We start from the raw sequence: 287,694 nt of genomic DNA on the forward strand, positions 1-287,694 counted from the left end.
TTCCCCTGGTTTCAATCCCTGGTACCAAAAAAAAAAAAAAAAAGAATTTGGGAACAGGAACAGATATAGTGGTACATGCCTAGAGGGAGGCTAGGGTAAGAGGATTAAGACCAGACCCTGTCTCAAAATAAAATCAAAAAGGGCTGGGGATGTAGTTCAATGGTAGAGAGTTTGGTAGCATGTGTAAGGCCCTGGGTTCAATCCCCAGTATAGGAGAAGGAGAAGGGGAAAGCATTTGGGAGCAGGGCAGGCAGCTGGGACTGTCTGTCAGTGGAGGCCAAGGAATGTGCAGTCACAAAGCCAAGATTCTGGAAGCTACTGAAGCATTTCCAACTTTAAACTGCAAAGTCAGAGCTCAGTCAGAGTCTTATTTCACCAGGGGTTTGAAAGGCTGAGAAAAATAAGCACTGGGTTCCAGAACCATCTGGGTTATTTATTCCCCGCATGACCCTAGGCTAATCTCTGGGGCTAGGTTTCCCCAGCTGTAAATTGAAAGATCGACATTTCTCACACTTGAATCAAGCTCCAAGTCACCCAAGGATCTTGTCAAAAGGCAGATTCTGATTCTCAGTAGGTCTGGAGAAGAATCGAGATTCTGTTTTTCTGACCAGCTCCCACCAGTGCCAAGTCTCCAAGTCTAAGGATCACACCTGGAGTAAAAGAACCAGATTGTCTCTGAGGTCCCTTCTGGGTTGACAATCTCTATACACCAAAGCCTGAGAAATATAAGAATGGATTTTGCCCCAGATACCTCAGAGTATTTTGGGGTTCAGAGTGAGGACCAGGTTATTCCCTTGAACCACAGACTCCTTGAAAAAGGAGCTCGATGTCTAGAACTTCCTAAAGTTCCTTTTCTGAGCCACATCCCTCTGAGGGAGTTGGGGGAGGAGGCTTGTCCCTGACAAAGACAAAGGGCAAGCCATAAGAGACATCCCCAAATCATGTTCCTCCTTTGTTTTTTTCTCATTCACTGCTCACTGAGTCACATCTGTGTTCCTGGTACCCTCCTGGAGCTGGGTTATGGCAGAGGAGGAGACTCACGCTGCTTCCATTCTAACTGGGAAGAGAATAGAACAGACCGCAAATAGGTAGATACATAACTGCACGAAGTCATTTAAAACCAGGAAAAGCAATAAAAGAATAACAAAGTGATGGGGTGGGAGACTCTGTCTGCCATCCTCAAGATGAACTCCAAGACCATAAAGTCCCCTCCCATCTGCCCTTGTTTGCTTCTGCAGCCTTACCTCTTCTGACCTTTCACCTTGAACTGTGTTCCAGCCACACAGAACATGGGATATCAGAGCTGCAAGGAGCCAACCAGCCTCTGATCCAGTGGTTCCTTCAGCTCCAAACATACTTTGTTGGTCTGTCACACTCAGCTAACCCCTCCCACTTGTCACCTCCACTAGGAAGCCAACCCTGCTGCTACTGATTCCTCCCTGAGCAGAAGCATCCACCACCCTGTCCAGTAAGTTGGCTTTCACATCTCGCTCCACTAGACAGGACCTCAGTCTTGTTTACTCTGATTTGATGAATCCCCAGGAGCCAGCACAGTGCATAGCACATAGTAGGTGCTTAATAAATGCCTGTTGAATTAATTAACAATTAATTAGTTTGAGAGCTCAACAACATGAGGGAAAGTCATTAACAAGACATGACTCTGGATACAAGGAATGAATTGGAAGGAAAAGAAAATAACCACTCCCCAGTGCTTTCTGGAGCTCACATTCCAAGGACTTTCGGCTCTAACACTCAATCAGAGCCTTCTAAAAAGCTTATTGGAAAGGCCGGGCAGAAACGATCGGCTCCGTCCAACAGCTGGGGAAGGTCATGCCCCAGATAACTTGAGCTGAAGGTACCCAGCCAGGTTGTGGTAGAGAGTGTCTGAAAAAAGTGAGGGGCCAAAGATGTCGGACCCAAACCCCTCCATCCCAAAAGGGAGGGGAACAGGGATAGTACAATGCAGACTCTGAATTAAGTGGTCTACCTCATTTAAAACTCAAAATAGTCATTTGAGGGGCACCCAGAGCTACAGAGGAGATACTATGATTTACCCACAGTCTACCCTCAGCATCTACTCCAACCCTCACTGGGAAGACCTTCTGGCCAGCACCCATTTGCCCCGAGGGACTCCTTCCCTGGGGTCAGCTCATAAACTAACTGGTTCGAACAAAACCTTAGAAACCTAATTACTCTTGCTGGGCATGGTAGCACATGCCTAATCCCAGTACTTCCATAAACTGAAGCAGGAGGATTGCCAAGTTTGAGGCCAGCCTCAGCAATTTAGAGAGGCCTTAAGCAATTTAGCAAGATACTGTCTCAAGATAAAAAATAACAAAGGCTGGGGATGTGTCTCAGGGGTTAAGTGTTCTGGGTTCAATCCCTTGATGAAAAAAAAAAAAGAAAGAAAAAGAAATCTAATTTCTTTATTTCACCGCTGGTTGGAAGGAGGGGTATTTCCAAGACTTATGAGAAGTGTTAGGTGCAGGACAGGCTGAGTAAGCTGTCTGCAGGGCATGCCAAATAAAGTTAGCTGCAGGATGACCTGGCCTCTCAAACCCTCTGTCTGGTTCTTTATCAACTATTTGCTTCAAGCCCAAATGCCCAAGCCCCCGCTCAAGGCTGAACACTCAACCCCCTGCTCAAGGCCGAACACGTAACCCCCCTTGTGCCAACAAGGCAGCTTGCAGACCCAGAGACCTCATTAGATTTGGGCTATAAAAACTCTCTCCTGCCGGGCCCCTCTCTCTCTTGCTATCTCTCTTCTTGCTTTCTCTGTCTCTCTCTTGCACTCTCTCTCTTCTCTCTTCTCTCTTCTCTCTTCTCTCTTCTCTCTTCTCTCTTCTCTCTTCTCTCTTCTCTCTTCTCTCTTCTCTCTTCTCTCTTCTCTCTTCTCTCTTCTCTCTCTCTCTCTCTCTCTCTCTCTCTCTCTCTCTCCTCTTTCTCTCTTTTCTCCTCTATTGCACTGCTGCAATAAAGATCTCTTGGTTGCTCTGAGTGTTGTGGTCACTTTCTTTCAAGAAGGGCCTGGTCTAGGGCACATACTGAGACAGGACCAGTACCCTGGACTTACTGTCTAGAACTTCCCAGGTATACTTTACCAGTTCCCTTGCCAAGACCTTCTGAGTCAGGGGAGGGATAAGAATGAGGTGGATGGGGCTGGGGTTGTGGCTCAAGCAGTAGTGCGCTTACCTGGCATGCGTGCGGCCTGGGTTCGATCCTCAGCACCACATACAAACAAAGATGTTGTGTCCACCAATAACTAAAAAATAAATATTAAAAATTCTTTCTCTCTCTTTAAAAAAAAAAAAAAAAGAATGAGGTGGACCTGGCCATTTGTTAGCTGTGGTCAGGTTGAGAGAAAGGCAGGAGTTGTGATAAACTACTTATGTCCTCTGGGTGTTCTGGTTGAGTGTAGTCCTCATTGTTTTTTGTGCCTTGGTAGGTAACCCACAGGAAGTAGTTGTTTACTGCTTAGTGACTCTTTAAGAAAGGTTTTTATTGCTAGTAGAGCCCTCTGGTCACCCAGCTGAACCCTAACCTAGATGGATGAGGAGTAGACAGAACGAGGCCAGCAAAGACACAGGTAGGCTCTCCACCACCAAGAAGCGAGGAAAGGGATATATGTTGGGTTTCAGGTACATAGGACATCTAAGAGAAGCAAAGGAACATTTTGGCTGAAAGCTTGGAGCTGTATTCAGCTGAGGTGTCATTTTTATAGATGCTTGTATTTTCTCTGGGGCCCTGGAAAAACCACTCAGAGCCTCAGCTTCTCAGCTGAGAAGGTGAATGAGATGTTCTTGGGGATGCCTCCCCTTTTTAAAACTCTCCCTCCAACTAAGTGGGCCCCGGAGGAGGTGGGACTCACTATATCCTGCTATGGTCTTTAGGTCTGTGTTCCTCCAAAATCCATATGTTCCAACCCTAACTCCTCAGGTGATGAGATTAAGAAGTGGGGCTTTGGTTTTTTGTTTTGGTACCAGGAAGCCAGCCTGGGGGTGCTTACCCACTGAGTCACATCCCCAGCCTTTTAAATTTATTTTATTTAGAGACAGGGTCTCACTGAGTTGCTTAGGGCTTCACTAAATTGCCAAGGTTGGCTTTGAACTTGCCATCCTCCTGCCGCAGCCTCCCAAGAGGCTGGCGTTACAGGCGTGTGCCACCGTGTCCAGCAGAAGTAGGGTTTTCAGAAGGTGATTAAGTCACAAGAGTGGAACTCTCATGAAAGGGATTAGTGCCTTTATGAAAGAGACCCAAGAACTTTGGGAAATAAGTTTCTGTTGTTTATATGCCATCTAATTTATGTGTTGGGTTTTTTTGTTTGTTCATTTTTATTTTGTAGTACTGGGGATTGAATCCAGGGGTGCTTTACCACTGAGCTACTTTTCCAATACTTTTTTTTTTAATTTTTAAACTTTATTTATTTATATGTGGTGCTGAGGATCTAACCCAGTGTCTCACACATGCTAAGCAAGCTCTCTACCACTGAGCCACAACCCCAGCCCCCAACCCTTTTTGAGACAGAGTCTCACTAAGTTGCTGGGACCGGCCTCAAATGTACAATCCTCTTGCCTCAGACTCCTAAATTGCTGGGGTTGCAGGCATGCGCCACCATGCCTGGCTGTGTGCTATTTTGTTCTAGTAGCCCAAATGGACTAAGACTACTCCCTTTCAGGTCAACTCAACAAACCTAGTAGTTGGCAGGCTAGGCCCCACTGAGATTTAATTGGGAGATTTACAGAAAAGAGTTAACATAGCAGGACTGAGACTGATATCCCTAAGAAAGGCCTGCTATATTTAGCTCTTTATTTATTTATTTATTTTTAGTTGTAGGTGGACACAATATCTTTATTTTATTTATTTATTTTTATGTGGTGCTGAGGATCGAACCCAGTGCCTCACACATGCTACGCAAGCTCCCTATCACTGAGCTACAACCCCAGCCCTATATTTGGCTCTTGGTTGGCATTTGGACACTTAACTTCTATTTCCAGAGGATTTCCATCATCCCATCATTAATAAGAGTGGCTCACTGTGACAAAACTGTATCAAACAATTCAGCTTATGTTGAATATCTACTTTCGTTCTGGGAGACTAAAATTTGGTATGTGCTCAGGTTAAGAATGCCTATGTACTATTCCTCAATAACAATCCTGAGACTCTGATGAGCGTCCCTATCCCTGGTGGACAGCATTTTAGACAGGCTGTCATGTTCCCTTGCTAGAGGAATTAAGCAATCCTGTTTGACTCAGCTGAGAGAGGACTTTCAGAAGTTTGTACCTGGCAACCTCTGGACTTGGTCCCACACATACTTTCCTTTTGCTGATTTTGTAATCCTTTGCTATAATAAATCATAGTATCAGAAGGCTTTTATGCTGAATTCTGTGAGTCCTTGGAGGAAATCATTAACTCTGGAGGTGGCCTTGGGGACTTTCAACAGGGGATAAGGCTAGATTTCACAGAGGCAACCGTAGTGTTATACCAATCCCTTATGAGTATATAGCTCAAACCAGCACTGTCCAACAAAAATACAAATCAAATCTGATATAAAATATTATCGAGATAGCTTGACCTTCCTTTTTTCATACTAAGTCTTTAAAACACAGTGTGTATTTTACAATCACAGTACACATCAATTTGGACAAGCCATAGTTTGAAGAGCTCGGTAGCCACACATGGAACTGCCATGTTGGACGGTACTGGGTGTAGAGATTTGTGGCAAGGCCTCTGAAGACAGCATATCTGGGTCTGAATCCTAGTTCTGCCACTTACCAACTGCATGATCTTAAGTTACTTAACCTCTCTATTAGTTTCTTCATCTGTGAAATAAGGATAATGATGTTAACTATCTTATGAGGTTGTAGGGGTTTTCCAAAAAGTTCATAAATCAAAGGCAGCACCTGGCATATCTAGGCTGTTGGGTGGAGGCTAGCTGCTACTCTTATTATCTTAAATCTTGGCCCTTAGAAATCAACTTGTCCAACTCCTTGCTCCATGATGAGAAGACAGGCCCAAAGTTTGGAAAACATTTGTTTTAGAAACAAAGTCTCCAGTCTCCCACTCTTCAATTGATTGACCCACCCCCCCCCACACCCCCCCCCCACCCCCGTCTTCCAGCAGACTTTGAGATTGGATCTGCCAATCATATAGGAAACCAGAAGCTCCAGGGCCCCACCTGGATTCTGCAATCCCTCCTTGATTGCAAAACAGGGCCACTGTTTGAAATTGGCAGCAAAGCAATGGGGGCTGGGCCTGCCTCCATCTGGACTTACGGATTGGGCTGGCTGACCATATCACTTGAGTCTAGAACCTAAGTACTTACTCAGCAATAGCAGGGCTGCTTTTCTTTGTCTTGGTTTTTCCAGTCCTTTTTGTTTATTAACTAATGTTCTATCTTCCTTGGAGGTACAATTCATCAGCACTTTCAACAAACAAACCTGTTTAGTCATCTTTGTTGCTGTTTACCCACTAAGCACATAGTTGGTGAGCTCTTTATGTATATCTCAAGGAAAGAAGGCCAAGAAGTAGTGAGCACCCAATTATCCAGGATGCAGAAGAGCACATTCTTAGACTGAAAGCAAAACTAGTTTCTGGTTTTTCCATAGCATGTGTTTTTACCCTTGCTTCCCAAAGCCCAATGTAAATCATCTACTCTCCAGTGACTCAGAGCAACTCACATGGTAAATCCTACTAGCAGCTGAAATCTGTCTTGTGGGCTCCAAATTGTTAGCCCATGTTGGCCTGAAGCTCTGCCTATTCTATATATCAAATAGCGCTTTGATTGACATTAATTTATTTAATAAATATATATCAAGCGGCTAACAGATATCAAATCCTGTTCAAAATACTAGAAATAAAGTCTTTGTGGATCTTATCATTTAGTGGAGAAAACAGGTAACAAGAAACGATGATAAAGAATGACAAAGGAGGGACTGAAGTTGTGGCTCAGTGGTAGAGCACTTGCCTAGCATGCGTGAAGCCCTGGGTTAGATTTTTAGCACTGCATATTAAATAAATGAAGAAAATAAAGATCCATCAACATCTAAAAATTATTTAAAAAAAAAGAATGGCAAAGGGTTGATATATAGAAAGTGCCAAATACTCCAAGAACTAGAGTAGAGCCAGGGGACCTGAATAAAACTCTTCCCTTAAGAAGTGTTACTAGAGGGCTGGGGTTGTGGCTCAGTGGTAGAGCACTTGCCTAGCATGTGTGAAACACTGGGTTCGATTCTCAGCACCACATAAAAATAAATAAATAAAATAAAGGTATTGTGTTCATCTACAATTAAAAAACATATTTAAAAAAAAGAAGTGACATTGACAGAGACCTCAATAGTGGGTAGAAGAAAACCAGTTAAAGAGAAAGTAGTTTGGATGTTTCCAGCAGAGGGAATGGCAGAGATAAAACCTGGAGGTGAGACTGAAGGGCATATACAGCTGCAGTGTGTTGGAAAAACATGAAGAAGTGGATAGATGTTGAGGGCATTATTGGAAGCACTAAGGAATTGGAACTTTAACCCTAGGGCAATTGAGAACTGCCTGGTGGAGCATAACATCTTTCAAAACATGAGACCCTGGGAACCAATCAACCAAATGCACTGATGGAAAGACTGGTAGGTGCTGTTTTCATCTTCATCTTCATGCTCTTTGGTCAGTAATCAGACCTCCTCTGAAAGTAGAATGCAGCAGGGTCTCCTCAATGCCAGGGCATGCACCCCACCCAAGCCTCCCACCTCACTGCCATGTTCTCAGGGCTCCTAGGTTTTGTGTGGCATAGGCTTTTCTTAGACCCTGAACTGAAAAACCAGGGAGGCCACTGCTGAGAGATTGTCAAAGACCCTTGTTTCACAGGTGGGCCAAATGAGACCTCGAAAAGGAAAATAACTTCTCTGTGACTCTATAGCAACCTAGAGCAGCCCCTTGGGCCTCTGGATCCTTCTTGTCCCCCACCCAAAGAAACTGAACACCAGCCCCAGGACTCAGGCCAGACAAGTGAGGAACATAGGGTGCAAAACTTACAGTGACGTTCCCTCTTAGGTCCTGCCCTGCACACTTGCATGACCCTAGGTGTCTCACTTGCCTCTCCATAGCTGGATCTGCTGGCCGTACCATTGAGGGCAAGGACTGTAGCTTCTAGAAACCTCTTCAACATTTCTCATGGTGTTAGGTGCTAGGTATATACTCAGCTGGGTCACTGGATGCCTACTGGTGCTAATGAACATGGATTTCTGATAAACTGATATATACCCAGATGTTTGTATCTTTGGGTAACTATGAACCTCAAAAAAATCACAGAACAACATTGAGAAGATCCGAGACTGGAGTCTAGAGACCTGGATTCTGGTTTCTTTTCTGCCACCATTTTGCTGTGGGAACTTGGGTAAGTTGTTCTCCAACTCTAGGTTTCAGTGAAATGAAGTATTTGGATAAATAATATTGATTGAGCACATATACTGTCAGTCACTGTTCATATACTTCTGTGCTTTAAATTGTCTAAAGACTCCCTGGCTTGGTGCAGTGGTACATCCCTATAATTCTAATGACTTGGGAAGCTGAGGCAGGAGGATTGCAAGTTCCGGGCCAGCCTCAGCTATTTAGTGAGCTCCTGTCTCAAAAAATAAAAAGGGTTGGGGATGTAGCTCAATGGTAGGGCACCCCTGTGCCACAAAAAAAAAAAAAAAAAAAAAGATTTCTTGGCCTCTAAGATTCCTTCCATTTCAATATGCAAACATGTTGTGGTATGAGGAAGAAAGATTTCCTGAAGAATGAGAAACAGACCTTTCAAGAACCTCTGGTTCTTGAATCATAGTTAAGGTATTTTTTGGTCAGAAGAGATTTCTAGAGGGTTCCTAATCCTGAGACTAATACCATGAGGACTAAGGGCAGGATGGCTGCCTCAGAATCACCCTAGGAACATGTTGGAAGGCAGATTCTCAGCTTTTCCTCCTAGAGATTCTAATGCAGTCATTCTGAAGTTGGACTCAGGAATCTGTACTAATGGCTTCCCTGGTACTCAGAAAAATTTGTGAATTGCCAATTTCAGCCCATTCCCCATCTGTAGGTAAGATTATGCCTGCACAGTAGAGACCTACAGCTGCCTGGCCTGATGGGGAGTATCTCCTAACAGAGAAACACATTTAATGATTGATTAGCTCAGCAAATGTTAAACATCTACTGAGTTCAGGTCCTGGCCAGGTGGGGATCATGGGCCCTACCCTCAAGTGATTTCTGGGCTAAATCTATCACTTAAAACTCATCACTCACCAGAGCCAGAAGGGCCTGAGAGATCATTAACCAATCCCATCATTACACAATTGGGGAAACTGAGGCTCAGAGAGGAAAAGCAATGTGCCCAAGACTGTACAGTTATGTATGTAATATTCTTATGTGTCAATTAAAAGAAAGAAAGAAAGAAAAAAGACTACACAGGGAGCAAAAGTGTTTTCTGCTGCCAAACCAGCAGAGGCATTCCGTGCCTTACCCAGGAGGGAAATGCACTGAAAATCCCAGTTCACCTACAATGTTTCTTAAGTACTATCCTACATATGGTAACTGTTCCAGAAGGTCTACCTTCAGATCTTGCTGAATTTTAAAATCATCAACATCAGGGCAGGACCATCACAGGGTAATTTTTAAAGCCTGGGGAGTAAGAATTACTTCCCAGAACTGTTCTTGGGTGTTTTGGGGCCCCCTGGCCCTGGCTGATCTGGAGAACATTGTGCTTGTTTCCTCCCGCACTTTGGAGCCCTAAGAGGAGAGGACCGCCTCCGGCATTCACCGAGGACCTCACTCCCATCTCTCTGCCCAGACTTGCTTATGTCACTGTCGCCCAGGGCCTGGGGAGGGGGAGAGAGAAGGGCGGGCGCGACTTTCCCCTGAAATCCTAGCTGCTCTGCGATTGGCTACGAGGATACCGACCTGGCCGCGGATTGGCCACCGCTGAGAGCTAGAAAGGTGACTTGGAGCTTCGGACACCTCAGACCGACGGTGATCCGGCAGCTGACAGCGTCTGAGGCACGCCTGAGACGCTCCCCCAGCCCGCCATGGCCTGGTTGCTCCGGGCATCCTGCCTTCTCTCCCTGCTCCTGGCGGGCTTCGTCCCGCCGAGCCGGGGACAAGAGAAGTCGAAGGTGAGTGAGCTTCCAGGGCGGGAGACAGGGAAGTGAACGTAGCTGCCAGGTGTCCATCTCACAGTAGCGAGGCACCTCTCTTCCCAGGTTTCCCTGCAGAAAGGCGACACCCAGGTTCGAGGGACATGGTTAACTTTGTTTGCCTCCCCCTCCACCCCAAGGACCTCCACCGGTGACCATAGATCTATTCGAAGTTCCATCTAATCCAGACCTGGGTCCTCCAGGTTGGCAGAATGAATGGGGAGAAAGGCATCCCTCACTGCTACCTCTGGGGAAGGGGGTCGTCTTGCTACATCTATGTCAGTAGGTGCTAACTGCTGTCCTCCAGTAGGGTGAGGTGGTGAGGTGGCACTACCCAGAAAGAGGCCCAGTGACAGCCTCTGGGTTGGCTTTGCATGTACCCAGGGAGATGGTAGTAAGGAGAAAGGGAGGACAAATGCAGCAGGATGGCCCTGGTCTTCAGGAACTGCCTGGGGGCTCTTCTACCCCAGATATATAACCACAGGTAGAACCACCCACATGGATTCCAGGGCATTGGCAGAAGAAGCAGAGATTTGTGACTGAAAGAATGTTGAATGGGCAATGCAGAACACTCAGTATCCTAAGTCTCCACCCCTTTCTGGGCCTCAGTTTCTCCATCTTCAGGGCAGGGGTGGGGTAGAGGAAGGACACAACGAAACAGATGACTTCAGAAGCAGTCAAATCAATAAACTGTCCTCTGGGGAGTTTCCTGTGGGACAGCCTCACTACCAATGATCCACTGTCCACATTGCCTGAGCAAACCTGGTAGTTGGAGAGAGCTGGGGATCATCAACTCCGAAGGAGAGGCCCAATTCCCTGAGCCTCAGTCTATCGCCAGCAGGGTGTGTGACTTTAGAGTAGGAGTGGGGATGCTGAAGAAGATTGGGGATGAACCAGCATGCTTATCTCCTTGGTGAAAATGTGCCTGGGTGGATCCTGTAGACTCCTCCTCTTCCCCAGGGCAGAGAGGCAGAAACCAGAAGTAGGAATAGACCCAAAGAGAAGGATTTCTATCTCTACCCTCCCAGTATATACCCCACCCCACCCCACCAATGTGCTTATGTACTTATTTTAAAAAATTTTTTTAGTTGTAGATGGACACAATACCTTTATTTTATTTGTTTTATTTATTTATTATTATTTTTTTTTAATGTGGTGCCAGGGATCAAATCCAGTACCTCACACATGCTAGCAAACACTCTACCCCAGCCCATAGCTTTGAACTTTTATTTCTAAAATCCTTTGGGTCTTTATTCTAAGATCTTATAAGTTCATGCTGTGTCCAATATTCCATCTACTTCTCAGGAAGTCCAGTCCAAGAGCAATTTCCTCTGTCTATTTCTAACCCTTTTGCTCTTCCATGAGTCTGCTCTTCCTTGGAGTCAGGTCTAAGTCTGGAGGGCCGTGAAGCTCTCCTTTCTATCCAGGCTTGTTTATAACTACCAGCTCTGAAGGCATTTTCTAGGGCAGGCATGGGACTGAGTTTTGAACTAGGCTGTGGAGTAGGGGTGGGGGTGGACCATGGGCAGGTCAGCACCATGGAGTCTGTCCCAGCCCCAAGGAAAAAGGAAGATTCATCCTTGCCCTAAGAAGACTGGCAGTGAAGGAATGGATGCCATGAATGATTCAACATGGCCATGTGTTTTCTGCAGAACTCTGGGTAGGCAAGAATGGCTTCAGAGAAAACAGGATGGGTATGGTCTAGAAGTCTTAGGGTGAAATCTGATCATATCAGACCCAACCAGCCAGGACTTGCTGGCTAATGACAGCCTGGGTATGCTCATCTATCCTCCTAGGCCTTAGAGTTGAGATGCCACAGCTCTGGCTTCTAGGACCTAACCATTTACTTTGTCCCTACCATCGGGACAAAGGGATGGAGAGTGGGGCATGTGCAGAATGGGGTGGACCGCAGGTGATTCAGCTCCAGAGAGATGTTTTCCTCTTCCAACTCTAAGGGAGGGGCTAGGAACAAAGGGAACCCTCCTTTCTTCCTTGCCTCCTCAGTGTAGCTTAAGGCTGCCCAGGCTCCTTGTCCTTGCTGTACAAAAGGAAATGTTGCAGACGCTGGAAAGAATGACAGCTGCTGACGTGCATGGGATCCTAGTAACCACTGGTTTCTAAGTGACTAAATGAGGCAGAGAGAATCATGGAACCACAGGTTGACGTCAGGGCTGAAGGGCTCTTAAGACAGCAGTGAATCTGACTCCCTCTTACAAAGGCGGTACCGAGACCCAGGTCTCCTGCCTCCCAGCACAGTCCTCCTTCAACAGCATCTCGTTGATGGGAGAAGAGAAAGACACAGACCTGCAGCCCTAGCCAGCCAGGGCCCTCACTGTTGTCCTTGGCCCTGCCACCAACTCTTGGGTCACCAGAACGCTCCTCTCCTGGATTGAGGCACTTTCGTGGCCTCTCCTCTCTGCCGTCTGGGACTACCCCCCTACCATGAGCCACCCTGACCTGTCAGTCCGAATCCATAGCACTAGCCTCACTAACTGCAGCAGTAAGTGTGGAGGCTGCCACTCATCTTTCCTCCTGGTGACAGACACCCTGCCCAGTGCACTCCCCTCACATTGGCTGGTGAACATTGGCTTCTCTCCTCTCAATAATGGAGGAACCTCAGGGCCTTTTACCCCAGATGCAGACAGAATAATCTCAATCCCTTGACCTGTGCCTTTCTTTCCAAGAGATTTTAAGCCTGTCTCAATCTGCCAGTGGATTCTCACAGCTGTTTTGAGAGGCAGTTTGGATTATCTTCAGACCAAGGACCCCAGAGTAAAATTGACTTTCCCAGGGCCAACAGCCAGCCGGACTGGTACCTGATGAGATGGGTGCCAGTTGCCTCACCCTCACCAGGAAACTGCCCAGAAGATGATGCTCCCTTTTGTTTGTAAGCTCTGATTGTTTAGTCAACCTCTTGGCTTTTTTCCTGTCCACATCCCAGAGATCATGTTTAGCTGAGGGTGGAGTGGAGGAGGTGGGAGGCTGCCAGACCTTTGTGGCCAGCTGGGCTGTTGGTTTGTTTGCGTTTTAAGGTGGAAGTGACCCCAGTTGTGACCTAGGAGGCTGCAGGGCAGGAGGAATAATGAGTTTGGGTCTTGGTCCTGCTCAGTCAGCAGAAGTCACGTGGTATGGACTATTAGACTCATGTGAAGCAGAGAATTTTCACCAGAGCCAAGAAAAGAGCTTGCAGCTGCCAGGGAATGATCTGGCAGAGGCAGTCCAGCCTCTCCCGTCTCAGCCTGCAGCCACTTCATGACAGACAGGTCATCTATACCCTGCTGGGGCCACGCCCTGCTGGGTGGATCACTTCCTTCACCCAGTTAGGTCCAGGGACCTTGCCCCAGCAGTGCATTTTCCAGAATTGAAGGGAAAGAAAGGAGTGAATTTACGCCTCTATTGCTCACCACCTGTCACTGTCCTAGCCAGGTCTCTCAGGCCAGTTTTCGCTCCATTTGTTTACCATTTTTTCATTCTCATTAGATGACAGGGCCCATAAAGATCACCTAATACAATGGCTTCAAGCTTTTCCCTTTGCTTCACAACCCACCTGCTGAGTCATGTTGTCATTGCAGTGACCAACTTTTAAGAATAGACCCAAGAGTTTTGTCTTCCAGGTCTGGGACAAGGGATGGGGTAGAGAGGGGTCCTGGGCAACATTTTGCTGGCAAGGTGTAATCCCATCCCCTCCTCTCCCACTGATGGTGACGCTATCAAGTCATCTGGATTGAGACTGGCTGATCCAGTTCAAGGTGAGGCCAGGGGAAGAGGAAGGGCCAATCCAAGATCATACTGTGGCAGAGCAGGAGGCAGAACTGAGGTATCCTAAATCACAATGCCACCGTGCTCCATCCCTCCTTGTCCTGGGGGCTGCCTGCGGAGCAGCAGTTAGGCAGAGGGAAGGTATGTTCGTCATCGTCACAACGGCTCACCTGAGAACATGTAGTATATGCTAGGCATGGTTTTACCTTTATAGCCACATCTAACCCTTACCAGAGGCCTTTCTTTATTCCTGGCTCCTGGTCTTCCTTCCCTATTTCATAACATCTTCCCAAGTCTGGAGGCAGACTTAGCGCCTCTGAATCACCACTCACACTGATGCTTCCTCCTTTCTGCTCAGTTTTTCCTTCCTGATGGCCTAATGCAGGCCTCACCATCACTTTCCGGGACTATTGCAGCAGCCACTCATCCATCAGTCCATCCAGTAAGATTTACCAGCTCCCAGCACCAGGGCAGTCGCCCTTGAGCCTTGCAAATGTTGTGACATATGATGTGGAAAATTATCCCTAAGTGATTTCTAGGGTTCCATAGCCCTCTCTTATTAAATGCTTAAATGTTAATAGGAAATATTTATTAAGCACTTGAGCGTCTCATCATCATTATCTTACACAGGGAATTAGGAGGCTCGGTTCTAGTCCAGTTCATTTTTGGTGTGGTCTTGGGCAAGTCGTGCTCCCTGTTGGGATCTTTCATTAACTTCAAATGAAAAATGTCCAAGTTTCCTTCCAGCTCTAACTGTTCCCTGCTGCTGGTCTTTTTCTCTTCCAGACAGACTGCCATGGTGGCATGAGTGGCACCATCTATGAGTATGGTGCCCTCACCATCGATGGAGAGGAGTACATTCCCTTTAAGCAATACTCTGGCAAATACATCCTCTTTGTCAACGTGGCCAGCTACTGAGGTTTGACAGACCAGTACCTTGGTAAGACACTGCCCTTCCTCCACTGCTCTGTTTGGAGCTGTTTCTGTCACTTGGACACATCTCAATCATAGGAGCTTCTCTGGTGCAAGGGGAGAAAGGGTGATAGTGGCCATGAGATTCCAAACTCCAGGTCCCGATTATACAATGTTCCACAGTTTTGTGAGGATTCTTTTATAAGCCTAAGGTCTGATCATCTTTGGGCATATTCCAGGAGATTCCTGGCTGTCCTTCTTCATCCCTGGGCACCTCAGTGGCCTGGAAGCAGAGGGATGGAGAAGGTGGTTTGGGGCTGAAGGTTCCCTTTACCAGCAACTGACTGAGAATGGCTTATCTTCCCTCCTTGGCACCTCGGCACCTCTCTTGGCCACACTTTGGAAAACAGGCCATTGGCATGAGGCCCCACGGTGTGTGCAGGTGGATGGGAGGATGAGAGGGTGGGTATCATTGGGACAGTTCATTCTAGAATAAACTTTAAAGATGACCTAGTTCAGCCTTCACCTCTCCTTAACGTACAGGCAAATGTATTAAGGCTCAGCCTGAAGAAACAAGTTAACCAGGATCACAAAACTACTAGTGACAGAACTGGGTATTTGACCCAGGCTTCATATTCCCTAATATCCTTATTTCTTTCTCAATTGGAGCAGAGTAGGAGCCCAATGGAGTAAGCAAGCCAAAGGCCTCTTTTAGCACCCAAGGGAAGGGGTTGAGCACCCTGGAGGGGCTGGGGCCAGCTGGCAGAGCCTAGGGGGAGGCAAGGGTAGTCTGACCCTGAAATCAGTTCCTGGAGGTGGAGTGACAGCAGGCCCAGTGGCAGTGAGCACTCTGTCCTGAATGCTCTGTCCAGCCCTTGGAACAGAGCAGAGTGTGTTTGCACCAGAGGTAGGCTGGGTGTGGGCAATGCATGCAAGGCCAGGGGTTCTGAGGAAACTGGGGAGTCGGCCAGAGCCTCCCTTGGGCTCCTGAATTCCCAGAGGATGGAGTGTTGTGAGGGCCCCACTCCACCCCAAGGAAGCCTTGTGTCTAGGGATGAATGGTTCTTGCTCCAGGAAACTCAATCCTATGAGCTCTGAAGAGCCCTCAGTTGGTGGTGGCCTTGGCAGTGGACCAGAGACTGCTGATTTGAGGAAGGTTATTTCTGTCTTTTCCCCCAAACCTCCCATCCAGGTTAGTTAGGGTGACAGGGCCTGAATTCCAGCAATACCACAAACTCACCGGATGCTCTTGGGCAAGTCCTTCCCCTGTCAGGCCTGTGATTTCAGCTGTATATTGGTGAGCCGCAGGAGGGGGACAGATCAGGCAGGGCTCCTCACCAGGCTACCCTGCCTCTGCTCTCTCCTCGACCCAGAACTGAATGCACTACAGGAAGAGCTTGGACCATTTGGTCTGGTCATTCTGGGCTTCCCCTGCAACCAATTCGGAAAACAGGAGCCAGGAGAGAATTCAGAGATCCTACCCAGCCTCAAGTGAGTGTCCACTGAGTCTTGTGTTGATCCTCCACAGTGGCATTTAGGAGCCATTCAGAACCACTCTCCCCTTCTACAAACCCCATTTAGTGGAATGAGGGGAAAGTGAGACAGGAAAGAGAAAGGGATGATGGGGCAGAGCTTATCAAGAGGTGGAGGGAGAACTGAGGTGGGGGGTTACTGAGAAGGGACCAAGCTGGACAAAGAAGACCCAAGTCACACACTATGCTTGTGCCCATCCAATAGTCATTGGCTCCCACTGCCCACCCTGGATAAAACCAGACTCCCGACACTCCCTCTGCTGTTCTGCCCCTTTCCTCATTTCTGAGCCCTGTGCCCATCTAAGAACATTCCCTGCAGGTATGTCCGACCAGGTGGTGGCTTCGTCCCTAATTTCCAGCTCTTTGAGAAGGGGGATGTGAATGGGGACAAAGAGCAGAAGTTTTACACTTTCCTGAAGGTGAGTGAGCAGCCACTGGGGAGGAGGCTCTCTTCCCTCTGACTGCACAGGGCAGAGCTGCTCCTGACCTAGCCCTCAAGAGACAAAGCCTAGGTTGCCCTCCCTCGATCCTAGGCTCTTAGGGAATTTCTTGGTATCTGACTATTATTCCAAGTAGAGGGCTTTGCAGTCCCTAGGATCTTATCAGCCCATTTTACAGATAAGGCCCAGGCCGGGCACTGGAAGGGACAGGTTAAGGGCCTCACAATCTTCTAATCACTTCCAGTGGGGACTGGAAGTCTGGTACCCAAACTGGTGCTTTCTTCTCAGCACCAGGCTGTTCCACCCCTAGGAAGGCGGGGAGGGAAGGAAGAGGGAAAGGGAGGGAGGGAGGGACCCCAGCCAGGTTGATGCCACTTTTACTCCTGCTCCAGAACTCCTGTCCTCCCACCTCGGAGCTCCTGGGCTCACCTGGACGCCTCTTCTGGGAACCCATGAAAATCCATGACATCCGCTGGAACTTTGAGAAGTTCCTGGTGGGGCCAGATGGCATACCCATCATGCGCTGGTACCACCGGACCACAGTCAACAATGTCAAGATGGACATCCTGGCCTACATGAGGCATCAGGCAACCCTGAGGGCCAGGGGGTAGTAACTGATACCTGCTCCACCCCATGTCCACCATGCAGGGGCTGGGGAGGGACTCCATTCAGGAAGGATTCCATGTTTCCAAGTATATTATACACCCATCACAGACCCCTTTCTTATGACAAAAGGACCCAGCTTGACACAAACATGAGTCTGTACCACTGTGTGTGTGGGTGTTCGCACACCTGTGAATCTACCTGTGTGTCCTGCAGAATGCTGGACAGTAATACCCTTTCCTCTCCAATTCTCTATTCCAATGAGAACAATTTGCTTTCAGCCTAAAGGAAAAACCAGTGCTAGGTCTGACTGCACTACTCTAACCTGATCTTGGGGCCAGCATCTCCTACTGCCTCCAAGTACCACCAGTGAAGTCCCCGGAAATTTCTGGGTCTCCCACACTGCCTAACCATCCTTCTCCTTCCTGAAGGGCCCTCCCAAGCACCTGTCCCCACCCCACAATGCTCCCTGAGATCAGCCAAGGCAGAAGTGAGTGTGAGGGCCACTTACCCCATGTCAGGGATGGCGTCTCTATGAGGGAGGGGCCCGAAGCCCTTGTGGGCGGGCCTCTTCTGAGCCTGCCCAAGGTCCAGCCTTTAGTGCATTCAGGCTGACACCCATGGCAGGGATGCCTCCCCTGCTCCTTGGGAGGATGTGTTCTCTCCCCTCACCCTGTCTACTGGCATTGCTCACATCCTACCTGCCCAGTAAAGGCCTTTCTGCAGCAGTTCAGTCTACTGTGGTTCTTCCTCAATAGTGGCTGTCCCATCATGTGGGGAGAGGGTTAAAGAGAGGAGGAAGAGAAGTAAAGGAGTGCACTGGGCCCTGCTTTTTTTTTTTTTTGGCACGGGGGATTGAACTCGGGTACTTGGTCACTGAGCCACATCCCCAGCCCTATTTCATATTTTATTTAGAGATAGAGTCTCACTGAGTTGCTTTGCACCTCACTTTTGCTGAGGCTGGCTCTGAACTTGTGATCCTCCTGCCTGCCTCCTGAGCAGCTGGGATTACCGTGTGCACCACCGTGCTCAGCCCTCTGGTGTCCTCTTTTTGACTTTCATCTAGATCTACTGTGCTTCTCTCACTCAGCATCTTGAGTTCATTCACACCAGTTCATGTCACCTCTCATCTGCAAGATGGCTAGGGCTGAGAAGTGTTTCATTTGAAAAAGGGGGAGACTGAGGCTCACTCCTTACCCCAGGTCTCCTGGTGAGCGAGAGGCAAAACTTGAATTTAAAGCAAGGTCCCTTGGCTCCCAGCCTAGGCTCTTTATACTGTTCCTCAAATACTGGTAATGTTCTCAGGGAAATGGGAGAAAGGGGTATAGAACCTGAAAAGCAGCATTCTGATTGGCCGAGAGGGGAACATTAGGACAAAAAAGAATACCAGTCATAGAATGTTGATTTTCCACTTGGATTTATGTCCAAGATGCGTGCAAACAGCTGCCTAGGAACAGACAGCCACCCAGATACAGGCCTCCGACACCACAAACCTCTAGCCTGGGGGCGAAGGGCCTGAACTCCAGGGCCTGGCAGCTTCAGTCTGGGGTCCCTCAGCAGATATGGCTGGCCTGGCCCTCATCCCAGGTGGTGACACCTCTCATGAGGCTATTGTAGGTGGAGTGGAGAGGGCCCCAATGTCAGAATACCCTGTCATTCCTTCCTGCTCTGGAGATAAACCCATTCTTCTTGCAGCTCCTCACAGAGGGGTAGGGATGGACATGGGACAGGTCCTGCTACAGAGCTGGAAGCAAAAATTGAACACACACATGAACTGGATGTGGCACCTGGAGGGGCTGGAACCACTTCTGTGGAGGTTCTGAAAGAAGGGGTCTGGGCTGCAATCCACTCTAAAGATGGAAGTCCAGCTGCTTCAAAGAAAGATGGCAGGTCAGCCAGGTGAGGGCTCTCAACTTGGTGACAGGAGGCAGGGCGGTGAGTTTCCCCTGGTCATCACCAGATGAGGAGCCCATGTGGAAGCCTTGTGGGTGGAGCCTCCCCAGTCTTGTAAACAGTTCAGGGCTGGAGGTATGAGCCGTCTGCACATCTCAGCCTCCTGTCCAGCTGCGGCTCTGGCCACAAAGAATATGTGGCTTCTAGTTTTCGGTAATCTGAGGTCAGCTGGCTCTCCAAGACGAAGATAGAGCCAAATTACACAATCTGGTCTCACTGGGGCCCCTCATGGTCGTTTTTTGCAGACTCTAAATAAACAAAAATGTTGAAGACTTAAGAATTATGTGGTACAGTCAGTTTCAAAGTCTTCTATGGAAGGCAACTCAGTCCCTGTGAAATAAATAACAGCTTGCAACTGACTGCCAGGCTGTGTCTTAGGAACATTCAACATATAATCCTCACCCTGTAGAGTAAGCCCATCATTACCTCCTTCGTGGAGGAGGGAACTGAGACACAGAAATTTTAAAAAGATCTGCCCAAAGTCCCAGCTGCAGGAAGTAGTAGAGCTGGGATATGAACCCAGTCACTGTCACTCTGGCTCCAGCTCCTAGAAGTGAGTAGTTATGGGGGAGGGGTCATCCTTGCCCGCCAGGCCACCCTCTGCCACTCATCAAAGCAGCCTCCAAGGGCTCCACAGACCCTCTGGAAATGACTGATCAGTTTGATATCTTCCTTCATCCTGGCACCAAATCCTACAATCCACACTCCCTGCAAGTCATCCATTCTGCTCTCATTAGCCTCTGCTCTCATTACCTCCTCATAACTGGCTTCTTTTCTCCGCAATTTTAACTCTGGATAAGAAAGTTCTTCATGCCGAGATGGACTTGGTCTCCCTATAGCTCCCACCCACTAGTTGTGATTCTGTTCCCAGAGCTCCATTGGTAAGAGCTCATGAGAGTCCTACAGGGAGGTGAGGACAGTCATTATAGCCTCACTCTGATTGGTGAATGCAGCCCCAGGCCTCTTATAACCTCTTATGGCAAACACTATGGCCAGAGGGAGCTTTCCAAAATGCTAATCTGGTCATTCCACTCTGCTTTAAGACATCCAGTGACTCCAGTAACATGCTTAGGGTACAAACTAGCATTCCTTCCATACTCTGCAAGGCCCCATACAGCGTAGACCTGCCAGGCCTTTACCTGTGTCTTGTCCCCTCTCTCTTTCCCCATGTTGTTCCTGGCTGGTGTTCCCCACACCAGCCTTCCATCAGCTTGCGTCAGCCACTCTCCTTCCATCCTCTTACCAAAGTGTTACAGGTTGGATCTAAATGTTCTGTAAAGGCATTTTGCAGAACAAATGCTAAAGGTATGGTTACCAGCCTGTGGCCCTATTGGGAAATAGTGGAGCATCTAGGAGGTGGGGCCTAGTGGGAGGAAGTCAGGTTGCTGAGGTGCTCGGCATGTGACAACAAACTAGAATGACCCACTTGAATCAAATTGTGAAATATGATGTATTAAGAACTATGTAATGTTTTGAACGACCAACAATAATAAAAAAAAAAAAACTAGAATGAATGAATGCATGATTTCAGTTCCCTCACTCTGGAGCCAACATCAATTCTCTTCCAACAGTACTTGAGAGAGCTAGGCCTCTCAAATCAAACTGGATCAAACCCCCCCAGATCAAACTGGAGCAATACTGGTAGATAAGTTACCTTCTCCAGGGGGCGACAAGCTCTTGTACTAGGGGATCACACTCACCGGGGTCGGCAGGCCTGGTGGAAGGTGGGTCTGTCACTTGGGCGCTCTGATTCCGCATCGTGCCACAGGGTGGACGCCAGGTATATTCTGGCTGCAACGAAACTGGTGCTTAATAATCAATAACACACTCAAAAACTACAACAGCAGATATAATGCCAAATCATAATAAACAAACATCAACTAACCAAGTATAATTTAATCCTTACAACCATCCTGGTTATCATTCCTAGGTGAGGAAACTGAGGCTCAGAGGGTTAAGAAACATTATCTAGCTAGGAAAGGAGCCAAGCTTGGTTTTGAATCCAGGTCTCTACAGCTATAGAATCAAACTCTTTAGCACATGCTACTCCAGTGCTAAAATAAGACATGTATAGAGGATGCTCACACCAGGGAAAGCCAGAGAGGGCTAGATGGTAGGCTGCTATAATTGTCCAGGGGAAGCTGGGGTGTCTGTGCAGTAGAGGGACTGCTGAAGATGGGGCAGGGGACAGCAGCTCTTTGGAAAAATAATAAGAGGAAAGCAAAAAAAGAAAAATGTGATAAGAGAAAAGGAAGAGGAGGGGGAAAAGGGAGAGAAACATAGTGACGCTCTGGAATCTGGCACATGTGGAGATGATAAAGAGTCAAGCCCAAATGGACCTCCCTGGCCTGGGCCTGGAGGGTGCCCTCCTTCCTGTCCTGAGCTGTTACTCAGTCTTCTCCTTTCTATACCAGTAACCCTGAACAGCTGTGGGCTGCAGAATTCTGACTCCTAGGAGAGCAGGCCAGACCTAGGCCCTGGACACCTGCCTGCCACCATGGTGCTGCTCATGAATTGCTGAGGCTGCAGTGTCTGACACCTTCACTTGACCTTCCTCTCTGGAAAAGGCCTGGAATAGCCCCTGTGTGTGTTCTTGAGGGAAGGAGGGGCAGACTCACCAGATGGAAGAGGCGCGAGTTGGGGAGTGGGGGCGGATGCTCCATGGCCATGGGTGGTGGAGGGTAGCGGATCTGGGACCAATCCTCAAAGCCATGGTGTGGCACCATGGCTGGTGTGGGTGGGTAGGCATAGAGGTAGGGCCCACAGAGGTGTTCCGGAAGGGGGTCTACATGGTATCGCTCTTCTGAGGCCTGCAAGAAAGGTTCACATCTGACCCTGGCTGCAACAGGCTACACAAGCCATCCTAGTGGCACCTATCTCACTTCCATAGAATCTTAGCTTTCTAAAGGTACTAAAGGCTGGGACATGGACATGGGAGGTGGGACTTGCCGGCTGGTACATGGCACGGAAGGCGAGTACGGGCATATGCAAAGATGGTACATGAACTTGGAAGGGTGGCACCTGGCATAAACAACTGGCACATGAACTCAGAAAGCAGGTACACACATACGAGAGACTAGTACATGCCATAAAACCTGGTACATGAGAATGGAAGGGTGGTACCTGGGCACTGAAGGTTGGGTACAGGGCCACAGGTATCCATGATGACAGTCACTGTGTCCTAAGCACTTACTCTGAGCCAATGACTGCTCTGTGCCTGTTTCACCACATTGGTGAGTTGACAGAGAGTGTCAGCACACAGCCCCTCCCATCAGACTGCACCCCTGGAGAAGGTAAGAAGTGACGAGTGCTGCCTCCTTCCTTAAGATGCTCACCTTTGCTTTCCTCTTCTGCTGTTTGAGGGTTTCTTTTGCCTTCTCAAATTCTTTGAATGATTTTATCTGGAGAAGGGAGGAAGAGAAGCCTGTTGGCACAGGTAGTTCCTAGCCAGGTCTAGGCCCAGTGCCTAACTGGACCAGAAAGTGGACTGGCTGAGGGCCTAAGTACCTCTCTGGGTCATTGTGCCTAGGCTAGTCCCAGAAAAGGCCCCTGGGGCCCCGCACAACATAGGCTACTAGCTATGGGGTGAGCCTCTCACCATGGGTGGTCTGAACACAGTCAGCAGGTTTGTGTGAGCCTCACTGCTTCCGTATTAAAATCTTTCAGTTCCATTGTGAGTGGGTGGGTGAATAAGGGCCAATTCCTAAATTTGTTCCTGTAGCCATCAAAACTGATTGTGGAAAGTAAGAGCTAGAGATGCCTTAGAGTTAGTACTCAGACCTAGAGGGAATCTGAGGTCTCTGAGAGAAGCTTCAGTCTCTTGGACAACTGCCCTGCCCTGAGATTGTCCGGCTTCTGTTGAATTTTTCCACGTCAGCATTTTATATCGGGTCAGAGGGCAAGGGATTTGCCAAGGTCATAGAGAAGTTTGGTAGCAGAGCTGGAAAGGAACCAGAGAGTGTCCTGACAAAGAAAGGCCCTCTAATTCTTACTCCTCCCAATAAGGACAGTCTAATGCCCCTTCCTTAGTCCATTTGTTCCCACCTGGGCATTGGACAAGGTGACCTGGGCCTGCAGTTTCTCCACCTGCTTCTTCAGTTCCTCCTTCTCCTCATTCATTCTCTCCCGATCACTGCGCTCCCTCTGGAAGTCCTCTTCAAAGATCTTCACCTGGAGGGCACAGTGGGGTAGATGGGGGAGTGAGCATCTTAGCAGGAACTCCAACTGCTCAGGCCCTTACCCCATGCTTCCTGCTGGAGGCAACTGATATCAGGGCTGGTTTTGCCCTGTCTCAGGGTCACCACAGGGAATGGGATGGGTGCATCTAGAGCCCCCGCCCACAACTTCAAACAGAGTAGTTCTGTGTCCTTCAAGGCAGGACTTTATTTGAATGAAAGATTCATGTTAAAAAAAAATAAAAATAAAAGGCTGAAAGCCATCAACCAGTCCAATCCTTTCATCTGCCAAGGCCCACAAAGAGGTGGAGGCCACATAGGCCACAGAACCAGTGCATGGCGGCGCACTGGAGTTTGGGTCTGCTGGCTCTCAGAGAAGAGGACACATCACTCTCCCAGGATTTTGGGTATCCGGGCAAAGGACAGGTTAGGCAGGGCCCTTGCTCCAAGCCTACAGCTTCACACCTCACAGCAGATCATTGAGATGCTGCCTGGGGCCAAGAAAATTTAGGGGATGAAAAGAGTTGTATAAGCAGCACAGAGACACGGGGGACAGCCATCACCTTTCAACGGCCTGCCAGTCTCCCATATCCCAAAGAGAAAGACTGTTTCACGCTAGTAAGTCTGTGCTATCTTTCCAGTGCTTGCCAATCTCTGAGAAAGAGGGCTCAAGTTCTTAGTATTCACCAGGCAAGAGTATCCGGTTATAGTTCAATAACACCGTTTTGCTTTTATTGTATTTATTGCTCATAGTTACTTTCTATTTGTGGCAAATAAATAGGTTTTTCCATGTATAGTAGTGATAGAAAGTTCCCTTTAAAATAGACTTAATTTTTTACACATAAGTAAGAACCAAGTAGGGCACAGAGATGGCTAAGTCATAAAGGTGGCAGAAGAGTGGACTTAAGCCAGAGACATGCTGCTGGAAACAATAAACCTACACCCGGGCAGGGGTCCTGCCAATGGTCAGGGAATGGACTCCTATTTACATGACCCCACGCTCATGCTGACTCTCAGGAATGCCCAACTCCCCTGCAGTCTCACCTGCTGTTTTAGTAACTCGTTTTGTGTCACCAGTTCCTGTTTCCTTAGGAGGCCAGCAGCTCCTTCTGGGCTCCCAAAAGCTGTTGGTGGAGATGACGGGGAGGCCTGGATGCTCAGTGCTTCCTCTAGAGCCTGGGATCAGGTAGAGAAGGGAGAGAATCACAGGGAACCCTTGGAATTCAGGCCCCTTTGGAGCTCATTCCCAGGGATCCTCTTCATGATAGTAATAATCACCACCACCAGTACAGCTTAATAAATGCTGCCCTATTTATTAACATTTTGTACACATCCCCTCATTTGAGCCTCTCCACAGTTCTATGAAAAAAAGACTCTGATCATCACCCCTACTTTACAAATGTGAAAACCGTGGCTCAGAGACCCAAAGTGACTTGTCCAAGGTCACACAGGAGTGTGTGGCAATGTAGGAATTCAAACCCAGCATATGCTCTTAACCAGCAGGCTAAACTGTAGAAGGGGAAATCTCCTTCTCTTAACAGATGCAGCTCAATTCTTAGTATCGAGACCTAGAAAGAATCTGAGGTCCCTGAGAGATGCTTCAGTTCCTTGGATAACTACCTTACCCTGAGATTCTTCGGCATCTGTTAGATTTTTCAACATAGCAATCCATTCCCATTCAAGCCAGCCCTTCCACTTTAACTCTTGTAGTTACATTATGCTGGGTTTTAATTTCTTCTTATGCAAGATTTTATCTAACACTGATGATAAACTGAAACATCAACAAATAACATTTTGAAATAAAAACAGGAAAGCACCCTTGATCTACCATGTTCACCAAATAATGTTTTTTATGTAAAACACTATGCTCACATCTTTTAAAAGGCTTCTATTAACTGCTTTTCTCCTTTAACCCTATTAACTGTTAACTTTAGAGCTCTGGAACATCTCTCAAGGCTGGTCACCCTTCATCACCACCTGGACTTCAGCCCCTGACCAGCAGGGACTCTGCATGCCAGGCCTCAGCATTGCTGACAGTGTCTCCTACAATGTTTCTGTCTCTGAGGGGAAACAGAGGGCCTTCCCAGCTGGGACTTGGGCCCCTATTCAGGCCCCAGCTCCCTAGATACGAGGAAAGTGCTGAACCAGTAGCCAATTCAGGATGCTCTGAAGGGAAGTGATGGCTTCACTTTTTTCTTCTATCCCACTCCATTTTTTAGATGAGAAAACTGAGGTCCAGGCACAGGGAGAGGACTGCCTGAGGCTACCTGCCTTGCATGACTCATTCACACAGATGTCTCTGTTCCCAGCTCTTCCATTAAAGCCAACTCTGCCACTGGGCAGTACCTGCCTGGATTTAGACCTCCAATCTCCCCAGCTCAGGGCAGATCATTTTTCTTCTGGGGAATAGGTCCCAAGGCCCCTGACTCAGCATAATCAATGACTATAAAATATCAAAACCAAATAGAGGGGGTGGGGTGTAGCTTAGTGGTACAGTACTTGCTAATACGGTGAAGGCCCTGGGTTCGATCCCTAGCACTGCAACAAACAAAAAATAAATAGAAAGAGATGCCCCAGCAGGGCTTCGACCCAGGGAAAAACAAACTCATGCTAGAGTCCACTGTGAACAGAGTCAGGAGACAGAGGGAAAGGAAAAACAATTAGCACAGAGGGAAAAGCTGAGCCACAAACTGAACAGCTCCTTCTGGCTTGCCAAGGGCTTCCTTTCAAAGCCCCCTCCTTTCAGCTTCTCCCTTAAACCCCTTGGCTGGAGGTAAAGTGGGGCTAGAATGCTTCCCACCAGGATTCAGATGGCAAAAAAGAGGCTAGAGTGGCTAAGCTGGGACCAGAACCAGGCCTCAACCAGGCCTGTCCCATTGCAACTTACCCTGGTACAGACAAGAGAGTTTCTAGTTCACCCAGCCTCCACCCTGTCCCCCCAGATCCCACTTCACAAGGGTGAGACCCCTGGGCCCGTGCTCATCCATTCTCTTCAGTGGTGTTTCCTGAACACATGCTTGGTGCCAGCACTGGGCAATGCCCTGGGTAAATGCCCTGGTAAGGATTTGTGCCTCATTGCTAGATGGAAAGACAGTAGAGGAAGGAACTACCAGGGAATGAGAAAGGCTGTGAAAAGAGCTGCTGAATTTTAGGAGTTTAAAACAGGGTGATCTAAAAGATACCCAGGGAAGGCTTTGTTGAGTTAGTGATGCTAAAGCTCACCCTGAACAATCAGTAGGGCTGGTATCAGGGTGAAGGGCAGCATGTAGAGCATCAGAGTAAAGGCTGGCACTGCTGGAAGAGGTAGCAGGTGCAAAGGTCTAGAGGAGAGCAAGCCCAGGCTCCAGCAAGGGCTAGATCACTCAGGGCATGGGGAGGCAACAGTAAAGCGGGCAGGAACTGTGATGTCAGCTCGCTGACCAACAAGTCACCTCTCCTAGGTTGAGGGCACCAGCAATGGGGTGGGTCTTTCCCTCCCCATCCAGGGGACAAGAGCCAAGATGCCTACCTTGTTGAGCCGCTGGATCTCCTTTTCCTGGTACTCTCGCTGCCGCGTGAGTGGGCTCAGCTGATCCTGCAGGTACTTGACCTTCTGGCGCAGCTCCTTGGCCTCTGCTGTCAGCTGCTCCTTGTTGTTCTGCAGGGAGCATGGGGTTGGTAAGTAGGGAGCCTCTCCAGGAGGCCCTGACCCCCTGTTCTGCCTGCCCCAGCCCTCCCCCATCAACACCTCCTTCTCTCTCTCAGCCACCTTCTCACAATGCTCCTGAGTAAGGCACTTGATAAAAATATGGTGATGCCCACACAATCCTGCCCTCAAGGAAGAGATGCCTGGAGGAGTGAAAGACCCTAAGTTCTGACACCAGCAACTCCATCAACCAGCAGAGATCCTGGACCCCATCCTAGCCCTTTTGTTTGAGCTTACTTAAATGCCAAGGGTAACAGGGTTCTTAACATGAGTCACAGAGGGACCTTGGGAGAGCTGTGCCTGAAACTGAGCATATAACTGTCTGTGTCTACCAGATTCGCACGGGGGTCTTCTGTGATCCATAGGGAGTGAGGAACTATTGACAAATTCTAAAGAAGCTTTCAGCTTGTAGTCTCTTAGTTTAGAGGATAGATGATACTCAAGGACATAAATGTAGCTCCCAGGTGTTCCTCTAGAAAGAAACACACAGGTAGTGTGGAGTTATAAGAAAGATCATTGCATCTGAGAAGAAATCAGGGAAGATGTCAAGGTGAGCACCTCTGTCATGATACTAGGAAACCAGGATTTCTGCATCACAGATAGCATAAAGACACAGGTCCCATAATCAATGGAAAATGGGGAGGTGACTTACTTAAGGCCATAGCACTCTGGGCTAGAATCCAGGTGTCCATTACTCTTTCTCCTTCTGGTAAAAGGAAGTGTTCACTACAGTGGGCAGACCAGGCACACCCCAAATAAACTGTATTTCTATGTGTCCAAATGTGAAAAACGGTCTGGAAATAGATGTACCAAAATGGTGTACAGGGGTTACCACTAGGGAAGGCCCAGAACTGGGGTAGTAAGTATTCCAGGAAAACTTTCACTTTATTTGGTAGTGTGTCAACATTCTACAATGGTGCATTCACAGCATGAGGATCAGGAGAGAAACCACAGGGTCAGCATTCACCCAGCCCTGTGTGACCTTACTCGTTATTCCACAAACTGGTAGGTGAGCTGCTTCCAGCCAGAGATGGCTCAGAATACATGGCAGCTGCCCAGAACTCCCTGCTTAAGAGGCTCTAGAATGAAGCATGGCCTCTAGTGCCAAGTGCTTATCTATAGGGCCACACTCTGGAAACATTCCACTGTCAGATTCCAGGGATTTGTGTCACATACTAAAGTGAGTGAGGGGACCGTGAGCTAGGATACCTGGCTGCGAGTCATAGAACATAACTATGCACTCATGAGAAAACCCAGATGGTGTCCTCCCAACTAAATCTTCAAGGTAAGGTAGGGGGTGGTCACAGATGCAGGCTGGCTGCCCAGATAAGCCTCCTGGGTGCCACATGCTCATGGAAGAAACTCTGAAATGCAATTCATGTTTAAAATGTCCTTTCAAAATCTAGGCAAGGGGCTGGGGCTATGGCTCAGCAATAGAGCACTCGCCTAGCATGTGCAAGGCTCTGTGTTCAATCCTAAGAACCACATAAAATAAATTTTAAAAAAAGGTATTGTGCCAACTACAACTGAAAAAATATTTGAAAAAAAATCTAGGCAAAGTTGGGTGTGGTGGTGAATGCCTATAATCCTCAGTGACTTGGTATGCTGAGGCAGGAAAATGGCAAATTCAAGGTCAGCCTCAGCACCTCAGTGAGGCCCTAAGCAACTTAGACTCTGTCTCAAAATAAAAAATAAATAGGGTTGGGGATGTATCTCAGTGGTAAAATCCCCTGGGTTTGATCCTCCTGCGCACGTGTGTGTGCGTGTGTGTGTGCACGCGCGCGCTCGCTCACACACACACACACACACACACACAAAGTCTAGGTAAAAGAAGCCAGCGTCCAGTTCCACCAAGGGATGACACAGTGACATGAGTAAAACTCCGAAGGTCTGGGAGTCATGTGGCTTTTCCTCTTTAAGCTGCTCCAGGATCCTGAAGGGCTATGGATGGCATTAGTCACACATGCTTTGGCAGATGCCATTTCTTCAAGGACCTGCTGGTCCTCTAGGATGAATCTGGTCCCCATTCCCCATTCTGTCCACTCTCTGATTCCTATAACTTCTTTGTAATACTTAATATACTTTCACTTCAATTAGTTGTTTAGCATCTCTTCCCCAGTCAGGGCAGGGTTGGATAGTTCACATTGAATCTCTATGTCCAGCTCAGTGCTTCAGGCATGCTCTGGTGAAAATTGACTAGACAAACGAATAAATAAAGCTTTGCCTGTTAGCACCTCCCCTCAAAATCCTATCACTATGCTAAAGAGTTGGTAGAATGGTCCCTCCAGACTGCTTCTATCATATATATATATATATATATATATATATATTTTGGCTTTACTGGGGATTAAACCCAGGGGTGCTCTACCACTGAGCTACACCCCTAACCCTTTTTATTTTTTTAAGACATTAAGACAAGGTCTCCCTAAGTTGCCCCAGATGGCCTTGAATTTGCAGGAGGAAGATGCCACATAATAGGGATTACAGGAATGTGCCACAGGGCCCAGACTGGATCACTTTCATATCATGTGCTTCCTGTATAATTTCTATTTCTTACAGAAATCTTTCTATAAGATTTTTTGATAAGTTTTCAGAAAATACAAAATAATTTTAAAAAGAACTACAGAGCAAATCATTTTTTCATATGTTACTCTCTAAATGGTTTTACCATTTAGAAATAAAATAAATAAAAGATAGGTCACCCTTTGCCTTTCTCCTTTCTTCAAGATCCCTGTCCATATATTCACACACATATATGCACTGCACACGTGCATACACAGGCATGCTTAGTCATAAGGTCACTCTTTATGTCTTTAGGATTTAATCTTCTTTCTTTTCACAACAGTTTTTCTATACATGTTTATACATCTAGATCAAGTTCATTTAAGAGAGCTTGAAATGCGAGGAGAATCTGCAATAACTAATCACAGTTTTTGAATTTTTAACTACTTGTGATACCTCATGGGAATTTTTTTCTCTTTACACATTTTTTATTGGCACATTATAGTTGTAGATAATGATGAGATTTGTGGTTACATATTGTACATGCACAAAATATAACAATATAATTTGGCCAATATCATTCCCCAGTACATCCCTCCTCCCTTTGGGCTTCCCACCCCTTGGTCCCCTTTCTTTACTGATCTCCCTTTGATTTTTGTGAGGCTCCCTCCCGCCATCTTTATTTTCCATTTTCCTCTCTAGCTTCCACACATGAGAGAAAACGCTATCAGTTTCTAAGACTGTAACTGAACAAACCTCACTGAAAACAAGAAAATTTGAAAAGCAACAGCTAATCTAATTGTTTTTATTTTCAGAAGGAAAACTGAGGCAAAGGGAAGGAAAATGCCTCTGCCCTTGGCCACACAGCTCTTGAGCACTTGAGCTAGAACCTGGGCCTCCTGACTCTACTCTTGGCTCACTGACTCCATGGACTGGTGGCTAAAAGGGAGGGGAGTGCTGAAACTACAAGGCACAGGGGTCACACTTGCCTCCTCCATTTCAATCTTGGACTTGGCCAGCAGGAGCTTGCGGTCAAAGTCTCGCTGCTTCTGCTCCCGCTCAGCTTCTAGGTCAGTCACCTGCTTCTGCAGGTCTGCCAGCTTCTGGCGCAGCTCAGTGATCTGGGTTCAGAGGCAGAGAAAGGGACTGCATGAGGGCTGGGGTAGGGGATGTGCCTGGGACGTGGGCAGGGCTTGGCTTCTATGGGGCCTCTGACACTGCCACGGAGCTTCTCATATGGACCATCCTGGGGCTCAGCGTGGCCTCCCCACAAGGCTCAAAACTGTTGAGAAGGAAGCAGCAAGACTAAGTATGCCCTAAGAGCCCAGCCAAGAACCCCCATCTTACCTTCTGCTCATATTGCTGCTTCATGGACCGGAAATGCTGGTCCCATTGCTTATTCACTTCTAGCAGCTGTGGGGAAAGATGAGGGTTAGAAGCAGAGAAGGAATATGGAGCACCAATACTCCATGACTTAGTCAACACTAAGACAGGAAAACAGTAATCATTTTGGTGTAGGATCATGGAGCATGCACCTTTTCAGAGGGCAACTGGATTATGTATTAAAATTTCATGTTTTTATTATCTTGAACCTAATACTTCCACTATGAAAAATTTAACCAACAGAAACACTTACACAAGGTGCAAATATTTATAGACTGATCATCTTAGCCATGTTTATATTACAAAAAAAAAAAAAATCCAGAGGCCAACATTTGTGTAGAAGATAGGTTAAGTATACTATAATGTAAAAAGATACTGCAGATATTCAGAAAATAAGGCATCTACTATATTTTCTTAGTTCAAAGATAATACTAATTATAGGCCCCCTCTTGATGTAATAGTTCCTCAACTCTACATCATTAAATAAATAAAACAATGGAAAAGGGTATCCCAATTTCAGAAACATTATATGTGAAAAATATTTAGAACTGAAGGAATATGGCATATATAGATAGAAATAGGTACCCTCAAAGACAGCTGATTTTAAAAGAAAAAAGACTAATTTATAAAGTAGTTTGTATCATTTTATTTTTATGCATTAAAAAACTGAGAAATATGGAATAAACTGGTATTAGTTGCTGTTATCTCTAAGAAATGATATTCTCAATATTTTAAAATAATGAGCACTGCATTACTTTTTTTTAATAATTTTTTTAAGAGAGAGAGAGAGAGACAGAGAATTTTTTAATATTTATTTTTTAGTTTTTGGCGGACACAACATTTTTGTTTGTATGTGGTGCTGAGGATGGAACCTGGGCCGCACGCATGCCAGGCGAGCGTGCTACCGCTTGAGCCACATCCCTAGCTCCGAGCACTGCATGCATTACTTCTGAAATCTAAAAAGAAACCTTTCTAACAATCACCTAAAATTAATATGCACGTAACAAACTTTCATATGTGAAGAAGGACAGAGGGGCAGAGGCTCAGGGTCTAGGAAAGGAGCAGTGAGGAGAAAAGGAGCCTAGGGAGGAAGGACAGTACCAAGGCCACTAGAAAGAAACTGGGCTTTTACCTAGGCCTGGAAAGACCACGCTGTGTGGGGGAAAAAGGTGGAGGAGGAAGACCATGAGATACCAGGGGAGAGCCTGAACTTTTGAAGACTCTGGGCCAGTGGGAAGTTGTGTTTCAGGAGGGCAGGGGACCCTCCTTCATGTCAGACCCTCCGAGCTGCAGGTGCAGTCAGAGGAGTTCTCCATCCCCAATACTGAAACTCACCTGAGCTATCACCTGTTCCCACCATCCATTGTGTACTTTGGGAGCCTTCTTAAACCCTTCCATTGTCCCCAGTAATTTCAGGTTGTGCCACAAATTCCATTTCCTTAGAGTGACCCCCGTGGGCAGTTCAAGAGAAGACAGCAGCAGATCTCTTCCTTGGGTGTATGGTTCAGTGGTCACCATGGCAACTCCCCATGGTAACTTGGGACTAACTGGAGCCTAGAGGCCGGGCGAGTCCTTTATCCTGCTGGTCCCAGGAGGGAAGAAGGGTCTTTCCTGACTACCCCACCAGCCACTTACCTCCATGCGCTGCTGCTCCAGCATCTTCACCTTCTTCTCAGCTGCACCCAAGGCCCCCACCTCTGGGACCTTACCTGCCATTACACCAGCCTAGGGAGAAACACAGAGGGTCTTTAACAAAGCCTTGAATAAAAATTGTCTTACCCATACACCTCCATGGTCTAGCCCTCCCACATCCGACTTCTCTACTCCTCCCACCGATAACCATCCCAAGCATGACTCCCCCTTCTGGAAGTCATGATGAGGCTCATGGTGGCTGTCAGATGCTGCCCCCTCCCCACAACTGCCTTCCCTGCTTAAGCTGTATCTCCCCGCTCTGGCCACTCTCCCTCCGCCTACACACATATGGGCCCAAATACTCTGGCCTGGGAGCAAGGAGTTACATAGTTGTTAAAGAATTATAAAACTTTTATAAAAATTAAAGATTTATAAAATATTTAAAAATATGCATGATTGATATACACATATGTATTTCCAGCTCTGTCCTCTGGAAGGTCCTAAAACTGACACGGTAGCAGTAAGCACACCTTGTACGCACAGCTTAGTTTCTAAATACCATTTTCCAGTAAAAAAAAAAAAAAAAAATCAGGGATCCTTGGAGAAATGAATTTCAGAGCAGGGGTAGGGAAAATATAAACTGAATTTGGAGTATCATATAGTGCCAGAAAGTAAGGAAGTGCTCATAATAATAAAACAACAACCATAATAACTAATAGTAATAGAGACATGGGCTGGGATTGTGGCTCAGTGGTAGAGCGCTTGCCTAGTATGTGTGAGGCACTGGGTTCGAGCCTCAGCACCACATATAAATAAATAAAAAATGAAGGCCCATTGACAACTAAAAAATATTAAAAAAAAAATAGAGGCATATCAAAGGGTCACAGGAAACAACTTCAAAGAGCTTCCCAAGCCAAAGCTTAACAATTTGAACAGCTAAATCAAAACACTATTGGGTTACAAACCAATGTACAAAACAAGTATCCTTGAAACCATACTGATAGCAAGAAATAGCTGAACAAATAGATAAATAGATGAGAAGGGATAGCTCTTCTTTGTAAGAGAATTTCAATTAATAAATATGGAAAGAATGAGAGAAATAAAATCATCATTAAAATACTACAGTAATCAGGCATGGTGGTGTACAATTGTAATCTTAGCAGCTCAGGAGGCTGAGGTAGGAGGATCACAAATTCAAAGTGAGCCTCAGCAATTCAGCTAGATCCTAAGCAACTTAGTGCGACCCTGTCTCTAAATAAAATATAAAAAGGTCTGAGGATGTGGCTCAGTGATTAAGCACCCTCTGGGTTCAGTCTCTGATACAAAAAAAAAAAAAAAAAAAGCTATAGTAATACATACTGCAGAAGAGATCCAACAGTGAGTACCTCACATGTGTTAGGTAAGTGCTAATCAGTAAAGTTAAGAGAAACAGGGTGTTTGCATAGTCTCAAAGTTTCTCCTCAAAAATAGTTGTTGATTACTTTTATGAGTCACTTTTATCGTAGTGCAACTTGACAGTAGCACCTTTGCCAAGTGATCAAGGTTAGCAGTAGTAACATATTCTGACATCATGAACCCTAAGATGAGGTACTGAGAAGGGGCCAGCAAACTTCACTTGTGTACTCAGAATGTTACTTCTGTGGGACTCTTTCCAAATCTGTAACTGCAATCTAATCTTTGGAAAACATTAGGTAAACCCAAGTTGAGGATCAGTCTACAAAACAAGTAGCCAGTATAGCTCAAAAGTGTCAAGGGCATGAAAAATGAGGATCAGATGAGAACTGTCACAAACTGGAGGAGACCAAGAAGACTGGCCTCCTTCATACCTCCCTGACAACATAATGCAATGTGGGATCCTGGATTAAATCCCAGAACAAATCAAGACACGAATGAAAGACTAGTGATATCTGAATAAAGTCTGCAGTGTAGTTAATAGCATGATACTGTGGTTAATTCCTAGTTTTGGTAACTGAACCATGGTTATTTAAGATGTTAACATTAGGGGAAGCTAGAGGAAGGGGATGTGAGAACTGAACTCTGGATTGTTTCATTTTTTGTTGTACAAAGTTATCTCAAAATGAAAAGTTTTTAAGATAAAAATCAGTAAATAAAAAGTGTTAGGTGAAACCAAAGAATAATGAGTGTAGAACTTGAACACTGGCTCTATCTCCAAGCCCTTCTGTGAGGAAGGCCAAGACCTGGTCCTCTCGCCCTTAATATGAGATTAACAGGCGATGGTCTAAGCAGGCCCCATATGGACCTCTGATGTTTGAGTCCACTCTCTGACTTCAATTTGTCCTGGAGTCATATTCTATTTTTATATTCTCTTTATTCCCTGCCTTCCAATTCACCTCTGTGCTATCCCAGGCTTGTGAGGTTCAAGTGCCCCCTACAGGCTAAGGCCTGTAAGAACACTATGGCAGCAGAAGCGAGGCAGGGAGCAGAGAGCTCTCTCCAGGTAAGAGAGCTCTTCTCCTTTGAGAAGTGGGAGACAGGTCACCCTCTTGGAACCTGCTATCTCCTGGAAGGGAGCTGTGCTTATCTGTCATGGTTGATGGCTACTGGGAAAGAAAGAAGCAGGAGAATGCCGGGCTCCTGGATGGCATGCCCTGAATCTCTACCGAGAGCAATCTATGTGGAAGAGTAAGAAAGAACTGTAGGGTTAGCAGACCTGGCTGCTACCACCAAATGTGCCATTAAAAGCAATAGCTGGGGCTGGGGTTGTGGCTCAGTGGTTGAGCACTTGCCTAGCATGTGTGAGGCACTGGGTTCAATTCTCAGCACCACATACACATAAGTAAAATAAAGGTCCATCAACAACCAAATATTAGAAAATATCAGAAAAAAAATTAGAAAAATATTAAAAATATTAGAAAATATTTAAAAATATTAGAAAAAAAGCAATAGCTAATGCTTACTATTTACTCCAATAAACCACCTCATGTCCATTTGCATCACTAAATCTTCCCAACAATTACTTGTGGGAGGTGTTACATCTCCATTTTACAGAGGAGGAAACTGAAGCCCAGAGTGTATATGTAACTTGTCCAGGGTCACAGTGCTGGCCTGAGGTGGAGCCAGAATTCCACCCATATGCAGCACCAGGGCACAGGCTTCACACCTCCCTGGAATACACGCCTCTCATGGGACCAGAGGCCCTGGATTCCAAGTACAGAGATGTCCTAGGTGTATGGGCAAGTCGCTTCCTCTTTCTGACAGTCCAGTAAAAGCCTCTGGCCTTTCAAGATAAGTCAGGTAAGATAAGATGATACAAAAGGTTTTGGAAAGGCCAGCTGACAGAATTCCATACCTGAGGTGACTCAGCACCTAGAAGAGACCAGGAGAATTCACAAGCCACCTCCTTAAGAGGGCAGGTAAGGCAGACTGAACAAGAGAAGGGCTTCATGGGCTGGGATTCAGAAGGCCAGGAGTGAGCAGACCTTGGCCATTTAGCAATGGGTTTCCCTGACCATGCCCTCGCCTGCCTGATAGCAGGTGACACAGGAATCTGAACTGCACAATGACACATGACCTCTTCAAACCTCTTGCCATAGCTGTAAAGTGGCAAGCCCTGCCTACCTCAGTGTAAAGAGAAGGCTAAAACGGGATAATGGATTTGAAAGTCCTGACTCTCTATTGCCACATAATAATGAGGAATTACATTATTAAGGTAATTACTACTATTTCATAGGAGTAGGGTTTGTCAAAGACATTCAGTTACTATGTAGCTGTTAAACCCCACTTAAGGGAAAGAATGCATTGAGAAAGAGTTGGGACTCAGGGGTATGGTGAAGACTGGGCAAGGGGTTCTTGGGACCAGGCTGTGTACCAGGCTTAGAAGTGGAGGCAAGAGGAAGAAGTGGTTCAGCTCTGTGGCATTATCAAACTATGCCTGTGGCCAGCACCTTCTTCTCTCCACTTCAGAGGCTTCTGTGGAGCTTAACAGAATCCCCAGAGATTGTTCAACCCAATGCTCTAATTCTGCCTGGAATACAGGTATGTTAAATTGACTTTTGGGAGCTGCCCTTTAAGAAAGATCTTGACAAACTGGCGTTGTTTGGGGAATATTGCCCAGACTGAGCCAAAGACTCAGTGCAATGAGTCTATAAGCAATGGCCTTCTATAAGCAATGGCCAAAGGAATTGCAGTTAGTCAGAAGAGAAGGCCTGTCGGGGCCACAGGGCTATGCAATGCCAGCAGTTCTTAGCTTGTGTTCCAGGGAGTGAGACATTCTGTGGGGCAGAAGCAGAATAAAACCTGAAAAGTGGAAGCTCCAAGGAGGCGGATGCTAGGTCAAGCTATGGAACTGCATCTACCAACTAGAACTTTCTCCCAGCAGAACTATGTGCAGGAAGTAATAAACTCACTATCACTGGAGGTGGTAAAGGGATGTTGGGTACCAGCAACTGAGGCTGCTGTTGAATTTCTGACCACATACCTGCTGTTGTCCAGCCATACCCTTCTTGCTGTTACCCTCCAACTTTGGTGAGCCTGGCTGACCACAGGCACTCTCTTTGTTGCTGCTGCTGCTCATCAACAACTTCTTAAGCTCCATATTTTCTTCCCTGGGTTGGAGGCAAACAGAGAAGTCACAATAGCAGCACTAGGTCAAAGAGTCAATAGGGCTTTCTGACTTACTATTACATGAGTTGCAGAGGTGTCCTGGGAAGCACACCAAGACCCTGAAACATACTTAAAGGAGAACCCTGAGGGGCATCAATAAGCCACATTGCTAGCAGTCTGATCCTCAGGGTTTCCCTAATTCTGGCATGGCTGTATACATGATATCTTCAGAATGCATGTAAACACTGCATATTGTGGGTCATATTCTAGTAAGAAAGCTCCACCTTCTCCAGTTATTACCATATGTCTTGGGGAGAGCAGGAGAAAGCCTGATCGGTCCTGAGCACCTCATCAACATGTGCTAATATCCTGTGTTAACGCAGAAAGAGCAGGATGTAGGACTCAGAGCCTTTGGTGGGAATGGTATTTAGCCATCACCTATTAATATTTCTTCATCTTCACTGGATTTATTTTTAAAGTTATCTTCTATTTAGTATAGGTAATGCTGCTTTCCATTTTTGCGATACTGGGGATTGATCCCAGGACCTTGCACATGCTAGGCAAGTGCTTTACCACTTGAGCTACATTACTTGTGTTTTTAATTTTTATTTTGAAACAAGGTCTTGTTAAGTTGCTGAGGCTGGCCTAGAACCTATGATTCTCCTGCTTCAATTTCCTGAGAGGCTGAGGTTTCAGCACTGGCCAACATTGTTCAGCTTGTACTTTTGCCTTCTAACACATGAGTCACTCCTCCAGCCTGGGTTTTTGGATTCATGGATGGAGTCAGCATGGCAATAACTTGTTCAATCCAAAAGTTAATAAAGATGAGCTCATTCAAAATGGCACAACATCTAGTTATCACAGCCTGGTCCCAATAAGAAGTTATTACTTCCTATTGATTGTAATAAAGGGATGGTCGGTAGGGGGGAGACAGTGACAAGTCTTGGCTTGCTGACCCAGACTTCCCCTGCATGTACTCAGCCCAGCTGGTACTCAATGGGATTCAGCACTCATGTTACCCAGGACCATAGTGTTGGCAAGAATTGTGGCCACACTAGTGAATGCACAAGGAGACCCAGGTTCTTACTGTGAGACCTAAAGCAAGTCCCTTGCCTCTCTCTGGGCCTCAGTCTTTCCTCACAAAATGACGGGTTTGGCCTACATGATTGCAAAGAGCTTTTCTGAGCTCTTACAGTCAAGGACAATGTTTCCCTGGGTGTGATCCTGGGCCCACTTTACATCATGGTCACAGAGAGCCTCGGTGAAATGAAGACTCCTATGTCTTACCTAAGACTGGCCAGCTCTGTCTTGCAGAGGAGGGAGGGGTTGGAGTATAAATTAGTAATGCCCCTGGCCCTCAGTTCAGATTAGATCTGATGTTCTCAGGAAAACTGAGTGGTGCAGGATGGCAACCAGCAGGGGGCAGCAAAGTCCTGAGCCCTCCCCCACAAAGCATGCTAGACAACCAACAGGCTGAGGAGACAAGTTCCCAAGGCAGAAGGACAATTTGTATCAACATTCTGCATTTCTCAAGGTACTCTATACATAGACACTTCCCAAAGTATGAGAAGAGCCAGACAGAAATACCAAAGGAGCCAAGAGATTGGGCTTCTGAACAGGCCTCCAGAGTCCTGAGTTCTCATCCCAGAAACCAGTGCTATGCCCCACCCCTTACTCCTCACTCCTTCTCTAGGGGTCTGGACTTACCTCAGCCTCTCAGCAGCCTGATCCCGCTGTTCCAGGCCCTTGTCCAGCTTGGCTTTCAGGGCTTCATTCTCCTTCCGAAGCTGTTCACATAGGGTCTGTGGGGCAGACAGGTGGGCAAGGCCAGGTAAGGAGAGGGTACATCCCAAATGCAGGTTCATACCGGAAAACAGGGGAGTGGCTCCTGCTGCCTAGGTACCAGCACCTCATCCTCTTTGGCCTCACCCAAACACTTCCATGCCAGCTGGCCCCTTCAGGGTCCTCCACGCATCCGCTCCCTTAGGAGCAGGCTATGAGGACCCCTGACCAAGAATCAGTCACAGGCTTCCCGGTCCTCTCGCCCATTCCCCATCAGAGCGCTCTACCCCCTCTTCCTTCACTGTTCCTACTGCCCACCAGCTAGGAGACACACAGTGGTCAAGCCTTACGCCGTGGCTCACGCTTCACTTCTGAGATTTGTCCCCTCCTCTACAACTGCTCCTCCTCTGCCTCTCTTTAGGGTTGCTATGAGGGATGAGTAAGACCGAGTGTAAGTGTCCTGGGAATGGACTGTCACCTGATGACAGGGGAGGACTTGTGTTGGGAGCCAGGCAAGGTGGTGAGTGGCCAGGCCCAGGGCCTTCCAGGTGAGTGGGGAGGGGCAGGTGCCCCCAGCAGTGCTCAAACAGTGTCAGATGGAGATGCTGAATCTTTCAACAAATATTCACTGAGCACCTACTGCATGCCAGCTATGTGGCTAAGTGCTTGTCTATGCAGTACCTCGTGAGTGCCTCACAACTTTGCCAGAGCGAGGTAATTCACCTCTATGTTACAGAGAGAAACTGTCTGCTATGAAGAATCACCACTGGAGCCGGGCACTGTAGTGCACACCTGTAATCCCAGTAATTTGGGAGGCTGAGGCAGGAGGATTACAAGTTCGAAGCCAGCCTCAGAAACTTAGTGAGGCCCTAAACAACTCAGTGAGACCCTGCTTCAAAATAAAAAATAAAAAGAGGTGGAGATGTGGATCAATGATAGAGTGCCCCTGAACTCAATTCCCAGTAGCAAATAAGCAAGTAAGTAAATAAATAAACAAATCACCAATGGAAGCTAGGTACTGTGGCACAAGTCTATGATCCCAGCTAGTTGGGAGGTGGAGGCAGGAGAATGGAAGTTTTGAAATTCAGCTAGACCCTTAAGTAACTTAGCGAGATCCTGTCTCAAAATAAAATACAAAGGACAGGGGATGTAGCTCAGTGGTATTGCCTCTGGGGTTCAATCAAAGAGAAAAAAAAAATCACTACTGCAGTTACACTCCATCTGGCACACCCTAACCTGGCATCTCTTTCCTCAGTGCTGAAAAAGCAGAGAAGGGAGAGGCAGAGCCCAAGGAGAGAGCCTGGGATTTGGCTGGGCAGGGACCTTGGTTCTCTAGCCATTTTCCAACTGCTCCCTTCCATTCCCAGGCTGGGGACAGTGGTGCAATACTTTCCCCACAGCAAGGGTTAACAAGGATGCTTCGTATTCTCTAATGGTGCACCCTTGGGGCCTGGGACTCTAAGGAACTATGTGGAGCAGAAACAACCCCTGCCACCCAGAACAGGAGGGAAAACTCATATCTGGGGAGATTCCAGAGTTGTCCGCTTCCTTTCTGACTAATGCAGGAGAGTCCTGGAAGGTCTGAATGGAGAAGAAAGCCTTGCCCTGGAGGGTGGCTGAACAATGTGGGTGCAGAGGAAACAGAAAACAGTTGTTACTGGCTTTCCCAACGCCTCAGCAGAGAATTCTGTGCCATATCTGGCCTTGAATGTTGAATGAACCAAGAAACAAATCAAAGGCTACATTAGGAGGAACCAAATTAATCTATCTCTGCCCACAGGCTACGTAAATACAAGGGATGAAATAGCCCTGGGTTGGGCCTCCAGAGAGCAGAATTATCTTGCTCCTGATCACTAAGGAAAGGCCAGAAAGAGGCCTTACCTTCTGCCCTGTCCCTCCAGGATAGAGGTTGTTACTTTAGAGTCTCTGGTAAATGTCCTGGGCACAAAATGGCCCAGGATAGGATCAGTAAAGGTCAAAAGAGGATCACTTTCCATCACAGGGGCTAAGAGAGTTCACCTGTGAGTTTTTTTTGTTGTTGTTGTTCATTTTGTTCATTCTTTCACTCACTCATTTATTTACCAAATGTGCTAAGTATCAAGTACTGGGATACAATGGTGAATATGATGGTTAAGGTACCTGCCCCCCACATGAAGCTCATGTTCTAGCAGAGAGAACTTGAAGAAAAAAGATAGATGAGCCGGGTGCAGTGGTGCACACCTGTAATCCCAATGGCTCTGGAGGCTAAGGCAAGAGGATCACAAGTTCAAAGCCGATCTCAGCAATGGCAAGGTGCTAAGCAACTCAGTGAGATCTTGTCTCTAAATAAAATACAAAATAGGGCTGGAGATGTGGCTTAGTGGTTGAGTGCCCCTCAGTGCCAAAAAAAAAAAAAAAAAGATAAAGATCAAACCAACTAATAAAATTATTGCAAACTATGATAACAGCTAAAAAGAAAACAAATAGGAGCCCTGATATAAAAAGATAACAGAGGTTCAGTGGGAATCCTTTTAGGAGGCCAGAATCTATTCCCATTTGAGCTGGAATGTGGATGCTCAAAGTGATCTTGGCACACATGCTGCACCAGGTTCACTTTCCAAGGCATGGCTTGGACATCTCAAAAAGCCTTGGTGGCACTGGAAAGAGCTCCCCTCCCTCGGTCTGGCCTTGTATGTCCTGTGCAGCCCACTTCTGTTACTTCTCCAGCCTCAAGGGGGAAGGTTGTCCTGTGTGCACCTCAGTCCCCTATTCCTCTCCTCATGCCACATCCCCAGTCTGGACATTCCTACTGTTGTCAACCCAAGGGCTGCCCACAGTCACATAAGGTGGACTTCCCCTTCTCCCATCAATTGGGCACTTGAATGTCTGTTGACAGGAGCAAGATCAGAGACTGGCACAGAGGGAAGTCTATGGGAGCAGAAGGGACTTTAAAACTGGTTCTGTCACCACAGTGAAAGGTGCTCATGTCCAGAGCAGGTCTAGGGGCCTCAGCTTCACTATCTTGGGAATGGTCACCATTTACAAATGGATCCTTCTCAGTCCAAACCCTCAAGGCTAAGATGACCATGATCATCCAATCCTAACAGTCACCACTTTTCTAGTATTTACATTGTACTAGGTACTTTCTGTACATTGCCTCATTTACTAGGGCAGTCCCAGGAGGGAAGTATTCCAAGCACATGTTACTGACAGGGACAGTGGCGGATGGAGAGGATGAGTGACTTGCCAAGCAATAAAAAAAGCAAGGACTGGGCTAGGGCTGTGGCTCAGTGGTAGAGCGCTTGCCTAGCATGTGTAAGGCACTGGGCTCAATTCTCAGCACTGCATATAAATAAATAGAATAAATGTCCGTTCATACACACATACACACACACACACACAAGGACCACGTAAATCCCAGCCTAGCAAGGGAATCTGATCCTTTCCCAACACAGGGAGGCTTTATTTTTGGGTGGGTGGGAGGAAGAGTATGTTGGAGATTGAACCCAGGGATGTTCTATCACTGAGCCAAATCCCCATTTTTATTTTTTATTTTGAGGCAGGGTCTCATTAAGCTGCTTAGGGCCTTGTTAAGGTGTCAAAGATGTTTTTGAACTCGTGATTCTTCTGCCTTAGCCTCCAAGTTGCTGAGATGATAGGCATGCATCACCATGCCCGTATAGGGAGGCTTTTAAGAATTCAGTCAGCAAAGTAGGTTGGGATGGTGGTTAAGAACATGAACTTTGAGCTGATCTCTGGTCCCTCCCTTCCTCCACTAGCATGTGCAGAACAAAGGCAGGACCACACCCAGCCTGCCCGATTCCCAGCCCACAGGGTATCCCCAACCATGCAATTGCATTGCCCACCTCATATTTCCTCATTTCCTTCCTCTTCTTCATATCTTCCCATAACTCCCTTACTCCACTGTACCACACAGAATAAAAAGAACCAAATCTGCTGAAACAGAGTTCCCCATGGCACCTCAGGGTCCCAGGAAGGGCTGGAAGGTGGGGAAGCATTAGGGTAGGCAGTGCACCTGGCCATCCCAAGTGGCTCCCCCTCACCTGCCTTACCTGCAGGATGGAGGTGCGCTGCTCGTTCTTGTGCACCTTGGAAGCCAGCCGGTTGAACTCCAGGGCCATGCGGCCCAGGTGGGTGAAGAGCTGGCTGTGGTCGGGCTCCTCAGCACACACACTCAGGGTGGTCTCCAGCCGCTGCAAGTGCAGCATCAGGTTGCTGTCCTCATGGGGCAGGGGACCTAGCTCCTGGTGGAGGGGGGGTGGAATACTCTTCACTTAACCTGAGTAGGCACTGTCAGCCCATTCTCCTACTGCTTCCCCATTCCTCATGACTCAGTTTCCCCCTGTGGCCCCAGCTCAGCCCGTGGAAATTCTACAGTTACACAGGTTCCCTATCTGGGGCTGACTCACAGGGCAGGCCCCAGGACTCTCAGGTCACTGGTTGGCTCAACAGCACAGGGCCACCTTCCTCCCACACTCTAAGCCTTGTAGAATGCTCTGTCCTTCTTCACAGGCTTCTGATAAGGAGGAATTAATGCACAGGAGTGGCAGTCCCAGAGAAGGGGTATCCCTCTATATACCGCTTCCTTAGCTCAGGGAGACCAGAGAGCCATGACTCATATGTGTCTTCTGGGGAATGTTCCACATAGTCATCTGCTTCTCAGAGGACTCAAGATTCAAAATAGGTGAGGACTCACAGCTTTAGACTTGTTTCAAAGAGTCCCAACCTAGTATAGTATATAAGAATGGAACAGACTGGGCCAGATAGTCTAACCCCACTCTCCTGCTGGCTCTAGAACACTCCTACCACACATTGCCTTAATCATGCCTCTTCCTCACCTTGCCCAAGGACACACAATGGTACCTTACCACTGACTGCATCGAGCAGGTCTCCGAGGCCCTACAGAGCAGGTCCCACCTGCAGTGGCATCTGGCCAGCCTTCCCACCTTTGCCTGCCTGACACCTCACACCAGGCCCCTTGGTTTTCCAGGCTTCATCAGGCAGTGTCCTTTCTGACTCTACAAGTCTTGCTTACCTTTCTCCGAGCTTGCCCTCAATCCGGCTTTCAGCAGGCCTCCCCTAGACATTTGTGGAACCACATGACATCAAAGCTACAGGGACCTCAGGGTTTGAGTTGGAAAACTGAGGCACAGGGAGAAGGAACTTGTTCAAGGCCACCCAGTGAGCCAGTGGCAGAGCCAAGAGTACAACTGAAGTTCCCTGGGAGCAACCCAGTGCTCTGCCTCGCAGACCTCCTGCTTCCTGGAATCCTGCGACAACTGCACTTTCAGCAAATGCTGATTCCATGTTAGCACAGTATTCTGATGAGAGACAATGCTGCCTCCTCAACTCTGCTGCCTGTTTCCACACAGGACCTGAGGTGGCCGATGCTGCTCTATTTGAGGCTCATGAAGGACTTAGAATCCCTTGGATTTCTCCAGTTAGCCCTCAAGCTTCCAGAGGGCAGAAGGTGGTCTTGTTTTGCATAGATGAGGTACAGTGTAGGGCCAAGGAGAAACTTCTTAAAGAGATATAGTTACTGGTCCAAGGTGAAACACTCTCTGCGATTCTGGGGGATCTCACCTCCTCAGCCAGCATCTTACAGTCCTCAGGGACAGGACAGGATAAGAGACATGAGGTCCCACAAAGCAAAGAGATCCTTTCTAACACTCAGAGCTGCCTGATGTGGTAATAAGTCTCTCATCACTGAAGGCATGCTGGATGGCTACCTGCTGGGGTCCTGAGTGGGAAATGACATATAAGAGCAGCAGGAGGGATCAGACTAACAGTGGAGGGTTTGATTATGTATTGCTGGCAATAATGATTAAAAAAGAAACAACTCCCAGTGGGAGGGGAGGGAGAAGATGGTAGGAATTCAAGGCCTCTGAAGAATTTTTCAGACTTTTATAATAGTTTTCCAATAAGTCTGTGTGTGTACATACACTACACACGCATGGTCTGTGTGTCTAAGTTGAAAGGTTAGACTCCAACACGTACCCAGGAGGGGACACTGGGAGGAGCCAGGAGCCTACACAGAGGGTAAATCACCTGCCTTAAATGGTCCTGGGCCTTCCTGACCGTTTCTTTCCCCACAGGCTAAGAGCCCACAGACCCAAGGGGCTGAGTCATAATGTGTGGCCCAGAGGCCAACAGGGCTGGCAGAGTGCCCAGGTTTTCACAACAGTCAGATGCCTGTGTGTCCTGTCAGGGAAGTCACTGGCTCAGGGATTTGCATATGAGAGCGAGAAGCACCCCCCTGTTACGGCCCCTCTGTGTCCCCAAGTGACTCCAGAGTGCCCAAGGGATCTGAGTGGTAAGCATGCCTTTCATGCAGGGACAGGTGACTGAGACAGAGAAAACAGTAGACCATGCTCAGGGGGCCTGGCCGTCCACTCACCATTGGGTTTCTGATGTGGCCGCGGCTTTCTGGTGGAGAATTCTGTTCTTCGGTGTGGACGATTTCAAATTCAGAGGAGGTGCCCTGTTGAGAAGGGAATTAGAACTTGCCCAAGAGAAGACACCCCAGCTCTCTTCTGAGACGGGCTACTGAGAGTAACAAAGGTAGAACAAAGGACAAGATCTCATCTCACATCTAGCTCAAGCAGGTGGCCTACTGTGTACAGAGGGAGCCAGCCCAGTTGAACTCATGGATGGCTACACATTGCTCCTGGGAGATCACAGGGCAGGACTCCTGATAAACACCTTACCCTCTGTGATCTGAGGGCCATACTCCTCCAGGCCCAGTTTCCTCATCCATAAAATAGCGATGTTTGACTAGCTGACCTTGAACTGCTAGCATTTCAGGGTCACATTTTTTTAAGGTCTTACACTTCTGAAACGTGTCCATGAACTTCATTATTTCTCAAAGAAAACCATGAAGTAGGTCAGAGGGTTATATCCCCTTTGGACAGATGAAGAAACTGAGGTCATACAGTTTATTGTTAATACTAGCACAGGACTGGGCCCAAGACTGCAGATCCTGCTATGGCACCAGAGCTGTCTCCTAGGTCTGGGTCTGATTGGTCTTCCAGGTTATATAAACAGAGGTATTATTGCCTCCATCAAACAAGGTCCTGTGCTGGCCTTGCCAATCCAATCCAGGAGATCTCAGAGCAGACTGATCTAAGAAAAGTGCCAAAGATGGTTCAACAAACATGGAGACTTTTTCAAATTCACCCAAATCCAAGGTGGCTAACCAATCCCATATTTTTTCACATCTCTCAGCCATTTCAAATGGAATTCACTGGTTGTTCAACCAACTGACAGGTCCATGGTCCATGTGAACCTGCACGTGGCTCTAGGATTCTCATTAAACCTGGCCTACAAAGACTATTTCAGCCTTCCCCTTTTCCTGGGATGGGGCAGGACAGTGGGAGAAACTGCCCAGCTTCCATCTGAGTCTCATAGCCACCATGACCCCAACTTTAGTCTCAGTCCTTCCCTAGAAAATCCTTTCTCCTTTACATTTTCCAGTTTGACCTAGAAAAAGGCCCTTCTCTCCCTGGACATGTTCTTTAGAATGAAGGTGCTAAACTATATGATCCCTTGGGTGCTTTCTAGTCTTAGAGTATCAAGAAAACCTTCCCACGCCAACTCTGCAAGGGATCGTTTCTGAGCCCTCCCCAAAAGTGCGAGTTCCAGGTCACGTGTGCCTGTCTTCCGCACTCTGGGCAGTCAGTGCACACTGAACTTTGAGCAACCTAGTAAATGAGAAACTTCTTGGACATACCAGGGTCTTTCTGATAGTTTTAACTATAACTTTCATTTCAAAATGGGGAAACTGACACTTCAAAAAGCTTGAGATTGACTTGCTCAACATCACCAAGCAAGTCAGAATGCAGCTCATGACTCAACCCTCTTTCTTTTTGTTCTGTTATCTGCCAGTGGTATGTTGAGGTCAGGTGACCTCCAGCCACAACTCCAAATGTAACTTACACTGGAAGGAGGTTTGGGGGCTGACGCTGATTTGTCACTGGGGCACGCAGGGGCAGCGGGAGGTGCCGGAGTATTTGTGTCCTCTCCTGGAAAAATCAAGACAGCAGGGCTGAAGAGATTGGGAAAGGGAGAGCCCCAGATACCAGCTCCTCGAGGACAACGCTAGACAGAAGAGCGCTCAGACAGAGGTCTCCACTTGAGTCAGGGAAATGGGAGGAGCCCCATTGGGCCTGAGAGCCTATGAGAACAATGAGCCCTGGAATGATGGGGACAGAGCCTGGGCAGAGAGATGCTTTAGGCAACAATGAATGGGAGGGTGGTCTGTGATCAAGGATAAATGGGGAGGATGTGGGTTTCAGAATAAAAAGGGGAGTTTACTATGAAAAGTCTAGGAAGTTTGGGGTCCAGGGAAAGGCAGAAGCACCTGGATTCCTCTCGTACCTGTGAGTTCAGTAAGGTGGTCAAAGGAGCTCAAGGAGGGACATGGTGGGTGCGGCTCGCTGTCCTTGACCAGCTCCTCTGCCTTCTGGCGAAGCCGGGATGCTTCCATCTGGGACTCTTCCAGAAGCTCCCCTGGAGAGAAACAGGGAGCAGGAGCAGAAAGGACTTACTCAGCTCTGGCAAATCTGCCTCTTCAGGCTCCAGGCCCTGGCTTTCCTCCCACCATTGCTTTGGGGGCCACGTGGGACAAACCCCATCCTGGACACCAACAGAACCAGGCGAGGGAGAGGAAGCAGGCTCAGGCTCAGGGAAGCAGGAGTGCAAGGGAGCTGGGAAACTCCTGGCCCCTGGCACTGCACTCCTGCCCCGCTCCTCTGCACCTGTAATCCCAAGGATTCAGGAGGCTGAGACAGGAGGACAGCAAGTTCAGGGACAGCCTCAGCAACTTCGTGAGACCTAGTCTCAAAATAAAAAATAAAGAAAAGGTCTGGGGATGTAGCTCAGTGGTAAAGTGCCCCTGGGTTCAATCCCAAGTATCTTAAAAAAAAAACGCAAGCCAGGGTCTCCCACCATGGTGCCCCACAGCAAGCCACAGCCTAAGCCCCAGGTCAGGGGCTGTCTGCAGGACCAAGACAATACCATCCAGCACTAGGACTCAGCTTCCTTCTCCTGCAGCTGGGGAAGGGGAAAAACCACCCCTCCTTCCCCACCTTGCTAAGCAAGAGAGAAAACATTTTAAAAATCAGGGAGCTGGGTCCCCCACCTGCAAACCCGGGATCAGAGAATATAGAGAAGGTGGCATCAAGGCAAAGGCAGAGTTTCGGGAGCATGGGGAAATGGCAAAGGCCTTGCAAGGAGCGGGAGAGATGGCTTGGGCCGGGTGCTGATGTGGGGACGATTCAGTCAGGTGGAGGTAGCAGTGTGACAGCCTGAGCAGAAGCCAGGAGGAGAGCAGTGCGTGGCCTCCAGCTACCAGCGGCCAGCAAGCTCTGCTCCCTCCTACCAGCTGGCACTGTGTGCTGGCTGCCCTGGGGCGGCCAGCTCTCCCCACCTCTCATGCCCAGGAAGACAGGCCCTCTGGCTCCAGGGCCACAGTCTGGGCCTTCCTGCTCCCTCTCCCCCATCTCATGCATCCCTCCTGGTCCCCGCTGGCACCCTGTGGAGTAGTGGGGAGCCGGGCTGGGAATTCTTCATGCATGCTATGTAAGCGCATGAAGAGGCACCTGCGGGGCAGAAGCCAATGCTGGGCAGCAGGGACAGAGGGATGATGGGCAGAGGCACAGGCCAGCTGTATACTCTCCTACTGGGCAGGGGCTGCTGGCGTCATAGCCTGTGGGAAGGCAGCTCACGGGGAGGGAGCAGGCTTTACCTAACATCTTTATCCCTTGCATTTTTTCCTTCAGCCGGGAATTCTCCTCCACTAGGCGCTCAAAAGCTGCTGATGCCTCTCCTGGAGGCACGCTGCCCCCAGGGTCGTAGATCCGGTAGGGTCCTCTCCCTTCCATGAGGGTGGCTCAGCCCTTGCCGTGGTGCCCACCTGGCTGTAAGGACAACAGCAGTATATCAAGGGGCTGGCCAGGCATTTTTTCTGGGGAAGCTCTAGTCTGTGAATGCTCCAAAAAGCAGTTCTCCCTAACTCAGAGCAGAACATAGCACTTTGGGCTGGTCTGACCACAGTACAGCAGAACAATCACCCCCTTTGATTTAGACACTCTGCTTCTATTAATATAACCAAAGAATGGCATCAGTTTCTTAACCAGCCTCACTGAACTCACTACTGGTTCATTTGAAACGGTATAACCAACTATAGGGTGCAATGTGGAATACAAGAAAGAACATGAACTTGGAGTCAAAAAACATGAACTCATGTCCTGTCCGTGATGTCCGGGAGGACAGGGATCATACCCGTTTGCCCACTGCATCCTCAGTGCCCAGCACAAAGTTAGCTATGAAGTGAATGCCAAATAAACACTAACCAAATGAATAAATAACCTCACCATTAACACACTGTGGGAGGGTGAGGAGTCCCTCCCCCTCTCTGAGGAAGGGAAATGAGAGTCATAAACTAAATCAGTGATCTTTAAAGTAAAAAAGAAAAATCCTGACTAATATTTGATACACTGTCACCCTCTTTCTTTGGTCTGTCCCTTCCAATTCTAATGAACAGAAGAATTTTCCACCAAACCTCTGCCGATGTATACAGAAAGTTTTCTGAATTAATCTATTTAATTCCAACTGTTGTATTTCACTTGAGATCACTTTGAGGGCGATTTCAGCATCCTGGTTCTGTGACTTAGTAGAGTCTCCTTCCTTCCTTCACTGATGACAGACTGAGCTGCTCCTTGCTGAGTCTAGGTGCTGGGGGATTATCAGTAAACCAGACAAGACTCTTCATGAGGCTACTTTCTAATGGTGGAGGCAGAGGGATGTTGGGTGATGAGCTGGGCTGAACTGGACCAGCCCCAGGGCACCGACGCCTCATCAACACGGGAGCGCTCCTAAGGCTTCCACTGGGCACCTTGGAAAGACTCCGGGTCAAGAAACCACACTCCACGATCATCACCTTGAGGCAAAGACCGCCTCAATCAGGAGTCCTCACAGGCCCTTGGGAACCCACACAGTGCCGGCTGAAAGAAGGGAGTGGGCAGGGTCAGCAACAACGCCAACTGGCCAGACCTACAGTCAGCGCTTCAGATGCATCCTCCCCTCAGCTGCACAGCAATCCTAAGATGCTTCCAAGATCACCCTCATTTTAAAAGGGAAACAATCGGCCAGATGATAAGGCCAGCCGGTGAGCACCAGATGCAAAGCCAGCTCTGCCTGCTCTCTGCACAGCAGGACCAGAATTCCCTCACCTAGACAGGGAATTCAAGTCTCTTGGGAGTGGGGCACCAGGCTACCAAGTAACCTCTGGCCGTTTCCCTGACAGATGGAGTCACTGAGATCAAATGGGAGAGGAAGAAAACCAAGGTTGTAATGAGCAGGACCTTCCCCCAGTGGGTGGAAGACAAGAACTGCAAGGGGCACCCAAGCCCTGCTGGGCCCCAAGAGGCAAAGGACAGCTGCCCACACACCAACTTAGGAGTCATTGCTCGCTGGTGGAGGCTTGTTTGTAACTGGAAAGGTCAATGCTACATGGCAGCTCAATAAAGCACAGAAGTATCCTCCAAATTAAGAGTCAATGTGGGTGAGGCACACAGCAAGGGGCTGGAAATGCTGCAGACGTGAGGGTCCTTCTCTGCTCACTGTCTCCCTATGTGCCTGGCCACCAGCACACAATATATTTAACTGCCTGCATTTGCCCATTTGTCTGGGAACTTCCAGAGGCAGGAGCAGGAAGTTTTTTTGGTATCTCTTAATTCCCACCTCCACAGGAAAGTGGTCATCACTGAAATGAAGAGTTCACAAATGGGGAAACTGAGGGCTGAAGGGGTCAGAGTGGAGCTACCTTTAGTGGCACACAGCAGCAGGTTGTTGCCCCCCCACCAATAGCTCACCATCAACACAACATGATGATCTGGGTCATTCTGACTCCATGTCTGGCTTACTCAGTTTAGAAGCTCTGTGAGAGTGGGGACTGAGTGACGTTCTGTGTCAGGACAATTTCAGAGAATGGTGTAGAGCAGGGTCTCAATATGCTCAAATTCAGAGCAGAAAGACCAAAAGGATCCTGCCCCACCTCCTGAGAGCGATATCTAAACACCCAGAGAGAGCCTTACCATGAGCCCTGACCAGAGGCCCTGTGGACCACCACACCCTTCAGGCCCTCACAGATCGCCCGGATGACACCATGACAGGGCAGGATACAGGCTCAGCACCTGAGACCCCTCCACATCTTCCAAATCATGCCACGCAAGGGAGCCAATGAAGAGGCTCAGGCCATGGGAGCAAAACGGGGTGGACAGGGCTTTCCTCCCTCCTCCAGCCTTGGTGTCAGGTACAAGCCTGGGAAAGAGATCGGGCTGCCAGGCGGGGGTGGGGTGTGTGGGAGACACTCAGGAGAAACAGTCTCCTAGGAGAAAATCCTCTGGGGATCAGAGCGGCCACCGAGGGAGGGCCTGGGCTGCTGGAGAAAAGACAAAGGGAGGGATGGGGAATTTCCAGGCCTCCTGACCTCAGAGCTAGCTGGCCAGCGGCAGTTCCAAGATGATGCTGGGCAGATGGGAACCCAGAGAGGGGAGTCATCTCAGGATGACGGAGGTGAGTGGGAATGTCCCAATCCATCCACCACCAGGAGGCACAGACTTCCTCAGAATCATTCAGTGCACAAGGGACTACAGCAGAGCAGGAGGCTGGCATGGCCAGCGTCACCCCCTTGGCCACATACCACAGAGAGCTTGGAAAAGGAACTCCAAGGGGCCTGTCCTGGTGACTTCTCTGCCACCCACTCTCAGCATATAGACTGTCGCTTTGTTTCCTTGTGTGCGAGAGGAGTCGAGGAGTCGTCTGGACTAGACAGAAACTGGGTGCGGTCTTAATGCTGGCTGCAGGATCGGAGGAGACCCAAGCCTTGGAAGCTGGCAGCAAGTCAAGGGAAGAGAAGGGACCAGCATGCTGGAGACAATGTGGCCTTTGAATCAGGAAGAGAGGGTCCAACCAAGGCAGGGGACAGGGAGAGGCAGAGTGAGGGGTTCAGGATGCCATATTGAACGACGTGCTCAGGTGCAAGGGCCCCGAGAGAGCCCTTCTCAGATGTTGCACCCGGGGCCTCACCCCACTAGTCCTGCTCTGTCTGCCCTGCATGTTGTGGGACACTGGACCAGTCACCCACCTTTTCTGAGCTTCAGTTGCCTCATCTGCAAAATAGAAACAATACAACCTACCGGTATAAGATCAAAATAATTAAACTATGAGCATGATTGGAGGAGAGTTTTCACTTTCTTCTTCCTGATAATTTATTTAACAAGGAACATTATTTGTTTTATAATAAAACTTCAAAAATAACAATAATGAATATATAGTATGCAGCTCAGTATTTAGCAAATAGGTGCTTAGCAGAAGGCCAGGGCACCCCCTCACCTGTGTCCAGCTGATCTAGCAGCCATGACTTCTTCCCAACCACTCCCTCTTTTAATGGAGCATCCCAGGATCTCTAGCCTCTCAGTAAGCTGGGTTGGGATTTCTACTTAACTTCTGGCAACCTGCAAATAACCTCTGACTGCTGGCCCCAGTCCAACAGACAGCAGGTCTAACACCTTAGCTAGTGAAGACATGGCTCCCAGAAACCCACGAACCACAGTGCTGCACTCATGAAAGACTGGGAGTCATCTGAGTCTCACTTCCTGCGACTGTAAAGAGCGAGATCTTGCGATTTCATTCAAGGATGACAGGAAGCACACAGCCATGAAGTCACACTGCAGACTAAAGCAAACTCTGTCCACATTCTCATCTTACGATGACCTCCAGTCCTCCCCATCAATTTTGAAGTTGGGAAAACTGTGGCCCCAGGCCCATCCATCACTGATCAGGTTAGACTTTTGGGACAGTGAAATGACTGTGTATGATACGCTAATGGTGGACACGTCGTTATACTTCTTTTTTTAAAATATTTATTTTTCAGTTTCTGGTGGACATAACATCTTTATTTTATGTTATGTGGTGCTGAGGATCAAACCCAGTGCTCCGCGCATGCCAGGCGAGCGCGTTACCGCTTGAGCCACATCCCCAGCCCATGTCGTTATACTTCTGTTCAAACCCAGAGAATGTGCAACACTAACAGTGAACCCAAGTGCAAATGACAGGGCACTGGATGATGATGATGTGTCCACACAGAAGTCTGCAGCACTAATAAACACACCACTCTGCAGGGGGTGCTGATAATAGGGAGGCTGTGCATGTTGGAGGCAGGAAATCTATGTGCCTGCCTCTTAGTAATGCTGTGAAACTAAAACTGCTCCAAAAATATGAAGTCTTAAAAAACAAAACAAAACAGGTAACTGTCAGCTCTCCCACCAGAAGCGACCCAGCCCTGTTCTGGACAGTGTGCACTCAGGGAGCCCACTCCAGCACCCTCCCCAGTAGGGAGACTAGGGCTTCACACCGGAGTCTTGGCAATCAGGCAGTGATCAAGGGGCTGCCAGAATACAGTCCAATTAATATGGGAACTGGATCTAGTGAAGGTACACTAGGGTAAACACCTTCCCCTCCGGGCCTTCAATTCCTACAGGGAGGAGAATATGACAACAGCAATAACACAACACAGTTGGGCTGCACAATCTAAGGTCCCTTCTAGTTCCAACAGTTCAGAATTCTCAACTCACCATCACCACTTTCTGTGACCCTCTTTCCTTAAGGCCATGATCCTCAGTCTCATCCCAAGGCCAAGGAGGATTTCCCAGACACCAATCCTCCAGTGAAAGTGTGCAGGGTGCTGCTGCCTGCCCAAGAGCAGTCCAAGACCCTGGGCTGATGGAGGTCCACAGCCCTTCACCAGGTCTACCCTCCTCCCTGACATGCACCAGGCCTCCAGGAAAGCCCAAGGACTCTGTGTCCCTCAGAAGCAGCACATATCTGTCCTATGTCCTTCCTCTCCCCTCCCTTCGGCTAAGCCACTGCAGAGGGACCTCTGTTGCATCTAACCCAGGCCACAGCACTCCTGCAAACACCCAAGCAGCCTGGACCATCCACTGGCTAAAAACACTGCAAAAGCAGCCTTGGGACAGCTAACTAAAGCTAAGGGGGAAGGTGACAGCTTGTTAGATACCACCATCATTATGCACACTGCCTCATTTTCTTCTTACCACCCAGAGAGGAAAGTTGTGTCCCTGCTTTTAACCCCTTTGTCTAGAGGACATCATCTCTATTTTTCAGATAAGGAAGTAGACTCAGAGAGGTTAAGTTATCTGCCTAAGGACACAAGGCTGGTTAGTGGTAGAACAAGTAATCTAGCCTTGCTCTGTGACCCTTCAACACTGGATCCCTTTCACTGTCCTGCTGCCAGGGAGGCTGGAGTTTGAAGTTCTGGGTGGGTTTCCTGATGCTCCAGAACAAGCCCAGCTTTCCTGTCCCTGCCTTTACGCTTTGCATACAGTGAGGCCCAGTCTGCTCAGGGTCACCTGAAGTTTCCAGGCTGGGCATCTCAGGCTGGAAACAGGCTCAGGAGAAATTCAGTCCTATGCTCGTCGGGCCCACAGAGGAGCCACAGCACTCTGACTGGCCATCTTTAGCCAGCCGGACCTCCACAACGAATTCCCCAGGCAACTTCTGGGCAGCCAACACAGGCCGCAGTCAGGGTGCCCCCAGTTAGGCTTCCACTGGCCTGTGTTCTACCCTCGGGCTCCCCTGAAATACAGAACAAAATGCTCCCCTTTTTACTCAGCTATGGAGAGGTTGAGAACCTCAAGTGTGTTCTTGTAGACCTGTTCCTTGCACTGTTCCCAAAGACACTAGCTTCCACAACACTCCCCAAACCCCACCCACAAGTCCATACCCCCCCATCTACAAACTCACCCTGGAATTCAACACAGCACTCCAGGTGGGGGCTGCCTGGCCAGACACAGACAGATTTTCATCTCTACCCTTTTAGGAATTATATTCCTACTGATACAGCCTTGGTGTACACTTGCTTTTTGTATAGATAGGTTGCCTCCAGTAAAAAGTGTCTGCTACAGTTTGGATATAGAAGGTCTTCCAAAGGCCCACGTCTTAAAGGCTTGGTCTCCAAGGCAGCACTACTGGAAATGGTAGACCTACGGGGAGGTACTTAGGTCAATGGGGACATGCCATCAAAGGGGATTATGGGATCCCAGGATATTCCTTTTCTTTGCTTCCGGGCCGAGGGGAACAGTTTTACTTTGCCACATGCTCCTGTGAAGATGTGCTACCTTGCCACAGGCCCAAAGCATAAGGCCAACCAATCACGGACTGGAACCTCCAAAACTGCAAATCAGAATAAACCTTTTCTCTTTATAATTTTCTCAGGCATTTCATTATTTGACAGAAGGCTGACTAACACAACGTTCTTTCTCCATGTTGTTAACAGCATGTGTGCATGGCCAACTGGCTAAGAACAAAGTACTGCTACAGAAAAGTGTGCTCAAGGAGGTTTCCCTAACCTAATGGGCCAGGACTTGACAACTGATTCAGCGATCCTCTATCAAGCCATCTAGAGATCTTTGCACACACACGGGTTGGACAAAGACGTGCACAGCCACAGGCTTTGTTACAGTAAAAAATGACCTGAATATCCATTGAGAAAGGACTAGTTAAATATACTGCAGTGCATTTACTCAATGGAATACTATATAGTCATCAAAACAATGAAGTAAACTGCTTTGCCATCACACACACACACAAATGCCTATAAAATAAAAAGCGAATTGCAGATTTACACATATAATAGGATACTATCTTTAAAAAAGCAACAACTCTATGTGTGTGTCTGGGTGTAAAATCTTATATATGCACAGAAAAAGGAAAACTAGAAGCCAAACTATGCCTATGAGACAGCTCCAGAGAAGGACCTGGCTTAGGAGCTGAAAGTTAAAAACTTTCTATTTTACCTACAATATTTTAGCTTATAATATGGAAAAACTAGTCTGGTCCTTATGCAATTAAAAAGTTAATTTTTAAATTTATCATGGGGATAGGGAAGTGGAGGAGGAGGAGGAGAGAGAGGACAACTTTCACTTCTTACCTTTTCCTTTGGGAACTGCTTGAGTTTGGTAGGATTTTCCCCCATAGAGCATTATTACTCTGTAACTTTTTAAATGAAGATTTTAAAATAATATTTAAAAAAACAATTTAAGTGGCTTGACAAGATCACAAGGACCACTGTTCTGGCACCAAATGAGGCTGCAGGGCTGCAGGTCAGGGGTGGGAACTTCTTTACCATGTGCCTGCTTTGTGCACAGTCAACCCATAGGGATGCAATAGAGAATAAAGAAGTCAAGTCTGGGGACAGGTTATCTAGCTAAGGAATTCTGTGTTTGGAGAGGCGACAACCGTAGAGGAGAGGTACATCTGGGACCTTAAAGGTTCTGGCTTTGGTAAGGGGAGCTGGCCTTGAGGACAGCGAGGCAGATGTAGAACAGGACACCTGCCCTGCTGGTGAGGCAACGGAGCCCAGAGTGCAGAACTTGACTCAATCCACATCATCCTCAAGGAACAAAGTGGAATCCAAACTGATCATCACATCACTAGTCCCAACTTGCTTCCCTGTCCCAACAGCCCCCTGAGAAGGGCTGGGAAGGCGGCCCAAGCAATACCTCCATGCCTTCCTTACCAGTACCTTCCTCTTCCCTGCTGGGATTCCCAAGAAGGCCACACCATCACCACTGGCCAGTGAGCCTGGCTTCCCTCCCAGGGGTCAGAGCCTCCCTGAGCCCAGAAGGAATCGCTTCAACAAACAGCTATGGGAAGAGAGAGCACCAAGCCTGACCTTAGGGCAGGCTGGGAGTTCCGACCATCTCCCAGTCCCCAGCATGCAAGAGCTGGCTTACTCAACCCTGTAACTCTCCACTCAAAGAAGGAAGATGTCAGGTTTTGAGAATTCCCCTTATACCAAATATGGTGGAAAGAGGATTTAACAGAACCAAGCCTGGCTCTGCTCCCTCCCTGAGTGAACTTGGGCAGACTTCACTTTCCTTCTCTCTCATGTGTAGACCAAGCAGAAATGACAGACCTGTTTGAATACCTTGAAGTGCTAACCAGTAGCTGCCATAATAGCTGTGAAAGCACTAAGATGGGAAAGGCAGGACAGGTGAGAAGTAATCAGGTTAAAGCCAAGGATTCGTGTTTCAACAACCGAGGGCTGACAATTACCTACATAAAGAGGAAAATGAATAAATATACATTTAATAATAAATAAATAAATTCCCAGGTACTTTCACATCAGGAATACCATACAGTAGTGAAAAATGAGTGGACCAGAGTTACAGATATAAACATGGACGAATCCCACAAATATATTAAACAAACAAGCAAGCTGTAGAAGAATAATGACAATATGATAGCACTTAATTTACATTTTAAGAAATATGAAGCAATTGGGTGTGGTACACAGGAGCACACCTGTAATCCCAGCAACTTGGAAGGCTGAGGCAGGAAGAGTGCAAGTTCAAAGCAAGCCTTAGCAATTTAGTGAGGCCCTAAGCAACTCAGTGAGACCCTGTCTCAAAATAAAAAACCTTAAAAAAGGCTGGGGGTGTGGATCAATGTTTAAGTGCCCCCAGGTTCAATCCACAGTACCAAATAAACGAAAAAGAAACAATATTATGTTATTTAGAAATGTACACATTCATAAAAAAAAAAACATAAAGAAATACAGGAGAATACTACTAAATTCAGAATATTTGTTTCTTCTTGGGATGGTGACCAGGGAGAAATTTTAGGTGTGTGGAAAATACATTCATCTCTTGAATGAGATGAATGGGCACCCAGTCTTTATCTGAAAGACTCAGTAGTATTTCTACAAGTCAATGTCGCTGATTACCAGGGTTCAGGGTCAGGCAAAAGTAGCACTTATGGAGGCAGAAGCAAGGGTGTGAAGGGACCAGGGCTCCCAGACCACTGCCCAAGCCAGCTGCGATGAAGGCCAAGGATGAGGGGTCCAAAGGCCTCCAAAAACAGGACGAGTGTTTTGAAGGGTGAGTGGAGACCAAATCATGGGCACCCCCATGCCTGCCCTAAATATACCAGCTCTGGCCTCTGAACAGGTCTCTTTGGTGACAGGACTGACTGCCACAGCACCCACCCCTCACTCCCCACTGGGCTGTCTCACTTACCAGCCACACAGGCCCTCCAGGACACTGACTCCTGTCTCTCAGGGAACAGCCTGAGGGTAAGGTCTTTGGGAGAGAAGTGCTCAGTCCTGCAGGGACAGCCCTGACACAAAGAGCCAGCTACTCTCCAGTCATCCGTTTCAATCAGAAGAGTGACTGTCCTGGGCTGGTCACAGGAAGAACATCAAGAACTTCCTGCAGTGGCTCTGGTGGCTGCCCAGGCTTATCTCTTAGGCAGCTCCTCTGAGGACCTCAGTACTCTGCTCATGCAGAGGCCAGGAACAGGGTGGGCAGGTACTAGACACCAGGAAGGAGGCTCAGAAAGCCCTGGCCCAAAGGTAAGAGCTTGGAACCTGCTGGAGCCAATAAGATGGTGGCCCGACCACAGGGCTGTTACAATTTTATGGCTTCCAGAGAATGTCCTGCCAGGCAGTGCCATTCCTTTTACGCAGCTAGGAATCCAAAGCCAGCAAGAGGCTGAGACCTGCCCAGGATCTCTTAGTGACACAGAAGGGCCAAAACCAGGTCTTGTGGTGGCCACCTATGCATTCTGTCAACACACCACACCACCGCCCTCCTTTCCTCAGAGTGATCAGGTGAGCCATGAAGGAAAAAGGATGTAGAAAGAAGCAACAAGTTGGACAGAGGGCCACAGAAGAAAGATGTCTGTAATAACCATCGAAGTGGGCTTGGGGTGTAGCTTAGGGGTACAGCACATGCTTAGCATGCTCCAGGCCCCAAGTTCAATCCCCATACCACAAAAAAGAAGAGAGAAAAGAAAATATTGGAAGGGGTTGCCTACAGGCAGCAGTTCCCCAACTCCAGGTGGGGTCAAGCAGGGGGACGTGGGTGCCATGGCAGGCACTCAGGCCAGATGCTCTCGGAGCCCCTCCTACAGCTGAGTTCCCACCACTCCAAAGAGGGACAGGCACTTGAGACAAAGCAAAGAATGACCATTCAGAGACAGAGTGGTACACAAGTTGGTAGAAGGCTGGAGGCAAGTGATCCAGAAGCACAGGAAACAGGACCATCCTCACCTATTGAAATCTTTCTACAGCTTCGTCATTAGCCTTGGGAACAGTAAGAGCTGCTGGTATTCACTGAGGGCTGGGCACGTGTTGGCCCTGCATGGAGTGTCTGAAACACATGGTCTCAGGAATCCATCACTCCAGAGGTGGACCTGATGTTGCACAGGGCCACAGGTGAGGAAGGGCAGGCCCAGAGTGGCAGAGGCAGCCCCACCCAGGTCTGCACCAGGGGCTCTTCAAGAGCCACTGGATCAGATGCTCTGGTGGTACAGCCCAGCAACCTGAGTTTAACAAGCCTCCCTCCCTCAAGTTCAGGAACCAGCTGCTCTAATTCCCACTGCTGCTAACTGGGAAAAAGAGACACTTCTACGCCTCTTGTCTTTTCGGTCATTCCTAGCCCAACTGATCAGGTCCCCCAACCCAGGAGGTCCATACTCCAAATCTTCTGCGTTGTCCACTAAGCCCCAACCCCATTCTACATCTCATCATCTTCTAGGGTCTGTCCTTGAAGTCATATCCTCCCAAAAGCCCCCCGGAACACCTAATGCTTGAAATAACTTCACACCCCAGTCACAATTATGCCAGGCAACTCACGTGGCACTTGCTGGCACACAGTGCCTTCCAGGTACTGCTCATAGCTCTCTACTTGACTGTGTGTTTCTGGAAGCCCGAGTCTGTTCCTTATACATCTATGTCCTGACCCTGCATAGCACAAGGCATAGAGAGGCATCAGCATAGGTTTGCTAACTATCAGAAGAGGGGAGATGCCTTGGGAAAGAGACTCCCGTTCTCATCCTGCCTTCCTATATCTAGGGCTCAGCTTCCTTATCTGTGAAATGCACCAGTATTCTAGTTTTTTCTTCACTGGCTAAACCCAACAGAGCCTCACCCCAGACTCTTCTCCAGTGTTAGTGTCACACAGGAAGACTAAAGAGGTCCCTGCCTTCACCATCATATTCTAGGAAAAGAGAAAGACAATAAATAAAATGATTAGATGCCAGCCCATGAAGTTCTGTACATTTACTTTCTCATTTGCAAATAAACAAACTTATTTCTGAGCTTGATGAGATCATAAAAAAAATAGACAGTAATGTGACAGAAAGTGAAAAAAAGGGGTACTTTGCATAGAAAGGTCAGGGAAGGCCCCTCTGAGGAGGTGACATTTGAGCTGAGACTTGACAGATAAGGAAAACCAGCCATGGGAAGAGCTGGGGAAAGGTGCTCCAGGCAGAGGGAACGGTAGGTGTGCAGGCTCAGGGTGAGAACAAGCTGGGCATGCTGGAGTATCCCTCCAGGCTGGCGTGGTGTGGCTAAGCCACACCTAGTGCAGGAGGAAAATAATAACCAATGGAGGGAGGCAGACAAACAGCCTCCTACAATGCTGCCACGCTCAAATCAGGTCGGCCTGACCCAACCAGGACATCCGGGCCCCAAGTCACAGGCAGTACTGGGGGTAAGGGTATGAGTCAGACCCCACAGCTTCCTGGGGCCTCAAAAGACCTGATATAGGTATCCAGGGGCAGGCACCAACCCTCAGCCATGCTATACCCACGCCCACAGGACACCCATGGGTTGGGGACTACATGGTCACGCAAGTATATAGGACACAGGACACTCCCCACCAATAGCTTCCAAAGGGGCATGATCAAATGCTTCCACGAAGGGCTAGTCCCTGATCACATTATTTGAACACAGCCAGAACAACAGCCTCAGCCAGTGGAAAGGGAAGAAGGTTCAGGTATAAGGCTTATTAGTCTTGGGCAAGTCTTAACCTTTTTGGGCCTTAGTTTCTTTATCTGAAAATGAGATTACCACAAGGTTGTAATACTGAGCCAGGTGTGTTAGTGCACACCTGTAATCCCAGAGGTTTGGGAGGCTGAGGCAGGAAGATTACAAGTTCAAGGCCAGCCTCAGCAAGACCCTAAGCAACTCAGCGAGACCCTGTCTCTAAATTAAAAAAGGGCTGGGTATGTGGCTCAGTGGTTAAGCATCCCTGGGTTCAATCCCCAGTGTGTCCCCCACTCCTGTCCCCCCAAAAGAAACACTGACTGTAAAGCACTGTGCCTGGCACATGGAAGTATTCATAAATGTAAGCTATTACATTGGTTTCTTTGCTGCCTCAGTTTGGTCTGCTGCAAAAGGAATATTAATACAATGTCACTGGGTTGCTGAATTTGATCTAATAAATATTCCACCCTCCTAATACAATATCCTCTGTCAAGGTCAAAAAAAAGTTCTGAGAACCTCTTTTTTTGACCTCTCATCAGGCACAAAAATCCCCTCTATCACACCCCCATTATTTGGAAAATGAGTAAGAGCTGATTAAATCCTATTTTGACGTTACTGTGAAATAAAAATGATGCATTAGGAATGCACACATTTCCCTGCACTGTCATTCTGTAAGGGGGTGTGGATGGATGTTGCTGATTCTTTTGCATCATCCACAAAAGTCCCTCCCTCCCCTTATCAAAACACAATTTCTCACTTGGTCACACAAAATTCCCACCCATTCTTTGTATATAAAATTAATAAATGTAATGAAGTAACGCAATTACTTTCATATACATTCATTCTCCCTCCCTCCCTCTCTCTCTCTCTCTCTCTCTCTCTCTCTCTCTCTCTCTCTCACACACACACACACACACACACACACACACAAACACACACACGCGTGTGAGTGAGCACACAAATGTCCTACAGTGCAAAACTCAACCAACAGTAAAAACTCCACCCCTGAAGTCACTCCCAGTAACTAACAACATCTACCCTGCACATGCAAACAAACGTCTCCAACAGTGTGCAAAATATGTTCCAACAAAAACAGTACAGCAGGGCCTCTGGAGCAAGGTGCCTGAGTTCAAACCTCACTTTGCAACTCACTAGTTGTGTGAACCTAATCTCCTAGATTTCCTAAACTGCAGAAGAGGGCAAATAATACTCATGTTTAGGATGGATATAATAATTAAATGAAATGAACACGTAAAGCATTTAGATCAACATTTGGAAAGCGCCCAATAAGTTATCTTCCTCATCTTTACATGCATGTACACATTGCTTCCAGAGCTATACAAAACTACTCACGCCGCACAGTTGTCTCTGAAAGAACCCCGGCTCCGCAGGAGCGCCGGTACCCCGAGGGTCTGCACGCCGAGCACAACGCCCCCACGCCCAGCCCAGTCTGGCTCCCCCTCGCAGTGCGCACGCGCGCCCCCCACCACGCTCCGCTCGGGGCCCCTGCAGTCTAGCGGCCCGAGGAGATGCCTCCGGACCTCGCGCACCGGACCGGGGTGTGGGGGCTCAAGCCGCCTCCGCGGCCTGACGACCGAGGTTCTGAACGGCCCCAGTCCCGGCCTCCCTTCTCCCTCCATCCCCGCTGGGCCCGGCCGGCTTACTTAAAGTCGAGGGGTCGGGGGGAAGGACAGAGCCCCGCTCACCGCGCCCAGCCCCGAGTCCAGGTTCGGGACAAAGGCCCCGGCCAGGTTCCGTCCTGTGGCACTTCTCCGGCTCCCGGGTAGGGCAGGGGGACGCGGCTGAGGACGAGGAAGTGCTGGGGGCCAACTTGCCCCACCCCTGGGAAAGTCCCCGGTGATCGACAGGCCGATCGACCAATCGCGCGACGCGCTCCTGATCGGCCCGCGGCCGCCGGGGGAGGAACCGAGCGAGGTAAACAGCTGCCGCCGTAGTTCTACCCGAGCTGAGAGCCGGCGTAGAGGCTGCCGGTTATCCCGGTAGCCCCCTGGCTGCCTTCCCGCGGGCAGCGTCGGCCCCGGCCCCGGCGCCCCGCCCCGCGCTGTGCAGCCCCTCCACGGCGCAGCCATTAGAGGCATTCCCCGCGCCGGAAGACTGGGGCGGAGGCTTGGGACCACTTCATATGCGGGAATTTCAGAGCGGCGAGCCTCAGAGACCACCCAACCCCTTTCTTATACCGTGGGGGACCGAGGCCAGAGTGGGGAGGGGACTTGCCAAAAGGCACGTAAGCTTTTGGAGCGAAGCCAGAGCTAGAGCTCAGGGCCGCCGAGTTCCGCTGAGTTCCTAGATTCGGTGAGGCGATAGAAATTTCCAGCCAAGAGGACCTTTAAAGAATCCTATTGTTAGGTCTAAACTACCCCCTCCCCCGCGCATTTACTGCTCCAGGGATTGTAAACACTGCAAAGCATTATTTTATTCGCTCAATCACCTTCGTAAGTGGGAGTTTTAGCCCTCCTTCCTTACTTTAACCAGAAATAGTCTACTAGGCACAGAGGTTTGATGACCTTACTGAGGGGCCAAATCAAGGTTCAAACCCAGGTGGTCAAATCCAGAGGCCTCCCTCTATCCTGTCTACCTATATGATAGATAATTCCAACAGCCTGTGGTATTTCCCAGGCCTGTAAGGAACAGTAACTTGCTTTAAGGATAGAAATATTTTTCTAAAGCCCATCATTTTATTGGGGGAAAAAAATTATAAATTTTTATTCCAAAGAATGAAAAAGCCTTGAAATAAAGAACAGCTATTTATGGGCTGGAGTTGTAGTTCAGAGGTAGGGCACTTGCCTAGCATGAAGCACTGGGTTCAATTCCCAGCACCGAAAAAAAGGTTCATTGACAACTAAAAAAATATTTTTTTAAAAAAGGACAGCTGTATATTATTGGGTAATATAGCTTTATGAAAACCCCATTGCAAAAGACCCATTCCACTGAATCTGTTGAAAACTTTATCATTCTCAGGGGCTCATCTTCAGAAAGGACTATGGGAAAGCATTTAGGGAACTGTTTCATACATGGCCCATTTCATGGAAGGGGAGACTTGTCAATCAACTATGACTCTGAACACACAGACACTGACCAAGTATGTGTCCAGTCCAAGAATTCTGTTTTCAGGCCTTGTGACATCTGGGTGTTATTAAATTTTCAAAACAATATTTTTTCTAGTTCACTTTAATTATGAAAAGAAGTACACATGTACCTTGATTCTGAAGGGAAGGAAAGATACAGAAACCAAGCAAGGCCGCACTTGATGTCATCATCAGAGAAAGATGCACGGGGACTAGGAGCCTTGGACCTGGGTCACTTGGCTGTAGCGATGCATCATGTTCATGCGTTTTGGGCCCAGCAAATGCATTTATGTTTTCACCTTGTTCCTTCCCTATGCTTCCTAATTAATCTCTTCTTACAATGCCGCCTTCCTAATCCCAGCCCAGGTCTCCACCTGAACACTCATCCCACAAACCCTGAAACTTACTGAAAAATGAAGGGTCTTCAATTATTTGTATTTTTTCCCATACTATGTCAGTTATTTTTATGAAATATCTGACTAGATAGTTGGCAAAAACGTTTCATTTCCCAAAGTGCCTGATGAATGCTGGGTAGATTTGTTGGAGAATGCTTAGGCTTGATATGAAAATGTTTCCAGTCATCTTTTTGTCTGATTTCCTAGTTTAGGATACTTTTCTTTCTTTTTCTTTTTCTTTTTTTTTTTTTTTGGGGGGGGGGTACTGGGTCTTTAAGCCAGGGGCTATTTACCACTGAGCCACATCCCCGGCCCATTTTTTTAAAAAGTTGCTTAGGGTCTTGCCAAGTTGCTGAGGCTAGTCTCAAACCTGCAATCCTCCTGTCTCTACTTCCCATGTGGCTGGAAATACATGTATGTGCCACCATGCCCTGTAGGGATACTTGATCTTAAAAGTTATACTATGGAAAAACTTACCTGTTCAAAGTTATGACTGACCCCATTTGGAATCTTTGCAAGTCTTGTTTTGACCTCAGAGTATTGCGTCATAAAAGGGGCTCTGGAGACCATTGCTCATAATCTCCTATTTATGGCCTTTATATAGAACAGGACTTGCTCTAAGCCACACATTGTAAGTGACACCGCCAGGATTGGAACTTGGGGCCTTGGCTCCTAGTCCTATAGTCCTGTGTGCTTTGTCTACTGCCCTGTGTTGTCTTCACAATGTCATGATTCATTTCGCTTTCTCCCAGAAGCTCAATACTTTTATGAACAAAGGCTATTGTTCTAACGAATGGGATTCCAACTCCTACTCAGCTACTTACTACCTGGGTGATCTCTAAGACTCATAGTTCCTTTCTGAAAAATGGGGATAATTGTACCTTCTTTTGGATGTATTATAAGGATGAGTGAAATAATGCAAAAAAAAAAAAAAAAAAAAAGCCTAAGGCTCAACCCACAGTAGGCATTTAAGAAATGGTAGTGGGCATAGATGTGGGTTGCATGCATTGAGTATAATTTCAGTTTTCAACCCAGCAATATAGTCTCACTGGGTTCCATTCTTCCATCCATGTCCCTGAAGGGACCCTAGGCTCTGGTGCATAGAGAGGATGGGAGACAGTCCCCCAAGCATCACCACCCCTTTGGCCTGAAGGGGATTTCCAAGCCAGGAAGCTGGGCCTGAGGCTGGGAGCTGAGTGACTCAGGCAGGTGGCAACCTCTTGCTCTTCCAGAGTGACAACAAGCACATGCACAAAACCCCACCTGGGAGGAGAACCAAACTGCCTGTGTTTTGTTTTGTTTTGAAGCAGGCAGTTTCCTAATCTTTCTACCACTCCCTGCTCCTCTACCACCTCAACCAGAATAGCTCCAAATATATATTTGAAGAAAATAAGAAGCATGCAAAAAAATTCACCTATAAGAGATTTAATTCTAAACCAAGTGCCAGAAGCAGGGTGGAGGCTGCATCATAAAAGTTTTATAAACCAGGCACCATGGTGCATGCCTGTAATCCCAGTGGCTCAGGAGGCTAAGGTAGGAGGATCACAAATTTGAGAACAGACTCAGCAATTTAGTGAGGGTCCTAAGCAACTTAATGAGAACTTGTCTTAAAATAAAAAAGGACTGGGAATGTAGCTCAGTGGTAAAGTGCTTCTGGGTTCAATCTCCTGTAACCGCCCCCATACACAAAAAACATATATATATATTTTTGTAACACGGAGTATTTGCTGTGTGCTAGGCTGACATTTGTACATAGTTTATCTCCCAACCAGTCTTCAAGGTGGATACTGATATTCCCATTTCACAGACGAGACAGGAGCTTTGAGGTATTAAATGACTCACCCAAGATCTTATAGAGCAGCAATTACCTGGAGGACAAAGAGCCAGGCTGTTAAACTCTTACCACTCTGAGGTATTATACTGTAGAGTCTTGCCAGCTATTAAGATACGCAACAGAATGCCAGCCTTGAAAGGGTGTTTAGAAATGATCAAGCCCAAAATCCTACTCAAAATAAATGATTGAATTTGTAGAGATACTAAAAACAAAACAAAACAAAACCCAAAGGAAATGACCAACCTAACTTTACATTTGTAGGGCCACACTGAGGGCCAGAAACAGGGCAAGGACTTGTAGGAGGTCTTGGAGTTTTTGATTGTTTTTTGTTTTATGGTACTGAGAATTGAACCCAGGGCCTCACACGTGGGAGGCAAGTGCCCTACTACTGAGCTACACTCCCAGATATTTTTTTTTTAAGCAAGAAAGAAGTGGGTTTATTACAAAAGTGACAGAGATAGACTTCTCTGAAGAAAAGGAGCCCCAAGAGCTGGGAATCCCACTCCCAGACCTTTAAAAAATTTTTAGTTTGAAACAGGATCTCACTAAGTTGCCCAGGCTGGTCTTGAACTTATGATCTTCCTGCTTCAGCCTCCAGAGTAGCTGGATTCTCAGGTGTGTACCACTGTGTCAGGCTCATGTGGAGTTTATGATTAACACTTGGGACCAGAACTCAAGACTTTGGCAATTGCCACACATCCCACTGATGGGAAATGGAGCTTCAAAGTCAAACAAGTGTGTGCTTCATTCCATGAGTGAATGAGTGAATCAGGGCCAAGATGAGTGGTGAATGGCACTTGGGGGTGGGGGGGAGGCAGCGGCTAATGAACCTGGAAAGGAGCAGTCCTGGGTCCCTTTCTTAGATCCATAGCCTGAAGCAATCTCAGGAATGTAAAACCCTACAGTGGATTCTAGGTACTTTTTGGTGTTGGGTGTGGTATGTATATCAAAGAGCGATTTGGGTGATAGCTAAGTGAGATAGTGCGCGTTAAGCACATGCTACTGACTGAAATGCTACCAGCTAATCAGAGCATTTTTTCAAATAAGGAATAAATGAGCACAGTCTATGGTCTCAGATTCCCTCCCTTACCTAAGAAGGCATTTTAAAATTCTTCCTATCTATCTTCATGAGGGGATGGGAAGATGTCTAGAACTTTCACATCCACCCAGCACTTCAAGGCAGATGAAACCTTTTATATCCACAACTTGTCCTTTTCCGAGATATGTCACTTGGTGGAGCTTGGGCTCTGGAGTCAGACACACTTGGGTTTAAAGCTCAGCTCTGCTATTTACGTTCTGTCCCTTAAGTTTCCTTATCAATGCCATGAAGGCTGTAAGAGTGACCAGTGCATGGGACCAGTGATAATTAAATGCCAGAATGAAGGAAAGCAGTGGTCATCGTGATTATCAATCCTGCAAAGCAGCAGAGCTGTTTTTTCTCCCTGCCCCAGCTGTGAAGCAACTGCCTAGACCTCATGGAGTGCTCTCTGAGGAGTGGGATTGGAAGGTATCCCCACTGACTTGTTCTTCAGACTTTTTCCTGTTATCCTCTTTTTGCATCCCAACTCATTCCCTCGTGTCCTTGGCCTGCCTGTTACTCTTTGATTTCTAGGGCACCATGGGAGGAGAAGAAAGGACAAAGTGACACTGGGGGAAATTCCCAGCCTTGTCACATATGTGGCCCAGCCAGGCCCCTCCCACAGTCCCTAGGAGTCCTGGGTCTCCCCTGCTCCAGCTTCTCTCCCTCTGCCCCTCTTGTCTCCAGACTAGGGTGTCCAAAAGGATTTGGGCTGGGATCCAAGCTTGCCCCTTGTCATCCTTCTGGAAGTGGGACTAGGTTGGGCAGTCTTGGCCCATCCCTCAGGAGGCAGACCTACCCAACTGGAACATTTCCTAATCTTGGGAAGCCCTAACAGGGCCCTGAGAGCAGTTGTCTTTTAGTCCTGCCCCCTCCCTCCCATGTCTTCACCCACATTCCAGCTTTCTAGGGCCCCTCCTCATTCTCCCTCCATTCCTCTGCAGCCCAGAAGCGACTGTCAGATGTGGCCTGTACTCCTTGCCCCTCCTAGCCAGGGACTTCCCTGGGGTGGGCCTCTAACCAGCTTTGGAAATCTGGACTGTTTGTGATGAAAGAGGAGGCCACATCACCACTGTTCCAGCCCTTGGCCCACTCGAAGGGCTCCAAGCTCTTGGTTAAAGGTTCACACAAAAAGGTCCAGGGGCCCTAGGAGCTAAGCAGACAGTAGAGAGGAGAAAGGTCCTTTTGCTCCAGTGATAAGGAAGATCCCAGCCTCCATTATGCTTCCCAGGGAGCACCTCATCTTTACCTATCTGTCTTTTAGACTTCTAAAGTGCCCCCAATAACCTTGCTCTCAAAAACTCACATTCACACACATAGGTTGTGCACAGACACATTCTCACACATAAATGTAAACATGGTCACATATGTACACTCACACGGACCCACACATATACACTGTTGTGGGTCTGACACAAGTTCACAAACATGTTTTTTTACAAATACATCCATGTTCATACTTGCAAACCTACTCCTTTTTTGGGTCAGCGGGGAATAAAACAAAATAGGCCTTTCTTTTCCTTTCCTTTGGAAAAGCTAGCAAAAACCGGAGAGAAAAAATTTGGCCAAAAAGTCAGGGCAGGAAGAGGAAATGAGATGGGGAGAAAAGTCTGAGGAAAGGAGGCCAGGCAAGGAGCAAAGGCCCAGACCCCAAGACCTGGGTGGGCAGAGCAAGCTGGACTGGGGAGCAGTGGACCCCAGCTGGCAGGAAAGAGGAGGCCAGGTGGCTCTTGGCACAGAGCTGGGAAGGTCTGGTGGCTTGGGTACCAGTGCCGGGAGTCCTCTCTCCTGTCTTGGCCCATCTACCCCTGGTCTGGATCACTCACCTGGGCAAGAGCAGGAAAATCCGAGGGTGTGTACAGCGGGGGCTGCTGTCCCTGTGAAAGCTTCTCTGCTCACTGTGCTTCTGCAGGAAGGAGGGCTGGGCCGAGCTGACTTTTAGGCAGGAGGGGAATTCCCCACGATGGAGGAGCCAGCCGCCAGGCAGCCCCACAAGGCCCAGCTGAGGCCCCATCCTGCCCTCTGGCAAAGCACAGGGCCCTTCTCTGTCAGCCTCCACCTGTCAATTCCCAGACTGGCTGTCACTTGCTGTGAATTCCAGGAGGGGAGGGAGTTCAGGAAATCTAATGATCCTTTGGCCAGGCTGGGAACAGGCACTGGCTCAGGGGCAGGGGCAGGGGTGACCTGCCCTGCCCTGCCTGGGTTCTCCTGAGGACTTCTATTTCCTCCTTTACCTAAGGTGGGGGATTCCAGTGCTCAAGCCCCTGAGGAAATTGCCAGATGTCCAGCCCACATCCTCTGGCCTTGTTCCCATTCCATCTGTTTCCACTTACTACCCTCTGTGGATCCTCCACAGAGAAGGAAGAGCCCACTCCTTCCCCCCTGCATGCTCCTTCCCTCCTTTCATTCAGATGTCAACAAAACCTAGAGATCTACAGCCCAAGGAGTAGCCCAGCTCTGCCTTTGCCAGCTGGAGATCTGAACAGTCACTTATCCTGAGGCTCAGTGATTCCCCACTGTAAAATGGGAACAATGAGTCCTGCTTTGCCTGACTTCTGCAATTGTAATTAAAGTAAAATGATGGTTTGCGGACATCCTTAAACATAGGTCTCCATTCACTAATCGTTGCAAAGATGCTTAGAAAGCAGAGGAGAGGGGGTCATCTGGGTGACCTGGGCTTTCCTAGTCATTCCTGGTTCCAGGGCTTTTTCATTCTTACAGCCACATTTATGGTCTGTTGGGGATACAGGAATGGACAAGTCAGACCCACTTTCTGCCTTCTCAAATAGACACTGGGATTGTCCTGTCCAATAAAGTAACCATTAGTCACACATGGATATTTAAATATAAATAAATTAAAATTGAATAAAAGTAATAATTCAGTTCCTCATCAGCACTGGCCACATTTCAGATGCTTGATAGCTGCCTCTGTCTACTATGTTAGACGACAGGTATATAACACTTCTGTCATCATAGTAAGTTCTGTTGGATAGTATTGCTCTGGGCGCTATGGGCAAATGGATAAGCAATTACAAAGAAGTAGGACAAAGATGTATTTGGGCTCATTCCAGAGGTTATGTGAGCCAGGAGAGAGGAGTGTCTGGTTGTGATTTGGGGATCTGGAAAGTCTTTCTGAGGGAAGTGACTTCTCAGCTGAGACCTGAAATTAGCCAATCAAAAGCATAAGGAAGAATATTCTCAATGAAGGGAATAGAATATGCAAAGAGGAGAGAGACTATATTCAGGAAACTGAAAATGGTTCATTCCAAGTGAATCATGGGACTTGAAGCAGACAAGAAGTAACATGGACCTGAAGAAATAGGCAGGGTTGGGTCACATGTGGCCCCTGGAGAAAAGCTGGCAAGAGGATGGGCTGGGGAGGGGAGAGCCCACCGAATCCAGTCCCAACTACTTTTATACCCTTTAGGTTGAGAATGCTGGAGAGACCTCCTAGATGAGGAAGTAAAGATCAGACAACAGGAAATGACTTCCCAAGTGAGTAAATGAGGAGCTTCCTGACTCCTAGTCTAGTGCTCTTTCCCATACCACACTCAGTCCCTTGTGACTGGCCACTTTTTAAGGGCTCACTAGCAACATGTAGGAGCAGCTATCATTCAGATTACACAGATATTTTCAATGTTAGGGAAGTTTTATTGAACCAATGGCACCAATCCTTGAACTAGACCATGGGAAAAGGATGGCTTTGTTTCCCTGTGCATAGACCATTTTCTCTGTAGGGAGTAAAAATAAGTGTTATGCAGTCCTGATGTTCCTGGATCATGATACTCTCTCCATATATGAGGTCATATAATAGACCCTCTGTGAGTTCACGTGGAGCCTGACTGGGAGCAGTTCCTGCCCATCGAGTCTTAAAGGGCAGAGGGACCTTGAAGGGCTAAGCAGATCCAAGAAGCTGGACCAGCATGAACAGGGATCACTGGTTAGGAGCGCTTGGCTTGCACGTCCTGGGGAAGATCAGCTTGGGCTCTCCCTGATGAAATGCTGAGAACATGGAATAGACACTATGAAAGAAGAGGTCCTTGTATGGGCGTTGAAGAGCTGACTTTGGGTCCTCGCTCCTCTTTGTAAACCTTTCCCTTGCAGGTCCTCAGCTTTTGCTTCTATGACAGGAAGGAATCAGACTGGATGATCACTAAGGGACCATCCATTCTGACATGGTAAGGAAGTCCAAAGGTTCAGATGGAGAAGAAATCAGGGTGGGCCACAGGGGGTCAGGAAATACCACTGATGGTTAATATTTAAGATGATCATGTACCAGGCATAGTACTAAGTATTCTTACATGAATTATTTTATGAATGACTCCTATGAGACTAGTACTGCTATTTTATGAATGAGAAAACTGAGCCTTCTAGTGACTTGTAATGGCCAACTGCCAATAAATGGTACAGCTAGAATTTAATCAAACTCAAATACAATAGGCCCTCCATGTTTGTGGGTTCCATATCTGTGGTTTCAACCAACTACAAATGGAAAATATTCAGAAGAAAATTGTGTCTATACCAAACAAGTACAGATTTCTTTCTTGTAATCCTCCAAACAATACACTGTAACTATTTACAGAGTGTTTGCATTGCATGAGGCATTATAAGTACTCTAGAGGTGATTCAAAGTATCCAGGAGGATGTGAACAGGTTATAATGCAAACACTGTGTCTTTTTATATCAGGAATGTGAGCATCCCTGGATTTTGGTTTAAGAGGGGGTTCTTGGAACCAATCCTCTGGGGATTGCCTTGGATTTGGCAGATTTCTGTGCCCTACCATAGACCCAAGAAATCAGACTCTTGGGAGGAGGGAAGGTAGAGTCTTAGAGGCAGCGTTTTTAATAAATTCCCAGGGGATGCCCCTGACACATGGTAGAGTTTGAGAAGCCCAAGCTTCCTGAGCAAGGTTTCCAGTGCCAAAAGCAAAGATTTCCGCTCATATATAGGTAGCCAGGGAGAACCAGTAGAGGTACCAAATATGCTTTTACATGGCTGAGTCACCCAAGCATCCATGGCTTTTGAAAACTCCCACACAAGCTAATAAAATTGTCTCCCTATCTGAATTTTGAGGACAGGCCACTACGAGAGACCTTAGGATCACACAGTTTCAGATGTCTACTGGCTCAACAGTCCACCCACAGCAAGTGTGTTCTCATCATTGGCAGGTGGTCATCCAGGTTCTGTAAATATACTTCCAATGATGGGGTGGGGGTGCTCACTACCTCACAGATGGCCCAGTCAGCACTCAATCATAAAGCTCAGCTCTGACTCCTTTGGATGGCTGCCATCATAGTTGACAAACTCCTGTAAGGCCCTTTGTGCTCCTGCATTTATACTCCATCCCTACTCCACCATAGCTATACTGGGTGCTTTTGGCTCCCAACATGTGCCCTGGCATCTGGCTGCAGCACTCTTCAATCTACTGTGCCTTTCATGTGGTTAATGTTAATCCCAAATATTTCTCCTTTGGAAAGTTTGCCTGGCCTTCCCTACCCTGATGACTTCCCTCCTGATGACAGCAGGATCCTTGCTCTGGACTTTCAGTCCTCCTCCTATTCTCTCTCCCTGCAACTGTAATAAAATGATCATTGGTTTGTTTAGTGTCTTACCAGAGCAATAGTTCTCATTCAGGGGGGATGTTGCCACCCACAAGACATCTGGGATGTTAGGAGATATTTTTGGTTGTCTCAAATGGGGAAGGGTATGCTCCTGGCATTTAGTAGGCAGAGGCCAGGGATGCTTCTAAACAGCTTACTTTCAAGTGACAGATCCCCACAGCAAAGGATTATCTGGCTCAACATGTCCATAGTGTTGTGAAACCCTGGCTGGTGTAAGCCCCAGGTGACCAGGAACTGTCACTACCTCTCAAGTGCCTCACACACAGTAGACAGAAAATGAATGCTTGTGGAATGAAGGAGGAGAGGAGGGACAGAGAAGGAAATGAACTACAAATGTGGCTGTAATATGCAGTGTTCCTGATGTTGGGAAGAGTGGCAAACTGGGGAGACAGGCAATAAGAGGTGAGAGTGGGTGGAGAGTAGAGACAGACCTGTGAAGTCATGAACACTAGGTTAAAAAGCTTTGCCATCAGGCAAGCATGATGGCACACCTTGTAAGTCCACTGACTCAGGAGGCTGAGGCAGGAGGAACATGAGTTTAAAGCCAGTCTCAGCAATTTAATGAGGCCCTAAGCAACTCAGTGAGACCCTGTCTCTAAATAAAATATAAAAATGGGCTAGGGATGTGACTCAGTGGTTATGAACCCCCGGGTTCAATCCTTGGTACTATTAGGAAGAGATTGAAGAAAATGAAAAGTACATCCTGAGAAAGAGGATTTGACTGGTTAGTAACAGAGTTGGGTCTTGAATCCACAAAATATGCCTCCCTATTTTATTGATACAGCCTAATTCAAAAAACTGAAGAGCTGGAGGCAGTTTTTCTTTAAAATGTGAATAGATGGACAGATATTAAAAAAATATGCTGTCTATGTGCATCTGCTAGGTACCAGGACCACTGCTGTTTTTGACTCACCCTGTGACCTCAGCAGTGACTTCCTCTCTGTCCTTCACCTTCCTCATCTATGAAAGAAAGTAAATTCTTTTTATTCCTTTATGGCACTGGGAATAACTGTGTGCAGGAAAGGAAAACTCATTATAATAATTTCTAAAGTATTACTGGCCAGGGGGTTATCAGTTTTAATGTCCTTCAGATTTTCTGATCCCTTTGGTCTTAGATGGGGCCTACATCAGCAGTACTCATTCTTCACATTCAAGTCACCTGGGGAGTTTGTGAAAATACAGACGCCCAGGCCCCACCCCAGACTAATTATTTCAGAATCTCTGGGGGTGTGGCCTGGGCATGAGTATTTATAAAGATTCCCAGGTGATTCTAAGGTGTAAAATTGTGACTTTGCCTTAGGAGCTGTCCTTTTAATGGTTGGTTTTGATGTAGGTAGTCCTAGGAACTCATTATCCCAGGGTCCCTGTGGTCCCCCAACTTGACCCCCATTGTACCAGAGAAGGTGCCTTCTAGAATCAGGTCAGAAACTGCGATGACAACAAATCTTAGAATATGGAGAGAAGAAGGCTCTATCCCCCATTTTTTTCTGGGTCATAGAAGATTATGCATAGTGAAGCAAAAGGCAAAATCAAAACTCCAACAGAGTCACTAAGACGAAATGGGGCTCATGTAATTCTATCAACACTTGGAAAATGGGATTCAGGAATGAATTTTGCAAAACTGTGTTTTCCAAGGAAACAGACACAGGGTGGTTTGTTGCAAGATATTTGTCAGAGGAAGAGGATCCAAGAACAAATGTTGCAACACTGTGCTGCTAAAGGAAGTGACTTCTTAGTCCATCAGATCTGGGACAAAGCTTAGAGATTATCTTGATCAATCTTCTCATTGGACAGAAGGGAAAACTAAGGCCCAGGGAAGAGAAGGCAAGTGTCCAGAGTCAGGCAGGGAATTGTTGATGAACTAGCTCTACAGTTCTGGCTTCCTGACCAACTCCTTCCTGCTGCCCTTTCCTCTACTCCTTAAGTACGTATCTGATACCCACTGTTTTGCTCCAGGTCCTTAGACTGCCTCTATACCCCCACCCTCTGGACAGTACCCAAGGTCAAAGGATGAGACTAAATCTATTTGCCTGGATCTCACCTGCCAGACAACAGGGGCTGGAACCAGAGGGTGGCTGGGGGCAGCCAGAGAGGAAGGAGCAGTCTGATGATGTGGCCTAACCTCAGAAAGGAAGCCTGGTCACCAGAGGGAAATTCCCCGGGTGAGGTCTCTTGTCTATGCAAATATTGCACTTCAACTAGCTTGAACTCCAGGATGGGAGAGGGAGAAGAGGAGAGAGGACACCGGGAAGGACAAAGAGGATAACAGGTGCTGAGCACTCCAAGACCTGGCATTGTGCCAGGCTCCTCATGGGTTTCAACCTCATCTTATCCCTAAAGTATGCTCCATTGTGGGAAAATTGGGAGCCTGAGGCCCAGTGAAATGGTGTGTTGCCCAGGAAAACGCAGCATATTCCCATGCCCCAAGGAGATCAGGGCTCAGGGGGAGGTGATGATGACTATGATAATGTAATCAGCACTGCTGACAGTGATGAGGCCTGAGTCCCAGAAGTCTAGCAAAGTTTCATTTTAGGTTTCTATCTCACTCACTAAGGGAATTGTTTCTTGGGAAGAGGCAAAAAGCAGAGGGCAGGTAGTGACCCTGACTCACCTTGGGCAAATCCCAACACTCTGTTTTTTTTTTTTTTTTTTTTAAGGCCCCCTGGGAGCAGGGGAAGTGGGAATAATTGAAAGGTTGGCACTATTAACCCCTTCACTACCAGCTTCCAGAACACTCCTGGAAAAGTGAATGGCAGAGGATCCAGGCTTCTGAAGGAGACTCTCACTCTCTCCCTTCTGCCCTTTAAATTTTACTCATCTTGAGACTCTTGGAAGCCTGTTCCAGAACTCCACTCCTTTCCAAGCCTTGATCCTAAGTACTTCCTAGTTCTCCAGGGACCTGGGCTTGTCTTCTCAGAGCAGGACATCAGGCAGGACTCAAGTCATGGCTGTTAGGCTCAACATCTGTCCTCCAAGGGTCATGAACAGGCAAGTCCCCGATTTCTGGAGTTGCATGTGTCACCTTAAGACTGTGTGCCAAGAAAAGTGTGTGTATGTGCCCCAGTGTATGTGAGGAGCAAGTCTGTGTACCCATGCAAGGCGTTTCCTGTGTGGCCACTTGATCTAAATATGGGCAGTGTCTAGATTTCTGGTTTATCAGCAGTCTATTTTTTGGCCCAACATTTTTATTTTTCTCCATGATCAGTAATGTGTGTTTCTCTGTGTGTGTTACCAGGAGAGAACATGCCTTTTTGTTCCCAGCAGTGCGTTTCTGATTCTGGGTATCCATAGTACGCTGCTGTGGGTGTGGCTGACAGTGATGTGAAACTCTTTGCGTACCAAACAGCACAAGTGGGCTTTGAGTGGAGTAGTTGTGTGGGAAACTGGGAATTGGAAATGTCACTTTCCTGCCCTCCCTGCTTTAGTCAGGAGTTTCTGGGTCAAGGGCCAGCTCTCATAATGGGTACCTACTGAGGAAGGGGGTTCTGACTGCAGCTGGGAGCACCAAGGGCAGATGGTGGTAATTGAGAGGAAGGGGTGGGACTATCCACAGAAGGAAATACTTGTGCTGGAAGCTTCTTAAAACAGCTGGGCCTGGGGGCTGGGCTTGTGGCTCAGTGGTTGAATGCTTGCCTAGCACATGTGATCCTCAGCACCACATATAAATCAATAAAATAAAGGTATTGTGTCCAACTACAACTAAAAAATAAATATAAAAAAAAAGAAAAAAGAAAACCAGCTGCTGGGGCTGGGGATATGGCTCAAGTGGTAGCGCGCTGGCCTGGCATGCGTGCGGCCCGGGTTCGATCCTCAGCACCACATACAAACAAAGATGTTGTGTCCGCCAAAAACTACAAAATCAATATTAAAAAATTCTCTCTCTCATCTCATCTCTCTCTCTCTTTAAAAAAAAAAAAAAAAGAAAAGAAAAGAAAACCAGCTGGGCTGGGGGAAGGGCCTATTCCCAGGTGGCTGTGGCTTAGGGCTTTGTCAGTGCTTACCTAGCTGAGAGGAGGGCAGGGTATGGTCTCTCCTGGGGGTCTTTGGCCTCATATTCTGCCTTTAAAAGCACCTCTTGCCTCTGGGTTCCCAAGTAATGGCACCTGGCTTTGTATCTACCTCCCCCCTTTCCCATTCCCCATAGCAGGATAGGGCCCTTTTCCTTACTTTCTTGCCCCAATGTCTCTTTTCTCCAGACTTCCTTTGCCCTGGCCAGGGTCCTCATGTCTTCATACCCAGGGAATCCAGTTGCTGATCCTGTCTCCTTGTCTGCACTGGTCCCTAGAGCTGATTTCTGTCTTTTTCTGCAGTATTGGGAATTGAATCCAGGGTCTTGGCATTCAAAGCAAGCACTCTACCACTGAGCAACAATCCCAGCCCTTTTTATTTATTTATTTTTATAGTTGTAGATGGACAGCATGCCTTTATATTTTACTTATTTATTTTTATGTGGTGCTGAGGATCAAACCCAGTGCCTCACACATGCCAGGCAAGTGCTCTGCCACTGAGCTACAGCCCCAGTCCCCTACAGCCCTTTTTATTTTGAGACAGGGTCTCACTAAATTGTGCTAGCTGGCTTCTAACACGATCCTCCTGCCTCAGCCTCCCAAGTATCTGGGATTACAGGTGTGAGCTTCCATGCCCAGCTTGTCATTCCCTTTTTACAGGTGAGGAAATCAAGGTGAGATCAAATGACTTATCTACTGCTGGTAGAGGACTAGAATTTGAACCCCAGGTCTGCCTACCTACCCTTTGGCTCTAACTGATGAGCAGAGTCTGTTACACTATAAAATTTCCCAACTGCTTCACTCCTACTATAAAATGAGGAAGTCTCCTTTGGGAAACCTGAAGTCTGGTAGGGAACGGAAAGCCAAATTAGAAAGTCGATTTAATGCTTTTGGGTTCTAAGGCAACTTGACACTTCTGCCTTCTGTTCTCAGCTCTATCTGGTATCTGCCATCAAGAGGTAAAGGAGGAAGCTTTAGCAGACAGCAGGGCAGGAACCTGGAGCCCTGGATTCCAGCCCCTTCCCAACATCACAAGCATAGTCCTGCTCTTTGGGTCTCAATTAACAAACTTGTCAAACAAGGGATTGACTGGGATCACCTCCAAGACCATTTCTAGTTCATCAGTCCATGATGTACTGCCTGTGTCTTATGACAACTAGTGCCACTACTTGCAGTCTGTTTCCTCATAAAATGAAGGTGATTATCCTGTACTGCTGCAAACCAAGTACTGTAGTGGTCATGGAGGTGAAGCTTCCTGTGGGATTAATCTGGCAGCAGCCTGCTCTCAGTCAAGCTGGGGCAGGGTACATATCAGTCGTTTCCAAACAGCCAATTGTTCCCACACCACTCTCTTCTGGCAGAAAGTATACAGTGGCAATTCCCAAATAATTCAGGTTAAAAAGCAACCCCCTCCCAGCCAGCCATTTTCTGCAGATTTTCCTGGTGGCCCCAAAGACCAAGTCTGGCTCATCCTAGTCAAGGGCTTCTGAAAAGGGTTTTCCTGAAGGGAAAATGCCCAAGGCAAGAGTGGGAGCAGTAAGGAGCCAGAGGGAGGGTGGCACCAATGATCGAGGAAGTATGGGGTACTTATAAAATCCCTGCAGAGATCCAGTTCTATCTGCAACCTTGCTGTGACCTTGGGCCAGTTGCTTCCTCTCTGTGGAAGTGACAGTTGTCTCATCTGTAGCTGAGAGGGAGGTGAGAATTTCTGAGGCCCCTTCCACACTTAGAACATCACAACCATCCTCCTTTTCTCCCACTTTGAGACAGCAGTGGTTTGAGCTTCTGCTTTCTCTTTCCTTTTAGTTTAATTTAGCCCCCACCACTTCTCCTCATCTAACTTTGTCCACAGACGCAAACTACAGTGTTGCCCTGGAGACAGGCAGGCAGGCAGGACCTGGAACCTCCTTCAGGATCAGAAACACCATGGTTCAGATCTTCAGCACCTAGCACGTGGCCTGACACACAGGAGACATTCAGAAAGCGTAAGCTCATAAATGAGCAAATGCGACACCTCAGATTCAGAATTATGGCTGTCCCTTCCTTTGCTACAACTCTAAGAAAAAATGTTTTGTTTTGTAGCCACTTAGTTCCTAACCAACAGGGTTGTTGCAATTGCCCCACAAATGGTCCCCTTTCTTCATTTAGGTTTTCTTAAATGCATGGCTAGACATATGTCTTCCCCACCCAGGAACTTCCAAAGGATTCACTGGTTATGTGAGAAAAGCTGACATTCAAGTTCCTCTATGATTAGAGGCAAACTCCCATTTCTGTTCTCATCTACCTCACCCCACAAATCCACAAGGTCTCCCTCCTACTGCTGACCAATCCCAAAATGCAACCACCTATCTTGACTGAAACAAGTTGAAAAATGCACGTGGAGCCATTAGAACAGCATGTTGTCCATTGTAAGTTCTCTGTTTTAGCTGTTCTCATTCCCGGTTTCCACATATCCCAACCTCCTCTGCTTACCCCCCTCAGATTTTTTTCTTTTCACTTACTCCATCAGCACCACATAAAAATAAACAAAATACCATCTACAACTAAAAATATTTTAAAAGAAAAAAATATCTGCCTGGTTCAGGGCAGATAGTGAGAATAGTTAACTTCAAGTCAGGCAGGCACCAGGCAGAGCCTCTCCATGCACATCTCATCTTCCTCCCACAAAGCTATAGGATAGGCAGAATTAGAGTCCACTGCAGAGATAGGGAAATGGAGGCTCAGAGAGATTACAAGTTCACAGTCAGGCAGTGACAAAGGTCTTTCTCCAAAGTTCTTAATCATTTTGTTAAATTATGCTTTGGTAACAGTTAAATCAAGTTGGGCAAACACTCAAAAGGGCTGTCTGCTGACCTTCAAGACATTTGGGTTCACAGCTTGGTGGAGCATAGGAACTGCAGAAACATGAAAAAAGGTCACTTTTCTTAATTCCAGATTCATTATCAGAGATGAAGAAAGGGTCCTTAGAAACTGTTGGATCCAACCCCTCACTATTCAAATGGGGAAACTGAGACCCAGAGAGGGCAATGAACAGCTGGTCCAAGGTCACACAGAGAGGGAGGGACAAGACCAGATCTAGCAAGTCTCCCAGCTACCTGTGCCACCTGCATAGCTACAATAGCAAACACATGCTGAGTTACAATAAACAGGCCTAGCCAGCCAGGGCAGGGAGCAGAGCCCTCTCTCTAACCAGCAGATAGCTGCAGGCCACAGGCACTGGACAACCTTTGATCCAAGTCACAAACCAGAACTGGAGCTGGGGGAAGGGAAAACTGAGAAACTACTGTTGAGCCTACTTGTTTATCAGTGCTCTTGTGAAGTGGAAGCTTTCCATGGCTCTTGGCCCTCCTAAGATTACAATCGCATCGATGCCCTTGAAGAGGTCAAAAGAGGAAGTTGAGTTTGGTTGTAAAAGATGAAGAGCACAAGGAGAGACAGAGAGACATCCAGGGAGTGAGAGGGAGCCTGAGACCCAGAGCAGGGCTGGGCCAGCCTCCCCAGGATTGAGACAAGCTCAGACCTTTCTGGAAGTTTCCTAGGAAGCACCTAGGGAGAGCTTAAAGACTTAACTTACTCCTCCACCCACATCCCCAGGCACATTTAACAACCTCAGCCTCCAAGGAGGAAAATTCAGGCTGCAGGTTCTAGGGAAGAGACAGAGGCTCTTGTTGGAAATGTGCTTCTGTGTGTCATATTTTTCCTCTTTTGAAAAGAGAATGAATGGGATTCAAGGGAATGAATCGGAGGCTCACTCTAGGATGTCAATGTTAGAAGGGAAACAAGATTCTGTAGTCTCTCCTTTTGCAGATAAGGAAATGACTCAGGAGGGGAAGGGACTGGCCCAAGTCAGAAGCAACTATGTGGCAGATGCAAGAACCCAGGGTCCTGAGGCCTGGCCTGGCCCTCCAGCACAGATTCCATGGAGATGGGTGGGGATTGAGGGTGGGGGAAGGTTGCCAATGTGCCCAAAGTAATTTCTTCCTCCCTCCCCACTCCCAGTAAGCTGAGTGGCACCTGCCACCATCTCCCCTTTCAAAACACACACACATCACTCATTTTATGGAGGCTCAGTATGTTTTGGGATTTGACAAAGCCCAAACCAGGGCACGGGTGTGGCAAGGGACAGAGGTGGGTGGGGGTGGTGGCTGGAGAGGGGGTAACAAGGGAGCAGAGGTGGACGGGACCTGTGGCTATGGTTCTTCAGCTGCTCGGGCATGAGCAGGAGTGACCGTCGCTGGGACCTTGATGACCCCTGGGAGTGGGAGACTTTCCTAAGCCTCAGTTGAAGACAAGAGCCCCATCCTAACCCCTCCCCCCACCCTTATGCCTTCCTCAGTCTCTGGATCTGGAACAACGGCCTGGTCACGGCAGCTAGCGCTGCTGACCATTTCTTGGCAGAGGGACACTCCAAAGCCAGTGGTACTAGTCCTCGCCGCCACAGAGAGCCAGCAAGGCCTTCAGGAAGTCTCCGGAGGTGTCACCCTGGCAGGGGCAGAGGGAAAGTAGAGTGAGTGGAAACAATTCTGTCTGAATGCCCACCTCTTCTCCTAACTACCCACCAGCCTGGACATCTCCCTTGTATTCTCTGTCACCAACAAAGCTATTATATGAAGGCCAGAGAGGTCTCTTGTGCATAAATGTGATCACGTCCCTTCTGGGGCCCTGTGACCCCCCAGGAATATGTGCCAGCTCTTGGCCTGGCTTCAAGGACCTCTGGACCCTAGAGCTTGCAGCACCCCACCTCCCGTCCTCCTGGGGGCAGCACTGTCCTCTTGGCTCCTTCTCCCATTATTCCAGCTGTCCACAGGCCCCTGCACCTGCCCCAGGTCCTGTCTGCAGCAGGGCCCTCTCCTCCAAGGACCTTCCTGCCATCCATCTTACCTTAGGAGGCAGAGTGCTTCCTTCCCACCTTGGTTCCCCTCACACACCACAGAGACCCTACCCTCACAAGTCATGTGACCTGAATAAGCGCTGCTGAGCCCACTGGTGACATGCTTGATCATCATTGTACTCACCACACAGCACAGTGGTCTGACACACCACTGTCAAGTGGGGAAGGCCAGTGTAGCCTATGCTACAGAGCCCCCTTTAGAGGGCTCCTGTCACTTACGAAAACCTATTTATGATATGTGGGTTTCTGGAGTTTTGGGGTACTTAATATGTGATTTTTTTTTCAAAGTAATGTTATAATTGTAAACAATTCAGATCAAAGGGATGATTGTACCCAAAAGTCTCCCTCCCATCCTTGGCCCCTAGATTCCCCAATCAGGAGGCAGCTACTGTTACTACATTTTGATATGATTTCCTAGCAACAGTCTGTATACATACAAATACATGTACACATATAAATACATATACATCCCTCTTCTACACAAATGGACACATATCCTGTCCTGGGCTGTACTTTTTGACAAATCAACACCTAGAGCCTTCTCATACTTTTTCAAGGCTGTATTATATCCCATTATATGGATATACAGGTTGAGTATTTCTTATCCAAAATTCATGAGATCAGAAGTGTCTGGATTGGGGATTTTTAAAAAAAATGTTGGAAGGGCTGGGGATGTGGCTCAAGTGGTAACGCCTGGCATGCGTGGGGCGCTGGGTTCGATCCTCAGCACCACATAAAAATAAAGATGTTGTGTCCACCGAAAACTTAAAAATAAACATTCAAAAAAAATTTTTTTCTCTCTCTCTCTTAAAAAAATGTTGCATACATTAGTGAGATGTCTTAGGAATCGGATCCAAGTTCAAACATAAAATTCATTTATGTTTCATATGCATCTTACACACATAGCCTGAAGGTAAATCTATACAATGTGTTAAATAATTCTATACAATGTTTTAAATAGTTCTGTGCCATGAAACTAAGTTTCATGATATGAAATTTTCTACTTATACTACTGCATGTTGATGCTTAAAAAGTTCTAAATTTTGGAGCATTTCAGATTTCAGGTTGTCAGATTAGGAAGGCTTAACCTGTACCATATTTTATTTAACCAGTTCTTTATGGACAGCTTCCAATGTTTGGCTACTATAAACAATACTGGCATAATTATTCTCCCACATGTCTTTGGGAACATGTACGGTTAATGTCTGTAGAATAAATTCCAACAAGTAGAATTTACCCAGTCAAAAGTACACATACTTCAAATTTTGAAACTGACAAATTGCCCTTTCAAGGTGTGCTACCAATTTAAATTTCCATCAAGTCTTCATGACATTGCCTGTGATACCCACAGGGCTGTCAAGCAAGTATAGACAGCATCAAGCTCTTAAGATTTGGGGCAATCTCAAGACCAAAAAAAAAAAAAAAGGGGGGGGGCTCCATAAGTAAAGAAGCCAGACACAAAAGGTCCCTATGAAACCATTTATGTGAGATACTTAGAAAAGGCAAATTCATAGAAAGATTTGACCCCTAAGGTCCCCAAAATCTTGAGGAAAGAAAGTAGCCTGGCGGCTGCCTACACCTGGGAGTGGAAATAGGCAGGTAGAAAGCACCTTAGTGGGATGATGGAAATATCTGGAAATTGGACTGTGGTGATGGGTGCACAACTCAGTAAATTTACTAAATATTTCTGAATTTTATGGTATGTGAATTGTGCTTTAATAAAAATTTTTATTTTTTATTTTTTTAAAAAAATCTTTACTTTTATTATTTTTATGTGGTGCTGAGGACTGAACCCAGTGCCTCATGCATTCTAGGCAAGCACTCTACCACTGAGCCACAACCCCAGCCAATAAAAATTTTTAAAGTTAAAAAAAATAGGCTTTTTCATTTGAATATCTTTAGCTATGAACTTTTGGTTCTTCTGGAATTGGTTTTGGTATCAACAGTAAGGTGGTCTCCTTTCACTGAGCCACATGCTGTTCTACCAGGTAACCCCCTGGCAAACCTGTCCCCTTACCTCGAGAGCTTGGTGGAGAGACTTGTCATATTTCTCAATGAATTCCTGCCGGATGTTGAACAGGTCGATCTCACTCCGGGAAACCATGACTCTGGTGAGCATCTTCTCATCTGTGCCAGCGCCCTATTGGAGCCAGGAAAGAGAGAGACACGAGCAGGAGACAGAGCCGGTGAGGCAAGGACATGGTGGTGTCCACCTGCGTCTCTCTCTTTCGCTCTCCAAAACTGCCTCTGTTTCCCACAAATAGTCCTGACCAAAAGTCCCCTATGGGGCTAGGGTCCTGGCTCAGCGGTAGAGCACTTGCCTAGCGTGTGCGATGCCCTGGGTTCGATCCTCAGCACCACATAAAAATAAATAAATAAAACAAAGGTATTGTGTCCAACTACAACTAAAAAATAAATATTAAAAACAGTCTCTGCACATGTGATCGGTTAAGATGAAGTCATACTGCATTAGGTATGGCCCTAGTAACTGGTGTCTTTATTAGTGAGGGGACAGGAGCGCACACACAGAGGATGTCATGTGAAGATGAAGGCAGAGATCGAATTGGTACATCCATAAAACACATGTGCCAGGGCTTTCTGGCAACCACCAGAAGTTGGGAGAGTAGTATGGGGGGGTTCCTCCCTCAGCGCTTCCAGGGAATCAACCTGGCCCAGGTTGATTGTTAGCCTCCAGAACTCTGAGAGAATAAGTCTCTGTTGTCCCCCAATTTCTTGTGATTTGCTATAGCAGCCCTAGGAAATGGTACAGGGCCCAAGAAGCTGGCACTGGGCACGGAAGGTACAGGCAGCCAGGGCCTGCCTCTGCCCCCAGCTCCGCCACTTAGGAGCCATGTAAATGTGGGTGAAGTTTTCACCTATGTGGGCCTCAGTTTCCTCCTTATACAATGAGGATACTACCATGACCTCATAGGGTTGCTGGGAGGGTCAACTGTGTTCAGGGAGGTAAACAATTGGCACAAAACTTGGCACATGGTAAGTGTTCAATAAACGGCTACCATGCTTGGGGATTAGGCTGAGTGGGGTCTCAGACTCCTTCCCACCAAACCACTTGCCTGACTCTGTCAGCAGTTGAGATTTCAGTGTTTGGGCTTGGAATGTGGCCAGCATGGCCTGGAATTTTCAGGAAGAAGAGGGCTAAGGACTTGTGATCCTGGATAATCATTTGTCAAGAGATGTTGTCACCTGCTAGAATGTGAACTCTGATAGAGGACTCAGCCCTTTGTCCCCACAGCAAGTTTCTCAACTTCAGCACTTGGGGCCAGATGATTTCTTTGTGGTGGGGACCTGCCCTGTGCACTATGGGTTGTTTAACAGCACCCTTGCTTTCTCCCAGCAGATGCCCAGAGCAACACTCGTCAAATCGTGACAATCCAAAATATGTTTGGATATTGTCAACTGTCCCCTGGGGAGCAAGATCAATGCTACTGGAAAATTTCAATCCTGCAACCAGACAAGGGCAGATGCTGCTAAATAACAAGAGGTAAGAAACAGTGGCCAGAAGTCCTGATCCGGGGTATGTGCACGTCTGTGTTTGTGGGTACATGAAAGTCAGTGCCCGAAGGGAAAGAAATAAACAAGACTTTCTTACCTTCATGGATTTGTAAAGTTTGTCAGCAAAGAAGAGAGGCTTGTTCTTGACACTCTGAACTGGTGGGGAGAGGAGGGAGATGCAGGGAATTTAGTCAGAGCTGTGCACCCAGGCTCTGTGCTGGAATTTCCCTCTTACCCCACTCTCCCAACCAGGGCCTGCAGATCATTGCAAACCCCAGGGTCACTCAGGGGATGACAGCTTCACTTCCTCTTCCCAATGGCACCTCCTTTGCTCCTTCCTAGGCCTGGCTCTCACTGGACCGCAACTCACTTCCAGTTAAGATGCTTGCAGCTCACCCAGGTCAGAAGAGGATTCCAAGGGAATTAACCCCTTCTGAGCCCAAAGAACAGGGCCTCAAACTTTCAAGCACATCAGAATCACATGAGAACCTTGTTTAAAACTCAGGTTTTAGGCTCCCCTCTCGAGACTTAGATTCTAGAGACATTTTGAGCAGTGGTTCTAAAAGTACGATGCCCAGACTGACAGTATCCACGTAACTTGAGATCTTGGTAAAAATGCAAATTCTCATGCCCCACCCCAGATGTGCTGAATCAGAAACTCTGGAGGTGGGTGACCTACTCATCCCAGTTTGCTGGGTACATTCCCTGTCTTAACACTGAAAGTCCGTACAAACCAGGATAGCTGCTCTCCCTACTCTAGTGATGTTTGAAAACTACTGATCTAGAGAATAGCACCCCAAAGAATGACTGTCAGTATACTTTAAGGCACTGTGCCAATCCCTGGGGCTGACTGTTGCTCCAGGGCCTGCAGATTCTTGCTGCACTGGCAGCCCCTGCACCCCACCCACACAACAGCCAATGTCACCAACACAGCACTTTTTCAAGGCCTGGGGTTCTCTGGGGTTTGCAGCTGCCTGATATCAAGGCTCCAAGGACCAATGGGGCTGTCTCAGCTTAAGGAGGAGGATTAAACACCAGGAGCAGAGCTGTAAGACTCTGGGGAGAAAATTATCTATGAGGCCCCGGAGCAAGAGGCTGGCCTTGACTACCCCAAAGGCACAATCCCACGTAGGCCCCTCTGGAAAGATCACATCACACACCTCCCTGCTTAGCTCCTGATGCAGTTCCCCATGAGCTCTTGGGCCTGAGAGCCAAAGCCCCTGCCCCCTAGTCACCCTTGCTCCCTCCCACTGAACACAGTGCACATTCCTCTGTGTCTTGTCTGCCTAATATGGATGTGCTTCCTATTTATTTTATTCTTCCCCTAAACCCCATCCTGCAAGGTTGCACTTGATGTGCACGTCTCCTCCAATCACAACACCACCTCCAGGAAGCCTCCCCTGATTCTAGGTCTAGGGCTTCGTGAGTCTAGTTAAGGAGCACATTGAGCAGAAAATTTTCTCCTCTACAATCAACCCTGCAAGCCTTCCTTGTAATAGCCTATGTGCCTCAAGGGACCCTGGTGACTGCCATGGGTGGAGTGGTATAGTTTGGTATGGTATGACGCCATGCACACATGTTCAAGGTGGGAGGAAAGAAGAAAGAGGAAGAAACATGAGAAGGGCAAGATTCAAAGGAGTCTCCAAAGGCTGATTATTCTGGTGTTAAGAACATGGGTTTTATGTGATTCTGCAATCTGTATATGGGGTAAAAATGGGAGTTCATAACCCACTTGAATCAAAGTGTGAAATATGATATATCAAGAACTATGTAATGTTTTGAACAACCAACAATAAAAAAAAATTTAAAAAAAACAGGAAAAAAAAAAAAAGAACACGGGTTTTGGACTCAGGCGGCCCCTGGTTCTCGTGTTAGCATTATTCTCTCTGAACCTCAGCATTGTCCTCTGTGAAGTATCTGGTGAGGATCTGACCAAACCACAACGAACCTTGCACAGAACCTGGTGGAAATCACAATAAATGCTCATGTTGCCAGTGGCAACCTTGTGGCAGGGGTGCTGCTCTAAGTACTTTATATATACTTACTCATTTAAATATTACGAAAATACGCTACAGGCTGGGTATTATTGCTATCTCCATTTTACAGAGAAGGAAACTGAGACACAGGCTTTGTGACTTGCCCAAGAACACGCAGCTAGCAAGTGGAAGAGCGGGGACTCCCCCTGGAGCCCATGTTTTTAACCACAAGGCCGTCTGGCTTCCTGGACACTGCGCTCGGTGGCAAAGAACCATTACGTGGTAAGTAACAACAGCAACAGCATTTCTATCCATCTAATCCAAACCACCTTTCTTCCACATTAGCATCTCTGAAGTCCAGATGCATTTTATAATGGATGGCAGTTATGGGAAATCCTTCCGCTGACACCTCCTGGCGAGATAAGGAAAGTACATGCATCAATGCATCCTTTTAATAGCACATGAAATAGGATGCCAGTAATAAACACGAATAAAGTCAATAGCTAGGCGCGCAACCCTTGCTCCTATCTATTTACTCATGCTTACACATAGAGAAATACAGATCCAAAAGGGAAAGACTTCTTTAAAGTCAAGAACTTGATTTATGCAGGAAAAGAGGAACCAAAGAGAGGTATTGGGAGGAGGAAAGAGTGCGTGTGTGTGCAGTGTGTGTGCAGTGTGTCATGTGTGAATATATCCTGCATGTGCATGTCCTTAGTGTCCTGTGTGTGCATGTGTGGTGGGTGTGACTGTTTGTATATACATTCTAGTCCTGCAGGACACCAAGTTCTTCCCTGTCCTCCTCAGGGCTGGTTTTGCATCCTGTCCTGCAGCCTGGAACAGATCCTCATGATGCTCCCAACAATCTCAACTGGCAGAAACCCTGGAGGTGACCTTAGACAGAATTCACTCTCCAGAGCCAGTAGCACAGGAAGCTGCTAAGGTGGCACTCTTTCAGGGAAGCTGGCCGTGTTCCCAGTTTCCCCAGTCCCTTCCCTTGGTCCCTGTCAGTTACCGATGGCCACAAAAGCGTCCCTGACGTCCCCAGACATCTCCTTCTTGATGATGTGCTCCACATCATAGTTGGTCATCTTGATGAACTCCTGGAAGACTGACCCCAAGAGAAGCCCCAGAGGTGACAGTGAGCTTCAGTTCAGAGAGGGAGATCACCACTCCCCAGCCCCACTCAGCTCTGCCCACAGGCTGTGTTGGAGAAGAGGAAAGGGGAGCAGAAGTGGCCACAGACAGGCTAAATACACCAGGCAAGACCCTGGTGAGAGAGAATTCTGACCTCAAGGCTGCTGTGGGCTCAGTGCCAAATCTGTGCCAGGCCAGAGCCCCCAGGCTGGCTGGAAGCCCTTAAGACTTGGACAAGAACAAAGGACCCAGGCTGGTGTGGTAAAGGGAACAGGCATGTTGGTCATGGCTCTGCCTCTGGCTCACTGAGTGACCTTAGGTGAACCCTTTCCCACTCTGGGCTTTTTTTTCCTCATGGGTCAAGTGGGGACACTAAGACCAGTCTTGAGTACAACCCTTGGGAGCACATGGGCCAAGGACGGTGCTACGTGCTTGACATGTATTGTGTTTTGTGTTCTCACAACAATCACATGAGGCAGAAGGAAAATCCCAATTCCTAGGTAAGGGATTTAGGTATAAAGATTCAGAAACTTGCCCAGAGCCACATGGCTGATAAGTGGGGGATTCATTTCAAGGTGGTTCAGTGCCCTAGTCCATTCTTTCAGCCACTATGTTAAAGCACCAGCTGTACTGAAATGTGCCAGACGAATGCATATTCAGCTGCTTTAGTGGAAAGGGCACTTTATGGTCTTCTCATGCAAGGGCCCCTACACACAGGTGTGCCTGTGTGTGTGGCGGCCTGTGGTTCAAACACTTACATATGGTCTTGTGTGACCACCGCCCCTCACTGCCTTGCTCCTAGCAGGTATCACCAATGGATTCTGACACTGAACCTCAGAAGCCTTCTCAACACAGCAGCTCCTTTCCAATCCGCCAGTGTTGGCCTTTGAGGTGAAATCCACTTGCCAGACCTTATCCCAGGCATCTCACCTGCTTCTCTTAAGGAGGTGAAGGGAGATGGCCCGAGGCTGATGATATGCCAGGGTGCCTGTGTCCCCATTAGCCACAGCGTCCCCATTAGCCACAGCGTTCCCTACCACTGCAGGAATAGGGAGGCAGACAGTGTGCAACAGGTTCCTCTTCACAGAGAGCTGAGAGGCTCTTGCTGGATTGGAACTCTTCCTGCTGAACTGGAAGGAGTTGGGCCTTACCTCTCCGTAGGTGCGGGTAGCTACGGGTGCACAGGATCGTCATGAACCGAGTCTCCAGGGAAGTTTTATCTCCGCTGGGAGTATCTGCGATTTCCTGCAGAGCCCGAGTAGGGACAAGGATTTGGGAGGGGAGACATAAGAAAGTCCCGGTTATGATCCACTTTCCTATCTGAGAGGCTGAGGCAGTTGGAAGCGGGGCTGATCCAGCCGCCATTGGAAGAGGCTGAGGTTGGCCTCCTTTTCCTCAGCCTCCAGCACAGTGACCTCCACATTCCCCTCTTCAGGTCCCAGAGGCCCAGTGGGCACACTCATGGGCTCGGCACTGGGTGTTTCCACCCTGGCCTTGGGGACTGGGGCCCAGGGGACGGACCAAATTGGCATTGGGCACAGAGACTCAGGGTTCTCCTGCCTTCTGTCCTCCAATTAGAGAGCCCCTCTGGGGAATGTGTACATGCACACAAACAAGGAAAATTGGCCTAGTCAGTGTTTCCCCAAATAGAGTCAAGGGCAGACATTTTAGTTTTTTTTTTGGAGGTGGGGTACCAGGGATTGAACTCAGGGTCACTCAACCATGGAGCCACATCCCCAGCCCTATTTTGTATTTCATTTAGAGACAGGGTCTCACTGAGTTGCTTAGCACCTCACTTTTGCTGAGGCTGGCTTTGAACTCATGATCCTCCTGCCCCAGCCTCCTGAGCCACTAGGATTACAGGCGTGAGCCACTGCGCCCCGCAAGGCAGACATTTTAATACATCTACGTGTATGCTTCCACAGTTATCTTATAGTTGGCTACAGTTCTATTTACATCCACTTAACTCCCTTTGAAATAACTCATTTTAGGTTAACAAACAAGTGAGTGGACTTAAAGAAAACAATCATAGCCGGTGGTTAAGGAGCCCAAATTGTGCCAGAGATGAACCAGCAAATTTGGGGAAACACTTGCCTGGCCCATGTTTTCCCAGCAGGGTCCTTAAGGGGCCCTGAAGGGGAGAGAGAGAAGCTGCAGAGCAAGGCCCCCAGATCACTGCCCAGCCCCAAAGCACAGACTTTACTGAGGCTGTTAACATCCAGATGAAGATCGGGACACTCACCAAGATCTCAGCAGCCACCTGAGAGCGGGGAGGAGAGAGAGGAGGGAGAGAGGGGAAGGCAAGAGTCAGAGAGGCTGCAGAGGTTGGCTCTGGGGCTCCTGGGAGGCAGGGGGAGTGGCCAAGGTCCCCAAGAAACCCTGGGACCACTATGAGGGACAGGAGGGGAAAATGCCTGTCTCTGATCTTTGGGCTAAAGCTCAAAATGGGGCCAGGCCTGAAAATAACTAAAAACATGTGCCCCTGGGGATAAGAGAAAGACACAGAAGTGTGTCCTTCCCTCCAGGTAACTTGGAGCTGGCTCCAGGCCTCAGTTTGCCTGTCAGAAAATTGGGAGAAAGAAACCCTATCATTCCCCACAGAGCTACTGAGAAGGTAACACGCAAGGTGCAAAGTGCTCTGCACCTGTTAGCACGTTCAGAGTTAACGTCTGTGGCATAGGGACAGGATGGCCAAGGCTTCTGGGGGGTGATCTACCTGGGGGTGACGGCCTAGCTGCAGGGTGGGGAAGGCATTTCACAGGATTCTTCCTAATGCACAGCACAGCAGTCGGTGGCTGTGCTTGGGAACAAAAGCAGGTGGCCTTTGTGTACCCAGACGATGTCACCTTTGCTTTCTTCCTTGACTCTTTGCTGACTACTTTATTCTCTTGGATAGAATGAAATCCTAATCTTTATAAACAACACTCTTATGCCCTGGAAAACTTCTTTTATTGCATAAGTTAAAATGTCTATCATAACTTGGAATGCACATGGCTTTTGGTTGAGCTATAACATCGCTAGGAGTGTGCCCTAGAGATGGACTGGCAAGTCTTCCACCCCATAATACAAAATGGGGCAAGGCCTGAAAATAATTAAAAATATGCTCACTGCAGCCTTCTTTGCAATTGAGAAAACAAAACAAAACAGGGTATGGTTTAGCCAATCAAGAGAAATAATCCACACAACTTTTTAAAAAGAATGAGACTGAGGGCTGGGATTGTGGCTCAGTGGTAGAACGCTTGCCTAGCATGTGTGAGGCCCTGGGTTTGATTCTCAGCACCACATATAAATAAGTAAAATAAAGGTCCATTGATACTAAAAAATATTTTTAAAAAATTAAAAAAGAATAAGACTGAGCCAGGTGCAGTGGTGCATGCCTGTAATCTCAGCCACTTGGGAGGCTGAGGCTGGAGGATCTCAAGTTTGAGGGTAGCCTCAACAACTTTGTGAGATACCTTTGTCTCAAAAAAAAAAAAAAAAAAAAAGAAGGCAGGGGGTGGTGATGGCAGCTGGATATGAAGCTCAGAAGGAGAGTGCCCCTGAGTTCAATCCCCAGTACTAAAAAATTTTTAAAAAAGAATAAATATAATTAGTCTGGGATGCATGAGCAAGGCCCTGGAAGAGGAAAAAACAAAAACAACAATGAAAGAATGAGATTGATCTACAATGCTAATAAGGCACTTCCATCTAACTGATATAGAAATATAAAATAGAACACACTTATTGTATATAACTGTGTTCCTCTTATCTAGATTAAAAAATAAATAAACAGTCCCCTGCTTACTTTGAAGTACATCAGAAATTACCAAGATATGGTTGACTATGGATTCCTTTGGGAAGGAATGTGAAGAAAAACTTCAGCATTTTCTTTTATTCATTCTGAAATGTCATGATTACCTTTCCCATTGTGGGAATATTACTTTACTTATCTGTGTAAATGTCAAACAGGACTTGTCAGGATTACTAGGATTATGAACAGCTTCTGGTTTTTAAATACTGTATTGAAAACTGTATTAAAAACAATCCAGTTAAATCTTGAGGACATTGTGCCAAGTGAAAGAAGCCAGCCACAAGGGGACAAACACTGTCTGATTCTACTTACATGAAGCAAATTCACAGACAGGAAGTTGATTGGCAGTTGCCAGGGACCAGGGGAAAGGGAAATGGGCAGTTACTGGTTAGTGGGTTTAGATTTCAGTTTTGCAAAATAAAAAGCATTCTGGAGATGGATAGATAGTTGTAATTCTTGTCCCAGAATGTGAATGTACTTGGTACCAATGAATTGTATACTTAAAAACAATAAGTACAGTTAATTTTATGTTACATGTATTTTATAAAAAAATTTTAGTTTGAGCACTAAAAAAACACGCAAAAAGCAAAAAACAAACAAACAAACAAACTTCGTATTACTTAAAAAAAAGAGAGAAAAAAAAGTGGGGATGGGGCAGCGTTTAAAAAAATAAAACAAATGGGCTGGGCTTGTGGCTCAGAGGTAGAGCGCTTGCCTGGCTGCGTGAGGCACTGGGTTCAATTCTCAGCACCACATATAATTAAATTAATTAATTAAATAAAGGTCCAATGACAACTAAAAAAATATTTAAAATAATATAAAGTGCTAAATATTCTTATTTATTCGGGTCAGACAACCCCGGATGTATTTTTTCCAAGGCAACTTTAAGACGATAACATCTATAATACGAAAAAAAAGGTAGCGGGAGCCAGGTGTGGTGGTGCACTCCTCTACTCCCAGCTTCTCGGGGAGACCGAGGTGAAGCTGATGCAGGAAGATTGTGAGTTGGAGTCCAGCCTGGGCAAATTAACAAGAGCCTGTTTCAAAAATAAAATTAAGATAAGGTCTGGGGCTGTAGCTCAGTGGTAGAGTGCTTGTCTAGCATGTGCAAGGTCCTGGGTTCAAGTCCCAGAACCTCTAAGAAAAATGTGGTGGAAGATTAAAATAATATTCCCCACAAAAGCTTTTCCTTTTAGCTCAGCTACTTCCTGCAAAAATTAATCTGGGCAGTTCCTCAAGAGAGTACTCTGCAATGGGAAGAAACAGACACAGATGCATGCTGCAGGGTGGATGACCCTTGAAACCATGATGCTAAGCGGAAGAAGACAGTCACCCAGGGCCATGTGGTGTGTGGCTCTACTGACACAAAATGTCAGGGATAGGCAAATCTAGCCACAGAAAGCAGACTAGAGGTAGCTTAGGGCTAGGGGCATGGGAGAAAATGAGTGACTGTCAATATGTACAGAGCTTCTGCTAGGGGTGAAGAAATGTTTTAAATCGATTGTGGTGTCGGTTGTATACATCTGTGAAGATAGTAAAATTCACTGAATTGTACACTATAAATGAGTCAATGGCATAGTATTTGAACTATATTTCAATACAGCTGTTATATCATTAAAAAATCTGGGGATTGGCCGGACTCAGTGATACACACCTATAATTCCTAGAGGGTTGGCAGGCTGAGGCAGAAGGATCACAAGTTCAAAGCCAGCCTCAGCAACCTAGAAAGGCCCTGAGCAACTTAGCAAGACCCTGTCTCAGAAAAAAAAAAAAAAAAAAAAAAGAGTGGGGGGGTGCATGAAGTAAAATAAAAAGGCTGGGGATTTGGCTCATGGCTAAGCACACCTGGGTTCAATCCTTGGTACAAAAAAAAAAAAAAAAAAATCTCCGGGGATTGATTATCTAAAAATAACTATAATGCTTCTTTTCATTGTGGGCCTGTAATAATTAGGTTATCTACATTGCTTATTGCTCAAACCAGAACGCTAAAGGGGAAAGAGGAGGCTATTGACAGTTACTGTGTGGTAAAAGGTGGAAACTGGACATGCAGTCACTCTGTTAATAATAGACTCTGAGAACCTGCTGCTGCTCCAGATGTGCAGAGGAAGAGGCTGGGGGAGGAGGCAGTCAAAACAAGCACACCAAACTGCTAAGAACCGAAAGGCATTATCTTTCTGAGGGGGAAACTTGGTCCTGCCTATCAACTGCCTTTGATTTTTATAGACACTTTGCTCTAGCCTTCCCACTACACCTCTAGAAATGTACTCTAATGAAAATGATCATGAGTGTGTTAACAGTCTTGGATACGAGGTAGAGGGCTTGGATAAATAAAGTACAGTGGATTCAGATGGAATAGTATTGGCCATTAACTGTTGCTGCTCTCTAAGAATATATGCAGCAATATGCATAGAATACTATTTTTTAAAAAAATATTAATGTTTTAGTTGTAGTTGGACATGATACCTTTATTTTACTTATTTATTTTTATGTGGTGTTGAGGATCAAACCCAGGGCCTCACCTGTGCTAGGCGAGCGCTCTGCCGCTGAGCCACAACTCCAGTCCCTAGAATACTAATTTTTAAATGTTCTAGATCTACTTTTATATATCTACAGAAAAACAATTTGAATATGTGCAAGTAGACTATAGGTTTTCTTTTCCTCTATTTTCTAGTTTCTGTAAAAGAATATGCATTACTTATGAAACAACAACAATAAAATTCTATTTATAGGGCTGCAATTGTGGGTCAGCGGTAGAATGCTTGCCTAGCATTGCAAGCCACTGGGTTCGATTCTCAGCACCACATATAAATAAATGACTAAAATAAAGATCCATCAATATCTTAAAAAAACTTTTTTTTTTTAAAAAAAAATCTGTTTTATAAGAAAATGGGTCCATCCTAAAATGGGGGATTATCACCCTAATCTGGAGAAGCAGCTGATTTAGGCAGGACTCTGGCTCAAGGGTCTCAATTGCTTCCATTCAGGTTCTCTCTCTCCCTTTCTCTCCTGCAAACCAGCTGCCCCCCACTGCCCCCTGATAGTGTCCATTGGAAGCTTAAGCTCACAGGCAGACCAGGCACCAGGCAGAAGCATTCCCTGGAAGGTTGAATTTTGGGATGGGGATGGATTCAGGAAGAGAGCTAAGACCAAAAGCCCCCTCACAGCACACTGTAATACTTAATAAACATCTGTTGAATAAGTGAGTAAATTGTGTTCACACCAACCTGCGATTGTGTCTGGCTGGGTTTCCTGACTATCCCATAAATGTGCCCAGAATATAAATGACATCCCACGATTCAGCTAGGAACCCTGCAGCTCCTGACAACTGTATTCCAAAGCAAGGGCAAGACCTCTAGACAACTGCTACCTGTTTTGCTAAGCTTCAGGGGAAATTTCTGGACTGGGTCCTGGAGGATTCTAAATGATATTAAGGATAAACTTTGGAGTCAGGCAAGACCGAGTTCAAATCAAACCAACGCCACTACTCTTAGAAACTTCCCTTAGAAAAGTTTAGGAGTTTCATTTTCCCCCAGTACAAACAGAAAACATAATCGACATAGAAGAGTTCAGCATTATGCTCAGTATAAAGCATGCATTCTAATCATTGCAATTGTACTTGCTGGGGTGCCGCTAAGGATTTTTCTAGCTCATTAACTGTTGCAACATACCACACATCTGTGGTTGCAGCCAGGAACAGAAAAGTTGCTGCCCTGACTCTCAATCCATTTTCTACCTATCAGCTATAAAATAAGGGGCTGGATTTGCAGTTTGTAGTGTCTCTGTCCAATCCCAAGACATTGAGATTTTGAGGGGGTGGGGATGGGGCAGGCAGAAGAGATGGAGACAGGTTCTGGGTCAGGCCAGTGGATGCTGAGATCAAGACCCAGGTCAATAGGGACAATTCAGATAGCCTCAGTAGGGACCGTGCATTCATAGGAACCATCAGGGGGAAAAAATTGGGGGTTGTCCAGCCTCTGGAGAAGGCATTTCTAGACCTAAGCTTCCTGGCCTAAGAATCTGGGCAGCAGCTGAGTGGCTAAGAGATCCTGGTGAAACCCTCCCCCATAATCATTCAACAAATACTCACTGAGTATTGCTGAGCATGTACCACTCTGGATACATGCTCAGACACAACAGAATGCACGGAGCATAACAGAGTTGCCAGCCCTGGGCTTCTCCCAGGACACTCTCTTCAACCTCAACCCCATTTGATAGATAATAAGTCCTCTTTCCCAGCAAGATCCCAAGCCTGCTCCCTCTAGGTCAATTCTACCTGGGCCACTGGTTTGCTGTGTGACTTTCTCCAGAAGACATTCACCCATTCTGGCCTCTGTTTTTCAACTGTAACTTGAAAGGTTTGACCTGGGTCATCTGTACATCCCTTCCCATTCCGAGGAACCTACTGCTCACATAGGAAATGCCAGGAAGACTAGCATCTACCGCCAAATCTCATTCTGAAAATCTTAAAGTCTCAGTTCTAAAGGGTGGAAATAGAGGGGCCCAGAGTCTAAGAGTCCACCAATCAAATCGGCGACATCTCTGCAGGAGTCTACCCCACTTCCAGACTGCCAGGGCCTGGCCTGACGTCACTTGGAGAGGCTTCTCAGAAGAGCCCAGCTAATGGTGGTCCGGGGTCTCACCTGGGCATCTTCCCGGGCCTGGTCCCGGTCTTCTCCTCCTTCCTCACGGTTTCCCTGCAACAAGACCATTGAGAAGATCAGTCCCTATACATGCACCCATCCTGTCCCTCAGCACCCCCAGTTCCATCTTCCCAAATTCCTTTCCTTATCTGTAACACAGGGACAATAATTCTGCCTTCTAGGATAGGTGGTGGCGGCACTTAGAGCCATGCCTGACACAGTGAGCTCTCAATATTTGTGGATGAGGCCTGATACTTGGGTTATGAGGCATTCAAGAGATGGTGGAGGAAGCTCCTGGGTAACATCACAGGAGGAGGTTACCCATGTCGTCTTGTTCTATGAGCTGGGAGTCCAAAAGCCATGCTGATGGCCATCAAAGAGGGCTGCCTGGAGAAGGTGGCACCAAGCCAGCTTTGAGAAGTGAACAACAAGGGTAGGTGGTGAGACACTGAGAAGTCAAGAAGGGAGACTCCTCTCTCACACTCAGTCATGCTTCCCCTCCTCCCAGGCCCCATGAATGCACTCACCGTGGCCAGAGAAATGAGGATCCTCTTAAAGTGGCCAGATGTGTCTGAGCTCAGGGCATCCTCCAGGGACTTGTGATAGTCTGAGACAGAGAAAGGGGGTGTGGGCACCTGCTGGCCAAAAAGCTCAAACTTGGGCCAGGGCAGTTGTTAGCAAGGAGAGGTGGGAATGAAGGGGTGTGTAGTCAACTCTCGGGGGCATCCAGTCATCCTTCTCCTGATTTTGTAAGACAACTGGTATTCCCATCAACCCTCACCTCCTCTGCATCCTTCTGCTTACATGCTGGTTGAGGTCTCATAGTATCTCACCTCTCTCCCTTAAAACCTCTATCTAGACCCAAGAGCACAACTGTGACCATGTCACTCCCCTACTCAAAAATTCTACTATAAACTGTTTATAAGAGAAAAACTGTCTGCAGCTTTTCATAATGAAAATAAGAGGCCACTTGTTTAAGCACTAAGAATTTGAAGATAGCAACAGCAGAGTGTGCATTTAAGCAGAAGACCCTGCTGATGGTGGGCCCTGGACAGCTGCTCAGGCCACACACCATGAAGTCTCTCTCACTCTCTTTAGTGGGCTGGGAAGCTCTCTCTTCTCACCTCCTTCCAAACCTTCTTCTACTGCCAGGCCTTTGTCCTACTGGGACACCTCTGTCTTTCTCCAGACACAGGGCTGGGCACACCCAAGGGGCTTATCCAAGCCTCGTGAATTGAGAGAAAGGAGATGGGCTCGAGCTGTGGGTGGAGTTGAGGCTGAGGTTGAGAGCAGAGGGCCCTGGCTTTTCTTCCACCTGCCTCCCAGCAGCATTAGGCCCAGTTCCCCAGACTTACCCTCCTTGTAGGCCTCATTGATGGCCCGGATTTCATCATTGTTCCGAGTGGCCAGGATTTCGATCAGAGCCTTTTCATCCGTGCCAGCTCCCTAGAACATCCAGGCAAAGACGATCTTGGCCACTGTCCTGACCTCTGTGCCCCACCAGAACCAGCAGAGACTGGTGCCCACACTATACCTCCATGGCCTTCTTCAACTGCTTGGCATCATAATGGGCTGGTGGCATCATGAGCCCGAGAATCAGCCTCGCCAGGTCTCCAGAGATCTCAGACTTCAGGTCAGCCATTAAGTCCTACAAAGGGCAGGGCCAAGGTCATGCCAACATCAAAACTTGCTCACTCGTTACCCAGGACAGGGAGAAGATAGGAAATGAGGAAACAGGATCTCCCTGTGGGAAAGTCACAGGAGTCTGTCTGTCTTGCTGATGTTGAATTTTATATATTTATATTTTTTTTGCGGGGGGTAGTATCTGGGATTGAATTCAGGGGCATTCAATCACTGAGCCACATCCCTTGCCCTATTTTGTGTTTTTTTTTTTTTTTTTTTTTTTGGTTCTGGGGATTGAACCCAGGGGAGCTCTACCACTGAGCTACACCCCCAGCCTGTTTTAATTTTTATTTTGAAAAAGGGTCTTGCTAAGTTGCTGGAGCTGGCCTCAAACTTGCAATTCTCCTGCCTCAGCCTCCAGAATCACTAGGATCACAGGCATGAACCAATGCACCAGGCTTGCATTCATTATTCAGATGAAGTTAAAGAGAGTGGGAGAAAAAGAACCAAGAAGCAGACCTGCTCTCCTGGGAGGCAATGCTGCAGGACATCATTTCCATCTTGGGGGAAACTCATCAGCCTAAGCCAGGTGCCACCAAGGTGCGATAATCACTGACACTCAGCCTTGGGGCTTTGAAGCCAGCTCTCTCTCTCTGCACAGAGGAACTGCAAGTCCCCCAAAGCACCATCTGAAAACACTCATATCCTGATCGGGGACCCATGCTGAGCTTCTGCCTCTACTGTGTCATCTCGCACAAGTGTCACTGATAGCAAGGAACTGGGGGAGCCAAGAGGTATGTCTGCGGCAGCCCGAACCCAGTACTGGAGACATTCCAAGATCATCTAATCACTCGAGGTTCCTATTGCCATGAAGATATTTGTGCCCAACAGTGCAGAGCTGCCTGTGAGGGGATGAGTTTCAAAGGGGAGCTGCGTGGATGCGGGGAGGCCCTTACCCGGCCAAAGTGAGACTTGAAGGTCTGCCGGATCTGCTGGCGCTGGGCATTGCTGCGGTGAGTGATGATATCAATGATGGTGTCCTCGTCGGTTCCTGAATCATCAAAGCCACATGCCTCAGAGGAAGGCCTACGGCTCAGCTTCTCCATGTCCCCCCAGTGATGGTCCCCATCTGGGTAGAAATCTCGCCAGGCAGTCATGTGCTCCTGAGCCCCTGCAGGCCCTTTGCCTTTGGCTCAGGCCACTGACTTCCCCTAGCTCCCTCCCAGCTTCCTTCTGTCAAGTCACTGGTTGAGAAAAAGGGATACCTACAAGGGGAGAGAGGATTGGGTTGGGAGTCTTGTGAAATTTGGTCATAGTTAACATTGGTTCTAATCTTGGCTCAGACAGTGCCATCAACCTCAGATCTGGCACAGGACTCATTTTTACATCTATCATCTTACAGACCTAGATATGCATGATAGATATTATTCCCATGAGACAAATAGAAATGAGGCCCTGGAAGAGTGGACTTTCCCTAAAGCCTACTGGGAGTTGCTGTTGAACAGCGAGGAGGAGAAAAGGTGATGGAAGCCAAAGCCCTGACTCTGTCCCCAGCTGGGTTTTCTTGAGCACAGGTCCAGCTGGGTGCTGTGGGGCTTTTTCCACAAGCAAATGCTAGCCTAGAAGCGCTGACCAGCAGGGGGCGCTCTCATCCCAGGACTGGGTTTCTCAACTACTGGGTCATCGCCCTCATTTTACCCAGAACAGTTAAAGGACTTAGGACTAAGTCACACCGTGAGTCAGCAGCAAAGCCACAGCACAAATCCAGGCTTTATGACCTAATACTTTCTTTCACCCCAGTATATTGCACCTAAGGCCCTGGAGGGCACCTTGGTCTCCAGGAAAGACGCCTGCCAAGTTCCTTATAAGCCCTCTCGTGCCCTTCCTTTCCCCACTGAAGGAGCCAGGAGGCTCCAGGAGGGTGAAGACCTGGCCTCCTCATTATGCAGACAGTAGCTGAATGTCCCATCCCTGGGTCCTGCCCAGCCCATTGCTAAACCTGCCACACTGCTGCCCCAGAGGCCAACCCTGCCCTCATGTGCTCCTTACCAAGTCCCTTCATGGCTTTCCTCAGGGCTTTGGCATCTGCATCAGGGTTGAAGTCACCTGCTGGGCGCACGGTTCCCTTAAGCTGTGAGAAGCAGAAAGAGCCTGAGCAATTGTCTAGAGGCTCCAGAGCCAGGCCAGAGAGGAGCATGCGAAGGGGGAGCCTTCCCCGTGAGCTCCAAACCAAGCAGCTTGGGGAAAAGAGGCAGGGGAAAGGCACAGCAGACAGACCCTGAGCCAGAGCTGAGAGGGACAGAGGAGAGAGGTGGTCTCAGGCCTGGAGCAGGGCAAGAGCTGGTCAGGGAAAAGGAGTCGGCTTCTGCTAAAGGACTCAACCTGTCTCAGTTTCCTGGGACTGCGTACTCCATTTGGGCCCCCCAATCCTTCAGAATGCCACCCTATCTCTAGGGCCCTGTTGCCCGTTAGAGTCACTGCCCCTAAAAAGGCAGCCAAAGTGTTCTGAAATATTATAACAGAGTTTCCCAAATTTCAGTCACCCCCAAGTGACCTTCACACTAGTTTCTACATTTGCATATTCCCCGTGATAGTCTTAATATTTTCCCTGAGTCAACTTCTTTTCTGTTTTACTTAGACATATCTGTTTTTGTTTTTATTTTGGTGCTGGGGGTGGAGCCCAGGGTCTCCACATGCTATACACATGTTCTACCACTGAGCTACTAAGACCCAACCCATTCGTTTGAAGTGCATTTGAATACATTTAAAGGACAAAGATAATTTTTTTCCCCATTTTGTCCTTGTATATACTCTCTTGTGCCCACAATAGTGCCTGACTCATAATAGGCATCAAAAGATACTTGTTAAATGAATTAATGGTTGGAAAAAAATTATATTACTATAGCGAATTAGGAAGTATCATACGCTATAAAAGCCGATAACCCATGAAAATGTAATAAAAACAAAAAACAACAATGTTAACTATGACCAAATTTCACAAGACATCATCGCTTGCCAAAAGCTCTGAACTCAGAGCCAGCTCTCTTCGCTCTTTTTTTCTTTTGGTACTGGGGGGTTGAACCCGAGGGTGTTTTACTCCTGAGATATATTCCTGGCCCTTTTTATTTTTCATATTTTGAAACAGGGTCTTGCTAAGTTGCTGAGACTGGCCTGGAGCTTGGGGTCCTCTTGTCTCAGCCTCCTGGATCACTGGGATTACAGGCATGTGACACTACACTTGGCCCTTTGCTCTGAGAAAAAGGATAGTCAATGAGTGCTGAGACTCATTTGGCACCAAGCTTAGACTATTTCTTTGACAAAATCAGAAAGATCGATGGAACTGAAGAGGAATTGCTCTCCCACTGTGTGGGGTTCAGTGTCACTTATCATCCTGAGGGTCCTCCACTCTGCCAGACTAAGTTCATTTCTTGTTTAACTTAAGATCATTTACATTAATAGTTCTTGCCTTACAACAGGAACATCAGAGCTCAAGAGGCCTTAAGTCACCAAGATGGCCATGACTAACCCTTCATTTTGAAGATGCAAAAATAGAGGCTCAGAAACAGGTGGGTACTTGCCCAAAGTATGCCAGACAGTGACTTATAGAATCCAAGGTTCCAAATTGTTGTGTGGGCCAAGTATTACTGGCCTCTGGAATGGTTTGTCCCAAGTGCTTCTGTGAAACATTTCATCCCTGTCCTTTGTGGGCCCCAGGTCTGAGAATGCTCAGGAGCACAGCCTCGACTCCTTCAGTGCCCCCAGGGATCTCAGTGTGTATGCCTGGGAAGCCCGGCTACTGGACCCAGGATGAAACAGGAACCCCCTGAACCAGCCAGGTCTCTGCTTGAGCAAGCCCTGTTAGCAGTGAGTGGGCCAGAATACTCCCCAGTGTGTTAGAAGTTAATGCAGGAATCAGGAGCCCCCTCCAGAAGGTCCCCCCAGCAATTCATCACTCCAGGGGAGAAAAGGAAGCTGCAGTTGTGAGAATCTGTCTCAGGTTGGCCGCCAGGGGGCAGCTGGGTGCCAACCAGAGCAGAAGGAAGGTGCAAGCGGAAGAGTGGAAGCTGGTGGTCAAGCAGGAGGTGGGGAGGGTCTGACCTCTACTCGGGACACTGCACTAAGTTCCCACATCTGATAGGCCACCTGCGCTGCCTCCGGGAAGAACTGGCCAGCAGCACTGGAATGGAGGGGGTTGAGGGGGGTTGAGGGGGGGAAGGAGGGAATGTCATTATGGGTAATGCTCCATACACAACACACACACACACACACACATGCACACGCACATGCACACGCACATACACTTACCAACACACATACCTGTGGCTTTCCTTTCTCTTCAGCCTGGCTTCATTCATTACCCAGAGCCCTTCCCTCGTTCCTGAGCATCTTCCATCCTCTCTTGAGCTGTCCTCCAGCTCCCTGAAACACTGGCTTCTCCCAGAAGCCTTCTTGGCCTCAGGCCCAAGTGGGGAAGGACTTCTCCAATCCTTGGGCCTCCCCTTTCTTCTTAATAACATGAGTGACTTCTGTCTCAAACCCTCTCAAAGGCCAAGGAGTGGGATACGGTGTGTATGCCTGAGAAGCCCGGCTACTGGACCCAGGATGATGTTGTCCCTACATCTCCTGCAAAGTACCGATGTATCCCCTTGAATTGGCAGCCTCTCTGGCACTTACCAAAGTTAGCAGGAGGCTCTTGTATCTCTCCCTCCCTTAATGGATCCTTTTGGGGTAGGGTGTGGTGGGTACTGGGGCTTGAACCCAAGGGTTTTCTATCACTGAGCTATGCCCCCAGCCCTTTTTATTTTTATTTTGAGACAAAGTCTCACTGTGTTGTCTAGGCTGGCCTTGAGTTTGCCGTCCTCCTGCTTCAACTTCCCAAATTGCTGGGATTACAAGTGTGCACCACCTCACCTGATTCTTTAATTGATTCTTGAAGACCTCAGAGAAGAGAAATCAGAGCACCCACAATTCCCTTTCTACAAATTCATCAAGCCTTGGCCCAATTTAACATGACAGGAAGAATCCCAGGCCCGGCCCACGTCTCTGCTTTGTTTCTTTCTTCAAGCACCATGTAACTGTGACCTCAGTTATATGACAAACCAGGTGGTCCATCCTTGTCTCCAGATCTTTCTACTTGTGAGTTCTTCCATCCCAAACACTCTCCCTCCTTTTACTTGGCTGTTCCTCTTCACCTTCCTCCTTTGGTCTCTGCCCCATCATCTCTGAGGAGCATTCACAGTTTAGGGTCAGTGCACCTATGTCTTTCATGTACATGGCGCCTATACTTCTTCCCCATTGCAGGGCTGACCATGTTGGCACACTGGTCCGCATCCCCTGCTACACTGTTGGCTTCAATGGGAGCTTCCCCACAGGGCTGCACAAAAGGCACTTGACACAAACATCCTAATCAATGAGTAGGCAGAGCAGGAGCTTGTATTTCTCCCTATAAAACACACGATGTAACTGAGAAGCAGTTACAAAGTAGTAGGGCCTGGACCCTCATGTTCTCTCTTTTTTCTTTTTCATTTTGAGGTGCTAGGGATTGAACCCAGGCCTTGCACGTCAAGGAAAGTGCTCTACCACTAAGCTACACCCCAGCCCTTTTTATTTTGAGACAGGGACTTGCAAAGTTGCCAAAGCTGGCCTGGAACTTGCAATCTTCCTATCTCAGTCTCCCAAGTAGTTAGGATGATAGGTGTGTATCACTGGACCTGGCTGGACCCCCATATTCTTGGTCCAAACTCCACCTTGACCTTCCAAGTTCACAAGAACTTGTTCACAAGAGACATCTCCATGTATGAGAGAACACACTCATGTTCAGACACACAGACACTCCCACAGACCCACAAACACAATAGCTGTCAACAGAGGCCACCTTTCACCAGCATGGTGCTCCTGGCTCAGAGGGAGCCCCAGCACATCCAATCCATCTATCGGTATGAAAGCCAGGAGAGTCCCAGGCCACTCCCTCCGGCCTGACCCAAGAAGCCACTTACTCATCATCTCCCCCGCACAGTTTTAGCAGAGCCTTCTTGTACTCGCCAGAGGTGTCATTCTGGGAAGAAAGAGAAATAAAGGTGACCTCTCACCCAGCCCTGGGTTCTTCTCAGACAGAAGCCAAGGTTCTGCATAGCCCAGAAGAGTGGAGGGCTGCACACACATTCACAGCGAATGAGTGTGGAGGTGTCCTGGACCACCTAACAGGGTGGGCTGGTCAATATTTAACAACAGGCTCTCAGGGGGGAAAAGAAAGGAAGAAAAGTAGGAAGGAAAAAAGGTATTTGCCAATTTCTGTGGTGTAAATACTTCCCAAAATGGAGAATTCTCACTGCCAGATGCCAGCGTGAGAGAGCCTTCAGCACACCACTGCCACCAGAGTCCCTAGCCCAGCCCTTCTAAGGGAAATATTCCATGGAACTCAGGCTCCATGAACGAAAACATTGGGAAATGCTAAAAGTCAAACAACACGTATCAATAATAAATGGCATATTCTATAGCCTGCTTGAGGTTTCTTAATAAACTTCAAAATATTAAAGGCTATGAGAAGTTACTGGTTTATCTTTGCACAAAATTTGGAAATATACCTTAGGAACACAAGTGAGATCTCTTGCCCTGTCACCAAAAAACTTCACTCAAAAAAAAAAAAAAGGGAAAGCCTTCCTAATTTTATATCTGCCTTGTGAAAAAGAGGCTGGACACCTCACAAGCATCTCTGTCTGGCCCATGACCAGGGGGGTTCCTCAATTAACTCTCATTTATTCTTCAATGGGTCCCGTCTTCCAGCAGAATATACATTCCCCCTGCCTCCGGCGGGGGGTGGGGGGGTGGGGGTGGGTGACTCACAGTCCTTATCCTTAAATCAAATCATGTGCCCTCCACGATCCAGCTCTGCCTTCCTTTTCAGCCTCACTTCTCACAAGCATTCCTGACACTTGAGTCCTAAGACACAGGCTCCTGGAACTTCCAAGAGACCCCCAGCTTTCTCAGATGGTGCCTTTTCTCCTGGTAGTGGTTCCCAAGCCCTCTGTCTTGGAAGAAAGCTCTCTGCTCCCCTCTGCACCCCCATGAGGTCTGCTGACCTTGATCATGCTGTAGAGGGACTTCTCATACTTGGTCCGGAAGATCTCCCGAATGTCCAGCATGTCCAGCTCACTGCGGGTGACCATGATGCGGATCAGGGTGTTGTCGCGAGTCCCCAGGCCCTGGAAGACAAGCAGGGTCAAGTAACGGGGCCTTGAGAGAAGGTTGTGGTGCTGATAGCCCCCAGTTTAGTTGCCAATAAAGAATAAAAGAGGCAGACATTGACGTTCCCTCTGAAGGTCCCTGAGTGTCCCTTCTTGCTTTTTATAAACCTTGTCTTCTGTCTGAAAATGTCATTTTCATCCTTGATTTTCCTTATAATTTTTATAATATTGCAACTCTAAGCAATACTTAGATATGCACATTTTGGAACTTTGTAAAAATACTACTGTGTATTTGTTTCCATGCTCCTCTGGGTGGACATGGGGTTGCTGCCCATTTTTTCCTACAGATGATAATGTCACGAGCATTCTTAGGAGCAGGTGTACAGGCAAACATCTCTCCAGAACTCAGCTGCCCAACCTCACTATGGCACACTGGCAGACAGAGCAAGGTGGGTAGTCGTTTCCCTTCTGGGATGGCCAAGAAGAGCCAGGAAAGCCTGAGCTCCTGGGCCTTGGGCCTCTGGCAGCCAATGACTGCATTCACTTACTCTGGTGTGCCATGGAAAGAGCCTCAGTTTCTCTGTCCTATGTGTAAAAACCTGTGAAATACTGTTCTCAAGAACTCAGCCAAAGGGGACCTGCTGAGTCATAAGGAGTGTTGGCAGATATGTCACAGTGTTTCCCGAAGTGTTTTGAAGTGTCCTTACCCATGCACATTGCATAGAAACATTCTGGTTAATCACTAGTTTTTAAAAGTGTGGGCTGCTGACCCCCACACACAGCTGGATGGATTGGGTGTCGTCTGCCACCATACTTACTATATGACTGATCATGAGGTCGGGGCAGGTATACCCACCGCAGGATGTGTAAGCACTCAGTGTCCCAGGCTCCAGAGCTCACCTGGGACAGAGTGCCATCACCAAGGTGAGGCCCATGGCCAATCCCTGAGGGCTCTCTTTGGCCAGTGGACATCAAAGACTTGCCAGAGTCCCAACAGTCCTGTGAGGGGTGAGCAGAGCCCCCCCCACCAGCCTGGTCCATATCAACTCCCCACATACCTTCATGGCCTTGAAGAGCCTTTCAGCAAAATACTCCGGGGTGCTGCGGACGCATTTTACTGGAAAAGGGAGGAAGAGGGAGAGTTATTTCAGCCACCTTGGAACACAGAGGGGATGGTGCCTGAGCCCTTCTAGGTTTCTGTATCTTAGGAGTCACCTAGTTCAGAGGCGGGAAGAACCCTGGCTCCTGATAGCTCTGAGCCCCAGAGCACCTTGAATCCATTTGCCTCTATCACAAACCCAGAGGGTAAAGAAATCAGGAAATGAGCCTGTTGAAATCTGAGTAGCCCATCTCAAAGGCCCACTTCATCTTTCTCTTCCTTTCAGGTTTCACAGGGAACTAGGCCAGGTCAGGGGGTAGAGTCTGAGGTGGAGGTGGAAAAGGTGCATCTTTAGATTCGGCTACACCAGAAAGGTACTGGCAGCCGAATCACTTCCGATCTTGCTGGTAGCAAGTTCCTGACTCTGTCTACGTCACGTCACGTAGGGCTAGAGAGGGCAGCTCTGGGTGGGAAGATGAGGCCTTCCTCCACAGAATGCGAACACACAGCTTACTGCTGACTCAGCTGCTGTGACTCTTGGAATGTCAAACGTGCAAATGACTGGGGTCAGGCTCCCATTTAACAGACAGAGGACGTGAGGCCCAGTCAGGTTAAGTTACCTGCCCACCTAGGTCAACAGCAAATTTGGAAGAAGCCCTGATTTTTCTTTTGGTACTAGGGATTTAGCCTATGGGCACTGAGCCACATCCCCAGCCCTTTTTATTTTTTATTTCGAGACAGGGTCTCACTAAGTTGCTTAGAGCTTTGCTAAGTTGCTGAGGCTGGCTTCAAACTTGTAATCCTCTTGCCTCAGCCTCATGAACTGCTGGGATTACGGGTGTGCATCACCATGCCTGGCTATAAGCCCTGGGTTTGAATTTAAATTCCACCATTGATTGGTCAGCTCCTGGCATTCCACCATCAGAGCATCCCTAATTCATTATGAAACTACCCATTGGCATGTGACTCAGTCTCTGTGAGACTCAGTTTCCTCATCTGTGAAATGGAGATAATGACCGTGCCTGCTCAGTGTGGTGTGTGGTACAGCAGATCTTCCACATAAGCCTCTGATCATGGTCACCATTATTCCAACTCTAAGCTCAGTGCTTTCTCCCTCTACAGCATTGGAGGTCAGTAGCTGAGATTCAACTTGGCTTCCTATAGCCAAGCTGCCCTGGCTCCACCTTTAGAATCCATGGCCCATCTGGTTTTCTCAGCTTGATAACAAAGAGTTCCCCTCTTCCCTCATTCCTGGGCTGGTATCCCAGAATCCCTCAAAGGCCCTGGAAATGCAACATGAGGACCTACCCACGGCTAGCATTAGCTTCTCAAAGTCCCCGGACAGCTCCGCTCGGATGCTAGCTTCGATTGGCTTCCCCGTGGTCTTCAGATACTCATCAAACACTGAGTGAGACAGAGACAGGATGTCTGAGAGTGCCCACTAACACTGAGAAGAAACAGGGACCTCAAAGGACAGGCTGCAGTAGGGGGCAGCTGTAGGTCTTCTCTGGAGCTTACCCAACCGAAGATGCTGCTTGCTGCGATTTCCCAAGATGAAAATGAACTGGGCCTCATCTGTTCCCCATTTCAGTTCCCCTGCCTCAAACAGGTCCTAAAGGGGAAGAGGTGGGATTTAACTCAGAGAAGAAACCTGAGGAGACACTGGCCAGGCCACTCAGAACCATACCAATAACTAGTGGCCTCTGGACCTCTGCATAAACCTCGAGTTCTTCCTTCCTTCCTTTCTGGAGAAGGTTCTATTCAACCTCATGTCCCAGATTAAATGTCCCATTCTTTCTCAAAGTACTCCCTAATGTTCTAGCAGGGTTCTCTTCCCCTTTTCAAGGCTCTGTGCATTATGATCTGCTCATAGATCTGTCTCCTAACCATTGCTTTCCCTCCCAACAAGAAGGGATGATGTCATAGCATTCTCTTTACCTGTCCCTATAGTCACAACAACATAAGGCAGGGGCTGAAAACAACTGGACATTATGGTATATTGATAGAGAAGTGTCTGTAGGATCAACATGAGTTGTCTCTCCCAGTACTGTTTGATTTTGTTCATTAGCGATTGCCCAATGCTTGGCAGAGTGCCCAGCACAGAGTTCGTATTTAATTTCAAAAAACATGAAGTAAACAAATGAATAAACAACGAAACCTCCAAAATACATCTCAGCAATTTTCCACATTATGCACCTTTGAAAGATAACTTAAACCTTTTCTTCAACAAAGTGCCAAATACTGAGGTATTTGATACAAAAGGCTTCACCTCCAGCCTTTTTCAGGGCTCCCAACCTCTCCCCTCTCTCAAGGGTCCTCTGCTATGCCTTGGGGACCTCTATCAGGGCTCATTTACCTGGACATCCTGTTGTACCAAATCCTCGCTCACTACATTGTCCTCCTCCCTGGTTCCCTGGATAGGGAGACAAGAAATAGGTTTCAAATACGACAGGGCCAGGAGAAGGACCTGGTGATGATGGTGGAGACGAGGAAGGCTGAGGAATCCCGGTGGCCCAGAAATGTCCAGGAGCAGTGACTAGGTCTGGAGAAACAGCAGCTACCAGTGGATCAAGACAGTAGCATCTATGCTGTAGAGAATCACGGGCCCCCTCTCCCAGGCTGTGACCAAACAGGAGAGTCCTAAGAATAACCATGGTCCTTCCAGGTGCCCCTTCCAGGAGAGTTCTGAAGACAGCCTCTGAGCTCTGTTTAGCCCCCACCATAGGACCTGGCATTACCCACCACATATCCCTACAATGATACCACAGGTGCAAAGGGGCTGTGCATTTGCATTTTATTATTTGGAGCTCTCATACCTTAACCCAACTTAGCAATGAGGATTTGGGACTTGGGCCTCATGATCTGAGCTCCCAGTCTGCAAAGATTATCAGATCCTCTTGGTGCTTCTATTGCTCTGTGGAGCCCTCTGCTCCATCTGATAGAGGGGGCTTAGAAGCAGGAAGCTAATCAAAGGGACCAGGGCAAACCACACTGAGCTCCTTGAGCACGTGGGCAGAGGTCTGCAGTTGGCCTGGCCAGGGCTGTGCTCCATCCTCTCTCCCCGTGATACTGGGTCTCAACCCCCTGGGCTTTCTCTGGGACTGACCATGCGATACAGCTGTCATGCCTGCAGTCTGTGCCACACTGCTGCCACTAGTTAGATGTGACGAGGCAACATCCCTGACTCCAAGATCCAGGAGTAGGAATCTCCTCCCCCCAAAAAATAAACTTTGAAATGGGGCAAAGATCACACACTTCCTCACAACTGATAAATCCCCATCCTGTTAATATGAGGTGTAGGTTGTAATGGAAACAGGAAGAGATGAATTAGGAAGAATTAATGTAAAAGAGGGAAGGGGAAGAGAGAAGAGGAGAGAGGGACAAAGTGGTGGCTTGGTTTATTATTTATTTATTTATTTATTATTTCTGTGGCAGGAGGGATTGAACCTAGGACCTCACGCAGGCTAGGCAAGCACTGTAATACTGAGTACAGCTCCTTTATTACTTAAATTCCTTTTTTTTTTTTCCCGACAGGGTCTCATTAAGTTGCTCAGGCTGGCCTTGAACTGTGATTCCCTTTTCTTTAGCCTCCCAAGTAGCTGGGATTACAATGTGTCACTGTGCCCAGATGCAATGGCTTGATTTATACATGAGGCTTCAGAAAGGTTTGGTCCTTGAAGCTGGACTTGAGACATTGCCTTGCCTGTCCCCAGAATGCCAGGAAAATAAATGACACAGTGAAGCAGGCAAGAGAGACATGTTTTCCAGTCACTGAAGGCCTGATGTTGCAAGAATTTTCTATTAATCCAAAGAATCTAGAAATCTGGTTACTGAGCAAAATCTATTTTTGAATGTCAGCAATTAACTCAAAGTTTTTTGGTGTTTAAACATGTGGGAAGACAAAATTTTAAAATAATCCAACATGGTAGACTGAGTTCAGCCATGGAGAGCAGTGTGAGGCCTTCTTAGAGTCCTCTTGTGATGGGCTTCATGGGCAGCAGAGAAGGCAGCACAGCCTGGCGGTGGGTGATGTGATGCAGGTGGCCCTGCAGCACCATGTCCCTCCTGGTATCCCGGGCAGGTGCCATGGTTGGAGGAGCAGTGGCAAGAGGGAGCTCAGAGAGGGGAGGAAGGAGTTCACAGGGAGAATACTGGTCACAAGACAGGAGTATGTGCCAAGGACGTGTGGGTCTTCTGAAGGCACTGTACTATCCAGAAGGATGGGTCCAGGCCCACCCCCCGGGGGTCCCCAATTCCATACCCAGGTGAGCCAGAGAAACTGTCTTGGGATCCAGAGGCTAGGGGCAGTTGCAGGGTGGGCAATGAGGAAGGCAGAGCACAAGAGAAGGACCTTCCCCCAAAAGCCCCTCGCGAGCCATTTGTCTGGGAGCCTGGAGGAGGCGCCCATGGTCCTCAGCCCGACTCCGGGAGAGAGTGCCAGGGAGGGGCTCAGAGGCTCATATGGATTAACTAACCTGGAGCAGGACCACCAGCATCTTCTGGAAATGGCCAGAGGTGTCGCCGATGATGTCAGACTCCAGGTCTCGCTCGTAGGCTGCAGGAAGGAACATGAGATCTAGCCTCATCCAGAGGCCTCAGGGATCCAGGATAAAGGTCCCTTGCTACCCCACAAATGATCACCTGTTTTGTTTCAAATCCCAAATCCAATCTACAGGCCACCGTGGCAAGACCCAGAGTGTATCTGCAGTTGTTGGGACTATGACATCATGACATGAAATCTATCTACTTCTCTCTGTCCCTGTTGGACCATCTGACCGCGGACAATATTATCTCTCAAGGACAGTGGCTACCGCTTTTCTTTGGTTCTTTCCAATCCACAGTGACAAGATTAACTGTCTGAAAGCCCCTATTTGTCACTGGACTCTGAATAAAACATCACTTCCCTCTTGAAGGTCTTGTGTGACACTGCCCAGCCCTCTACCTCTTCCAGCCTTATCTGGCTACCAGTGCTTTCTACCTCAGGGCCTTTGGACTTGCTGTCCCCTCTGCCAAAAGGACTGTCTTTCCATTCTTCTCACAATTGCTTTCCCTGGTGACTTATCTGAAGTGGGTTCTCCCTGTCAAAGTCTGATTCTTATTTGTTTCCTTCATAACATTTAACCCCAATGTTTATTATCATGTTTATCTGATTACCCATTTTTGTTTGTGTCTCTCTGTTATCTCATTCGTCTACCCACCACAGAGCAGGAACTCATTGGAAAGATGGACGGGTAGGTGGAAGAATCAGAGAGGCGATGGATAGTCTCAGTGTCCCCACCCTTGAAATCATCTTCATTTCATATCTGAAGATCCCGAGTGGCCCCTCCTGCCCATCTCACCATCTTTGTATGCTGCTACCAGTTGGTGGATTTGCTCATTTGTCCGGGAAGCCAAGATCTCAATGAGGCACTTCTCATCAGTGCCGATGCCCTGGAGAAAAGGCACACAGGAGTTAGGGGCAGGGGTGGTAGGACACCAGCCGCCCCTACTCAGGGGTGCTCCCACCCCAGGTCTTGGACACCAGTTGGGTTCTGGACCTGCAACTCTGGGCAGCTTGCTCTTGAATGTCTCATTAAGAAACTTGATCTTGCTTTTGCTTTTTGGCCTAGTTGTACCCCTGAAAGCCAGATGGGTCACCAGCTCATCTACTGGAGTCACCTGTGGAAAGCCGACCATGGCTCTCATTCTTGCTGTAACTTTCAAACTGCTATAGTCACACTGGGAAATATGGTCTCAACATGTGCCACCAGGGTGTCAGTAGGAGAGAGGACTCTTTAAATTGGTCTAAGTGATCTTCCTTGAATGGATTATCCATCCGAGACATGTACCCAATGAAAGGAACCATGCTAGCTCTTTGTATACAAAATAAAAATCTTAAAACATCTGAGAGAGAGCGAGAGCAAGATTTTATCTTTCTGGGCCTCAGTTTTTTCATTTGTAAAATGGAGATGATGTTAGTTGCTCTTCCAAATGCTAAGGGAGATTGAGAAGGCAATATTCTCTCACTGTAGCTAAGAGTATCGGTTTATGGAACAAATTCATGATTGATAGCTCATTGGCAGCAAAGACAGTATCACCTTATAGGAGGTGAAGTGCTAGGCACGATTAAGGGGTTTTGTTGTTGTTGTTTTGTTTTTTTGGTGCTGGGGATTAGAACCCAGGACCTTGTGCAAGCAAGGCAAGCACTCCACCAATCAATCTATACCCCCAGCCCCGATTATGGGCTTTTTAATATCTCCCTTCTTCCTGGAGGGCAACTCTCTGCCTCAATCAGATTAAACTTCTCCTCTTATCTTGAAAATACCTCCACAACCTCTCCTGCCATTTCCCCCAGCCTAGAATGACCTCCATACTCCTATCCATCAACCTTCTCCAGGTCTGGGGCTTGACTTGATCCTCTCATCTCCTGGGATGCCTCTTCCAACCACTCCAAGCCCAGGACCTTACCCTGTGGGCCTCTTTTAGTGTGTCCCTGGCCTGTTGCATGTTGGATACTTATTTGGGACTACAAGCTCCTAGTGTGGGGGTCTGGGCTGAGGGGTTTGCTTTGCTCTGACATCTGTCCACATCTGCCTGCTCTGAGGTAGGGTTTTGGCAAGCTGCCTCTTGGAGCAAGACACAGCTGCTGGGTGGGTGCAGGGCTCACCAGATGTTTGCTGTAGAGCCTGGGATCTTCCCATCACCATACCCCCATCCCTTACATGCACATATTCATCCCCGTTTCTTACCGAAATGGCATCTTTAATTTCTTTGGCATCACTATAGGCAAGTGGCCTCATCAGGCCCACGATCAGCCGTTCGAACTTCCCCGTCAGCTCATACTTTAAGTCAGCAATGAGGTCCTGGGGGTGGGGAGGTGCAGTGATAATAATAAGAATTACATTTAATGAGCACTTACTCTGACAAGCACTGAGGTTAGTAATCTTTCTGAATCATGGCTTTTGGAAATATGCGCCATCATCAGCCCTTAGAAACAGCCTTAGAGACCTCAGGGAATGTGCCCAAAGTGACCCAGCCAGCAGAGGGGCTGTGCAGGTTCAAGTCCACAGCACTGCGCCCCTCCCCATCGTCAGCTTCCTTGTCCACCATGTGTCTCTCCCACAGTCTGGGATTCTACAGAGTGGACACCACTGAGATCTTATTCCCTAGCACAGTCCTGATACATGGCACAGAGCACAGCATACAGCAGGTGCTCTAGACATACTCGAGACTGAAGGAAGAAAAAGAGGAAGAACAGGCTCTGGATGCAGGAGTGTCAGCAGAGGCTGACCTGGAGAAAGAGACTCAGAACCAGAACACAGGCGAGTGGCATTCTCCCCGCCCACCCCAGAAGCCCTCCAGCTGCCGGGCTTACCTTGCCATACAGGGACTTGTAGCTCAGGCAGATCTCCTGCCTCTGCTTATTGCTCCGGGAGGTGATCAGCTCCAGTATGGCCTCCTTGTCACTGCCTGGAAGAGGGGAGGGCGCCGGTCACCCCACCCACTCTGCCTTCAGGAGGCCCACTGGTGCTCCCTTCCCTGGGCACAGCCTTGCAGTCCCCTGAAGTCATCGGCTCATGAGGAGGAGGTGATGAGCACAGGATCCATGGGGATATTTCAAGTTCCCACTGAAGAGGGTCATAGCACACACAATATCTCAACTCAAAGGGTCCTCATCCAGCTTCTGCACCATGGAGGAAACTGGGACCCAGAGAGGGGCAAGGACTCACCCAGAGTCTCCCAATGAGCCAGACTTAGAAGCCAGGTTTTCTATGACCTGGTACAGGGTTCTTTCAATCACAGGACAAAAGTAAGAGAACAATGAGTGCCACCCCCAGTGGTCACCCCAAAGAAAGGCAGGGGGTTGTCATCAGGAGGGGGCTCTACCAAGGAGATTTCAACTACACCAACAAAGCACTAGTTCCTTAACTTGGGTGGTAGATCTATGGGTGAAGTTTCTATTATTCTTTATACCTTTTCTGTTGGCCTGAAATGTTTTATTATAAAATTGTGAAAAATAAAAGGAGGAGACAAAAAAAAAAAAAAAGGAGGGTTGTGGCTCAGTGAGAGAGCACTTGCCTAGCACGTGAGAGGTGCTGGGTTTGATCCACTGTAAAAAAAAGAAAAGGAAAAAAAAAGGAGGAAGAGGAGGAAGAAGGAATAGAAGGAATATACATTTCACCACCTCATACCCCTCCAACACCAGGACTCTGGGCTATGCCCACATTTGGGACTACTCTTAACATCCAGTGAATCCTCCTTCCGGCAGGACCCACTCAGGTTGGTCTAGCACCCACCGAAGCCCTTCATGGCGGTGTACAGAGCCTCAGCATCCTGGCTGGGATCAAAGTCTGGGAAGTCGTGAATAGAGCCCCGGTACTTGGCACCCTGTGGAGAGAAAAGCAGAGGATGAGGTGCTGACCTTGGACTTGGACTAGGCTTGCAGCCTCAACCTCTGGGCAGACTCCTAACCCTGGTCAACATCCACAGTCAGCCCTGGCCCCTGAAAAATCAAGTACCGATCATATAAACCGCTGATAAGGGTAAAGATGATTCTCTTGTGCCACTGTTCCAACCTCCCCAGAGGGCAGTGCTACTTCTCCAAGGGAGGGTTTAAAAAGCTGGCTGAATGGAGGGGATGGAAAGGAACCCTGTGAGAGTAACAGGGGCCCCTCCTATTTTCATGGTGCTTTATAGTTCACAAAGCCCTTTCATCTCCGTTATTGTGATTATTTTAGCAACTATAGGAGCACTTATGATGATCTCTATCACAGAGACAGGCAGCCAAGCACAAAGAAAGAACCACTCACAGGAAGTCACACAGATCCCAGACCTCGTCCCTGCTCCCCTCTGCTCTCCAGCTCCACAAACCTGGCCACTGTCAGCTACTCAGGGTGAGGTCTTGGGCCCAGGGGACCTGGAACCACCCTTGAGTTCAATGCCAAGACAAGGTGCTACCTCTCTGGGCCCGGTAAACTGAACTGTGAACTGGCATCTAAGGACAAGCTGGCATAGTCCTTGTAGGCAAGGAAAGGAGGGCAGAGAGCCAGGAGGTGCAGACATCGAATCTAAACTGAATGCACAATGGGCTGGTTCACAGAGAAGTCAGATGTGGGTCAGCCATGCCCACATGAGAAGACTGGGGTCCAGGAGCAGGAAGAGCAGGGAGAGCCGAGGACGCCAGAGAACAGCCCATACGGTGGCACTTCATCTATGCCAGACCCAATGCTGGGAGCTGAAGATGGGGGGGGGGTGAGAAGAGGAGCCTAGCTCTATCTTTCACGAGCTCCTTCCTAGCTCTGGGCAGAGACAAGCAGGCAAATTAACATAAAGCTTGTAATGAATACCTTAAGACAGAAGCAAGGTAATGTGGGAGACAGCAGAGGCTAATTCTAGCTAAGGCCACAGTGGGGTGGGGGACCAGGTCAGGCTCCATGGAAAGAGTTGTAGGGGTCAGGGTGGCCTGAAGACTGTGCCTTTCCAGGAGTGAGACAGGCAGAACAAGCCCCCTACTGTCCAGTGTCTCCCAGGGCTTGCATTGCAGGACCCAGCCAGGCGCCTGCGTGCTCCTTGGTTTATGTCTGCAGAGGCTGACTCCCCTGAGGTATGCACGCGTGGGCGCAGTGTTGCTATTTAAAGTCCTGACGGGGCGGGTGACCAGAAAGGGACACTGCCTTCTTCCCGCCATCCATGAATCTCCTGCAACCTGATCATACCCCTGGGCAGAGAAGGAAAGTTTAAGACAGGTCAAATACATGGACCAGGGCACACTGTAAGGAGCTCAGAGAACAGAATGGTGACTTTTCCTATGGCCAGGCTCCCTCTGCCTTACTTTGCATCTCATGGGCTAGAGCCTATGCCATTCCCGAGGGCATCTTCACCTGGGCAGGCATTCCAATCCAGGAACCCCAGAGGGCAGGCACCAGACCCACCCCGTCTCTGGCTCCCAGGGACTGACAAAGGAGACTCAAGTACTTGTCACATGAATAAATGAACAGGAGAAAGAACAACTGGCCTCCTCCAGGAAATTTTACCTCCCACCCTTGGAGTTTCTCTCTGGATACTTCCAGCCCAGCAATACTAGAAAAGAATAGCTCTGGGATCAGCTTCTGGGACGGATGGAGAAACGAGGGTTAAGAGATCAGAATGACTGCTTTGCAAGGGGCCTTAAAGATCCATTAGTCCTGCTTTCCTCTTGATTCTTGACTCCGTGGAGGACAGGGACTGTGTCATGAATAAGACAAGTAACTGTGCATAAGGAGAATAACTGGGTACAGAGAATGGAAAGGGCTCAGTACCTGACAGTTGCACGAATCAATGAAGGCACTCCTCAGGCTCTGAGATGAAGGATGCTTAAAGAGGAAGGCAGGCGGAGCGGGGAGTGGGTGGAGTGTTTTCCTGGCACTGAGTTTCTAGCAAAGTTCTCTCCGATGCTGGGAACCCTGAGACAGGCACTGGGAGCACCAAGCTTTGAAAGATGCCACTAGGGCCAGGTCTTCTAGGGTCTGTCTGGCTCCTGTGCAGGCTGCTGTTGCCATGATCCTTGGTTGATTTTCTCTCCATCTGCCTAAGCCCACCTGTCCTAATCCACACTGGCTCCAGCCTTCCTGCCACTCCTCCCTGGCTTACTTGGAACCACATGTAGGCCAGGCATATTGGCACATACACCTGTAATCCCAGCAGCTTGGGAGGCTGAGGCAAGAGGATCACAAGTCGGAGACCAGTCTAGGCAACTTAGTAAGACTCTGTCTCAAAACCAAAAAGGGCTGGGGATGGAGTTCAGTGGTAGAGTGGCCCTATGTTCAATCCCCTGTACAGCAAAAAATAAAAAATAAAAACAACAACAAAAAAAACATGTGTGGTTCCAAAGACCCAAAATACAGAAGGCAGATGACATATCAAGACCACATAGAGGGGCTGGGGATGTGGCTCAAGCGGTAGCGCGCTCGCCTGGCATGCGTGTGGCCCGGGTTCGATCCTCAGCACCACATACCAACAAAGATGTTGTGTCCGCCGAGAACTAAAAAATAAATATTAAAAATTCTCTCTCTCTCTCTCTCTCCTCTCTCACTCTCTCTTTAAAAAAAAAAAAAAAAAAAGACCACATAGAAAGTCAGAGGCCTGGCTGGGAAAGGAATCCAAGGCTCTTTCTAACAGACCAAACTTTCTTCCTTCCCCTTGGTTGCCATCTGGGATGGGGCTGGAGATGGGAAGGGCCAACCATCACGCCGCCTAGGACTTCTGCTCTGGCCAGTGATGTCCCCCTGTCCCTGTCCTTGAATTCTAAGCATTTGAGTTATTTCACTCACCATCATTCCTCCATTAATCCTCTGCTGGAACTGGCTCCTTTGGGGGTAGACCCATTTCCTCCCTGTGCCATTCTCACCCCATTTTCAAGGCTATAAATAGGCAGTAATGCTGGCCAAGTCTTTGTACCCTAAGTGCTTCTCATACTCAGATGCTCCTGTTTCCAGGGCAGCAAGGGCCAGGGCCACCCTACAGTTCATTCATTCATCCCCTCATTTAAGCAATCAAGCAACATTTACTGAGCATCTACTGAGTGCTGGGACCAGGGACCACTGAGATCTCCTAGGCTGGAAGAGAAGATGCACTGTAGCTGCAAATGTAATTCAGTGGGGTAGGCATGACAGTAAGAGTAGCAAAGGAGCCAGAAAAGGAACCTTTAGGTCTCTTTCCTTTAGGAAGCTGTGTCTAGCTCACTGATGTATTTCCAGCTCCTAACACAAAGCCGGGAGCAGCCAGGCACTCACTAAATATTTGTTTTATAAATGGATCTATGAATGACTGAGCTTATGTGCTGAGCAGGTCAGAGAAGGGTTCTGGAGGTGACCTCTAAGCTGAGTTCTAAAAGATGAGTAACAGCTGGCCCCAGGGAGCAGAGCGATGGAAAAGGCAACAAAAGAGGAGACACATGGCAGAGGGCTGGGGTTGGGGTCAAGGAACATTCTGGAAAGCAAGCCCAGATTCTTGAATGCTTAGGGGCTGGTGTCCAGAGTTGCTAGGATGGGATGTGGCTGGAGAGTGATGTAAAAGAGCGGAGAAAAGCAAGTCACTAAGGCTGTAATGCTGCCCAGTGGCTCCAGTCCTGGCTGGGCTGCCCTGGGCATTCCCCTTGGCTACAAGCTCCTGGTACTGTGGTCCTCATCCATTAAACAGAGCACCTGCTCATGACACTGTTCCAGTGTTGGACTTTTAAAAAACAATCCAGTTGACCCACACAACTTTTATGTAGACTAAAAGCAGTTAAATAACAACAAGTTTGGGCTGGGGATGTGGCTCAAGCGGTAGCGCGCCCGTCTAGCATGCACGCAGCCCGGGTTCGATCCTCAGCACCACATACCAACAAAGATGTTGTGTCTGCCGAAAACTAAGAAATAAAATGTTAAAAATTCTCTCTCTCTCTCCTTACTCTCTCTTTAATAAAAAAAAACAAGTTTCATATGGTTCAAACTGATGCCTTTCTCAAGGTTGGTACGTGAGACCTGGAAAATGTTTAACTTGTCTGCTGTGGCGGGGGTTTGGGGGAAGTGAACAAGTACCAAGGTATGCTTTTTTTTTTTAATATTTATTTTTTAGTTTTCGGTGGACACAGCATCTTCGTTTGTATGTGGTGCTGAGGATCGAACCCGGGCCACACGCATGCCAGATGAGCGCGCTACTGCTTGAGCCACATCCCCAGCCCACCAAGGTATGCTTGAGCAGCCCGGTCCCTGGGGCTCTGTGGTCTGAGCCCCTCCCAGGCTGCTGCTGGAGCAGGTCTCTGAGCCCATAGTCAGATGCCCAAAGATCATGGAATTGTAAGCTGCCAGGAGGGAACAAGAAGATGGAAGTCTGTCCCCAGGATGAAGGACAGAAGAGATAGCAGCAGACTACCCTTTGTTGCCCCTCCACTGTGACCCTTCTCCCTCTCTGGATAGTGCAGGTGAGTGGGGGTGAGCAAGGAAGGGGCTGAAGGTGACAGATGAGGCCATGCCCTGCTGGGAAACGATGTCCAATGACCTTCTCAGAGCTTGGCCAAAATGTCCACTTAGAGACAAGCTTAGCTTAGTGAGGCGCAAGCCCAGTCTCTTACGCAGCTCTTTACACAAGGATAACAAAAGTGATCTCCTGTTAGGCTGGTTACCCCGGGACCCCACGTGGTGGGGGGAGCTTTGCACTGGTCACAGGTAGAGCCACAGAGACAGCTTCTCAAAGCACCCAGGCGCAGACTTCCCACTGCTATCAGTCATTGTCACATCCATGGTGTGAATTATGTATCTCTTAAGTGTCACCTGTATGGCTGCCCAAGCCTCTCCTCATCCCTCTGACCCTGACTGCCTGTCACACTGGTGACAAGATCCTGGCCACAGGTACCCATAATGGAGGGAGGGGACAGCAGGGAAGGGACTTTCCGTCCTGAAATATTCAGCAGGTCCTGGTGCCAGCTGGTGAGCAGCCCAGGCCCTGGGGCTCTGTGCTCTGAGGCCCCTCCCAGGCTGTTGCTGGAGCAGGTGTCCGCGGTCTCTCAAAGCTGAAGCAGGCGTCCCCAGAGAGACGGCTGGCTGCACAGGACCTCAACTGATAGGACTTGACCCAGGCCTCATCTCCATAACTCCCAGAATTCCCGGCACCAGCACCTGCCCTTCTTGCCATGTCCCCGAAGCCTTTCTACAAATTCAACATTGCAATCTGACCCAGAACATTCCACGAAACCGAGGCCACAGAGCCATGCCTCCTGGGAACTTCTGTGACATGGGAGTATTTCCTCATGCTTTTGGGTTTAAAGTTCCCCTCTTCTGGAAGGAGACATGGGAGGACAGCACAGTCACCATGGTGGGAGGAACCGGAGGCAGGTGATCAGACCTGAGAAGAGTGCGTTTGTGTGTGTTTGCACATGGGGGTTGGGCCCTGGAAACAGAGCTAAGAACTGGAGCAAGAGACACAAACTCTAGCTCAGTGGCCAGAAGACCTTTGTCATCTTCCTCTAATATTGTCCTCTGCAACCTCTCCCTGCCCCAGCTGCTGTACTCTGAGCACACCAAATTACTCTTCCTCCCGGACCACACTGTTCTTTCCCTGCTCTGGCCTGATTCAGCTGTTCCTCCCTAGGCCATGCCTCAGTCCTCTGGTGTCTCCTCTGAGTAGTTCTCCACAGGCCACTGTCCCCATCCTCTCTGCTTGCCCCAGAGCTCCCGTACTTCCCCATCAAAGCACTGTGCACGAGGTACTGACCCTCCATGGGAGGAGGGCCCCCTAAGGCCCTGCTACTCTGGGACTTGATTGCAGGGGTCTATTGGCCCCTGGTCCCTGGCAATAAAAACCACTGATCATCCAGGGACCAGGCCTGGCCCTAGAGCATTGGCCCAGAATTCCAAAGCTCCATACCCCAGGTCCTGGTTCCTCTTGCCCACTTGGGTCATCTGGCACCCTTCAATGCAAATGCCCATCTGTCCTGACTGCAAATGGGAAATGGGGAAACAGCAAGAGCTCTGCCCTGGAATTTTGCCCATAACCACAAATACTCTCTCGTTGTGGTCAGAGGCCACCATGCAAAGTGTGTTCCTTAGGGGCTGGCAGGGAGGCCACACTGGAGTTCTCCTGAGGGTGCTGGTCCTATGTCACATAACACTGCTCTACACAAGCTCTGGGTATCCGTTAGGCCCCAGTTCATAGGGTGGCAAGTCACGAACATAAGGGTGAAGTTCTTTGCACTGAGTTCAGCCACCTTGTAAGGGACAAGGGGAGTGAAGAACTCCTAGCTCCAAAGGGGCCATGACTCTAGAGGGACCCCAGGCCCAGGGAAGGCAGAGCTCCGTGTCCCTCAGTTTTATTCTCCCCCTCCAATGCCATCATCCCACTGACTACACCTCTTTCTGTAAGGCTGGCCACCAGGGACCACTCTCAGGCCAACTTTGGCACAGGGTGACCCCTTGGGTTGACTATGAATAGACCCCAGTCTTAGCCACACAGGAGTTCAAGTTCCAACATGTCTCCTATTCTCCTCCCAGCAGCATGGGCAGACAGAATGAGAGAGTGAGCTTAGAGTCTTCCAAGCCAGGGAAATATAATCCTGACTGCGTGTGACAGGGAACATCCCCATCTCCAGAGCAGAGAGGACTTTATTGCTTCTTGGCTTGTTGAGTATCTGTCTCCTTTCTTGGGGAACCACTCTTGGGCCATGCAGTTCATGTGAAACCAACTCAACCTCCTGGTTCCAAGAGGGGGCATGTTACCCAGGCCAAGCCAGCAGGAACGAAACCCGAGTCTTCCCCTAGAAGCATGTGTTGGTTTCTCCTGGTCTATTAAAGCAGAGGAATGGAAACCTGGAGCTGCTGGTAACTAATGGGCCAGGCAAAGAAGGACCTACTCAAGACTAAAGCCAGCCAGAAGAAGCTCACTCACAGAGAAAGAATCCTGACTATCATCTGGGCCCCTGGATCTAGCCAGACCTGAAGTCCTGTGCTTCTTGATCATTTGGGCCAATGAGCATCCTTTTCTGCTTAGGATATTGTATATCATCACTGGTGACTTGCTTCTGAAGAGCTGTGACTTTTAACAGGACTTAAACACATTTCCTGATGGTTTTAGGCTGAAGGTTATCAGAGGGTCTCTGCAGGAGGTCTAATGACTCTAGGGGGATCCTAGGCCCAGGGAAGACAGAGCACAACCTTCAGTAGAGAAAGGTCCCCTTACCTGTGCTGGATTGGCCATGGTGTCAGGTTCTGCGGCAGAAACCACTGTGGAGAAGAAAAAGAGTTCGTGAGATTCCCCTGAATTCTGATCCTTTCCTTTCTTCACCCCCACCCTAATTTTCTTTCCAGCTGCCTCAAGCCCCTCCGGTTAAACCACATCCAAAGACCTGGTCTGTCTTAGTACCTTTTTTCAGATGACAATCCATACACCAGATGGTGTCTAGACAGTCACACCAGGGCAAGCCAAGAGGGCGGGCAGGCAGGACCACTGACCCGGCAGCCTCCAGGCCCTGCAGAGCACTTGCCCAGACACTAACCCTCCTCACATCATCCTTCCAAGCCTCAGATCACTCCTCTCTAGAGGAGGAAAGGAGGCTGGGGCACCGCAACGTGTGATCCGAGGTCAACCAGCTTCGAACTGAATCCGACCACTTCAGCTTCCGAGTCAGATCCCAGATTCCAGAGTCCATGCTATCTGGAGCCTGTGTGGCCTTTCTCCAAGTCACCAAGAATGGCTTCAGAACCCAGGACTTCCGGTGTGCAGACGGGGGCAGGGGCTCCCACCTGCACCTCTCCTAGGTCTACCATTCATTACCACCTGTCTCGAGTTAGGCCCTGCTCTAGGACAGCAGGTAGAGGAGAGCTGAAAGCCCTGCTTTCCTGGAGGTTGGGTCCTAATGGGGAAGAGTGACTAATGCATACCTCAAGTGGTGGTCAGGACCACCAAAAAGACAAAGCTTGGCCAGGAGAGTGACAAAGGCGCCATCTCAAGTGGCTGCTCAGAGGGTGTCATGAAGCCACCACAGAGCTTGGTGTGGCTCAGGTGGCAGTAGGAAGGAGGTTGACAGGACTGGGGCAGGAGGCCAGTGCCTCAGGCCACTGTGAAGGCTGAAGTTTTGCTGGGGAAATGGCAAATGCCTGTCATCTCAAAGACTTGGGAGGGAGAGGCAGGAGGATGGCAAGTTCAAGGCCAACTGGGGCAACTTTGCAAGACTCTGTCTCAAAATAGGTGTGTGGGGGGGATTATGCTGAGCTGGGGATTGGTGATGTAACCCCAGTTTCACTTCCCAGTACAAAAAAAAAAAAAAGTCTGATTTTTTTCCTCTGATCAATTTCCTCTGATGAGTCAAGGCCATTGCAGGGGATCTGAACAAGACACATGATCTCATGGAGAATGGATAAGGAGTAAGGGGTGGTGAGGTCAGGAGCCAGGGTCTACAGTGACGAAACGAGACACAGGTACATTACCTACAAATAAATGAAAAAGAGGATGTAACTGGTTTGGAAAGTGGAAGGGGGAAGTGGCAGGTGCTGGGCTAATGAGAACTCTCAGCAGAAAGGCAAGAGATAAAAGCTAAGCAAACTTTTCAGGATAAAAAGAGGAGAAATGAAGGAACTTTGCTTTCCATAGTAAACAGGCCTGTGTGATCTCATCTCTTTCAACCATGTCTATGTATTTTTTTAATATTTATTTTTAGTTTTATGTGGACACAATATTTTATTTTTATGTGGTGCTGAGGATCAAACCCAGGGCCTCAAGTATGCTAGGTGAGCACTCTACCACTGAGCCCCAGCCCCAGCCCCTATGTATTGCTTTTTAAAAGTAAAAATAACAAACTTACTCAGTAAGACCCACAAGGAACAGAATGGAAAGGGGTGGTGGAAACCAAGGAGACAGTCCAGATCAATGCTTTTTATTCCTCTACATATCCCTCAAACCTCAGAGGAAATCTTGTAGACCCCAGCCCCTGACCTTATTCTCTTTGGGGGACACTGGACACGGTGGGACAGAGTAGAAAGAATGTAGGTTTTAGAGTCAGAGCGACCTGGATTGGAATGTTTGTTTTGTCATCTGAAGCTATGTAACCAAGGTCTCACTGCTCTATTTCTGGGTTTATCTTAAGCACAAATCTGGGGCTTTCCCTTTTCTGCCTTTCAGGGTTGTTGGAGGATGAGACCGAAGTCATCTCCAGGGCAGCAGGGACAGCCATATTCTCAGTAGACAGTGGAATTCACTGTACTGGTGTGGGGTTGAGGACAGGAGCTTTGTTCATGTGTTCCCATTGCCTGATGAGCTCCCCAAACGCAGCAAAGGACATTTATCAGATGGGGTTGGGAGTGAAGGGGACTTGCCTGCAAAGCCAGCTCAGCTGGGCTCAGCTCAGCTCTGCTCACAAGGAAACCCTACTGTCGCCCTGGCAACCAGGGGCCTCTTGGTACAAATATGCAGCTTTTACCAGGAAATGGAAACTATATCCCCTCACAGTGTGTGTGTGTGTGTGTGTGTGTGTGTGTGTGTGTGTGCATGCGCGTGTTTTGGGGACTGACATCCACCCCAGACTGGGCTGGGAGCCAGCTCTGGATTTCCCCAGGTCTGGGGCATGATGGGGCGGGGGTCAAAGGGTGAGGGAACCCCAAGTCTAGCAGAGAATCTGACTAAATGAGGCCCCGGAAGTTGGTTGACAGGAGAGGGAGGGCTGAAGTCCATCATCTGCACATCGAAGCAGTTTCCTTTGACCTTGTTTGCTGGAAACTTTGATAGCTGGCTGCAGCCCAGGATCATCTGGAAGAAAGCCCCTTTCCAAGGAGAGGCTCCAAGGAGGGGCCTCTAAACCTTTGGGAAAATGGTCTCAGCTCTGAGAACAGTTTCTGTGGTGGCCTGTGTGAGTGCACATCTCCTGCTACATGGAAAGGGAGCTTCTTCCAGAATTAGACATTTAGATTCCAGTTCAAATGGCCAGTCTCCCTGAGGATCCCTCTAGGGGTTCAGAGAAGGTCCGAAACAGATGTGCCATTAACACTTACCCCAAATTTAAGAGAAGCTCTGATCCCTCCAGACCCTACTTCTCAAACTAGGCAAACTTTTATACCCAGTATTCCATGATCCCAGCAGGGCGCTGAACGATCTGCTGCTCTAAGCCTCTGATTTCTGAGAGATACGGCATCTCAGGATGAAAAGTGACCTTTCAGAAACTAGACAGCAGCAGGCCACAGCAAGCCCCCACATAGCTGTAGACGCTGGCTTCAGCAGGACATAGGAAGATGCCAAAGGAAAAGATCCACACTCTAGTTACGAGTCTGTCCCTATGTGACCTGGACAAGTCGGGCCAACTCTGGGCCTCAGTTTCTCCATCAATAAGATGGGAACAATATGGGCTGGGGTTGTAGCTCATCTGGTAGAGCCTAGCATGTGTGAGGCACTGGATTCGATCCTCATCACCACATAAAAAAGATGGGAACAATATATAACACTTCTCCCTCTTTCGGAAGATCCACAGTTGATATGAGGGGCGTTTACAGATTTCAACCAGGGATTTTCACAGCAGAGTACGGATCCTGGAAGGGTTGTCCCTCAGATCACAGGATTCCACCTCAGCCCCTCTCCAATTATGCAAGATTCATCACTTTGTTGAAATAGTTGTTCAAGCCTGGCAAACACAGTCTCTCTCTCCTCCCAGGAACTCGGAATCTTTTCTAATCTGTACACCCACAAAAACTCAACACAGCTGATCGCTCCAGAAATCCAGTCAGGGGTGGAGTCACCTGGGAGGCTTTGTGTTGTGTGGCCACCCACTGCCGTCACCACTGCCCAATCTTAGAGAGCTGGACAAGGGTAGGGTCTCTCCAGGTCATGCAAAAACATGGGCTTTGAGGCCCAGTTGTTCTCCAGTTTGGGATTCAGATAAGTTACTTCAACCGAACCTCAATCTCCACATTTGCAAAATGCATATAGAAACACCAACTTGTGATATGAAAAGCACTCAGCACAGTGACTGGCACAAAGTCAAGGATCAATAAATGGTAACTTCTATTAAGACAAGCACAAATATTTTCAAAGACTGCAGCATCCTAGCATGGTAATAAATGCAGATTTTTGCAGTCAAGGTCTCCAAGTTCAAATCCTGACACTGCAAACTCCTAGAAAAGGACCTTGGGCAAGTTATGTAACTTCTCTCTGCTTCAGTTTCTTCATCTCTGAGAAGACAATCCTGTTTGGTTTTTATGGGGTACTGAAAGATGACACATAAAGATCACTCAGCTTTCTGTGGGAGAGTAAAACACCCTACCCCCAAATGTCTCTCTCTTTCTCTGGCACTGGGGATTGAATCCAGGATGCTGTACCCCTGAGCTGCATTCCAACCCTTTTTATTTTGAAACAGGGTCTCGCTAACTTGCTGAAGCTGGTCTTGAACTTGTGATCTTCCTGCCTCCCTCTCCTTAGTCACTGGGATTATAGGTGTATACCACCACGCTGGGCTCCAAAGACATTTCTTTGGTGTATTTTGAGTTAGTTATTCAAAGAAAGCAGACACAAGACAGGCTCTGCAAAGGTGTCCTTTTGTAAAGAGAAGTTGACATCTGTGTTAGTTAACAGCAGATGCAGGCATAGGCAGGATCTAATATCCCCCTTTCTGCGTTGAAAAGATCTTTTCACAGGGAAATTGGGGGTTTGACACCTGGCCCAGACACAGGAGCACAGCTAGCCTTACCTGGAAGACTGCATCTGCTTAACAAGATCATTATTGCTCATAGTGACATTTTCCCCTCACAACCTTCCACTGCCTACTCCTCCTCCTTCCTTCTAGAAGCTCCAGCCCCCAACCCTTTACTTAACTCTGTACAAGGTTCATCGATCTTGTCCCTTATTCACTCTCATGCTCTGTGCCTGGCTTCCATGCTGATATACATCTATAAACGTGCATTTTCCCCCTGTAAGTCTGTGTAATGTCAATTCATTTCATAGACTAAAATTATCACAACTAGCTGGACATGGTGGAGCACAACCAACCACTCTGGAGGCTGCCGCAGGAGGACCGCAAGTTCAAAACCAACTTCAGCAACTTAGTGAGGCCCTAAAACAATTTCTGAGACCCTGTCTTTAAATAAAATATATATAGTTTACAAAGGGCAGGGGCTGGCGATGTGCTCAGTGGTTAAATGCCCCTGGGTCCAATCACTGGTACCAAAAAAAAAAAAAAAAAAAATCAAAACTCTGGAGGGAAAAAGTGCATTTAAAACACCCCTACACCTCTGTGCCTCCTGGATGCCCAGGGGGCTATAACTTGAGCTGGTCACTCCTTTGCTCACCAGTCTCTCATGGTGCCCTGGGTTGCCAGTCTTCTTAGCTCAGCCTTCAAGCCCTTGTGGGATTCTTCCTGATGTATCTGCCTTCACCTCCTACCTCTTCACCCAACACAGCCTCACCTCTCCCTAAAGTAGAAGCACTCTGCACCAGCATTTTCTATTCAGACTTCTAGAACCTAGACCAGCGCTTCCCCATCTGGTTTCATTAATACAACCTGTGGACTTTTTCAAAATCCCCCAGAGATTGACTCAACTGCTCTGGGACAAGGCTTGGGTTTTGGTAATTTCTAAAAACTTTTCTAGGTGATTCTGATGTGCAGCCAAGGAGGTCAAGAACCACTGTTGCCTGCTAGATTCAAATGCCACAATTTCTAGAAAGCCAGGGGCAATCTCTTCCTCCTTGGAAACTCTGCAGTGTTTAGCAACTACCTGTACCTGACTGGCTTTGGTAGACCCTTGTGAATTTATCACTCCTCCATTGTATGGAGGCTGCCTGCCTCCCAAGTATTCCAGGAAAAAAATCCATAATTCAAAGGAAAATCCTCCAGGCTATCTGATTCTGGTTTTTCATTGTCTTTGGACTATTTAGAGATAGGCAAGTTGTAGACAATTGATGGTAATGCCAAGTAATTCTAATACTTGCTCATTAGATCCTGTTCAATGGACTTCCCTCCCCCTCAAGTGGAAAAACCAGTTTTACCTCTAGTTGCATATTCTGTTCAATATAAAGGCATTTACAATTCTCTTTTGAGCAAGTTACCTGCTTGCTTTTATCACTGATTAATAAGGACAATAAAATTTTTAGCTTAAGATCATTTTTATATCTGGGTGAGTCATGATTTTACCCTTTTTTGAAAATTATTATATTTACTTTATATGCTTTTCTGTTATGCTCCCCAGAGAGGTTAAATCTTGCCCTTGGCAAGCGGAGGTGGCTCTTTACGATTGTCAAGTGAAATGCCTGGAGTAGCTCTAAAAGCTTCCGTTAGTGATGTCTTTGAAAAGTCACAGGAAAAATAAAATAAAAATGAAATAGTCTAGATTAGTGGTTTTCAAACCATGCTTTACTCCTCAATTCTACAGCTAAAGAGAAAAGAACTTGAGAGATGAGGCAACTTGGCCAACTCCATAAGGAACATTACTGATTAACCCAGGACTCATTTTTTCAAAAAAACTACTTATCAACAAACTAGCCTCACTGGTAGGAGTTGGGGGCAGAAGAGAAAACGAGACAGATGGGAATGCTGCCTCCACAGAACTGGCAGTCGAATATAGCAGTTTGCAAAATTTTTTGGATTCTATACACCACCAGTGACAAAAGAAAACAATAGCATTTAGCATTATGAACAAAAATATACTTTAAAAATATGGTATTAAAAGTACATGTATAGGCTGGGGATGTGGCTCAAGCGGTAGCACGCTCGCCTGGCATGCGTGCGGCCCAGGTTCGATCCTCAGCACCACATACCAACAAAGATGTTGTGTCCGCCGATAACTGAAAAATAAATATTAAAATTCTCTCTCTCTCTCTCTCTCTTTAAAAAAAAAGTACATGTAATTGTGCTCTATATGTGTAATAAGGATTGTAATGCTAAAAAACAAAACAAAACAAAAAAAAAACAGGATTGTAATGCATTCCACTGTTGTGATATATTTTTAAAAAATAATAAAATCAATTAAAAAAAAGTACATTAAGAGTCTGACAGTCTCTTCCCGTATTCCAGAATATTATCTTCAGTGCATCCAGACTGTGTTGGAGGGCCCTGGTTTTTATAAAATCTACCTTCTTCCCAGGTTGGGATTGTAGCTCAGTGATAGAGCACTTGCCTAGCATGGGTGAGGCGCTGGGTTCCATCCCAAGCAGCACACACACAAAATCTAGACCCTTCCCTTCCTCCTTTTCTGATGTTTTCCCCTCCAATCTGCAGGAAGATACCAGGAGCAGGTTACTGCCCTCCAGGAGCCTCCACGGATGCATTGAGGGTAAATGCCATCCCTGGCCCTGGGCCTGGGCACACCCCCCAGCTCCAGGCACTCAGGTTTCTTAGAGAGCAATGTCTTTGCCCTCCTGACCCAGAACCATTGATTCTCAGCTGGACAAAGCCTGGGGAGATCATATAGCTGCCCCAGCATTGGAAATGGTGTGACCTGGGTTTGAATCCCAGCTCAGGTCACTTTTGTAAAGGGCAGCAAATGTAGTGTCTTTCAGGATAGCTTAAAGCCAGACTACCTGAGACTGAAGCCTTGATGCTATGTGTAACTGCGCGGCCCTGGACAAGCATAACCTCTGTGCACCTGTCTCATGTGGAAAATGGGGGTAGAAACAGCCCCTACCTCAAGAGTTATGGTGAGGGTAAAAGAATTAAGGAGTACAGCAATTAGCAATGCACTTGGCACATGGAAAGCACTAGAATAAAGAGTTTGTGATTGTTATTTCTTCCTTATTTTCCCCCTTTTGAGGGCTGGAGCGTCCACATCTGCAAAATGGGCATAAACAGTAACAGCACCTAACATATCAGCCAGGGCCTGGAAAATGGTAAGGGTTCAATTAATAATGGTTTATACCTTTTTATGGTTATTATTTAAGGAGAATAAAGATGGCATTTTACAAAATGAGGAACCTGAGGCCCAGGTCACCTGTCTTCTCAAGCACCACACCCTTCTCAGATTATAACAGCAATACTTGCTTCTGTTTACAGCATTCTACAGTTTACAAGGCACTTTCATATCTGCCACTCATGAAGGTATCAGCCTCACCCTTTTTGTACATGAGGGACCTGAAGCTCAAAAAAAAAAAAAAAAAATCCATGGACAATCATGGACAGTGATCCCTCTAGAGCCAGTCCCTGTGGAAAGGATACCGGGAATGCAGATGGGAATGTGGCTGGATTCTAAGCCAAGCCAGGAACTGTATAAGCATAAAGATACCCCCACCCCCACACACTTCCTCTCCATTGGCAGTTGAGGTAGAGTGGGGGGGGGAGTGTGCTCAAGAATCAGTGTAGAGACCACATCCTGTGCTTTTTCCCCACCCAGTAAGTATCTTGGAGAGGCTGGGGGTGAGGCCAGAGACACCACTGGGCCTCCTCAAGATATACTAGAATGGTACAGCAAGAAGAACCACACAAACTCAACCCATTTTACCAGCTGGGTGCCCTCAGCACGTGTCTTTTCCCTCTACAGAGGAAGGAACTAAAGCAGTGAGGGCAGTGGGTGTGCCCAGGACAGCTAGCTGGTTAGGACAGAGGCTGGGTCTGAGGCCAGAGCCTGGTATTCCAGAGTTCCCTCTGGGTGCTGCAGTGCAGATGTTCCAGATACTGGCAGCCATCCAGCACTGCAGGGTCTCCCCACCCCCACCCATCCCAGAATCACCTCAAAAGACCAGGCTCTGGACTCCCCAGGGCAGCCCTCTCCTCCGCACACTCAATCCACTTTCTGCCCCAGTAACAGCTGCAGCCCTTACCAGAAACCACAAATAATTGCTGTATCCCAGCGGTGGGGCCTTGGGAACAAAGGATAGAAAGCAGAGGAAGATGGATGAGTGACTGTCACAGCTGCAGAGGGGATGGAAGCTTTTGCCTCCCTCTCTGCCCAGCCCCACCCAGTTCCCAGAATCTTACATCTTAGAATGGTTGAATGCTAGAACACCAGCCCTGGATCTCACAACAGTTCAGTGGGCCACAAAAGCCCAGAGACAAGGGGCTTCTCCAAGGATTCTAACACATCTGGAACTGTAAGCCAGCTTTCTACTAGCAGCAGGCCAGTGTCCTCTGCAGAGCTCTGGGCCTGCCAGATAAAAGGTCTAAGTCTATGGGGGCTAAAATGGCAGATACACCTAGAAAGGCTAAGCAGGTCAGAAAATCCCATCTGGGATCAGTGATCTGATTTTTTTTTTGCTTGGAATTGAACCCAGGGACACTTTACCACTGAGCTACATCTCCAGTCTTTTTTAGTTTTTCATTTTGAGATAGGGTCTTGCCAAGTCTCTAAGGGTTTTGCTAAGTTGTTGAGGCTGGATTTGAACTTTCGAACCTCCTGCTTCAGCCGCCTGAGTCACTGGGATTACAGACTTGTACCTCCACTACTGCCACTGCAACCTACTGGAACTAGTGATTTTTTTTTTTTTTTTTTTTTAGTACCAGGAATTTAGCCCAGGGGTGCTTAACCACTGAGCCATACCCCAGCTCCCCCTCGCTTTTTTTTTGTAAAAGAAAATTTGAGACAGTGTCTCACTGAGTTGCTGAAGGCCATGCTAAAATGCTGAGGCTACCCTCCAACTTGAGATCCTCCTGCCTCAGTCTCCCCAGCCTCTGGAATTACAGGCATGTGCCATCCTGCCCAGAGGAGTAGTGATTTTAAGGGTTTTTTTAGGTCAAGGGGGCAAGGAGTAGTGGAGGGAAAGGACAGATTCTAGAGGGGAAACTGGAATTCTTCCACAAACCCTGGAGCCATATGCCCAAATTTGGAATTGTCAGGGAAGACCCACCAGAGTTTAGACAAAAGAAGGGGAGGGAGAAAGCAGACTAATCCTCCCAAAGAACTCCATTCTCCTTCCCTTTCCCCTTCCAGGGCCTGTAAGAGTTGGCCCAGGCATCTCAAGCCTGTAATCAAGATTTCCAAACCTGTGAATGGGTCCTGGCAGCTGACAAATAAATCCATTTTTATAGCCGTTGTTTCCTTTGAAAGGGGCTAGATTTATCAGCCCTGAACTTGGGAGAAAGAAATGGAGGCTCAGAGAGGGAGACCCACTGGCTCAAGGTCACTCTGCAAGCTGTGGTGGCCCTGGGATTTGGATTTGGGGTAATTTACTCCCCTGCCAGCATTCTAGGAGGCACCGGAAGCCTCTGAACTTTGGGAAGGCATAGAACTGTACTTAGGGGAAGCAGAAAGAAGGATGAGGAAACCACCACCGCACAAGAGCCCTTGGAGAGGCCTTCATAGGTAAGCAGGGGCCCAGAGTGGGTGGGAGTGGGGATCCACCAGGGCCCTGAGGTATGCACCAGCCCTCCCCCAATGCCACACACAGGCCATTTTATAAGCAGCTCCAGGGGTCCACTCTTCATACTCTCAGTCTTTGGCCTCAGTCACATCCTTCCCTGAAAGTCCTTAGATCTGTCTCCAGCTGTCCCCAGCCCAGTGTCTTCAAAATTCTTTCAAGCCCGCAAATTAAGGCCAGCAGGACCAGCAGCCCGCCCAGCCCCGGCGACCCCGGCCCTGGACCACACCCTCTGCAGAGCCGGGGCGCCCCTCCCCTCCCCCTCCCCCAGCAGGGGCGCCGTCCGCTGGCGCTTCTCCGCCTCCAGCCTTGGATTTGCTCCTGGGCTCCCGCAGACACACCCAGCCCGAGACACTCTCAGGTTACCGCGCCCTCCTTCTCCCAGAGCACAGCGGTTCCCCGCTGCCCGCGCCGCTTCCCAGAACCAGCGGGGGGCTCCGATCAGCCCAGGACTGGGCTTTTGTCGCTTGTCCCTGCAGCCTTCGGCAGGACTCCCCTCTCCGACCTCAGCCCACTCACCGCGCGATGGAGGCTCCCGGTCGCTGGCGGACGGACAGACGCGCGCTCGCTGGGTCGGAGCCCGTTAGCTGAGCTGCAGCAGCCGCAGCGCGGGGATGGGCAGGGCGGACCGCGGGCGGCTCCTCGCGCGACACGTGGCGGGCGGAGGCCAATCGGGCTCCCCGGCCTCCTCTCCTCCGCCCCCGCCCCCACCCCCACCCCAGAGTTCAGTGGCTTTTGGAATCTTAGAATGTCTCCGGCTTGGGGTTGGGGGTGGTGCCCGCCGGGAGAACCTCGAACCTCAGTTAGTTCCCAGACCCCTGACCTGAGATCTAGAGAGGGGAGGGGGATTTGGTCAAGGTCACTCGAGCTAGAAGTCAGAGCTCCCGATTCCCAGTTCTGGACACTTTCCCCCCAAATCCCGGCAACTCGCCAAAGCTTTGTTGAGAAACAGAAAATTGAGATTTGCCAGAATTGCGGCCCTGCACTTGACCAGCCTGATCAGATCTCATGTCTCAATGGCCCCATCCGGTCAATGGCGTTATCACTTTCCAAGGAAGGAGACCCCAGAGGAGGACAGCTTCTTAACCAAGGTCACACAGCTGTGGAGTCAGGGTTCAAACGTGGAGTTAGTGATTCCAGAGGGATGCTTATTTGTGCTTGTCTCTGGGAAGTGCAAGGGGGGCAGGTAGGCAGAAAAGGAGACCAAAAATTGTAATCCATTGAAAAACTAAAAACAAATTATTTGGGATTCCAGAGGGAATAAAGAATTATTGCCCCTTCCCCAGAGGATTTGTAAAATCTTCTGGAGGAGGAAAGGGGCCTGCAGAACAATTCAGTACCTCCTATTCCCCGCCCCCTCAGAAATTCTCCCTTAGAAGAAAGATTCCCAGCTTTAGCCCTGGGCTGCTGGCTCAGTTGCAGAGTCTCCTTAGGCAAGACACAACTTCAGTTTAGCTTCTTCAAAGCACTATCCTTGGGAATATGTTCCTGGCCCAAAGGCTCTAATCCTTTAATAAGGAGATCTGATTGGAAAATATGTCCTTTCATTTTTCTATTCCCCCATTTTATTGAGCACTTGCTGCATGCCAAGCACTGAGCTAGGAGACCCAAGTGAGCATGTCCTAGGGGTCAAGCATGTCCGAGGGGTCGCTGACCTGACCTCGTGGAGCTTCTACTATCAGAAAAATCACTGTTACAATGGAGTTCAGGGTGTTGTAAGAGTGTAACTATGAAAGGCTAGGATGGCCCACGGAAGGTGGGTCCAGCCTAACCTAGGCCTCTGAATGAGAGGGTGACATTAAGGTGCAACCAGAAAGAAGAATGAAAATTAGTGAGAAACAGAAATTAAAACAATCATCATGAGATCTGAAGCAGCTGGCTGGGCATGGTGGCACACACCTGTAATCCTAGCAACCTGGGAGACTGAGGAAGGAGGATCCTAAGCTTGAGGCCAGGCTCAGCAATTTAGTGAGACCCAGCCGCAACTGAAATAAATAAATAAATGGGACAGGGCTGGACCCCATGAGGATGGAGGTAAGATCTACTTAAGCATCATAATAGTACAGTCATTTATTGAGCATTTTCTATGGGCCAGGCATTACTTTGGGCATTTTACAGTGTCACATTTAATCATCACAGTCTCTTAATAAGTGTGTATTTAGCACCTACTATGCCCTATGCACTATTTTAGAAACTGGGGATTGAACCCAGGGGCGCTTAACCACTGAGCCCACATCCCCAGCCCTGTTTTTGTATTTTATTTAGAGACAGGGTCTCACTGAGTTGCTTAGGGCCTTGCTAAATTGCTGATGCTGACTTTGAACTTTCTATCCTCCTGCCTCAGCCTCTGGAGCTGCTGGGATTACAGGTTTGGACTGTGCCCAGCTATTTTAGGAACTTTAATAATGAACAAAGATCTCTGCCCTTGGGGAGCCCAGCAGGGGGGAAGTAGACACACAATAAGTAAATACAACAATACAGTAATAGATGATATGGGCTGTGGACAAAAAGAAGGAAAGGCAGGTAAAGAGTCCAAAGGTGACAGGCGAAGTTGCAGTATTATGTAGGATATTAGGCAGAAGCTTTGATAGGAAAATGAGATTTATTATGTGAAAAAATGTTCAATATCATTAGCAACTAAGGAAATGCAAATCAAAACTTACACCATCAGAAGGGCAGTGATCAAGAATACAAATAATAAAAGCTGGAGAAGATGTGAAGAAAAGATATTTTTATACTGCTGGTGGGATTGTAAATTAGTGTAACCACTACGGAAATCAGTGTGGAGGTTCCTCAAAAGACAGGGCATGGAACCACCACATGACCCAGCTATACCTTAACTCCTGCATATTTATCCTGAAGAATTAAAGTCATCATACTATGGTGATCCATGCATACCCATGTCTATAGCAGCACAATTCACAACCAGTCTAGCTGTCCATCAACAGATGAATAAATAAGGGAAATGTGGTGTCTATACACAGTGAAGTTTTATTCAGCCATAAATAAAAAATGAAATTATGTGATTTGCAAGAAAATGGATGGAACTAGAAACCATTACGTTAAGTGAAATAAGCCAGACTCAGTCAAGGGTCTTATGTTTTCTCTCATATGTGGAAGCTAGAAAGGAAAAAGGAAAAGGTGGAGGAGGGATCTCATGAAAAATCAAAGGAAGTTCAGTAGAATAGTGGAAAGGAACTGGGGAGAGGGAGGAGAGAAGGGAAAGGGAGAATACTGGGGAACAATACTGGGCAAAAAAAAAAATGTATGAATATGTGACAAGTCCTGCCATTATGTATAATTGTAATGCACCAATAAAAATTGTGGGGGGAAAAAGTGAGATTTGAACAAAGACATGGAGAAAATGAGGAACTGAGCAGATAGCCATGGAAAAGAATATTTCAGGCAAAGGAAACAGCTGGGTAATGGATCGAGCAGCAGCAAGGGGCCAATGTGGCTGGAGTGGAGACAGCGAGAGGCAGAGCAGCAGGAGAGTATCTATTTATTTACTTATTTTTGGTGCAGGGGATGGAACCCAGGGCCTTGCATGTGCTAGGCAAATAAATGCTCTACTACTGAGTTACATCTCCAGCCCTTTATGATTAACTTTTTGAGAAACCGCCAAACTGTATTGCACAGTAGCTGTACCATCTGATATTCCCTCCAGCATGTACAAGGGTTCCAGTTTCTCCACCTCCTTGCTAACATTTGTATTATTTGATTTTTATTTTTGCAGCGCTGAGAGTTGAACCCAGGGCCTCTGATATGCTAGGCAAGTGCTCTACCACTAGGTTATATCCCTAATCCAACACCTGTATTTTACTTCATTTTTAAAGTTGTTGTCCTAGTCATTAAAAAATAGTATTAATTGTGGTTTTAATTTTTTTTGTAGTTGTAGGTGACAGAATGCTTTTATTTATTTTAAATATATATAATATATATACATATTATATATATATATATATATTTAGTTATAGTTGGAAACAATACTTTTAATTTTATTTATTTAATTTTATGTAGCGCTGAAGATCAAACCCAGTGCCTCATGCACTCTAGGCAAGTGCTCTGCCACTGAGCTACAGCCCCAGTCCTAATTGTGGTTTTAATTTGCATTTACCTACTAATGACATGGAGCACCTTTTCATGTACTTGTTGGCTATTTGTGTGTCAGTTTGGAGACATGTCTATTTAAGTCCTTTGTCAATTTTTTGATAGAGTTGTTTGTGTTTTTGTTGTTGAGTTGTGTGTGTGTGTATATCATATATATATATATATATATATATATATATATATATATATATATTATGACATACTTTTAAAAGGGCCACCAAAGACTTCTCTGTTGAGAATACTAAATACCACTGGGGGGCAAGGTAGGAAGGAGATTTTTTTAGAAGGTTTACAGGTTGTCTAGGCAAGAGATGATGGTCACTCATCACTGCGGTATAGATGGAGGTGGTGGGGATGCTTAGAGATGATGTACTTGAAGGTCCACTGAACATGATTACCTGGAGGACTGGGTGTGGAGATAAGAAAAAGAGGAGTCAAGAATGATTTCCTGGATCTTGGTCTGGTCTTGGTGTGAGATGTTTCCCCAAAGCTCCTGTGTTAATGCTAGAAAGTTTGGAGGTAAAATGATTGGATGGTGAGAGCTGTAAGCTAATTAGTCCATCCTGGTTTGAATGGACTACCTGGGTGGTAACTGCAGGCAGGTGGGGCATGGCTGGAGGAGGTAGGTCACTGGGGTGTACCCTGGAAGGGTTCCTCCTTGTGCTCCCCACCTTCCTGGCTGCCATGAACGGTGCTGTGCTCCTCCACCGTGCCCTCCTCCACTGTGCCCTCCTCCACTGTGCCCTCTGCTGTAATGTTCTGCCTCACCTTGGGACCAGAGCAATGGATTGGCCAACCATGGACTAAACCTCTAGAACCGTGAGCCAAAATAAACCTTCCCCCCTCTAAGCTGTTCTTGTCAGGTATTTTGGTCACAATGACCCAAAGCTGACTAACACAGCTAGAGTGGTATAGATGCAAGTGGTGGGAAGTGCTTGGAGATGATATAGGGGAAGGTCAACTGAACATGACTTCCCAGAGGTCGGGATGTGAGATTAGAAGGAAAGGAGTCTAGAAGGATTTGCTGGATCCTGAGCCACTGGAAGGATGGAGTTACCATCATCTGAGATGACAAGGTTATAGGATGAGCAGTTTTGAAGGTAGAAGTGGGGGAAAGATCAAGAGTTCAGTTTTTGACCAGTTTAAGATTTCTGTTAAACCAACGAGCCTGGAGGTCCCAGGGATCTGCTTCTTGCTTCAACAGTGTTTGGATGGAACAGAGCCGGGGACTCCCTTTTCTTCCAGCTTCCAACCGCCTTCCAATCTGATCTCCATTTGCAATCTCCGGGACCATCTGCTCGCCCAGAACCTGCTTCCAGGACCAGCCAACTCCGTTTTTTGTGGTTAGCTCCTTCTTGATGACCAACCATGACCTCCCAGATTCGTCAGAATTATTCCACCGAGGTGGAGGCTGCCGTCAACCGCCTGGTTAATTTACATTTGCGCGCCTCCTACACCTACCTCTCTCTGGGCTACTATTTCGACCTTGACGATGTGGCTCTGGAGGGCGTGGGCCACTTCTTCCGCGAGTTGGCTGAGGAAAAGCGAGAGGCCTCCAAGCATCTCCTCAAGATGCAAAACCAGCGCTGCGGCCGCGCCCTCTTCCAGGACGTGCAGAAACCTTCTCAAGATGAGTGGGGCAACACCCTGGACGCCATGGAAGCTGCCTTGGCTCTGGAGAAGAACCTGAACCAAGCCATTTTGGATCTTCATGCCTTGGGTTCTACCCGCACAGACCCACATCTCTGTGACTTTCTGGAGAACCACTTCCTTGATGAGGAGGTGAAGCTCATCAAGAAGATGGGGGACCACTTGACTAACCTGCACCGTCTGGCGGGTCCCCAGGCTGGCCTGGGCGAGTATCTCTTCGAAAGACTCACCTTCATGCATGACTAGAGGCCCTGGAGTACAGTGGCCTTTGATGGGGCTCCTTTGCATCTCCTGGCATCAGGGCTTTGGCCTAAGTCTCTCCCTCTAACCCGTAGGCAGCTTTTTAACCACCATGGAGCCCCTCCCAAGCCTTGGACCAAATAAAAATTAAAGCTTTTTCCAGAAAAAAAAAAAAAAAAAAGATTTCTGTTAGACATCCACGAGGAGATGTCAAGTATTCTGGAGTTTGGGAAATGAGATCCTCATGGGAGAAGAGAACTAAGAATCAAATCTGAGACATTCTTTCATTAAGAGCTGGGGAGGAGGGAAAGGTTCAGCAAAGGTGAGTGGGAAAGAGTGAGATGAGAGGAAACCACCTCAGGAGAGCATTGAAGGCAAATGAAAAAATGTTCTTGAGGGCTGGAGATGTGGCTCAAGCGGTAGCGCGCTCGCCTGGCATGCGTGCGGCCCGGGTTCGATCCTCAGCACCACATACCAACAAAGATGTTGTGTCCACTGAAAACTAAAAAATAAATATTAAAATTCTTTCTCTCCTCTCTCTGTCTCTCTCTCTTTAAAAAAATAAATAAATAAAAAATAAAAAATAAAAAATGTTCTTGAAGGATGAGGGTATGGTAGTTATATCAGTGCTACCTTAAGGTCAAGCAGGACAAGACCCAAGAGTCCATCATTGGATTTAGCAGTGAGAAGGTCGATGTTTCTCTTACTGTGAAGAGTGAGTGGTGAAATGCTGGGGGCAAAGGCTGAATAGGAATTGGTTAATATAACAAGCATAAACTACTTATTTCAGGAGCTTTGCTGTAAAGGCTAGCAAGAAAAAGGAACAATGGGAATTGGTGTCAAGAGAAGGCTTTTGTTTCTTTCTTTCTTTTTTTAAGATTGAAGACAGCACATTTGTATGTTAATTGGAATGTTCAGATAGAAGGTAGAAAATTGAAATGGGAGAATTACTGGAACAATATTTAGAGAGAGAATGGAATCTATTGTAACTGAAGGGGTTATTATTATTATTATTATTATTATTAGCAGTGCTGGGGATCAAACTGAGGGCTTTATACATGCTAGGCAAGCCCTCTTCCACTGAGCTACACTCTCAGCCCATATCATTGTTCCTTTTTATTTGTTTTTGGTCCTGGGAATTGAATCCTGGGGCACTCTACCACTGAGCTATATCCCCAGTACATTTTTATTTTTTGTCTTGAGACAGGGTCTCACTAAGTTGCTGAGAGTCTTGTTAAGTTGCTCAGGCTGGGCTTGAACTTGGGATCCTATTGCCTGGGCCTCCCGAGTTACTGGGATTAAAGCCACCATGCCCAGCTGTATCAGTATTTTTAATTTGCTGTAAAAATAAGTGAAGTTCAAAGGAATTATCACCTTTGTGCAAATTCAGTCCAAGTGACTGAGTCAGAGTTAAAAATCAGGTTCCCACTGAGCATGGTGGTGCATGCCTGTAATCTCAGTGATTCAGGATTCTGAGGCAGGCAGTTTGCAAGTTCAAAGCCAGCCTTCAGGAACTTAGCAAGTCCCTAAGCAATTTGGTGAGACCCTGTCTCTAAATAAAATATAAAAAGGGTTGGGGATATGAGTTAGTGGTTAAGCACTCTGAGTTCAATCTCTGGTAGGCCCACTCCCCAAAATAAAATTCAGGTTTTCTTGACTGTAAATTTCTGACCTTCAACAGCAAGTAGAAATGTAGTTACTGCTCATTCTCTTTGAGCTGATTATCTCACTTCTGGGAATCAATCCCAAGAAAATAAATTGAAATACAGAGGCAGCTTGAAGCCCAACACTGTATTTTATGTGCAAAAACCAAACAAACAAAAACCCCTATTTGAGGAATAGCACACAGCCTCACCTGCTAATGGAAACAAACCCTGGAAGGAAGCAAACATAAAGGTGACTTCATCTTTTGGGCCCTCTTCCAGGCCCTTTCCTCCTCACATTGGCCCATCCTAAGGTGTCTGTGTGGGAGAAAGCATGATACTGTGATTCAGACCTGAACAGTGGGTTAAGATTCCAGACCTCCTTACCTCCCTTCTTGGGGTCTTGATTTAAACTCTGGTTATGGGAAGAGAAAATTCAAGATCTCCAGGCTGCCCCCCAGGGGAGCTGGAATGGTCACATACTGCCACCTGCTGGCAGGTTCCAGCTCTGCCTGGCCTGGGTCAAGGAGAGGTATGCAGTGTTGCCTTCCCAGAGAGTAGTCTTAAAGTAGCACTTTAAGCTTACTGCCAGGAATACTGCTGAAATGACAACCACTCTTCCTCCATAGCAATGCTCCTAAGGCCTCTCTCAATGCCTGGCATTCCTCCACTAGAGTTAAGGATGGCTTCTCTCCATAGGAGAGGAAATAAGGAGTTTCTAACCACTTGGCATGAAACAGGTTATTTTCTGCTAGGGAGTTTCAGCAATATGAGGACATCTGATTTGGGCAGAAAGGTCACTTTAGAGAGAGAAGCAGTGAGCATATCGAAGGCAGGCTTAAAAACAGAGTAGGGGTCAGGGGTGGAGCTCAGTGGTAGAGGACGTGCTTAGCATGTACAACATCCTGGTTTCATGGGCTGGGGTTGTGGCTCAGTGGTAGAGCACTTGCCTAGCATATGTGAGGCACTGGGTTCAATCCTTAGCACCACATAAAAATAAATAAACAAAATAAAGGCATTGTGTCCATCTACTAGGAAAAAAAAGTGTGTGTGTTTAAAAATCAAAAGGTTAAAACAAACAAACAAACAACAACAACAACAACAAAAAAAAAAAACAAAGAAACCCAAATCCTGGTTTCAATCCCTAGCATCTCCTGCCCACTCAAAACCCACAGATCATTTTCTCATTATTTTTGTTTTTCTTACAGCAAAAATAATAGTTGTTCATTAAAGATAATCGAGAGATTAAAAAAGCCATAATCTTACCATCCAAAGATAGCCTACATTAACATTATTCTAATACATCATTCTTCCATTATATAACACCAGCAACAATAATATTTATAGAGAACTTATATGGAACACTTATACTTGTGTTTCGTTGCTTTTTTTTTTTTTTTGGTGCTGGGGTGGAAACCATGGTTTTGCACATGCTAAACACATGACACCCTGTCACTGAGCCATACTGCCAACCCAACATGTACTTTATTTGCAATAAATGGAAACTTACTGCAACTATTATTTTATCAAAACTTAATTTATTATGAATATATTTCTATGCAATTAAATATTCTTCTTAAGTCATTTTAAAATAACTTCATCAAATTCATTACATGACAATAGTATAATTTGCTTATCTATTAAGCAAATTACCTATTGTAATTTAGGTTGTTTCTAATCTTTACAGCAGAGCATTGAGATTGTTTTCTAAAACTTAAACTCCAGATTAAATAGTGATGTAGATTTTTTTTTTGATTGACTTTATGGTATATAGTTTATACTTTATTATATGGGTTAAAATTGCATCATACAGTGTATTTTCTATGGATATTTTTTCTTTTTTTTTATTGTTGGTCGTTCAAAACGTTACATAGTTCTTAATACATCATATTTCACAGTTTGATTCAAGTGGGTTATGAACTCCCAATTTTACCCCGTATACAGCTTGCTGTATCACATCAGTTACCCTTCCATTGATTGACATAATGCCTTTCTAGTGTTTTTGATAAATATTATAAACTTGCTTTCCGTTGAGAGATCAGTTCATGCTTTTAATTGTTATGTAGATGAGAAACTCTTACCTGCCAAGTCAAGGAACCTGTTTGGATTCCAGTTGGCTGAATTTAGTTGCCTACAAAAGAAAACAAACAAATGATGGAAAAAGTTGGGGCTGGGGGTGTGGCTCAAGTGGTGATGGGCTCCCCTGGCATGCGCTGGGTGCTGGGTTCCATCCTCAGCACCACATAAAAATAAAATAAAAGATGTTGTGTCCACCGAAAACTAAAATATAAATATTAAAAAATTCTCTCTCTCTCTCTAAAAAAAAAAAAAGGAATTTATTTGCAGTTTTGGCCAGAACTGGGGAGAACAGCTGAATTATGTCCACCAGTGCTTTATAAGCAGTTATTTTATAGAAACAAAACCCAGGAAATTACAAAGGTAGATTTAGCTTGGCTGTACCAGTCAGAAATGTTTCAGTTTCAGTTTCCTTCAAGTCCACCTGGGCCAGGGCTTAGCTTCTCAATTTCAATTCTCAGCAGGAGGAAACGCAGGGTGCAGAAAACCAGTGATAAGGAAATTGCTTTTAATGTTAAAGGGGCTCTGTTTCAAAACTGTTGAATCTTAGAATCTACCTATGTAGGTCATGCAATACTTTAAAAAGGGGACATATTCTGAGAAATGTGCCTTTGGTGATTTCGACATGTGTGAACAGCATAGAGTGTATTTCCATAAACCTAGATGGGATAGCCTGCTACATACCTAGGCTGTGTGGAATATAGCCTATTGCTCCCAGGCTACAAAGTTGTAGGGTATGTTACTGTGCCAAATACAAAGGCAGTTGTAACACACTAGTATTTAGGCATCTAAACATAGAAAAGGTACAGTAAACATATGGTAATAAAAATAAATGGTATGCATGTATATGATATTTACCATGAATGGAGCTTGCAGAATCAGAAGTACTGTGGGCGAGTCAGTGAGGGATTAGAGAGAGAATGTGAAGACTTAGGACATTACTGTCCAGGCTGGGGATTTTAAAAACACTCTCTATATAGGCTACCTTAAATTTATAAAATTATTTTCTTTCTTTAATAATAAATCATCTTAAATATAAGGTCAAGTCAATCTAAAAAATTAGAAAAGTTACAGTAAGATGTATACTTATAGGAAATTGTAACATTTATTGCTTTTTAAAACTCTTTGACTCTTTTAATAACACAGCTTAAGACACAAACATGTACAATGGTATAAAAATGTTTTTCGTGTTTTTTTTCTATTATTAATTAAAAAAAAAATTTAAACCAGTGGCTCTGGAGGCTAAGGCAGGGGTATCTCAAGTTCAGAGCTAGCCTCAGCAATTTAGTAAGGCTCTAAGCAACTTAGTGAGACTCTATATCAAAACAAAAAAATAAAAAGGGTGGAGGATGTGTGACTCAGTGGTTAAATGCTCTTGGGTTCAATCCCCAATCCAAATTAAAAAAAAATTTTTTTTAAATGTTTTTGTTGGGCTGGGGTCATGGCTCAGAGGTAGAGTGCTTGCCTAGCATGCGTGAGGTACTAGATTCGATCTTCAGCACCACATAAATATAAAATATAGATATTGTGTCCACCTATAACTAAAAAATAAATATTTAAAAAACTGTTTTTGTTAAAAACTAGGACACACACACACACATTAGCCGAGGCCTACATAGGGTCAAGAACTCTCTTATCCCCTCATTTTGTCCCACTGGAAGATCTTCTGGGGCAGTATTGTTACCACTGTTGACTGGTGACGAGTCCTTGCTGCCCCCATGTTGAAGAATAACACCAGAGAAGCACGCCGAGGCAAGGTCAGAGTGGAAAATTAGAAGTTCATTAAAGGACAGCAGAAAAGACTTCTCCTGGAGGAAGAAGGGGACCCAAGAGGTGGAATCCGTTGAAGGGCGAATGTGTTCCCCTTTTTATAGTTTTTGGTGATGGAATGTAGGTGGGAAGGGTTGGGACACAGGTGGGCCAAAGAAGTAATCTGGGCATTTCCAGTCAAGTTTGCTGTTCATTAACATTTCTTTGGGATGGGCTATCTCCAAATCTGTTGGGGGCTGTTTCCTGGGCTTCATTAACATTCTGAGAGTTGCTCAGCTTTTCCAGAAATTCATTCTCAACATGGCCTCCATTTTAGATTTCACTCCATATTAGACCCGATTTACCTAACTACACTGACTACCTAATTTTAAATCTGGCTTCAGTATCATGCATGGAACTGTGCTAACAATGCATCCTTCTGGAACATTCCTGAAGGACCTGCCCTAGGGTCATCTTCAACAGGTTTACTCTTTGCAGAAGTATGTTATGGTGATTTGCTTGGTTTGTTCATTTGTTCATTTTCTCATCATAGATTTGCCTATCAGCACTTAATGTACCATTGTAAGGGACCGTCGAACGACAGAAGAAGAGACCACCAAGAGACCGACTCACACAACAGCAAAAGGGGGTTTATTGAGGATCTAGTGCGCTGGGGCTCCGTGCTCACTCAAGAAGGGAGAGCAGCCCAGAGCCCCGAGCAGGGGTTGAGCAGTGCTTAAGTACACTTTTTGGGGAGGGCGGGGGCTTTGCATACATCAGAGAGCAAATCATCATGAGGCGGGAAAATCAAACAACAACTCTCAAACATGATTAGCACATTCATTGGTGGGAACAGGTCGGGCGGGAGTGATAGGTCAGTCCTAAGGAGGGGGATACATTCAAACTGATTGGTTTGGGCCCTGAGGTGCCTATGTGCTGAGCTGCACAGGGTCCAGGTTGTTAAGCAACTAAGTGGTCAGGGGGGATTTGACACATATCTAATAGGCAGTTCTGGGAATTGTCTTAACTGCCACAGGAATTTCAGGTTCTGAGTGCAGTTTAGAAACTTTACAATACCTAGTCCTTTACATTTTAACTTCGGCTTTTTTTTTTTTTTTTTTAGAGAGATAGAGAGAGAGAGAATATTTAATATTTATTTTTTTAGTTATCGGCAGACACAACATTTTTGTTGGTATGTGGTGCTGAGGATCGAACCCGGGCCGCACGCATGCCAGGCGAGCACGCTACCGCTTGAGCCATATCCCCAGCCCATAACTTCAGCTTCTTTTATCCTTTCACCATGAGCATTCCTCTCCAACCTTTCAGTGTTGGGGTCCTTGTTTCCCAACTTATTGAGGAGCTTGTTGAGGTCTGTAAAAAGCTTCTGCCAAATCCTTCACTGTGGATTTTCTTGAAGGTTCTCTTTCTTTTGCAGTTTCCTTTTCTCTTGCCTCTTCTTTAGTTATGCATTGTTATGTTGTAGTTTTAACAACTCCGCACTGGCCAGTTCCTCGGGGAAACACCTCTAGGAGTTCCCCATGTCGTGGGCATCCACACCCAGGTTAAAGTTGTTTGCCATCTCCACCACAGCCTTGTGGATCTTTGCAACATATTCATCCTTGACAAACTCTCTGATATCATCAACAAGCCTCTGGGGAGTCCTCTTCCAGATGCCATTCCTATGCTCCTCAGTGACATCACCCCAAGCCCAAGCGAGATTCTTGATGCAGTCATAGATGTTGCAATCCTTCCAGAATTGCATGAGTGAGTTCTCAGTATCTTCCTCAGTTGCAGTAATAGCCTGGGAAAAGGTCCTCTTCAGGTACCAGGTCTTAAAAGTGGCTATAACTACTTGATCCATTGTTTGGATCAAAGAGATGGTGTTTGAGTTGGGTTTTGTGGTACATGCCCCGTGGCAGGAGGACTGCAAGTTCAAGGCCAGTCTTGGCAACTTAGGGAGACCTTGTCTTAAATAAAAAGAAAAAAGGGTTGGGGATGTAGCTCAGTAGTAAAGCACCCTGGTTCCTGCATGCCTTCTGCATGCCACCTGACAGCAAGTCTCATTGATATACTTTATGTCCCTGGGGTTCTCACTACCCTTGATCACTAAGGGTTTCAGTCTGGAGCCTGCAACATTGCCCCCAAGCAAGACTTATCCTGTCACCAAAAGCCTTGGAATCTGGCATGAACCTGGTCTTCTTGTGGATCAAAGTCTATATCCAGAAGAGGGAGGTTCCATTCATTAGGTCTGTTCTGGAAGGCAACTTGCTTCTACACTCAGCTTATCTAGGGGTTTCCAAAGTTCTTCAGGCGCCTTCACACTCTCACCTTCGCATTGTGTAACCAGCAACGATTCTTGAATGGTTGAAACTGCCCAGAGCTAGAAGTCAATTCAATATCTGCAGTTGTGACCAGCCTTTTTTCAATAGCAACAGGGTTTTTGCGTTGAACCCCAACTCTCCTGGTGCTGAGAGGTGTTTCTCTGTGGGGTCTTTCATATGGGTCACTAGAAGTCTCTTTGTGTCTTTTCGAATTTTTGGCACTTCTCAAATTTTTGTTCATCTTGTCGCCTCCAATGAAGCAGATCCCTTCATAGCTTCTGCCACTTTGTTTTTTTTCTTCAGGTTTGTAGCTGTGTTGGAACAGGACATGGCTGGACAGCAATGACCATCAGTGATTTTCCACCTGCATAGTCCTTAATCACTTTTACTTTTTTATTTGTTCTTTTTAGTCGTACATGACAGTAGAATGTATTTTGACACCTTATACATACGTGGAGTATAACTTCCCATTTTTGTGGTTGTACATAATGTGGAGTTACACTGGCTGTTTATTCATATATGAACACAGGCAAGTTATGTCTGATTCATTCTAGTGTTTCCTATTCCCATCCTTCCTCCCTTCCCTTTATTCCCCTTTGTCTAATCCAGTGAATTTCTATTCTTCTCTCCCCACCCTGCTTATTGTGAGTCAGTATCCGCATATCAGAGAGGACATTCAGCCTTTGTTTTTTTTTTTTTTTTTTTTTTTTGGATTGGCTTATTTCACTTAGCATGATAGTCTCCAGTTCTAGGCATTTACTGGCAAATGTCATAATTTCATTCTTCTTTATGGCTGAGTATTATTCCATTGTGTATATATACCACGTTTTTGTTTTCTTTATCCATTCATCTGTGGAAGGATACCTAGGTTGGCTCTATAGCTTAACTGTTGTGAACTGAGCTGCTATAAACATTGATGTGGCTACATCACTGTTGTATGCTGATTTTAAGTTCTTTGGGCTTAATCACTTTTAAATTTGTTTCCATCTGGCCGCTTACTAGCAACACTATGAATTTTGTACACTTAGGGGTCATAATGAACAAAAAAATACAAGTTTAAATCAAATAAAATAGGGCTGGGATTGTGGCTCAGCTGTAGAGCGCTTGCTTAGCACGGGCGGGACCTGGATTTGATCCTCAGCACCACATAAAAATAAAGGCATTGGGTTGTGTCCATCTACACCAAAAAATAAATAAATAAATAAATAAATAAATAAATAAATAAATAAATATTTAAATCAAGCAAAATAGAAAAATGATACAATATAGAGATATTGGCAAATCCAAGATGAGCCTGCTCTGGTATAACATAGCACATGGTTTTTTCAGTAAATTTTACTTTTTCTTTCTTTCTTTCTTTCTTTCTTTCTTTCTTTCTTCTCTTTTTTCTTTCTCTCTCTTTCCTTCTTTCTTTCTCTCTTTCTCTCTTTTTCTTTCTCTCTCTCTCTCTCTCTCTCTCCTCCCCCTTCCTTCCTTCCTTCCTTCCTTCCTTCCTTTCTTTCTTTGGATTGAACTCAGGAGACTCAACCACTGAGGCACATCTGTAGCCCTAGTTTGTATTTTATTTAGAGACAGGGTCTCACTGACTTGCTTAGCCTCTTGCTTCTGCTGAGGCTGGCTTTGAATTATACCAATCCTCCTGCCTCAGCCTCCATAACTGCTGGGATTACAGGCATGGGCCACCATGCCTGGCTTTTTTTTTTTATATATATAAGTAGAAAGAATACACTGTAAAACAATGATAAGAAAGTATAGCAAATATATAAACCAATAAAATAGTCTTTTATTGTCATTACAGAGCATTACAAACTGTATTCAGTTGTATATGCTATGCTTTTAGATGACTGGTGAAACAGATTTGTGTACACCCGCACCACCAACAGATGTGTGGGGAATGCTTTGCACCATGAGGTTATAATAACTATGACATCACTAGGTGATAAGAATTTGTCAGCCCTATTAAAATCGTATGCGACCACAATTGCATACACCCTCTGCTGTTAACTAAACCTTTGCTATGCAGAGAATGACTGTATTCTTAAGTTAGGAAACGTGTTTGTGTCTATTATCTCTTCACAATTGAGGTGGATAGGACGGGCTCAATAGTCCTATCTAAAAGATATTGAATCTGATCCTCAGGAAGCTCTAGAACTTACCCTGAATAACACAACTATTTTTTAAATTTTTAAAAAATTTTATTTATTGTTTTAGTTGTAGATGGACGCAATGCCTTTTTTAAAATTTATTTTTATGTGGTGCCAGGTGCTGCAGTCTGGCTGGGCACAAAATAACCGAGCCGCCACGAGGCACTTGTAGGTTCAAACAGGAACTACTTTATTGCCCGAACTCCACTGGCACTCCACACGCACTCCCGGGGAACTCTCACAGCTCTCCACCAGGCTCCTCCGGAACTCCGACGAATTCCACCCGAACCCCGCGAAAACTCAAAGTAAGCCCCCCCCCCCAGGCAGCAGGAGCCGCCCTATTGCGGGACAGCAGGGGTCCATATACAACTGAATACACAGCCTGTTTCAATCCAGCATCATCCAGTCACAGCAATTATACACAGCTTAACTTAATTATCATCATCTTAATAGCTCACTGGCGTCACCTCTCAACCACTCCTTCAGGCACCATCCCGACTTGGCTGTGGCTCTCAACAGCTAGGGATCCAACCCAGTGCCTCACTCATTCTTGCTAGGCAAGCGCTCTACCACTGAGCCACAACCCCAGCCCCAACACAACTGTTGAATGCCTGAATTCTCTAATGTGCAAGACTCTTTCTTTGATCCCATGCTGTTTCTTGGGTACCATAAACAAACTCACTTCTTTTGATTTAACAGAACTTGGGTCTTCAGATGCCTTCTTTGAACTGGGGAGGGTCAGGCTGAATTCCAGTTCCAGAATTTACTGTGATCTCCAAGAGGAAATGTCTAGAAAGGTAAAGCTCACAGTGAAAAGGGTAGGCCTGAAAGTAGCTGTAATTAGAATAGGGCAGTACAATGCTTTAAAGCACAGTCTTTAAATTAAAAAGCAAATAAACAAAAAAGTCCTGGGATCTAGTTCTACTGCATTCTAGCCGAGTGACCACGAACCATTTATTTATTTTTTGTCTGAGTTTCTGTTGTCTCAGTTATAATACATGGGCCGTACAAAAAGTATTTATGTCCCCAGATTGTTGGAATTCACTGATACAATGAATTCCAACTCATTTAGCAGCAACTACCACATAGTCATGAAAATAAGTATAAGCATTGCTATTTCTGTTCACTAAATGGCTAGAGGCCTGGTCTATTAATAATAAGAGGTGGGAGTTAGTTCTGGCTGGGTGACCTTCCACTTTAGCATTGTTTTTATCTGTACTATAAATAGGAGAGAGGGGAATGGGAACCAGTCACCTTCTTCTGATTCCTTGCATTGTCATATGTAAAGACGCAGGTGTTCAACATTCCAAGATTCCATTGACTTCTTGAAGTTCTGTTTATTTCAAGTCTCTATGAGATTCAGATTCTGACTCTGAGATCCTCTTTCTTGGATTCCAAGATGCTAAGACTCACCCAAAATCCTGTTGAAAGATTCTATTTGCATAAGACATTCACTCTGCATGGAATCAAAGTTCTTCCAAGCCTGGGTGGGAGCAGCCTGCCTCACTAGCTTTTGAAGTGGGTTTCTTCTTAAATAGCAAGGATTAGAAAGGAATTCCATTCTAATCCATCCTCCAACATACTTTACACACTCCTTCTCATTGTTTTTCTCTTTTAATTCTTTCTTTTTTAAATTATTATCTTTTGTGTATGTGAGATGCTGGATTTGAACTCAGGTGTGCTCTACCACTGTACTACATCCCCTGTCCTTTTTACTTTTTATTTTGAGACAGGGTCTCACTGTGTTGCTGAGGCTGGCCTTGAACTTGTGATAGTCCTAATCCTTCTGCCTCAGTCTCCTGAGGTGCAGGGAAGATAGATATGCCACATCTTTTTCTTTTACATCATAACATAGATCCCAATGGATAATTATATTTTTATTTATGACTTTAGTTAATGACTTTAGTCTTCTTCATATCTCCAGTCCTTGGTAAGATATAGACAATAATAAATATTTAATGGATAAAAGCTAAATGATGGCCACGCATGGTGGCACATGCCTATAATCCCAGCAACTTGGAAGACTGATGCAGGAGGATTGTAAATTCAATTCCAGCCCAGACAATTTAGTGAGACCCTGCCTCAACATAAAAAATATAAAAGGGCTAAGAGTGTAGCTCAGTGGTAGAGCATTTCTGGGTTCAATTCTTAGTACTGAAAAAAAGAAAACCAAATGATAAAATGACAGTTTATTCCCGAGACCTTCTATTCCAGACACTCCTCACCCGCTGACTTACCTACCCCAGGGTTGGCACCTGGAAAGATATGACCTTTCAATTTCATGAAGTTGCCTGGACCATTTATGTCCAGCTGCTGTGTTCCCCACTTGCCTGTTATTTGGCCCCTTTGGGAGCCCTTGGATTAGAAGAAAAGTCTGAGCTATGTCCAGCCGCTCATTAATCTTCTCAGCAAATATTTGCCCAGTGTCCTCAAGGTGCCAGGCACTGTGCTAAGACACTGGGGATGTTTGGGACAAAGCTTAAGCAAAGTAGACTTGATCCCAGCTTTCAGAGAGCTCTACTTCCTAGAAGGGCTGGGCAGACAGGCATTCAGGATGTGATCACCTAAGTTGTTGTACAATTTCAAACTTTAACAAACACAGCAAGACCAAGGGTCTAGGACAACAGCCCATGCTCTAGACCCAGACCTTGGGTTCGGGGGCATAATGGTGTGTTCTCCAGGGCCTTCAGCATGTCCTGCATCACTCTTATCAGGGATTCATGGATACTTTTCTTGTGAAATCTCTCCCCTGGGAAACCATCAGCTAGAACTTGGGTTCAAAGCCAAGCTCCCAGCACTTCTCTTGAGCCTGTAGAGCCTGTGTGGCCAGAAGCTCAACCTCTCAGGGTCCTTCCCCTCCTTGTGGGACTCAGCCACTGAAAAATGTGAAAGCCCTGGAAAGCCAGGGTGTTCAACACCTGTCTTGAACTCCTGGGGAACGTGAGGCCAAGAGGGGAGGCTGCACATGTTCACCCAGCGAGTGGCAAAGCAAGAACTGGAGCCCAAGCCCAACTCCCAATTATCTCCTGCTTTCTACCTTATTCCAAAAATGCCCGCTGATTTCATAGGGAGGGATCCCACTTCCACCAGGACGCTGGAGGTTTTCTTCTTGCTACAGGCCATAGTTAGGATGTAGCAAAACTGCAGGAGAGCAAGAGGCTCAAGGCTACATTTAAGGGAGTTGAGCTGTGGTGTTTACTTCAGTCATAAACATACAGGAGGGGAAGTTGGTCTAGAGGCATGTCTCCTTGAATAGCATTCTTTCTTTTAACATTTTTTTTTTCCAAGAAAACTGTAGCCATTTGAACCTTGAAATGCCAGTTCATTCTCATTGCCACATTGTTTTCAACTCCAAAATATTAAAGCAACCTCATTTCCCTTTGATAAGGAGTGGACAGACTGTGGCACAGCTAAATCATAGAATATTATGGAGCACTTACAAAAGAAAAGAGGTATAGCTTCATGCAGAAGCAAAAACTCCCTGTTGAGTGGGAAGAAAAAAGCAAGTTTAAGAAAAATATGTATGGCATCAAACCATTTACAGAAAAGAAAAAGAACTTATAATACTGTACATATATACAGATACGTATATATAAATGCAGAAAAAGAGCTGGATGCAGTGTTGCACACCTCTAACCCCTGCTACTTGGGAGCCCAAAGCAGGAGGATTTCAAGTTTAAGTTTAGCCAGGACAACTAAGTGAGAGCTTGTCTCAAAATTAAAAAAAATATATATATTAAAAATAAAAATGAAAAGGGCTGGGGGTGTGACTCAGTGGTAAAGCACCCTTGGGTTCAATGTCCAGTACGTGGGGGTGGGGATAGTGCAGAAAAAATTCTGGAAGATATCTCAAGACAATGAGAAAAGAGGAGGGCCTCATGTGGGTAGGAGGTGGGTTGGTCCAGTGGAACTTAAGCTTTATCAGCTTTTCTTTTTTTTTTTTTGAGAATGAATTTTATTTGTTTAAGTGAATTTATGTTTTAGAAATACCATCTTTTAGTGCAAGGTTCAACAAACTTTCTGTAAGGAGCCAGACAGTAAGTATTTTAGGCTCAAGGGGCCACAAGTTCTGTTGCAACTATTCTGTTGCTGGAGTGCACAAAGCAGACACAGACAACATATCAAGAATGACTGTGGCTCTGCTCCCATAAAACTTTATTTATGGACACTGAAATTTTAAAATTGAAACATTATTATTTGTTTTCGGTACTAGAGATTGCACCCAGGAGTGCTCTACCACTAAACCACATCCCCTGCCCTTTTTATTTCTTATTTTGAGGCAGGATCTCACTAAGTTGCTGAGGCTTGAACTATGAATCCTCCTGTCTCAGCCTCCTGAGGTGTTGGCAGGTATGTGCCACTGTGCCTGCATATAATTTTAACTTGCACCAATTTTTTTTTCCCAATCATATAGGTTATGTCAAAGCAGCTTGCTAGCCGGCCATATTTGGTCCATGGGCATCAGCCTACCCCAGCCTCAAAGCTGGTTCAAGCCCCACCTCCCACCTAGCCACACTCACATATTTTATCCCCAGGCTCCCAAATGACCTTCCTGTGACCCTCAATGGCCTCTCCAGCTCTCTCTCACATACCCCATCTGTCCTTGGGGACCCTCCTTTCCTGCTGCAGAACTGTTGTTTTTCTAAGCAGGGATTTGAATAGCTCCATTCGCCTTGGCAGGGGGAACTCAGAGAAAGGAATTTCATTTGGAGTCCTAAAGAAGCCAGGACTCAGGACTTTGATTTGCCCCCTCTCCTCCCATTCCAGGGGTCCCTGGTCACTCCCCTGCTCACACCCTGCTAGACCCAACAGTCTTTGTCTCTGGCAATCTCTGCTACTACACCTGCATCTCAGCACCAGGCTGCACCAGCACGGACCCCAGAGCCATGCTCCTGGCCTGTTGCCTACTCATCAGTGTCAGGTATGAACATCTCTTTCCATCTTGGCAAATCTTTTTGCTTCCTGGACATCCTGAGATCCCTTGTATCTGATTTTCCCAGGAGTGCACTGTTGACATCATGGGAAGGGTGAGGAGCCCTGGAACCCACTTCTGAGTTCCAAGCTCAGCACCTTCACTCACTGTGAGGTGCTGCTAGCCAGGTCCCATTACCTCTCTGAGGTCAGTTTCTATCTATACTTGTCAAGGATGGGCTGGCTGCTTTTTGAAGCCTTTCTAAACCTAACAGGCCTCTTTGATCTGAAACTCAGATGTTCTCATTTTAATTCTTGCAAAAATCTGTCCCTCATTCGGTGGATCAGAGAGTGTGGGATTCTGGAAACTGATAGAACAAATACTTGATCTTTTGCTCACTGGAAGATTTAACAAGACAAGTCTCTAAGACTCCATGTATTTAAAAATAAAATGGGGAGATTATAATTTCAAAATTATAGGGTCACTCTGATTAAATGATATATTCATATATGTTTAGTCTAGAGCTAGTGCATATGCTCTAAATAAGTGGTAGCAATGTTATTTTAATTTTAAAAACCCATCACACTAAATTATGTAATCCCTAGAGTCTGTGTGTCCCCTCTTAGGTTCTTTAAGCATCTACAATTTTGCTTATAAAGAACAATAGTTTTAAGGTTCCATCAGGGGCAAGGCCTGAGGATTTGTAGCCTAGAACTTGATAGTAGATTAGATTCCTAGAAGAGGTCAAGGCCTCAGAGAGATATCTCCTCCATCTCTCAGCTTCCAGCCATCCAAGGAAGAGGCGGGGGTTGTGTTTGGACTAGGATTTAGAGAGATGTTGTTAACCCAATTTCCTCCTGTAGATACTGTGTGGTCATTGGCAATATTTCTACCTTGTGCTCTCAGATGATCCTTAAGGGGCTTCACGTGGAAGGGAAGAGGCAGGTACCTGCGGGGCTTCGTCCCAGTTGAAGAGTAAAGAGCCGCTGGCACGCCGGTCAGAGTTTTTTAGAACTTCAGCTATCAAAATGGGCAGAATTTTCCTTGACCATATTGGTGGTACCCGTCTGTTTTCTTGTGCACACTGTGACACGATCCTGACTAACAGCTCAGAACTCATCTCCACTCGGTTCTCAGGTGCCACCGGTAGAGCATTTCTTTTTAACAAGGTAGTTAACCTACAGTACAGTGAAGTTCAAGATCCAGTCATGCTCACTGGCCGCCACATAGTTCAAGATGTGAGCTGCAGGGGCTGGGGATGTGGCTCAAGCGGTAGTGTGCTCGCCTGGCCTGCGTGTGGCCCGGGTTGGATCCTCAGCACCACATACAAACAAAGATGTTGTGTCTGCCGAAAAACTAAAAAATAAATATTAAAAAAAAAAAAAGATGTGAGCTGCAAAAACTGCAATAGCAAACTGGGATGGATCTATGAGTTTGCTACTGAAGACAGCCAGCCTTATAAGGAAGGCCATGTGATCCTGGAATGTGCTCTAGTTCGAGAGTGTGAGGGCTTTGAGGAGCACGTACCATCTGATAACTCTTGAAGAAAAAGAGATAAATCTGTCTTTTTCCAGGTCTCCTTCACTGAAAACAAAAATCTGCTTACATACACTGTCACCTTAGCATCAGAGTTGGATTCATGAACTGTGGAACAAGAGGTTGTGAGAATCTAAGATGGAACCTTTCTTTTCTTTTCTTTTTTAAATTTTGTATTTTCCATCCAACAGCAGTGTGTAGAGAGAATATTATGCAGTTGCTGGTTTTTTTGTGTGTGTTTACATTTTCAGGCAGAAGAGTCTCTGCTGCTAAATGGTGGGCTATGAGAGGAAAAAAATCTGGGCTATTAAGAGTGAAAAAAGTGTGTTTTATGTAAATTTTGAATGGTGAATATGCCAAGAGCATGGTTTTTAAACTTATTTGGGCTTCATTTTAAAGTCTTTTCTTAAAAAAACAAACAAACAACAACAACAACAAAAAAAAAAAACAGTTATTTCACTTGATTTGCTAGCTTCAGAGAAAAGATCCGAATCTGTGCCCAGCACTAAAGGCTCAGTGTTAGCATGGCTTGTGCTGGCCCGTGTGGTGTGCCATATTCTTGTTGGAGATGAACTGTAGCACCAGAGCCCATTCTTCCTTGTCAATCTTGACCCAAAGATGTCACTATTCCTAGTTACTTGTCACCACATAACTGGTAGTTTATGATTGGAACCTTTTTCTGAAATGGGACAGAATTCTTGGTTGTCTTTTTCCATGTAACTTAAGCATAGTAATATAAATAAAGTAATAGTTGGAAAGAAAGAAAAAAAAAAAAAAGAAATCCTGTGATGTACCTTGAAAGGCCCTTTCCTGAGGTCTGGCAGCTGGCTCAGCCCCAGGAGGTGGAGTCTCTGCTAATGAAGATGCATTTGCAGTCACCCTGTAATTGGGGCTTGTTGTGGGACCTGTCAGAACCAAGGCAGCACAGATCCAGCTCTGGGAGCCACCCAACACAAACCCTGGTCAGATTTCAACTCTAAACCCAAACAGGAAGATGTCCAGAATCCAGAGACTTCCTTCCTGCCCAGCTTCTTGAATTCAGCCTTCCCATTTGGGCAATCAGAAAGCCAGCCAGTGCTCCCAACCCCTCCCTTTTCCTTCCCTCTGATTGACTTGCTTTTATTTCATGAAAGGCCCCTATCCATGAAGTTTTGGCTATTAAAGACTTGGTTTTATATTTTGTTTGTTTGTTTGTTTTTGTTTTGTTTTTGGTACCAGGGATTGAACACAGGGGCACTTAAGCACTGTGCCACATCCCCAGCCCTTTTTATTTCTTATTTTGAGACACAGTCTCGATGACTTGCTTAGGGCCTCTCTTAGTTGCTGAAGCTGGCCTTGAACTTGTGATCCTCCTGCCTCAGGCTCCCAAGCTGCTGAGATTACAGGCATGTGCCACTGCCCCTGAGGTTTTATATTTCTATTTTTAAAAAAATATACTATTTGTGGCAGGCAGTATAATGGCTTCCCCAAGATGTGCACATCCTAATCCTCAGAGCCTTATGTGGCTTGTAACAGTTAAGGCTGAAGACAGAATTAACTTGCTGGTCTACTGACCTTAAATTTGGGAGCATGTGGTAGGTTATTCATTCAGGTGGGCCCAGTATAATGACAAGTGGAACAGGGACTCAGAAGGGAAAACCAGAGATGACAGCATTTGTCCGGTGTTGCTGGCTTTGAAGATGGAGAAATAGGGCCATGAGTCAAGGAAAATGGGGGCTTTCTAGAAGCTGGAAAAGGCAAGAAACATTTTCCTTAAGCCTCTAGAGGGAATAAAGCTCTGCTGATCTTGATTTTAGCTCAGGAGTCCCTTTTCAGATATTTCACTTCCACAACTGTAAGATAGTAAATTAATGTTGTTTTAGCCACCAAGTTTGTGGTAATTTGCTACAATAGCAACAAGAAACTAATAACACTGTTCATGATGACAGCTATTTATTGAATTTCTATTATATGCAGGGCACTGTGTTCTAAAGGCTTCATGTACTTTATTATCTCTTTTAATACTCATAATGGTCCTACAAGGCAAGTGCTCTCACTCTCATTTGTGACTGAAGAAAACGGGGATCAGGGAAATTTGTGATTTGGCTAAGGTTATGTAGCTAGTTTGTGATGGAGCAGAGATTCAAAGTCTGGCAGCCACAGCTTAAAACCCATGATCCATCCATTCACTGGGCTCACCTGCCCTTCTCTAGCTACCTCCTTAGAGAATTTCTATTTTTAGAGGTCAGACACTAGCGTTCTTGGTCACCTCATTAATATGGCGAGTCCAGTTGTTCTCTGGGAGGCTTAATTTTTCAACCTGCAAGAAGCTGGTAATGGTGTGCACTGGGTGCCATTTTGGGGCTATGAGAAGGACTAAACCAGAATGTGGGTGGGAAGAGGCTCTGTGAATTGTGAAGTGCTCTCTCCATGTGAGAGATTCAGAATAAATTTTTATCCAGACTATTAAAAATTTCCTAAAATGATTGTGACATTTTTTTTCTTTCTCTAAAGCCAGGTATGGATTTCAGGATAGAGGTCTCCAGCAGGCTCTTTGGGGAGACCTTTTGAATTGTGAAGATCAGAGGACTTGGGTTTGAAAGCAGTGGCTTGGACTGATTTAATTTAGCTGATCTGCAGACATTTGTGGTTTGGGCCAGGACAGTTGCTGTAATTTCTCTTATTGTTGCCCAAACAGTGCCCTTGCTCCAATCAGGGAGAACAATGATGTCATCCTCACCAATGATGGGGTAACCCAAGGCTTTCATGATGGTATTAGCATGAAGGTTTAAGAAGATGTTTCTGATGTTGTGTGTCAGGCAAATTAAGAGATGTGGTGACAAATTGGGGCAACCGTGAGGGTCCAGAGGTGCTTAGTGGTGTTGGTAATGATGTTAGAGAGAAAGGGATGCATCTGGGAACTATTGCGCCCCCTTCTTTGTATGAAGAAGGCATCTGATGGTCCAAAAAAGAGTACATAGGGAAGATGCCAAGGAGCTCAAGGGCATTAGGGATTACATTTGCCTGGTGTGGCCAAGGTCAGTGGGGAGCAGACGGCCCAATCAGAAGTTGTGCCTGAAGCCAGGGCATTCGGCAAGCCAATCAGAAACAGTGGGTGGGGCCAATATAAATCCTAACAGTTGTTGGAAAGAATAGAAAAGATTGGGCGGGCAAGGTGGTGAAAGTCAGGAGGACCCTGAGCTAACTAAATGCTGCGCCCGCCCCCACCGACTTGTGACGTTCTGAGATTCTGTGACTAGTTTCATGGAGGGAGGAAGAGTCCAACTTTGTCCAGCTGAAGAAATGCAAGACTCACAGTAGTCGGCAGTGATTCTTACTTAAATCCAGTATTAGGGTAATTATCCAACCTAGAGGTTCCTGTCCCTCACTGACCACCAGCAAGTTAAAAACAGATTCCTGGGCCCCACTTCCATTAGGACTGACTGGATGGTGTGTGGACAAGCTCTGTTGGGCATCTGAAATCTTCAAGCAGATGTCAGAAATAGTAGCCAGCGCTTCCCAACTCTGGCTGCATGTTAGCCTCATTTGCAGAGCTTCCCCCCACCCCCACTCAGAGGCAGGCTGTTGATTCTCTTGGTCTGGGGGTGAGGCCCAGGAATCGGTCATTTAAAAACCATCTCAAGTGATTCTTATGTGCAGCCAAAGTTAAGAATCATTGTATTTGTCTAATTTTGGAGCCACTTCACCCCAAACAGAAGCCACTAAACAGATAAGACTGTTTTAAATGAATGAAAATGAAATAAAATTAAAAATCAAGTTCTTCAGTTGCACTAGCTATATTTCAAGGGCCCAGTAGCCACATGTGGCAAGTTGATCATATTGGGCAATACAAATACAGAATGTTTCCAGATGATTCCTGCACATCGCACCATTATGATTCCAAGAGTCTGATCTAAGATTGTGTTGTTAAAAGTATATTGAAAGAGTCTGATGAATTTTTGCTTCCCATGGTTATTCAATATCTCATTTGCTTCTTATCAGCTCTACAAAATAGGCCAGAATAGAATTATTGCTCTCCACTGACATATAAGAAGAAACAAGTCTCACAGAAAGAAAGTGAGTAGCTTAAGATCCATAGGCAGCAGAATCCTTCACTTCAAGTTCCTATAATATTTTCACATAGAAGGCTCCTTAGAGAGCAGAAAGTCTGAATCCTTGTTGTACAAAATGAAGACCAGGCCTAGTACAGTGGCACATGCCTGTAATCCCAGCAACTCTGGAGGATGAGGCAGGAGGATTGAAATTTGAGACCATATTGGGCAAGTTAGTATGACCCTTTTTCAAAAAAAAAAAAAAAAAAAAAAAGACCTGGGGGTGTAGCTCAGTGAGAGAGCATCCCTGGGTTCCCAGAACCACACACAAAAAATTAATAATAATTAAAAAAAGAAGATCCTATAAAACAAACAAAACCAAAATGAATGCAGGAGAAGAAAAGGATTTGTTTAAGACATATATAGACAACATTGGGACTAGCAGGCTTGTCTTTACATTCTCAATCCAGGACCCCTTATGAGAGAGGAAACGTGGAGAATGGGGAAAGGCAGAGAAAGTGAGGTTTTCAGGCCCCACAGGGACCTCATGCTCCTCGGTGGTGGAAGTGCAAATCTATCCTAGGCTTATTTTTCTCTCCCTCATTCTGAGACCCACCGGAGCTCTTGGTACCCACAAAAGACTACTACCAGGTGGTGCAGCTGCACACCAATCAGTCAGCACTGCTTCCCTGCCAGGTGACCAACCTCCTGGCCCAGGTGACTTGGTACTGGGAGTTCCCTCCTGAAGAGGTCCCAGTGGATGGGACAGACATCTCCTTTGATGTGAAGAAGTGATTCACCATCCACTGGCTCTGAGCTTCCTTGGCTGGCTTTCTCTTCTGCTTTGGCCAGCCTAGGTGGCATGAAACAAATCTCTACCAAGTACATGCTAATCTACATCAACTGTGCATGAACTTAAGTCCCCGAGTGGTCAGGGAACGGAGGGATATGGAAAGAGAACCCTTGTTGTACCTTGAGAAACCTCAGGTCCAGAGGGTGTGAATTATGATGCTCTAAACAACCCAATGGCTTTTAACAATGCTCCATGTGATTAACGATGTTGTCCAGAACACCTTATTGCCCCATATAACAGACAGCCAACCAGCCATCAATCTAGGCTGCATCAATTCAGCCTGTCCATCATCTATTGTCAATCAAGTCAATGGATTCAATTCCTCCATCCTCTCTCAAATCAACCATTCCATCCATCCATTCCCCATCAGGTCAACTATTCCTTCATCCATCTACTCTCTATTAATTCTTTGTTTAAAAAACATTTTTTGTAGTTGTAAATGGACAGAATACCTTTATTGTATTTGTTATGTTGTGCTAAGGACCAAACCCAGTGCCTTCCATGTGCTCAACAAGTGCTTGCCTCTGAGCCACACAACCCCAGCCCCTCCATTAATTCTTTATATCCACTCATACATCCTTTGCCAATTCAACTACCTCAACCACTCATAAATCTAACCTCTCCATCCATTCATTTAATTCAATTTAACTGTACTACTCATTCATTTCATTCATCCATTTCTCCATCCATTTACCTGCCAACAATTCAGTCATAACAACCTGTCAACATACTTTTTTCCCCCAACCTTTTCTCCCTTCTAATCTGTGGAAGATCCATCTTTTTCCCCTCAACCCACCATCCAGGCTTCAACAACATCAATCCAGCTAGGAGAGGACTTCACTGCGACCTGTATTATTCTGGGTGAACCAGAGATTACTGTGGATTTTAACTGGAAATATCCAGGACAGAGGGTAAGCAGAGGGCAGGAGGAGTTTGTGTGCATGTGTATATGCCATGGAAGTGTGTTGGGGCAGAGGGGTGGGAGTGAGGGATTGGAATGAAGGCCAAGAGTGATCATTGCAAAATGGAACCATTGTTGGGAATTGATGAACCTAGCCCCAACTGTGACACTGCTTCCTGAGTGACATGGGGCAAGTCATTTCCTTTATCTGGGCTTTAGTTCCCTCATTTGTCAAATAGAGCTACCTTTTGGTTCACTGCCAAAGAATGTATAATTTCTTTGTTAATTTATGCAATAATTACTAAGCATTCACCACATGCCAAACATTGTGCCAGGGGCTGACACTATAATGATGAGTCAAAGAGTTATGGCTTCTGCTACCTGGAAGCTTATACTCAAAGCAGGGAGGAGAAGAGGGAGACAGACACACCTAGTCATGTAGGTAGTGCCAAGAGCTACAGTGACAATAAAGCAGAGTGATGTGATTGGGTCTACTTAGGATAGAGTGGTCAGGGATTCATCTTCAAGGGCATGACCAGGCTGGTCCCAACCACACAAGATGAGGCTGGAGCATGTGCTCAGTCCTGTGGCTGTGTGTGTGATAGGAGATGGGCCACACATCACAATGGCTGTTTCCTGGGCATCCATTGTGGGCACAGAGCTCTGAGGTGGTGTTAGAGAGTGGGTGGTGGTGACATTCTCTCCTCTCCAAGAATTTACCCCTGCCAACTTCAAATATCTGGAGGACATCTGTGCCAAATAGTAGTATGCTACCAACACCAAGGACTTGAGGAATTCTTAAAAAGCCTTTCTGGAAGAGCTGGAATTTAACAGGAGTTTGGAAGTATGGGTTTAGGTAGGTGGAAGGCCTTCCTGGCCCATGGCAGTAAAAGCAAGGGTGCGCATGTCCCTCATACAAGACCAGAGACCCACCTCTCTCACTAAGGTGGTCTGAACATGCAGGGGAGCAGCGTGGTCCATTCTAAGAGACCCAAGAATCATTCTCCAGATTCTGAGGACATCGACAAGGCCTGAGCAATGAGCTGACCTTGTATAGGTCAAAATGGGAAGAGTGGAACCGAAAAACCTGTGAGGAACTGTCCCCCGCCAGAGGTGACTTAAGAATAGAATCGGGGTATAGCTTCGTGGTAGAGCACATGCCTGGCATGCACAAGGCCCTGGATTTGGAACCCAGTGTAAGTGTACACAAAGTACAGGATGGAGAAATCAGGTGTTCTGTAAGCTGTGACTGTTCCATAAGATCACCATCTTTAGCAGTCCTGAAAGGAAGGCCTGTGGAACCCAGCCAGCGTGTTCAGTTCCTCCTTAATGTAAAGTGCTCCAGCAGCACCTTACTCCAGTCTTCAGTGGTCTGAACCAGTACATCATGAACTCTCTGAGTTGATCTCTGTGTTCCCTGCAGTGAGAGGCCAAGGATTGGTCCCAGTTCAGATGTCTTACAGTGACCTTAGGAGGTAGAAAGGGTGAGGAATTTGTCAGAGGAAGAAACAGACCCACGAAGGGAAAATGAAGAGGTGGTTTTGAGCTACATGGCTTGATAAGTGAGCATTTCCCTAAGCCTGTTCCTCAGGGTGATAACATGCCACAAAGTTCTGTCCCACGCTGCCCCACTGCCCAAAAATGTGTTCAAGAAAACACCGCCTCTGCGAAGTATCACTGGCACTGGACATTCAAAATACATGCACAGGATGGATTCAGCGGTCTGTTTCTAATTTTCCTTTGTTTGACTCAGTGTTTCCCAAACATTTCTGATGATGGAGTCTGCACTTTACCCTCCTTATGGAGGTAGCACCCAACAACGTCCCTATAGAACCAGAGGACCCAGGAACGCCCACCAGGAAATGCTGTGACCCATGTTAACTTTGGAACATTTTTGTTTCTTCCTTTTTTTCCCCTTTCTTTTTGGTACCAGGGATTGAATTCAGAAGTGATTTATACCACTTAACTATATATATCTTCAGCCCTTATTATTTTTTAGTTTGAGTCAAGGTCTTGCTATGTTGTTTAAGGCCTCACTAAGTGGCTGAGACTGGCCTCGAACTTGTCATCTTCTTGCCTCGGCCTCCCGAGTTGCTGGGATTATAGATGTTCCTCGCTGTGCCTGGCTGGAACGCTTCTTGAGCAGGAAAGGGGAACTCAGCTTCTCTCTAGGAACTAGAGAAACTTAAAGGTTTTCTTAGAGAACCTGCCTTTTAGGTGGTCTGATACCATGTGTCATCAAGTGTGGCTTTGAGCAATCACTTTCGCTTTGTCTGAAGAGATACACGGTGCCTCTCACCGGCTTGCTGGTGCCTGAGTCAGAAATGGCACCAGGGGTAGCTAGTGAACATTTTCATTTTTGTCCCCTGCAGCTGAGCTGTACCCCTATGTCAGTGAGCGGTCCAATGTGATACGCCAGGAGGGCCAGGTACAGCGGGCAGCAGCAAACACCTGTGGTGGCAAAGCTAGGACCAGTGGGGGGAGGGGGGCAGGGGGGGCTCAAGTAAGTAGCTGAAGAGGGATCCCAGAACCATCGGTAGGCCACCCAGGCCCAGGGATTTAGTCTTCAAAGATCCTTGCCACTGGCAGAAGCCCCCAGTGAGAATTTACCTCCTTCCTCTTCCAGAAAAACACAGAGACCAAATAAATAACTTATTGCATGTTTTAGTTTCCATAGCTTGTCGGCCCCAGAGTAAAGGTATGACCAGAGTTGATCTCTTATTCACACCCACCACAGGGTACACAAAGGAAGCCCCTGCTCACCACAATGTGCCCCTTCCTCAGCCCTGCCCCTCTTGATTCAGAAGATGCTTTCTAAAGTGCATTCTGCAGCCTCAAGTGCTTTCAGGGGTCGGGTGACGGTGGAGAGTAGAAGCTTCATCAAAGAAGTTTGGAAGATGCTGGGGACTTGGTCCCCTTCTTGGAGAATTGCAATGCACTAGCATGTTTTAAGTTCTTGAGAGTCCTGCAGGGTGCAGATTTGTTTAACTTGATTGAACCTAGAGCTTCCCAAGATTCTGTGCAGTGGATTCTTTTTCAGTCATGCCTATCAATGTCCAACAGACTAGTGTAACATGGACACACTATGAAAAGAGTTGCATGAAAAATTCTATGAGCATGTCATTCCAGAGCTGGCCTCAGGGCCCCTAGAGAACCTGATTTGCCAAGGCTGGAAAAACAGCTCCACACTCCCCGAGCCCACTCTCTTCCCTGCTTAGCAAGGGAAAGGGAGAAACGCAGACACGTCTGAATTTCTAGAGTGGAATTGGATGGAGATTGTATCCAAGGGAATGAAAGAGGTGGTCGGGGAAGATGCCACCACAGAATATCTGATGGAAGAATGTGGACTGACTTTTCCCACCACCTGGTTCAGGGTCTGTGGCTGGAGCTGGGGGCCTCGGGCAAGATCCTTTGGCTCTTGTGTTCTGTTTGCTCTGCCTGCTAAGGAGGGAGAACACCAGGCAAGGGAGGGGTGTGAGGAAGCACTCTGATGAACATGCTCGGTGCAGGGGTTATTATTAGTCTCTAGCTGACCTGAAGCTTCCTGAGAAAAGACTAGAATCTACATGCTGTCATCCTGCTGAGGTCAGTCACTCCAGCCACCCCTTTACTGATGGAGGAGCTGAGGACCACATGGAAGCCTGGGGCCTGGGATCAGGGGTGGCAGAAGGAGGAGTGCAGGAAAGCCTGGAAGGGCAGGCGAAGGTAGAGGAAGGAGGAGAAAGGCTGTCATGGATCTGATCTTCCCAGACAGACAGGGGAGGTCCCAGTCCTGACTGTAGGGTCTGCTCCCCTTCTGGTTTCCTCATCTGTAGAGGGATGAGGTTGAATCTCTGCCTGTTGAGGGTCCTCAGACCCAGTAAAATGACACTGAGACTGAAGGACCAGGAGGGTTGGGGATGAGCCATGTCTGCCAAAGACAGAGGAGCTCTGGCCATTGGTCCTGGGCTGACCAGAGTCTGATACCAGGAGTGAGGCTGGCCAGGGTGGCAACCTGGTCCTGCTAGCCCCCAGGGCCTTCTGAGACTCCCTTCCAGTCACTGGCTTTTTCCCTGATCCACAGGATGTGTCTAACTCCCAGCCCTTAGTCAGACCTTCAGACAATCCTAGAATTGGACATTAAGTGACTTCAGTCATTTGATAGTGACTGCAATCATCTTGGAGCAGGGGTAAACTGAGGCTAAGAGAAGGCCCGGGCAGAAGTAGAACCCCTGGCAAAATTGGCAAGTCAGTGAGTTGGCAGCAAAGCTGATGAGCTGGGGCCAGAGGTTGTCTCCTCTGTCAGATGGCCAAAGTGGCACAGGCTGCCCCTGGGAAAAGCCTCAGAACTTTCCTGACATAGACAGACAGAAGGCAGAGGGAGGAAAGGCTTCTTCTTGCTTGTTCCCTGGGCCAACTCAAGGAGAGGCACTACTTGGGGCCTCCAATGCCCCATGGGTGATCTTTGTGACCCAAGCCCCCCTCCCCCCCCAGGGCACACTGGGCGTAGACCCAGGCTCCCCAACTCACTCCTACTCTTCTTCTTTCCTGGATAAAGAACTGGTAGGCTCTTGTTGTCTTCTCCAGAAAGTCTTTGGCAGGAGCTATGACCATAGGCATCATGGTGGGCCCAGACCCTGCCCCTTATGTGGCAAGGAAAGAGACCTCGGTGGGGGTAACAGAGGCCAGGGCGAAGGTAGAAGAGGCGTCAGCCCCAAAGACCCGGTACAGCAGTTCCTCCTTCTCCTGCTGCAGCTGTCGCCGCACCTGCGACTCCTTCTCCAGAGCTTCACGGGTCAGAAGCAGGTCTTCTGAGAGCTGCCTGTGGGTGCAGACAGAACCCAGGGTTGCTACCAGGAGCAGCTGCTGCAGGGACCAGCCTATCCCTCTGGGAGGCCTTCCTGAGCTAGGCCACCAGCCCACTCCAGGGCCACACCCCCCAGCCCCTGTGATTTGCAAGAGGCAATTCAATCTGTTGACCAAGTGCATAGTCCTCACAGGCAAACAATTCTGGTTGCTCTGAATCTCTGCTCCAGAACCTAGCCGTGTGATCTTGGATGAGTTCTTCACTCTCACTGAATTTCAGTTTCCTCATTCAATACATGGGAATAATAATAATAATAGGACTCAGGTCTTCGAATCATTATGAGGATCCCATGACAGAAGATAGAAGGTATTCAACAAGGTATGTCTGATACATGATATGAGCTTTCGTTTACAAAGTCCTTAGAATTGATTCATTCCACGTGAGCCCGTTCAACTCCGGATTTCCCATTTCCCATGTTGGGTTCTCCAGTAGAGTCTACTCATCCAAGACAGGGACATGCAGATAGTGACCAGGGCACTGGGACTTAGGTTTCTAGGCAGAGCTGGTCCATTGGGTTTCCTGACTCACATGGAAAAGGGAAGCCACATTCCCTAGACAGGTCCCACACCCACCTGTCAATACATTCCCTAGGCTCTTCTGAGACCCTTCCAACTGGAGATTTTGGCAAAAGGGGTGGGGTGGAGGAGAAGAGGCAGGGGGGATAGTTACCTTGACACCACCACCTGATTACGGGCTCGAACTTGGAGGTCCTCATATTCCTGTTGCAGGGTTGTGATTTTTTCCTCCAGCTTCAGGTTTTTTTCTTTCTGTAACAAACCAGAACAGGCTCAGAAAACTACCCAAAATCACATGGTCCAGCGTATACTATGACCTCCTTCTTATCGGTGGTCCCTGAAAACACTCATTCATTCTAGACAAGATGCTACATTTCATGGAGCAATAAATTCACCAAAAATAAAGCTAAAGAGTTAACAAATGGCTAACAACTTATAATTTTTCTACAGGAAAAAGTTAAAAACAAAGTACAGTCACTCCCATCTCACTTCTCCATCAGTTCATAGAAGAAAGGGTATTTTTTTGTTCTCATAAAGTCAGAAGGACGTGATCTATATAAACAAAATTAAGTCTGTATGTTTTATCATAAGAATGGTTCAACAGAATTTATAGGGAACATGTGAGATGGTCTGAGGATGTATAGACATGGGGAGGCCAGGGAGACTTCCTCTGGAACAGCGCTGTCTGTTTGGATTCAGCCCCAAGTTTCTTTTCCTTTTCCTTCCTTCCCCTCTACTGCCCCTCTTTCTTTCTTCCTGTGCAGGGGATTGAAGCCAGTGCATGCTGGGCAAATGCTTTACCACTGAGCTGCATTCCTAACCCCTCAGCCCTAGGTTTCTGAGGCCTCTGTTCTTCCAGAAACAGAACCACCTGTGTCCTCAATGCCCTCTGCTCTCCAGCCTTGTCCTTGAGGATCCTGGCCTCCCACATCTGCCTGACCTTTCAGCCTCTCCTCTTCCCTCAACCCCTCCCTGCCTATGACATGTGCTAGCTCCTCCTGATTAGCAAGCTGCCTGTCCCAAAGCATCACCCAAGTTACAGCAACCTAAGTAACCAAGAAAAATTCAGGACCCAGATGGCAAAGAGCCCCTGCCTGGACTGGCCATAGACCAGCTGAAGATGTGAGCTGTGGATGGCAGGTCAAGGCCGGTGTGAACCAGGCTGGGCTTCCCCTGCTTGTTTTACAAAGGATGTGCCCAGCAAACAGCAGCCTGAGGCTGCATCTCCTAGCCACAGACCACTGTTTCCATGAGGATCAGCCTCTTGTCTAGCTCATGAATCCGATCATTCTTCATCTCGATGACAAAGTGCAAGCTCTCCAGCTCCTGCTCCCAGAACTGGCTGGGACTCCCATAATCCTAGATAGGGACATAGAATGACCTCATCAGACCATCAGGTAGAGAAGGGCATGGACTACCTCCCTCCTTCCCATCCTGCCACCAGCTCACTGATTGACTTTCTTAAGTCCCATCCCTCTCTTGGCCTGTGGTTATGGGTCAATATGTTTCATCTCATTTGACTCTAATATCACCCTTTGAGGCTTGTGTAGTTCAAGTAGGTTGAGTTGTCTGTGCTAAGTGTTGGGTTTCCTATGTCTACCTGGTTCTGTCTGGATCCATAAGCTGTGTCCTTTACTGAACCATATGCCTTTCTCTGAGCTTCTCAGTGAAAGGGGGGGACCCTCTTGCTTCCAGGCCCTTGTGAAAGTGACAATGTCAGGTCTGAGCCTTGCCCTTGAAGATGGGCTCACCTGTCCGGTTGTCCAATCCTAATCTCCCTGGAGAATCAAGAAGGAAAGGCCCCCAGGTGTATTACACCTACCTGAATGTGTTTCTTATAGTTTCGCCTCAGAATGGACTCTTCTACCCTCTTCATCTTGGCCTGAAAGGCCTCCAGTTGTGAGGTCAGTCCTGCTATGGTCTCCTGGAGAAAGGAGCAGGAAGGAGGTGATCAAAGTTGGGCTCATGAAAGTGGATGTCACCAGACCCCAGAGAAAGAAAAGTTTGGGGTTCTTTGGCCTAACCTATACAATGATGCAGGTGTAACCTTCTTCAACCACTGCCTGAAACATCCCACCTCACCTCTTGCTATATAGCCTTTTGTGGCTCCACAAATCCTTGGGACAAAGAACAGTGAGCCTGGCATTCAAAGCCCATCCAAACCAGGCTCAATTCGTTTTTCCAGCCTTATCGATCTCTGCTTTTCCTGTGGCCAAACATTATATCATTCCTTCAACCATAAGGGACATTCTTGTCTCCAGTTTTCCCTTGCTAAGAATTTCTTCCCCTCAGACTTTGACCATTGCCTTCAGCAGAGAATAGCCTCCTAATATGGCTTACAGGCTCCTACCTCCTGGCCTTCTCCTTCCTCTTCAGCCTCAGCCTTTCTCCCAAACTCTACACCCCAGGCATTCTGCACTTCCTACAATTCCTCAGGTGTTCCACAGTCTCTCTCCCTTTTCCGCTGTGCTTTTTGAAAATATTGCTTTATTCTACATAAGGCACACTCACTTCTTATCTTTCTTTACTGAACCTATCCTTCAGGTTCCAGCTAAGATATCACTTTCTCTAAGAAATCTTCCCTAAGCAGTCAGTGAGTGTCTTCTTTGAAGATTTCACAGGTCCCTGGGCATCTACCAGAGCTCTACTCAAACCGTAGCCCATTCAGTCGCCAAGATCCTCCCAATAGTCCTTGGAAAAACAGGACAACCCTAATCACATCTTGAGCTAAGAATCTAGTCACCACATTAAGGGGCCTGGACACATGGAAGATAGTCACTTTGGCCCCTCAAACCTGGAAGCCTTCGGTTTGGGTCTTTCCCTAACCCCACTATACACTGACATGGCCCAGCCCTTCTCACCTGAAGGGCAGCTTTGGCCTCCTGGAAGGAGTGGGTAAGGGCTTCTTTCTCCTTTTCAAATGAGGCCTGGATGACTGTGGGGAAAGAAGATCTCTATAAGCTCAGATACTTCTCCTCAAAGCCTTCTGGCAAGTCCCTAGGGTCAGGAAGATGCAAATAATCTCCTGGGTCACATTTGGGCCAGAAATGGGGAATGACCTGATCCATCCTTCTACTCTCTAGGCTTACTTGAGAGCTGTGCCGGAAATATAATAGGTATTTAGTAAAAGTTCATGGAAATGGAAACAAATTATATCCTAGTTCATAACTGTGAACTCCACCAGACTGTGCATGCCAACCATACCTCACTGAGGCTATGATCCAAAGATCTCATAGCAAGTTTGTCTACCTTGTACTAGGTCATGTTAAATTCAGAGCGCCAATGCTTTGTAAACTGAGTTAGCCAAATCACAGTCATTAAATTATTGCCTGTCAATCAAAGTACAAAACTATTGCCCATACACTGGATTTGTGGCCTGGAAGTCTACCTGGTCCTTACTCTGCTTCTTCAACACTGAGACCTTGAGAACATCACATCAAACATCTAAGAGTCCTGTTGCCTCAACTGTGAAATGGGTCAATAAGCCTGCCCTGATTGTCTCCAGGGCTGACTCAAGGATCATATAGAAAAGGACTGGTAAGAGCTTTCCAGGTGAGGCAAGGTTGTACAGATCTGGAATTGTTATCACTTTCAAAATCAGTACAGTTATATTTATCATCCATCTTCCCATTTTGAAAAATTCCAACCTGTCTCAGCTGAAAGAAGACAATAGAGAAATGGCAAATGGCCAGGAAAAAAAAAATGAGAACAAAGAAGACAGGAATGGGAAGTTTAATACTTTGTCCTTTAATTGACAAGAAATAATTTAATGACTTTGTGACCTGGCTAACCTAGCTTACAAAACATTGGCCCTATGCATTTTTCATGGCATGATATGGTACCAGGAGACAAGCTTGCTACGAGAACTTTGGATCTTGGTCTCAGTGTGGTCAGCATGCACAGTTGAATAGGGTTCACAGATATAAACCAAGGGGGACAAGAAGATGGTAGTGACATCAAAAAGAGTGTTTGATCAGTAATATGATGTGATAGAGCTGTCAAAAATTGGTAAGACCAGTTGTATAAGAACTAATTCCCTAATTTTTTGTTAAGTTGCCTATTAAGACAGTATAAAGTAAGATCAAAGAAACACACTCCATCCAGTCTGTCCAACTGTGTAGCTATAAAATCTGGACAGAATGAATGGTGCACTTATTTGTGGACTCTGAAAAATAAATAGTATGGTGGGCACACAACTGAGTCACCGGTCCCAGCAGCTTGGGAGGCTGGGGCAGGAGGATTGCAAATTTTAGGCCAGCCTTGGCAACTTAATAGAACCCTATCTAAAAATAAAAATTAAAATGGCTGGGGACGTAGCCCAATGGTAAAGTACCCCTGGGTTCAATCTCTAGAACTGTAAAAAGGAAAACAAAACAAAACAACAACAACAACAACAACAACAAAAAAAAAGGCTGTAGCAGACTAGGCCAAAGATCAGAATTTGAAGTACCAATGAACTAGCACATTTAAACAAAACCCAAAATCTCTTGTATTCAAATACTGAAAATGTCCAGAATACAATCCAAAATTGTTCAGCATATTAAGAACAGAAAAATATCAACTTGTCTACAAGACATTCCACAGATGCCTATATTGAGATGATATAAGTGTTGGAATTAATGGAGTCTTTAAGACAGCCTTTATAATAATGTTCCAAGAAGTAAGCGTGAATACACTCTTGAAAATAATGGAAAACAAGAAATTCTTAGAAAAAAATAGAAGATGAAAAATTAAAAAAAAGAAAATTTTAGGAGTAAAAATGTGATTAAATGAAAGAACTCATTCTCAAAGAGGAAAATCAATAACTGAATGAAGATGATATAAAAAAGAGCCACTGTACTTCAAGAAAGATCAATAGAAATGATCCCTTCTGATCAACACAGAGAAAAAAAATATTGGAAAAAAATGAACAGAGACTCAGGCACCTGTAAGATAATCCTAAAATGTCTAACATTTTATATCACCTGAGTCGAAGAAGAAGAGCGTGATATGGAAAGATTATTGAAGAAAGAAGCAATCTGGCAAAATATAGACCTTTCCAGATGAAAGCAGCTCACTGAACCCCAGAGTAAACCAAGCAAAACCCATACACAGATACAGAAATCCATACACATTTCTGAAAACCAGTGACAAAGAGTAAATCTGGAACGGAACCACAAAAAATGGTACATTACTAATGGTACATTAGGGAACATCAGTTTGGATGAATGTGGATTTCTTATCAGAAACCTTGGAAAGTAGGGGCTGGGTTGTAGCTCAGTGGTAAAGCCCTTGCCTAGAGCCTAGCATGTACAAGGCCCTGGGTCCCAGCACTGAAACAAAACAACCCCCCCCCCCCACCAACAAAAACAAAGAAACTAAAAACAAAAGCAAAAACCAAACAACAACAACAACAACAACAACAAAGACCTTGGAATCTATAAGGAAAAAGAAAGATTTTAGAACTGCTGAAATAAAATAACATGAAAAAATTTCACTGAATTCTACATTCAGTGAAAATATACCCTAGGAAAGAAAGTGAAATAAAGATATCCTCAGATGGAAAAACCAAAACAAAGGCTATTCATCACCAATAGACCTGCTCTAAAAGAATGACTAAAGGAAATTCTTCAAATGATATCAGAGGGAAACTTGGAACTTCAGGAATGTAGGCAGAAAAACAGAACTGGCAAATACCTGGGTCAATACAATAGACTCTCTTCTTTTTTTTAGAGAGAGTGAGAGAGGAGAGAGAGAGAGAGAGAGAGAGAGAGAGAGAGAGAGAGAGAGAGAATTTTTAATATTTATTTATTTTTTTTAGTTCTAGGCGGACACAACATCTTTGTTGGTATGTGGTGTTGAGGATCGAACCCGGGCCGCACGCATGCCAGGCGAGCGCGCTACCGCTTGAGCCACATCCCCAGTCCCAGACTCTCTTCTTTTGAGCCTTTAAAAATATGATTGATGATTTAAAAGCAAAAAAACAATAAGCTTTAGTGATGGAGTATTCCAGGTGTTGTAGATGTAAAGCGCAAGACAGGAACAGTGGGCCCACCTTATAAGGGTCTCACTTCTCATGGTTTCAGTTACTTGTAGTCAGCCACAGTTCAAAAAATACTAAATGGAAAATTCCAGAAACAAACAACTCAGACATTTTAAGTAACTCTTATTAAAGTACATTTTTATAATTGTTTTATTTTATTTATAGGTATTTTTGCTAGTCTCACTGTGCCTAACTTATGAATTAAATGTTATCACAAATATGTACATAAGGAAAAAACTGGTACATACAGGGTTGATGCTTCCTATAGTTTCAGGCATCACTGGGGGTCATGAAATAGCTCTCCCATGGATAAGGGAGTACTACAACAAAAAGGGAGAGGACAGAGGAAACTTCATGATGATAAGTTTTCTACATACTATTTAAAGTTGTAAAATATAAATTTGAAGTAGACAAGTTAATGTATTATAATCATTAGAACAATCACAAAACACACAAAGAGACAGAGTAAGAAAAGCAATAGATAAATTAAAATGGAATACTGTACTGAAAGTTGCTGAAATACTCCAAAATGAAGCAGGAGAGGAAACAGGTTAAAAGCAAAGAAAACAAACAGAAAACAAGTATTAAAATGAAAGATCTAATTACAAGCATTAAATGTTTAAACACACCAAATAAAAGAGTATATCAGAATGGATTAAAAACAAAAAAATAAAAAGTGATATGCTTATCTTAGTAAGCTTTCCATCACTGTTACAAAATATCTGAGATAATAAACCTAAAAGAAAGAAAGGTTTACTTTGACTCATGGTTCCAGAGGTTTCAGTTCATGGTAGCTTTGCCCCAATGCCTTGTGCCTGTGGTGGCACAGCATGCCATGGTAGGAGCATGTGGTAGAGGAGAATTTGGTTGGAAAGCATGGTGCCAATATGTATATTTGTATTTGCAAATACATGAAAAAAGGCCAGGATCCCAATATCCCCTTCCAGGGCACGACCCAATGACCTCAATTCCTTCTGGTAGGCCTAAAGTTTCCACCACTTCCCAGTAGCTCAGTGGGCTGGGAACCAACCCTTCATCACATGGGCCTTAGGAGGACACTGAAAAGCCAAACCAAGCAGAATTAAAATAAACCCACTGGAAATATGTGAAATACGTGTCATGGGCAGGTTAAAAGAGTGGAAAAAGAAGCATTTACTAATAAAGATGTAGTAACTGTATTAATTTTAAACAAAGAACTGAAAGGTGTAATAGACAAATATACCATTATAGTTAGAGACTTCAGCATTTCTCAGTATCCAGTAGAAAACAGACAGAAAATCAGCAAGAATATATAACTGGATGCTACCATCAACTGAACTTAATCTATTTGATTGATATATAAAATATTCACCCTAAACATAGAAGAATATAATTTCTTTTTAAGTACACATGACAGCTTCATAAGATAAACTATATCCTGAGTCATAAAATAAACCTTAACAAATTACAAAGGTAGAAAAAATAAGAACACTGTTCTTATTCTCTGACTGTACTGGAAAAAAAATGGAAATCAATAACACACTGAGAACCTGAAAAATCTCCAGACTTGGAAATGTACTTCTAAATATTCAATGAACCAAAGAGGAAGTCTAAAGAAAAATTAAAAAATGTTTTGAACTTTGAAAGATAAAAATACAAAATATTGATTGTGGGATGTGGATAAATGGTATGTAAAGGAAATTTATAGAATTAAATGCAAACATGAAGGAGGTTTCAAATAAATCACCTAAGCTTCTAGCTTAAGAAATCAGAAAAAGAAGGGCTAACTAAACATTAGCAGAAAGAAATAAAAACAGAAATCAATGAGATTGAAAATGGACAAAGAGGGGGAAAAAATCAATGAAGCCAAAAGAGTTTCTTTGAAAGACTGCAAAGGAAAAAGAACACAAATTATGAACATTGGGAATAGAAGAGGGGACATCACTACAGATACAACAGACATTTGGAATGATGTTACGGGAATACTGTGGGCAATTTAATGCACATAAATTTGACAACTTGGATGAAATATACCAATTCCTCTAGGACTACAAACTACTAAAAACTCACCCAAGGTGAAATATATAACCTGGACATTCCTGAAATCATTAAAAGGACTGAATTTGTAGTTAAGTGCATTCTGGAAAAGAAATGTGCAAGCACTGGCAAATTCTACTAAACATTTAAAAATAACATAACACAAATTGCATCTTTTTTTAAACACAAATTCTATCTAATCTCTTCTAGAAACAGAAGACAAGGGAGTATTTCCCAACTCATTCCATGAGGCAAGCTTTATCCTGATACCAAAACCAGACAAAATAAGAAACTACACACAAATCTGTCTCATGAATATAGCAGACATCATCAATAAAACATTAGCAAATAGAATTCAGCAACATGAAAGTGGGATTTATGCAAGACTGATTAAATATCTGAAAATCAATTCAATCACTATATGCTAATATGGTCTAAAGGAGAAAAGAACACAGGATCTTATAGGTCATAGATCTATGTAAAAACCTAAAGTCATAAAACTTTTGGAAGGAACATAGAAAAAAAATCTTTTAACCTGGATTTTAGCAGAGTTCACAGACATGACATCAAAGGTATAATAAAGAAAAAATAATTTAAAAATGAACTTTATCAAAATTGAAAGCTGTGCTTTATGAAATACGTTATTGAGAAAACAATTATGCTCCCTCAGAGTAGGGGAAAATATTTGCAAATACAAAGAACTTGCATTCAAAATATAAGGAGATCTCTCAAAACTCAACAGTAAGAACCAATAAATCTAACAACATGGGAAAAAGACATGGGCAGACATTTGACCAAAGAGGACATGCAGACAGCAAAATTATTATTAAAATGCAAATTAAGGCCATGATGAGATGTCACTGCACTAGCATTACAACAGCTTAAATAAAAGCCAGTGACAACAACACAGGCTGGCAAGAAGGAACAGTGCACCTGATCCTTCACTAGTGGGGGCAGTGTCAACTGGTGGCCACTCTGAAAACCAGCTCAGCCATTTCTTGTAAAGCTGCAGACATTTACTATATGACCTACCAACCCCACTCCTATGTATTTACCCCAGAGAAATGGATACCGACATCCACACAATGACCTGGACATGAAAGTTTAGAAGAGCTCTATTCCTAATCACCTCAGGCTGGCCACAACCCAAGTGTCCTGCATCAGGAAGGTGTGAAGAATGGACCACAACTCAGCAAAGAAAAAGAAAGAATTATTGCAATGCATAGCAACTGGAGTGGGCCTCAGGGGCATCGTGAGAAACCAATGTGAACAGTCATATAGTATTATTTCATTTATACAATAGCTCCCCAAAGACAAAGATCTAATGATGGAGAACAGATCAGTGCTGACAGGGATTGGGTTGGGGAGGATGTGAATATGAAAGGGTAATTCCAGAGAGCTTGGGGGCAGGGTAATAGAACTGTTTTATATCCTAATTGTGATGATGGTTTCATGAATCAATATGTGCATTAGAATTTATGAAACTATACACCAAAAAAGTCAAATTTCTTGTATGATAATTACAAAAATAAAAACAAAAGTAGAAAAAAAAGAATCATTGAATGTAGAAAATCACTAGTCTCTGCCTCCCCCCAAATAAATGAATTCCCACATATATTCCCCAAGCCATGCTTTTATTTATTCATTTAATATACACTTATGTAGCACTTAATATGTGCCAAACCATTTAAAAATAACAATTAGGGACTGGGATTGTGGCTTACGGTAGAGCACTCTCCTAGCATGGGTGGAACCTGGGTATGATCCACTGCACCACATAAAAATAAAGGCATTGTGTTGTGTCCATCTACACCTAAAAAATAAATATTAAAAAAAATAAAAATAACTATTAATGAATTCTGACTGATGGGAAGAATGTAAGACAGGAAATCCCTTTCCCTCTGAGTTTTGGAGTGGGCTTTTTTTTTTAGGGGGGGTATGGGTACCAGAGATTGAACTCAGGGGTGCTTAATCACTGAGCCCCATCCCCAGCCCTTTTGTATACTTTATCTACAGACAGGGTCTCACAGAGTTGATTAGGGCCTTGCTAAGTTGCTGAGGCTGGTTTTGAACTCATGATCCTCTAGCCTCAGCCTCCTGAGTTGCTGGGATTATAGGTGTGTGCCATATGCTCAGCTAGGAAAATTTTTATTCCACAGATTTATAGTCATAAAACTAATATCAAAGCAATGTTTGGAGAACAAGTTTCTCCCATAAAACCTTATAAGGCAGAGAAAGTAAATTTTAGGGAGTAATGGAACTGAGATTCAAGGAAGCTGAGTGACAATCCCAGTTTATTTCACGCCATGTTAGTACTGAAACAAAATGCTTTGAATTCCCAAGAAAGGGCTTCAATCCCATTTTGAGATGTTTTGCACTAATGTTGCAATATATTTCAAAATTCTTAAAATTGTTCTGACTTCTGTTCTAGTTACTTGATTTTGGGGAAATCTAAGGATTTAATGTGAAATGAAGGCATGTCTTTATGTAAAAGATATTTAGAGCAGTATTATTTATAATAGCTAAAATTTAGATGTCCAGACTCATAGGAAATAAGCAAAACCATGAGTGCTATGGTCTAATCTTTTTTTTTTTTTTTTTTAAAGAGAGAGTGAGAGAGGAGAGAGAGAGAGAGAGAGAGAGAGAGAGAGAGAGAGAGAGAGAGAGAGAGAGAATTTTAATATTTAATTTTTAGTTCTCGGCGGACACAACATCTTTGTTGGTATGTGGTGCTGAGGATCGAACCCGGGCAGCACGCATGCCAGGCGAGCGTGCTACCGCTTGAGCCACATCCCCAGCCCTGGTCTAATCTTTTTAAAAAAATTTTTAAATTTGTTTTAAGTAGTTTAATACATGACAGTAGAATGCATTTATGCACTTTGATATATCATAAATGTATGGTTATAATTTCATTTTTCTGAGTGTACATGTTACAGAATCATATTGGTCATGTAGTCACATATAAACATAGAGTAATAATGTCTGTTTCATTCTACTATCTTTCCTATTCCCACGTCCCCTCCCCTCCCCTCCCATCACTTCTCTCTACCTAATCTAAGGTAGCGCTACTCTTTCCTAGTGCCCACCGCCTTATTGTGAACTAGCATCTGCATATTAGAGAAAACATTCATCCTTTGGTTTTGTGAGATTGGCTTATTTTGCTTAGCATGATATTCTCCAATTCTAACCATTTACTGGCAAATGCCATAATTTCACTCTTCTTTAAAGCTGAGTAATATTCCATTGAGTATATATACCACATTTTTTAATCCATTCATCTATTGAAGGACACCTAGGTTGGTTTGATAGTCTAGCTATTGTGAATTGAGCTGCTATAAACATTGATGTGGCTATGTCACTACAGTATACTTATCCTTTGGGTATAAACTAAGGAGTGGGATAGCTGGGTCAAATGGTGGTTCCATTCTAAGTTTTCTGAGGAATCTCCATACTGCTTTCCATAGTTGTTGCACTAATTTGCAGTCCAACTAGCAATGTATGAGTGTATATTTTTCTCCACATCCTCGCCAACATTTATTGTTGTCTGTGTTCTTGATGATTGCCATTCTGACAGGAGTGAGATGAAATCTTAGAGTAGTTTTGATTTGTATTTCTCTAATTGCTAGAGATGTTGAACATTTTTTCATATATTTATTGATCAATTGTATTTCTTCTTCTGTGAAGTGTCTATTCAGTTCCTTAGCCCATTTATTGACTGGGTTATTTCTTTTTTTGGTGTTAACTTTTTTGAGTTCTTTATATATTCTAGAGACCAATGCTTTATCAGAGGTGCATGTGGTAAAGATTTTCTCCCAATCTGTAGGCTCTGTCCTCTTGTTATTAATTGTTTCCTTTGCTGAGAAGAAGCTTTATAAACATTTCAGTAGCAGCATGCTTGGAAACATATTTGATACAATGTTAAATGAAAAGAGCATGATGTAAAATTTACATATAAAATAACAATAATGGTGTTTTTAAGAAGATAAATAATTTTAGTTAGGCATGGTGGCTTGCAGGCCTGTAATGCCAGTTACTCAGGAGGCTCAGTAAGGAGGATCATGTGTTTGAGGCCAATCTAGGTCTCAGGAAAAAAGTGTTTGTGTGTGTTTCCAGACATTTTTCAACTGCTAGAAGAAAACATAGGAGAAATATTCTAACACATGGATGCAGGCAACAACTTTTTCAAAAGGACTCCTACAAGCTTAGAAAGTATTAAATAGGATGGCATCAGATGAAAAAGCTTAACACTGTGAAGACAGAGCCTACAGAATGGGAGAACAATCTTTGCTAGGTACTGTCCCAACAGAGGATTAACATCCAGAATATATAAAGAACTCAAATACCCTAAAATCAAAGAACAAATAACCCATTCAATAAATGAGCAAATGAACTAAAGAGACACTTTTCAAAAAAAAAAAAAAAGGAAATACAAATGGCCAACAAATATATGGGAAAAAAGTTCAACATCTTTAGCCACCAGGGAAATGCACATCAAAACCATACTGAGATTCCATCTCATTCTAGTCAGAATGACAATCATCAAGAATACAAATAACAGTATATGCTGGTGAGAATGCAGGAAAAAGGAGCTCTGATATGCTGTTGGTGTGCATGTAAATTAGTACAGCCAACATGGAAATCTGTAGGCTCCTCAGAAAACTAAAAAATGCAACTGCCATATAATTCAGATAAAACACTCCTCAGTATTTATTCAAAAGATCTCAAAGCAGTGTACTTGTATGGAATTGGCCTGGGTATCAGTCAACAGATCAATGGATAAATAAAATGTATATATAGCCAGGTGTAGTGGCACATGCCTGTATTCCTAGGGACTCTGGAAGCAGGGGGATTGCAAGTTCAAGGCCAGCCTCAGTGACTTAGTGAGAACTTGTCACAAAATTAAAAAATAAAAAGGGCTGGAGAAATAGCTCTTCGGTAGTGCAGTGGTAATGGGTTCAATTCCCAAATGTATATATACAAAATAGAGTTTTAGTCAGTCATAAAGAAGGACTTGAAATCATGTCATTTGTAGGAAAATGGATGGGACTAGAGAATATCATGTGAGGTGAAATAAATCAGAATCAGAAAGACAAATGTTGTATATTTTCTCTCACATGTGAAAGCAGGAGGGAAAGAAAGAAAAAGAAGTTATCTCATGAAAATAGAAGGGAGACCATTAAGGCAGAGAAAGGGGATTCCGGAGGGTGAAGGGAAGGAAAGGGGAGGGACTGAGGAAGGAGATTGAACAAATTATGTTATATATATACAAATATGCCACAATGAAACCCACTATTCTAGGTAATTAATATGCACCAATAAAAAACTTTTTTGACCTTAAGATCATCAAATGTGGGGACCCCAGTCAATAAATTTGTCAAAAAATTGGGACCCCTCTTTCTTAAAAGAAGAAAAGGATAGATAATTCTGGGGAAATATTATGCAAATACTGATGATGAAAATAAAAAAATCAGTATGGCATTTTCAAGGTAAATTTTTTTTTTTTTTTTTTTTTTAAAGAGAGAGTGAGAGAGAGAGAGATTTTTTTTTTTTAAAGAGAGAGAGGGAGAGAGAGAGAGAGAGAGAGAGAGAGAGAGAATTTCTTTAATATTTATTTTTTAGTTCTCGGCGGACACAACATCTTTGTTGGTATGTGGTGCTGAGGATCGAACCCGGGCCGCACGCATGCCAGGCGAGCGCGCTACCACTTGAGCCACATCCCCAGCCCTCAAGGTAAATTTTAATATTGCCAAAAGATAGATAGCTGTTTCCAAAGAAGACACACAAATTGCCAACAAGCACATGAAAAGATGATCAATGAAATTGCCCTCTAGGAAATGCAAATCAAAACCACAATGAGATACCACTTCAGACATGCTAGGATGGCAATAATAATGGAAAATTCCAAGAAGATATATGAATGGCCAACAAGTACATGAAAAGATTCCTAACAAAATTAGTCATTATGGAAATGCCAATCAAAGCCACAATGAGATACCACTTCACATTCATCGGGGTGTCAACAATGGAAAATAACAAATGTTGGGAAGGACACAGAATAATTGAAACCCACTCCTTGCTGGTGGGAACAAAAAAAGTAGTATAGCCACTGTGGAAAACAGTGTGGTGGTTTCTCAAAAAGTTCAATGTAGAAATACCATATGACCCAGCAATTCTGTTTCTGGGTGTACACCCAGGGGATCTGAGAATAGCTCAAGCAGGTGCTTGCACTAGCACACTATTTATAGTGGTTGGAGGGTGGAAGCAACTGATGTCCTTCAACTGATGAATGGATGAACAAAGTATGGTGTGTCCTTTCAATGGAGTAACATTCAGCTCTGAAAAGGAATGGGGAGCAGATGCTTGCTGCAACATGGATGAGCCTTGGAAACCCCATGCTGAGCGAAAGAAGCCAGATGTGAGAGTCTACAAGTTGCACAATTCCATTTTAAGAGTGCCCAGAATGGACCAGGCCATGGAGACAGGAGATAATTGCTTGCCAGAGGAGGTTGGCAGGATGATAAGACATAATGGGCTTGTGGGTGTGGGGTTCCCTTCTGGGGTGACAAGAATGTTCTGGAACTAGATAGCATGATGCTTGCATGGCATTCAGTAATGGTAAATCTTATGTTTATTTTACCAACATCACACACACACAAACACACACACACACACACACACACTTTTCCTCTCCAATTCTACTAGGGGGTTACAAAGATTTTACAAAATGAGGTTCACTGTGTAAGTATCATTACTACTACAAACAATGGCAAAAATTTGGAAATTACCTGAATATTATAAAGGGAATCAATTAAGTGAATAAGGGAATTGGAATGCTATGTAATTATTAAAACTTATGGAAGAGTTTAACTACAGGATGCTAATGCAATTGAAAGAAAAAAACAGATATACTAGTCTGTGTGTATATATGTATATTCTATACAAAATTGTACAGAAAAATAAATGAAAGAGATCTGTGTCAAAGAGATAACAACAGATAGCTCTGGAAAAAAATCAAATTTTTAAATTTTTAGTAGTAAAATAATAAGTGCTCATAAGTACTTACCAAGTATCTTGCACTGATTTAAATTCTGTGTCTATCATTAAACCATTTAATTCTCACAAAGACCCTGTGAGGAAGGTGAAGTACTTTTTTTTCAAGGTTACACAGGTGGTAAGTGGTAGAGCTGGCTAGGATTCAAACCCAGCTCCCTGGTTCTGGAGAATAAGAGCTTAATCTCTATGTTCTAAGACCTTTACATTTAATTCATAGATTCTAAATTTTCTGTGATGATCACATTTAGTTATATAAGAAGAGTTATTTATAAAAAATACTCAAGCTAACCATAAATTGTAAGAAATGTCATCAGTGTGGAAATGTAACATGGATGTTTTAAAAATCTCCTATTTGCCTAGGTTTTTAAAATTTCCTTTAATGAATATGCATTACTTTTTAAATGGAAAGGGAAAAAAAACACTCTCAAATAAGGCAAAGTAAAGCATAAAGCATAATGCAAGGCTTTAAAAGTCACGCCCCAAAGGAAAACTCCATTATCTCTTTAGGGCCAAGAACCCCATAAACTCCAGCTTTGCCACCACCTAACTGCTTGTTAGGTGGGAGCAGGTGCGCGGCCCCAGGTAAAGGCAGTGGGCGTGGCCATGACGACCGCGTTGCCTCCCCCCCACCTCCCCACTGGACAGTCTCCATCCTCACCTTGCAAGGCCTCCTCGTGTTTTCCTTCCAGGACTCTTCGCTGCTCTTCCAGCCTCTCCTGAAGCTCTAGTGTCCGCTCCTTCTCCACCTGGGGACAGAGGGTCCCGGGCAGGAGTGAGACCCAGCGGGTTCACACTGCATCTCTGAGCCGCTCACAGCCTGCAGCTATGTGGAGCTGGTGATCAGAGCCCCACTCCCTCCATGGAAAGCCATCAGGTCCCAGACCTGGGGTTACACAGGACCAGATTGCTCCTGAGCCCAGGCAGCCCCTCGGAGATCTGAGCACAATAGCCATGTTCTGAACGCTTCCCTTCTCCAGGCTTTGAACACTCTGGGCCATTCTCACTGTCCTGTCCTTGAGATGTTCTCCAGTTTATCTTTTGTAAGGGCACAGCAGATGGACACACCCTGAGGCAAGGCCTAGCTGAAAGGGGCCTCCAGTCCCAGCCTTGCCGCAGTTCCCCTGTGCCTTGGGACCAGATCCTTTTCCCCTCAGGCATTAACTAGCTCACTGTCTGTACCTTGAGGAGACCCAACTTGATGATCCCTAGGGACACTTACTCATCTCGTGGTTAAGGATGTTACTCTACCAAAACAAACCAAAGACCCACAGACATGTAAGTGAATCCACTTTCAAAAACCAAGTGCTCACTGCACCCAAACTAGGGAGCACCTAGAGGAAGGCTCCAGATTGGATCCCCCTATACCTCTCCTACTGCCTCAGGCAGTCCCCTTCCTGCACAGAGGTCGTCCCCCATGAGTCTGCTGGATGAATGTGGAGCCCAGAGGGAAATTTCTTAGAAACAAATCATCTTACAATTTAATGGAGCAATTAGTCCATAAATGTAGAACCATTTTTAAAAAGAGACTAAGTTTCAGAATTTGGAAGATTTGTATGTACATAGCATGTTTTCTATGTATAATTAAAGATAACCAGTAGAGAGATTTAGAGAAAACTTATGTATACTCCATCCTAAGATCTTTCTCTACCTCTCCCCACTGGGGAGGAAACTGAGGCAGAGTGAGGAGAAGGGTTAGTGGCCCAGATGGGAACCAGGAAGGGGAAGTCCTGGACTGTGGTTGCATTGAGTTGTCACATCTTTTCAGTCTTTTTTTAATCTGGAATTGTTCCTCAGTCTTTCCTCATTTTTTGTGACCTTAACATCCAACTATTATAGGCCTGTAATTATTTAGGAAATCCTTCAAGTTTCATTTCCAAATTTTTTTTTCTTGTGGTACCAGAGATTGAACCCAGGTACAACCCTCAGCCCTTTTTGTTTTTTTATTTTGAGGTAGGTTCTCACTAAGTTATGGAGGCTGGTCTTGAACTTGTGTCCTCCTGTCTCAGCCTCCTGATTATAGTGTGTGGCACTGTGCTTGGCCTGGCGTCATTTTCAAATAATTTTTTAAAAAAATATTTCTAGTTGTAGTTTTATTTATTTTTATGTGGTGCTGAGGATCAAACCCAGTGCCTCACATGTGCTAGTCAAGTGCTCTACCGCTGAGCTACAACCTCAGCCCTTCAAATAATTTTTAAAGCCCCAGTGTTGCTTCCTCAGAGGACTTCTCTGATGCCCAGACTTGGTTAAGTGCTTCTATTATGTACATTCACAACCCTCTACACTTTTCATAGCAGTTATAATTGGAGTAAAATGATACTGGGGAGTTGTGTTTAGTATCTGACTTTTGGTCTCAGTCTGAGAAGAAATTATGCTGTCATAACAAACCAGGGCGAAGTCGTAACTGATGAAAAGAAAAGGTTGATTTCTCACATGTCCCTGTCCATGTTGGGTGGTCCAGTGCTCTGCTATCCAGGATCAGCATCAAATAATCAGGTCCACGGAGAGCCACATTTTCAAACAATGCCAGTCCCTTCCACTAGTCAAACAGAAAGACCTCAAGGGTCTTGAACCCACAGTTAAATGCTCAGCCTGGTTCATCCTTTCACAGCTCATTGACTAGAGCTAGTTCAGTGACCCTGTCCAACCATGAGGCGGTCCCAGAGGGGCAAATAATCCAACAGCTGACCCAATGACTTTGACTCATCAAATTAATGGTCAGCTTCATGAATGCAGCTGCCTGCTCTGACTGCCATAGCCAATGTGCCTGCCATGTAGTGGCTGAAATAAACATGTATTCAGCTGACCGAGGACTCCCTTCTTGGCAAAGAGTACAGGACACTTATAATGATAAATGCCAAAAGTAGGCCTGGGATTTAGAGCAGGAAAGAGTGGGGCTGGGGTTCCTGGGACTTACCTGTTCTGCCCATTTCTTCTTTTCCTCTTCGTGTTGCTGGAGAATTCTGGTAATGTCTTTCTGATGCTGCTTAGCCTCCTCAGATGCACGTGACTGAACAGCAGTGGCTGTAGCTGAAGAAAAAAAAAAATTCACACAAAGTAGAGAGAGTCAGGACCAGCAGGGCGGGTGTGGAAAGCTGGGGCAAAATGATGAGAACCAGAGTTTCCTCCTTAAGAGTGGAGTCACAGCAGCCCCTCAAGATGCCTGGCTTTGGAGACCCTCCTTCAAAGTAGCAGCCAGTGGTCATCTGCCCCATAATAATGACAGCTCACAGGACAGTTTGGCCCATAGAGGTGTTCCATTTGCTCCAACTAACACCTAAAGTAGAAAATCAGTAGTTGCCAAGATTTAATAATTGGGAAGCTTTTTCTTATAATACTCGTCTCCAGCTTTCCCCGAACAATCCAAAGAACTGACGATGCATGGCTTCATGTCCGTCGGGGGCTGGAGCCGAGGTTAGCTCTCCTTTCCTTTGGCTAGCTTGTGGCTCTGCAGCCTGCCCTGTTCTTCAGCTTTCCCTACTTAGGATGCACATAAGGGGCTACCTTGTCACTCAGTTTACCTGCTGGGGGTTGTGAGCATCTTAGTGTGTGACCCTCCACCTTTGGCATCTCCCCAGGTGGACCAGTTTTGAGCAGGAAGGAGGTATAATCAGGAAGCTTACCCTTGCTCAGGGAAACTCCTAAATAGGTTCTGCCAATGCCACTTGGAGTCCAACAGGCTGGCCACGATCTAAGGCAGAGCCCACCCACCTGCCTCAGCTACCCAATACACGAAATCAGGATAACAATGGTAACTACCTCATGGAGCTATTGAGATTGTTAAGTCATAAAACAATGGCTACCCAAATAATAAAAGCAGGTAGCTGACCAAACCCAGCCTATCCCAAGCATCTCACAGGTACGACTCACTTAATTTTCATGACAACTGATGTAATGGATACAATTATTGTCCCCACTTCACACAGTGGAGACTGAGGCATATGGAAGTCATGCAGCTTGGCCAACACCACCCAGTTCACATTCAGGGAAGCAGGGGTCCAAACCTGCAAAATCTGATTGCACCACAAATGCTTCTACTACAACCACATTGTGCCTGCTGGTACACACAAAAATGTAATGCCAGGCCCTTTGGAGGTGCTCAATGAATGTTATTTATTGTTCATTAGATGTTTTCCCTAAATGCCCATCAGTGCTCATGACAAGCATTTGAAGTTGTCAGTGTTAACATTATTAGCACTGCTTTTTTTTGTTTTAGGGTACCAGGGATTGAACTCAGGGGGACCCGACCACTGAGCCACATCCCCAGCTCTATTTTTGTATTTTATTTAGGAATAGGGGTCTCACTGAGTTGCTCAGTGCCCCGAAGTTGCTGAGGCTGGCTTTGAACTCACGATCTTCCTCAGCCTCCGGAGCTGCTGGGATTATAGGCGTGTGACACTGTGCCTGGCAGCACTGTTTTTTTTGAGAACTTCACAGGCAGGGTCTGGCAAAGCGCAGGTCTAGAAATGTGAGGACCAGGGGGAAGCCAATGCTGTGGTCACATCCAATAGGGCAGAAGGAGGAGTTGGTGACCCACAGACCTGAGCTGAAAGGACCATGAGTGGACAGACAGGGGTTAGCTGAAATTTATGGTCAAGGTCAAACAGTCCAGACTCTCTCGAAACATCTGGCTCAAATGTTGGTCCATGAGCTCAATCTTAAACCCCAGCTGAAGAGAAACTTAGTTTAAAAAAAATACTCTTACTAAAACTAAAGATTCTTCAGCTCCAATCCCCAAGATTCTGATTCATTTGTGGGGAGTGCACAGAATCTTTCTCTTTGATGTTCTCCAGCTTATTTTTATAGAGTCAGATTGTAGAACCTCTGAAGTCTGGTCCAATGGTGTATCTGGTACTCAAACTTCATCCACAGTATCACTAACAACCTCCACGCTGTAATTAAACACCTCAGAGACGGGGAGCTCATCGGATTACCAGGTAGCTCTGGGGGTTTTAAACCAACAACCACACAAACAATTCTTTGACACTGGGCTGATTTTGTTGTGCATGATGTTACAATCTCGAGGCTCAGAGCTGACCTCTGCTCACACTAAACAAAGCTTATCTTTCTTCTCTATCAGGGCACTTCTGACAACTGGGAAAACTATTGTTTTCTTTAAGGGTGGAATGTTCTGGGTTTCTTCAACTGTTCCTTATGAGACATATTTTCCAGATTCTTTACCAGCCTAATTTTGCTCCACTATATTACCTCCAATTTACCTGAATCCCTCTGAAAATTTATTTTCCAGCAATGCACATAGCATGCTAGGTGTGGTACCAACAATTAAGGACAGGAAAACACAGATCAGGATTATCACTCCCTGATTTTAGATGGATACTCCTGTTAACATCACCTACCAAGGATATCATGGGCTATTTAAGTAGCTTGATCAGCTTTGTTGATTATAAGGTAGATACCTCATGAGTGTCAGTGGGAGAATTTATGGGGCTGGCGACTCACCTGTGTCCTTATTAAGGAGATCCAATTCTTGTGGTTCTGGTTTGGGTGGATGATCTGGTTCTTGGTGCCTCTGGAAGAAATGAGATGACACTGTGGTGAGGGTCTTGAGTGGGAGGTCAACATGAGGATGGATACTGCAGTGAGATTCTTTCAGAGACAGGACAGGACCCTAATTACAGTAGACCTTGCCCATGCCTGGTCCATTTAGGCTCCTTGCTTCTTCACAAACCTCAGGTGGTGCTCCCTTGGCCCTGGGAGGGGTTTCTGGGGTGTGATTTCTCATCATTGCCCAGGCAGCCCTCCGTGAGAATGCTGGTTGATGCTGGTTGACCTTCCCTCATTCTTGCAGCCTGGATCCTGCTGTTGTCTTAAGGCACAGCCTTGCCCACGTTCTCCCTCTCCTGGGATTTGGCTGTTACGGTTTCCTAGCTATTGTCTTAAGGTGTCCTAAAACTTCCAATCCTCTCAGGGTCTGTGGCTACCTCAGCTTCTATCCAAGTTCCCTTCAGAGTGATGTGGTATTGTAGGCAGAGCATCAGAAACCCACGCCCTGTGCTTATTCTCCATCCAAAGGGGCTGCTTCTGCCACTATGAAATGGGGAGCATCCTACTTACCTTGCTGTGTGGGAGTGAGATATGATACTCAGGATGCTGTGCGGTCTTGCCTATCCTCTCTTAATTTTTAGAACATAATGGGTATGAGTATCACCAATTTAAAAATGAGAGGCCGAGACTGAGTGAGGTTATGACTTGGTCAAGGTGGCTTAGGAGACAGCTGGCAGGGCCCAATTTCTGAGCCTCACCTAGTAGACATTTTAGCCACCCTTGGCAATTGGAGGCTGAATCTGAGATCAAGAAGTTCTTGATGCAAAAGGGTTCTCTACATCACGCTGCAGTGCCAGTGCGGCCCAGATGGCATGAATGAGGTTTGTTTTTCTCTTTTTTTTCTTTCTTCCAGTACGGAGGATGGAACCCTGGGCCTTGTACATGAAAGGGAAGCACTCTACCACTGAGCTCCACCCTAATCCAAGCAGTTTTTAAATGGGAGAGTTGACAGGGGTTGGCAAGCAAGGATGTTGAAAGAAATTATTTGTAGATTGTCACTATCACTTTATAAAATGGAGGGCATTTTAACCTTCCAAAACACAGTAAGAGAAACTTGAGAATAATTCTTCCAGGGTAGGGGAAGGGGAAATGATGCTGTCTTAAGATCTCTCTCTCTCTCTCTCTCTCTCTCACACACACACACACACACACACACACACACACACACACACACACTTTTAAATCATTCCTTTCAGCCAAGACAAGGGAAAAGTTGGTCAGGGTCTGGCTCTGGTCAGATGGACCAAGATGGGGGCGGGGGAGGGGTGTGTGTGTGAGCCCAATTGTAGCTTTTCAAGACAGTCTAAAAAGAAAAGGGGGGCTGGGGATGTGGCTCAAGCGGTAGCTCGCTTGCCTGGCCTGCGTGCGGCCCGGGTTCGATCCTCAGCACCACGTACCAACAAAGATGTTGTGTCCGCCGAGAACTAAAAAAATAAATATTAAAAATTCTCTCTCTCTCTCCAAAAAAAAAAAAAAAAAAAACTCTTAAAAAAAAATAAAAATAAATAAAAAGAAAAGGGAGGGAGATATTCTCGACCCTATTTTAAAGAGAGAGAGAGAGAGAGAGAGAGAGAGAGAGAGAGAGAGAGAGAGAGAGAGAGAGTTTTAATATTTATTTTTTAGTTTTTGGTGGACACAACATCTTTGTTGGTATGTGGTGCTGAGGATCGAACCCGGGCCTGCATGCATGCCAGGCGAGCTCGCAACCGCTTGAGCCACATCCCCAGACCCTCGACCCTATTTTAAGAAACACTTTTAAAAGGCAGTCCATGAAAACATTACAGAAATATTCCATTGTGAATGATCACGATAAAAGAAAAACATTACTTTTCAACCATGGTGACAGATTTGTAAAAGGTAGAGATTAGAATAAAAATTATTAGAAATTTCATGAACGTCAGGCCCACTGCAACACTGCTGGGGGGTGGGGGTTGGTGTGGGTGTGGGGGGAGCATACTTCTGACCAAGGAGGGATGGTAATCAAGGGGAAGCTTCCAGGACCCTGTGCTCCTCCCCTAGTACCAGGCAGGGCCCACTGAGCTAGGAGAGGCGCCTCCCCCAGGCCCTGGCTGCCTCCTCTGCTCGGGTAGGGCGGGTCTGACTGTGCAGCTCCCTGAAAACTCCACCCTCTCTTCCCGGGGAAGCAGAGGCTGGCCCAGGCACCAGCCAGAGAGGCTGTCAGCACAGGAATCTGGGGAAGTGACAGGAGCCAGCCTCCCCACCCTAGGTTGGAGGAAGAGTTGTCCAGAGGTTGTCCCTTCCCTGTTGCCACCACTGCTTATGTTGAACCTGGAGAGCGTTTTTACAGGGGGAGGAATGCCTGGATCCAAGTCCTGGCTCTTCTACAAATGAGGACAAGTACCGCCTCCCCATCCCCTGGCCCGGGGCATCTGCTTCCCTACTTTGTGCAGTGAGGTGAGGAGGTCTGCTAGTTTAACTCAGGTTTGAGGTCTAAGGGTCTGATCTGGGCTCCTCTCAACAGCACTGGGAGGCAAAGTTTATCATAAGCAAGGAAACTGAGACTGTGGGGGCTGAAGAGACTATCACCTGGTGCTTCCGTGTCCAAGTGAGTACTCAAGCCAGGTGTGAGAATACTAAGAGAACACAGAGCAGGGTGGTTCAGAATGCTGGAATGCTAGAATCACGCAGATCTGGAATCAATCCTAAACCCAGCACCATGTGCCTGCATTGCCTCTTGAGGTCTCAGTTTCCTTATGAGATTGTGGTCGGATCCGATTAAATAATGCACCTGTATCATCTAGCACATTCTAAATATAGCCAAAGGTTCTTGATTTATGTTTGATAAACATGGCAAGAGCAGAGATCACACAGAGCTTTGGCACATCTCTTAGGCTGCCACCAGGTCTCACATTGTATTATCTGAAATAAGATCATAAGCTCAGGAAACTTCTCTCAAATAAGAACCAGCACAGAATAGCGGAGAACTCTTCCCCACAAACAGCTTCTAGGCCACAGGCAGTATGAGGCCCTGTGCTCCAATCCCCCAGAGGCTGAGCAAACCTTCCCCAGCAAAACACCCTCAGAACGACATTCAAGGCTCATACAGTCCTTCCCCAGTTGACCGCCCCTGTAATTTTTCTTAAAACGTAAATATTTACACACATCATTTGTCGTAGAAAGTATGGAAAATACAGGAAAATATAAAAATAAAAATCTTGCTACATAGACATAATCCCAGAGAAGGGTGGCATCTACTCTTTACCTATGTATCTATATTCAATTTTGGAATTTAACATCTACTTTTCTATATCTTACTGTTTTCAAATATATTATGTGCATTCACTACGCAGATTTAACTATTCTGTAAATGCATTGATTTTTTTTATTGGTATATAGTAATTATACAGAATAGTGAGTTTCATTCTGGCATATTCATATATGCACATGACACAATTTGATCAATTTCGCTCTGGTACTTCCCCTTGCCATCCCCTCCTCTCGTCTCCGGATCCCTTTCCTCTGCCCTAATAGTCTCCCTTCTGCTCTCACAAGATCCTTTTTTTTTTTTTTTTTTCTTTCTGGCTTCCACTTTTGAGAGAAAACATGACTCTTGTCTTTCTGAATCTGGCTTATTACACTTAGCATGGTGCTCTCCAGTTCCACCCATTTCCCTGCAAATGACAAATTTCATTCCTTCCTTATGGCTGAATGAAACTCCATTGTGTATATATACCACCTTTTCTTTACCCGTGCATCTGTTGACAACACCTAGGCTGGATCCATAATGTGGCCCTTGTGAACTGTACTGATAAAAACATGGCAGTGCATGTATCTCTAAAGTGTTTTTAATTCTTTTTTTTTTAAAGAGAGAGAGAGAGAAAATTTTTTTAATATTTACTTTTCAGTTTTCGGTGGACACAACATTTTAATTTTATTTTATGTGGTGCTGAGGATCAAACCCAGTGCCCCACGCATGCCAGGCGAGCGTGTTACTGCTTGAGCCACATCCCCAGCCCGTTTTTAATTCTTTTGAATACATACCAGGGAGTGTGATAGCTGGACCATATGGTGGTTTTGTTTTTTGAGGGGCCTCCATACTGATTTCCATAGTGGTTATACTCATTTACATTCACACCAACAATGTATGAGGATTCTTTTTCTCCCTCATTCCCACTGGCATTCTGATTGGAGATGGAATCTCAGTGTAGCTTTGATATGTATTTCCCTTATAACTAAAGGTATCTAACATTTTTTCATATATTTAGTGGCCATTTATACTTATTTTGAGAAGAGTCTCTTTAGTTCATTTTCCCATTTATTGAATTGGCTATTTGTTCTTTTGATATTAAAGTTTTTGAGTTCTTTATATATTCTGGATATTAATCCTCTGTTGTTGCTAGTAAAGATTTTCTTCCATTCTGCAGGCTCTCTCTTCAGGTTGCTAATTATTTCCTTTGCTGTGCAGAAGCTTTTACACTTGATGCCATCCTGCTAATACCATTAATTCCTGGCATTATATAACACTTAAGTTATAGGTGTTCCTATTGAGGAAGTTGTTACCTGTGCCTATATTTCCTTGTTTTCTTCTAGCAGTTGCAAAGTTTCTGGTCTTTGTCCTAGGTCTCCATTCTGAGTTGACATTTGTGCAGGGTGAGAGAGAGGGATCTAGTTTCATTCTTCTATACATGGATATTCCGTTTTCTCAGCACCATTTATTTAAGAGGCTGTCTTTTCTCCAATGTATGTTTGGCACATTTGTAAGGAATCAGATGACTGTATTTGTGTTAGGTTGTTGGTGTGACTTCTATTCTATTCCATTGATGTGACTTCTATTCTATTCTATGTGTCTTTTTTTTTTAATGCTAGTACCTTGATGTTTTTATTACTATAGATCTGTAGTTTAATTTGAAATAAGGTGTTGTCATACCTCTAGCATTGTTCTTTTTACTCAAAATTGCTTTGGCTATCTATATCTTTTTATATCTTTTGCTCTTCCATATGAATCTTAGGACTGTTGTTTTCTAGTTCTGTGAAGAATATCACTAGTAATCAGTAAGACTGCATTGCATTGAATCTATGGATCACTTTTAGTAATATGGTTATTTATTTTTATTTTTCTGTGGTATTGGACCTTGAACCAAGGGTCCTGTGTGTGCTAGGGAATCACTCTATCACTGAACTACACCTTTCCTTTTGTTTTATTTTGAGATAGGGTATCACTAAGTTGCCCAGGCTGGCCTCAAACTTTTCGATTTCAGTGGTATCTCTTGAAATATTCCCCTTTTTTTTGCCTTTAATTTTATTAATTTGGCTCTTGTCTCTTAGCTATTCTTACTAAGGGTTTATCAATCTTATTTATCTTTTCAAGAACCAACTCTTTATTTTATTAAAACTTTGTATTTTTAAATTGTCTTTTTCATTAATTTCAGCTCTGATCTTCATTATTTTTTTTTACTTCTACTGGTTTTGGGATTGGTTTGTTCTTGTTTTCTAAGAACCTTTATTGCACTATTAGGTTGTTTATTTGAGATCTAATCTTTAACATAGGCACTCATAAGATTTCCTCTTAGAACTGCCCTTGCTATATTCCATAGGTTCTTTTTTTAAAAATATTTATTTTTTAGTTGTAGTTGGATACAATACCTTTATTTTATTTATTTATATGTGGTGCTGAGGATCGAACCCAGGGCCTTGCATGTGCTAGGCGAGCACTCTACCGCTGAGCCACAATCCCAGCCCCTCCATAGGTTCTTGTATCTTGTATTTATATTTTTGTTTGATTCTAAGAATTTTAAATTTCTCCCAATTTCTTCAATGACCATTCATAATTCAAAAGTGTACTATTCAATCTTCATGTGTTTGTATAGTTTCTATAGTTTTTCTTGCTGTTGATTTCTAACGTCATTCCTTTAAGGATCTAATAAGATACAAGGAATTATTTTAATTTTTCTTTTTGTATTTGTCAAGACCTGCTCTATGGTATATGACATGATCTGTTCTGGAAAAAGTTCCATGAGGAGTTAGAAAAAAAAAGTATATTCAACTGTTGTAAGATGAAATATTCTGTAGATGTCTGTTGCATCCATTTGCTCTATAGTATGTTTTAACTCTGTAGTACTTATGTTAATTATATATCTGGAAGACCTATCAGTGAGAGAAGTGTATGGAAGTTACTCACTAATATTGTACTAGAGCCTATCTAAGCCTTTACATTGCATAGTGCTTGTTTTATGATATTAGGTACACGACATTTAGGGCATAAACATTTACAGTCAAATTATATCTTCTTGTTGAATTGTTCCCTTTACCAATATGTAGTGACTTTTTTTTTTCTTTTCTAACTTTGGCTTGAATTCTGCTTTGCTGAATTTGAGAGTAGCTACTCCTGCTTGCTTTAAGATTCCATTTTCATAGACTATCATTTTCCATCCTTTTACTTTCAGCCAGTGCATATCTTTGTCAATGAGGTGTGTTTCCTGTAGGCAACATATATTTGGGTGTTTTTAAATCTAATCTGCGAAGTACGTCTTTTAATTGGATAACTTAGAACATTTACATTCAGTGTGATTATGGAATTATGCATTACTTCCTGACATTTTGTTTTACTTATAATGTTTGGTTCAACCCTAATTCTCATTTGCCTATCTACTCTTCTAATGATATTTATTCCTTTCTGAGATCTCTTGGTTATTTTAAACTTTTTATTCTGTATGTAGGATTGCCTAAGCATCTTCTGTAATGCTGGTTTAGTAGTCATGAATTCCTTTAGTTTGTCTTGGAATGTTTTTATTTCTACTTCAATTCTGAAAGATAACTTTGCTGAATTACTAATCTAGGTTGGCAGTTATTTTCTTTCATTGTTCAAAATATGTCATTCTGAGCCATCCTGAATGATAGCAGTTCTGTTGAGAAATCTGCTTTAATTCTGATTGGTTTGCTTTTTAAGTGACCTGGTATTTGTCTCTAATAGCTTAAATTTTTTTGTTGTTGTTGTTCTGAAGTTTTGGCAGTTTTGGCATTTTAACTGTGTTATGGAGAGGTTCTTTTCTGGTCTGGCTATTTGAGATTGTAAATGCCCCCAATATCAGCATCCATCTCATTCCCCAGGTTTGGGAACTTTCTATTATTATTTCACAGTTAATTGAATAGGTTATCAATGTCATTAGCCTGTATATCTGCTCCTTCTTCAATACCTATGAGCCTTAACTTAGATCTTTTAATTATGTCCCAGAGTTCTTATATATACTGATCTTGATTTCTTATTTTTCTTTATTGCCATCTGAATGTTCAAATTCATATATTTTTGCCTTCACGGCTTGAATTGTATCTTCTGCTTGAGCTAATCAAGTGATTAGACTTTAAACTGAATTTTGTATTTGAGTTTTTCATTTCCAGGATTTGTTTGGTTCTTTTCCAAAATACCTGTCTCTTAATTGAAATGCTTTTTCATATCTTTTCTTTTCTCCCTTAGTTCATTAGATTTTATTTTAATTCATTGATCACTTTAGCAAACATCTTTTAAAATTCTTGATCCAGCATTTCATCTTCTTTGATATTCATGAGTTCAGTCATTAGACAGTCATGGACTATTAGATATATCTTAATTTCTTTTTTTCTCATGTTACTTGTGTTTTTATATTGATATTTGCCCATCTGCTAAATGGGCAAATTTAACATTTTTTTTGCTGGTAGTTCTGAAACCCAGGGCCTCCTACTTGCAAGGGAAGTGCTCTACCACTGAGCTACACCCTCAGCCCTGTGAGAGTCTTTTTTCAATTTTATTTTTTATTAGATCTTTATGGTTATACATAGTAGTTCGGCTCATCCTGATAAACTCATACACGAATGGAATTTGTTTCCAGTTCATATTTACCCCATTTTCCCTCCCCTCTCCCATTCTCCTTTCTCTATTCTACTAGACTTCCTTTTGCTCATCTATTAATTTGATTGGCTCTTTCATAAAGGTGAGGTTCCCTGTGGTATATTTATATATGCACAAAACATGATTTTCTAGAATTCATTCTGCATGTCATCCCCTTGCCTATCTCTCCACTCTTGCCTCTTGAGCTCCTTCTACACTGATCTTCCCTTTATGTTATTCTACCCTTCTCATCCCCTTTCTCTGAGTCATTTTAGTGAGCTGCTTTCTCTTTACTATCTGTCTAGGGCCAGGGGTATATATATGTCCATGTCAAAGTACCCACTCAAGGTATTCACAGTATTATGAGAGGAGATGATGATCACCTGTAACTAACTATGGTGAGAGCATATCATATACTAATAAGCCATAAAACATACTTAAAATGTTCTCTATAACTCCACTATTTCAGAAGTGGAAAGGAGAATAATACTCCACAAAGGCCAAAAAAATATTTTTACAGAAAATAAAATTTTTATTAAACTATACAGAGAATGAAAATAAGAAACAAGAAGCAGAAAAGGAAAAAAAATATAAGCAAACAAATAAACAAACAACAACAAAACAAAAAAAAACATGGAGTCAGGGAGGGAAGAGAGGCAGGAGAAGAAAAAAAGGGAGAGAGAACTGAAAAGAGAAAGAAGAAAAAGAATGAATAAATCCAATTAGCACATTCTGCATTCAAAAACTGGGGGAGGAGTAAGGAGAAAGAGAAAAGGAGACATCAAAGAAAGAAAAAAGGAGGAGAGAGTATGGAAAAGAGGAAGGAGAAAAAGAGTGAACAAATCCAATTAATATTTTATATGTTTAAGCAAAACAGGGATGGGGGAGGGAAGGGAGTCAGAAAAAGAAAAATGAGGGAAAGAAAAAAAGGGAACAATAATACAGTGAATAAGTTCAATTAACAATTTACAACAGTAAAGAAAAAAATATGTGTAAAATCGGATTAAGGTATGCAATGTCAAAGAGTGGGGGGGGGGGCATGTCAAATCAACACAAAAGGTAAAATCAGTGAAATAGAAAAAGCTAACATGGAAGTGTCTGAAGTTACTCCTTGCCCAGGTATTTGATTGAGATGGAGGGATTTCTTACTGGGTCTTTCAGTTTTGGATCACATAAGATCCTGGGAAGTGTCAATGCCCAGGCCTGGACTTTGAACTCCTGGGAGTCTCTGGGCTGGAGGTAATGACCACACCAGCTGTCTCCACACTGGACAGGGGAGCTCTATATTTAGGTCTTCACCTCTCTAGCTCAGCCTTCTGCTGCCAAAGCTGCCCCCAACTCATGTTCTGGTGCCTCTTCACACTGACCTCAACTCAAACTCCTCTGGCACTAACCTGGCAGCTCCAGGGTTTCTGTGGCTTTTTTTTTTTTTTTTTTTTGTGTGTGTGTATGGTGGTGGGGATCGAACCCAGGGCCTTGTGCATGCGAGACAAGCACTCTACCAACTGAGCTACATCCCCAGCCCTATCTCCAGCATGGCTGAAGTGGGTCTGAAAAGTCTATGACAATTCTATCCTGGTGCTTGAGATCTGGACAGAATTAACTATGCTGGATTGTAGGTGGTATGTGTGAGCCGGCATAGTTCTAGGCCACCAATTTCAAAAGACCTGCTATCAACCTGTCTAGAGCTTGCAATGGGTTTGTATCACAGTCTCATTCCTGAGCCTGAGTTTTGGTCTGGGCATTGGCTGACAAGTGGAAAAAGAAAAAAAGAAAAGGTGAACATGGGTTCTTGAGGCTACAAAAAGCAAATTAAAAAAGAGAAGAAAAAATGAAAGAAAAAAGTGAAGGGATTTCTGATCTCCTATGCATACTTCCTAGAACCAATAAGACAGTTCCCCTCTCCATCCCTTGTTGAATCTGCAGCAAGTGCCTGCAAGCACGGCTATATGCATTTCAACCGTGCCATCTCCTTATACCACATCTAAATCTCTCTTCTGATCAAACTGCAGCAAATGCATTAAATTAATGACTCAAGTAGAATATCTTTATGGATAAATTTAGTCATTTAATCTACTGTTGAGTGTTTAGATTACTTCCACTTTTAATTTGCAAATTATGCTTTCATGAACATACACATTAATAAAATTTCGTCTAGGGCCAGGGATGCAGCTCAGTGGTAAAGCATGTGCTTAGCATGTAGGAAGACCTAGTTCAATCCCCAACACACACACACAAGGTAAATAAAATTTTGTACATATCTAATATTACCAGCTCTACCCTTCAGAGTCTACCACTCCACTCACCCACAAATGACACACCAATCAACCAATTTCATTACAAATTTGCCAGCATGGAATGTTACATTATCACTTACTTACAATCATTGGAGAATTTGTTAGGTCAAAACCAAATCCAAACAACTCAGGGCTACCTGTGGAACTCCTGGACCAACACATACATCCATGTGTGGAAGACATTTCAAACTGCTCAGGACCATCCATCCCACCATGACATACACCAACTCTTTTTCAGGCTTCTGGGCTCTCTCTTGGCCTTCCTGAGGGCTGGGTCAGTCCAGGCTCCCACAAGAAACCTATACCTGGTTGGCAGTCTGTTTCTCCTGTCTGCCCAAGGGGCTGCTTCAGGATGGGGACCACTTTTGAAGTCCACTTTGGTTTTGCCCAGTATCTGGTATGATGCCTGGAATAGAATTTCCAGGTATGTAGTCCTTTTTTTAAAAAAAAAATACTTTTTATTTTATTTATTTGTATATGGTGCTGCTGAGGATTGAACCCAGTGCTTCACGGATGCTAGGCAAGTGCTCTGCCACTGAGCTACAGCCGCAGCCCAGGAATGTGGTCCTTGGAAGACCTGGATGAGAACCACTGCTTCATGTGATCCCCAGCCCCAGATCTAGACCAGTGGAATTCAAGGGGACATGTGCATGCTGGGAATCTATCCAGGTGATTCTGAAACTCTCAAAAGCCTGGGGACAAATGGCCCTGAACCAAATAGAACTCATGAAGCAACTACTGAGTGGAAAACCCCCCCCAGGTTGGGGACCAGGCCACTTCCTCCTCAGAGGAGCAGAGTGTACTCTGTGGTGGGAGAGGACCGGAGCTGTGAGGGGGACAGGAGAATTTCACCTTCCAAAGTGGGGTGGGTGGGGAGGCCGGGAACTAGGGTAGGGCATCCGGGCTGAGCTCTGAAGATGGATGGCCACTTCCTGAGTCACCGGAAACCTAGGAGCAAGAGAGCTGCAGAGGAGGCAGCTGGCAGGGGGAGAACCCTGGACGGAGGCAGCCCAGGGGATCTGGTTCTAGTTTGCCTGTGTGACTTAAATAAGTTATTTGCCTTCTTCAGACCTCAGTTTCCCTATCTGTGAGGGTCAGGGTTTCCTCAGCCTTTCTCCTAAGATGACTGATAAAAAGCCCCAGCTGCTTGTGGAGAGACCAGGGCCCTCTCATGGAAGAATTCTGGTCTGTAGCAGGGTGCAGCTGTCCAAAGCAGACAAGGAATCAGGCAGAATGACCGGGCAGCGCCCAGAGCAGTGAAGAAGACCAACAAGCTCAGAATGAGCCTGGTAAGACCCCTTAGAATAGGCTCACATTATGGAGGGAAAATGGACCAGTTGAGAGGGGTCTCCCCTCCCCGCCCACACCAAGGAAAAAACCTGATAGGATGTGGAAGGATACTCAAAACCAAATCACAGGAGAGGCTTATAACAGAACAATAGTCAGTCAGCTTCAAGAGCAGGTAAGAAACTGGGCACTGTGGTGCACACTGGTAATCCCAGGTACTTAGGAGGTTGAGGCAGGAGGATTGCAAAGTTGAAGCCAGCCTGGGCAATTTAGTGAGAACTTATCTCAAAATAAAACTTCAAAAACGACTGGGGGATGGGAGGGAAAGGGAGGGAGAAGGGGAATAGCAAGTTTGGTGGAAGGAGATGGACATCATTATACAAAATGCATGTATGAAAATGTGAATTTGGTGTCAACATACCTTATATACAAACAGGATATGATAAATTGTGGTATAAAAGTGTATTAAGAATTGTAATGCAAAAAAAATCAATAAGAGAGTCATATATAATGGCATAATTTGGCGTGAACATACTTTATATACATAGTTATGAAAAATTATGCTGTGAATGGATAATTATGAATGTAATGCATTCCATTATTGTCATGTATGTAAGAAAAAAAATTTAAAAAAAAGACTGGGGCTGCATCTCAGGGGTAGAGAGTTAGCCTGGCATGTGCGAGGCCCCAGTACTACAAATGAATGAACAAAACAAAACAAAAAGGCAAAAAAACCAAAATAATAATAATAAAAAAAACCTTGACTGCTCTCTTCATCTCAGCAGAACTGTCATAGACAGAAGCTGCTAGTGTACCCTCTACAGCTTCAGATTTCAGAACTGTGGACAAGTACCAGAGGTTTCAAGGAAAAGTTTCAGTTCCATAGAAAAATTGCAAAACTGTCCCTCTAACAAGGTTGCCTCATTGGAGGGTGGGGTGCGGTGGTAGAATGAGCCCTCTGTCACTAGGCACATGCAAGAAGAATTGGAAAGGAGAGAATTATTTTTCAGGTTGGATTGAGTGATCTTTGAGGACATTCCACCCTAACTGTCTGGAATTCTATAAAGTGTGCCTGATGTTCAGCAAGTAAGGCCCTCTGGTAAACACAAAGCGGTCAGCTACAGTAGGTGGTACATAAAGACCACCAGTGTCACCAGAGCCTCAGAGTACTCTGCTGAGTGCTATTCAGGAGGCGGTATTTTGGGGTGAGTGGGCACAGTGTTATACTCAAGCCTTTGGGGGTAGTCTCAATTTTTTCCCCCCAAATTTTGATCCTTGTAAGGCAAGACTGAATCAAGCAGAAGCAATTTGGATAGAAGGTGGCCAGCTACTCCCTCCCTTGGGAGGTCTGGGAGGCCACAGCCTTCCTGCAGACACGTGGCCCAGCCCTTCTTTCAGAACCACCACTCCATGCTTCAAAGAGGCCAGTCCTTTGGGGGGCCTTGGAGGCTTTTGTGTATTTCTGATCAAGTGCTTTGCATCCTGATTAGAGAATTCAGTACCCAAAGAGCCCTGAAGACTTCCATCTGGCTCCTCCTTTGTCCCACATACCACTGCCCTGGCTCTCCTTGATCACATAATTCTATGCCACCTATCTTAGTTGAAGAAGGGTTATAGGAGACCAGAAAAAAAGGGCTAGAAGGGACCCTGGAGGTGGTTTATCTCAATACCCACTTCTTTTTTTTTTCTCAGATGGAAAATCTAAGGCCTACAGGTGGGGCTGGGCAGATACCTGGCCAGAGGCCACAAAGCAGGGAACAAAGTCCTGAGGAGATTCACAGCTGAGCCAGGAGCCACTCACTTCCATTTCTCCCAGGCACATATCTATCAGATTTATCCAAATAGCTGGGCCTGAAGGGCAGAGGTGATTCCCAGTCTCCAGGGACTCAGGTTACAGTCCTCCACCGTGTCAGAGCAGCCTTCCTGGCATCTGGACTCTGTCTGGGTGGGGCCCCAGCATCATTAGTTTCAGATCTGAGCAACAGTAGGCAGAGCCCATTGGCCCAGGGTAGAAGCAGGAAGGGGATGGGGGTGGAGGCCCAAGAGGCCCCTCCAGGGACTTTGGGAGAGGAAGGGTGGGGTTTAAACTGTTGAGAGCTATTGAGAAATTTCAGCCATTCACAACCAAATTAGAGAGACTCAGTTGGAAGAACACCAAAAATACAAGCTTTAGCTTCTACATCTCTAAGATGGGCAGAAATATATTGTCAAAGTAATGCCTGAGTTTGATTTCATTTCCACACTCCCAGGGTCACTAAAGGTTTAGCTGGGTCCCTTTGCTTTCTCCAGTATGTGGTCAACATCACCCATGGCCTGCTGAGGGCGTGGTCCTAGGTGACTATACAACCAACTTAAAGTTAGAAGGGCCAGCTGGCGCCGCTTGGCTGAAGGTCCCCAGGGCCCCCAGAAAATCACAAGCACAGGACGGATGTGGTCTCCGGAGCTCCTATAAGACAGAGTAGTGAACTAGGCCTCAGGGGAGGAAAGAACTGTTGCTTCTGTCCCACCCCCAGACCACGGCAGACAGAGATAGGAGCTGTGAAGGCCTCCAATCAGGGCCTCACTTCCTGGATGCTGAGGCCTACCGAAAGGCCTTCCAATATATGATATTTATTTTCTTCCTCTTCAAATTCACCTTTTCTTGTCCCATATCAGTCTCCCAGGGGTCTGCCAGATCTGGTCACCACAGGGGGCGTGGAGCTGGCAAAAGTACTGAATACCATTTCTGCATTTGGGTCAGCCCTGCCATCAGAGGGACCCTGAAGGAACTGGAGAGAAAATAGTATCAGTGGCTGGGGTGGGGGCGGGCAGGGCAGAGACAGGCTGAAGGCCCAGATACAGTGCCATATATCCATCTGTCTCCCCAACCCAATGGCAAAGTAGGCATCTAGAGTCGAAACACTGGCTTGTCACTTGCTTGCTCTGTGACCTTGGGTGAGCACCCTCCCCTCTCTGGGCTTCTGTTTCCTCCTCTGTGTGGCATGGTGTTGGGCAATGAGGACTGTAAGAGCCCTTATGGTTTTGTCATGCCACAGATGGGGAAGAAGAGACAGAGTGAGGTCATCTTGTTATCTCACCCTCTATCAACCTGTCAAGCTCCCTTGCTCTGGGCAGGGCAGGGGCTGGCCATGACACACCCAGCTGTCAGCTCCTGTCATGGAGAAGGCTTCTCTGGAGGACAGGAAAGGAGGGGCCCTTGCTTAGGAGGGCCTGGGTGTGGATCCCCTTCATACTACCCTCGGTCCTTCAGGAGCCCAGATCAGGGTGGTAGCAGGAGGAAGCCAGGTGCAATGGCACACCCCTGTAATCATAGCTGCTCGGGAGGCTAAGGCAGGAAGATTGCAAGTTCAAGGCCAGCCTGGGCAACTTATAAAAACCACCTCAAAATCCAATATAAAAAAGGGCTGGTGATGTAGCTCAGGGTAGAGTACCCCTGGACTCAACTCCCAGTACCAAAAATAAAAATAAAAACATGTTGGGCTGAGGGTATAGTTCAGTGGCAAGGTATTTTTCTACCATGGTCCAATCTTCAGCATTGAGAAAATAAGTGTGCAAAATGTATGTCACCAATGGTTGTGTCTCAAAGATGATCAGAGTTAGGAATTTTCCTAATGCATTTATAAAGTGTCCCCTTATTACACAGACATATGGCTGAAACCTCCTGTCTTTCAGAGTACCATGTGTAAGGAAGCCTTTATTGGTTTTAGCTGGCATGATTTGGGGGCATTTAAAAAAATTTGTTTTAGATGCTGATGGACCTTTATTTTATTCATTTATTTATATGTGGTGCTGAGAATCAAACCCAGTGCCTCGCACATGCTGGGCAAGCGCTCTGCCACTGAGCCCCAGCCCTAGCCTCACTGTGGGCATTTTTCTGGGTTGGGCAAAAACTACTAGCTCAGAGGTCATGCACATGCCAATGTGTTCATGATAGTTGGGGCATAGGGCTCACTGCCTCTGCATGACTGAACAGGCAGCCTCCTCCCATAGTCCCTGACTGTCCCCCGCTTGGCAAACCCAGCTAAAAGTTCAGATTCGCCCATCCCTACTGATGGGGCGTCAAGGGCCTGCTCCTATATTCTTTCTGCCTAGGATACCCTCCCACATATCCTTGTCCCACCTTGACGGTCTCACCCCCACCCACCTCCAAAACCCAGCCAAGATGCCATCAGTATGGTGATTTTCCCTGACCCCAGAGTCACTCTAGTCCCAGGTTAGGAAGAAAACACAAGGATGCTCAGAGGTAGGAGTGGAGAGTATAAACAACCAAATGGGCTAACGAAGCTGGGGAACAGCCTGAGCACCGCAGGTAGCCACTTAAAAAAACATCATTTCCATGGACTGTTTAACATGGGAAATGCTGCCAGAGAATACTAAGTAACTAGAAGATAACCACACATTCCCACTTTTATAAAATATTCACACTCATGCATATAATATACTTAGGAAAGACAGTAGAAAGAATGACACTGAAATGTACACAGTGGCTATCTCCTTGTGGTAAGGTTAGAAGCAACTAAAAAAAAGTTTTTTTTTTTCTTCAATGCTGAAGATTGAACCCCAGGGCTAAGAAAATGTGCTAGGCAAGCGCTCTACCACTGAACTATAGCCCCAGCCCTTTTTCTTTTCTTTTTAACATATATTTTTAATTTATAGGTGGACACAATATCTTTTTTATTTTATTTTTACATGGTGCTGAGGATCGAACCCAGTGCTTCATTTGTGCTAGGTGAGTGTTCTACCACTGAGCTACAACCCCAGCCCTTTATTTTCTTTTTGAGACAGGGTCCCACTATGTTGCTCGGGCTAACTTTGAAATTGCAATCCTCCTGCCTCAGCCTCTGGATTAGGCAAGGTTACAGGTATAAACTGCTGTGGCACCACCAAGCCTGGTAATGTGTAAGTTTGATAATTTTTTGAATTTTAAAAATTTTGCCTTTAAGCACAATAATCAGAATAATTATATTTCTGAAGAAGAATCTTAGTATTTACGAGTCCTAGGCTTGCATCCCTTTTACTATATTTTCCAAAATGTCATGTGACCTCTGCTTGAACCCCTCCAATGATGGGGAACTCACTATCTTTTGAGGTCTTTTTTTTGGCCACTTCTTCCTCACAAGAAGTAGCACCCCCATCCCCAACTAGCCTTCTAGAACAACAGAGAATAGGCTGCTTCCCATGCACCTTGACAACAGATGGCCTGACTCTAGGCTGCATCTCCTGTGCCTGTCCAAGAATAAGGTCTCCCACATCCCTGTTTGCTTTCCTTGGATACAATCCAGGCAGTGATTCCGTTAAAGTCTAACTTTAAGTCTGTGCCTCACTACCTTTCAAGTGTACACCACCTGCCAAGTCTGGCCACCAGGGGACTGTCCATGCATTCTTTCACAGACTCTTGCTGAAACCCAGGAGCAAACATCATGCCTTTCTTACGGATGAAGACACAGAGTCATGAAGGAGCCAAGTCATTGCCAAGATCAAGATCAGCTGAAGCTAGGACTGAACTAGCACCTCATCCAGAATCTGGTGTGGTTGTCACACAAAGATTTGCCAAATTAAATAATAATAATAATAATAATAATAATGATATTAATATGAACTCAGAATTTAAGCCTGTGCCCTTAGGGTCTGTAGGTCCATTTCAGAATTACTGATGCCTATGCCAGTTGCCAGTCTCTTCAGGGTCATTTCTTTTCTCTTTCCTTCTCACTTGGCCTGTTACATGGAAGGGATCAGGAATGTTCTCTGCAGGACTGACCCACCGCGTACCTGTTGCCTGAGGCTGGTTTTGGTAGCAGTGGGGAGAGCCTCAGAGGCCCTGCTTGGGGCTGTGGTGAGGTAGTCAGGGCCCTGGGGAGTGGAGAATGCCAACCTGCCTGGGATACCTTAGTGGCACACACTGGGGGTTGGCCACTAGCTGCCTCCCAGCCCACATCCACACGTCTTGCTGCTCAAAGGAGGCCTGTAACCTCTTGGGAGGGAAACTCCTCCCACCCCATATCACCCCCCAAGTAAATCCACAGAGGTTTGCTTCACTGGCCTCTACCCCCTGCCTGCCATTTTCCCTAGTTCTCCGAAGGGAAGTGACCATGTAAGCAATGGTCTCTTGCCAAGAAGAAAGGTTTAAGCCCTCAAAGGTGGTGTGCGCCTGTAATCCCAGTGACTTGTGAGGCTGAGGCAGGAGGATGGCAAGTTTGAGGCCAGCCTGGGCTCAACTGTTCAGTTTCGCTCCCAGATGGCTTTCTGAATTTGGATACCCCGCTCCTCACCGAGTCTCAGTTTCCTCAATAGTAAAGTGGGAAAGGTTCATCCCACATCTCGGCCCAGCTTCCAGGGCTTTTGGGAGCCTGGGCAGGATATGAGAGGTACCACTCAGGGTGAGTCATTATTATTGTGACCTGACCCTTCTGTAGTCTGAGTTCAGTTTTGAGCATCTCATCCTTGAAGTCCCCCTCCCTGCAATGGGCTGATAGCCTGCTGGGGATGGACTTGGGAGCTCAGCCAGGGGTTGACACATGGGTGAGAAATTAGGCAAGAGCACAAGCTACAGATAGAAACAGCCATGAACTTTAAATAAAACCAGTCCATAAGTCCTGGCATCAGGCACCACAGGCCACAGAACTCAGCAAACTGCACAGGGACAGGGACCTGGGGCTGCTGAGGCAGGGAAGCCACAGCACACCCTTCTGAGGGTCTTTTTTGACAAAGAACTTTGTAGCCATCAAGAAGTCACTGGAAGTGCAGAAAAGTGTGAAAATAAACACCGAGCTAAGCCAGGCACATTAGTGTAGGTCTGTGATTCCAGTGACTCTGAAGACTGAGGCAGGAGGATCCCAAATTCAAGGCCAGCCTCAGCAACTTAGCAAGACCCTGTATCAAAATTTTTAAAAATAATTTAAAAAGAACTGGGGACGTGGCTTAGTGAAAAGTGCCTCTGGGTTCAATCCCCATTATCAGAAAGAAGGAACAGACATTGGACTAGCTGGATGCAGTGGCACACCCTTGTAATCCCAGTGACTCTGGAGGCTGAGGCAGGAGGATTCCAAGTTTGAGGCCAGTCTTGGAAACTTCATGAGACCCTGCCTCAAAATAAAGAAATAAAAAGGGCTGGAGATGTAATTCAGTGGTAAAGCGCCCCTGGGTTCACCCCAGTACAAAAAAAAAAAAAAAAAAAGGAACAAAAACACAGGGCCAGGTGGATGTCTGGGTTTTGCTTTATGTTGCTCTGTGACCTCAATCAAGCCCCTTCCCTTAGTCTTGAATCAGGAAGAACGCAAGGGTTTTTGGGTCAGAGATTGGTGATGTTTTTGATCTGAGAATAGACGTGAAGCAAGAAAAACCAGAAGGCATTATATTTGGCACCAGAACTTGTCTCCCTGGAGTAGGTGCAGAGCAGGGAAGAGAATCATGTAGCTTGGGGACAGTCCTGAGCACCTGACAGGCAGGAAAGCTAGGCACAAGCAGAGCAGAAGAGAGAGGGCTAAAGTTCGTTGCAAAATCATTAAATATTGCCACAGTTTGGGGCTTCTCAGGGTCTCTGATGGTAAAGCTTAGGGACGGTCTATTCCCACGGGGCTGGGGGGATTGGGACAGTTAGCAGGAGGGAAAGGGGCCAGAACTTGGGGATCCTCCTTTCTTTCTCAGTGCCTCCTGTCGTCCACTGAGGACATTGTCCTTCTGGCTCCAGGCTCTGACCTTCCGGGCTTGTTAGACCCCAAGGGGCAGCTGGTCCCACTGCAAGAAACCTGAGTAGAGTCCCCTGAGCCCTAACCCAGCTCCAGGCCCCTTGGGGGAGGGACAGGAAGGGAGGACAGGGCTGCAAAAAGCGGTAGATCCCCTCCCTCTTTGGCCCCTCCCACCTACCCCAAGGGCAGCCCACATGCACCAGCTCCAGGGCCTGCGAGAGGCCCTAGACCAGCGTTTCTCAGCCTCTAAAGTGGGTAGTAACCACCCCCTGGGCGCCTCATTAACCGACTGGTTAGTTGAAGCACCTCTGGGCAAAGCCCTGAGATCCTGCATTTCTAACAGGTCCAGGGTGATGCCGATGCTGCAAGTCCGTGGACCACTCCGGGCAGTGGACCTAGAGATCATCTGACTCTCTAAACGGGTGGGAAATCCGAAGGCTCAGAGAGGTCCATCCTCTGGTCCATAGCCACACAGTGAGCAGCCCCAGATCGAAGGGAGAGGACACCTGCCACAGACACTAGACATTCCCCCCCCCCCCCAGCACCCGAGTCAGCGGGAGTCTGCTGCAGTTCCCGGGGCCCGGGGGCCGTGTTTGTAAACTCCGCAGCTCGGGGCAGCTCAGCCCGGGCCGGGTCGGAGAGCTGGCTCCTCCCGGCAGAGCCTCCCCGGTCTCCGCACGGCCTCTCCCCGTTCTCCGGCGTGCCCCGCGGACCCGAGGGAGCCGGGGCGCAGAGTCCCCCGCGGCGGAGCGGTTGCGCACCCCCCGCCCCTCGGAAGGCAAACTTCTCCGCCCGCGCCCTTTACCTTTTTGCGGGCTGTGCAGCAGCTCAGTTTGCTACGTCCGCAGCCCATCCTCCTCCGGGGGCTCCCGGACGCCGCCTCCCCACTCCGGGGCCCCCAGAGGACCCCGGGGTCCGGGCACGGCTGCCCGCTCCACGCCCGCCGGCTAGGGCTGCCGGCTCAACCCTGAAACTGAACCTGGAAGCGCAGACTTGAGCTTGAGCTGGGGCGACCGCGCGCCGTAAATACCCGAAGAGCTGGGCCTCTGCTCCGCGCAGGAGGCAGGTGACCAGAATCTCTCTAAATGACAGGAACCTCAGGTTAGGGCAGAACGGATCTGTACGGGGGAAATAGATACTTTTTTTTCTGGCCCTCGGCTGAGTTAGGACTAGAATAAACAATTTTAACAATGACTTGGTAAACACAACAGATAACCATATATCAAGGGCAGTTTATGACCAAGATTTTTACACATCTTATGTTTATTCCTTGGCATAAACATATCTTGCAACAAGGATATTATTTCCTCAATTGTACAGGTGAGGAAAATGCAAAGTGAGAGATGAAAAGTGAGTTGCGTATTGTGATTAAGCTAAGCAGCAGAGCCCAGTTAGAACCTTCTCTAGAACCCGGAACCTGATCTTCGAACCACTTTCGTACATATAAATGATGATACTGAGCTTAACTGTAATGCCTCCTTGCTGCTGCGTGATAGCTTTTTCCAGCTTGCAAAGCATTGTTACATGCTACTCTGCCCATCATAGGTCAGACGTGATGCAATAATGGACATAAAACGTCAGTGTCTAGCAAAACAAATTTTATCTCTTCTCACTTTATTACTAGTCAAGGTTTCTGGGAGAGGCAATGCAGGAAAAAGATATCAGTTTTGTAAATCATTGTGTGTATATATATCTGTGTATATTAGAAAATTAGGCCTCCCAACTTTTGAAAAGATGGACATATGAAAGGGACTTAAGAGTCCTGAATAGAAGAAGAATATGCCCCCTCAAAAGACTTTCTCCCTCTACAGAGTATAAAATCAACTGCCAGCAGCTCAGGAGGCTCAGGCAGGAGGATTGCAAGTTCAAAGCCAGCCTCAGCAACTTAGTCAGTCCCTGAGCAACTTAGTGAGACCCTGTCTCAAAATAAAAAATAAAAAAGGCTTGGGATGTGGGGCTCAGTGGTTGAGACTCCCTGGGTTTCATCTCTGGTAGCAAGCAAAACAAAACAAACCGGCACAAACAAACCATTACAAGAAAGCAAAAGAAGAAAACAGGCAAAACGGGTGGTGGTTCACATTGTTTCACACCTCCCGAGGCATCACCAATTCTCAGGCCCACCCTGGACCTGCCCACCCCCCTGGGGGGGTGTGATTCTGACCCAGGCTGAAGTTTGAGAACTCCTTGCTGCCGGATGTGCTTAACAGGTAATGAGGAAAGAGTGTTTACTCTTTTATTGAAAGAGTGCTCAGGATTTCAAACCAACCAACCAACCAATCAACCAACCCCAAACTATTTTTTTTATATTTATTTTTTAATTCTCAGCGGACACAACATCTTTGTTTGTATGTGGTGCTGAGGATCGAACCAGGCAAGCCCCCTACCGCTTGAGCCACATCCCCAGCCCCAACCCCAAACTATTTAAATGTCCAAGAAAAGAAGTGTGGTTAAATAAAAATGCAGATTAGGGACCTTGTGACACACACCTGTAATCCCAATGATACAGGAGGCTGAGACAGGAGGGTCTCATGTTTTAGGCCAGCTTCTGCAATTTAATGAGTCTCTGTCTCAAAATTAAAAAAATAAATAAAATAAAATAAAATAAAAAGTGCTGTGGAGTCTCTGGGTTTAGAACCCAATACCGCTAAATAAATAAATAAATAATAAAATCAACAACTTGGCCTAGTGGGTAGGAATTAGGGAGGCAAGTTCGGTTCTGGATGCTCTGTACTCCTGAGCCTTGCCTCAAGCTCTCTGAGCCTCCTGGGAGAGCACATTTGATTTTCCACTTTCCAACTGATGTTTTGGCTGATGTTTTGAAGTTTCTATCTGAGAAAAAGCTTGAAAGAAGGTTCTGCTTCTCAGAGGTACAACCTCATCCCATGATGCACCATCTCAACATGATGGCTTCAGGGTTTGCCAGAGTCCTATGGAGAATAGTGCATGGGATCTTAAATACTTCCACTCAGAAGTGACACACAGGGCTGGGGATGTGGCTCAAGCGGTAGTGCGCTCGCCTGGCATGCGTGTGGCCCGGGTTCGATCCTCAGCACCACATACCAACAAAGATGTTGTGTCCGCCGAGAACTAAGAAATAAATATTAAAAATTCTCTCTCTCTCTCTCTCTCTTTCTCTCTCTCTCCTCTCTCACTCTCTCTTTAAAAAAAAAAAAATAAGTGACACACATTAAGTCAAAGCAAGTCTCACACAGGCATGCCCAACTTTAAGGAAATGGGGAAGTGCAATGTGTGCCCACAAGGAGAAGAGAATCAGAGGTATTGGGAGTGTGGAGTATCCTCTATCATACTTAGCAATCAACAAGCAGATGCATTTTCCCATTTTGGAGGCAAGTAGCATGACTAATTCATCCTCGTTTTCCTAGGATTTTCCCACTTTTAGCACTGAAAGTCCCATGGCCCAGGCACATTGGGGTGGTTAGTCACCTCACAGGCAAGGTATAGTGTACATACAAGAGAAGAAGGCTTAGTTCTGTTTTTTTTTTTTTTAATATATATTTTTTGGTTGTAGATGGACACAATACCTTTATTTTATTTACTTATTTTTTTGTGGTGCTGAGGATCGAACCCAGCGCCTCTTACATGCTAGGTGAGTGCTCTACTGCTGAGCCACCACCCCAGCACCTAGTTCTGGTTCTTGAATTAGTGATAACCTATGTTTTTGATATTAGATCTATACATAAGTGGAAAAAAAGAAACTATAAAACAGGTTAAAAAGCAAATGCCAGGCAGAAGGTGTTAGCATTAAAAGAGAGAAAAGAGACCAAGGTGAATAGACATGGTCAAGGAGGATTTCCTGGAGGAACACTAAAGCCATTCATGTCAAAAGGAATCCTAGAACCTCGGGTTGGGGTGGCATCTAATGCTTGGCTTCTGTTGTTTGCAACTGAGGCACTGACTAATACAAAGCTCTTTTATAATTTCCGCTTAGGTGATTATGTAGCCTATGTTTAATACTTCCAGTGATGGGGAAATCACTCCCTAGCTTTTCATACCTAGGGGAAAGAGGAGAATCAGGGAGGGGAGAGGAAGAAACAGCATTATCAAGTCAGTGCAGAGTAGTAGGGTGTGGAGGTTGGGAATTAGGCAAAGAGGGATTTGGGTTGTAGCTGGCCGGTTTGTAAAGGGAGCCAAATTGATGGGTAGGTTCTGTGGGGAAAGATCGGAAAGAACAAGGTCTTTGTACCTTGAAAACTTTTTCTGTGCAGATTCTTCTGATTGAGCTCAATTGTGCCCCAAACATATGTCCTCAGCCCAGAGTGGCTCTCTTCATAATCTGTGGATTTTAATTCCACCTGACCATCAAGGAGCAGCTCCATTGCCCTCTGCTCCGAAGACCTTGCAGCACTTGTTCTGCGACTCTCTGAGCACACTTGGTGTTTCCCGAGTGACACTGTTTATGGGCTTTCGAAGGGTTACACAGCTCTGCCTCCTTCCTCCTCACCCTGTCCCGCTCCACCTGGCGCTTAGTAAGCCATGGCAGAGACTGCCAGTCATCTTACTCAACTCTTACTCTTGGCTCTTCCTTTGTTACATAATTCTGACATTCTTTGGGACATCAGTATGCTAGATAGCAAGCTACTTACCCAGCATCCCTTGCATCTTGGGATGACCATGATACATAAGGGGAAATTGTTGGTGCAGCATCCAGGAAAACGTTTAATAGATGATTGAGCTGGGAACAGGGTTCTCCTCCCCCATTTTCTCATTTCCCATTTTTATTTTTTTAAAAATATTTATTTTTCAGTTTTCAGCGGACACAACATCTTTGTTTGTATGTGGTGTTGAGGATTGAACCCGGGCCGCATGCATGCCATTCGAGTGCGCTACCGCTTGAGCCATATCCCCAGCCTCATTTCCCATTTTTCTGGAATACAGACATGATGGCTGAATCCCAGCACTCACTTATTACCGTGAGAAAAAAAGATGGAAGGAGACTTGTTCTCTGATGGATGGATGAAGCTCCCATACCAATCTTGATCAACTGCTTCTTTGCACACAGTAGAATAAACAACGACTTTGTGTAAACCACTGCCATGAGGTTCTGTCACTAGCAGAGAATGCAATTCTAACCAATACATAGGCCAGTATTGAAGGTTTGCTATATTGAAAAGAATAGTTTATTCTTAGGGACCCTGTGTGAAGTCCCAGCTTGAGTTCTAGAGGGGGAAAGCAAGGCTCTACTAAGAAAAAATTCCCTGGGTTTTGTGGACTCTCCATAGAATGGTTTCAACAGCCTCCATTTGGAAAATACTTGAAGGAAAAGAGAGAAAACCTAAAACCTTTAGGCTTCTATTGGAGCATTTCTCAAACTACAGGTAGGCTCATGTGCTTTGCAAACATCTGCGACTTGTAGGTTAAAAGGCAATTTCCTTGTAAGTCTTCCCTCTTTTCCCCATCTACTGCATCAGGAAGGACCTGGAGTCCGAGTCTAATAATCTTCACAACGAAGTCTGAGTCTCATTGCTCCCAAAGTGGCTCTCACCAGGGAATTGAATTGCTGAATTGATTACGTGGGCTCATGTTTAATTGAATTAAGGGGGAAGTCCTTGAAAAGGAGAATCAAGTCTGAGAATGCTAATTAGCAAAAATTCATTCCTATTTTCCCAGCAGAACTGTGGTTTGGGATTTTGGGCTCCCTTGGGAGAAGTGGTGAGATTCACTTTACCAAGAATCAATCCAAGCTGAGTGCAGTGGTACATGCCTGTCATCTCAGTGATTCAGGAGGCTGAGGCAGGAGGATCACAAGATTGAGATCAATTTAGCAAGCACTCAGCAACTTAGTGAGAACTTGTCTCGAAATAAAAAGTGAAAAAAGAGGAGTGGGGATGTATCTCAGTGGCAAAGCATTCCTGTGTTCAATCCCCAGTACCAAAAAAAAAAAAAAAAAAAAAAAATCAAGCCATGCCAATCACCATGTCAGTCATCTGTACCTCTTTTCTGTTCCCTGAAGCTCAGCTGCAGGTCTTCAAGGAGACTGAGTGAAGGTAAGACAGAGTAGCAGGGGCACAGAACATTTCCGAGGAGCAAGTCTCTAGAGAAAACTGCATCACTCCCGAAGCAAGCTCCTGGGTCCGGAGGCTACTGGGAAGGAATAGGAGTGGACACATCTTCACATCAGTGGTTCCCAAAATGCAGCCTGGGGGTCAACAGCATCAACACCTCTTACGAAGTGATTCCAAAGGCAAGTTCTCAGCCCCAACCCCAGATCAGCTGCCTTGGAAACCCTGGGTGTGTGCCCACCATCACAAGTCCTGCCTGTGATTCCAGTGCGAGCTTATATCTGAGAACCACTGCCTGCAACCTTCATGTCTTTCCATGTCTAATAGATTTTTTTTCTTTTTCTTTTCTTTCTTTTTTTCTTTTTCTTTTTTTTAATGGACACAAAAGGTAAGGTGGAATAGAGTACCCTTTGGGACTTGGTGAGAATGGACACTGTTTTCTGTTTGAGACTTCCTTGGCTGGCTTGGGTGTCCTATATCTGGATTACTCCTACTTCCATTATTCTTGTGAAGGACAGGGGACTGTTTGTGGACTTTGAGCTGGGTCCTGAGCCACCCCACACCTAAGATTACAGGAGAGTCATCCCCTGCCATGGAGATTCGAAAGTTCCATTCTGGATTCAATCTTCCCATGAGCAGCTTTGTGGGCTGGATTCTAACACTAGTGTGGGTCCTTCCCAGCTCAGAGCAGAGGTGGGTAGCCACTTGTCTGGCTGCACCTATTAGCCACCCTCCCTTTCCACACTGCCTCCCTCACTGAGGCTCAGTGCTTTACTGAGGCTTAACAGATATCTTATCAGAGGACTGCTTGCACCTTCTGCATGTTCCCACCCGATATCCTGACCTGATTCCATTCCATTTCAAACACATTAACTCTCTATCTTTGTTCAGTGACAGTCCTAGTTTCCAGCATCCCACCTCATTCTTTGATTTAAAAAAAAAATGAATCTATTCAACCTAGTCACAGGCTGTTAATCACAGTCGAAACAATTCTTTCCCAAAGACAACTGCCCTTCCATCTCTCCCTTCTGGAAAACTTGGTAATTTCCAGCCCTGAGGCACCTTCTTGTTCCACTGCAGTGGGAAAGTGTTACCCACAGAAAACAAGGGGAATGAAAGTTGGAAGACCAGGACAAGAACCGTGGTGGGGTTTATTTTGTGTGGTGTGGAGAATCAACTCAGGGGCTCCCTCACACATGCTAGGCAAATGCTCTACTACCGAGCTACATCCCCAGCCAGGACTGTGTTTTGAAGTCAAAAGCAGAACACATGATTTAGCAAAGGGATTGTATGACTTATGTTTATTTTTATTGATCTCATTCGACTCATGCATTCTTCTTTGCCAAATATTGGAATTTCTCGGTCATCTAAAGAGTTTATGGGGACAAGGAGGGAGAAATATTCATAGATGGAGGTAGCCCAGAATATATGGAGTGTGTGATCTAGGTCTGCAGCTTCAACCCCAAATATCTGCAGGTCTGGGCTGGCCTGCAGATAAGAGGGCCAGTGTGAGATGCAGGGGTGGGGCGCAAACAAGGGGCCACACACTATTTATTTATTTATTTGGTATGGCTCTGGGGATTGAAGGCAGGGGTGCTTTACTGAGTCACATCCCCACCCCTTTTCATTTTTTGACATAGGGCCTCGCTAAGTTGCTGAGGCTGGACTTCAATTTGCAATCCTCCGTCTGCAGCCACGTTTCCTGGCTACATAGCCTTTAATAGGAGCACAGGCAAGTCTATCCCAATGCATGGGTGCTGCATGGAAACGAAGGCACAGGCTGCCCTGATCTTCCAAGGTTTCAATAGAAGCTGGAAGTTTTTTGTTTTTTTAAATTAAAATTTTCTTTCTTTCTCTCTTTCTCTCTCATACACACACACCACTACCACCACCACCACCGCCACCACACAAGCTAAACAAAATATTGTAGGAGGTTATATTGCATCTGGTCCAGGTAGACAGATGGAAGGATCAAGGGATATGGAAAATTCCCAGAGAAGCAAAAGAAGTGATTAATTCTGTCTGGGAGAGTGAAGGTCAGTGCATCCGCACCAAGGATGTGACATTTGGGCCAGGCTCTGCAGTTGAAGTAGGGGTTCTTCTCAACTACAGTGCCAGAGAAACATGTTGTGGCCAGTGCTCTGTGATATTTTCAGGGGGCCCCATGGCTCAGCATGGCCGGGGTGTTGGGTGAATGAGGGGATTCGGGGAAGGGTTCAGAAGACAGAGAGAGGCCTTGAAGGCCAGGCCAAGATGTTTTGACCTTATCTTGTAGGCGATGGGAGTGGCATGGTCAGATTGGTGTTATCCAAGGTCAGTCTTGGGCTCCCGTGGAGGGTGGACAGAACATGCTGTCCTGGGGCTGCTAGGAGTCTACTGGAATGAATGGCTCAGGAGAGAGCTACTGAGGGTCCTTCCAGAAGGACTGAAGCAGGGACGTCCTGTTCAGGCTCAGCCCTCCTCAGGAGCTCCCAGTCATCTGATATAATATGGTAATTACGGCACGTGGCAGAGTGTAGGGTGCCTGGTGTAGGCGGAAAACCGTTTCCTCTACTTTCCGCCTGGGAGACCCAGCAGCTAGCAGCCGGCAGTGTTGTGGTTACCAGGGCTTTGGGTTACAACACATGTTTGTTTTTAAAAAACGTTGCAATACCTTTTAAATCAGGGCCCTGGACGGGATCCAAGGACAGTAGCAGGGACCAGCCCCCTTGGTGCTTCTTAAAGAAGCAGCTGCTGAGGGAGGGAGACTTGGGAACCTGGATTGCTATGGGACTCCAAGTTCAGGCAGAGATTGGAAGCTGGGCAAGGTTGGGAGGAGATCCAGTCTCCAGCTTCCGATTTCCTTCTCTTCTTTCTTCAAGATACCTTTGAGTCAGGAGCATTTGGGGAAGATGGATAGTCTTCCAAGATGTCTTGGAAGGCCAGGAGCAGGGAGTAGAAGTGCCCAGGAACGTGGAGCCAGCTGCTTGGGAGGATGGCAAGTCTTCCAACTAGTGAAAGAGTCAGGGGTCCATCTGGGTAGGTTGAGAGTGCTCCGTGGTAGGAGGTAGGCAAGCAGAGGTAACCTTGGTCAGGAATGTTGCGGGAGGGGATCTGAGAGAAAGGAACTCAGATCCACTTTGAAAGGGACTGGGAGGGGTCTCCATTAGGGTCCCTTTCAAAAGCAGAAGTTCTTCCTTAAAGGAGTTAGATTGAGATTTAAGAGAATTTCATTCTTGTGCACTGTTGTTTGAGAGGGTAAAATGGTGCAGCCACTATGGAAGATACTCGGGAGTTTCCTCAAAAAAGTTAAACATAGAGCTGTCATAGGCCTCAGCAATCCCTTTTCTGGGTATGCATCCAACAGAATTGAAATCAGGACATGAAGAGGTAACTTTTCTCCCATGTTCACTGATGCATTATTCATAATAGCCAAGATATGAAAATAACGTAAGCCTCATTGACAGATGAACTGGTAAAGAAAAGATCATATGATAGAATATTATTAAGCCCTAAAGAGGTCGGAAAACCTGCCATTTTCACCAACATGAATGAATTTGGAGGACTGCTGAGAGCCATAGCCGAGTCAGAATGACGCATGGCATTTTTGCCAGAACTGAGTGGTTGAGAGGTGACGCCAGCAAGCCTTTGAGATGATAATGGTTATGTTAAGCTGTGTATATTAGACCCCTGCTGTCCACCTGGGCCTGCTACTTTGGAGTTCTCGGCTACTTTGGAGGATTCCTGGAGAGTTCCCATTGGTTGGGGAAGTGCCGGAGGAGGGATTTCCGGTTGGTGGTTCCTGGAGGAGCCTCGTGGCATTCGGGAGAGTTCCCCGGGGAGCGGGGAGCGTGTGTGGAGTGTGCTGGTGGAGTTCAGAAATAAAGTTTGTTCCTGCTTCAGTGGCTCGTGATTTGTGCCCAGCCAGACTGCGGCAGAGGACATTATGCTGAACAAAGCCAGTCATGATTTCACTGATATGTGTATCTAAAATAGTCAGTTATAGAAGTAGAGGGTAGAATGGTGGTTGCCAGGGTGGGGGGAGGGGAATGAAGAATTGTTTCTGGATGGATATTAAGTTTCTGTTATGTAAGAGGAGCAAGTTACAGAGATCTGCTGTACATCCTAGAGCCATGTCAACAGTACTTTATTGTGTTCTTTAAAAATTATTAGAAGGCGGGCTGGGGATGTGGCTCAAGCGGTAGTGCGCTCGCCTGGCATGTGTGCGGCCCGGGTTCGATCCTCAGCACCACATACCAACAAAGATGTTGTGTCTGCCGAGAACTAAAAAATAAATATTAAAAATTCTCTCTCTCTCTCTCTCCTCTCTCACTCTCTCTTAAAAAAAAATTTAAAAAAAAATTATTAGAAGGGTAGATCTTATTTCAGGGAGCCCTGGAAACCTGGATGAATGTGGGACCCCAATTCCAGGAAGGGCTTAGAAGCTGGGTAAGTTTGGAAGGAGATGAAGTCTCCAGGTCACTCCATTCCCTGCTTCCTTTCTCAAGACACCTTTACTGTCAAACAGTAATCAAAAAACAAAATAGAAACACAACATAAGGACACAGGGAAACTTTCAGAGATGGACACGTCTATTACTCTGTGGTGATGGTGTCATGGGTGTGTGCATATGATTGGACTCATCAAATTGTATACACTAGCCATGCACAGTTTAAAAAATATATATCGATTATACCTCATTAAACTTTTTTTTTGTTTTTGTTTTTGTAAAAATAGACTTTCCTTTTGATCCTCGATTTGCTTTATATTTGCACTGTGACCCTGGATAGCTCACAAACATTCAACTCCTCTCTCCTCATGTCCTCTAATCCATCCTTTGCCCAGTGCCTGGCATCAAGTTAAGCTCCCACAAAGATTTATTAACAAATAAGTGAATGGATTAATTGGTTGGATTGGGTTAGGAAGTTGGATGGAGATCACAGGGCTTTCGAGGTTCCATGGATCTCCTGGGAATTATATTTACAGTGTGTATGTGAGTAATTCCATTCCCCGCCCCCCTCCCCCCAAGAAGCTCCATAGCCTTAATCACCATCACCACCACTTCTTGAGGATCTGTTATGCCATGCTCAGCTCTTGACATACTTTATTACATTTAATCTTCAGGGAGACTGGATAGGTTACTATTTCCACTGTACTAAAGAAGCAGTTCAAGTTTCCAGAGGGGTAAGTCACTTGCTTGGCATCATCTCAGAGATTTGAACCCGGGTCTATCGAATCCTACCACCCTGGCTCTAAATAATCAAGATTACTTGGGCTTCTCAAAGAGATCTGTGCCCCCAGAAGATGAACCGACAGCAACATCCTATGGCCGGGGTTCTAATTCTCTGGGGACTGTGGGAGCATGAGACCCGGGCAGAGGTGGAGGAAAGAGCTGGTGAGCTGGCGCAGGACAGCGCCCACGCCGGCAAGGGCTGCTATTTAGAGCTGCTCTGGAGCCCCCAAAGGAGGGTAAGGGGGCGGGTAGGGACGAGCAGTTGTAAGAGGAGCCGGGAGGGGGTGGGGGCCATCTCCTCCTCCAGCCCTGCTGCCTCCAGCTCACCCTGTCGCCTGATGTCTAAATAAGGCTTAGAGGCACACTCTAGGCAGCTAAAAATAAACTCCCGCTCCCCCTCCTGCCCTTGGGCTCTGGCGACCTCCCCAGCCCATCGGGGCTCCCCTTGGCAGGACCAGCTCCCTGAGCTATAGAGTCGTTCCCGCAGGGACACCGATGGTGGGAAGACCTGGACAGGACATCAGGGTCCTACCCTTAGCTCTGCCTTTCAAACTGGAGCGAGTCTCCCATTTCCCTCGGAACCTCAGTCTCCCCACATGCACAATGAGGACGCTAGAAGTAAGATGTCAGGCTCCAGCTTTTCATGCTGGGGTCAAACTTCCACAGAGGGTGCCCAGTAGGGTTTTTAGGGTAGGTCAGTTCTACAGACCCATTTTTAATTTTTTAGCTCATGCACAGTATTTAACACAGATTTGAATTAGGTGCTCACCCTTACAATTTTGGAGAAGTCACACAAAGTCTAGATGTTCAGTTTTTTAAAAAACCCGATTTGGCCACACTTGGCTAGCGTGTCTGGCAACGTCAGCCGGAGTTGTGCAGCGGTCTCCCTCTGCTGGCAAAAGGTATGTACTACAGGTGGCAGCAGGCATCTCCCCTTTCCGCCCAGCCCTGTCTGTGGTCCACAGTCTTAAGATGCTGGACTCTTTGCATATCTGAGTGCAGGTAGACTCTGTTTTGCATTGCAGAGTCTGGGACACTGGCAGTGCTGGGCCTGGCGAATTTTTGTTGAATGAGTGAGTGACACAGTGCCCTGTTAGTCTCTGCCTGAATCCAGGTCCCAAAGCCTAAGAAGTGTCAAGGTTCTCATACCCTCAGATCCAACCCAACCGTCTGTGGGAGTCATCGGACAATTAAAGTTCTCTTAGACATTGCCTGGCCCTCCCAAGACATCAGCGGTACCGTTCTTGGGTGGAAAATCACTGGCAGAAACATTCAGGTCTGTTTAATGTACACAATCCTCATGAACCACGTTGGAAACCAGCAGAGGGGCAGGAAAGAAAAGAGGAGGAAGGAAAGAGAACGGGTTTCTGATCAGCTTCCTTGGATTCACCTAGTTCCTCTTGGGCAACTTATCAGAGCTAGATACTCAAGAATGCTTAATCTAGATTGGTCCTCGTTCATAGTGGAAAACAACCCCCTCACATTTATCGGGGTGAAAAGGCATAAGGAGAAGAACTGGGAAGAAGTGAAACCTTGCCCTTCCTGTCCCATTTCAATAAGCAGAGAGGGAAGGAAAAGTTTCCCAGACACCTTCCTTGGGAGGAAATAGTGACTCCATCTGTATCCCACCCCTGCCACCTAGTGACAGGGACTGTGAGTCTCCCCTGAACTCTTGCTATTGTAGGGGCTGAAAGATGGGATACCTTTCTTCCCCATCATGAAGGGCAAAGCTGACATCCCATAAGGAGACAAAAGCATAGTACATATATATATATTTTTAAAGAGAGAGTGAGAGAGGAGAGAGAGAGAGAGAGAGAGAGAGAGAGAGAGAGAGAGAGAATTTTTAATATTTATTTTTTTTTAGTTCTCGGCGGACACAACATCTTTGTTGGTATGTGGTGCTGAGGATCGAACCCGGGCAGCACGCATGCCAGGCGAGCGCGCTACCGCTTGAGCCACATACCCAGCCCCATAGTACATATATTTAATCAAACTTTTATGTGACTTAGGAGCCTTCAGATTGAAGAACTGAAGACCCAGTGGAAACCATCTGCTCTATGCTTAGATTCAATAGAGAATGGACAGCCATGTAGAAATGAGATTGGACAAAAAGAGTATGTGACCGATTAGTAATAGATTCAGGTGGGGCAGGGAACCCAGGAAGTCCAGCCTGCTTGGATTCTTCTTGGCATCTTTATTTGGCATCCCCCCCTACCCCCACCCCCAGGTACAAGATCCCTTCTTGAATGAGGGTCTTATTATCTATTAGACAACATAGGTCAGAGAATTGCTTTACTGCCAGCTCCTACACAAAAAAGTGGGGGAATGGTAGAGTAATATTTCTAGGTCTTATGGCTGGATTTGGAGGGAAAGGGATTCTGGTTTTTATGATTTACCTTGGAGAAAGAGAAATTTTTAGTTTTGAGGGACCCTGCCTTGGGAGGAAGAGAAGGAGCAGGAGCAGGAGCAGGAGAAAGAAGAGCAGGGAGTCAGAAAGAGACTTTGCATCTGAGGCCCTTCCAGTATTCTTCAGTTCAAAGCACCCAGAATGCAAAAGTGTGATACTTTGGGATATCATTTCTGAGCCACAACAATTCTCAAACTGGTGTTCTGCATGGAACTCAAGGGAGAGCTAGTTAAAAATGCAAATTCTTAGATCTCTATTCTAGACTTGATGAATCATTATCTGCATTTTAATAATCCAGGAGTTTAGCACGCACAGTATTGCTCCAGAATTATGGTTCTCAATATTAGTTGCACCTTGGAATCCCCTAGGGGACTTTAAAATATGCTAATTCCTGGGTCCCACCCTAATGTGCAGCCTGGAACTGAGCATTGTTTAGAGCTCACCAGGTGATTCCTCTGGGAATCACAGGCTGGTGAAATATTCTAATGAAATGAGAGTCTTTGGGAATCAAAGCAATGTTTGCTTGCATAGAGGCCTCACATTTTAACCCCTTAAACCAAGCTTGGTGGGGAAGATTGTTCCCAAGGAACCTCCCCAGCCCTGCCTGGCCTGCCTGACCAGTTCCAGGGCTGCTCCCTGGGGCATTGTCAGGCCTCCAAGTGCCTTCAGGTTTCAGACTGGTAAATTGAGAAAGGGAAATTTTTCCTGTCTTCTCTGCAATCCTGCCCAGAGCTGTGGATCTGAGCTAGAAAACCTGAAACTTGGGCCCCCATCTCACCTTTGATTGAGCAAGGCAAGTTCTGTTTCTCTCAGAGCTTCAGTTTCTTTTTCTCTAAAGCAGAATAGTCAGAGACTATTCCACTGAAGAAATTTCTAGTTTTCCCTCCACCTTTTTATTTTTCCCCTTGTGGTGCTGGGGATGGAACCCAGGGCCTTATGCATGCTGGCCAAGTGCTCCACCACTGAGCCACATTTCCAGGCCCCTTCCTGTTTTATACATATACAGATACATACAGACTCTCAAAGTTGAATGGGACTTTGAAGATGATCTGATTTGACCTTACCTTCTAACAAATGGAAGCACGGAGACCTAGAGAGATTACGGACTTTACCTAGTCAGTCGCAGTGGAACATGCCTGTCAGTCATCCCAGCTACTCGGGAGGCATCACAAATCTGAGGCCAACTTCAGCAATTTAGCAAGATCCTGTCTCAAAATAAAAAATAAAAAAAGAGGGCTGGGGTTGTGGCTCAGCGGTAGAGCACTCGCCTAGCATGTGTGAGGCACTGGATTCGATCCTCAGCACCACATAACAATAAATAAAATAAAGGCATTGTGGCCAACTACAACTAAAAAAAAATAATAATCATAAATAAAAAAGGGCTGTAGTTCGTGGTAGAGTGTCCCTGGGTTTAATCCATGGTACACACACATACATATACATACAAACCACACAAAGACTTTGCCTAAAGTTAGAAACTTTTTTGTGGTGTAGAGAAAAAAAATGGACTTTGGTAGGAAAGCGTTCATTGTCTGCTTCTGGTTGTATGGGGGCTCTGTGTCTTTCATTGCCTCTGAAATCTCTGAAATTATTAGATAGCGCAGATCAATGAAAACTAAAGTTTTGATTCCTTCAAGTTTAAATTGTCTTCTTCTATTGTAATGCCACATTCATGGGACCTCAATAGACCTCCAGGAGCTGAATCCGATGCAATCACTTGAGCCTGGACTCATCCCAGGCAGCAGTCAGGAGAAGTGAGTCCTGGCCTTAGTTCAGTGAGGATTTATAGTATTTTTTTTTTTTTTGGATACTTTATGCATCACAACATCACACAGCAAATCATTTCATACCGTGGGAATGTCAAATAACTCTTTTTTTTTTAAACATCTTTGTTTGTATGTGGTGCTGAGGATCTAACCCGGGCCTCACGCATGCTAGGCGAGCGCGCTACCGCTTGAGCCACATCCCCAGCCCAGTCAAGCAACTCTTAACATTGATTAGTACATTCACTGGTGGGAACAAGTTGGGTAGGGGTGATTGGTTAGTACAAGAGGGGGATTCATTTGAACTGATTGGTTTAGGCCGAGAGGGGTTGCAAGATGTATATGCTAAACTGCAGGGTGGCCTAATCATGTTATCAATCAAACTACTGGGAGTGTCACCTGTCATTTCAGAGATTGTCCCTGTCTCATGCTGATTGTTGGTTGCTAGGGGATAGCTATGGGTTCTCACCTATGGAAACTGAGTCAGGGACACCTGGCTCCTCCACAGATCTCTCCTGTTATTTACAGCAAACAACTCAGCAGGGTGGCTATGTGCCTAGGGGCACTCTGTGGGTTTTTCCAAGGACAAGGGTGATGCCCCCTCCCTCTGGACAGGCCTTGAGGTAGAAGGTGGGTTTTCAAAAATGGAGTCACATCAGTTTTGCAATTTCATGGAAGAGATCAGTTTTGCCTTCACATTTTTAATTATTCCTGATCTAAGAAATCCGACAAATCAGGTCAGGCCACTTTTCCAAAAAACCAAATATAAAAGGCAATGATACTTTAGATTTTCCTTGAACTGTTGGTAACATCTTACAGGTTCCCTCATTGAATGAGCTATATAAAATCTTTAATGTGTGTTCATTTTATCTCCAGATAAGAGCTATGATTTTATCTTCTTTTTGAAAACTGACTTTTAATAATGAGAGTAGCCAAGATTTAAAACCAGAAGTCCTGACTGAAGTTGGGCATCAAAGCCTCACAGAGACTAGGTGATAATAAAAGTGGGTGGTGCTCCTGGAGACAGGGTTTACCTCAAGGATGGTGGCAGCTCCATTTTAAGGCTCTTTCAGGCAATGCTGGGAATCTATATTGTAATGGGAGATTACTTTAAAAATTATACAATAAACATAAGTGAAAATTCTTAAGACACAGAAGACAGACAACTGCGTTTGAGGTTTTCATTACATGCAGCCTCTACATCTGAGGTAACGGCACCCCTTGAAATTAGAAGTTCAAAACCCTTTTGGCTCTTGAACTTCCTCATGTGGAGAATGGATACTGAGACTCTAACCCCCAGCCCTGGCAAGCACCCAGGAAACTGAATCTGGGACATACTTCTAACTAGCATGGCCTTGCTAAGACTACAGATATATTTCCCCTGCTTTGGGTCCCACTGTAACCCCCTCAACTTTTATAAAAGCTTTTCATGCCCCTAAGCACCCGAAGATGGAGATTTGACACAGAAAAGGCCCCTTCTCTATTCCGGGGGGCAGAATTTTGAATCAACCTGTTTTCCTTCCCCAGCTTTAGTGGAACTGTCACTAGAGCCCTAGGCCCTGACTCTGAGGAACCAATTAATATCAGACATGGCCTCTCTCTCCAAAAACCAAGAAGAAAAGGTAATGGTAACAACACGAAGGTAGCCACACCAGGAAAACAAGTGACCCATGTGTTCCGTGCTGTCTTTGAAGGGCTGATAATGACTTCATTTTGAGGTTTTATAAAAAGAGAAATGAGGACATTTCATATTTCGCTGGGGGTTCACATAGCTGGAGGCTTTGCACAGCTCCAAAGTAAGTGATCTTGATCAGGTATGGTCTGTCTGTCATTATCTCTGGATGGGTCAGGTGGGGACTTGTCCATGATAAGTGGCTGTTGCCACTTACATCACAAGATCGTTATCGATCAGACTTTGTTCTTGGAATTCAAGATGACTCAAAGCAAAGGAGACAGATGCAAGTCTTTAATCCAGTTTTTATTCACTCATTAGATATCTGCAGACAAAAGTGAAACAGTCTTAAGTCCTAGTTAAAATTCTGCTGCATCTTTTGTTCATTTCTCGATCTTGGGGTGAAGGATATGATTACCTACCTGTCCTTCCACCCCACCCTAAATGATCCCCTCCCCCACCAAAACTCCTCCCAAGACCTGGTCCTGCTCCCTGCCTGCCAAAAGGGTCTCCCAAAAGTAGCTAACTTCTCTCATGGCCTGGCGCTGCTAAGGCTGCATATAAAACCCAGACCCTCAGGGTGGCACCGTGGCCATTTTGTCCCCCTCCTAAGATGTGCCCTTCCGGTGCTGAATAAACATTTGTGGTCCACAAGGTTTGCCTTCATTTCTTCTTTTTCTTTTTTTACTTCCTTCCATGTACTTTCATGGGTAACTGGTATGGTGGCCAATCTAATTTGGCTTTGCAGGTTTCTTGGCCTTGTGGGGCACATCTTTGCACTGTAACAGGGGTTCACTTGCTGCTTTGACTATACCCTTTGTGGCTTTGAAACTTACATATTTTTTTTTTTCCTAACCTTCTCCCGGATCCTCTTTTTCCTAAACTTCTCCTCCCTGATCTTCTTTTCCTAACTTCTCCTTCCTGATCTCCTCCCTAATCTTCTTTTCCCTGATCTTCTTTGATCTTCTTTTCTCTAAACTTCTCCTCCCTTATCTTCTTTTCCCTGATCTCCTTCTTCCTGATCTCTCCTCCCTAATCTCATTTTCTCTGAATCACCTCTATGAAAGCCCCTTGTTCCTGTGGATAGGCAGAATCACAGACTATCCAGGAAATTGAAACTGTGACATACTTCTAACTACCACGGCCTCGCTAAGTCTACAGATATATTTCCCCTGCTTTTGGTCCCACTGTAACCCCTCAACTTTTATAAAAGCTTTTCATACCCCTAAGCACCCTGAAGATGGAAATTCGACACAGAAAAGTCCTCCTCTCTATTCCTGGGGGCAGATTTTGAGTCAACCTGTTTTCTTTCCCCATCTTTAGTGGAACTGTCACCAGAGCCCTAGGCAGACACCTGACTCTCCTGTGTTCCCCCTTTGCTAGCAAAGCAATAAAACTTCTTTTTCCTTTTTCTCAAAACTGTATCCTTATTATTGGATTGGCATTAGGGACAAGGACTGAGCTTTGACAACAGAATGACAGAAGTATATAAGTAGACAGCATTAAATGCTTAAGCCTAAAAGTAGAAGTACTGCCCCCTCACTATCTTCCCTTGTAATTGTCCATGTATGACCCTCAAATATCATGTTTACCTTTGACTAGACTTCCCTGCTAGGTATTCAAGACCAATTAGGTGACCCCCAAATTAACCTCTTTCCTTCCTATTGTTAAGGTCAGCCAAGACTCCTCAGGGGTTACTTTTAGGAACTTGTAGTAGGCTCTTCACTCCTTTGTTCTTTTTAATTTATTTTTTAATTGTAGATGGACACAATACATTTATTTTGTTTATTTATTTTTATGTAGTGCTGAGGATTAAACCTAGTGCCTCACATGTGCAAAGCAAGCACTCCACCGCTGAGCCACGACCCCAGCCCCTCCTTTGTTCTTTTTCCTCTACCAGTTGTGTGATCTGTGGGGATAGTGTTGAGTCCGGGATGCAAAGTAAAGACCACTGACTCCAATTTTAAACCAAATTAAAGCAAGCTTATATTGTGTACACAAAGAGAGATGGCCAGCGGCTTCCTCACCCAAAATTTGAGGGCCTGAGGACAGCCCAGCTCTCCGGGAAGAAAAGGTTTTTATAGCACAACAAGTTACAAAGGCGGGTGTGTGTGCCTTGGGAACTTATAGCTAACAGGGTTCTGGCAAACGTACAAGGGCATATAGCAGATTAATGATCTACATGGCATGATATTTCAAGTTAGGAGTAAATTCAGATCCCAACATCAGAATTTATGACTTGCCACTGAGGTTTCAGAGAGGGTTGTAATCTGGTCAAGGAGAGCCAGGCTTGGGTGAGTTCAGAGCATAGGTAGGAATTCCAAACAAGTTGAGAAATCTCAGTAATTTATACTAAAACAGAAATGAGCTTTTTGTGACTTTGTGATGAGATGGCTCCCAATCTTAAGATAGAATTAGGCTGGGTTCTTCATTGCCCCTTTATGTGTCCCTTTCAAATCTTTAATAGGGTGGAGGAAGAACTCTGAAGGAATTTTGATCCTTCAGGGGACAATGTCCAACTTCCTGGACTCATTCACTCCTTGATCTAACCTGATTCAACTTACCTATCTATACTGTCTACCCAATTCTGGCTTCATTTCCCCCCTTCTAATTTAGGAGCTTTTTATTGCTTTTGAGAACAAATTGGCGTTAAGCTCCTTAATGAGATAAGCCACTGGCTGTTGAGCAGGTCCCTTTCCTTGTGTGACCATTCCTAGGGTTATTCCTCCTCTCTCAGTGACAAACAGGTTAAATCTTGCTCTAAAGCCTGTTCATAACTCAGGGGGAGTAAACCTTTTGATAATAGTCTGTTTAGCTATTTCTAAGGGGTCTAAGGTAAGAGGTGAGAACAGAAAAGCTGGTGCTGTTATTCAAGGGGAAATTGACCTCTTGGCTCCCTATGGAGAAGCAGGAGAAGCATACCTGGGGCATTTGAGGCTAAAGCTTGGCTAAGAAATAGCATAACATCTTTCCAGGTGAGGTCAAACATGTGGCATAAGTTCTGAAATATCTCAATATAAAAATATATTGAGTACACCCAAGCAGAGGAACAGTAATGGGAGATTTTAAACTGTCTTGTGAAGGCTAACTATGCAAACAAAGAGAACCCGGTTGTTTTCTTACTAATTATCCCATGTCTCTCTTTTAGTCCTACAATCTGAATTGCTAGTGTTTCTGATAATTCCTTTTTTATCTCTGACAAATCAACTCCCAACTGTAAGATTGTACAATATTTCAGAAAACCATTCAAAGACCAAATTGTTACAGTAGAACATCATCTTTTTTTAGTCACATTTACATCTATAGGTGACCCATTCAGCCAAGATCATGCCCAAGAAACAATCTATAATATCAATACACTATTGCCCCCATCTTAAAGGGCCAGAAACAGATACAAACAAAAACACAATGACAGACAAACAGAGAGGAACCCCAAACTATGGTCAACAGACAGGAACCTTTAAAACAGACAGACAAGGTAGGGGAAAAATCTCCCTAATTTCCCATCTCCCACTTACACGTGGCTCCTACACCAGATGCCTCAGATGTCTCCATGAGGGGACAGGATGCTCCCACAAAGGGGAACCAGAAATGAAAAATCAAAGGTCACTGTGTGGTGACTTTACTGCATTCAGTTTCCTTTTTTCTCAAAGGAAACAAAAATAAAGCAATCCTTACAGTGCAGGGGAGGAAGGTGGGAGTTCCCCAAAGCAAAAGGGGCTTTAGCAGCTGCTGGGAGTCCCTCAGTCCCTCCATACTTACAGGAATAGCTCCTCTGGTTTGGTTCAACTTCAGCCACATTCGTTCTTCTCCTAACTTTCCAATAGTTAGCTCTTAAAAAGTACACCTTACATCCTCAGCATGGAAATGCAGTTGTTTGGAGGGCCAGGCCTGCCCAAGAAAGCAGAGTGGAGGCTGCTCTTGGGTCCCACCTGGGGTGCCAAAATCTGTAACCAAAAGTTCAGCCCCTGTTCCCAAAGCCAATTAATGCCAAATTAATAACGAGGACATGGTTTTGAGAAAAAGGAAAAAGAAGGTTTATTGTTTTTCTAGCAAAGGAGAAACAGGATTACAAGCATGCACCATTGTACCCAGCTGTTTGTTGTTTTTGATACCAGGGACTGAACCCAGGGGCACCTAACCACTGGCCACATCCCCAACCTTTTTTTTTTATATTTTATTTTGTGACAGGCTCTTGCTAAGTTCCTTAGGACTTGCTAAATTGCTGATGCTGGTTTTGAACTCCTGATACACCTACCTCAGCCTCCAGTGCTGCTGGGATTACAGGCTTGCACCACTGTGCCTGGCCAGCAGCAGGTTTTAATTTGAACTTTTATAATTTTACTGTTACACCTTCCATCTTATTGGGGTTGTAGTATTGGGAATCAGTGTCATATTGAACCGTCCTGTAGGTAATGGGTTACTATCTCAAATTAACACAGGTTATTCTGTTAGAAGTTGTACTGCTGGCAAAATACTAATGGGAAACAGTGGTGAAGTTTTAGAAGGAAAATACAAAATCAAATTAACAAGTGCAAAAACATATTCAGTATGTATAACACTTCTGAACCAAGTGATGTATATTTTATTTTTTTGGTAGTATTGGAGATTGAATCCAGGGCACTTTACTAATGAGTTACATCCCCAGCCCATCTTATTTTTTGAGGCAGGTTCTTGCTGAATTAATGAAGCTGACTTTGAACTTGCAAACCTCTTGCCTCAGCCTCCCAGGTCACTACGAGGAAACAAAAAAATTTTTTTAAAGTATTTTTTTTAGTTGTTGATAGATCTTTATTTTATTTATTTATGTATGGTGCTGAGAATGGAACCCAGTGCCTTACACATGCCAGGCAAGTGCAATACCACTGAGCCACAGTGCCAGTCCAGGAAACAAATTTTATAATGAAACTAATGTAGCTTTTATATCTGTTTATTTTCTATAAAAACCAATAAATAACTTGTCCACTCAATCACATACAAAATCTCTTTCAAATTCCCTTAAAAACCCCTCTTTTGCAACCTTTAAATACATTTTATAATTTACCCCCAAACCTTTAGCTTTTGCATTATATTTCTTTCTATTTTGGGATCACGGTAATCTTTGCAACAAAAATTTATCCATCAGAACTTTACTTGGGTTTCATTTTAGCCTACTTTGAAGCCATCCTAACATTAAGTAGGCCAAGAGTTAAGAGCCTCATCTCTCAGATGAGGCTGGCCTTTTGACAAATCTTAAAAAGTTTTTTTTTTTTTTTTTTTTTTTTTTACATTTGAAGCTAATATGCATCTCCTTTCTAAATGTCATTCTATTTAGGAACATAAGAAAACAAGGTTCTCATATATTGTTTCCTGAGCATATTTGTATGTCAATTAACATGTTAATATCTGAAACATGACTCAAACAGAAAGGTTAACAGAGCTCTTAGTTTCCTTTCTTTGCGGAAAAAGTGGCAAAACGGTTCTATGTTCCACATTGCCAACCTTTAAATGAACTAGGTTGTCTTTATTATCTTTTCAAAAATCCATTTAAAATTCCACCCAGTGTAAAGAGTAATTATCTCTATATAATTTGTTGATAATAGGTTACTTTTTTATTTATTTATTTATTTTTAATTTTTTTGATAATAGGTTACTTTAATCTAATTATAAAATATTAGTTGAGATTCTATACCTAGCAGACCCAAAAGGGTCTACAAAGAAGCTATTAGAGCTAATAAATGAATTCAGCAAAGTGGCAGGATATAAGATCAACATGCATAAATCAAAGGCATTCCTGTATATCAGCGACAAACCCTCTGAAACGGAAATGAGGACAACTACTCCATTTACAATATCCCCCCAAAAAATAAAATACTTGGGAATCAACCTAACAAAAGAGGTGAAAGATTTATACAATGAAAATTACAGAACCCTAAAGAAAGATATAGAAGAAGACCTTAGAAGATGGAAAAATATACCCTGCTCATGGATAGGCAGAACTAACATCATCAAAATGGCGATATTACCAAAAGTTCTCTATAAGTTCAATGCAATGCCAATCAAAATCCCAACAGCATTTCTTGTAGAAATAGATAAAAGAATCATGAAATTCATATGGAATAATAAAAGACCCAGAATAGCAAAAACAATACTAAGCAAGAAGTGTGAATCAGGCGGTATAGCGATACCAGACTTCAAACTATACTACAGAGCAATAGTTACAAAAACAGCATGGTACTGGTACCAAAACAGGCGGGTAGACCAATGGTACAGAATAGAGGACACAGTAACCAATCCACAAAACTACAACTATCTTATATTTGATAAAGGGGCTAAAAGCATGCAATGGAGGAAGGATAGCATCTTCAACAAATGGTGCTGGGAAAACTGGAAATCCATTTGCATCAAAAAGAAGCTGAATCCCTATCTCTCGCCATGCACAAAAGTTAACTCAAAATGGATCAAGGAGCTTGATATTAAATCAGAGACACGGCATCTGATAGAAAAAAAAGTTGGTTATGATCTACATACTGTGGGATCGGGCCCCAAATTCCTCAATAGGACACCCATAGCGCAAGAGTTAACAACTAGAATCAACAAATGGGACTTACTCAAACTAAAAAGTTTCTTCTCAGCAAAAGAAACAATAAGAGAGATAAACAGGGAGCCTACATCCTGGGAACAAATCTTTACTCCACACACTTCAGATAGAGCCCTAATAACCAGAATATACAAAGAACTCAAAAAATTAGACAATAAGATTACAAATAACCCAATCAATAAATGGGCCAAGGACCTGAACAGACACTTCTCAGAGGAGGACATGCAATCAATCAATAAGTACATGAAAAAATGCTCACCATCTCTAGCAGTCAGAGAAATGCAAATCAAAACCACCCTAAGATACCATCTCACTCCAGTAAGATTGGCAGCCATTAGGAAGTCAAACAACAATAAGTGCTGGAGAGGATGCGGGGAAAAGGGCACTCTTGTTCATTGCTGGTGGGACTGCAAAATGGTGCAGCCAATTTGGAAAGCAGTATGGAGATTTCTTGGAAAGCTGGGAATGGAACCACCATTTGACCCAGCTATTCCCCTTCTCGGTCTATTCCCTAAAGACCTAATAAGAGCATGCTACAGGGACACTGCTATATCAATGTTCATAGCAGCACAATTCACGATAGCAAGATTGTGGAATCAGCCTAGATGCCCTTCAATAGATGAATGGATAAAAAAAATGTGGCATTTATACACAATGGAGTATTACTCTGCATTAAAAAATGACAAAAATCATAGAATTTGGAGGGAAATGGATGGCATTAGAGCAGATTATGCTAAGTGAAGCTAGTCAATCTTTAAAAAACAAATACCAAATGACTCCTTTGATATAAGGGGAGGAAACAAGGACAGGGTAGGGACGAAGAGCTTGAGACGAAGATTTACTGCCGCGTCCGGCTAACGGGAACCGAGTCCGGCGAGAGACGTCGAGGTTAAAAAAAAAAAAATCACAGGACACCAAGGTTCTTCATCCAGGAGGAGGCATGTGTGCCGTTTATTATCCAAGTTTGTTCCCTTATATACTTTCTATAACTGCAGTGGAAATTTAGCCAAAACAGAGGAGGAATAACACCTGCTACTCTTGGGTTACCGTGACCGTCCCTTATCAGAAAGCTCCGAGAAGGCCAAGATGTTCCCAAAAAGGCATATATGTCTGAGGCAGATAAACATGAAACCGCAAGCCTGCTTCACGACCCTGTGAGCTGGCCACTTTGACATGCAGAACAAGAAACTCGGGGCTGAGCCCCAGGGGCCAGGGAAGGCCTGCCACCAGCAATTTACATTAACAGGGTTGAGAGGTGGGAGGGAAAGGAAGTGAGAAGGGAAATCGCATGGAAATGGAAGGCGGTCCTCAGGGTTATACAAAATGACATATAAGAGGAAAGGAGGGGTAAGACAAGATGATACAAATGGAAGAAATGATTTACAGTAGAAGCGGTAGAGAGAGAAAAGGGGAGGGGAGGGGAGGGGAGGGGAGGGGGGATAGTAGAGAATAGGACAGACAGCAGAATACATCAGACACTAGAAAGGCAATATGTCAATCAATGGAAGGGTAACTGATGTGATATAGCAATCTGTATACGGGGTAAAATTGGGAGTTCATAACCCACTTGAATCAAACTGTGAAATATGATGTATTAAGAACTATGTAATGTTTTGAATGACCAACAATAAAAAAAAATAAAAAAAAAGTAAAAAAAAAAATTAGTTGACACAAATAAATCCCCATCCAAATTAGCTATCTTTGTATATGCCTGAAAAAGCCCATCACTACTAACAATTTTAGATTGGAGAATACCAGCTTAGTAAAGTGCTCTCCTCAACTTTACATTGAAGAAGGCTTATACATTTAAAATACAAAGAAGCCATTAATAATTAGCATCACAGTTACACAGATGTCCTTTATATACTTATTAACTTAATTTTAAATCTTGAAACAAAATTCGGAATTCATGGCTTCATAGGACAACTACAACTAAAAGTCCATAGAGGTTAACAGCACTGACAAAAATCCAAAGTTATTAACCTCTTATAAGTCAATGAACACAAACAGACATAGTACCTGGTATACAAGTGCATCTCATATGTATAATAACAAAGTGCTTATTCAGTTAAAGCAGATGCAGACCAAATATAAATGGCAGAAATGCCAAAAGTTTTATTGACCATTTTGAGTGTTAAGATTCACATATAATGTATATTGTAAAGAAGAGAGCACTTATGGGTAACCTTGCTTATATTAAACCTATGTAGCTTTAATTATATGAACTTTTGCATATCATTTAGACATTTAACTCTAGTCACATATATTTAGGGTTCAAATATACCATAATAGACTAAAATTAGAGTTATTCATTTAACCAGAGTTTTGAAGTGATCATTTAAAAGACTTAAAAACAGACAGGTACTTAAATCCTAATTCTTTTAAGACTAAGTTTCCTTAAGTAATGGAAACTAATAGACATAAAAAATTATCTTGATAAAATATAAAATCTTTATTTTATTTATTTATTTTTTAAATTTAGGTACCCGGGATTGAACTCAGGGGCACTCAACCACTGAGCCACATCTCTATCCCTTTTTTTGTATTTTATTTGGAGAGAGAGTCTCACTGAGTTGCTTAGCAAGCCTCACAGTTGCTGATGCTGGCTTTGAACTCTTGATTCTCCTGCTTCAGCTTCTGCACCTACTGTGATTACAAGCATGTACCACCTTGCTAGGCCAAAATCTTTATTTTTTAAGCCAGTTCTTGCAAATGTTATTAAGAGCAGATCAATGATTTAAGAAAACCTTGTTATCTTAAACATACAGAATTAGATTCTGGTTTTATGTCAGTACATTTAATTTTGACCTTAGAAAACCCTTACACAATCTTTTAATTATAGTTAAATTAATCACACATACAAATTTCCAAAGGTTTATCTTCCATAAACCTCTGTGACTTAATTGGACACTCTACAACTTGTTTCCATCCTTAGTTTTGTCCCCTCTTTTTTTCCCATCTTGAACAACAACAAAACAATCTCATTTTTTTCATTCAGAAATATTATCCAAAATAAATCTTCATAATCAAAACCTTTTTATATCTCTTTATCCTTCTTGCTGATTCTTTTCTGCCTCTTTGCTTCCTTACTTAAGGTTATAATTTAAAACAGCCTTTATGAAATTTCTGAACTTAAGACAAATTACTCCTTTTTATAAAGAAGACAAAATATGCTTTTTACATAAAATCCTCAGAGGACTGCAATGTGCAGCCCTGCCTGGGAACCATGGCCTGATGGTCTTGACCATGTTTGATTCTCACACTGGCTTCTCCCTCCCTAAAGGTTTCTTATTTTTCCCAAGGACTATTGAAGTTCACCTCCTCAGAGGGTTCTTACATGACTCAAAAAGGCAATTTATCCTCACTTTGTATTATCTTCACCTGATTTTTTTCTTTTTAATATTATCATTTGATAATATCATTTTGCTTAATATTATTTTCTTCCTGATTGCTCTTCTCTAAGTAATAGTGGAGATGTGGGTTTGCCTGTTGGGATAGGGGCAGGGTCTTTATCTTGTTCAATTACTGAATCTACAAGTGAATGAGTAAATAGCTTATCATTAAGAGGTAGTTTCATCATCATCATCATTATTGTTATTTTAAATCATCATTATTTTAAATCCTTGTTGTTCGAATGAGAAAATTGAGGTAGAGGGGTTAAGGTTCCTACCCAGTTTCTTCCAGCAGCAGGCAACAGGCCCAGGATGCAAGCTTGCGTCTACCTGACTCAAGCAAAGCACTCTCAACAAACCTCTGTCCTGTTCCTGCTTCCATCTATGTTATGGTCTTGGTTTTTAGTCACTGGGTATGCTAACTTCTGGAAGCTGTTCATATGGCGGTGCCAGATACACTAATCTAAAAGGAATGTGCTCACTCACTATGCAGTTTTCCGAGGTGGCTGGGAGAATGAACCTTTTACTGCTCAAGGCCATTGACCTTGGCAGTGTGATGATGGAGAGAATCTGGGACTAAGAGAATGGAATCCGGCAGCTACCAAGATGAAGGAATGATGCTGGAAATACTTCTTTGCCTAATTCTGGGTGATGCTCTAGGGAGTTTCAATGATGACATTATAGCCCCCACCATCCACCAAGGAGGACGCCCACATGGGCATCTCTCATACAATCTACAGGATCAGCTGCAGGAGAAATGATTTCAAGTAATGCTTCTGCCATGTACCATTTGGGCAAGTCCTCTTGTCCCTTGGACCTCAAATCGCACTTGTGTGTAATGAAGAGGTTCCGTAAGATGGAAGAGGGGAGAGTTTATCATAATGAGAGGATCATTAGAAAAATCTGGAGCCTAGTTGACAGTAAAGTACAGATGACATGTTCTTAGTTTTTGGAAAAGTGCCATGACATTTTAATGTTAAAAAGGGAATTGGAAGAGAGTTTCGAACTATTTCCGTAAACTTTTCTATAAATTTAAAATTCATTTCAAAATACAGTTTATTAAAAAAAAATAGGTGACTTTTAATTTTTACTTACGCACTCATTTACCTAACAATGACTATTAGGTTTCAGGCACTGGGTATCCATCAGTGACTAAAATTTATGGTTTTACCTCTTGTGAAGTGTACAATCTAGTGGTTATTTGGTAGAAATAATATTTCTATTGTTTTTACTTAAAGCAAACTTCAACTAGCAGAGTCAGGTTGTTTCATCTCTTAGCTGCGTGACTTCCGCAAAGCTAACCTCACCGCATTCCCTCGGTGCTAAAACGGGGCTAAAACCTAGATGCTCTCAATAAGGCCTTAGCCTGCCTTAAAGCATTTATAATAAAAAGACAGTGATTCGTAACGTGAGCAGTTGTCTATGCAGGGAGCATGTCATGTTTGAGGAGAAGGACTTGGTCGTGATAAAACTGGGTACGTGGGTCCTTAAGATCCCCGGGTGGTGACAGACACATCCTTGCCCCCGCCCTCCCGCTCCGGCCCCCCTAGCCACTCTCAGTTCCTCGGCGCCTCACGCTCAGCTCCGCCCCGCCCCGGCTCCCAGTCTCGCCCCGCCCTAGCGCTCAGCTCCGCCCCGCCCCGGCTCCCAGTCTCGCCCCGCCCTAGCGCTCAGCTCCGCCCCGCCCCGCCCCCGCACTGGGTTCCGCCCCTCCCTCACGCTCGGTTTCGCCCCCCCAGCTCTCAGCCCCGCCCCTCTCTGGCGCTCGTCCCCGCCCCTTCCTCGCGCTAAGCTCTATTCGGTTCCTCCTCCGGTTCAACCTCTGCACATTGGAAGGAGGCGGTTTACACTCGCGCTGGGGGGCGGAGCCGGGAAAGATCCTTCCAATTCCTACCCTAATGTCTCCCACTGGGCGGAGCTGGACAGGGCAGGGCCAACCTGCTGGTGGCTGAACTCAGCTTTTGCATAGCGAAGCACAGCTTTGCATACCCAATGAAGACAGGCATTTAAAGGCGCCGCTGGTGCTTCAATCCTTGTAGTTAACTCCGCGCGGATCCACCCTTCGCAATGCATCCCTTGATGCGTACTCTGCTCCTGATCTTCCTGGGCTTGCTTCTTGCCAGCCCTGCGGCCTGGGCGCGCACAGTCCTAAACCGCGTGAGTTCCCCCTCCTTTTAGGCGGCTGCTTGCAATCTCCCTACTGGGGTTGTGCGGGTGGGTGGGATATGGGGCTGTTTCTTAGTGTTTCCTTTTCTGCAAGCAGAGCCTCCCAAAGCGATCAAATATGGGACTCTGTGCAGTGATGGTGTGGTGCTCCATACTCTCTTGGAGGAAGTAATCTCGCTCCCGTCCTCACTCCTGCCCTTTCCTAGCGCCTGAGCTGCATAGACCCGCAGAGCTAAAGCACTGCTCCAGGCCCAGAGATTTAGCCCAGTACTTGATTTAGTCAAATACTTTGCTCCATACCCATTATCCCTGCTTCCCATTTCCCTGTGATGAGGCCTGGTGCCTCAAGCCTTCTCTTGCCCAAATTCTCTGAATTCTTCCTGGGAGGTAGGTGGGAGGTCTATACTTGTCCAGACCTGTGTGTGACCCCGCTGGTTGTGGGCCACCGAGAGGACAGGCCCTCCCACCTCCCAAACTTCCCCCTTCACTTCTTATTTATCCCATGCTGCAGACCCCTGGAAAAGGGAAGTTCTGTCATTCTGAGACCTAATTAGTCCCGTTCCATTGCCTCTTTGCTTCACAGCTGTGGACAAGACACGTCTGTGGTAGCAAAGGGACAGGTCAAATGCAGATCACTTCCCCACACCACCTTGGAGGTTTGTTCCAGAGAGAGGAACAGTATGGTGTAGGGGAAAGTGGGTAGGACCCATCAGAGGAGGCCTGGCTTCTGATCCCGCTCTGTTCCAATCCATGACTCCCTGAGTCTTGGTTTTTTCATTTGTAGAGTGTGATGTCTGGGTTGTTGTCAGGAAGGAAACTGACTTCTCTTGATCTCCCTTGCTCAGAGCAGGAAGACTATTTTGCCTGTTTCTTTTTCTTTTTTAGATGTTGATAGACCTTTATTCATTTTATTATTTTTTTATATGGGGTGCCGAGAATCTAGTGCTCACACATGCTAGGCAAGCACTCTACCACTGAGCCAAAACCCAGCCCCTATTTTGCCTGTTGAATGAAGGAGTGAGGACCTTTTGGCCTTATTTACACAAAGCCTTTGCACCTTGTCCCTGAGTGTGGTTGAGAAGCTACTCTGGGCCTCAGGCATGGCCACCCACTGTGGGGTCTGAGCTTGCCCTGTTCTCTTGTATGCCTTGTGTTTGGGTACCATCCCAAACCATTGGGGTCTTAGACTGGCAGTTTTAGCGAGGCTCTGAGACATCATAGAGATCACCCACTTCACTCAGACCTTTAGGGGCTCACTCAAGATCACACAGCAAGTGGCACTTTCAGTTTATATTTTCTTATCATGTATATATTTTCACTGAGCTTATGTGATTCAGAGTCCTGGCAGGATTCTGTGATCAAGGGCCAGATAAAGGTAGTGGGGTGACAAGTCAGTGTTTCAGCCTCTGGAAACCTGAATTCTAGTTCTGGCATTAACCCGACTCAGTGACTCTGGGCTATTAAAAAGTCTATTAAGCACCTTAGCTCTGTGGAGGCACATAGTAAGTGCTTAATAGACTTTTTAATGCTATACAGTGTTATTTATTGTATACATACTAGGTGTTATGCATTGAGTCTTGTGCTTTTTTTTCTAATACATTTTTAAATTTTGAAATAATTTTAGATTTATAGAAAATATGCAAAGATAGTATAGAGCTTCAATATTCACCTAGTTTTTGTTGTTAGCATCTTATATTATCAGCATACTTTGTCAAAACTATGAAACCAACATAAGTACATTATGATTAACTAAACTCTAGATTTTATTTGTTTCACCAGTTTTCTGTTAATGTCTTCTTCCTGTTCCAGGATCTGGATCAGAACACCACATGGCATTGTCATGTCTTGCCACTGTCTTGAGGCCTGTGATAGTTTCTCAGTCTTTCCTTTTTTTTTTTTTTTTTTCCATGAGCTTGAAAGTCTTGATGAGTTGAACTCTGTGCTTTGTGTATACAAATTTCTTACCCTCGCAATAACCCTGTGAGAAGATATAATTATGCCCATTTAATAGCTGAGGGAATTGAACCTTGAGGGATTCACTTACCTATGGTTTCAGCAGTGAGAACAGCTGAGGTATGATTTTAACCTATGTCTCTGATTTGCACAAATATTTCTGCCTCCATTGTCAGGTCTTTCCCATCTTCCATATGCTGCCTCTTCCCATGTGTTGGTCTAGAATGGGGATGGCAGATGCCTGGTACTCAGCCTGGCCCTGGGTGGGCATTGCTAATCCATCATATTTACTTTCCCCAGGGAGCCTGGATGCAGCTGCAGAACCCAGGTGGTACCTGAAAAGTACCTTGTTATATCTCCCCCAGGACCTAGAAATAGGGAAGGAGTTTAGGAGAGGGAAGAAGGATCTAAAGGGGTATTCTGGAAACTTCCCTCAGCTCGGAATCAATCCTCAATGTGAATCAGATTACTTTAGAGTTGGGAAAGCAGCCTCAGAGAATAGTGAGTCCTCCTACCTATTTCTTCAGCCCAAATCTTAACTCCAGGCACTTTTTCACTTGATAGTGACCTCCCAAGTGATCCCCCCTTTCAAGCTGTCTATTCACAACTATAAATCAGAGCCTGGTGTTTTTCTTCAGTGGGTTTTATTGCACCATGGTCAATTCAGCCTCCTGATTATAACCTATGAAGTCCTGTATTAAATGACCTTGCCACCCCTCCAGCCTCAGCCATGTTCCTCCTCCAACACATCTAGCCTGTTGGCTTTGTAGTGAGTGCCTGGTGAAGCTAGGCTTCTTCCTGCCGCAGGGCCTTTGCTATATTCTCTCAGCACACAACATGGCTGACTCCTCATCCTTCAGGTTTAGCTTTTCCCCACCACCCTACTTAAGTGGGTCCTTTGTTACTCTCAACATCACCTTCTGTTCTTTTCCTTTGTGGCACTCAAAAATTTTAGTGCTGTTTATTTATATTAGACTATAAGCTCCACAAGGCAGGGCAGGGGCCATGTCTGATTGTTTACCACTAATTGACACAGTCCTTAGGGCCTGTAGTTGTTGCTCCATACATATTTGTGGAATGAATATTGAAGGAAACATTTGCTGTCACCTATTCCGTCCTGCCTTTCTTAGTCATGGTAGGACCAGTCATTCCAAGGATTAGAAACCCATTCCAAGGAGCTCAAGTAAAGGGAAGTTTAACAAGTATACACGGAACTCAGGGCAGGAAGTGGAGGCTGGGATGTCTCATGGCTCTCATTTAGTGAGCCAGCGTGAATTTTGGCCTGGTGTTATGAGCTTGACATCCATGCTTGTCCCCTTGTGACAGCCTTGAGAGGGAGATAAAAATGCCTCCACATAAAAGATGTGGAAACTTTGGCTCCAGGGGGTTACTGACCTATGGAATTACTCAGGAAATGTGGCCGAGTTATGATTTCAGCCTGGGTCGGCTTGACCGGAGCCTTCCTTTGACATGCATCGCTCCAAAGCCATGCCCCTCACTGCTTTGTACACAGGGTAGTCACTTTATCTTGTTCCCCTTTCCACAGACCAGCAGAACTCTTCATTCTTTCTCAACGTCAGTTTGGTCATGATTCAGGTCTGGATAGAATATCTTTGCCAGCTACTCTTCCAACAGAAGATTTATATCCAGGAGATACTTATTATATTATTAATACAGTGTGTGTGTGTGTGTGTGTGTGTGTGTTTAAAACTTAGGGAAATCAACACCAAAATAAACCCAAATAACCCAATCAGTAAATGGGCAAATGAACTAAACAGACATTTCTCAACATTAGATGCTTTGGCCCCAACCCCAAACTCATGACCCAAGAGCACCAAGCCCCATGTCCCAGGGATGATACAGTCTTTTGTGTCTTCATTCTAAAATCAGAATCTGTCAATCTTTGGGTTAGGTGTTTCTTTTCCTCCACGCCCTCTTTGGTGCTGGGGATTGAACCAGATGTTGTCTCTTGTCCAGTCAGCTGTGGGGATGTTGAAGATGGAGGTCAGCTTGGGAGCATGGGACTGGCAGGTTTTCTTTTTAAGACTGAGTGTGGATGGTGGGACTCTTGACGGTCTCTTGCAGGTGGCCTTTGGGGGCTGGGAAAGGTGTGAGCAGGTGGGAGAGTTTGTACAGAGTGGGGTGTGTTAAAGATCATGAGGTCCTGTGGGAGTGAGAAGTGAGCCGGACAAGATAGTGGTAGAATCAGGAGACCTCCTGGGGGATCTGGAGGAAGAATGAGAGAAGTGGCTCTGCAGAGGAACCGAGGGTGACTCAAGTAGGGGGACGTGGCATGAGTGATGGAGTGGGAGTAAGAAAGCACCACCTGGGGTGGAGCAAGTCTGTTCCCTGGGGATGGTCCATCAACAAGGGGCCCACGGGGGATCTTTGCATGTGTGTTCTTGTTCTCTTGAGGATAGGGCTTGGGGTGCTGTTATGTTTCCCACGTGCTTTGTGTTCTTTGTTGTTCCTGGCCCTGGATTGAGCATGGGGTATGATGTGAATAGGGTCCTGGATGTGGATTTCAGAGGTGAGTCTTCCAGGAGCTTGTCATCTACTGGGATCCCAAGGCTGGCTAGAGAGGAGTGGGCAGCAGGGAGGGGGCAGATCCCAGAAGGCACCTGCCAAAAAACAAGGTTAGTTGTCTATTTTGAAGTTCAAGGTCTTTTATATTGTGCCCTATAATGTTCGATATACTATATAAGGGCTATACTCTTTTATTATAGTCCTGCCTATAAAATGGGTAGGACAAATGTAATCCCAAATTTAAGATAGAGGGTTGCAGATGGCTCAAAGAGGGGAGGTGCCTCATGTAAGGTTGTACCATCAGTAGGCTCACACCATCAGCAGCCTGTTCTGTCAATTCTTCTGACCTGAGATGGTTCCATTTTTTTTTTGAGTTCAAATATTTTATGGGATTCATGTATGTAATTAAAATAACCAGTAGCAATGACAATTCTTTTTTTTATCATTTCAAATGCATACGTATCACTCTGAATTTTTCATATCTTGATTCATAAAAACCAAAATAATCTGTCAACTTCACTTTTTTCCTCTTTCTTTGTTACTTGACTGTCCCTAGCCCCCCCAGCTTGGTAGCTTTTCCTGGGATAACTGTGATGAAGGGAAGGACCCTGCTGTGATCAAAAGCCTGATGTTGGAACCTGACCCCATTGTCGTTCCTGGGAATGTGAATGTCAGTGTTGAGGGCAAGACCAGTGTTCCCCTCACTTCGCCTCAGAAGGTGAGTTGGGGTAGGTGGGGAGAGGGAGGTGGTATGGGCAGCCATCCGAGGCCCTGAGAGACACTTGCTCAGGGAACTGAAGAATTTTCGAATCCAGCGATCCAAGAGCAGCACATGAGGCACAGATCCAGTGACTCTTATTAAGCTTTGTGAAATCTCAGGATCACAGTGTTGCAGGGAATCCCTGATGTCAGCCCAATGACTTCCTGAAGAGGGCATGGATGATTGATCCATTCTCTGGACGTGATGGTCCACTCTGGTTGGCAATTGGGTTTTGTTGTTGATGTTAATTACAAAGTAGTGACATATAAAGTTATAAAACCATGTTAGAAACTGTAGATGGTTAAAGGTCAGGAAATAATACAATCAATAAGTTGGGTGGCATCAATTAAAAAAGAACTTCTACACAGAAAAGGAGACAAGAATGTGAAGAAAGAGTGTACTGGATAAGAGAATATCTTTGCCAGCTACTCTTCCAACAGAAGATTAATATCCATAATATATATATATATATATATATATATATGAATCTCAGGAAAATCAATACCAGAATAAACTCAAATAACCCGATCAATAAATGGGCAAATGAACTAAACAGACATTTCTCAAAAGAAGAAATACAGTTGGCCAACAAATATAAAAAGAAATGTTCAGCATCCTTAATCAGCAGGGAAATGCAAATCTAAATTACACCGAGACTTCATTTTACTCCAGATAGAGTGGCAATTGTCAAGAATTCAAATAGCAGGTGCAGTGGTGCACGCCTGTAATCCCAGTGGCTGGGGAGGCTGAGGCAGAAGGATCGTGAGTTCAAAGCCAGCCTCAGCAACTTAGTGAGACCCTAAGAAACTCAGGGAGACCGTGTCTCAAAATAAAATACTAAAAAGGGCTGGTGTGGTGGTGTGGCTCAGTGGTTGAGTGCCCCTGAGTTCAATCCTCAGTACCAAAAAAAAAAAAAGAAAAAAAGAAAAGAAATAATGCTGATGAGGATGTGGGGAAAAGGAACATTACTCTGTTTGTGGGACTGTAAATTAGTATAACCGTTATGAAAAGCAATACGATGTTTCCTCAAAAGACTAGGCATAGAGCCACCATATGACCCAGGTACACCACTCTTTAGTATTTATCCAAAATAAGTAAAGTCAGCATACTTTAGTGAGTAATATAAGCATACCTGTGTTTATAGCAACACAATTAACAATAACCAAATTATGGAACCATTCTAGCTGTCTGTCAAATGGATAAAGAAAATGTGGTATGTATACACAAGGGAGTTTTTTTTTTTTGCATTGAGGAGATGCTCTATCATTAAGTTATATCTCTAGCCCTATCTCTCTATGTGTCCTTCTCTGTTTATTTAGAGATAGGTCTTGCTAAGTTGCCAAGGCTGGCCTTGAACTTGTGATTTTCCTGCCTCAGCTCCTGACCTGCTGGGATTACAGATGTGGGCCATGGTGCCTGGCTGCTCTTTTTTCTATTATTTTACTAGTCATAAATTTGGACCAAGACAATGATGCCTAGCCTGTGAAGGAAACAGAGAGAGGTCATTTTTTTTTTTTTTGAAACCACAGGAAACTTTGACTCAGATGTAGGTCTCCTTGCAGTCGTGAGATCCACATAACTCACTGTCAAGGTGGAGAAACAAGTCCTCAAGAGGGGAGAGGGCTTTTGAAGGGACCCAGCAGGTACTTGCCAACTTAGGGCTGGAACCCAGGATTCATCAGTGCCTCTGTGTCATGGAAGTGCCAGTGAAGTTGTGGAACAGAGAGGTTGATGATACCTTCTCATCCAGCCCTGCTTGCTTCTCTTTGAGCAAATAGATTGAGAACTAGAAATGAGTCATAGAACTAGAAATGACCCAGCTACCCCACTCCTTAGTATTTATCCAAAATAAGTAAAGTCAGCATACTATAGTGAGTGATACAAGCATACCTGGGTTTATAGCAACACAATTAACAATAACCAAATTATGGAACCATTCTAGCTGTAATCTCCAAGTGGTAGGCATGGCTGTGACCTCAGATCTGGCTATTGACTTAAGTTCAGTAACTTGTGCTGCTTGTCTCCAGGGCCTTGCTGGTTTGGGGTAGGGGTAGGAAAGGTGTAAGGGAAGCACTGCTCCTTCTGGTGGGTGCAGCCCCCCAGGCTGCCAGCTTGGTGGGAGGAGCCCAGGCAGGACTTGCTTCCCCCGTCCCCACAGCTGGGTGTTCTTGTTCAAGGCATAACTGGCTCAAGCATTCTCACTGGGGTATTGGAGAAACAAGGAGAGAGTGTCAGCCAAGGCAGAAGTCAGGCAGGCAGGAGATAGGTGTGTCCCATCCCCCTGCCCCACTCTACTGGGGATTAAATCCAGAGCCTCGAAAATGCCAGGCAAACACTCTACCACTAAGTAACATCCTCAGCTCACTTTTTTTTTTTTCATGATTTCCATTTAATTTTATTTTGGGTCAGGATCTTGCTAAGTTGCCCAGGCTGGCTTTGAACTTGCAATCCTTCTGCCTCAGTCTTCTGAGTAGCTGGGGTTATAGGCCTAAGCTGCCATGCCTGGCCCGAGACAGTTTTTGCATTCCAGGCATGATGCTAGGTGCTGGGAAGCTATTGTCCCACTTAGGAAGACCTTGTGAGAGAGACTGGAACTATAAAATACCCCACTTTTGAAGGTGAGGGAATGGAAACTGAGAGAAGTAGAGTAACTCCCCCAAAGGCATCCTACTAGAAAGGGGGAGAACTAACCTTCCAACTCAGGACCTCTGTCTGGCTCTTCCTGGTCAGAGGAGTAGGAGCAGGATTGTCAGAGAGGAGGGAGAGCTGGTGGAAGGGCTACTGTGCAACTAGGGGTTTGGATAATGGATGTGTCATAGAACAGTTAAGGCCAGCAAAGGAATTCAGTTTGAACTTGTCCATACAAGTTACAGGGTGTTCTGACTTGTCCATTCTTGGTGAGCCTGGAGGAGAGGAGCCAATATTCTGATACTTGGAGCAGTTGGAAGGCTTGAGTTGGTAGCCTGAGAACCAGCCTGAGCCTAGCAGACTGTGAAGAAATAAGTACCTCTCCAGGATCTGTCTCTTAGAAACAAAATCCCCCCCCCCCCCAAGCAAGCCTGGGATTCATAAGTTGCTGGAACGTCAGAGTGGAAAGGGATCCTAAAAATGTGGCTTCCTGCCATAAATCTACAAAAAGTTGGATGTTTAAGAGCTAACTTCCTGCTGCCTCTTCCTTAGCATTTCCCTTAATAGCTTTGGTGGAGCATGAATGAGGGGACAACTCATTTTGGCACTGGTGGAGCTCATGTAGAATTCATGCTCGATGTGTGCAAGGTACAGCTGGGCTGACCCCTTCTGGATGAAATCTGTCTTCTGGAACGGGAGCAGGACCATGACAGCACTGAGGTGTGAGACACATTCTAGATCTTCTCATTCAGCTTCTCTCAGGTTTTGAGGATCCTTTTGTGGCTTCCCCAACTGAGTCTGGAGAGCCTGCCACTTCTGCAGATAGTTTCATCTGTTGTAACCCAGCTGTGATTAAGACCTTTTTATTATTATTTTTGATTATATGACAACAGAATGCATTATGATTCATATTATACATATAGAACACAATTTTTCATTTCTCTGGTTGTACACAAAGTATAGTCACATCCTTCTTGTCTTCTTACATGTACTTAGGGTAATGATGACCCTCACATTCCACCATCTTTACTACCTTTATGCTCTCTCCCTTCCCTTTTCCCCTTTGCCCTATCTAAAATTCATTTAATCTCTCCCCCCGTCCCGCATATTATGGATCAGCATCCTTAAATCAGAGAAATTATTCAGCATTTTGTTTTTTGGGATTGGCTACTTTCACTTAGCATTATATTCTCCAGCTTCATCCATTTACCTGCAAATGCTATGATTTTATTCTCTTTTAATGCTGAGTAATATTCCATTGTGTATATACACCACATTTTTTTTTTTCTATTCACCTACTGAAGGGCATCTAGGTTGGTTACACAGTTTAGCTATTGTGAATTGTGCTGCTATAAACATTGATGTGGCTGTGTTCCTATAGTATGCTGATTTTAAGTCCTTTGGGTATAGACTGAAGAGAGGGATAGCTGGGTCAAATGGTGGTTCCATTCCAAGTTTTCCAAGGATTCTCCATACTGCTTTTCATATTGGCTGCACTAATTTGCAGTTCCACCAGCAGTGTATGAGTGTACCTTTTCCCCCACATCCTCTCCAACACTTAATACTGTTTGTATGCATAATAGCTGCCATTCTGACTAGAGTGAGATGAAATCTTAGAGTAGTTTTGACTTGCATTTCTCTAATTTTTGAATATTTTTTCATGTACTTGTTGATTGATTATATATTATCTTCTGAGAAGGCTCTGTTCAGTTCCTTGGCTCATTTATTGATTGGGTTACTTGTATTTTTTTTGATATTAATATTTTTGAGTTCTTTATATATTCTAGAGATTAGTGCTTTATCTCATGTGTGTATGATACAAATTTATTCCCAATTAGTAGGCTCTCTATTCACCTGATTGTTTCTTTTGCTGTGAAGAAGCTTTTTAGTTTAAATCCATCCCATTTATTGATTCTTGATGAATCTTGCTCCTAGACTTATTGAGGAAGTGGAGATTTGGGCCTACTTTTTCTTCTAATAGACACAATATCTCTGTTTTAATTCCTAGGTTCTTGATCCACTTTGAGTTGAGTTTTGGGCATGGTGAGAGATAGGGGTTTAATTTTATTCTGTTGCATATGGATTTCCAATTTTCCCAGCACCGTTTCTGTCAGAAGTATAGCTGATAGGCTTTTCCTTGGTCACCAACTCCAGTCATTGCTTAAAACTGTCTGAAGTCCTGTGTAGAAGAGTTCTGCAGACAAGATGGGCTCAGAAGAAGCCAGGAAACAATGCCACAGTGAAGCCAGTTAGTGCAATTTCAGCGGCAAGTGTTAGTTTTAATCAATGGGTAGTGACAACTTCAAGAATTCTAAAATTGAGCCATGCTCAGTAGAACATGCCTTTAATCCCAGCCATTCAGGAGGCTTGGGGTAGGACAATTGCAAGTTTGAGGACAGTCTGAGCAACTTAGTGAGACTTGGTCTCAAAAAATAACAAGGGCTGGGGTATAGGTCAGTGGTAGAGAACCCTTAGGTTCAATTCCCAGTACTGGAAATTAACATTCAGTGATTAAATTAACATTCAATGATTAACGCCTACCATGAGCACAGGAAAGGATATTGTGCTGGGGCATGTACCATAATATTGTCCTTCTGGGATCAGGCGTGGTGGTGCATACCTGTAATCCCAACAACTTGGGAGGCTGAAGCAGGAGGATTGTAAGTTCAACGCCAGCCTCAGCAACTTAGCAAGGCCCAAAGCAACTTAGTGAGACCCTATCTGTAGACAAAATATAAAAAGGGATGGGGATGTGGCTCAGCGGTTAAATGCCCCTGGGTTTACTCTCTAGGACCAAAAAAAAAAAAAAAAAAAAATCCTGTCCAGTTAAATATTCTATGATTAAAACTTAATACTGACCTCTAAAGAGGTTGGGGAGCTGGTGTGTTTGGCACCAGATTTACACTTGTAGCCTTTTTCAAATCCTTTCTCATCAGGTAGAATTAACGGTGGAGAAGGAAGTGGCTGGCTTCTGGGTCAAGATTCCATGTGTGGAGCAGCTTGGCAGCTGTACCTATGAAGACTTCTGTGATGTGCTTAACACCGTAATTCCCCCTGGGGAGCCCTGCCCAGAGCCCCTACACACCTATGGACTTCCCTGTCACTGTCCCTTCAAGGAAGTATGTACTTAACAAGGTTGGGTGGAACAAGGTTGGGTGGTGGGGAGCGTTACTTCTGTGGCTGGAGTAAAGAGGGGGTTTGGAGAGGAGAGTCTTTGCGTTCTCCTCTTAGATGTGTTGGTGTGGGGATATGTAAGAATTGCTTATCTTGGGGTGAAGTGGAGAACTTGAACTTAGCTGTGACCTCCAGGGTCCTTTTGATGCTATGGCAATCTCTAAGCTTGTGTGGACCCAGGAGAATGGGAGAAGGGGAGTTTATGGCAGTCCTCGAGGTGGCTCCAGGAAGGAGAGTCCTGTCATTGGGTTCCCCTGACCCATGCTCCACTTCTTTCTCACAGGGTACCTACTTGCTGCCCAAGAGTGATTTCACAGTGCCTGACCTGGAGCTTCCCAGCTGGCTCAGCACCGGGAACTACCGCATCGAGAGCGTCCTGAGCAGTGGCGGGAAGCGTCTGGGCTGTGTCAAGATCTCTGCATCTCTAAAGGGCAAATAAAGTGGCAGCAGCCACAGCAGAATGCAGGGATAGAAGGAAGGCCTTTGTCTTCCTTCGCCTTGTTTGCTGAGGCCCAATTCTGACTCTCTGCGTGTCTTCAAGCCCTTTTCTGTGATGATTCTGCCGAGCTCACTGAATATCCTTATGTGCCACTTACATTTCAAGCTGGGACAAGCAGCTCTGAACTAAGGGAGGATGAGTGTGGCAGTTCCCAAGAGCCCAGATTGTCTGTGGTCTAGCCACATCATTCTCCTCCTCATCCAGATAACTTTTTAAGAGCTTCTTTTATTTCCAAGGAAAGGAAACCAACATGTTTGGGGACTTTAAGTTCAGACTGACCCAGTCTTGGCCTCTAGAAGTACCTTTTTAACTTTCTCTTTCTTTTTGTCACTAACTGAAAAGTAGAGTTCAGGGTATTAACATTTTTCATCCTACTCCAACCCCCTCCTATAGTAAAGGGGCCGAAGTAGTTGATCTCCATCTGTTCCTCCATTAACTTCTATAATTAATTTTGCATTCTTTTCTAGGTTTGCCTGACACTGGGGCACAGTGTATCCTGGAGAGGCAGGGTGTATGTGGTTGAGGTTTCCTTGCAGGAGTTATTTTAGGAATGCTGTAGTTGTTTACAATCAGTCACCTATTCTGGTGGCTTCAGGGCCAAGCAAGAGACATCCGTGAGCAAGAAGGAGCACTAGAAACATGCTGCTTCCAGGTGTGACCTTTGGATAAAGATAATACATGCCATGGATACAATAAGCACTCCTCATACTATACAAAATAAATAAATAAATAACTGCACTGATACAAGGCAGCTGAGCTCCAGTCTGCAGTTGGAGATATGATATAGTGGAGGATGTACTTCAGTCCATAAGGGGCAATTGCATTCTAGCTGATGAGTGCCATATAAAAATGTTCTGGGTCCAGAAACACCAGATAGTCACATTATTTTCCCCTAGAGAGGCCAAAAATGCTGATTTTTAAATATGAAATTTTACAATTTTTATGTATTGGCAACTACTTGTTCTTTTTTATACACTGTTGGGGCCAAAGGGGCCAAATGTACTTGTCTGGGGAAATCTGGCCCATGGATGGCCAGTTTGCAACCTCTAAGATAAGACTGTCAAGACGACTCCACTAGCACCATTACTCCCTCCATAGGGCCAAATCCATAGTGCCTGGCCCCAAGGAGATCTGCCAGTGCTGGAAGAGGTGTAGGTGGCCTCTCAGCAGTGACCTGCAAGGATCTTGAGGCTACTTGCTCCAGCATTGGAGTCCCTTCAGGTGAGGGACTGATGCTGAAGAATTGGCCACTCCAGCAGCTGCCTTGTGCAGCAGAGATCTGATGAAGAGAAGGTGGATTTTAGGTCAGGCTGCCTGGATTTGTCCACTACCCTGTTGTGCTGTGATAGCTTTCTGAACCATGGACAGCCCCACATGCCAGGCTTATTTGAAGCCTGAATTGGCAATAAATCTTTTTTAACTTGCTGAGAGTTCCTCCTTTGTCTCGGCCGTATGTTTCTTTGGGTATATCTGGGGATTTCAGATGCTTGCTTGCTGTGGGCCGTTTCTGCTGGAAGTGTTTCGTGCAGTGGTCCAGGTGAGCTGAGTTGAGGCATCGCTGGGGACTAGTGATTCTGCTGTTGTCTGGAGCCCTCGTTTCCCTCTGCTAATCCCTGCGCAGCTTCCTAGGGATGCTGTTTTTCCTTCCCGTCACATCATGACCTCGGTGATCTTTCCCCCTGTCCTTAGATCTTTCTCAGTTGTTTACTGGTCCACATTACTGGGATCTCATTGGCTCAGGTAAGATTTGTGTTTGCCTTGCTCATGGCTCAGATGCTCCCTTGGGGTTTCTTGGGGGTGAGAAGTGAGAGGTGGCTTCTCAAATCATAAGACAAAGTGGACTTTTTAATAAATGTTGCTTCGCCTACTCAAAAGTCATTTGGAAAAAGTTGAAATTAGATCCATACTTTATAGCAGTGGAAGGTTGGACTCCCAAATGGACCTGGCTCTGTACGAAAATGAAACCATACAAATACGAAAATGAAACCATACAAATACGAAAATGAAACCATACAAATACTAACACCTGAAAAATCCAGTGGCACTAGAAGGTTGGTAAGTAAGTCTGACTACATAAAGAGAGGAAAAAAAATATTTGGCAAAAAACACCATAAAGTCAAAAAGACTTGGAGAAAATATTTGCAGTGTATGTTCTAGACAGAAGGTTAATATTCCTACTACAAAAAGTAAACTAAAAATTAAGGAGCAAAGTAATTTTTTAAAAACCTGATAGAAAAAAATGATCACACTCAAATATATAAAAATGAACCATAAACAATGAAAAACATATCTAAACTCATGGTTAGAGAAATCCGAGGTAAAATGATACTGGGAGGGGGCTGGGGATGGAGCTCAGTAGAAGAGCACTTGCTGGGCAAGTTCAAGCCCCTTGGTTCAGTCCCCAGCACCATGTAATACCATTTAGTATCTGTTATTGGGCTGCTGAAAGCTAAGAAAGTATTTCAGCATGTCCTGTTAAGCAAGGCTGCAGAGAAGCAGCCCTTCTCATTGCTGGTGGAAATGCAAGTGGAAACCACCTACCACAGTTAGGATCTTGAATGTCCCCCAAAGACCTGTGCTTTAAAGACTTAATCATCAGCCTGTGGCACTATTGGGAGGTGGTGGAACCTTTAGTAGGTGGGTCCTAGTGGACAGGAGCCAGGTTGTGTGCCCTTGAAAGGGCTATTGGGACCCTGGTTGCTTTCTGCATCCTGGCTGCCAGGAGGTGAGCAGCTTTCTCCACCACATACTCCTCCATGACGTATTGCCTTGTCATAGACCCAAAGGAATGTGACCAAGTGACCATGGAATGAAACCTCTTAAGTGATGAGACAAACCTTTCCTCCTTAGAGTTGATTATCTTAGCTGTTTTTCACAATGAGGGAAAACTGACTAGCATAACTCCTTCTGTAGGGGAATTTGTATGTTACTTCCAGAACCCCCTGGGATACCAAAATTTGTAGATGTTCAAGTCCCTTATATAACATCCTCTTGCACTTTTAAAAAATTGTCCTGGGGATTGAATCTGGGACCTTGAGCATATTAGACAACTGCTCTGTCAATGCCCTATATCCCCAGTCTTTTTAAAAAACTTTATTTTGAGATAGAATCTTGCAATTCTGCTTCAACCTCCTGAATAGCTGGAAGTATAGGCATGTACCACCATGCTGGCTTGCTCTTCCATATTTTATTGTATTTATTTTTATTTTTTAAATTTAACATGTGATGACATTATAATGGTAGGGTAGCACAGTTTTTTTTGATACATATGAACATTGTGTAATGTTTAAGTCAGGTTAAACATTTATCATTTATTTTTGTAGTTGTAGGTGGACAGCATGCCCTTATTTTATTTGGTCATTTTTATGTGATGCTGAGGATCCAACCCAGGTCCTCACATATGCTGGGCAAGTGCTCTACCACTGAGCCCCAGCCCCAGCCCCAGCCCCAGCCCCCATTTATCACTTATTTATGATGAAAACATTCAAACTCCTAGCTTTTTGAAATATACAGTATGTTATCACTAGCTATACACATCTATTTATATAACAACATAACTGAAGTTCTTATTCCTATGATTTTTTTTCACCCATTGATCAATCTCCACATCCCTTCCTTTCTGTTTCTCTTTCCCAGCTTTGAGAACATTCTATTCCCAATCAATCAACTTTTTTTCTACATTCCTATGAAATCAACTTTTTTCCTCACAATTGAGATCATGCAGTACTTGTCTTTCTGTGCCTTCCCTGCATATTTTAAATAATATCTAGATTGCTTATATTGCCTAATACATGTAAATGCTATGTAAAAAGTTGTTATCATATATTATTTAGGGAATAATAACAAAAAATCTGTATATGTTCAGTACAGACACAATTTTCTTTTTTTTTGAAGAAAAATGTTGATATGCAATTGAATCCATAGATGTGGAACCCATGCACATGGAGGGCTTGTATTGATAAAATTACAAAAACATCCTTTGACCCAACTTCTGGGAATTTTTTCTGAAGATACAACTCCAACCATAAAAAGCACATATGCATGCAGTTTTTCATTATCATGCTGTGATCACAAATAGTAAAAACAACATAAATGTCCCTATATAAGGGACTGAATAAATCTTGACAGGTCATTTTAGTTGTAAAGAAGGAGAAAGATCTTCATGAGTTCTTTTCAAGATACATTGTTAAAAGTGCAAAACCCAAAGTGTAATAAGTATATGTTATGTTTTGTGTAAGAAAGACAAGAATATAAGACAAGATACATGAATCTGCTCATCTGTGCAAAGTAAACAAGCACAGATTACCCAGAAATGAATGAGATTATTTACCTATGGAGGGTGGGTGGGAATAGAGGGGAAAGAGGCGGTGTGTGTGTGTGTGTGTGTGTGTGTGTGTGTGTGTGTGAGAGAGAGAGAGAGAGAGAGAGAGAGAGAGAGAGAGAGAGAGAGAGAGAGAGAGATATCAAGGTATAAAGGAAGAAGAAGATGGGACACTACTCAATATATCTGTATAACTATGAGTCTTAGAGCCATAGTAATGTTTCCATATGTTACTATGCATTTTTATATAGCATTTATGTGTGCTAAGTATTATATGTAGAAAAGATTTTTTTTTCAGAGTAGAAATTAGAAGTTTATTAAAGGACAGCAGAAAAGACTTCTCCGGGAGGAAGAAGGGGACCCAAGAGGTGGAATCCGTGGAAGTGCGGTTGTCTCCCATTTTTATAGTTCTTTCAGTGATGGAATGTAGGTGGGAAGGCCAGAGGGGTGGGACACAGGTGGGCCAAATAAGTAGTCTGAGCAGGATGTAGAGAAGATTTAAAACATGCAGGAAAGGCACAGAAAGACAAGTACCACGAATCTCATTCACATGGAATATAGAAAAAATCAAACAGGTTTTGAGGAGAGCTCAAAATGGAATTTAGTAATGAATGAATGAACTGTATTTCAAGTGAATAATACAACCACACTGGCGGGGGAAGGAAAAAGTAACTCAAGTGAGTTACAGCATTGTGGTGGGCTGCCATAAAGGAACTGCACACACACATTGAGTCTGGTTAGTCAATTTGTTTTTCACAGCTGTAGGTTTGGAAACTATGTTATGTGTACATGAGGAATGAGAAGATAAATATATTGTGGATGAGGGGCATCTTGAAAGGATTCAAGAACCAACTTGCTTTTGATGGCTAAATCTTGGGCAACACAATTTGAACAACCAAATAATGACAAAATGTGTTCTACTCCATTAAGTAAGAATACCCAGGAGAATCCTATATGCAGTGGAATCTCTGTGAAATGTAAAAGGAATGGTAGCAATGGAAAAAAGATCAGTAGGCAACACCATAGGAATAATTTTTATAAGAATTATAAGAAACATTTTTGGGTGCCAAATTAGTGGATACAAGTGTGATAGGAAACCTGATTTGCTTGGTATAAAAATATTTCCTCACAGGATACTCACCAATGGCCAAAGGAAAACTCGTCTATTTATGGTAAGGAAACCTGGCATGCACCACCTTAACCAAGTGACCAATCAAAATCACCAGTAATAAGACATATTGACCTCTTGTATCTCCTGATATGATAGACTAGGGCAGAATGTCACTTCTGTGGATTCTTGTCGATAATGCATAATCTCAATCTAATCATGAGAAAAGATCAGACACAAAATAACTGTCAACTACTTTACAAAAGTGTCAAGGCCATGAACAAGAAGACTGAAGAACAGTCATAGACTGAAAGAAAATAAAGAAATATGACATCTGGATGCATTGTGAGTTCCTGATTTGAATTTTGGATTAGAAAAAAGGACCAGAAGTAGCATTTCACTGATGTTAATTAGGTGATTTGAACAGTTGTACTGTGGTTATAGAAAGTGTAAACATGAGTGCCAGGTGAAGGGTACACGGAAACTTTTATTTTTGCCATCCCTTGTAAGTTTAAAGTTTTCAAAGCAAAAAAGGTGTAAAAATACATCATGGAAGTTCTGTTTTGAGGGGGATGGGAAACACAGTGTGAGCCAGCTTTTCCGTAACTTCAGTTCAGGAAGGGAGATAATAAAGGGAGATAATATAACTGATGTGTTATAACAATAGAGGCTCAGGGGCGGTGGAGCCTGGGTCAGTGGGTGAGGTCAGAGAGGGTTATCCTGAGGAAGTGGTGGTTGAGATCTGAAAAAGGGGAATCAAGTAGGTGAAGGGAGGGGAAAAGGGTTTTGAACTGGAATAGCAGAGGTAGAGGCCCTGTGTCACGCGAAGCATAGTGCCTTGGGGGAACTGGACCCAGGCCAGTGTGATTGGAAGGAGAAGGTGCTACTGGTTTAAGAGGCCAGGAAGATAAGCACAGAACACTTCACCCAGAGCCTTTTGGTTCATGGTTGATTCTTCCTGACCAGCAAGTCCAACTTCCTGTTTGAGGTCACTTGAGAAATTTCCCTTGACAGAGTCATATTATGAGAGCAATTCCACTTCTAAATGGGGTTTGTGTGCCATAGAGATGGTTTTTCTTTTCCTTTTTTTTTGGGTAATACTGGGGATTTAACCTAGGAGCTCACTCATGCTAAGCAAGTACTCTACTATATATATATATATATATATATATATATATATATATTAACATGTATCTATCTATCTATTTATCTATGTATATATAAAATATAACTCAAGTCAATCCACTTGAAGAAAATTTCTATGGCATTTTATAGTCTGTATTTTTAAAAATTTCTTTATTTCTTGGTGGTGCTGGGGATAAAACCCAGGGCCTCCTACATGCTAGGCAAGTGCTATACCACTGAGTTACAATCCCCAGACCCTGTTCCACATATCCTTCAAAATCATTCAGTTATATGGATATGACTTATTAAGAAAAACAAAACAAAACAACAACATGGAACCATCCTCCATATTTTATTGATATACAGTAAGCCACAGGTATTTCAAGTGTCCAAGATGGTAAGTTTTGACTTATGTACAATTCTGTAAAACCATCTCCACAACTGAGATAGTGAACAGAGTAACTATCACAACCAAAGGTTTCTTCACACCCCTTTGGAACACTGCCTTCTCACCATCTGCTTTCTGTTATTACAGATAATTTTTCATTTTCTGAAATTTTCTATAAGCAGAATCACATAGTATATACTCTTTTATTGATCTGGATTATGTCACTCAGCATAATTATTTTGAGACAAACACTTGCATACAGGTATTTTAATGATGTCCTCTTTTAAAGGTGAAGATCTTGGAATGGAATAGTTGGATCAAATGACAAACATATGTTCAACTTTTTTTTTTTTGTGGTACTGAACCTGGGGTACTTTATCACTGAGCTACATACCCAGACCTTTTTATTTTTATTTTATTTTTAATTTAATTTAATTTAATTTTTTTTAAAGAGAGAGTGAGAGAGGAGAGAGAGAGAGAGAGAGAGAGAGAGAGAGAGAGAGAGAGAGAGAATTTTTAATATTTATTTTTTAGTTCTCGGCAGACACAACATCTTTGTTGGTATGTGGTGCTGAGGATCGAACCCGGGCCGCACGCATGCCAGGCGAGCGCGCTACCGCTTGAGCCACATCCCCAGCCCTTTAATTTTAATTTTGACCCAGAATCTTGCTAAATTGCTGATGCTGGTCTTGAACTTGTGATCCTCCTGCCTCAGCTTCCTGAGTGGCTAGGATTATCAGTGTGTGTCATAGTACCTGGCTTATGTTTAATGTTTAAAGAAACCATAAGCAGTTTATCAAAGTGGTTGCACCATTTTCCACTAGCAATTGCAACATATGGAGTTTCAGTTATTCTGCATCTTTACCCACACTAGCATGGTCGGTTTTTAGAATTTAAGTTTGTCTAATCAATGAATAGTGGTATACTCTTATGGTTTTAATTTGAATTTCTCTTAATGGCTAATGATGTAAAATTTTTTAAAAAAATTTCTTATTTGTTTTCATTAGTTATAAATGATAATAAAATACATTTTGACCCATCATACATAAATTGAGCATAATTTCTCCTTTTTCTGGTTGTACATGATGTAGATTCACACTGGTCGTGTAGTTATATGTGCACATAAGGTAAAGTTATGTAAAACATTTTTAAGAATATGCTTCTTGGGCTGGGGTTGTGGCTCAGAGGTAGAGTGCATACCTAGCATGCATGAGGCACTGGGTTTGATCCTCAGCACCACATAAAGTAAAATAAAGACATCGTGTCCACCTATAACTAAAAAATAAATATATATATTTTTAAAAAGAACATGCTTCTATATCACCCATATATTTTCTTTGGTGCATTTTAAAAAGTTGAGTTTGGGCTGGGGATGTATATCAGTGGCAGGGTACTTGCTTAGCATAGGCGGCCCTGAGTCTGATCCCTAGTATTGCAAAACAAAACAAAACAAAACAAAACAAAACAAAGAGTTGTTTTCCTATTGTTAGAGCTTAAGAATTTAAAAATATATTCTGGATGATTCTTTCATTAGATAACATGCTTTGTGAAGATGTTCTTTGATTATGGCCTTTCCTTTCGTGCTTTTGGTAGTACTTTAAGAAAAGAAGTTGTTTTAATTTTGATAAAGTGAACTTAGCAGTTTATTTTATGACTGTGCTTTTGCTATCACAGCTAAGCAATTTTTGCCTCAATGAAGGTCACAGAAATTTTTGCCATTTTTCTTAAGATTTCATGGCTTTAGATGTTAGTTTAGGTTTGGTTTCACCTTGAGTTGATTTTTGTGTATGATATATGATATTGATCCAAGTTATTTTTATGTGGATAATCTGTTGCCCACATGTATATAGAGTTAATTTCTGGGCTCTATTCTGGGCCATTGATTCTTTGTCTATGTTGGAATCAATGCCATGGAGTTTTTTTCTTTGGTTTGCAGTGCTGGGATCTAACCCAGGGCCTGGTGTATGCTAGGTAAGCACCCTATCACCAAGCTACACCCTCAACCCCTGCATGTTTTTTTTTTTATTTTTAAAATTTGTTCTTTTAGATAAACATGACAGTAGAGTATATTTTGAAACACTATCCATATGTGGAATGTAACTTTTTGTAATTAATATTCCATTCTTGTGGTTGTACATGATGTGGAGTTATATTGGTCGTATATTCGAGTATGAACATAGGAAACTTACTCTACTATCTTTTCTATTCCCATTTCCTCTCCCTTCCCTTCATTCCCCTTTTTCTAAACGAAATAACTATTTTTTTTAACCCTCCCCCTTTTTGTGAGTTAGCATCTGCATAGCAGAAAGAACATTTGGCCTTTGTTTTTGGGGGGGGATTGGCTTATTTTACTTACCATGATATTCTCCAGTCCCATCTATTTACTGGCAAATGCCATGATTTCATTTTTTATGGCCGAGTACTATTCCAATGTGGATATATATATATATATCAATTATTGCATCTTTGTTATAATTTTTGAAATGAGAACTCCTCCAACTTTGTTCTTTTTTCAAAGATATTTTGGTTATTCTGGGTCATTTTCATTTACATATAAGTTGTTGAATTAGCTTATACAAAAGAACCTTCTTACATTTTTGATTGGAATTAGGTTGAAGCTACAGATGAATATGGTGAGAACTGACATCTTAACAACCATCCTCTTCTCGATGATGTGTCTCTTCCCATTTATTTAGGCTTTGACTTTTTTTTTTTTAATATTTATTTATTTTTTTAGTTTTCGGCAGACACAACATCTTTGTTTGTATGTGGTGCTGAGGATCGAACCCAGGCTGCACGCACGCCAGGCAAGCGCACTACCGCTTGAGCCACATCCCCAGCCCAGGCTTCGACTTCTTTTAGCATTGTGTTGTAGACCTATTGTATTTTGATGCAGTTCACTTTATTGTGATTTGTGGAATTTGCCATTTCTTGCACATTGAAGGTTTGGGGTAATCCTGCATCAAGCCAAGTCGATTGGTGCTCCTTTTTTTTTTTTTTAAGACAATGTGAGGAAATTTGAATATTGATATAGTTGATATTATTAAAATAATACTCAATTTACTTTTGGTGTGTTAATTGCACTGTAGTTATGTTTATTGAAAGAGTCAATTCCATTTACAGATAAACACTGAAATATTTACGGATAAAATAAAAAGTATTTATAGCAATAATTACTATTTAAATTGATGCATTTAAAGCAGATCTGATTTGACTCCTAGCTCTGTTATTTTCTTCTTTTTTTTTAAAAAAAATTATTTGTTCTACTTAGTTGTATATGACAGCAGAATGCATTTCAATTCATCATACACAAACGGAGTGCAATATTTCAATTCTCTGGTTGTACACACATAGAGATGCACCATTTGTACAATCATACATTTTCTTATCCTCATAACCCCTCCCCATTTCTTTCTTTTTTTTAGAAAGAGAGAGATAATTTTTAAATATTTATTTTATTTTATTTTTTTTAGTTTTCGGCGGACACAACATCTTTGTTGGTATGTGGTGCTGAGGATCGAACCCGGGCCGCACGCATGCCAGGTGAGCACGCTACCGCTTGAGCCACATCTCCAGTCCCATTTCTAGTCTCTGGCACATTTTGGCAATGGTTGCATTCTTTCAACCTTTTCCATAATTACTATATTTTTTATGGTGCTGTGCGACTGGAGATCTTTTATATTATTATTTTAATTGTTCTGGTACATCATGACTTAAATGATAAATGTGTGTGTGTGACTGTTCAACTTACCAGCCATTCCTCTGACTCTCCCTCTTTGGGGACCTCTCTATTCTCTGAGATACAACCATGTTGAAACTGGACCAGTTGTTATCCCCACCACAGCCTCTAAGTTAAAGGCCGAGTTACACATTTCTCACTTGAAATGGAAAGCTAGATATGATTAAGCTTAAGTAGAAGCCCTGCTGAAAACCAAAATACGCCCAAAGATAGGCCTCATATGCCCAATGGTTAGCCAAATTGTAAATGCAAAGAAATTCTTGAAGGAAATTCAAAGTTCTACACTAGCTTTATTGGTGATAGGAGAAAGTTTTGGTGGTCTGGATAGAAAATCAACCCAGTCAGAGCAATCCCTTAAAAAACCTAATCCACAGCAGGACCCTAATTTCCTTCAGTTCTACAAATTTTGGCAAGAAAGCTGCAGAAGAAGTCTGAAACCGGCAGAGGTTGGTTCTTGAGGTTTAAGAAGCCATAGGAAGGAAAATGTATTTTTTTAAAAAAATTTTTAGTTGTAGATGGGCCCAATACTTTTATTTCATTTATTTTTTATTTTTATGTGGTGCTGAAGATAAAACCCAGTGCCTCACACATGCTAGGCAAGTGCTCCACCACTGAACTACAAAACCCCAGCCCAAAAATGTATTTTTTTCCCCATAGCTGGAAAACATACTGGAGAATCCTGGAACCATCCACAAAACCAAAGAGGGGAAAATTCCCCCAGCAGACTCAAGACTTCAGAGACTGACACTCGGATTCAGTGCTACCAGGAGTCTATCTTTTATCTCTGTAATTTTTTTTAATAAGATATCATTTTGTAGATGAGGCTACTCTACATTACAAGAAAAGATAACTAATGAAAGCCTTATAGTTATGATCTAAGGAGATGGAAACCCTTTTTTCCACCCTCAATTAAAAATTATTAGTGGGCTGGGGATGTGGCTCTAGCGGTAGCGCACTCACCTGGCATGTGTGCGGCCCGGGGTTCGATCCTCAGCACCACATACAAACAAAGATGTTGTGTCCGCTGAAAATTAAAAAATATAAAAAAAATTATCTCTCTCTCTCAAAAAGAGAGGGCTAAGGAGAATTATTTAAAAAAAAAAAAAAAGAAAAAAAGAAATGGGTTCTCTGGGCCTGGGGTTGTAGGTCAGTGGTAGGGTATTTGCATAACGTGCACAAGGCCCTGGGTTCAATCCCTAGCACTGAAAAAAGAAAGAAAAGATTTTTTTTTTCCCTTAGGTAAGTTCAGGATTCTCACAAGAAGGGACATTTAAAAAGTGTCCTGGGCACTTGCAAGTGTGAACACCAGTTGCCTTAAGACATGCTGATGTGTAGCGGTCACCACCGCTAGCTCACTCATGATTCCCTTATATAAACCTGGTGTTTCCAGGGTGGACTGGCACGACAGATGCAGTGTGAGCAGCGTCATCCAACACTAAACTGAAGAGCAGTGAAATAGGGCCATGTGACGTCTTCTGGAATATATTCTTTTGATTTTTTTTTCCAGATTGGCAGCAGCAATGAAAATTCTCAATTCTCAATGATGAAGAGATTGTTCAGTGGATAGAATCAAGGAAAGAATATACACAAATGGGCTTTATTCCATACTGATTATAGAATAATGCCACGTGTGTACTCAGAATGAATGGGTGCATGAGGCTGTAGGCTTTTGTGTTGGAACCCTTCATTCTTTCAGTAGTGTTTTTGACATTCTGCACTCCTCCTGGGTGAAGGAGCATATCTGATAAAAACAGACTCTACCACCTCCCTAAAAGGGCAGGCCTCTCTTCAATTCAACTCCACACGTACGTAGTAACACCTAGGGACATAGTTTTGTAGGGGGAGCAAAAAGGAAGATGTCTTCATCTTTCCAGGTCTCATAATCTCATCTGACAGCCTTTCAATCCCAACCCACTCCCAAACATATAAATAAGGTACCATGCAGAGCGGCAGAATGTTTAGGAAGCAGCATTGAAATGTTAACCAAATGTGTGTGCATACCTGTATGGGCACACACACACCTGTGTAGGGACTACATAGGGTAGCTTTAAAAGAAAAGGGGATATTTGAGGAATGTAGTAAATAACAATTTCTGAATCTTTCCCCTTCTCTAACCTGTCTGGTGAATTTCTGTGTGTTTTAGAAGATAATTTTTGAGACATAAATTGAATCAGTTCTCATAGATTTACCGTTGGTATAAGAATGAAATACAGTTCCATAGGCGCTTAAAATGTACTAAAAAGTACTTAATTGGTTTGACTTTTGCCACAGTTTAAGAAAACCATCATCTTGAATCAAAGTAGTAAACAGCAGCCTACTTTCAGGTTCACTAAATTTTGTCAGTGTCCTAACTGTGCATACAGAACAAGCTTGTTAATAGAGTCCCTACTTAAGGAAAAAAGGGGTTTTCTTTTCATGCTGAAACTCCTCTCTGGGATCAGTGATTTTTTCATCAATTCCCCTTTCTTCATCAGTTTTCTCAAGGAAAGAAGACACATTATCAGAAGCCAAGAAGAACATAACATGACCCACATCATTTCAAACCTAAGAAGAGCTAGTTGTAGGAGTTAAGACCACCAGGCAATACTGAATGGTTACTATTTCTCCTGGGCATTTTCTCAATGACTATCTCTCCCCATAAAAAGTGTTTTTGGCTAAGCCAGGATTCAATGAATCATAAAACCAAAAGGCTGTTGGTGAGCAGCAGAATCCATTAGATAGCATGAACATTACTACTTCAGAATGCAGATGTTAAGCTGTCAAGAATTTTGGTGCACACTGTCTGTGATTAATGAAAAAATCACCAATACACAGGCTGTGCCATATGATTATGATATTAAAAAGATGTAAGTTTCTCCAAGGGTAAGTAATGTAATCTGTTAGGAATAAGGCTAAAGTATTGAGAATATAAATCTCCCTGAAGAAGTGTTCAGGGTGCGTGTTGAGTTTTGAATTCCATTTTAAAATGTGTTAATCATTATGACATAACCTACTTCCAGGGAATGAATAGAACTTAGGAAACAATATCTCAGAAAATCATTGAAAATAATTTATTTTTTTATTTTTTAAAATTTCATCTAATGATGAGTAATTGAGATACCAAGCATAAAAGTGACTTACAACCACTGAGCCTTGTAATATTATTACAAGTCAGTTTGGAACAATTAGATTCAATTAGTCCCTGATTTTAAAATTCAGCAAATAGCAACAACTAGGTTAATTCTATAGTTTAAAATGATCTTTGCTTTTAAAAGTATTATCAATTAAAATACTCTATATTAAATGACAATGGTATATACATTTTTTTCACTTGTTGTTCCTAGAGATATCTTGATTATGTATTAATACAGCTTGAAAATAATATATTTAAATAACATTTCATTATAATAAAGCAAAATGATGCCATTAAATGTTTTCATATCCACATTCAAAGACATTCCTCTAGTTATTTTTGTTTATCGTGTTTTTCACTTTGCATATAGTTAGCATGTAGGAAAGTTTTTTTAATATTTAAATTGCACAACTAAAACCTATACTTCAGTTATATAAACGGAGGACAATTTTGCAACATTGTATGGTCCTTAAAGACAGAAGTCTAAGGTCTCCTTGCCTGAAGCACCCAGATTGAAAACAGCCAAGCCTCTGCAGAGGCCAGGCCTGATCGAATTCTCACAGTTCATGGGAGAGAGAATGTGTTTTTCAGGCAATACTGAATAGCTTGACAACATAATCTCCTAAGTAAAACAAAATAATGTTAGATTAAGAAAACCTTATTTCAGCTGGGTGCGGCGGCACACACTTGCAAGAAGAATCATGAGTTCAAAGACAGCCTTAGAAACTCGACAAGGCACTAAGCAACTTAGTGAGACCCTGTCTCTAAATAAAGTGTAAATAAGGGATGGGGAGGTAGCTCAGTGACTAGGCACCCTTGGGTTCAAACCCTGGTAACAAAAACAAACAAACCACCTCCTCATTTCTACATTAATATCTGTATTTTAGTTTCTGAATAGCTTAATTGCAAGTGTCGATATTTTTGAACACTAGAGGGGAGTATATGTAAAAGAAAGAAGAAAGGAAAGTCAGCATTGACATTATCTCCTTCCTCAGAGTTTTGTACAACATTAGGTCTCACTAAACTGCTTATTTTTTTTTTAAGTTCTTTTTTTTTTAAAGAGAGAGAGAGAGAGAGAGAATTTATTAATATTTATTTTTTAGTTTTTGGCGGACACAACATCTTTGTTTGTATGTAGTGCTGAGGATCGAACCCAGGCCGCACGCATGCCAGGCGAGCACGCTACCGCTTGAGCCACATCCCCAGCCTCAACTGCTTATTTCTTAAGTGGAGTGATTAGAATGCATTTAAACAGTGTCCGATATCCCCTTTTGAATGTCATTTTTCAAAAATTTGAAAGGACTAATGGCAAAAAAGACAGAATATTTAAGCAGAAAAAAGTGGGCAATGCTGTAAGTAGTGACATTCTATCCTTGTCTTAGTTTACATAGAAGAAAGAAGAATTATACCTGATTTAGGAGACGCCATTCTACATAGTTAGCTATCCTTGTGTCTAAATAAAACAATGGATACTCTCAGATTGGAGCCAGACTTTTCCTGATGGTGAAACCCTGAGATTCCCAGGCCAAATTTCTGGTTTCAGCAGACAGAAAGTCTCCAGAATTTCCATATGGGAGAGACAACTTGGAAGCCACTGGATGGGGAATTAGAAAGGTGAAGATTTCATGAGTTAATATAGATAACTTTTAAAACTCAGAACTCTTGACACATAGTAGGAATTCCCTGTATTCATTCTTTTTTTAAATGTGTAAATATTTATTTTAATTGTTTCTATCTGAAGATACTTATTTTTAGAGAACAGCAAGGCATTTTATTATGCACTCTTTCCATTCCTTAAAGGCTCCCACAGGTTTTGGTAAATACACATTATTTTCATGACTATGTTTCAGAGCTGTTCTTGGTGTGTCAGCAGACGCATCATCAATCCCCTTTACCAGTGCTTTGTATCTTTCCGCAATATTAAAGCCAATGGCACACTGTACCTTGCCTAGATAGACAGGGCAAAGGTTTAGAGGATGGCGGTCAGCTCTCTCCAAGTGGTTGGAGCCTTAGGCATGCGAGCCACTGGCAGAGTCACAGTTCAGATATGTGTCCAATTTCATGGGTTAAAGTCTTATAGGACTAGCAGCAGAAAACACTAGTGATTTCAGGAATAGTTATCAAAAAGGGAATAGCCATTGGAAGATTTTTTTTCTGGAGCTTCTGCACTGTGCCTTCATTGTGTAAGCTATAGAATTCACTGCCATATCTCGTGAAGCTGAAAAGCCCCACACCATCTGTCAAACAAGCCTGTCCAAAGACGAAATTCTAGGAACCTCTGGGATAAGATCAATCATTGTTATTTCCACAACACAGAAGGCATCTTCAAGTTTCTTTCTTTCTTTTTTTTTTTTTTAAGAACTTCAGGATATGCCCTGTATGAATTTATAAATTGCGTGTGTGATGGTTCACTCTAAAAGAACACTGTGTGGCAGAAACAGAAACCGGTTTCTAGGAGTTTCATAGTCAGTACACATGCACACACACACACACACACACACACACACACACACAAATGCTTCATAGTAGCCTTTGAGCCATTTAATATATTCTTTTTTTTAAGAGAGAGAGAGAAGAGAGAGAAGAGAGAGAGAGAATTTTTTAATGTTTATTTATTTTTTTAATTTTCAGCGGACACAACATCTTTGTTTGTATGTGGTGCTGAGGACCAAACCCGGGCCGCACGCATGCCAGGAGAGCACGCTACCGCTTGAGCCACACCCCAGCCCTAATATATTCTTTATTGATAACTCTGGTGTTTCCTAGAGATTCAATTGGCCAGTATATAAATACTATGCTTCTCTGGAGAGGGTATCTTTCTGTAGGGATTACTGAAAAACTGTTCAAAGTCTTGGGGAGCCTCAGAATGGGAGGGGATCCAATCTGATTGTGAATGCAAAGTAGTAGGTCCAAAGAGATCACTTAATTGCTGTTCCATAGCATCTAATTTCTCATAGTGTGAGACAAGCACTGACTGGGTTCTTAGAGATGAGAGCCGTTTTTAGTGTCTGTTCAGAGTGATGTAATACTTGCATGTTCATAAACAAAGGCTCCCAGTGAAGTTTTTACCGTACCAGGACAGGCTTGTCTGGAATGTGCTGTGGAGGGTGCCTTCACTCCTGACAGGTCTCCATGCTGCCGCCCCAGCTGTATTCACTCTTATTGAAAGATTCTTTGATCATTTCAAAGGATAATACCATGGATTAGGTTTAACTGGTTGGGTTTAAGGAGGATAATAGATTATGAAATCAAAGTAGGGAAAACAAGAGCTCCCTCTAGCCAACTCACACATCACTGCGTATGTAATAGTCAGAACATACATGAAATGTGCCTATTCTATGTTCATTCTCTGCAGATAGTGGCTATGTAGTGACAAGTGAGAGGTGATAGTTTTGGACCTTTAGATCTTTCAGATGATAAGTTTAAAGTTGGAAAAAATCCAATTATTTATTAATTCATTTAATGAGCACCTGCTGCATGTCAGCCACTGCTCAGGAAAGTTAGATGCAGGAGAAAACAAAACAGAGATCACCAACCTCCAGGAGCTGAAATTCTAGAGGTGAAAATTCTAGAGTATCAGAAGCTGATAAGTATCTTTTTCCATCACACAGTCCAATTATAACTGATTAAATAACTACATCTAAATAACTATATTGAAATTACTAATCATAAAAAGATATTCATAATAATTACATTTGTTGCTGGATGAATTTTAGTTTTGTTACTAACTATTCAAGTGTTTCAAGCAGCTACTACTAAGTTCAAATCCACCTTACTCTCTGAATTCAGATAACTGAAGTCTAGAAAACTACAAAATAGAACTTTAAAATAATACAAAACTTTAATATTGTTGGTGCAGGGCTTATGCAAAGATAAAGAACAGAATATTATAAAAATTGAATTTAATTACAATGAAAAAACACAAAAGAAAAACAAATACCATAATGGTGACTGACATAGTGATCTGGTCATAGCCAGTTTTTAATTTTTAATATCGACTCCAAGTTAATGAAAGGTCACTATTAATTTATATAAAAATATTTACGGTCTAAATTATAGCATTGCCGGGGGATCCAGCATGGAGGCTGGCGGAGAGGCAGCGCTTTCAATACCCCCCCAGTGATGGGGTCATAAAGACGCATAGATAACGCTTAGATTCTACCAACGGAGAATCTCCTAGCAAAATTCCACTGAAGGGAGACTGGCCGGGAACTACTAGGATTTTTTGAAGTGACAGTTGGCCCCAGATGAGCGAATCCCTGCCACGATATGCAGAGGTCCAGATCCGCCAGCCACAGTCTGCACGCTGTGGTGTGGCTGCCAGCCCATCCGCCCGCAGCAAACGTGACTGGGTCCCACTAGCCTCCGAGATGCAGCTTGGCAGGAAGAAGTCTTTAGTCAAACCTTCATGAAATAGCGAGCTGGGAGCTGAGGCCAACCGGGGACGGACCAGTCCCACCCCTCCCTTCGGACACTCCAGCAAGGAGCCTGGGGCCCGCCATAGCAGAGAGGGGACATCATCGGAGTTCGGCTGACGGAATTCCTTCCCAGCAGAATCCACTTTATCAGGTGTGTGACTCCCTCCCCATCCAAATACAAGCAGCCAGGAAACTTCATGGACCTTTCAGGGGTCGTGTCTGTAGGGAAGCAGAGGGGATCCCCGACCCACAAACCCCCATATCACCAGCGGTGACTCCCGAGGTCTTAGCCGCCAGTTTACCACAGCACTGGGGCTTAAATGGGAAACGCAGTGGGGCTGCAAGTGTAACTAGATCTCTGGGGAACCACTTCTGGTGAAGAGGACCTGGCTGGCTGGCTGACAGGAGGAAGGGGGGTAAGGGCCGGAGAAGTGAAATGGCTCTGGACTGACAAGTCTGAGAGACTCCCAGGAGATACCTTACAGGGATTGCTATGGGCAGGTAGAGAGCAGAAGCTCCACTCGGAGGGCACAGCTCCACCTACTGGAAGAGAAGAAAATGGATCTCTAAGACTTCAATATTTTTTTTTTCTTTATCTTCTCTCTCTGTTCCTTTCTCCCCTTTTCCTTCTCTCTTTCTTTCCTGTTTCAAGTTTTATTGTTCTTTTCATTCTCCTCTAATCTATCTATCTCTTTCTCCTTCTTTCTTTTTAAGAGCACCTTCATTCCCCTACCCCCCAACTTTCATCCCAAGCATTATGTCTTCCATTACGTGTAATTTTCTAAATGCAAATAGGTGAATGTCTTGAGGCTGTCTATAGGGCTCCTAAATACCTAGCTACTACCAACACCCTGATCCAATTGCCTGTTAGTATCCACCTTCAGTAGAGCAATCTTCTAAAGTAGCCAAGACATACTAACCCTTGTACCATCATAGCACCTAACCTAAACATATAGTAGTAAGAACAAACAACAAATCACTATATACATACAGAACCTGGAAGCCTTTTATGAATTGAATGAATCAGCTTTAAAGTACAATAAAGCCCATCATTTCTAGGCATAATCTCCCACCACAAAGGAGAGACAACAGAGATATACAAAGCCAAAACAAATGTATAGGAGGAAGCAGTTACAAAGCAGTCAAACAGAGCTGGAAAGTAACGTGAACAACATGAAAAAACAAGGGAAAAAGGATTACAGACAATGCAGGACAACTTAAATCTACAGGAGGACCTAGAAGCATCAGAAACATGGACAGGGAAAGAAATCAAGGCATACCTAACTCAGATGGAACGGAATATTAGAGAAGACATGAGACAGCAAGTCCAAGCATTGGAAGTATATATTTTTTAAAATTTTTTTTAATATTTATTTTTTAGTTTTCAGCGGACACACATCTTTGTTTGTATGTGGTGCTGAGGATCAAACCCGGGCCGCACGCATGCCAGGTGAGCACGCTACTGCTTGAGCCACATCCCCAGCCCTGAAAGTATATTTTGAAAACGAACTAAACAAACAAATTCAAACTGCAAAGAACGAGCTTTACCAGGAGATAGAGATTTAAAAAAAAACAAACCAAACAGTAATCGTAGAAATGCAAGAAACCATAAACCAGATTAAAAACTCTAATGAGAATATACAAATAGACTAGATCAAGTAGAAGTCAGAACATCAGATAATGAAGACAAAGTTTATCATCTTGAAAAGAATACAGTCAACACAGAAAAGATGCTTAAATTTCACAAGCAATCTATCCAAGAGATATGGGATCTCATAAAAAAACCAAATTTGAGAGTCATTGGGATAGAAGAAGGCACAGAGGTTCAAACCAAAGGAATGGACAACTTTTTAAATGAAATAATCCTAGAAAACTTCCCAGAGATGAAAGATGGAATGGATTGCCAAATCCTGGAAGCCTATAGGACTCCAAACATCCAAAACCGTAATAGACCAACTCCAAGACATATAATTATGAAGATAGCTAACATACAGAACAAGGAGAGAATATTAAAAGCTACGAGAGAAAGGAGGCAGATTACATTCAGGGGTAAACCAATTAGGTTAACGACTGATTTTTCATCACAGACTTTGAAAGCGAGAAGATCCTGGAACAACGTATTTCAAATGCTGAAAAATAATGGATTCCAACCAAGAATACTGTATGCAGCAAAATTAAGCTTCAGATTTGACAATGAAATTAAAATATTTCATGATAAACAAAAGTTAAAAGAATTCACAGCAAGAAAACCAGCACTGCAAAGCATTTTGAGCAAAATACTACAAGAAGAGGAATTGAAAAATAGTGCCCAGGGGCTGGGGATGTGGCTCAAGCGGTAGCACGCTCGCCTGGCGTGCGTGCGGCCCAGGTTTGATCCTCAGCACCACATACCAACAAAGATGTTGTGTCCGCCGAGAACTAAAAAATAAATATTAAAAATTCTCTCTCTCTTTCTCTCTCTCTCTCTCTCTCTCTCTCTCTCTCTCTCTCTCTCCTCTCTCACTCTCTCTTTAAAAAAAAAAGAAAAGAAAAATAGTGCCCAAAACTAATAGTGGGAGGTATCTCAGTAAAGAGGGAGAAAAATAACCAAAGAGGAAAAACTAGCCAAACTAAAATAAATAAATAAATAAACATGACTAGACGTACAAACCATATTTCAATTGTAACCTTAAATATTAATGGCTTAAATTCACCAATCAAGAGACATAGGCTAGTAACCTGGATTAAAAAAACAAATCCAACAATATGCTGCCTTCAGGAGACTCATATGATAGGAAAAGACATACACAGGCTAAAGGTGAAAGGTTGGGAACAATCATACCACTCACATGGCCCTCGGAAGCAAGCAGGAGTGGCCATACTCATATCGAATAAAATCAACATCAAACCTAAGTTAATCAAAAGGGATAAAGAAGGACACTATATACTGTTAAAAGGAACCATCCACCATCAAGATATAACAATTATCAATTTGTATGTACCAAACAATGGTGCTGCAACGTTCATAAAACAAACTCTCCTCAAGTTCAAGAGTCAAATAGACCACAACACAATAATTATTATTGAAGCCATCAAAAGACTACCAACCAAAAAAAGCCCTGGACCGGATGGGTATACAGCGGAGTTTTACAAAACCTTCAAAGAAGAATTAATACCAATACTTTTCAAGCTATTTCAAGAAATAGAAAAAGAAGGAGCTCTTCCAAATTCATTCTATGAGGCCAACATCACCCTGATCCCAAAACCAGACAAAGACACTTCAAAGAAAGAAAACTACAGACCAATATCTCTAATGAACTTGGATGCAAAAATTCTCAATAAAATCCTGGCGAATCGAATACAAAAGCATATCAAAAAAATTGTGCATCATGATCAAGTAGAATTCATCCCTGGGATGCAAGGCTGGTTCAATATACGGAAATCAATAAATGTAATCCACCACATCAATAGACTTAAAGACAAAAACCATATGATCATCTCAATAGATGCAGAAAAAGCATTCAACAAAGTACAGCATCTCTTTATGTTCAAAACACTAGAAAAACTAGGGATAACAGGAACTTACCTCAACATGGTAAAAGCTATATATGCTAAACCTCAGGCTAGCATCATCCTAAATGGAGAAAAACTGAAGGCATTCCCTCTAAAATCTGGAACAAGACAGGGATGCCCTCTACCACCACTTCTATTCAATTTAGTTCTTGAAATACTAGCCAGAGCAATTAGACAGACAAAAGAAATTAAAGGCATAAAAATAGGAAAAGAAGAACTTAAATTATCGCTATTTGTGGATGACATGATAATATATTTAACAGACCCAAAAGGGTCTACAAAGAAACTGCTAGAGTTAATAAATGAATTCAGCAAAGTGGCATGATATAAAATCAACACACATAAATCAAAGGCATTCCTGTATATCAGCAACAAAACTTCTGAAATGGAAATGAGGAAAACCATTCCATTCACAATATCCTCAAAGAAAATAAGATACTTGGGAATCAACCTAACAAAAGAGGTGAAAGATTTATACAATGAAAACTACAGAACCCTAAAGAGAGAGATAGAAGAAGATCTTAGAAGATGGAAAAATGTTCCCTGTTCATGGATAGGCAGAACTAACATCATCAAAATGGCGATATTACCCAAAGTTCTCTACAGGTTTAATGTGATGCCAATCAAAATCCCAATGGCATTTCTTGTAGAAATAGATAAAGCAATCATGAAATTCATATGGAAAAACAAAAGACCCAGAATAGCAAAAGCAATTCTAAGCAGGAAGTGTGAATCTGGAGGTATAGCGATACCAGAGTTCAAACTGTACTACAGAGCAATAGTAACAAAAACAGCGTGGTACTGGTACCAAAACAGGCAGGTAGACCAATGGTACAGAATAGAGGACACAGAAACCAATCCAAAAAAGTACAACTTTCTTATATTTGATAAAGGGGCTAAAAGCATGCAGTGGAGGAAGGATAGCATCTTCAACAAATGGTGCTGGGAAAATTGGAAATCCATATGCAACAAAATGAAACTGAATCCCTTTCTCTTGCCATTCACAAAAGTTAACTCAAAATGGATCAAGGACCTAGATATCAAATCAGAGACACTGCGTCTGATAGAAGAAAAAGTTGGCTACGATCTACATACTGTGGGGTCGGGCTCCAAATTCCTTAATAGGACGCCCATAGCCCAAGAGTTAATAACAAGAATAAACAAATGGGACTTACTTAAACTAAAAAGTTTTTTCTTAGCAAGAGAAACAATAAGAGAGGTAAATAGAGAACCTACATCCTGGGAACAAATTTTTACCCCTCACACTTCAGATAGAGCCCTAATATCCACAATATACAAAGAACTCAAAAAATTAAACAATAAAATAACAAATAACCCAATCAACAAATGGGCCAAGGACCTGAACAGACACTTCACAGAGGAGGACATACAATCAATCAACAAGTACATGAAAAAATGCTCACCATCTCTAGCAGTCAGAGAAATGCAAATCAAAACCACCCTAAGATATCATCTCACTCCAGTAAGATTGGCAGCCATTATGAAGTCAAACAACAATAAGTGTTGGCGAGGATGTGGGGAAAAGGGTACACTTGTACACTGCTGGTGGGACTGCAAATTGCTGAGGCCAATTTGGAAAGCAGTATGGAGATTCCTGGGAAAGCTGGGAATGGATCCACCATTTGACCCAGCTATCGCCCTCCTCGAACTATTCCCTGAAGATCTTAAAAGAGCGTACTATAGGGATACTGCCACATCAATGATCATAGCGGCACAATTCACAATAGCTAGACTGTGGAACCAACCTAGATGCCCTTCAATAGATGAATGGATAAAAATGTGGCATCTATACACAATGGAGTATTACGCAGCACTAAAAAAACCCAAAATCATAGAATTTGCAGGGAAATGGATGGTATTAGAACAGATTATGCTAAGTGAAGCTAGCCAATCCTTAAAAAACAAATGCCAAATGTCTCCTTTGATATAAAGAGAGCAACTAAGAACAGAACAGGGAGGAAGAGCATGAGGAAAAGATTAACATTAAACAAAGATGAGTGGGGGGAGAGAAAGGGAGAGAGAAGGGAAAGCATATGGAAATGGTAGGAGACCCTCAATGTTACATAAAATTACATATAAGAGGTTGTGAGGGGAAAGGGGGGGAAACAAGGGAGAGAATTGAGCAACAGCAGATGAGGTAGAGAGGGAAGATGGGAGGGGAGGGGAGGAGGGATAGTAGGGGATAGGAAAGGCAGAAGAATACAACAGTCACTAATATGGCATTATGTAAAAATTGTGAATGTGTAACTGATGTGATTCTGCAATTTGTATTTGGGGTAAAAATGGGAGTTCATAACTCACTTGAGTCAAATGTATGAAAGATGATATGTCATGAGCTTTGTAATGTTTTGAACAACCAATAAAATAAAATAAAAAAATAAAGTATAACATTGCCAATAAAGGAGTTAAAATTCTGACTATAACAGTTTATAGTTTCTATATATAATACGTATCATATATATATATATATATATATATTCAGATTAAAAGTTTCAAGTGATAAATTAATAGTAAAATTTATATTTACAAGTTAGAGTCTAGAAAACGTCAAACTTTGTAGTTTATAAAGCTTTGGTTCTTCAGAACTAAATCAAAGGCATGTTTAGTCACATATGCAGTATTATCCAAAAAGATAGATGTTGGACAGCTGCAAGATATCATAGGTTAAACATGCTCTATAAATATTTTGTTCTCAAAACACCTCCCATTCATATTAGATAAATGGCCAATGTTTTTAGAGTCAGTCATAGAATATAACTAGCATATTCAAACCTACGATGATGTCAATACCAAAGTAGACAACAATCACATTGTATTTTTTATCATGTACCATCCTTTATCATTCATAAATTTCAGTTTCATGCTGAGATTTTTACCTGAACAGGCCTTACAATCAAAACTTCCAAACAACCAAATAAAAACTTTATCTCCAGATCTGCCAGATATCTTCATCTAATTGTGTATTAATTATGATTTTCTTTTTCTTTTCTTTTAGGCTTACAACTATGCAGTTTTAAAGGGTTAGAAATCCAAAAGCAATTTCATGTAGTAAAAATCTAGGTTTCAGTGGGGCCATACTCCTTTCAGGGGTACAGGGGAGAATGTGTTTCCTTGACTTTTCCAGTGCTTAGAAATGTTTGCTTGCACTCCTTGTAACTTATTATTTTCTGTTCCTTTGTGAACTACTGTTTCCCTAAAGACACAGAGGGATTAACAGACTCCTTGAGTTACACCTTTTTGATTCTATCCAAGAACCAGAGGACCTTAAATTTTCCCCATAAATCTATTTGATCTACTTGTTCTCCAAACTTAGATTTGTGAGCAAAGCAGAAACAAGATCATACTAGTTAATTGCCATTTATTCTGTCCAAAATAGGGAGTGGACTGACACATGATAACAAAAGGACCTATGGCCCATAGACACAGATTTTGACTTTCTCTTAATCTCAGCCTGGAGAAGACAATGAGTATGCTACTGTGCTGCTGTAGGTTTTTCTTATCTCCCACTTTAAAACCTCAAAAACTATAAGCACATCTGTAATAAAAGAAACAGGCCAGATTTGTTCATTTTTATAAAGTGCCACAATGTTGAAAATGAAAACACAAGCAGTAAACAAGTCAAGTAAAATAATAATAAACCAACAGTGAACATTTATGTGGGAGGACTTAGCACTATATGACCAGCATTTTCCTTTCCTGATGGTTTGAGGCTCTGTTGGTCACTTCAAAGTGATATGGCTACATCAAAGTGGCTGTAAGATGGTAGCCCCATCTTGAAAGTTGTAAAAATGTAGCAAAATGTGTCCTCATGCATAGACATGCCTTCCTGCAACCCCATGGGTGGAGCTACACTCACCTGTTCCTTTGTGATATTACCCCCTTGCCCTGTTTGGCATAGAATGTTCCATGGAAACGCCCTTTGTGTGTCCCCTTCTCTTACATTGCCTTTAAGTGTGGTCTTCCTAGAAGTCAGTCAACTTGCTAACAGCAGACGTCATTAAGCTAGACTCAGCCCCTTGAAACCTGATCCTTTACCTCATTTGAATGGCTCTCTCCTCCACAGAAGGAGCTCAGCAGCGCTTGCTCCCTCTCTCTTTCTGCCCAACCATAAGGTTGGAGAAGCCGTCACAGGACCCCCAAAGAAAAAGTCTTTTGTGTGGTTATTTTGGGTGGCCCAGTTCCCCTGGAGTGTCCCTGAGTGGTTTAGTCGCTGGGAATGACACATTTAGACTTGAATTTCAGGGCAGAACCCTTCCATCTGTCAACCACGTGTGAAGCAACAATCCTAGAGCAGTCTTGCAAACCGGAAAGTTTTCTGCCCTGCGGCATCTGTTTCAATGGCCACTCTCAGAACCTGAGTAATAAATGTTCTGTTTGAAGAGCAGCCTACAGTAATGAATTTGCAATGGGCAAAATAAACCTTGGGGATAAATGGGCCATTTAAAAAAAAATTTAGATGTCTTTATTTTATTTGTTCATTTATTTATTTTATGTGGTGCTGAGGATTGAACCCAGGGCCTCGCACGTGCTAGGCAAGCTCTACCGCTGAGCCCCAGCCCCAGCCCTAAATGGGCCATTTTAACAGACCTAAACTTGGTAAAGGTGGCGTTCAATTCACAGAGTGAAGGGAGTGAAGGAGTGGTAGGGGAGACTACTCAAAGGATTACAAATTAGGGAGGAGAAACTCTAGAGGCCAATCATCCAAAACAATCCTCAGTCTCCTCCCCCTTGGCTTCAGAAACAGAGTTACATTTTGGAATTTGACTGTGAATGCCCAGCCCCTTCTCTCTCCACTGCCTGCTTTATCACCTTGTTATAGCTGATGTTATAGCTGTCTTAGCACAACTGGAGCTGCGGACGCCCTCACCAAGAACCGCAGCAGGAGTCCATTCACTAGGTTTCCAACACCGGCTCTGGGACGCCACCAGCAGCCAGCCCTGCTCAGGGGAGACCCTCTCCCCTGCCTGTCCGCCCCGCCCCAGCCAGGTGCCGCAGAGTTGTGCAAGCCTCAACCCAGACATCCTCTTTGATTTTAATCTGGATCATTGGGTAGGGTGAGGGTGGGGTTTAGGAAGGTTTGGGAGTGAGTTGGTGGGAGGGAAGCATAAAAAAAGTTCCTATTCCAAAGAGCCAGGAGGAAAAGTAGCAAGACCCCATCTCCGGTGTAGACTCGCTTCCCTGTCCCCCGCGGCCCAGTTCCTCAAGTTCAATGTCTAGTAGTGACAGAATGAAAGGGAGGAGGGAAGGAAGGACAGGCAGGGAACTGGGTGCAAAGATCAGAGTTACTGGGAGGGGCATTCGGAGATGAACGGGGAGGAATGCTTTAGGAACTGTGAAAATGAGAACGTCCCAGGCCCTCCCCACATCCCCAAAGCTGGATTCTTCTGTTGGCAGCCCAGGTCGCCTTCCTTTCATTGGGGCTCCAGAGGCTGGGAGAACATCCTGAGCTGAGACTCCACACAATGTCTTCCATGTCCTGGTCCAGGACCCAGAACCCCGTCGCCTTCACTCCAGTTTAGGGAGGCTTCCAAGTTTCTTGCGGAAAATTCTTAAAGGGAGCAAGGGAGGGGGAGAAACTCCTTCCAGACGCCTATCTGGTTCCCCGGGTCTTCCTCTGCTGACACCTCCCACCCCCGCAGGGAACCCCTTCCTCCCAAGCTACACGCGCTCAGATATAGATACGCTAGCTTCACCCTCCCACCATCCCAGGTCCATTCATTAAAACTCTAGTTGATTTTCTTCCTGATTGAAAAAAGGAAGTGCAGCAACTCTTCTCAGGAGTCTCCCGAGCAAAGAACGTCCATCTGCAGCCATTTCCCAGGAGCTGGGAAATCTGGAGGTCTCAACCAAAAACAGACCAGAAAACCCGAGGAGAGGTATATTCCTGCTCCTCTCACCTCCTTAGGGACTAATTCGGGATCCTCCACGATGATCTGATCATTTCTCTCATCTTGGTTTTGGAGGCTGCCCGGGATCCCGGGTTGGAGTGGACCTTTGGGTTTGGTGGCAAGCCAGGAGGACCAGGACAGGCGAGCCGAGGGGGTTGCGCATCCCAGTCTCTGGTGCTGCTAGAGCAGCTTTCACTCTGGTACCCCCACGTTTTGGGCGCTCCAGGGCGGATGGCCAGCAGCCGCACTCGCACTCTGGAGGTGTGCTCACCTGCTCGGACTGGCCGGCCGCGCACCTGTCCCTTCTGCCGCTGCCTGCATCTCTAGCTTTGTGATCTCCGGCCGGTGGGGATGGCGCAGGTTAGCCGTCCCCACTGGGTGTGAGGAGGCTGAAATATCGATGATGGTCCAGACAGAGGACAGGAACTAAGTTGATGGCAGCCAAGAAGCAGGGAAACAGGAACCCTGGACAAGATATACTCTAAGACCACACACCCAGTGACCTGCTTCCTCCAGCAGTGTCCCACCAACCACCATTGGCACCCAGCTGTCCATTCAAATTATTGATCATTCAAATGGACTCATCCATTAATGAGGTCAGTCTCATGACCCAATTTTCACCTCTGCACATTGCTACCTTGCCAACACATGAACTTTTCAGGGGACATTTTTAGATCCAAACTACAATATTAGGTAATGCTATTGAATGTGTTTTTTTTTAATTGATTTTTTTTTTGGTTGAAATTTACATCGTTATCACCTAATTAATCATCACTTCAAGTTTATCTTTTGCTAAGAGGAGGAAAGCAAGGTAAATATCTTCATGAGAACTATTCTACCCCCCTCAATAAATAGGAAATTTTTGGCAATATAATGACATATAATTAAGCAAAGATATCCACCCCCTAAAAGATAGTGCTGAGCAAAAGAAATGCTAAACTGTGCAAAAGTTTCTTCCCCAGGAAGATATTTGTACTATTTTCTTTTGCACTTACCATGAAGTAGTGACTTTGTACAATTGAAACATATTAAAATAGAAATTTTAAAGTTATTAAAATTGTAAATTTAAAAATTACTCCAGAGCTTCCTACTCAAATGCAACCTTTCTGAACACCAGTTAGATGTCATCCCCAATGATTATCATAATTGTACCTATGTATAGAAGGCAAAATGGAGAACTGAACCAGACTCAGCAAACTGTTTTCATGAAATATATAGATTTTATGCATTTTAATTACACATTAATAAAATTGTTACATTTTATGTATGCTTGAAGAATAGATGATGGAAAGAGAAATATGTTATTTTCTGAAAATTGAATCATACCATAAATATTGATATTACACATCAAATTCCATAATTCTTGAATTCAGAAAAAATAAAATGAATGAAATGAAACAGTGTTGTCAAACTTCAAATGTTTTATAGATACTAGATTATCAATACTTAAAATCCCCCCTGTAATTAAGAATAATTAATTAAGACTATCAATAATCTTATAATTATCAATTATATAATAATAATACTAATCTTATAATAATCAATAATTATCTTAATAAATGATTAAGATTATCAATACTTAAAATCCCCCCTGTAATTAAGAATAAAGACTTAAAATGCTGAGATAGGTCTAGTGTTAAGTTTAATTCTCAGTAAAATTAAATCCTGATACTGAAAATGAAGAAATTAACACATTTACTCTTTTCCTCTGTCCCTAGATCATGGTTTTTGTAGCTACTTCTATTTGTAAAACTTTTGAAAATTTACATTCTCTTCTCTGATAATTTCTATATTTGTCTTGTTTTTGCATATGCATGGATTCAGTGCATACTCCAGTCCTTTGGCCATGTAAGATACTTTTTAAATTTCTTAGTTGGCTGGATTTACAGTCAAGGTATTTTTTTGGATGCATTTTTACATGAGACTCATAGGCACTGAATTGTTTTAGCTCTTTCAATTTTATGATGATCCATTTATGTCCATTTTAGTTAAAAAGGACACTGGGAACTCAGGACAATGTGCAATCAGGTATACAAAGATGCATTCATCAGAATTCCTGGCCTATAGAATTTTTAACTTGAGCAGTCAACACATACTGCACCCAATACAATAATAACTCACCTCAGGATGTAGGTGAGTTTTCCAGACAGAAAGAACAGATAGGACAAAAGTCCAGAAGTGAGAAAAGTTATGTGGAGATACCATGAGAACTAAGATGGTACTGGAGCCCCTGGTAAGACAGAGCAGGATGGAAGAAGGGTCTACAGCAGCCATCCTTGACCAGGGCTTAAAGGACCTGAGGACAGAATGTTTTCCTGGGAAATTATATAATGTAATTGGATCCATCAATTTCACCCTGTCCCTTCTACATGCATTCCAGGTTGGTTCCGGGCAAGGTTCTACTGTCTTTTGGCATTGAAAGTTGGGTTCATATTCTTTCTTGACATTACCATTTATTTTTGAGTTGGTATCATACAAAGTTGTTAACCTATTTACTTCAGAAACAGCATTTGTTAAATTCTTGCATCATTTGGTATTTTTTCAAATTCATCATCTTTGAATTAATTATAACTTGGTCTTGTTCCTTCCCCTTACTTTATATGAATTTATATGCCCAATATTAAATTTTAAGCTCCATTCTATTTCTTTCTGATTCTAATTTATTCATTCAATTATGAATGAATAAGTTCAATTATGAATTTTACTACAGGGGAAATCACTTTGATACACTCTTCATATTGGTGTCGTAGGATGAAGAGTAAACCCACTTCACCCACCATACCCTCACCCTGCCCCCCACCCAATGTCAACCTCCTAATCCCTGAAAGATATGAATATGGGACCTTGCATGGTAAAAGAGACTTTGAAGATGGGACTAAGTTGATAATTTTGAATGAAAGATTTTCCTGGATCATCTGGGTACAGCTAAGATCATCACAATGGCCTTCATTAGAGGCAGCTAAGAGGCTGCTGGACAGAGGGGAGTTATAATATTAGGTAAAGTTATTAAACGAGCAGATGTTGGACAGATGCCTTTTGAAGATGCAGAACAACAGCTAGGAAGGCAGGTAGCTCTGGAACCTGGGAAAAAAGTAACAGGAAAGATCATCGAGTAGAGCTTCCAGACAGGGCAGCCTGCTGACACAGGGAGGGCTGAGGTCCAGGGAGGGCTTTTGACCTTCAGAATAAATTTGTATTTTAGTCCATAAAATTCTAGGAGACAAATATTATAAGAATAACTTTTTCCCCTTAGATCTAGGCTTATGAGAGTCATTTTGATCTTGGGTGAGATTTTTTTTTTGTCCTGTTTTAAAATTATAGATGATTGAGATAGTAATATGCTTAGTACATACTAACCTGTTCATGAAGGCACTAGTGCTTATTTCTTGGAGTTATATTTTCTTTGATCCCTGATCACCAGTCCCTTCCTGATGCTCAGGAATAATTTACTCAGCATGACCTCCATCTTCAGAAATGAATTCTACAGCAATCATCCACCATAATTTGCTTTATTCATTCTTTTATGTAGGAAAATAAAAATTCCAACTCCTGAAAAGCAAACATCATGTTACAAATATCATCCTTGTAAATGTCCCTATTCAATGTGAAATTGTAGAGTTGTAGGTTATGTATTTTATTTTATGAAACATTGGGGAATTTTTCTCTATTACATTACATAGGACAGTACTTCATTTAGTTCATGAAGATTCCTTATTCCCTTATATCTAAATCACTATTTGGTATAGTTTGACCTCTAAGTTTTAACAATTTGCTACATGAAAAATAGTATTTTAAAATTTTTATTTCTGTAAAACTTACAAAGCTGAATATTTGTTGATAAATGTGCCTGTCAGTTAGTGTTGAAGAAGAGAATACCCAGAGTAATGGGATTATTATGGGTAAAGAAGATGGAAGAAGGCTGGGTCATGGTAATTATTAAGATTTAAAAATAAACACATTCTCCTTAGACACCAGATAACTCTCACAGGACGGAAGCCCTATGAATGTAACAAATGTGGGAAAGCATTTTCCCAGAAGTCAAATCTTATTGTACATCAGAAAATCCATACATAACATTCACTTTATAAATATGAGGAATACTTAAATATTAGATAAATCTTAGTAAACAGCAGAGAATTCATGGTGAGAAGTCCTCAGTTTGAATGAATGTTAAAGAGTAGGTTCCCGTAAAAAATAATCAGTACCGCACATGCTTTGGCAGTGATAATACTTTTTTTTTTTTCAGAACAAAAACCACAAAAAGGATTGAATTGTATATAATAGAGCACAGAGCTTGAAAAATAAAAAGTATCCAGGAATCAATGAAAATTGCATTTACCATTTCTGATTTTTAATTTTTATAACAAATAATATAATTTTGCAAGTGGGAGTTTAAAATATATACTTACACATTAATTTGTCTCCTTTAGAAATTTTTCTGTAACAGTGGCACAGTGGCACCTGTGGTTCCAGCACTTGGGAGGCTGAGGTAGGGGGATTAGAGAAGGCAATTCAGTGAGACCCTATCGCAAAAAGAAATTTAAATAAAATCGTGATTTTTTTTCTTCCAATCCTAATGACATGTGCATAATCAATCAACTGGGAAAAAGTATTATAATATGTAGTATGAATTTCAGCAATATTTCCATCCATTTACTGCACTTTTTTTTATTCCATTATTGGAAACTGAACCCAGGGCCTTGTAAACATTAGGTGGGCACTCTACCACTGAACTAAATGCTGAGTCATTTTTAAAATTTTTTATTTTGAAGCAATGTCTTGCCCAGTTGCCCAGCCTGGCTTCGAACTTCCAATCCTCTTCCCTTAGCTTCAAGGAGTAGCTGGGATAGCAGGATTGTGCCACTCCATCTGTCATTTGCTGGCACTTTTAATGGGCATGGCAGTGTTACTGAATTTCCCTTTGGTTAATTATAGAAGTGAAGACTTCTTATGAAGATGTTTTCCTATTTATGTGAACACCAAAACAAAAAATAACATTTAACATGGTACTAACTGAAAAGAAAAACAGCCCTTGTGGTCTGTATTACAATAAGTTTTCAGTTCAGAAAAAGAAATATTTAAGTGGGTAAATAAAACATCTGTACTTCAAAAAAATAAAATAAACAGCCATTCAACTTAAAAGATTATGTGCAATCTACATGGAATGGAAGGTCCAATACTGGTCTCTCAGAGCTGAAAATCTGTATGGGATCTAAATGTTTCCAGAAGACAGACGGGAAAGGCTAGGTGTGGTGAAGCCCAGGGTTATCATCTCCCTACCAACATGGACGTGATGAGGAAGCGTGGCAGAAGAGACAAACCTGGCTGTGAAGATATAGGAGGCTTTAGTGAGAGTTGGTCTCATAACAACCTTGATGTTGGACTGAGCACTGCTCAGGATAGCAATTTGGCAAAATAGATAGACTTTCCTCATATTTGTTGTTTTTTAAGGTATAGATTTCATTCTCAGTTATCATCAACTAACTCCTCTAGAAAGTTACTTGGTCTGCATAACCCCCGAGAGTTGCACCATGAAGAGAAGGTAAAAGAGAAAACATCAAGAAAACACCTTTATCACCTGGACATCAAAAAAGTCAAGGGGTATGTGTTGGCATCTTGTATGGGCATAAAGTAGCCAGGAACTGCCTTCTAAGGAAGAGAGAAGGGAGCATTGTGATGGGTGATGTGAGGAAAGAAGAAAGCCCAAGAGAGGTGACTGAAGAAGTTACAAAGGGATGTTTGTAGAGTTCTGAGGTCTTCCTGAGGGCCCAGTTTGTCTGAGAGTGAAGAGAAGATTGAGATGATCCAGGTCTTGTATGTGTGGCTTTGGGTTCAGGCCTCACACACCAAATCACTGTGTGTCACAGACATAGTGGCTGGTCCAGAAAAACTTTCATGGACCTCTTCATAGGGAAATGGGTAAGTAAATGTTACAAATTTTTTATAGTACTTTTTCCTGCTAATAAAGATTAAAGTGTGCCTCATAGAAATGAGGGAAACATTGAAAAACATTAAACCCTTCAAAACTGATTGTGCATAGATGAAGATAAAGTCGTAGAGAATGTGTATGCTCAGGGACTGGGGGTTGGCTCAGTGGTGGAGTGCTTGCCTAGTATGTGTGAGGCTGTGGTTTGATCCTCAGTACCAAATAAAGATAAGTAAATAAAGGTATTGTGTCCATCTACAACTAAAACATTAAAAAATAAAAAAGAATGTATATATTCAGAAGTGAAAAGTAATTGTTCTGTTTCAGACGGTGAAGATACGAATGTGGGACTCCTAGCGGAATGGAAAGAGTAAAAGAACAGATACACACAAAACCAAAATAAAACACTATTATGATTGCAAAATTGAAGTGATCAGTTTTGGCAATTTATGGGAAAAGAGACAGTTATAATCAACATAGAGATTAAGAGTAAACAAATCACTGCTAAAAATCACCAGTGTTCAATGATGGTTGTGGGAATTTTCGAGACCAACCCTAACATTTCAAATTATTGCTTTATCTCCAACAATGTTTGGGTCTTGTGTGTTCTGATGGTCCCTTGTACAGAAACCTGGAGAGTGAAGTTGTCCTCATTCACCTTCAGTAAAATCAATTCAAGATGTTATTGAGTATAAGCTCTACATGCCCATCATATACACCTATTCATAATCACTTGTATGTATGTGTATGTATGTGTGTGTGTATGTGTATATCATACACACACATACACACACATACAGCACATAAATAAGTCAGGGGATGACATTTATTTACATCTAAGATAATTGAACATGTATATGGTATACCTGGAAGATTATTTGCCCTATAAAAAAACTTATGAAGACTTGGAAGATGGCAGATAGGAGCTAGGCAGCAATTCCCCATCACTTCACAACATAGAAAAAGACAGCAAAGAAACAATAGCTCTGAGTATTTTGGTTCTTCTGGGTATGCAACTGTGTCCTGGAAACCAAGAACAGGAGTGTGTGAGCCTGCAGGCTCCATGTCAGCAGAATTTTCAGAGCAAAATTTAGCAAAATAATGGAAGTCAACCATTCTGCTACTTCATGAACTCTGACACCATCAGGAATAGAGCTATGGTGGATGGCATGGAGTCCAAAACAATGAAGGAAGTCTAGTGCAAACCCCAATGTGCAATGATAATATAGTGCTCATATAGGTTTGCTGTTGGGAAGGATATACAATTTGTTTTCTATAAAGTCGTGAACCATATCTATTCTTAGGTCTAGCACATGATATTCAGATATTTTTGTTTGAATATATGAATGCACTAAATTTCTACTATAGCTTCATGATCTTTTTCTAAGACATTATATTTCTCTCTCTCTCTCTCTCTCTCTCTCTCTCTCTCTCACACACACACACACACACACACAATACCTTTATTTTATTTTTATGTGGTGCTGAGGATTGAACCCAGTGCCTCATGCATGCTAGATGAGCACTCTACCACTGAGCCCCAACTCCAGCCCCAAATCCATGATCTTTATTCCCTTCTCTAGGAGTTTCAAACTTATGCACATATTATCTAAATTCTGCATACTCATTGGAAGACTATGTCCTGGACCTTGAGGATAAAGGTTCATTCTCTGATTTGGATAACTTCTCCTATGACTCCTCTTTCTACACACACACACTTGCAGAACAGCAAAGTCTAGGTCAATAGAGTGGGAATCTGCACACACCCAAAGAAACCGAGCTCAACATCTCTGCTCACTTCCTGAAAGAAAGGTATAGTTTGGACCCAATCTTAATCTTCACCTCCTGTGTACTTTTTTTGGGATTCTGGGTCTCTGTTTTTGTCCCATGAACAGGATCTCATAATGAATAACTTCCTATTTTTTTGGGTGGGGGGAAATGGGAGTTTCTCTGTGGCTACATTCTGTGAAGAAAATGTTGAATATCAGAGGAGAAGAGGTGAATTCATGAGAAATGTCATTTCAATTTGTAGTGTCAATCAGACCTAAAAGCAAAGAACAAACATAAAATTAAAACATGTCTAATATTAGCCCAGTATGTCTGGCATGTAAAAATGTAGAACTCTGAATTGTCAGTCAACCATCCTTAAGACGATACTATAAATAAAGACTTGTGAAAAGGAGTTAACATAAAACAACAGAACACATAATTTTAATTAAATATTAATTCTTCAATCAAAACAAAAAATACATTTAAGTTGTAGGCAGGCATATTAATCCACAAATTTGTTGTGATCATTCTTAACTATGTTTAAATCTTCTGAGGATATAAAAACATAATCAAAATACTATCATGAAAGAATTTGAAAAATAATCAGTGGTTTCAGAAATGAGTAACATCCTTGAAAATTTAGTTTATTTTGTAAATGAATGAAAACACTCTGTGCCTCCTGTATGGTTGGTTTCTGTGCCCAAATGTGCACTACATGGGAGTTCAGAGATAAAGTTCTGTATTTCAATTCTAATTTAATTTTGTGAATTCAAAGATATGGCTGTTCCCATTTGGCAATATATTTCCCATTGGAAATATAGATGCACAAAAATCAGAAAAGCTAGAGGTTTTTATTTTAAATTTGTATTTGTATTTTAAATCTTAGATGCAGTAGAATTGATTCAAAAGGACAGAAAGCATGCAAGAAAAAAATAAAACCCACTCAACGTTTCAGAATTGCTCTAAAGTTGGGAATCTTCCAAAACAGGATCTAGTGTGATTAGTAGAGATGACAAGGGGAGAACACTATGTAGGCAGAGGGCACTGTGTGGTCTGACAGGGGTGCACAGCTGAGCACTAAATACTGTTACTATACAAATGTACTCATACACTCATATAGATACAAACAAGACACAGAGATACAATGATACACACTCATCATGTTCTCCTTTAAACAGCACTAGAAATATTCACCCCATGTGTACCAGGACATACATAAAATTTCATAAGACATACCACAACCTCATGGCCCACATATTTATGCCAGGTTTATGTTTCAGACAAGACACACCACAAACACAATTCTCAATTATGACAGAGATATTTACCCACATTCCTCATGTTCACACCCAAGGACATTCTTATGGCCATCCTGTCTCCTGTCTCCTTTCCTAGAAATCAATAAATTACATCAAAGTTCTATAACCTGGTCCCTCTGAGATGCCTCTAGTACAGAATTTATCAGGATCTGATTTTTCTCCACTTTTCCACATGTCTAATATTCAACGGCCTTGGCCAGTGAAGCTTTTCCATCCTCAGGGCAAGTGAAAAAGGAAAGAATTATGAACGTTTACTGAATCTGGGTCCAAATGGAGAGGGGCGTGTCTGTCTAGTGAGAGACAGAAGGAGAGAAGCCCTCCAAAAAGAAGCCAAGAATGCAAACCATTGCCTTTCCCGAGAGGTGACCCTGTCCCATGTGTCTACAAAGAACATTAATGGGCAGTGATGTTGGCTTGGATGGTGGAGCACAAGAGGGGAGAAAGGGTGTGGACAGACCAACAGAGCTGCCTCCTCCTGTGGAGAAAAGTCCAGGCCCAGATCCCCGGAGTGGCTGGCTGGTGGGTCTGCAGAGCGGCTACAGGTGTATGGGCTGCTGGGGGTCCCAGCTTGGAGGCCCTTCAGGATTATGTGCAACATGGGGTCAGTGAGGGCTTTTGCTGCCAGTCTTTCTATGTCATCTTTTACCAGAACAAGGAGCCAAATGTACAGGAAAGAGAAATAGGAGAGGAGGAAGGCAGAGGAAAATGGCCACATTTAAATGTGACCTCTGGACACAATAGGTAAAAACCATTGTAGATGCAGACAGGTTTGTGGAGTAGGGAGTCTAGGTGGAGAGACCTGAGTCTCATGGGAAACATGACTTTCACTCCTAGAGCTGTGAGCAGCAGAGAAGATAGATGACAACTTGTCAGGAGTTGGGGGAAGAGCTTGCTGGTGACAGAGGAGTTAGAGGGATATTGTATTTTGGCTTCTCACTCTTCATGTCTCCATATCTCATCTACTGTGGGTGTGAACACCTGGCTCTTCATGTTTATCTCAAGTTTGCCTTCACTTCATTCAATCTATTTAATTGTGTGCACTTCAAAGGATAATTTTAAATTTTTGTTTGCTACCTCACTGTCTCCAATCAGAGGAACAGAAATAATAACAGGATAATTTAAAATGTGCCAACACACAGTGACCTATCCTTATATATGTTATGTATCACTCTTCACTTTATCAGTTCCCCTGTATGTGTGTAGAACTGTAAATTGTCAGTAATAATACTTCTTAAATTTTCATTTTCTTCTTTTTGTCCCTTTGATTTGAGATGGCAAAGTAACAGACAGAAGTTAAAATTTGTTTTTGGAATTAAACACAACTATATAAATTGAATGTAGTGGAACTTGATGCTAAAACAGTAAGGTATACCCTTAACCTAAGCGGATACAACGTGTCCTTGATGGATTAGGAACATGCATTAAGTATGTTGGAGGTGAAATCAAAATGACAACTTCAATACAGCAATCCTGTGGGTTTAAATCCTTATACTGTTAAGCATCATTGTAACCTTTCTAAGTAAGTCCTTTTAACTTGAAAGTGGAGACTGTGCTGCTGAAAGTGACAGTATTTGTGAGGGTAATAAGACACAGGAAAGATGACCTGAGTGTGATTACTCTATGAATTTTTTGACTCTTTTTAAACTTTGAGGCATTTACCTGTGAGTTGGATATATTGCAAAGTTTTTCATCTATTTACTTCAGAAACCATAATTATTACCTATGACTTTGTTCCATTATTTGGCTTTTCTTTTTTAAAATCTCTCATCTTTGAATCACTTATAACTTTGTTTCTTTCCTTCTCCTTTATGTATATTTACATACCAAAAATTAAATTGTAAGCCGCATTCTATTTCTTTCTGATTCATAGTCATTTATTCTGTAATGAATTTGTTCAGCATGTCTATTTACACAAATTTAAGTTTTCCATATTCATTTCTTCACAGTGACTTTCTGGTCTTGGAGTTCATATTTATTCAATCTGGTTGCCTAAGTTTTGTAGCATTAAAAAATATTTTTGTGTCTGCCCTTCCATTCCTTTGGTTAAAGTTTAATTTTAATTATATATTTTTGTTTATTCCACTCTGCTTTGCTCTATTTACTATGTTTATACAGTTGCTGTGTCATTTATTCTCTTTTGTTTAGCCCAATATTGCATTTCTACTCTCATACTACTATATTTACCACAGGTGAATTTTCTTTCATATATTCTGACTTTATTTTGGTGTAGGAGAATGAAGAATGAAGATAACAGTATATTACAATGATGCAGCCACATCAATGTTTATAGCAGCACAATTCATAATATTTAAATTGTGGAACCAACCTAGATGCCCTTCAGTAGATGAATGGATAAGGAAACTGTGGTATATATACACACAATGGAATATTACTCAGCATTAAAAGAGAATAAAATCATGGCATTTGCAGGTAAATGGATAGAGTTGGAGAATACTATGCTAAATGAAGTAAGCCAATCCTGAAAAACCAAATGCTGAATGTTTTTTTCTGATATGAGGATGCTGATCCATAATGGTGATGGGGGCAGGAGCATGGGAGAAATTGGAGGAACTTTAGATAGGGCAAAGAGGAGGGGAAGGGAGGGGGCATGGGGGTAGGAAAGCTGGTGGAATGCAATTGTCATCATTACCCTAAATACATGTATGAAGACACGAATGGTGTGACTATATTTTGTGTACAACCAGAGACATGAAAAATTGTGCTCTATATGTGTACTATGAATTGAAATGCATTCTGCTATCATATATAACAAATTAGAATAAATAAATAAATTTAAAAAAAGAATGAAGAATGAATCTTCTCTACCTACAAATGTCAACCTGCTAATCCCTGGAAGCTATGGATATGTGAGCTTGCATGGCAAAAGAAACTTTGCAAATGAGATTAAGATAAGAATTTTGAATGGGAAGATTTTCCTGGATCATCTGGGTAAAATCAAGATTGTCACAATGGCCTTTATGAGAAGCAGCTAAGAGGGTGCTGGTCAGAAAAGAGGGTGACCAAGGAAGCAGATGTTGGACTATTGATTGTTAAGAATGAAGAACATGAACAACAGCTAAGGATTGCAGCCAGGTCTGAAAATTTAAACAATAAATAAAGGAAAGATCCTCTAGTAGAGCTTCCAGACAGGAGCAGCCCTGATGCACACTGATTTAGACCTGAAACTTAGAGTGGACTTTTTAATCTCCATAATGTCAAAATAATAAATTATATTGTATCTCATGAATTTGTGGTAATTTTCTATAGAAGCAGCAGAAATCCAGTATGACTAGAACAACCTTTTCCCTTAGATCTAGACCTAATTAATGAGTGCTATTAATACTTTCAGTGAAATTAATATTTTTCTGTCCTGTTTAAAATTATAAATCAGGGGGCTGGGGTTGTGGCTCAGTGGTAGAGTGTTCGCCTAGCACGTGTGAGGCCCTAGGTTCAATCCTCAGCACCACCTAAAAATAAATAAAATAAAGGCAAGTGTCCAACTACAGCTAAAAAAAATTAAAAATAAATAAAAATTACAAATCACTTAGTTATCAGTACCCTTAGTGTTATATACTAGCCTGGTCATGGAGTTACTTGTGCTTATCTCAAGGAGTTATATTTTCTTGTTGAAACTTGATCACCAGTCCACTCCCAATGCTCCTTTCCAGGGAATATTTCACTCAGTTTGAGCTGTATCTTTGGAAACAAATTCTAGAGCATTCAGCCATCATAATTTGTTTATTCATTTTTTTGAGTAAGAAAGTAAAAAATCCAATTCCCTTTAATCATGCAGGGGTTTACCAGCTCTCCCAGACACCCAGGTGGGAGAGGTGTCCTGCTTGGAGGGGCGAATTCCCTCTATTCTGGCTGCCGTGCTATGCGAGCTCTCCCCCATGCCAAGATGGGAGGTGTCCCTGCCTGAAGGGGCGAGTCCCCTCTACCCTGGCTGCTACAGTAAAGGATCTCCTCTGACACCCAGGTGGGGAGGGTCTCCAAACTGGAGAGGAGAGTACTCTTTACCCTGGCTGCAGTGGTATAGGAGCTTCCCCCTACATCCAGGTGGGAAGGGTCCCCTCTACCCTGAAAGTGGGTACATACAAGCTCCTCCAGACACCCAGGTGGGAGGGGTCTCCCGCCTGTTGGGGCAAGTCTTCTCTACCCTGGCTAAGGCATTATACAAGTGCCCCCCTACTCATGGGTGGGAGTGGTCTTCCGCATGGAAGGGCGAGTCCCTTCTACCCTGATTTTGGCGGTATATAAAGTCCCCTGACACCCAGATGGGAGGGGTATCTGGCCTGGAAGGGCGAGTCTCCTCTACTATAGCTCTTGCCATATAAGAGGTCCTAGTACACTCAGGTGGGAGGGGTCTTCCACCTGCAGGGTCATGTTCCCTCTACCCTGGCTGTGGCAGTATAGGAGCTCCCCCCAACAC

At 44.7% G+C, this 287,694-nt stretch overlaps 7 protein-coding genes and 1 pseudogene across 16 annotated transcripts; 4 read left to right on the plus strand and 4 right to left on the minus strand.

Moving 5' to 3' along the window:
- Positions 1-9,910: 9,910 nt before the first annotated feature.
- Positions 9,911-18,125, plus strand: Gpx3 (glutathione peroxidase 3). The gene is made up of 5 exons (XM_026400163.2): positions 9,911-10,130; positions 14,697-14,850; positions 16,196-16,313; positions 16,674-16,773; positions 17,187-18,125. The coding sequence occupies exons 1-5, from the start codon at positions 10,044-10,046 to the stop codon at positions 17,403-17,405; spliced, it is 678 nt and encodes a 225-aa protein (XP_026255948.2). The 5' UTR covers positions 9,911-10,043; the 3' UTR covers positions 17,406-18,125.
- A 672-nt stretch (positions 18,126-18,797) lies between these two features.
- Positions 18,798-69,238, minus strand: Tnip1 (TNFAIP3 interacting protein 1). Of its 6 annotated transcripts, none has more exons than XM_026400153.2 (18): positions 69,145-69,238; positions 48,818-48,989; positions 47,449-47,580; positions 47,008-47,093; positions 45,470-45,553; positions 43,125-43,316; positions 38,998-39,092; positions 37,166-37,292; positions 32,731-32,820; positions 31,060-31,125; positions 30,702-30,833; positions 27,034-27,162; positions 24,570-24,701; positions 23,395-23,520; positions 22,686-22,751; positions 21,969-22,160; positions 21,051-21,141; positions 18,798-19,598 (listed from the first exon to the last, which is right to left on the minus strand). In XM_026400153.2, exons 2-18 carry the CDS (start codon positions 48,951-48,953, stop codon positions 19,564-19,566), a joined length of 1,911 nt encoding a protein of 636 aa, XP_026255938.2. In that variant the 5' UTR covers positions 48,954-48,989; positions 69,145-69,238; the 3' UTR covers positions 18,798-19,563. The 6 variants fall into 6 exon arrangements, with proteins under 6 accessions (XP_026255938.2, XP_026255937.2, XP_026255939.2 ...); XM_026400152.2 differs by lacking the exon at positions 69,145-69,238 and adding an exon at positions 62,632-62,720; XM_026400154.2 differs by lacking the exon at positions 69,145-69,238 and adding an exon at positions 62,590-62,678 and having other exon boundaries at positions 43,125-43,313.
- Positions 69,239-80,999: 11,761 nt separating this feature from the next.
- On the minus strand, positions 81,000-133,183 carry Anxa6 (annexin A6). Of its 2 annotated transcripts, XM_026400141.2 has the most exons (26): positions 133,072-133,183; positions 122,473-122,516; positions 115,077-115,167; positions 114,155-114,249; positions 113,529-113,642; positions 112,140-112,230; positions 111,276-111,355; positions 109,157-109,213; positions 108,319-108,412; positions 108,109-108,204; positions 106,760-106,818; positions 105,597-105,719; positions 104,514-104,572; positions 102,616-102,694; positions 100,567-100,648; positions 99,474-99,568; positions 98,429-98,542; positions 98,250-98,340; positions 97,422-97,501; positions 96,895-96,948; positions 90,707-90,724; positions 89,616-89,709; positions 88,343-88,438; positions 85,449-85,507; positions 83,856-83,978; positions 81,000-81,429 (listed from the first exon to the last, which is right to left on the minus strand). In XM_026400141.2, exons 2-26 carry the CDS (start codon positions 122,488-122,490, stop codon positions 81,370-81,372), a joined length of 2,022 nt encoding a protein of 673 aa, XP_026255926.1. In that variant the 5' UTR covers positions 122,491-122,516; positions 133,072-133,183; the 3' UTR covers positions 81,000-81,369. The 2 variants fall into 2 exon arrangements, with proteins under 2 accessions (XP_026255926.1, XP_026255927.1); XM_026400142.2 differs by lacking the exon at positions 90,707-90,724.
- A 4,369-nt stretch (positions 133,184-137,552) lies between these two features.
- On the plus strand, positions 137,553-138,716 carry LOC113194937 (ferritin light chain). Its single transcript, XM_077797391.1, has one exon. It carries the CDS (start codon positions 138,031-138,033, stop codon positions 138,556-138,558), a length of 528 nt encoding a protein of 175 aa, XP_077653517.1. The 5' UTR covers positions 137,553-138,030; the 3' UTR covers positions 138,559-138,716.
- Positions 138,717-142,223: 3,507 nt separating this feature from the next.
- On the minus strand, positions 142,224-206,811 carry Ccdc69 (coiled-coil domain containing 69). 3 transcript variants are annotated; one of them, XR_013344160.1, is made up of 10 exons: positions 206,629-206,811; positions 186,628-186,697; positions 184,085-184,197; positions 181,829-181,916; positions 168,941-169,014; positions 167,902-168,003; positions 167,319-167,438; positions 166,234-166,331; positions 165,228-165,519; positions 142,224-142,326 (listed from the first exon to the last, which is right to left on the minus strand). XR_013344160.1 is itself a non-coding variant. In XM_026400202.2 (9 exons), exons 1-9 carry the CDS (start codon positions 206,674-206,676, stop codon positions 165,342-165,344), a joined length of 891 nt encoding a protein of 296 aa, XP_026255987.2. In that variant the 5' UTR covers positions 206,677-206,811; the 3' UTR covers positions 163,367-165,341. The 3 variants fall into 3 exon arrangements, 1 of the variants encoding a protein (XP_026255987.2); XR_003301811.2 differs by lacking the exon at positions 142,224-142,326 and adding an exon at positions 159,272-162,185; XM_026400202.2 differs by lacking the exon at positions 142,224-142,326 and having other exon boundaries at positions 163,367-165,519.
- Positions 152,629-155,344, plus strand: LOC113190709 (protein yippee-like 5). Its single transcript, XM_026400203.2, has 2 exons — positions 152,629-154,648; positions 154,784-155,344. The coding sequence occupies exons 1-2, from the start codon at positions 154,426-154,428 to the stop codon at positions 154,939-154,941; spliced, it is 381 nt and encodes a 126-aa protein (XP_026255988.1). The 5' UTR covers positions 152,629-154,425; the 3' UTR covers positions 154,942-155,344.
- A 27,954-nt stretch (positions 206,812-234,765) lies between the features above and the next one.
- On the plus strand, positions 234,766-247,994 carry Gm2a (ganglioside GM2 activator). 2 transcript variants are annotated; one of them, XM_026400171.2, is made up of 4 exons: positions 234,766-235,026; positions 240,071-240,232; positions 245,839-246,025; positions 246,556-247,994. In XM_026400171.2, the coding sequence occupies exons 1-4, from the start codon at positions 234,937-234,939 to the stop codon at positions 246,702-246,704; spliced, it is 588 nt and encodes a 195-aa protein (XP_026255956.2). In that variant the 5' UTR covers positions 234,766-234,936; the 3' UTR covers positions 246,705-247,994. The 2 variants fall into 2 exon arrangements, with proteins under 2 accessions (XP_026255956.2, XP_026255955.2); XM_026400170.2 differs by having other exon boundaries at positions 234,773-235,026; positions 245,839-246,021; positions 246,360-246,641.
- A 14,125-nt stretch (positions 247,995-262,119) lies between these two features.
- LOC113190706 (archaemetzincin-2-like) lies at positions 262,120-263,403 on the minus strand (annotated as a pseudogene).
- Positions 263,404-287,694: the final 24,291 nt, after the last annotated feature.

This window comes from Urocitellus parryii, chromosome 1, assembly GCF_045843805.1.
Source record: "Urocitellus parryii isolate mUroPar1 chromosome 1, mUroPar1.hap1, whole genome shotgun sequence".
NCBI lineage: Eukaryota > Metazoa > Chordata > Mammalia > Rodentia > Sciuridae > Urocitellus > Urocitellus parryii.

What these genes read in the sequence shown, in the direction of transcription:
- Ccdc69 (XM_026400202.2), bottom strand. Translation starts at nt 206,676, where the DNA reads ATGGGCTGCGGACGTAGCAAACTGAGCTGCTGCACAGCCCGCAAAAAG. An exon ending in ACTATAAGAAACACATTCAG is followed by an intron (nt 167,439 to 167,901) that starts GTAGGTGTAATA and finishes GTCCCTATCTAG; the next exon opens with GATTATGGGAGTCCCAGCCA. An exon ending in AATCAGGTGGTGGTGTCAAG is followed by an intron (nt 165,520 to 166,233) that starts GTAACTATCCCC and finishes CTGCACCCACAG; the next exon opens with GCAGCTCTCAGAAGACCTGC.
- LOC113190709 (XM_026400203.2), top strand. Translation starts at nt 154,426, where the DNA reads ATGGGCAGAATTTTCCTTGACCATATTGGTGGTACCCGTCTGTTTTCT. An exon ending in TCAAGATGTGAGCTGCAGGG is followed by an intron (nt 154,649 to 154,783) that starts GCTGGGGATGTG and finishes AAAAAAAAAAAG; the next exon opens with ATGTGAGCTGCAAAAACTGC.
- Anxa6 (XM_026400141.2), bottom strand. An exon ending in CAATGAGGCCTACAAGGAGG is followed by an intron (nt 97,502 to 98,249) that starts GTAAGTCTGGGG and finishes TCTCTGTCTCAG; the next exon opens with ACTATCACAAGTCCCTGGAG. An exon ending in AACTTTACAAATCCATGAAG is followed by an intron (nt 83,979 to 85,448) that starts GTAAGAAAGTCT and finishes TGGCTCCAATAG; the next exon opens with GGCGCTGGCACAGATGAGAA.
- LOC113194937 (XM_077797391.1), top strand. Translation starts at nt 138,031, where the DNA reads ATGACCTCCCAGATTCGTCAGAATTATTCCACCGAGGTGGAGGCTGCC.
- Tnip1 (XM_026400153.2), bottom strand. Translation starts at nt 48,953, where the DNA reads ATGGAAGGGAGAGGACCCTACCGGATCTACGACCCTGGGGGCAGCGTG. An exon ending in CCCCCAAACCTCCTTCCAGT is followed by an intron (nt 45,554 to 47,007) that starts GTAAGTTACATT and finishes CCTTCTCAACAG; the next exon opens with GGCACCTCCTCTGAATTTGA. An exon ending in ACTCGCGCCTCTTCCATCTG is followed by an intron (nt 21,142 to 21,968) that starts GTGAGTCTGCCC and finishes GTTTCGTTGCAG; the next exon opens with CCAGAATATACCTGGCGTCC.
- Gm2a (XM_026400170.2), top strand. Translation starts at nt 234,937, where the DNA reads ATGCATCCCTTGATGCGTACTCTGCTCCTGATCTTCCTGGGCTTGCTT. An exon ending in CGCGCACAGTCCTAAACCGC is followed by an intron (nt 235,027 to 240,070) that starts GTGAGTTCCCCC and finishes GACTGTCCCTAG; the next exon opens with CCCCCCCAGCTTGGTAGCTT. An exon ending in CCCTCACTTCGCCTCAGAAG is followed by an intron (nt 240,233 to 245,838) that starts GTGAGTTGGGGT and finishes CTTTCTCATCAG; the next exon opens with GTAGAATTAACGGTGGAGAA.